Here is a 243,793-nt window from a genome sequence, read left to right as displayed (position 1 = left end):
AAAACAGTATGAAAAAGGCCTGACAATTCGCATTTGAACTGCATCCTGAAAAATATTTGGGGAACGGGTTTCCAGGCACTGGCAAGAACAGGAAACAGCTCGGTGCCCACGCACAGGCCACGTGAACTTTGGGGCTCCAGTCAATGCGCAACGTGACGGCCGCCTGAGGGTCCCCAGGGGCTCCGGTCCTGTGAAACGCGCGCTCGGTCAACGTGTGCGAGCCCCTCATCGTGCTGGTCTCTCTGCTTCCCGCCAGGCGAGCAGGACCGGGTCACGTCCAGCCCGCAGGCCTCGGGGAGCGTCTCCCGCGGCAGGTGCGACCTGCGCACAGCCGCGGGCACCGAGCGGCGGGACTAGGACCGCCGTCCCGGGAGCGGAGGGCAGGGCTCTCCCAGCCAGCCCCGCCCCCCGCCCCCCCCCCCCCCCCCGCAGCTCGGCCCGCAGCTGAAGGACCCTGCAGGCGATCCCCGCCCCCACCAGTCGATCCCGCTCCTCCAGTCGACCCCCGTCCCCCGCCCCCCAGCCCCGCCCCCCCACCACCTCCCGCCAGCCTCGCCCCCAGTCGACTTCCGCGACCTCCAGTCCAGCCCCGCCCCCTCGCTCAGCCCCGCCCCCCCAGTCAACCTCCACTCTTCCCCGCCCCCCCCCAGGCCAGTCCCCCTACCCCCTTACCCCCGCCAGCCCCGCCCCCAGTCGACCCTCGCCCCCGCAGCAGCCCCCACCCCAGGCCGGCACCAGGCTGGGGGCAGGGCTCCTCCCCTCCGGCTCAGGTCGCGCGTGGACGCCGCCCGCAGAGGGCAGCAGAGGCACGGCGCTGGGCCGCCCGCCCAACGGCGACGCTCGGGTAAGTGGCACGCGGGGGGCCGGGGCCTGGCAGGCGGCGCGGCGGCCGCGGTGGCAGCCCGGGAGCCCCGGCGGGAGGTGACACAGCCCGCGCCCACCCCCCACCCGCCCCCTCCAGCGCAGGCGGCACTGGCCCAGCTCAGAAGGGCGGGCTGTCGGCGAGCAGGGGCAGGGGCAGGGGCAGCGGCAGCCGCGGAAGGGACAGGAGTCCGCACATCCGAGAGCTGCGGCCAGGGCGGCCAGGGCCTGAATGCAGCTCTGGGAACCGGTGCCGCCCGGCTCCTTCCAGCGGCCTCCTCGCGTCCGGAGCCCAAGCTGACGCCGGGGCCAGAAGCAGCCAGAGGCGGTGCCCGGGCCCCCACCCCCCAGGGCAGGGGGCCCGGCGAGGCCTGGGAGGCAGACAGGCCGCCAGGTGCAGCAGGCCGGGCGGGGAGATGCCTCACTCCTCGAGGACTTGCTCGGGGACGGCGGGCAGGGGCTGAGACCCCGCGACCCCGCGGTCACCGGTTGAGTCCCCTCATAGGCCTGCTTGGAGACACAGAATCCGGCGCTCGGGAGAATGCTCACGATCGCATAAGGGCACGTTGGCTCTCCCTGCCCGGGCTGCGTGTCCCTTGTTTTCAGGTGTGCCTTGACTCACTCCTAGACCCAGCTGGCGAATGCCCACGGTCCCGGAGAACCCTTGGGGGGTTTCTAGACGCGGATCCCAGCCTTGCTGGAGACTCGATCCCCAGAACACCCGACCACCGCCCAACCTCCACCAATTAGCCATCTGGGAAACACCAGGTAATGTGGACTTCAGGGAGACTGTCCCCCTATGAGGGCTTCTCTGCGAAGCCCTGAACTTGGGGCGTTCAGAAGGACCCCTGCAGCCCTCACCCCAGGTCTGCTGGTTCCAACTTCACTGATAGTTTGCATCTGTCCTTCCCTGCAGTTGGGCGCTGCCTTCCAGAACTAGCAGTGTGCCCACAGGTGCTCCGGGGAGTCTAACTGGGGCTGTTAATTGAGCATTTAACTCGCACCTGTAAGTGCGTCCATCTGTGCTGCGACTCTGTGACGTCATTGTTTGGGGCGTGGGTGCCGTGTACCGTCTCCTCCGTGCAGCCTGCTAAGGTATTATTCCCAAGAGGTGGCTTTGGTTTCCGGCGCTGCCCCGATGAGCGGTTAAAATGAGCGATTTTGCATCCGTAGGAGGTATTTGGAGTTTAGCTATGAATTATGGAGTCTCGTACCCAGCTCCTAAGTTCTGCTACGGTTCTATCCAAACCCGGAAAATAGCTTTGTTTCTTATTAATACAAGTAGAGACTTTTCAAAAGTTCAAACGTTTTTCTGGGTGCCTCTGTGTTGTGTGTGTGTCTGTGTGTGTAAAGATACAAGCATAATTAATTTGCTGTCATTCCTTCTTTAAATTCCGTACAAAAAGTCGTCACTCTTTTTTTTTTTTTTTTAACGTTTATTTATTTTTGGGAGAGAGATCTCGCACGTGCGGGGGAGGGACAGAGAGAGAGGGAGACACAGAATCCGAAGCAGGCTCCAGGCCCCGAGACGCGGGGCTCAAACCCACGAACTGCTGAGATCATGACCTGACACGAAGTCAGACCTTCACCAACTAAGCCACCCAGGTGCCCCCCCCCCCCAAATTGTCATTCTGAGGAAGAGAAGTTGTCAATGCAAAATGAACAAAGGCAGAGAAGGACAGATATTATGTGTTTTCACTCATACGTGGATCTTGAGAAACTTAACAGAAGACCATGGGGGAGGGGGAGGGGAAAAATAGTTAGGAACAGAGAGGGAGGGCGGCAAACCATAAGAGACCCTTAAATACAGAGAACAAAGTGAGGGTGGATGGGGATGGGGGAGAGGGGAAATGGGAGACGGGCACTGAGGAGGCACTTGTTGGGATTAGCAGTGGGTGTTGTATGGAAGCCAATCTGACAATTCGCTATATTAAACAAAAAATAAAAAAAATTTTAAAGAGAGGGGCTGGCTTAGTCAGTTAAGCGTCCGACTTCAGCTCAGGTCATGATCTTGCAGTCTGTGGGTTCGAGCCCCGCGTGGGGCTCTGTGCTGACAGCCCGAAGCCTGGAGCCTGCTTCGGATTCTGTGTCTCCCTTTCTCTCTGCCCCTCCCCTACTCTCTCTCACTCGCTTGAGCGCGTGCTCTCTCTCTCTCAAAAAATAATACATTTAAAAGAAAATTTGTTTAATTTTAAAGAGAAAGGAAAAGAGTCTTCCTTGAGCCCAAGTTAGGACAGCTGCCCAGGGTACCTGTCTTCACAAAGAAGAGAGTCCTCTGGGGAAGGGTCATGTGGTACAGGGTTATATGTTTGTGTTTTTTCCTTTTCACGAAGAGTTACAAATCGTCATGACAAAGGACATTCCAAACAGTTACAGACTTTGTTTTATGTTTTTATTTTTATTTTTATTTATTTATTTATTTATTTATTTATTTATTTTTTAACATTTATTTATTTTTGAGACAGAGAGAGACAGAGCATGAACAGGGGGAGGGCCAGAGAGAGAGGGAGACACAGAATCTGAAGCAGGCTCCAGGCTCTGAGCCATCAGCCCAGAGCCTGACGCGGGGCTCGAACTCACAGACCGTGAGATCGTGACCTGAGCGAAGTCGGACGCTCAACTGACTGAGCCACCCAGGCGCCCCTATGTTTTTATTTTTTAATCTATTTTATGTTTTTAGTGTGTGCAAGGCTGTATGAATTTAATCTTACGGGAACCAGGGAGATTTTCTTTTTATGTCTGCAATGCTCCTTTTGGTTATTTATTTATTTTTTAACAAAGCAGATGTACAGTGTGTGCACGGGACAGAAATAGAGCCCACGCTCGGAGGTTTTGCTGAGTCGTTCTGACCTTGGTAAATGTTCAAGTCTAGCTTCCCTGGGAGCCCAGGAGCAGGACCCACAAACATCAAAAGTTGAAATTTTCCTTTATCATTTCCTCTTTTTGATCAGAAATCTTTCCTCAGAAAGCACTGACGATCAACCTTATGTTTTCCGGTCCCTCGGTGCCAGGGTGCCTGGCTTGTCTGTCCAGGGCCCATCAAGTCCCTGTTGCTAGGTATGAACATAATGTATTTTTTCACCCCTAGTTCCTTGTTGGGGACTTACTGTAACAGAACCGGTGGGAAGCTTAAAAGTGATAACATGTTCTCTATAAAGTCCAACCGGTGAGCAAACAGTACGCGTGCTTGGCTTAGACTGTCTGTTTTTGCGTTTGGTAAAACATTTAAAACAATGACTCGTGGACAGAAAAAGAATTCTAGTAAGTACAACTTGAAGGAACCAATGTGATGTTGGAATCGACTTAGGAGAAAAATCCAAAGAGTCTTGATTAAAAGGTGGGAAAATTCTTGATCATTCAAGAGGGAAGCTAGAGCCTGTTCCCACTGAGGAAACATACGCGTAACATACATTCCATGGTGACTCTGGGGCCGAGACTTCACGAAATTCAGTCCCCCGTCAGGAGGTTATCTCAGGACCAGGAGAGGGGGCTGTGGGCGCACTCTGAGGGCTGGGATAACCTGGATGGGGTCTCTCCTTATCTCACAGAAGGAAAGCGGGGCCTTGCTTGTTACCAGGCAGGAACCCGATGAGTCCAGGCTGCTGCAGGGACAGCCAGCGGGTTTGTTGGTAGGGACTGGGAGACATAATAGCCAGTTATAGCCAGTTAGGGAGAAGCACTTCTCTGAAAAGCAGGCTTTCAGTTTTCTGGTAATTTCAACCTCATTAACCCTATGGGGCATGGATTCAATTCCTCCCTGAGTTATGACTTTTCCTCAATCTTGAAGAATTGGGGGTGATGGTGCTTTGGCTACTTCCTTGTCTCCTCGGGTGAGGTAGATGTTGGGTAAAGAGCAGTTTTGGTAAACCTTAGCTGTAACGTGCCTACACGCAGGGCTAAGCAGAAAGTTCTAACCTGTAGGTCACTGCAGCAAGGGAAACAGAAGCAACACGGTGTCAGACATGTGGAGACTTTTCCGGTTAGAATTTCCCGTAGTGAGTCCTTCGTTGCATTTCTATGGAGCGTGGGCAGAGCTCTGTCTTCTGTTACTGCTTCAGCCGATTTAGGGTGTGGTCAGGGCTTTGAAACAGAAGGATTTGACCTACTTGTAACTTTTGGTCCCTTGTGCTAATTGAGGGGGCATCAGAGGTAGTTATATTTTTCTACATAGTTTGGCACTACGTGACGTTAATTTCATCCCCAAGTGTATTCCAAGCAATCGTAACGGTGTAGTCAGGGGTGGGAGTCTCGAAAGTTGATCTGATCCCAGTGGGTATCCAAGAGAATGGATCAGTAAGCCAGTCTCTGCCACCTTAAAAAAGGAGGTGGGGGGCAGGGGCCTCTTGTACCCATGTGACTTGCTGCCTGATTATCTGGGTCCTTACTTCCCTGGAGTTCATCTAGGTGTTGCAAGTGGTGTTGGCTTTTGTATACACTCTACCTTGTTCAGCAGGCAATAAGGTTAATTAATGAGAGGCATTTCTATGGAAACAAAAGGAAAACACAGGTAATGTTGGAGCAGATTATAAACCCAGTGTCTGAGTCCTGGATGCTGCCAGTGAGATATCTGTATGACAGGCTTCAAGCATCCTCAGGCAGAGTGGGGGCAGGCAGCAGCAATCTGATGGGTTTTTCTGGTTCATAGTTCAGATGTCTCTGGTGATCCTGTGTGTGGTCCATAGAGCAACAGACACTAAGAGGGCCTCTACATGAGCCATTGTGGCCGTGAGTTTCCTGCACCTCCCAGTCCATGAACATGGAATATCTTTCCATTTCTTTGTGCCATCTTTGATTTCTTTCATCAGTGTTTTGTGGATTTCAGAGAACAGGTCTTTCACCTCCTTGGTTAAGTGAATTCCTGGGTATTTTATTATTTTGGGTGCTATTGTAAATGGGATCGTTTTCTTAATTTCTCTTCTGCAGCTTCATTATTAGTGTGTAGAAATGCAATGGATTTCTGTGCATTGATTTTGTATCCTGTGACTTCGCTGAATTAATTTATCAGTTCTGGTAGGTTTTTGGTGGCGTCTTTTGTGTTTTCTACGTACGGTATCATGTCATCTGAAAATGGCGAAAATTTTGCTCCTTCCTTACCAATTTAGATGCCTTTTATTTCTTTTTCTTGTCTGATAGCTGTGGCTAGGACTTGCAGTACTGTGTTGAATACAAGTGGTGAGAGTGGACATCCTTGTCTTGTTCCTAACGGAGAGGCTCTTGGTTTTTCCCCATTGATTATGATATTGGCTGTGAGTTTTTTTTTTTTAATGTTTTTATTTATTTTTGAGACAGGGAGAGACAGAGCATGAACGGGGGAGGGGCAGAGAGAGAGACACAGAATCGGAAGTAGGCTCCAGGCTCTGAGCCATCAAGCCCAGAGCCGGACGCAGGGCTCGAACTCATGGATCGCGAGATCATGACCTGAGCTGAAGTCGGACGCTTAACCGACTGAGCCACCCAGGCGCCCCCTGGCTGTGAGTTTTTCATCCATGGCCTTCACTATGTTGAGGTATGTTCCCTCTAAACCTACTTCGTTGAGGGTTTTTATCTGGAATGGATGTTGTATTTTGTCAGATGATTTTTCTGCATCTGTTGAAATGATCACATGGCTTTTATCGTTTCTCTTATTGATGTGATGTACCATGTTGATTGACTTGTGAACATTGAACCACTCTTGTATCCTAGGACTAAATCCCACTTGATCGTGGTGAATGATTTTTTTAATGTATTGTTGGATTTGGTTTGCTAATATTTTGTTGACGATTTTTGTATCTGTATTCATCAGAGATGATTGGCCTGTAGTTCTCTTTTTTTGTGGTGTCTTTATCTGGTTTTGTATCAGGGTAATGCCGGCCTCATAGAATGAATTTGGAAGCTTTCCTTCCTCTTTTATTTTTTGGAATAGTTTGAAAAGAATAGATATTAACTCTTCTTTAAAACTTACATAGAATTTGCCTGTGAAGCCGTCTCATCCTGGGCTTTTGTTTGGTGGGAGTTTTTTTTTATTACAAATTCAGTTTTATTGCTGTTAATCAGCCTGTTCAAATTTTCTATTTCTTCTTTGTTCAGTTTTTGGAGGAGGCTGTAAGTTTCTAAGAACTTATCCATTTCTGCTAAGTTGTACAATTTGTTGGCACATAACTTTTCATAATCTCTTACACTCCTTTGTATTTCTGTGGTGTCAGTGGTTATTTCTCCTCTGTCACTTCTGATTTTGTTCATTTGAGCCCCTTGCTTCCCTGTCCCTCCCTCCCCCCCTCTCTGTTTTTGATGAATCTGGCTGAAAATTCATCAAATTTTGTGTTTTATCAAAGGACCAGCTCTTGGTTTCATGGACCAGTTCTATTGTTTTTGTATTTTGTTTTTGTTTTGGTTTTTTTTAGTTTCTATTTTGATTATTTCTGCTCTAATATTTATTATTTCCTTCCTTCTACTGATTTAGGGTTTTGTTTGTTCTTTTTTTTCCATAGCTCCTTTAGGCATATGGCTAAGTTGGTTTTTTGAGATTTTTTTTCTTTCTGAGGTAGGCCTGTACTGCTATAAATTTCCCTCTTAGAACAGCTTTTGCTGCATGCCAAAGATTTTTGGACCATTGTGTTTAAATTTTCATTTGTCTGCATGTATTTTTTGATTTCATCTTTTATTTCTTGGTTGAACCATTTATTGTTTAGTAGATGCTATTTAACCTCCATGTATTTAGGGTCTTTCCAGATTTTTTTCTTCTGCTTGATTTCTACTTTCATAGTGTTGTGGTCAGAAAAGATTCATGGTATGACTTTGGTCTTTTTAAATTTGTTGACAGTTGTTTTGTGACCTCATACATGGTCTGTTCTGGAGAATGTTCCATGTGCACTCGAAAATAATGTGTATTCTGCTGTTTTAGGATGGAATGTTCAGAATATATCTCTTAAGTCCATCTGGTCTAGTGTGTCATTTTAAGGCACTCTTTCCTTGTTGATTTTCTTTTTGGATGGTTGTTCCATTTAAGTGGGATGTTAAACTTCCCTATTATTGTGTCACTATGGATTATTTCCTTTATGTTTGTTATTAGCTGCCTTATGTATTTGGGTGTTTCCATGTTAGGTGCATAAATATATACAATTGTTCTATCTTGTTGGGTTGTTCTCTTTATGATTATGTAGTGTCCTTCTTTGTCTCTTATTGCGGTCTTGCTTTAAAGTCTGTTTTGTCCAATCCTTTGCCACCCCAGGTTTCTTTTCGCTTCTATTTTCATAATAAATACTTTTTCAATATGCATATGTCTTTAGGTCTCAAATGAGTCTCTTGTGGGTACCATAAAAATGGATCTTTCTTTTAATCCATTCTGTCACCCTGTGTCTTTTGATTGGAGGGTTTGGTCCATTTATATTCAAAGTAATTATTGACAGATATGTACGTATTACCATTTTGTTACTTGTTTGAGTAGTTATTTTTGTTCCTTCCTTGGTCTCTTCTTTCATGATGTGTTGGCTTTCTTTAGTGATATTCTTATATTCCTTTCTCTTTATTTTTTTGCATGGCTATTACTGGTTTTTCATTTGTGGTTACCATTTGGTTTGTATATAATATCTTATGCATATAGAATTCCATATTAATTTGATGGATGCTTCAGTTTAGACCCGTTCTAGAAGCACTAAATGTCTACTCCTCGCCCCCACCACATACACACATTTTAAGTATATGATGTCATACTTTACATTCTTTTATTTTGTGAGTCCTTGAGTCACTTTTGTAGATATACTTAATTTTGCCGCTTTTGTGTTTCTTACTTTTCTTACTCCTGCTTATGGTCTCTCATTTTCACTCAAAAGAGTCTTCTTTAACATTTCTTTTAAGGCTGTCTTAGTGGTGATGAATTCCTTTAACTTTTGTTTGTGTGAGAAACTCCTCTTTCTATTCTGAATGATAACTTTGCTGGATACAGTATTCTTGGCTGGAAGTTTTTTGGTTTTTTGTTTTTTCTTTCAGCACTTTGAATACATCATGCCACTCCCTTCTGGCCTGCAAAGTTTCTGCTGAAAACTCAACTGATAGCCTTATGGGGTTTCCCTTGTAGGTAACCTTTTTTTTTTGGTCTCATTCAGTTTTTAAAATTCTCTGTATCACTTCTTTTGCCATTTTAATTACTATGTTTCTTGATGTGGACCTCCTTGGATTGATTTTTTTGTGGGCTCTCTGTGCCTCCTAGATCTGGATTTCTGTTTCCTTCCCCAGATTCAGGAAGTTTTCAGCTATTATTGCTTTAAATAAATTTTCTGCCCCCTTCTTGCTCTTCTCCTTTTGGGATCCCTATAATGCAATTGTTATTATATTTGATGGTGTCTCCATGTTCCCTTAGTCTATTTTCATCTTTTGTTATTTTTTTTCTCTCTCCTGTTCAGCTTGATTGCTTTCCATTACTCTATCCTACAGGTTGCTGATCTATTCTTCCGCTTCCCTCTAGTGTATTTTTAATTTTTTAGGTTCACCTATTGTATTCTTCATCTCTGATTAGGTTAGTTCTTTTTGGCATTTTTTCTCTCTTTGCTGAGCATCTCACTGATGTCCTCCAGTCTTTTCTCAAGTATTTTTATGACCATTACTTTAAATTCTCTATCAGCTATATTACTTATCTCCGTTTTGCTTAGGTCTCTTGCTGTGATTTTTGTCCCTTTCTTTCATTTGGGACATATTCCTCTGTCTCATTTTATCTAACTCTCCGTGTCTGTTTCTGTGTGTTAGGACAGTCAGCTGTGTCTCTTGCTCTTGAAAGTAATGGCCTTCTGAAGAAGCCCTGTAGCGCCCCGCAGTGCCATGCGCCCCATTCACCAGAACCCGGTGCTTCAGGGGTGTCTCCTGTTATGTTGCATGTGCTCTGCTCTCATGGCTGAGACTCTTTTTCCCTTAGTCCAGCCATCTGCAGTGGCTCTCTTTGCCTGTTGTGGGAAGAGTTTAGTCCCTGTGCTGTTAGTGGGCGAGTCTGGGGCCGCTTTAGGCTTGAGCTGAGTCAGACCAGGCATTTGTATCATGCGGTAGCATCAAACTGCAGGGTGCTTTCCCTGTGTTGTCCCCTGAGAAGGTTTCCTTGGTGGTGGGGGGGGTGGGGGTTGGGGGTTGGCTATAGTCAGAACAGCTCTCTGCCCCCAGTCCACTGCTGAGGCCATAGTCTGACTGGTGTGTGTGTGTGGTTATCTTTCCCTCTCCCTGCAGCGGGAGTCACTTTGGAGTAGTGCCGGCCCCTGTTGGGGCTGCTCGCACACTGCCAGGCTTGTGGTACCACTTTGGACAGGTTCTGGCCCAAGGGGTATTGGAGGGGGCAGGTCCACAGGAGGATGTGGAACCCTCGCGGTGCCAGCAAAGTGGCTGGTACTTAGAAAGAGATCTGCAGCAACCCAGGAAAACTCCCACTGAGGCAGAGATGGAGGGGCGGGTCCGAAGAAGTGTGTGGGGGCAGGGCACCCTGTTAGCCAGCCAGGTGGAGAGTGTAGGTGCTGCCCTGGTTCCCGCAGGTGTCTGTGTATCTAGGCTGGGGTGGGGGGCCACCTTCCCCCTCACATCCTATACAAGTGTACCTTTAAAATTCATCTATTCTGGGGCGCCTGGGTGGCGCAGTCGGTTAAGCGTCCGACTTCAGCCAGGTCACGATCTCGCGGTCTGTGAGTTCGAGCCCCGCGTCGGGCTCTGGGCAGATGGCTCGGAGCCTGGAGCCTGTTTCGATTCTGTGTCTCCCTCTCTCTCTGCCCCTCCCCCGTTCATGCTCTGTCTCTCTCTGTCCCAAAAATAAATAAAACGTTGAAAAAAAAATTAAAAAAAAAATAAAATTCATCTATTCTGATCTTAGCCATCCTGACCACACATAAAATTCTTTCCAAAGATTCCCCTTCACAAATTTTCTACTTTTTTCTTTTTTCATTTAGACTTTGTTGTAAATTCTCCCTCTCTAAATCACCAGTCTCGTTTCAGGATAAAATTACTTTCTTTTCTCTCAACAAAAACTTATTCTCATTCTTTATGCCTTTCTTACATATATCCTACTTTGGCCACGCATAGAGTTGGCTTCTTTATCATTTCCAGCAGTATAATTACATTTAGCAGAATTTTTCTTTTCTTTTTACATTTAGCATATTTTTTTTTTTTTTACATTTAGCAGAATTTTAACTCTTGGCTACCATAGTGTCCAGTGAAAACTTAGTTACCAATTGTGAACTATTACACCAGAATTCTTTAGAGTGGGAAATTTATGAATATATTTCATGACTTCTAGACACGTGTGTTTTTTCACAGTGCAACTTTCAATAAAGCACACAATATGTTTACCAGGAGACCCAAGTATCTTTAGATTCTCTGCAATAAGAAGGCAAAAGCAGATAAACCTAATGTTTGGTAATTAAGGTTTCAGTATTTTATCTTATTAGGAAAAAAGTTAGATATCCAGTGAATTCAACCCAATGTGTCATTCAATCTAGCAAGACTCCAGTGGTTTATGGTTTAAAGATCTTGGAAGCTTTTTAAAAGTTCATGAACATTTCCTTTAAAACTGACTAGCTCTGGGGCACCTGGGTGGCTCAGTTGGTTAGGTGTCCGACTTCGGCTCAGGTCATGATCTCACCGTCCATGAGTTCGAGCCCCGCATCAGGCTCTGTGCTGACAGCTCAGAGTCTGGAGCCTACTTGGGATTCTGTGTGTCTCTCTCTGCCCCTCCCCCGCTCATGCTCTGTTTCTCTCTCGTGCAAAACTAAACATCAAAAAAATTAAAAAAAAAAAAAAACACAACTGACTAGCTCTTAACAATTACCCATGAAACCTTGAGACCAAATCAGCCATCATTTTAAGTCATTTTTGCTGACGGATTACAAGAGTTTCAACGTGAATCTGATACATTCAGGTAGAGTAAAAGCTGATTGTGTGTATTATACTTGACGTCGATAGTTCCAAAAACATGTCTATTTTCATTAAATCAATGGCTTGGAACTAGCGTTAGTACCAAATGTGTTGCACATGTGTCCATCACGACATTAGTCAATTTGCTCCCTGCCGTCAACTTTAGCCGGGGCTCCTGGGGGGAAAGCTGAGATGAGCGGTTTGAGTCCAGGGGAGCCCTTGGGCCCCTTCGTGCTGATCTGGGACGTGCTCCGGTTTGAACCTCATCAGGAGGTAGCCTGACAGCTTCCGGTCCTCGGAGGTGAGGGTAGGAGGGGCCGGTGGTGCCAGAGGTGCTGAGGGTGGTGCGGGGGCCGGCTGTGCGAGCGCCCCAGCGGTGGTTGTGCGGGAACAGGAAGGGGGACCGTAGAGGTGGGTGGGGTGCTGCCGGCCGGGCCAGAGGCAGATTCAAGGTTGGGACTGCCATCTCTCCATTTCCATCTCCTGTCTCTCCCTCCTGCAAGATGGGCTTTCTCTCTGGTTGTTCTCAGCCGTCTGGAGGAGGCAGGACTGGAGGCAGTGGACGGGGCGTCAGTTCCGGTGCTTCTGTTTGGGGAAGTGGATTTAGGATTTCCAGTGCCTGTTTTCCTCTTCCTCTTCCTCATCTTTCTGACTTCTGAGAAGGGCGTTGGGGGTCTTGGATTTGTGCCCATCCTTGTCTCTCTGGACCATCGGTTGACATGAGGCGTCTTTATTACGGAGTAACCCCAAAAGCCTGAATGTAGGGAATTTCATCCCAGATCACGTAAACTTGGAAAACACGTGGGTTAGTTTTTATCTTTCCGAGTTTTAGAAGCGATGGCCCCTAAACCAATTAAATAGAGCTCTCTTACAAATTAATTTTAGCAACACCATCTGGAAGTGGAGAAAAGATCTCCGTTATTACACATGGACATATAGACAAGATGCAAACAATACATAGCCTTTGTTTCACTAATATTTGTGGAGAAGACATTAAAGACCCGACTTCCGACTATCCCCCTTTTATCAAAACAAATCTAACTGCAAGATGGCATCATAATTTATGGGTCCATCAGGTTTTTGGTTTTTTTTTTTCCCATTTTCCAGTCAGAACACAGCCAATTTTGCCCAAAGATGCCACAAGCCGCAACAGCAAACACAAGCCAAATGTAGCCCAGAGGACCTCCGTGAGCACTGATGGAACCAAACGGCTTCCTAGTTTCCGGTCGCTTTCTCTGTGTGCACGAGAAAACGAATTGGGACGTGTGGAAAGAACCCCATTTGGGCCGTCCGAGACTTCGATTTTCCCAGTTAAGTAAGCATTGCGAATAGAGGTTCCCTATGTGTTGTGCGCAGAGCCTGCCGGAGCTCCCGTGGGTGGTGGGTGGTTTTCCGGGAGCTTTCGGCTCTCGAAGCACGGTTCCCCATTCCTCTTGTCGTGGTTTTATTTTTCGAGTAAGGCTCGAAGGAGATCTAAAGATGTTAAGTGTGGTGGGCCAGTCCGTGCTGCTCAGATCCCTTCCCGGGAGCTGGGATACACTCTCTTACGTGTCGCGGTTTCTCCCCGTGAGGTCTGAGACCATTGAGCACCGGATGATCAATCCTACGTGTGCGTCTCCAGACGAGCCAAGCATTAGTTACCTCATGAGGTGGGAAGTTCCTCCGGGACCGCCACGTGTCACGAATAGCCACAGACGCTTCCGCGAGGCTCTCGGTCACCTGAAGGCACCATTTGGCCCGAAGGAGCAAGTGTCCCTTCTCTTCCAAGCTGAGTGATTTAGTGTCTCGTGTTTGTAGCCAGAAAGTTTACTCCAGCCTTCCGTTAATAGCATCGATGATGATAATGCTCAACAAAAACAACCAACCCCTGTAGGTTATTCCCGCCTGGAGAACGTCACAGGCAACCCTCAACAGCTTGAGTACGAGGGCTGTCGATTCAAATTGAGGGGGTTGGATAGCAGGAGTCACCGGTACACCCGTGAGAAGTCGGAGGGCACACAGGGCTTGTGCTGGGACGGAGCGCCGAGTTCCAGACCCCCAGCTGTGTTCAGGGGGGTTGCTCTGACACACTGCTGACTCCCCCAAGAAAGGTTGAGACAGAACAAACCTGCCTTAAAATATTAAAGAGAGGGGCTCCTGGGTGGCTCAGCAGGCTGAGCATCCAATTCTTGATTTCAGCTCAGGTCACGATCTCACAGTTCATGGGTTCGAGCCCCATGTCGGGCTCTGCCCTGACAGTGTGGAGCCTGCTTGGGATTCTCTCTCTCCCTCTCCCTGCCCCTCCCCCCAAAAAATAAAGAGAAAGAAAAAGCATCTTATTCGAGCCCAAGTTGGGGCCGCCACCCAGGATACACAGTCTTCACAAAGGTTGCTCCGGGGAAGGAACATGGGCTGCAGGATTATATGTTTATTTACACAGAATTTACACGGAGTTACAGAGAGAATCCAGAGGAAGGGCATTCTGGAAGGCGACAGGCTTTATCTTATGTTTTTAGTGTGCATGAGACTGTATGACTTTATTTTTTTTATTTTATTTTTTTTAACGTTTATTTATTATTTTTTGGGACAGAGAGAGACAGAGCATGAACGGGGGAGGGGCAGAGAGAGAGGGAGACACAGAATCGGAAACAGGCTCCAGGCTCTGAGCCATCAGCCCAGAGCCCGACGCGGGGCTCGAATTCCCGGACCGCGAGATCGTGACCTGGCTGAAGTCGGACGCTTAACCGACTGCGCCACCCAGGCGCCCCTATATGACTTTAATCTTAGGGAAAGCATGGAGGTTTCTTTCTTTGTGTCTGGAACGTTCCTTTTTGGTTATTACTGTTATTATTATCATTATTATTTAACAAAGCAGATGTACTGTGTGTGCACGGCAAAGAAATAGAGCCCACGCTTGGAGGTTTTGCTGAATCCTTTTGACCTTGGTAAATGTTCAAGTATAGCTTCCCTGGGAGCGTAGGAACAGGGCCCACAAACGTTAAAAGTCGGAAATTTCCTTTATCAAAGTATCCCACGTAATCCAAAACTGGAGTCCTCATCGTTCTGTTATCTAACGATCCCAGAGGATGACGATGGTGATGAACATACATCATTTCTGTATCAGGGAAAATCTGAAAATAGGCATAAATTGAAATGAAAACCAAGTCATTTGCATGCACTTGCAAAACAAAGCTTACGAGTGAGAAATCATGGCTGAAAAAGAATCAGGACAACTGGGATCGTGAAGAAAAGTTCGGAGCAAGTGCTACGCGCTCCGCTCACAACTGCGGCTCCTGGTGTCGGGGGCTGCGATGAAATCCCCTCTGAAAAATACAAAATGTTGCTCAGGAAAGTGTGTAGGAGAAAGTGTACACAGGGTTCTAAACTAAAATCTTAACAGCGGTACATCCATATCACCGTAAACTGCACCCCGTATCTCCGGGCGCACCTGTTAGGAAGCTGGTCGGTCGCTCAGAAACCTGCCACGTTGCCCCTCTGGGGACGGAGGCCAGGCAGGGTACACGGCAGCACAAGGCAGACGGTCGTGTTCATCGTGGGTTGGTGGGCAGTGTGGCTGATCACGGAGAGTTTAGGTCCAGATTCCTAGAGGGTCACGCTCCAGATGTAACCGAGGGGTACACCCGCTGTCTCCTGACGGCACGGTGGCCGCCCAAAGCCAAGGTGCCATTTTTCACTGCTGTTCTCAAAGTGGATCCGTGAGTCTCCGTTAAAGAGGTTATAAAGTGTCCAAGGGAACCCACACCCAGGACCTCTGAAAATCCCGTCTTTGCCAGCATCTCACACATCAGGGCAGCTGCCCGCATTTTCTCCGAATTCTCCCTCCTGCTTGGCCAGCGCTGGCTCTTTCCGCTCAACTCTGCCCGCGCCTTCTTGCCTCTGGGATGGGACCCCTTGGGGAGCTCGGGGCTCACGCCCCGGGGCTGCAGCCGAGCCCGGCGCACGGTGCACACTGCTGTGGGGGGGGGGGCACCAGGTCCCTGAGGTGAGAAACAGGGGGTGAAGGCCGCGCCTTCCCCTGCTTCCCCTCACCATGTAAAACCAGACGCGCGCGGCATTCCGGGCCGAGGAGTCGACTCTGCCCCGGTGGCCATCGGTACTTCTGCTCGGTGTCAGGGTCGGCTGCGCTCTGCCCGTCACATCACCCTGGGCAGGTGCAGCGTTAACAGGACGCGGTTTCCGTTACGTGGGGTTGCCGGTGGTAAAAGTAACCTCCTAGGCGCCGGGAAGGGCGGCCCCGTCCGGTGCGCCGAGTCCCTCTGCTCCCGTAGGTGCCGCGGTCCTCAGGGAAGGGCATGACCTTCTCTGTCCTTGTCCGGGACCAGCGGGTAGAGTCCCGTCTCTCGGGCTGACAGCAGAAGGGAGTCCCTGAGCCCAGCACGGACGGGTTGCGGCGGGACGCCAGCCCCAGGAGGACAAGTGCTGCGGCGGGAGCCATTCCTGTGTGCAGCCGGGGAAGCCACGTCGCCCCCGCCCGCGCCGTGAGGGGTGGATGTGCGCTGGGCATGACTCCCTGGCAGGCGGCGGGTCGGGACCGATCTCACGTGGCTTTGGCTGTGCGTGTTCCTGAGCGGACATCACCTCGCCTGCCCGCTGGAGCCGCGTCATCCGGCGCTCGCTTAAAGCTAACGTTCCCACGGGAGGGGATCGCTCTTGCTTCTCAGCCGAGAAAATACCATCTCTACTCCCTGGCCTCCAGACCCCACGTCCTCCCTTCCTGGGGTCAGTGGACCTAACTGTGTGGATGGTTTTCCAGTCGTAAACCCCGGGCACCCTGCCCCTGCCCCGTGCCAGGCAGGGCTTCCGTTCCCGATCTGGTGAACAGAAGGGGAAGCCAGGCTTCTGGGCGCGGTCCCTGCTCTGCCTGCCCAGCCCACGGTTCCCCAGCACCGAAGAAAGACCTCCAGGGCCACCCTGGCCAAAATGCCACAGACGGCGTAACTTAGCAGCTCGGGAGCTTTGAAACCTGAACCCAAAACCCTGCGTTGGCTCAGGGGGCAGAAGGGCTCAGCCTCCCATGGCCTGACATAGTGGTGATGCCCATTTGTGTCTGTTCTCCGTACGGCGGAGAAGGAGATGTTCACGGACCCTTGTTCTGTCGTTCTGGAAGTATCTCCCCGTCTGCTGGTTTTGTCTTGTTTCTAACATGGTGAGTCTTTAATCCTTCCTGGGTCGGATGCCTTTTCAGATGTGACGGGCGCCAGAGAAAGATACGCAGACACGTGCACGCACGCACACGGATGCATTTGCGTGTAACTCTACACGTGGATTCGGGGTTCTGGCCACTGGGTTTGAGAGGGTTCAGTTCAAGTCTGTGGAAGAGCAGGCGGTGAACTCGCAAGAAGTTCTCCCCAACCTCCACTCTGCTACTCGCTGGTTTAACTGGTCTTCATTTCCTTCTTTCTTAAAAGCCGGCGAAACACACAGAATTGACGACGTCCGTCATTTCTAAGTGTCCAATTAAGTGGCAGTGAGCGTATCTGCCTCGTTCTGTAACCGTCACCCCCGTCCTCTCCAGAACTTCACTGTCCCCAACTGAGACTCTGTCCCCATGGAACACGAACTCCCCATCCCTTACCCAGCCCCCGGTGCCCACCGCCCACGGTCTCTATGGATTTGACAGCTCTAGGGACCCCCCCGCCCCAGAAGTGGACTCACGCAGTATTTGTCCCTTGTGACTCCCTTATGTGAGCACAACGTCCCCGGGGTTGACCCATGTTGTAGCAGGTGTCAGGATCTCAAGACTGAGTGTTGCGTCGGGCCCACGGGCTACCTTTGGCTTCTCCGTTCATCAGCAGATAGACACTCGGGTTGTTCCCCACGCTTGGGTGCTGCGACTACTGCTTATGAACGGGGGTGTGTAAATGTCTCACGAAGAGCCTGCTTTCAAACCTTTTGGGTAAAGACCCAGGAGTGGAATCGCTGGGTCTTAGGGCGCTTTACTTTTACACGTCGAGGACCCTCCACACTGCTTTCCGGAGCAGCTGCACCGGTTGACATTCCCACCAGCGGTGCACAAGGGGTCGTTTCTCTACCTCCTGGTTTTTCTTTTTTTTTGACAGTAGCCGTCCTGATGGGTGGGAGGTGTGGTTCACTGTGGCTGTGATCTCCGTTTCCCTGACGATGAGGATACTGAGCACCTTACTGGCCATTCACCTTTGGAGACACAGCTGTGGAGTCCTTTGCCCATTTTATTTTTTTTTATTTTTATTTTTAAAATTTTTTTTCAACGTTTATTTATTTTTGGGACAGAGAGAGACAGAGCATGAACGGGGGAGGGGCAGAGAGAGAGGGAGACACAGAATCGGAAACAGGCTCCAGGCTCCGAGCCATGAGCCCAGAGCCCGAGGCGGGGCTCGAACTCACGGACCGCGAGATCGTGACCTGGCTGAAGTCGGACGCTTAACCGACTGCGCCACCCAGGCGCCCCATCTTTGCCCATTTTAAAACCAGGCTTTTTTCTTGTGGTGGAGTTGGAGTCTTTATATACTCTAGACCTGAGCTCCTTATGTGATACAGGATTGGCAAATGTTTTCTCTCATTCAGTAGCTTGTCTTTTCACTGCTGGTGGTGTCTGTTGATACGGAACAGGCTTGAATTTTGATGCCCGATTTACCTGTTTTCGCTCTGTTGCTTGTGCAGACAAGTAAGCGCATGCCTCAAAGGCGTTTTTTACACAGAATCGGAGGGAAGCAGGAAAGGCTTTCCGGGGCAGTGAGCAGGAGAGGCTGCCGGACGGAGCGGCAGGAAGCGGTGCGTGTGGCTGACGGGACCGAGGGCCTGGGTGGGGACGTCCCGAGGCATTGGGACTTCAGGCCGCACAGCCTGGGTACCTTCTTCTTAGCAGGACCGTGGGACAGTACGGAGGGCAGCAGGGAGGGGAAGAGACAGGAGGCAAGATGAGCCTGGCGGGAATGGGGACGGACAGACGCGACCATCTGTGCAAGTGAGCTGACGGAGCGAGGGGACGTGCGGACAGGCGGTGAGGCGGGGGACAGCCGGGGGACGTGCCAGCCGCGGCAGCTCGGAGGCGGCCATCGGGTGTGACGAGAACGGGGGCGCGGCGGCTGATGGAACAGACGTGGGAGTGCAGTCACCGGTGGGTGTGCAGAGGCAGCTAGGTTCCCGCGGATGCAGACCTTCCTTAACTGCACGCTTGCTTTTTAATCGAGCAGACATCGGGGACTCGGGAGGGCTCCCCGAGAGCGCGGGTGCCTGGGTTGAGGGGCTTTGCCTCCTGCCTGCGGGCCGTCTCCGGGGCCTTGCTCGCTCGCAAGCCACAGGGTTTGAAGAACGTGGCGTCGTGTGGCCGGTCCCACTCAACCGTTCCTTCTGCAGTCCCCAGAGGTGGATTACAACACGTCCAACCTTTCCCGGTGACCGCGGGGACACGCAGGATTTCTCCCACTCTCCTCTCGACACGACGCACCTCCCGCTGCAAATGGACACCCCTTTGCCACCCGTCTGTGGCAGGGAGCAGAATTCCGGGTACTACGGTCTTGGAGCTTCTCAGATGGACCGTCCACCTCCTCACCGGCACTCGCGGTGCCAAAGGGAGCCCGCACGGGTGGCCGCCGGCCCTGCAGACACAACACGGCCACACCGGGTCCCCGAGCATGGAAGTGAGCCTCATGCAGGTAAGGAGCTGGTTTTCATCTTTTTAGGATTAGCTTTAACTTAAAAACGGCCACGAACTTTGTTGCTGGGAAACAGTCCTGCTTAGGATAGCTTGGGCACGTCCACCTTTTTAAACTGTAAGTGGCATGAAATCTAAATACAGAGAAACCATTTCTAATGAAAATTTATTGTCAGAATCGAGATGCGCTCTAAGCGTAAAATACACAATAGATTATTTAAAGACGGCACCGAGAAAACCACCACCGTCGCGGTAATCTAATATTGATGATCTGTCACTGGGACGATATTTTATTTATTTATTTTTTTTAATTTTTTTTTTCAACGTTTATTTATTTTTGGGACAGAGAGAGACAGAGCATGAATGGGGGAGGGGCAGAGAGAGAGGGAGACACAGAATCAGAAACAGGCTCCAGGCTCCGAGCCATCAGCCCAGAGCCCGACGCGGGGTTCGAACTCACGGACCGCGAGATCGTGACCTGGCTGAAGTCGGACGCTCAACCGACTGCGCCACCCAGGCGCCCCATGGGACGATATTTTAGATACGCTGGCGTGGCGTTAAATAAAATTGCGAACACTTAAAAGTTGTTTAAATTTTCGTGTGGCTACTAGGAATTTTTAAATCGCACATGTAGTGCCCGCTTCTGCTGAACAACCCTGAGCCAGACAACACGGGATGAAGACTTTGTTTTCTTAAGAGAAAAGAACTCCTCTCATCAACTTCCGTGAGAAGCGTTTACCTGAAGTCTCTATTCTTACGTGTTCCTCTGGAGCTTCCCCGGAGCCGCCAAATCCGTGCTCGACAGCTGCGTGAGCCAGCTGGCTGCAGACAGCTCCTGGAGTGCTTAAGGATGATTTCTTGGCAGCTTTTGGAAAAAAACACTAATTGAAAGGTTAATCAAATCAGTCATCCTCGCGTGTTGGTTAAGCAGACGCCCCGTCTCTGCCGCAGACTGAACAGATGCGGGGCTCTGCGTCCGCGCCTTCGCTTTTGAGCACGGAAGCAGTGGGGTGGCATTCTGAATCGAAATCGTGTTCTCGGTTGGGAAACTCTGCTTCCCTTTCAGGATCTTGCGGGATCTACGTTGGTAGCGACACTAATTCCAATTCTACAGGGGATTTTTTTTGTTTGTTTATTCTGAGAGGGGGAGAGAGAGAATCCCAAGCAGCCTCCACACTGTCGGCACAGAGTCCAAGGCGGGGCTTGAGTCCCTGAACCGACGTGACACGAAGTCAAGTCAGACACTTGACCAACCGGGCCACCCAGGCGCCTCTGCAGGTGAGTGTTCCTAAGTCTGCTTAGGTGCAAAATTATTAGCTTCTAAGCAGGCACATTTTGTTAAAAATACAAGTAAATGCCAGAATATGCACTGTTCGTAGCACATACTCAAAGAGCTCAAGATAATATACTCCTAGTAGCCGACAACAATAAATACGTGTCAGTCACGCTAAGACTGAGGGTGTGCCCACACGGTAATCGGGCAGGTCACTAGGAAACACGCAGAAGGTCAAGGGTTAGACAGGGGAGAATCACTTGAAGACGCTGACCCGTACCTTAAAATTATGAAGTGTGTGGTGATGTCCCTTCCGCCTGTAGGAAGAACTCCACGTGGTCCCACCCCAGCAGAGCTGAACACCCGAAGAAACTGTCCTGAGCGTGTGATCGTCACTGGAGCCCTACAGGAACACTAAGAATTCCCAACATGGAATTCAATTCATTCTGTGTTCATGTTTTTAATGCAGGTGTTCCGCCTAAACCAAGTTCAAGAGTTAAACTGTAGAGGCTGTGCGGTTAGAGAATAAACCATCAAGTGGGTCACAACTGTTCCAAGGAAGACGTCTGTTTCTAGGAAGGCATTTCGGGAATCGTTACGGAAGCAAACTCTGAACACGCCAGATGAGCACGGTAAGAGCACCTCTGTGGTGGTATTGCTTAAACACGCTCCTGTACTGAACAGGACAGCATAACAAATGTGTCAGGACTGACCTACCTGCTGAGACAGTGGCCTCTCGTTATTTGATGGTACCCACAATCCACCAGGCAGTGTGTGAGAGCCACGTGTGGGGCGGGAGCAGGACGGATATGTGGTGTCCGAGGTTCCGACTGGTCGGTGTCCGCATCGCAGGGGTTGCTGAACGTTCTGGGTACCCCTCTGCTTGGGAGCTTATTACATTGGCAGAGAATGGCTGCCTTCCAGAAATGATTTCTTTGGGAAAAGCTAAGAATATATTTTGTCTTGGAATGACTTAAGATGTGATCCAGTTTGATGCACGTCATATAAATGATGCCAAAAAAAAAAATACAGAATAAATTCTAAGTTCAAAAGTACATTTATTTAAAATGTGGGCAAGATATCAATATAAAAGAAAAGAGTATAAGAAATAAAAATAATCAAAGTACAAAACATTTCAAATCTTTAACATCATAATTTAGAGATAGCAAGGTCTTTATTTACACCATTTTATTTGTAGTTGAAGTTCTGTTAACAGTGTTGTGAAAACATTTAAAAACCTGGCAAATGAATCATAAAACCTAATGTGGGCTCATAAATTCATATCATACAAAACATAATTTATGTTTCCTCAGAATAAAATTACACATCTTAAAAAGATGCAGCATATGTATCCTATTGGTTTTCCTGCTCTAGAGCGCCTGCCTCCCAAAGCAGCTGGCAAACGCGGGCCTCTGCAGGAAGCGGGTCCGTCCACCCGACGGCGGCCGCGGCCGGGCCCGTGCCCAGGACTCCAGTCGCGGTGCAGATGCCATCAGTTAAATTTATACGTAGGTTTGTTGAGGAAAACATGCTTCAAACACGAGGCAAGCTTACATCCCTACGGGACCCCAAGTCTAGTTAACCAGCGTCAGGGCCCATCTAAGACCCTGGACCGCGTTCCTCGTACCCACTCAAACCAGGCAACCCGGATCGGGGCAGCTTTCCACGTGCCCTGCACGGACTGCCACGGCCCGCGTACCCCAGCCTCTCTGCGGTGGGGCCTGGGACCAGCGCCCGTGAAGAGCCAGCGCGGCCACCCCGCGGAGGCGGCGAAGCCGAGGCCGCGTCACGGCGGATGCCACTTTCGGCCACAAGGCAGAGCCCAGGCAGCCGCCCCTGGGGCCCCGCACAGGACCACCACCCCTCCCCGGCAGCTCTCCACGCAGGCTCCGTTCCGTCTCTAGACAGGACACGAGGCCCCTGAGAGGACACCCCCACATCACCCAGATGACTTCCGAAAGCAGTTCTTTCTGAAAGTCAAGGTGGCACAGACTAGACATTCACAAACGTCTAAAAATCCGGAAAAGACGGAAGAGTACGAATCGTATGAAGACAGATGCTCCTAGCTTACGGCAGGGCACCTGCAACGATGCAGCCGGCCTCTTACCGCCCGCGCCACACGGATGCGTGCGGTTCTGATCCTAGTGGGGAGGGGGGCCCTGCACCGAGCCGCCTTCAGAAAAAGGATATGATTCATAGTCCAGTGTCTGCGTGAGCACCCCGGTGAGCACGAACTCTGCGTTATGGACGTCTGAAAGAGAGGGGCGGACCGTGAGGACGGACGCGCTGCTGTGCGCTCGCGCCCACAAACACGGCAACACACCGTACCTATGCCCCGTGCGAAATACTCCCGACATAAGTGCAGGTCGTTCTCGCAGGATATTAAGATGATCTCTGATAAGCTCTAAGGAAAAGAAAGGGAGTTTATCGGTCACCGAACAGCGAATCTCGTCTGGGACGGCGAGGAGTCGGCGGTTTCCCTTCTATCCACCTTATTTTGCTTGTGCTCCACAAGTTTCCGGAAAGACGGCTGTTTAGACAATACTCGTCCCCCTGCACATTCCACGATCGCCTTCATGGTTGACAGGCTTGGGCAGATTCCAGGCGTGATGTAAAAATATTTTGCCTAAAAATGAAACGAAAATACGTGCACTTTGAATCGTTAGGGTACGTCAGTCTTCATGAATCCTACCCTGAGGGTTTCGACAAAATGTGTCGTCTCGGGAAGTTCCGGAAGGAAGTACCACCCCGCCGCGAGTCCCCAGCCTGAGACGGGCGTGGAGGAAGCCAGGAGGTAAGTGTGGAAAAAACAAGCCTGTCCTTAGGTCAGGTGTGAGCTGTGAGGAGTACAAGTGACTGGAACTGACGTTCCTAAAAAACACGAAGAATTCTGTGCGATCGGGAGGAACAGTGTAGACGTTTTTCACAATTTCCACAGAATTCTAAATGGCCATTAGATCATCCCCCTCCGTCTGTCAAGCGCGAGGCAGGCACAGCGCCTGTGTTCTCGTCATTACCCGGGCCTGGTCGGTGCTCCGAATAAGAAATGATTCTGATGGTTAAGGTTCAGTTTCCTAACGCCTTTGTTTTCAAGTGTTCCATAAAGCACGGTGTTAAACTACTTGCAGGAAAAGAACTAACGTTTGGAAAACTCTGCTGTTTCGAGGGAGATACACCCTAACGGCATTCTTGTGCCTCAGCTGGTTCCTTAGGTGTAAAAACAGAGCAGCCTGAACGTTTTTTTGTGTGTGTCCAAGTAGCTTCTCTAACAAATGTTTAAACGTCTTCAGCCTTGAGTTACTCAGGCATACATTCAATTCACGTTTTGCCAAGAATCTTCTTTCTCCAGCTGCGTGTGCGTTTAATGAGAAGAGCGTTAAGTAGCAAAGATTTGTTAAAAGCAGAAAAACCAACTTAAATGCCTCGCACCGATTAAGTTATCCCTGGCCACGCGCTCCGGAGGCACACTGGGTCTCCCCGGCCAAGACCTCCAGTAACATGTCCCGGGAGGAGCACCAGGCTCCCCCCCACCCCCCCGCCAGGCGTGTGTCACCTCCAACCGTGCCATCTGTAACTCCGTGGGGACCTTTCCCTTTAAAGTGTACCTTGAAGAGTGGAGAAGCGTGTGCCCTCTTCAAGGACTCTTCCAGACTGAAAGAGAACAGCACTTCGGCCTCAGCGTCTCGGAGGAGGTAGTTCTGCTCATCTGGAAGACAAGAGCCGCCCGCTCAATGAAGTGCAGACTCAGGGGACACGGGCCGTGCACCCCAGAGGTCGTGCCGCCGGTCAAGTGCACGCCGCTCGAGGCTCACGCTTCCCTGGGAAAGCTGTGAATCCTGAAATGTCAGCTGTATGTCTGACAATGTCACTCACTCTGCCTGGAAACAGCCAGAGCAGGTGAAGGACAGTGCGTCTTCACCTTCTGAGGTTATAAGCTCATGGGAGACAGTGGACTGAGAGGAAGGGCCCCTCCCGGCCGCCGCTTTGCACTATTTCAGGGAGCTCATGGGGAGGTCAAGAACCCCAGGCCCCAAACGACCAGCTCGGAGCGAGCATCACACCCAGCGTGTGTGTGTGAAATACCACAGGTCTTGGACTCTATGATCTGATGACCAACAAATCTTTATAGATCTGACAAAAACATATTCCGTTTAAATACCGGACGGCATATAGCACCTTAGAAAGAATGGTTTCACCCGACTTAGAAGCCTTTGGGTAATTTTAATTGGTTTTCAGAGTTACAAGAAAAGTTAAAGATCACAAACTGTCTCACGATCAGAGAAGCATTTCTTCCTTTCCTCGTTTTCTAAGAGTAGCCCAGTAGCATCACCGCGCTCTAGCCAGACGGCACGCTGCTCCCCGACACGGTGGCTCAGGCCGGGGACACGTGCTCCTTCAGCCACACGTCCTTCTCTTACAGGGTTGCTTTAAAAATGTAAAAACCAGTCCTGGCTCACGGGCCACAGTTTGCCGACCCAGAGCAAAGCAAGCCAATCAGTAAAGAGACCCTGAAATGACGAATGACGAACTGCTAGAGATACGAGGTCAAGTGATCAGCCAATCCGAGAAAGCGGCTCTGCGGTTTTCGGTGGGAAAAGGTATGACTGTCCGAAAATGGGAGAAGTGAAAACAAGCAGTTCAGTCACACGGAAAATGTCTGACGTGTAAGTTCTAGGGCAAAACGCGAAGCTGACCTGCCTTCTCAGGAGCTGGTGAAGAGCCCCACGCGGCGGTCAGGGGCTTGGATGGAGAGAACGGTCCCCGGAGGAACAGCGGCTCTGACGACCCCATCACGGGGAGATTTCAGGCAGGAAAAGAGCTGCGTCACCCTTGGGAGGAGTCAATCTGAAAGCTAAGCTTTTCACAGCCACACAGCAGAAATGAGCACCCCAGGAAGAGTCTGTAAAAGTAGTGTCTCAAGCTCTATAAATCAGAGACAAACACAAAATTACAAAACCACACCCCTAGCACATGATGAAAGCTATCGGGCCCACGTGGGGTGCCAGAACCCCAGCCGAGGGAGCCGGTGCAGGCAGAGAGGGGGCCCTGCACCCGCAAGGCGGTGCCGGCGATGCTGGGACATGGGTCACGCGCGGGAACGAGGTAAGTAAACACGCGTAGCGTTCTGGAAGCCAGGCTGCTCGCCACGGGAGAACGGATTTACAAACGAAAGCCTACAACTTTCTTGCGCGAAAGCCAGAAGTGTTCAAACACAGAGAGGACAGCCTGAGGGGCCCTGAAGCCAGAATGGCTCTCACTGTCCAAGTCGGGACAGTCTAGGCATCAAGGACAGCATGGTAACAACCCACGGAATGCAAGAGAAAAAGGGCTGCACGCAAGGAGATAAACGAGTACATCAAAGGAACGGTGGCAATGGCACACTTCCCAGTACTTCCCCACAGACTTACTACAGCGGAGGCGGCCAGCAGGCATCGCCCGCACCCAGGGGTCCCCGTGACCCCCTCCAGTGACACAACAAGTCAGAACTGCACCACCCCGGCAGGAGCCGCGCGAGGGCACGGTGCCCACCGGAGTTCCCGCACTCCATCGGGGGAAGCGGTGGGCAAACCCACACGGAGACGTGACGACCACGTGTGCTTCTGAGCTACCCTGTGGCTTTCAAGGAAGGACATCACGGGGACGACCAGGCAGAGCCGAATGAGGTCTGCAAACGAGACAGTAGCAGCAGATCCTGATTTTGGCGGCTGTGCCGTGGCCGTCTGGCAGAGCATCCTCTTCTGTAGGTAACACACGACATCAGGGATGATGGCGCGTCATTTTGGGAACGTACTCGTTCACGGTTCAGGAGAAAGCAGCGATCTGTACTGTTTGCTAACTGCAACTGTTTGCGAACTTGGGGATTGTTTAAAAAAAGGTGAGAGAGATTTGATTTCAAAAGCCAAATGTGTTCTTTAAAAACCCATCAAACGCTAACAGATGAGTAAAAGACGTGAACCTGAAAGCAACGATTCAGATATTAATGACTCCAGATAACCTAAGGTCCATATTCTTGAGAAACTTCAAGCTTTTGGCAAAACAGAAGGTCTTTAAATATGTATTAAAAACCAAACACACCAACAAACTGACCCTAAAGTTCACACGGAAAGCAAAGACACAAAGCAGCCAGATTGACACTGAAGGACAGGAACAAAGATGGGGGCCGCCACTGACGGACCTCAGTGCTCCAGCAACAAGACCATGTGGCACTGGCCAAACAAATAGATCAATGGAGAGAAGCCGAGAGACAGAGCCAAGAAACAATCACCTTGGTTTTTAACAAAGGTGCAAAGGCAATCTGAGCAAAAATCATTTGACAACTGGACGTCCACATGCAAGAAACTGAATCCAGACACAGACTGTACATCCTTCTCAACTCAAAATGCATCACTGACCTAAGTGTAAAACACAAAACCATAAATCTTCTAGAACACAGAAGAAAAATCGAGATGACCCTGAATATGGCAATGACTTCAGCTACAACACCAAAGGCATGATCCACGGAAGAAATGTGATAATCTGGACTCCGTTAAAACTGAAAACTTCTGGGGCGCCTGGATGGCTCAGTCGGTTGAGCATCCAACTTCGGCTCAGGTCATGATCTCACGGTTTGTGGGTTTGAGCCCTGCGTTGGGTTCTGTGCTGACAGGTCAGAGCCTGAAGGTTGCTTCGGGTTCTGTGTGTCTCTCTCTCTCTGCCCCTCCCCTGCTCATGCTCTGTCTCTCTCTCTCAAAAATAAACATTAGAAAAAATTTAAAAATAGAAACTTCTGCTCTGTGAAAGAAAATGTCAAAAAAATGAGAAGACAAGCCATGAACTCGGAGAAAAGATTTGCAAAAAACACATTTGATAAAGGACTGCTATATAAAATACACCAAGACCTCTTAAGATTCAATAAGAAGACAACCCAGTTAAGAAATGGGCAAAACATCTGAACAGACATGGCATCACAGAAGAATCAGTGATGGCAAAGATACTCCACATCATGTGTAATTACCGAAGCGCAGATTAAACCAACCGTAAGATTGCCCTTCTACAGCGGTGAAAACGGTGGAAACTGCGAACACTGACAACAGCAAGTGCAAGCGAGGATGTGGAGCAACAGGAACCTTCCCTGCTGGCGGGAGCGCAAGACGGGGCGGCCAGCTGGGAGGGCAGCTCGGTGGCTTCTTAACAGAACTAAACATACTTTTACTGTACAATCCAGCAACCCCACCCCTTGGTATTGGCTCAAGGAGTTGAAAATTTATATCCGTGCGCAAGCTATACACGAATGACGGCAGTGGCTCTATTCGTCATGGTCGGGACTTGAAAGTTCTGACCTTCAGCAGGTGAACAGATTAACTGCGGTCCATGCAGACAATGGAGGACCGTTTAGCGCCAAACAGGAACGAGCTATGAAGCGAGGAGACAGGGAGGAGGCTTACGTGCGTATCACAAAGTGAAAGGAGGCCGCTCTGGAAAGGATGCGTGCTGTAGTAGTCCAACTGCAGGACCGTCTAGAGAAGGCAGCGATTATAAAGTGGAAACACTCTTATGTCTGGAAATTTAGGGGATCAAATATGAAACATCTGGACAGTTACTATTAAATAGTAAGCATTTATACTACGACTAAACCACCTTCTAACCCTCAGACGTCAACAGTTATACCAGAAACAAATGAGTCAATCAGAGCTTCTGTGACACAGGAAATGCCGTAAACTTTATAAAAAGATAAAAGAATCACGTGTCACGAACCGGCAAACTTGGTAAACTAAGTCAAATTTCCATTAAGGAACAGCCCATCTCATTCTAAATTTTACAACTGTTACAAAAACTTGGGAGCTAATCTGTATGTTTATAGTAATTGTTTCTACAAATGTTTTCTTTTGCCTGCATTTATTTCATTAATAGCTTTTAAGAACAAAAACATTAATTTCAATCGAAAGAGTCTCTACAGTTACCCTCGTTACTTGCGGATTCTGCATTTGTGAGTCTGCCTACTTCCTACAATTTACTTGTAAACTTCTGCATTGCTCGCGGAGCCGCGCAGAGCAGCGACAAACCCGAGGACCAGACGCGCACGTTCCCAGCGGGGGCTGAACAAGGCAATGCTGGGCCTTCATCCAGTTCATGCCACAAACAGGTTTCCTTTCTGTGGTCTATTTAGTGCTAATTTTCCCACACGTTTATGCTGTCTGCTGGTGACTGGTCTCAAAAGTGCCAGCGTGGAGTGCGGCCGTGCTCCCAGGGAAGGGGCCGCAGGAGACCCGGTGGCCTCCTTCGGTGTCGGTTACGTGCGGCTGGCCAGGCGCTCGGTGCGAGGGGGCCAAGAGCAGGTGTTAACACGGGCTCTTTGACACAGCGCACACATACGTGATGTTTTCCAGATACACACGAGGGTACGTATGGATCGGCTGATGAGGACAGGACCAGGCGCTCACGGGAGCCCAGCCCTGCTTCCTCTGGGAGCGATGGTTCAGTGCTCAGGAACCCGTGTCTGTGGGCTACTCTGTAGGACGTAACACCAGGAATGACAGGGATCGACTATATTACTGTCGTTGAGAATTCAGGTTTTTTCATTACTACTGATTTTCACGTAAATGATTCTTTCCTATGACTGGGATAGAACATCACAGAATTTTAAGTTTCGTTTAGCTTTGCTATAAACAACAAACCTAAGTGTCTGCAAACAAGTTATTTTTCCGGATCATACTTTCTCATCTGTATGTTAGACTACATGAACTTCAAAATACGCGTGCTTTTTATTAATTTTTTTAAAGACAATCAGATTTAAACACGAGTGGCTGAGAAAACGACACGGATCTGCAATATGACATGTCCCCGTCAGGGAGAAGTCAGGTTAGAGTGTGAGGGCAGTGAGGACGGGAAGGCCTCTGCTGGCCTGGGGCATCCACGGCATCCCCCTGCCCCAGGGGTAGAACAAGTGGGCACAGCCGAGATAGTGGGAGGAGAGCCCTGGGCCCAGGGCAGGTGGCTGCGGAGAAATAGGAGAGTGGGTGCATCCTGACAGGGGGCCGGTCACTGCTGTCGATGCCACATGATGTGGGGGGGGGGGGGGCCGGGGCCCACAAGGGAGGTAAGACTCAGCAGCACTGCGAGATCGCAGTGAAGCTTGTCCGGGCCACGCACCTGCTCTCCCGCTCCACCTGCACCAGTGGCCAGGTGAGGGCTCAGGATGTGCGCGTGGGGTTCATGTGGGCTGGGAGCACCACACGGGTTGGGGGGGAGGGGGGTCACACTGCTGCCGCTTCCACTAAAAGTACTTCGGTCCACTGATCCGTGTAACAAAACCTATGCTTTCTCTGCCGTCTCTAAGCACAACCACCTAGAAGGACTTCGCTCCTGGTGCCCTGAACGACGCGGGGCAGATGAGGAGGGGCGGACGACCAAGCCCTCTGACGGAGCCTGCAATCAGAGCTGTGCCCGGACACCCCTGGACGCCATCCCCGTACCCTGTGCTGCACGCGAGATCGCACCGCACAGCCAGCATCCAAACCGAACACACGCATCAGGATCGGGAAGGATCAGGAGGCGGAGGCTGAGGCCTTATTCCCCCCAACGTCCAAACGCCGAAGCCTTCCTATTTCCCGGTACAAGGCAAAAGTATCAAGTGACTCACTGGGATGTGGGAGACATTTATGAATTTAATGGTGAGTTATCAAGAGTAAGAAAGCAAATGAGGCGTTTGCTGGGACGAAAGCAGAGATAAAGTTGAGAAAAACACGTGTCGGTTTTCCACATCAGCAACGGAGCTGTGGACGCTACGTACCGATAAACGTCTGACACTTGAAACACTCTTCCAGCCAGTCCGGCGTCACGATATGCTTCACCACGGAGATGGCCGTCAGGAACTTCACCGTGCGCGTCACTTTGCTGGCGATGAGGTGCGTGCATTTCTGCGCAGACTCGGCGACCTCGCCCCCAAGGATGTAGAGCTTCTGGAGGGAGGGGCACAGAGCGGAGGTGAGCGCGGGGCCGCACCTGAGCGAGGCACACTGCGCTGGCCTGAGAGCTGGGAGACGGCGAGCACAGCAACGCACATGGACGTGTCCGGAGTCGACCCCGCGCCTTGAGCTAAAACCAGCGATTCCCCGAGGGCCCCAGTATCACACCCCACAGACACGATGCCCGGAGAACAAGGCGGTGCGTTTCACGAAAAGGCGCGAACATGCCCAGACTTTCTAAGCTGAAATGGGTGTTGATGAGGCACATTAACAGACAGACCCTGTTCATAAAAATTAGAGAAGTGACTGAGAAGACGTGAACATCCAGGAAAGATCTCCGTAACTAGACTCAATTTTAAAAGTGAAAACAATTGATACGGCACTTAGGACGGGTTCTTCTCCTTCAAAACCTGAGCGGTACGATGAACGAAGCCCACGTGGTAACAGGCCGACTCACGCCCTCCGAACCGCCGCCCCCGAAACGACAGCCAAGCGAGATGTCCCCTCCCTTGTGCTGTTACTTCCGACAGCACGCTGAAGGCTGCGTCCCCACTTCCTGTCCAAGCACAAGCACGCGGCCGCCCTGGTCCCCACCCAGGAGAACCGGCCTCCGGTGGCCCGCGGCTTCCCCGACGCCGGGGGGGGGGGGGGGCGCGCTTCTGGCACGAGCACGTTCAAGCAGGTTGCTCGCGTTCGCAGGACCATAAATGTGGGTCTTGTCTACTCACCCGAGTTACATTTTCTACTATTAAGAGAGCAAGGGTCTAAGTATAAAACTATAAAAACCACAGAACAAGGTGAAACGTCACTTACGATTTAATGGCTACTTTTACTGTAAAAATGACTACAACTGATTTATAAGCCAAAAACTCTGTTGTAGCAAGACGTTCCCGGTTAAATGTTACTTTAACACACTGCTAGCCTAAAGCCGAGTGTGCAAAAAGGAACGGTGCTAAAACTCCTCCCAGAAGGTAGAAGGGAATTTCACCTTAATATACTGCTGAACTTGCACAGGCTCAAATCCAGTGAAAAGCACAAAAGGGGTCAATTCTGGTGTTAACTTTTTGGTGGGAGGGGGTAGATCTTCAATTCTGTGAAAGAAAATAAACATATTGTTTAACAAACAACAGATTCTAACAGCTTGCACAAGCCTTCAGAGCTCCGAGTGTGCGGGGTTCCTCGGTAAGGGGCAAGCGCGAGGGCCTCCCCGCCTTGGACGCGGTCACCCCCGAGACCGACGCGCTCCGGCTCAGGCGAACGCCATCTCTTCCTCACCACCCTCCCCCCCCCCCCCGCACACAAAGGTCTCCACGGGCTTTAAAAAAGAAAGTGGGGGCTTTAGCCAGCTGTGCCAGTGGAAGCGTCCCTCACGGGCCAGGCAGTGGGGGGCGTCCACGCCGGCCAGGCAGTGACAGGGGCATCCCCGGAGCTGCACCTCTGGCAGGCGCCAGGCCCGTCCGCCGCCCTTACACCAGAAGCACAAAGCAAGCAATCTGACTTAGGCACGCATTTTATTTTTTTTTTTATTTTTAATTTTTTTTTTTTCAACATTTATTTATTTTTGGGACAGAGAGAGACAGAGCATGAACGGGGGAGGGGCAGAGAGAGAGAGGGAGACACAGAATCGGAAACAGGCTCCAGGCTCCGAGCCATCAGCCCAGATAGGCACGCATTTTAAATGAAACCTCAGTCTCACGTAGCTGACAGTTGAGGCCATTTAGGTAAAATAATTTTGTAAGGTTTGTGGCATTTTGATGACAACTTAAAAAACGCGTCATCACATGACTGAGACATTCCTGAACGCTTCTGGAACATGGACTGTGATGTGGGCCTGATGCAGAGCAGGGGAGAGGCGAGGGAAGCTGGTGACTGCGGAGGACAGCCTCATCGAGTCCGCCTTGGAAGTAATGGCTTTTCCACAGTCACGAAAGGAGAAAGGTCCCCGCTCATCCTGCACCTGCCCTGCCTTACGAATCACATGACCCACACCGGCCAGCCAGGTCTTCGGCAGGCGAGACCACCGCCTCCGCACACGTCCTTCCACGGGGCTCTCGGCCCCCGCCCGCCTGGGCCGCGGGGCTCACCTCGGGGACGCAATCCCACACCTGCTCCCGCGGTGCGGCCCGCCAGCCCTTCCCGCCTGCCGCTTTACCGACTGCGGTGGGACACAGTTTTGCTTAAAAATAAAAAGATGCAGGGCGCCTGCGTGGCTCAGCCGGTTGGGTGTCCGACTTCAGCTCAGGGTTGAGCCCCGCGTCGGGCTCTGTGACGACAGCTCAGAGCCTGGAACCTGCTTCAGATTCTGTGTCTCCCTCTCGCTCTGTCCCTCCCCTGTTCACGCTCTGTCTCTCCCTCAAAAATGAATACACTTAAAAAATATAAAACTTATAAAACCAAAAAGATTCAACTTTTTTTTTTTTTTTAACTAAAGAGAAAGACAGATATGTCTGTCCCCCTTCTGGGCCCGGCCACGAGACCCAGCACAATGAGGTTATAAACCAAGAGAAAGTCAGAAGATCCTGTTTTCTATGAAAACGTCCCGGAATCTCCCCAACTGTGAGCGTTTCTAACACAGGCCTGCAGAGAACCCCAACCGTAGTGGCGGGAAGGGGCTGTCCGTACCTGGCTCTTTTGGAAGAAGGCTGGACGTTGGTCACTTCGTTCTGCTTCAGTTTGGGAGGTAGCCTCACACCCTGTAATCACACCGGTGTCCATGTCAGTCGACTGCGCACAAAACACAGCAGCTGCCCACACACCCGCGTCAGAGAAGCGTCCCTCCGCCACACGGAAGCCAGCCGCGCCTAGATGGCAGCGAGGAGGACGCCGGCCAGGGGCCAGCGGGCTTTCTGGAGGGGCCCGCGTGCCTGGCACCTGCCCGCCGGCTGGCCCTTCCCGGCCCAGCTGCACGTGCGGTCCTCCGCCCCCGCTACCACACAACAGCGTTCGTTCCCGCGTCGTCTGCTGTCCCGACGTGGGATTTGGAAAACACTCCCTGCAATCTCGCCCCTAAAACACGGCTGTTCCCGCAACAGAAATCTGGCGCATGGCGGCTCACGAAAGCCGTCCCCGGACGGACCGCCGCGCTGCCAGGGGCTACGCGGGTCACTCGTTTTACCGCGTGAAGCCACTGCCTCTCCATCTTGGGCATTTACCTTCACGTTTTCTAAACACCCCGGCTGTATCCACACGACCAAAAAGAAAGTCGGCGCATCTCCAGAAAACACGCGAGACCCGCTAGCCCGTCAGGCACGGGGCCAGGCTCTCCTTCTCTGACCTTTGCCCTGAGGACACAACCCTCAGCTCCTTAGTCTCCAAACTCCACACGTCGGGGGCAATGAGGAACAAGGTAAACTGGCCCCCGAGTCTCTGAGACCCACGGCTCTGTGACCGCCACACGAAGCCGTGGGACAAGCCGCCGTCCAGGCCCCTGGGGCCGAGCGGGGGAGAACGTGACCGCGTTCCCACCTTCATCCCGAAGGCCACGGAACATCTCTGCCAGCCGGGCGAGTCAGGAGAATATTTGCTTTTGCTGGTGTGTCAGAGCCAGTCGTGTCTTACAAATCATAACTACTAGTTTAAGCAAAGAAAAAACACAGGACCGCATTATCATTAGCCTACGGGCTCCTTGACAGACTCCGGACGATTCTCAGCAGCTCCCAGGTTAGATTCGGAAAACAAGCAGGGCAGACCATCACAGAACACAGGCCGGGGTGTCACTGGGTGACCCTGACCGGAGGGTTCCCCTCAGTTCATTGTTTACGGGGACACAACCCCCCAATTAACTCTGTAGTGCTGAGGGATGTGCTGAAGATCAGCGGGCACGTGACTCAAGTCCCTTAATACGAACAGACAGGTGAACACACACGGTGACCCGGGCGTAACCCTAACCCCTACATCACACGGCCACCCAGCATCCAGGGATCACACGGCGTGGTTACCGCAGCATGACACGGAAAACAGGACCCGACGTCCCAGCATCACACGAGGGAGATGTGGCCGCCCGTCCCTGCTTCCGAGACAACGGCCGCCGGCATCCGACCTCCTCGCGTCCCGAGCCGGCGGCCTCACCCACCGGGGCCCGGCCCACAGTGAGGGGGTCCCCGTCCTGTACCACGGGCAGCCCGACGCGAGTCAGAGCGGCCAGCGCTGTCCCAGGGCTCCTGCCCTGTGAGTGCTCGTGCCTCCCCTCTCGCTGCAGCTCCTCGAGCAGCGCTCCCCCGGGCACACATACGGGCAATGACAAAAGCACCGACAGAAGGGGAGCGAAGACCCCGGGTGTGCTGAACATCCTATGACGTCGTGCTGACAAATCACTTAAAGAGTTTCGAACGTACAAACACAGGTCTGTGCCTACCGCGTTCCTGTAAGACAGGGACAGCCCAAGTGACTGGGCCGCTGACTGGACGTACCATCAGCAGTTCTGCCGACACCTTCAGCGGGACCCTCCAGGCATCTAGAGAGAAACGAGTTACATTTACAACAGCATACTGTTCAAGCAGAAAAGCCCGTTTGTAAAGCCCTTTTTTGGGGCCGGTAACGTTACATCAGACAGGTCGGTGGCTCAGCGGACATTCATTAAGGATAAACGCAAGCACCACGCTTATGCTGAGAAACGTTTTCAGTACAACGTAAGGGGAGAGCAGCCGCGGGACATGCTCAGGTGTCCCATACTGAGGGTTCTCCAGGTGAGGGACACGAAGAACGCAGCACGGCACAGGTGTCCAGAGCGGAGCCGCCCCCCAGCCCACCCTGGCGTCACTCCGGAAGCCGTTCCCGGGAACCACAACCACCCGTGACAATGGGAGGCCCACACGGAGGACCACGGCACGTCAGGGTGGCCGAGGGACCAGCACACCTCCCTACACGACGGCCGTGCTGACTGCTTCAAGGACCGACCACAGGTCTCGGTAAAGCTCCCAGAACTGAAGTCACGTCCCAGGGAGACGTCCCAGGCAGACACGTCCCAGGGAAGCAGACTGTGGCTTAAAACGAAGAGCCATCCAAACACCAAACTCAAGAGCCACGATTAAAGCCACCGGAAAACCAGACTTAATGAGCATTTTGAAAACGGAGCCTATCAAGGCCGAGCTTGAACGGGCATTTTCTGGAGCGCATTCAGCTGAGTGTCAGAGCGTGTCCCGCAGGGCGGGGGTCCATGTGGCCCAGGACGAGCAGCTGGCAAGGACAGGGGAGACCACAGGAGCACAGGCGGGCACGGGACACCAGCAGGGGCTGGCTGGGGAGACCAGACCGAAAAGCGGAGAGCTCCTTCTATCCCCGGCATCTACTAAAAAGGCAGACGAGAACACCAAACCGGCTAGAGCCCCCGGGCAGGGTGGGGGGAAGGGACTAAGAGGAAGCTGGCGCACAGCGGTGCCTCGGGCAAGCGAGAGGCGGTGGACGCACGTCTAGCTCCCGCACTAATGAACCTGACCCGTGAAACTGCACTTACCCAGGAGACTGAAAACCAAGTGCGGGGTAGGGGCAAAGGGCTCCTGCAGACTGAACGTCGTGTAGCGGCCGCAGTGGGCCTGTCTCAGCGCTTCGAAGTTCCCCAGGAGAATGTCGCCAAGCCACTGGGCGTTCACGCACGGTATTCTCCACTCCTTGGCCTTTTCGTACTTCAAACCGGCAGGCCTTTTTGGTTTTGAGGAAAAACACACTTCGTTAAATGCTAGAAGCATCTACCGTTCAAACCAGTGTTTCTTTTGCATCTGGTATCAGAGACCCAGCAGGGCTGCCTGAGCCAAGGCGACGGCAGCCCCTGGCTGGCGATCGCGATCCCAGGATGCGTCCAGGCTCACGCCGCGGTCCCACATCGCCCGCAAGCCCCGCGTCTGCCTTACTCCCCGGACCCGACTCAGCTGACTCAAAGCCCGCGAATTTGAGATTCTAGTTCACCGCAGTGCTTTACGGACGCCTCTGCGAACGTCCAAACTTCACTGCTGTTACTCCCACAGACTGATTTTCGGGCTCCCACCACGGAACGCGACGCGGCGACCAACACCGAACTGCTGACACACCCGCCAAGTCGTAAGCGGACTTGGGAGCCCACGTGGCGTCAGAGGCGTGCTTACTCTTTACAGATGAGCACCGTGTTGCTGCGGCACAGGTAGCCCGTGTACTTGGCGCCTGCCAGGTAAGCCATGAGCTTCAGGTCGTCCCTGTCACTGTCGACAAATCCAGTCACAGAAATAATCTAAGCACAAAGAGAGCAAATAAGGCCAAGACGCAGTGACGATTTAACCCGTGGCCACTTCCTTCTCTGGGCCTGTTCTGTGCACCTGGCGTTCCCGCGGGCAGCTGGGAACGCCGCTCCCGACAGTGTGGAAAGCAGCATCCTATTCACGGGACGCAGGCTACGTCTGTAGCCGACGGGGGAGACGACCGAGATACCAGACCCGGGGAAGTTCTTCTGTGTCGGGAGGACGCTGCTGACGTCACTTTAACAAAGCCGTCCTACTAAGCGTGTAAATACGAACGGGCGAGTTCTGCACCCTCCCTGCCCATCCCAGTTCTGAGGTCGTCGGAGTGAGAGAGCCCACAGGTACCGACAGGGGCCTGCCCGGCGGTGGCCACTCCGGCACAAGACCCCCGCTTTACTCCGGGACCTTAAGTCGCGTCTGAGACGCTGGAGACCCGGTTAGACTCTCCTACGTGCAGGAGCCTGTGCCGCCAGGCGCACGGGAGGGGAGGTGTCTGCCCCGCCTGGGCCCTCGGGCGCCGGGCCAGAGGGAGCCCGAGCGGGAGGCAGAAAGCAGCGCAGGACCTACTCTGCCGGAGGAGGACGAACACAGAACAAAGCCGAGTCCCTTACGTGCTGAGAACACGGCTTCCCTCCGGGGGGGAAAGCCACCGGGAAGTGAAGGGCACGGTGGGGCGGCACCATCTTCCTCTTCTTCAGGACGGTGTTTAGCCAGTGCGCTGTGACACATCTCTTCCTCTCCCTGATCGCCTACCAAACACAGAATCACGGGTCTGTTGTGCTTGGGGCTTTGTGGCTGCAGGGTCACGCACAAAACCGCAAGGCTGGACAGCTATGACAACACCTTCCCGGGATCAGGAAGCCCTCGCGGGAATGTCACGACATCTAGCCCTCGATTTACCAAAGGGACAAACGTCACGATTGAGAACGTGACGACCCACACGCGAACGGGAGCCTGCAACCGGGGCAAAGGCAACACGCTTTGTAAACATCTTAAAAATAATCACGGAATGAGATCACATCGATGATCATCAAAATTCAATTAAAATGCCCCTGCAAGAACATGGAGGGCCCCCAAAAGAACAGGCTCCGAGAAGACGTCACCGCCTACCTAAAATCGGCCATGGAGGGAAAAAAAACCTCACAGGCATTTCTACAGTTTTAGTTGGAAAGTGGATCCAGAAAAAGGCTACAGTGTTGAAGAGCAGTTTCGGGGAGGTTGTTTATCACACACGTATTAACAGGGTTCTGTCCACAAGTAAGAACACTGTTAGAAGAGAAGACACGAACTTGAAGCCACAGACGAGGGGACACCACGCGAGCCCACGCCCTGCAGGAGTTTACAGAGGCTCCGTCCGGCCCCACGCACGAAGGCCCCCAAGGGCGCAAGTCCCGCTTCCGCCCCCCACTTGGTCACGGGGCTGCCCTGGACTGAGAGAAGGGGCGCGTCCTTGGCACACCGCGCTCAAAGACGTCAAGGCCAGGCGACCACAAGGTTATCTGTCCCAGCAAAGACTGGTGAAAAGAAGGGACTCTGCTATCTTCAGAGGCAGAAAAAGGTCCTTTCCAAACACAGCAATCACTAGAATCCTAAGATGGTCCGCAAAACGGGCCAGACTTCATTCCAGTCACAGGGGACGCTGCCCTACTCACCTGTGCGTACATCCCGCTGACCTGACTCTCGCAGAGGAGATGTGTGCATCGGCTCGAGAACGTCGGGTCCACGGTGCCGCCGTGCGCCTGGATTATCTAGACACACAGGAGAGCCAATGTCACAATCAACCTCGTGTGTTCAGGAGGACAGGGTACGGTTTCCGATTAGACTATTAAGGAGCCCATCGTCTATTTTTATAGTATATTTCACCAGAACTTATACGATACACGTATGGGTTATATTTACAGGTTCTCCACTCAGCGCCGTTAAGCGAAAATGAGCTCCAACGTTCATTTAACTCGAATTTCCAGAGGGAAAGACAAGAGAAACGAACGTTCTCTTTTGGTAACACGGTTCCCTCCACCTCGCACTGCTCACGTTCTAGACCAGCCAGCACCGCGTGGTGGAGGCCATCCTACGCTCCCCTGACCTGCACCCACTGGATGCCTACTACCCGCCCTGGCGTCATGACATTTCAGACATTGCCAAACGTCCCTGGGGGGCAGAGCCACCCTGGCTAAGAGCCATTATAAGAAATAAATAAATAAATAAATAAATAGCAGGAAGTCAGCAAACCCCGAAATTGATCTTTAACAACAGATCTGTCTTAGGGCTGAGGGAACTATTCTGTGGCATTGCATGGTGCTGGCAGCATTTGTGAAAGTCCAAAGAACCGCGCACCAGAAGGGACGGACTTTCGCGGTCTGTTAAAAAAAACATCTGCCCCACAAAACGGTTCTGCTTCGTTTACTTTTGTTTAATGTTTATTTTTGAGAGACAGAGAGTGAGCAGGGGAGGGGCAGAGAGAGAGAGAGGGAGACACAGAATCCGAAGCAGGCTCCAGGCTCCGAGCTGTCAGCACAGAGCTTGACGTGGGACTCGAGCTCACAAACTGCGAGATCGTGACCTGAGCTGAATTCGGACACTTAACCGACTGAACCACTCAGGCACTCCTTGCTTCATTTACATTAAAAAAAAAATTTTTTTTTAAATGTTTGTTTATCCCTGAGTGAGACAGAGCATGAGCAGGGGAGGGGCAGAGACAGAGAGAGAGAGAGAGAGAGAGACAGAGAGACACAGAGTCTGAAGCAGGCTCCAGGCTCCCAGCTGTCAGCACAGAGCCCGACGTGGGGGGCACGAACCCACGGACCGCAGAATCGTGACCTGAGCCAAAGTTGGATGCTCAACTGACTGAGCCACCCAGGTGCCATTTACTTTTTAAATTTGATTTTGGTCGGGGCGCCTGGGTGGCTCATTCGGTCGAGCATCTGACTCTTGATTTTGGATCAGGTCGGGACCTCAAGAGTCGTGAGATCGAGCCCTGGGTCAGGCTCCGTACTGATGGTGTGGAGCCTCCTGGGGATTCTCTCTCCCCTGCTGTCCTTCCCCCACTCACGCTCTTTCTCCGGAAAAAAACAAAACCAGAATTCACCGATTTTTGTTTCAGCAGTTCACAAACACGGCTTACTAAGGCATGCGAGCAAACGAGTGGTTTCTACACCACTGGTTCTCATCCCCCTGCGGCAAGCACAGCCAGCTCTTCGCGTGTCTTCCGACAGTTCCGGGTATGTTCTCACGAATCCACGCCTCCTGACCTCCTCCTGCGGGGCTCACCCTGGCTCGCATCTCCTGCAGTTAAGAGCCGTATTCCCTCCCTCCCGCCTGCCTTTCTTAGTTTTCTATGCACCTTTCACTATGTCATTCCCAAACTCTTCAACACACAACTACCGTCCGTGGTGGTATCTGTGCCCACAAATCCCTGGACGCGCCTCCCTTCAGAGCAGAGCTTGGCCTCCTGGCTTGGTATGGGCTGGACAAACAGGATACGGTGCAGCGACCGCATGCGGCTTCCCAGACAGGAGACACTGTGGCTTCCTCCCTGCTCCACCTCAGGTCACCTGCCCCGGCGGAGGCCAGCGCTGCCCCAGCCCCACGGAAGGCCCCGTGGCTCCTGTCGCCCGGCTCCTCCCGACCACACGTGAGCAGAGTGCCTCGGCCACAGCCACCCTACTGAGCCACGGCAGGGTCTCCACTCACGAAGCACCCTCCAGGTGACACGTGTTCCCTGCTGGGAGTCACCATGTTGCGGAGGACTCGTTACACAGCAGAGGGCACGGTGTAGCTCTTCCCGCCCCGACAGATAAGGCACATCAGGTCACATCAGAGCGCGTGTCAGCTGCCCCTCGGGGACCGCTCCTCCCGCTCCAACTGAGGCCGGCGCCTCCCTCCACTCATCTCCACGACTGCCCTCCACCCTCACCCAGAGAATTCCTCTCCCATCTCCGTGGGAGGGGGCGCCCAACCGTGGCCACCTGAGGACGCTGTCACCACAGCGGTGCGTCACGGGCAGACAGGCCGCGACATCCGAAGCCAGGAGCCACTCTTCCTCGGGGCTCCGGAGATGCCGCCGGCTGCTCCGTGACGCCTCCCGACTGCTGCTTCTTAGAGCCGTCCCTGGGGCGCAGCTCCGGGCAGCCCTCCCTCTGTACCCCGAACTTGCAGCGACGGTGCCCATCCGTCCCTCTCCACGTGCTCCTGCCCGTGCTTCGTCTGCACTGGCACGCCTGTCCCTTGCTACGCGCCCTCCTGGACCAATCCCGGAGCTTCAAACAGAAGCAGACTTGTCTCTATCTTTTGTGTCTTTGAGTTACAAAGATATCTTTGTTTTGAGGCCAGTTTCTACACATCACCTTCCAACACTTCTGTGATTTTTAGAGAATTTCCTGCTGCCGTGATTCTCAGATGGGCCTCTCCCCACCTCTCTCTGCCTCCTGCCCCAGGTCAGGTTACCAGCATCTCCCAACTGGCCTAGTCACCTGCCTGCACTCCCGTAACTCAACGTTTCATGGTTTGGAATGTATGTCTCTCCTTTTTCTACATGCTTTAATAACTACAGGGAGAAAATCCGACTTCTGTAACGTGGCACAGGAAGAAGGTCTTCGAAGGGGTGGCCTGGCCGGGAGCCCGTGCCTTCCTGCCACCCCCTCCCCATCTACACCGAGGGTTTCTCACTGGGACACCCTCCATGCTCCCTCCTGTTTGTCCTAAGACTGAGTGCAGGAACCACCTGTCCCCACAGGCCTCTCTCAAGCCCCCGCCCCCACCCAGCGGGCTGGGTTTTCTCACGGCTCTCGCTGCACCTGCCGTCCTGCCTCCTGCTCATCACAGGTGGCTGTTTCTCCGACTCATGTGCGGTTTTCTCCCCCTCGTGCATTCCCAGTATTCTGTCTCACACGGAGAGTGTTTCAACAACAGGAATGCTTTCGGGGAAGCGCATTTAAGATCTGCCCGAAGCATACTTACAGTCTTTTTTTTTTTTTTTTTTAAATTAGAATCAGTTTTGATTTGCGGCACTAACGGGAAAAGCGTTTACTTCTCCTTTTCCTTAAAGGCCAACATACAAAATAATAAATACGAGCACTACGGTTCCACTACAGACTAGAGACTCTGAGGTCCCTTCCCAGCTGGAGAGTCTAAGATTGTCCGGCACTCACCTCTGGAGACAGAAAGGATTAAGGCACACAGAGGATGATGGTCCCTATCCCAGGGCACCAAATACCTGATCTCATTCTCACATCCCCAGTTATACACAAATAACCTGTGGCCCTGAGAGTTTAAGAGCTGGAAGAATCTCAAGAATCACGAAGTCCAACATGCTTCCCTTACAGCGGGAAACACTGAAGCCCAGAAAAGTGATCTATCTGCCCAAAGTCACAGAGTGTCAAAATAAAATGCCCATAATACATTCCCAACACAACAACGTGCAGGTCACTGAGGGCAGCCAAACGGACGGAAGGCCAGTCTGCATTCCGCAAGTCCTCAAGACCGAGCTGTGTTTCTTCAGGCACAACTCACCCTCTTCCAGGTGGCCAGGAGCTGTTTATCAGACATCTGCTCGGGATAATCCGCAATCGCGAACACACAGCCCAGGAGGAACCCTTCTTCGGGAACTGGAACGGAATCACACGAGGAAAATAAAACCCCCTGAGTACATGTGTGCAAAAAACGGAGGCGTTCACTTTGCTGCGTTCATTCTGCATTTCTGAAGCCGGTCGCTCTCCACCGGGACGCTCGCAGCCTGAGCGGTACGTTCAAAACACAGGTCCGCGGGCTTGACGGTGCACACGAAGTGATCAGACACTGTGTGCGCACGGATGAGTGCGTGGAGCCCCGTGAGGGGCCCCAGTGCTGCCTTCAGGGGCCAGGACGCCCCACCGTGACAAGTGGGGCCCGCGTTGGGGACCGGACCCGTTCCCCTCCGTGAGGACCCTCCCGACGGGAACCCTCAGCCCCTCACCCCACCCTGGCGCCTCCCGACAAGACTTTAGGGGAGAGAGAGACCGCGCGCGATACTAACTCTCCACTGCCGGGTCGTGTCCAAACAGCTGGTGCGGGTGCTGGTGCGGGTGCTGGTGCGGGTGTGGGGGCGGCGGCGGCTGCGGCTGCGGCGGGGGCGGGGCCTGGGGCGGCAGGGCCTGGGGCGGCGGGGGCGCGGCGGGTGCGTGCATGTGCTGCTGCAGGTGCAGGCGCTGCAGCTGGGCCAGCTGCTGCTGCTGCTGCAGGTGCTGCTGTAGCTGCTGCTGCAGGTGCTGCGGCGGCTGCGGGTGCTGCGGCTGCAGGGGCGGCTGCGGGCGGGGCGGCGGCTGCGGGAAGGGGTGTGGCTGCGGCGGGGCGTAGGGCTGCTGCGGGATCTGCGGTTGCGGCTGGAGCTGCAGGATCTGCTGGGGCGGAAGGTGCAGGACCGGGTGCGGCGGCGGGGGCGGGGGCGGCGGCTGCGGCAGGTGGGGCTCCGGGGCCACCTTCACTTGGCCGAACAGCACGGCACCGGCGTTCGCGTGGCCCTGCTGGCTGTGGTTCACCTGATGCTCTAAGGTTTTCGTGGGCGCTGAAAGGGACTGTAGGATCTAGAAAACAAAAATGAGGCGAAGTCATTAGCGACAGGGAAACGGACTAACGTCCTCCAAGCGGGAGAACGCGAGCGGACCCAGCCGTCTCTTCAGCACCGCGCGACACGGAGGCACCAAACGGCAAGCGTCACCAACTTCGATAAAGCGAACGAATTCACCGGAATTCAGAATTCGGAAGTAGGTAACACGGAACGAGCTAATGCCTTAAAACTGACACACGTGTAAACTCACACGGCTGATGCGTTCGACAGAGCACAGTCACGGGGCTACAAAAAAAAAGGGGCGGGGGAGGAGAAAAGAGAGGCGCCCTGCTTCCTCGCAGGGGTCTGTGCGCCCCCCGCAATGTGCTGCGGGCACAGCGCCTCACCGGCACCCCCCCCCCCGTCCCCCTGCCAAGCTCCACACTTCTCCTAACCCAGGGATGCTCCAGGGAAAAAGTGGACCCTGCAGCCAGTCGGCCTGGCCCGAGCTCCTCCCCGCACCTGCCATTTTCCAACAACGAAAGGGGCCCCGTAAGAGGCGGATGTGAAGACCACCCCCCGGTGAAAGCACCCCCACCCCCCTCTTCTGTGGTTACCCTGCCCTGCGCCCTGGCAGCTCTGTAAACGGGGGCCGGAAAAGACACCAACGGTAGGTCTGTTTAATGGCAAACAGTCCCTCAACTGAGAAATCCTCAGCACAGCTGGGGAGTCAACCTTCCCCCAAAAGGACGGGGGGCTCTTCAGAAGGAGCGAAGTGTTTCGAGCCAGAGAAAATCCAACCGCCCAGACCGTTCCCTTCTAGTTCCTCCTTCACAACGACAGGCGTAAGCGGAGAGCCGCCGGCAAGCTGAGGGGAGGGAGGGGACAGGGCCAGGAGTCGGGAGAGGCCAGAGCACCAGATGGCACGTTATTGTATCATCCTGCACGGCACTGAATGTTATGTCCTACAATGAATTTTTTCCCAATTAAAAACACACTTGCCATTTAAACAAAACTCTAAAATCCAGTTGCAACGTAAGCCATGACTAAATCGAAAACCTCAAGTATGTTCTTAAAATGTATCTTCCACTTAAACAGACTCCAGAACGTAAAGGCCACATAATTTGCAAGGGTGGCAGACTCTGGATTTCGTGGCCAAACAGCTGCCTCTAAAACTGATGGAGGCCTGGCGCCCGGGGGGCTCAGTCAGGTGAGCATCCAACTTCGGCTCGGGTCATGATCTCAGGGATCATCAGATCAACTTCCACGTCGGGCTCTGCTCTCAGCAGAGAGCAGGGACTCTGTCTCCCTCTCTCTCTGCCCCTCCCCGGCTCGTGCTCGCTCTCTCTCAAAAATAGGCAAACATTAAGAAAAAAAAACAATAAAAACGAAGGCCAAACTCGAGGCTTGCACGATCTGTCTTTGAAATCACTTACAGGTAAGACCTCTCTCTCCATAAGGAGTTCTCTCCACACTTCAGAAGCTCCTCAGTAGAGCTCTAACCAGAAAATTTTTTTAACAAACTCATAACCGGCAGGGTAACGATTTATTCTCTATGCTTAAAAGTACTAAAAAGTATCGTGTAAAGCGGAGGGAAATGGACCTCAGCGCGTACCACACCCAGACAGCAGGAAAGCAACTGGGATGCTCACACGTCCACAAAAGCCGCGAGGGGCGGGTGGCAGACAGCTGCTAGGACTTCTGCGGATCAGTCCTGAGCCTGTCAGCGCAGCGGGCCAGTAACAGTGGCTGCTTCTGGAGAGGACACAGGAGTTAAGGGCAGAAGGGAGTTTACCACTTTGTACCCTTTGGTGCCACTTGAATTTTTTAAAGTTTTGTACACATGTATTTTTTTACTGCAGAAGTCACAACCCACATGAGCTTGACTGGGAATAAGGAATAAAGGCCTGTCCGCCACGATGGGCAGGGTGAAATCAGTGGTGTGCCTCAGGCTGCCTCCCCCCGCCCCGCACCCCAACCCCAGATCACAGGGCAGCTCCGGAAGGTCTGAAGGACCCTCCGTACAAAGGGTGAAAAGACCAGGAGTGGCTGAAGGTCTGGAGCCCGAGGCTGTTCCCCTTCCATGGGGGGGGGAGGGGGGGGTTGGTGCTCCAGGCCTGGAGCAAGGAGAAGCTGGGAGAGGGTGGGGTGGGTGCAGGCTGTGAGCACAGGGTGGCTCGGAGCAGAAAGGCGTCAGGACGAGAGCCCTGGCCTGGGGTAAGACGGACACCGGGCTGGAAAGCCGGGCTTTTCAACCGTCTGATGTGCCTCTTGTGGAAAACGCGCTAGTCTCGAGCAATCAAACAAGCGGGATTCCTGGCTGCTTGGTCGCATAATCTGCCATTCCACAAACAACAGTTCTTAACGAACGTCAAGTCTGGATTCTTCCTTTACGTGACGCTATTGCTTTCTTTATTTAAACTGCTTCCTACCAAGTGCCCCAATATATAAAGAATTTCAACACAAACAACGTGGCTCTAGCCACTACCAATTCGCAGCCTATACAAATTTTGATGATTGGCTGTGTTCTCCTCATCCCCAATCTATTTTTAAACTAAATCTGTCCTCTAGCTGTAACATTTCAAAACTTCATTTTCTTCACTTCTAGCAGCAAAATGTCCCTGCAAACCAAAACCACGCGCAACGTCTCTGGGCAGCCGCTCTCCCTGGGGCCCGGGGGGGGGCTTCGCGGGGCCTCGAAGCGCACCAGAGCCTGGGGCCGGCTTCTCCGACGGCCCTCCTGCGGGGCGCACCCCACTCCCTGATGCAGGCACCCATTTCCACCCCACAGGAGCGGATTCCATCCAAACGTGAATTCAGGGAGCGTGGGACCGAAGTGGACATGGGAGAAGCACAGGGCGGCAACAGGGGCAGGGGCAGCGGTGAGCCGACGGGGGGTCAGCAGGGGGCCCCTGGGCCCCAGACCACAGGAGGGGTCCGTGTGCGCTCCAGCTGCACGCCCCGGGGCCGCCGGGCCTCCCCGCGCACGCCCCAGTCACACCACCGCTGCCTCCCGGCTGTCCTCCGGCTGCCTTCTCCACCGGCCTCAAGCTCCTGGCTTTCCGGTTGGTTCTTTCTGACCGTCGGCTCTGCTCCCCTCACGGCCCTCTGGTGCCGAGCCCAGGACCTCGTGGCTTTAGCATCCACTCCCCATCAGAGCCGTTCTCTGCGTTCCGTCCTCCCCCCACCCGCAGGGACCCCATGTGAGCGTGGGCCCCAATGGACAGAGCATTCCGTCCTCTCCCCCCACCTCCCCTCAGGGCTCCCCCCCCCTCCCCTCAGGTCCTCCTCACTCGCCACCACCCTCCAGAACGGTGTCCCGCCGACTCAAAGTCCTCCCGGCCCCGCAGGTACAGGACCGCGATGGGAAGTCCAAGTATGGCGGTGGGGGGGAGCCCACGGAAGGCGCCTCGCCGCGAAAGTGGAGTCTGCCGCTCGGCCACCACGCGCTGTCACCATTCAGGCTACAAAATACTGCCTCACCCACCTTGCGGGAAATGCCACAAATCCCGCTTTTGTGGACGATCCCACGATTTTGGCAAAAAACCCCACAACCTTCTTTGCCCCAAAATGAACACGCCAGGCAGAAGGTCTCACTGGTTGCTGGCATGTAACCTGGGCCCCCTCCGTCTCTCATCTTCCCAAGCCACCGCCCCTCCGACATCACTAACTCGGCCACCAACACCCCCCCGCGTCCGCCTGTCCTTCGGTCCGTCCGTCATCTGCTCGGCCTCTACCACACCCCACGTCCACCTGTCCTTTGGTCCATCCGTCATCTCCTCGGCCTCCATCACCCCCCGCATCCACCTGTCTTCCATCCTTCCGTCATCTGCTCGGCCACCAACACCCCCCCGCGTCCGCCTGTCCTTCGGTCCGTCCGTCATCTCCTCAGCCACCGCCACCCACCCATGTCCTCTTGTCCTTCTGTCCGTCTGTCATCTGCTCGGCCACCAACACCCCCCGTGTCCGCCTGTCCTTCCATCTGTCCATCATCTCCTTGGCCTCCACCCCCCCACGTCTGCCTGTCCTTCCGTCTGTCCATCATCTCCTCAGCCTCCACAGCCCGCCTCTTGGTGAACTGCATCTCGCTCACTCTTCCTCAGCTCCTAATGTGTGGTCACCAACCTAACCAGGGTCCTGACCACATCCAACAATACTGTCTTCCCAGGATCCCTGTATCACCTATTCCAGAATCTTCCATTCTCCTCAAACCCAATTATGTCTCTCTTCCCCTCCACCCTTCGCCTCGTGCCACCTTAATTTTCTTCCTTCAGATGTCTACAGAATGTTTTCTTTTCTTCCACCTTATTCTGGTGTCTCAACCATGTACTAACTCTCTGCTAAGTCAGGAAGGGAGGACAGGAAAAGAAAAACGAGAACACTTTTAACATGCGCCTCAAATCAAAAGACTTGAAGCACCACCAGTAGACTCATCAGTGACACCGCGATCTACAAGAAACAGACCCTTCCCAGAGCCCCAGTGGCTTGCGCAGAAGGTGGCCTCGTTCCTCAGGGAGAATGGTCCAGGCCCTGGGGGAAAGACCCCTGCAGAGGCCTCCAGCTCTCCCCACAGCCTCAGTCTCACAGATTTTCTTCCCTTCTGGCACAGCGAATGCACGCCTGCCTCTGGGGCTTCAGTCGCTGTTCCTTCCTCTGGGAACCCTCCACCCCCACCCTGTTCTTCCCCAGCCTCTGTCATTCACGCCTCTTTCTTGAGGCCCTCCCTAGCCACCTCTTCTAAATGGCCTCCTTCCTCTGTCGGCTATTATAGGACCCCTTATTGAACTGTCTTCAAAACGCCCAGACCCTGAACCCACAGGAGCCCTTTTGTTTGTACGTGTCTGTCTTCCACACCTGAAATGAAGGCGGGAAACTGGTCTTTCTCCTTCGCCACCTTGTCTCCACGACCCAGAGAAATGTACACAGCGGCCAATATACCACCGTGACTACTTTCTTTTGGTCCTAAATTGAAGGACATCTGCTGAAACTTTCCAAGTCCATTCCACATCAACAAACTCCAACTGGGATCCTATCAACTGAGATCACGACTTCTGTAAACGAACGAAGAATTCGTGAAGTTCATTATAAGCAAATACGAACACGCAGTTAACTTCAAGCCACTGCTGATTTTAGGCTAATTAAGAGCAGAAACGTCCTTGGGGGGCAAGCACTCCCGTCACTGGTACCTGCTGGCGTTGAAGAGACGCTCGACAACACACACACACACACCCCTGTGGAACAATTCTCACATAAATAAATACCGCTTGTAAGGTAACTGTCCTGAAGAAGCGGGAACCACTAACCTGTATCGAAACCATCTGTAAAATCCAGCCCTAAAATCCGTTACTTAAGTTCCCGCTCGTCACAGAGTGACTTACGTGTGCCACATTTGGCGGTCGGCCGATCTGCTGAATGTCAGCATTATTCGTAATGTTTCTCAGCGTCCGCACCGCCGGACTCCAAGAAGCGATCATTTCTGATCTTTCAGAACTCTGCAGGTTCTGTCCCGAAGCCATTACGCTGCCCCGGACGTCGGGGGGTAAGACGCTGCCCGGAACGGGTGGCACGCTGGCACATAAGTTAATCAGGCCCGGCTCCTTTCCCGGGGGCAGTCTGCGTTTGGCCGCGGCTAACTGTGGCACTTCCGCTGGGGTCCAGTTTAAGTTTCGCTCCTGTTTCTCAGGCGATGAATCCGAAGAGTCGTCAAACATCAACTCCCCTTTGGGTTTTTCGGTGTTTGACTTGGGTGAGAACTGCTGGGCACCTGAAGGGGACCCTTCTCGAGAACTGGCAGGGCTCGATTTCTCGTCGGTACTCCCCTCGTTGGGGGAATCCTGCTCCTCATTTTCTACCTCCTCCTCCTCCTCCTCCTCTTCCTCTTCTTCCTCTTCATAGATAATGAGGCGAGGATGGTAAAACGCTTCATCCTTTTTGGTTTTTTCAGATATGCAATCCAGGACCCAGTCGGGGGTAACAATTTTAATACTTGCTCTCTTTAAAGCACATTCGTATTTCTCCTGCAAGTAAAGAACAAACACATAAACACAGCTGTAAGTTTTACCGAATCTCCTAGAACCGTGTACTGAAAACGTCAGGACAGGGATGCAGCTGAAACGGTCGGCACTTGTGACTGCCGTTTTAGACACGGAAAAGCTTAAACTCCTTCCAGACGCACGACTAGAGCCAAAATGAACCATCGGTCTATGAACTCGGGACGGCCTCACCTGCAACAGCGGTCTTACAAGATTTTATTTTATTAAAAAAAATTTTTTTTCAAAGATCACTTATTTTTGAGAGACCGAGAAAGACAGAGTGTAAGTGGGGGAGGGGCAGAGAGAGAGGGAGACACAGAATCCGAAGCAGCTCCGGGCTCTGAACTGTCAGCACAGAGCCCATTGTGGGTCTTGAACTCACAAACCGCGAGATCACGACCTGAGCCGAAGTCGGACGCTTAACTGAGCCACCCAGGCGCCCCTTACAACATTTTGTTTAAAGTTAACCTCTACAGATGGTATTTTAGAAAAAAGTACAGCTAGCAATCCCACGGAAAATTCTCTGACGAACGAAATAAACAATCGCCACCTCGCTTAGTTTTTACCCACCGACAATCTGTACAAAGCCGCAATGGGGGCAGAGCTCCTTCAGGACATCGGGCACAGTCAGGGAGGGTGGCCGACTTTCCGCGGGGAGGCTTCCTCAACGAGGCGCCTAGTGTTAATCGAGCCCGCTCCACGGGAGACACAGAGGGTGCAGCACGTCTCTGACCTCAGGAGATTTACAACTTCGCTCTGGAGAGAACGTGACCACGAACAGGAATACAATGTGCAGCCACTGCTGAGCGAGGCGGGCACATGTACAGAAGGGTCCCACCAGTGTGAGCCGCACGACTCAGGGAAGGCCTCTGTTGCAAAGTGAGGCCGGGCAGGGGCGTGACAGCAGGCACGGGCACTGAGCAAAAAACGTAGGGTGCATGGAAAAGGTGTGCTCACAGGCAGGGGCCCCCTTACAAGTCAGGGTGTAGAACGGCACAGACAGCAAAGGATAAGAGACACCAATGAAAGAGTCACATGATACAGGAGCTTTAAAATAAACACGTCTGAGGGGTGCCTGGGTGGCTCAGTCAGTTAAGCGTCCGACTCCTGATCTCAGCTCTGGTCGTGATCTCATTCACGGTTCCTGAGTTCGAGCCCCTCATCGGGCTCGGTGCTGACAGTGTGGAGTTGGCTTGGGATATTCTCTCTCTCTCTCTCTCCCTCCTTCCCCACTCCCGCTCTCAAAGTAGTAAATCAACTAAAAAGAATAAATAAGCGAGTTTGTAACTATGGTTCGCTTAACTAACAGAATCTCCCCCCCACCCCAGCTTCCAAAGCCTAGGGTAACAGCAGGTCTCTGGCAAACATGCTGGAGCCCCCACATTAAAATGCGTTTCCTGGCAAGGAGGCCGAAGGTGGCACTCGCTGTTCACGGTCAGGGCAAGGGTGACCACGCAGACGACCGCCCTCAGGCCGGCGCTGGCCACCAACGGCAGAGGAAGCCGGGACCCACCTCCTGGGAAAGAGCGAGACCCCCCCACGAGCCTCAGGGAGTTCACGCTGTTGCTTCTGAGGACGCTCCGCTTCGAACCTTCTGAAAACGCAGTCATGGGAGGACACGCGTGAATGACACGTGAGGCCAGAAGCGGATGTAATCACCGCCATACTGCTGAGACCCTTCCACCGTCCCCATCTGAGGGCACGGCTCCAACCATCTTTGTTATAAATGCAGATGTACGTGTGTTCAAAAGGTGGAGGGGGCACCACGGTGTCCGGGGGCACAAACACTCTAGAATGTGCTTCTCGCTTCATACGTCGCGAACAACCTCCCACGTCAACGTGTGCTTCTAGGCCGGCCCTTCTGCTCCTAACTTTCTGGGGTACACTTTCCAACAAACTCCAAAAGCGGAGACGCCCGTGCGATAAATCCCCTGTACCCGTCACCCAGCTCCGTTAGCTGGCAACCGTCCGCCATCCCGCTTCACCTGTCTCCTCTGTGACGCTGCATCTCTGACGACCCCCGCCACCGTGACCCCCACTCAGCTGGGGGGCCCCCTCACACCCAGGCGTAACTCGTTTTAACCCCAGCACGCCATTCTGTTGCACAGTGATTTCAGGCAATCCCCCGTCCCCCGGATCACTGCTTAGTTATTTCTTGCATCATTCATTCTAGTAGTCTCTAACGTCTGGGGTTTTGTTACCATGAAAACCTGAAGTTAATTCTCGACACACATATCCTGAATCGCTGGGTCTGAGATGAACTCCTGGGTTCTGGTATCCGAGTATGGAAAGCACTTTTAGGCTCCTGGCCTCTAACTACACCCCCTCCTAAAAGGCTGTGCCACCAACTACGAACGACTCTATCAACTGACCCACACGCCTGATAATACCCAGTTTTATTCCTGGCCGTGTGCTTGAACTCCTTGAAACCATGCTGTGTGTAAAGCATGATTTAAGTCGTGCGTTTTATTAAGATGGAAACGTTTTAAAACCTATGTGTCGAGCAGCACGTGGGAATACGGAATGCTGAACTCAGTCACACCACAGCGTGCACTGACCACGGAAACTAAGCTGAGACCGGGTGCTGTGCAGAAGTGCTCGATCACGACAGTGCACGCCTGAGACTAACACACCACCGTCCGCTCACTAAATCACGGAATTGAAATAAAAGCTTCAAAGAATTAAAAAATCCCCTTCTTTATCCCCCAAATCATCCCGAAATATTTAACCATGAAATGCGAAACCAACCCTCCCACGTCGCTACAGATGAGAGCCCTCTGTAGCAGACTAGAGACTTGCAACTTCCTGACCGCCTGTCCCAAACGAGCCACAGGGCTGTCCTAGGAAAACAAGTCTGGACACACACCGAAGTATTTATAAGCTACACAAATACGACCAGGTAACAAATCTGAGATTTCTACGTTATTTTCCAAGATAGGAAGATGGTTTGCTGAAAATAATAAAACGTGACATTTTTTTTTAAACTGTTAAAAAATAGCAGAAGTAAAACTAGTGCCACGCGGTGCAGTCGCCGAGCATCTCGGACACCATGGAGAAACTCCATGCTTCGCGCTGGCAGCCGCCGTGGTCGGCCGGAGTCGTCGTCTGCACGCCGGGCCGGCACTCATTTCAGGAGGGACACTGTCACTCACGCGTCCTCTCCCTTCTAACCCAACAGGGAGTTTTTGTCACTGAAAGACAGTTACTGCTTGAACAAAGGCGACCTAAGAACAAAGCAATGTCAGATGCCTTTGCCTGAGCTGACTTCCCAGCTAAGTCGTTCCAATTCTCGAACCCTCACACGCACAAGTTACTAAATGCACGGACTCAGGGGTGCCTGGGTGGCTCACTCGGTTGAGCGTCCGACTTCGGCTCAGGTCGTGATCTCACGGTTCGTGGGTTCGAGCCCCGTGTCAGGGTCTGTGCTGACAACTCAGAGCCTGGAGCCTGTTTCGGATTCTGTCTCCCTCTCTCTCTGTCTCTCCCCCACTCACGCTCTCTCTCTTTCTCAAAAATAAACGAACAATAAAAAAAAAAAAAATCTAAATGCACAGACTCGGGAGCCAACAGTGCAGCCCACAGGGTCCGGGTCGTGGCCAGCGGCGGGGGGCCGGCGGGTCCTCCGGCCACAGCAGGCACGGTCGCCCGCGAGGTCTGCAGCTGCCAGAGACCAGCCCTTCCCAGCAACAACACACTCCCGTTGTTCCGCCGATTCTGTTCTTAAATCCCTTTCTTCTCCACTTGACTGAACATCTTAAAAATCCAGGAATACGAAAGGTGGTTTCGCTCTGCCGTTTAAACATGTTCTTTGTTCATAAAAATGCAAAAAAAAAAAAAAAAGGATTTGAAGAGATGCCGTTTATTTTTGAGTCTGACATTCACGCGTTGCCTCTTCAATGACAATGACTCTTCAGAAGTATTTGCTCATCTTTACAAAAGCTATACTTTGTTTCCCTTCGAGCTAGCCACCTACAAGCAAATGATTTGCTCTTAGCCATAAATTATAAGATATTAATATGAAAAGAACCGTTATACCGTTTCACCAAAACATGCTATATTTCTTAGAGTGTTATACAAAACGTGATTTACTTCGAGAGACTTAAGAGTCACATCTTACATTTTCACAGAAACGCTTCTTCTCGGACCGCGTGGCTAAGTTACAACCACACCCACTGGCTCAACATGGCTCTTGTCAGGAAACCAGCGTGGCCACGGCACACGTTTCCAGATCGCCTCTGCTCAATGTCAAAGCCTCTGTGAAAGAGGAACCTCACACGCCACCCCTGCCCCCCCCCACCCCCCACTCCCAGCCAGGGTACCCTTGGGAAGAACAGGATGGCAGCACGGATTCAGAAGCAGTTAAGAAAAAAACAGGATACTGGCACGTGGAAAGTCAACTTGCCATAAACACACTCCTCTTGACTCTCAGAGTCATAAACCATCGTTCCTGGGAGGAGCAAAGTCTGGTTTCCAGAAAGCGATGGTCCTCAAACTCTCGTGCGCATCAGCACCACCGGGAGGGCCTCACCCAGGTTACCGGGCTCTGCACCTGCCCTCACCGGGTCCTGGTTCACGAGGCGTGGGGCGGGCCGCAGTCTGCGCTTCTCACAGATGCACAGGGGAGGCGGGTGCTGCTGACCGGGGGGCCCCACTTGGGAAACCAAAACTCTGTGGCCCCACCAGTGCTTAGAGACAAGAACCCCACGATTATCGAGATAAACGTACTTGTATCTATTCTAGATCATTAAAAAGGAAATGGCATTGGAAACTTCGCCAAACACACGTTTACAAAGTTTTACTCAGCACAACGCCTTTTTAAAAATTGTGAAGAAGACTAAAAATACATACTTTCACAAATAAAAATGAACTAAACTTTTACTGAATTTGAAAGGAAACTCAAAAAGAGACTGCAAAAACTTTCCCATTTTCTCCACAAAATAAACCCAAATTTCTTCGCATTTAGAGGTCACATCTGGCTCAGAGTAGAAACGATAATCATCTCGCTTCGTCTGCGGAATGAAGCCAGGTCTAAGTCAGGTAAATGAACTGAATCGGCTTTTGTAAATGGAATCTAGCAATTAATCCGAGAGAAGCTCACAACCGTCACTCGGCACCGGAAGTACTGAAGGGATGCGCGAAGAGGAAAATGTACGTGAAATGCTTACCCCCTTTGGTTCGGGGACCACCAGATGCGTGCATTTCTTGTTGAGGTGCAGCTGGCAGTTCCCCCCATAGAAAGTGAGCAAAGCCCACAGGGCGCTCCTGTCTTCAGACGACACCTGGGAAAGGAAGGGACACCGGGCTTCCGTCACACATTTCAGTCCGTGCAAGCGTGCTCATCGTCAAAGTACAAGGTGGCATCTTAGCAGTTCTGCTGCACCTACTGGCCTCCCTCGTCAAAGGAACTCGAGTAGGGGGACTCATGGGGGAACACGTGAGCGCTCAGGGATCTGCTTGGCATGACAAACTTTCAATTCCTATCGTGACTGCTTCGTAGACGTGATTTTTTTCACCCTGTCGCCAAATGAATGGAAAACACATATCCACGCTCCAAAAAAACGAATGGGGGATTCTTGCAACTCAAGTGACGGGGAAGCAAGCAAAGGAGGGAGTGCGTCACCGCGTCTGACAACCAGAGGCTCGAAAATGTCTGCGGGCAACAGCAGCACCCAAGTCACTAAGGAGCCCCTTCACCATTGAGGGCTAAATACTAATTAAGAAATGGAGGAATGCAAGAGACAACGAGTTACCTGGAGCTCAGGGAAAATCCTAAGTATTATCTAACACATCAAAGGAAATGAGGCAAGCCTGAAAGGGCTCATTCTTATGCTTGCGTAACTGATGAAGTCAACTCCAGGCAGAGTGGCTCGCGTTGGAGAAGAGGCTTTCACTGGAACAACAGAAACGGCTCCCCATTTACTGCCTGCCTCCCATGTGCCGGGAACTGTGCCCAGTGCTTCGCACGCGTTCCTAACCCCTAAGACCGCCATGCCAAGTGGCAACCGTGAAGCCCCCGCACAGATCGGAAACAAACCTGCCAAAATTACAGCTCATCACCGGAAAAGCTGGCTTTCGAAACACAGGTGCGTCTAACCCCAGGCCTGCCTACATCTTCCTGCTGTTCTGTAACCTCCCTAAGGGCAACTACTCCCCAAAACGATTTCTAAAAAAGAAACTTTTAGAGTCTGAAAGACAAAAGAAGTAAGAGACATAAAGGTGTGTGAATTAATTCTGACGTAATCATTTAACCGGGTCAATTTTTTTCCTTAATAATTTATTACAAATTCAGGGTTATGGTTAAGAATTCCGTTAGTCCTCAGGTTAGTTCTGTGTTACAAGCAGCATGTTTTTAAAAACCGCCATTATTCAGCTTGCCAGAGCTCCACTGTCTTACATCTACTTCCGTCCGTTTTACAAATGTTTCCAGAACTTATTCTGCACTGCACACTCACTACTCTGTGGATACTAACAAGAACACACTAATCTCCTAAAATCACCTTGGAGGGGCGCCTGGGTGGCGCAGTCGGTTAAGCGTCCGACTTCAGCCAGGTCACGATCTCGCGGTCCGGGAGTTCGAGCCCCGCGTCGGGCTCTGGGCTGATGGCTCAGAGCCTGGAGCCTGTTTCCGATTCTGTGTCTCCCTCTCTCTCTGCCCCTCCCCCGTTCATGCTCTGTCTCTCTCTGTCCCAAAAATAAATAAACGTTGAAAAAAAAAAATTAAAAAAAAAAAAAAATCACCTTGGAAAGTCACTGCTTTGTATCTCTTTAACGTGGTCAGCCACCGTCACATTTCCGAAGACTGGACCAGAAAACCGTTATTTTTTTCCTAGAGGCTCTCGCAAAAACGTGGCTCTCCTGCAGCATTTGGAGAGGTGAGACTGACTCACGTGATAATCCAGACCGCTCCAAGAGAGCACTACATCCCCTGTTAGAACTGAAGTTCAAAGAGCAGCCCCTCTCTGTGCCTTCCTTGGGAAGCTGTGCCTACAGGGAAGCACGTGCAGCCTGGGCTGTGCCGACCGCGGCGAGCCAGGCCCCGGGCCGGCGCCACAGGGACAAGCCTCAACAGGGACAAGCCTATTGCTGGGGAACGAACATCAGGTGGGGGGGAGGGAGACCTGGAGCTGACACAGGGTCTCCAAAACCGAGCTCCGGGCCACCTGGAGACCTTCCACGAACCAGATCCTGCATCAGTGCACGTCTGGGCCAAGCGACTTCAAACAGCCACACCAGCTCACGTGTGTAATGAATCTCTTTGCACACCAACTAAGAATGCTCTTTCCACACCAAAATGTTAACAATAGTGCCCTAGCGGGGATGGAATTATGGGGACATTTTTGTTGTCATGTTTCTACTTTTCTGTATTTTCCAGATTTTCAAAAGCATTAATTTTGTAACTGGGGAAAAAGGTTTTTTGTTTTTTGTTTTTTTTTTAAAGCAACCTATATAAACTACAGATCTTGTCATCTCGGCCAACAAAGCTCGGACATGATCTCAATACCTTAAGACCAAAAACCCAAACGCTTGAGTGGTGAGTCAGGTGCGGCCCCCACACACGCGTCCCATAGCACTGCCGCGTCTCAGGGACACTCCTCCGACACGCGAGGCTCTGGCTCTGTGTCCTGCCCAGCCTCAACGTCCACTCAGCTACCACTGGCCCTGGACCCCACGGCAGGCTGCACACACACCCTCGTGCTGGCCACGCTCCGAAACCACATGCTCACCCTCCCCACTATCCTGTCCTCTAAGGACGTGGAGCAGAGGGCGGTCACCTCGTCCACGGCCCCCCCCGGAATAAATGCCTCCTTCACCCCAGTTGGGAGCGCCTTCCCTTCCCGGTACAAGTAGGACACTCCTCGGTTCTAGCCCCCAAATCTGTCCTTGTCCCCTCCTGAAAAAAACTACAATCTGAAGACACGGTTAAAGATGGAGGTCTCGCTAGGTTTCACCCCCTCGACCTCTCTGCCCTCTCTCACAGGACCTAGTACAGCGCAAGGCACATGGGCAGGCAGTCAAGAAATACCTGTTGATTGAGATACAGAACGAAAGGGCTTTTATCTTCAGCCTTCAAGGCTGAAACCACAACCCTGGCCAGGCTCTCCGTCGCACTCTTGGCCTGTCCCCTGAAACCTACCCAGCACATCACAACGGAGGCCCAGCCTGCATCAATACCGGCTCGGGAGAAGGCAGATGGTGTGTGTGCTTCTCAACGTCTGCGGGCACAAGCTGCCTTCCCTACCTCTCCCTGGGAGAGTTCTGGAAGACTCCAACAAAGAGCTCCAGCCTGTATCAACACCCTGACGGGGAAAAGACAGAAGGTCACTGAGAGCCACCGAGCAAACGGTCCTTTCGCAAAGGCGGGGTCCTGCCTGGTGGGCGCGTGTGCGGGCAGGTGCGCCAAAGTTCAGCAAACGGTGTGGACGCCCGAAGAGTCTCTGCGTGGTGCGGATCCACCGTCGAGACGGCTCCCTCCGGGTACAGTTTCCACACCTCGCACCCACTTTTACACGCTTGTGTGTGTGCTACGACACGCGGCTGGTTCACAAGCGCATCCTCCCTTGTGGATGGTGCGTTCGCTGAGGGGAGACATCCTATCTTAGTTTATTTTACACCCCCCATCGGCATTGCTCCCGTCACAAAAGGACTCATCTGGTATTTGTTAAACCAAAGTCCCTTAGCTACACGCTGTGCACGTGGTCTGTTAACACATCTTAAGCTGAATTAACATTTTTTAGCAACCAGAAAACATCAGTGTCCGCAGTGCACTCTTCTCAACTGGGGTGTCAGCAGGTGAGCTGCTCTCACCCTTATCTGATCGAGCTTTCTGCACTCAAAAGCAGAGCTTTTTACCATGTGATCCCATCACACACTGGGGATTCCAATCCATCATCCTGAGTGATGGACGGCGTAGCAAGTGATCCATAAAGATCAAACTAACTCCAGATTCTGAGTTTTACTACCTAATGAGTTTGCTAAAAGGATAGAAAAAGACTGTCACAGGTCCTTCTAAATTCAGTTGCCTGCCCACCACAGACCCAGCCACGCCCCGGCAACGTATTTCACACCTAGATAAAACTCTACGGGCTGGACCGCTTCCCAGACCACATGACCAAGGGACCCTTGTTCACCTCTGCCCGTGCTCCCTACCACCTAGTTGTGGCTTCTTCCATGGGCTCTCCATTCTCCCCCTCCCTGCCCCTCTGCTGTCTTCTCAGCCCAGACCCTGAGGTCCGCATGGACCACTGGGCCTGTACGATGGCCACCAGACCCATCAGCAGTCCTGTGTCCCTGTCCAGCATTCTTACTCTCCTCCTCTCCTGAGTCACAGGCAGGACTGAGGGGACACCCGGAGCCATGCACTATCTGCTACAAATCAGCGGTCCCCTCCTTTACTTGGGGTGCTGCTGCTTCCCAGCAATAAAAACTGAGTCTGATTTCATGCCTGGTTTCTAAAAACAATTCCCTCTCCTCCAATAGCATCTCTACGCTCAGATTTCTTCTCTGCAGAGCCCCTTTACTGCATGCTACCCAAGGCTCTGCTCCTGGCTACTTACCTTCTACGTTCCTCTGGAAGAAGCAAATTCTCTGCCCGTCACACACCCGAACATCCCCACATCTGGATAGCTAATCGACACCCCAAACTCAACGTGCTTCAAACCAGCTTCCCCGGCTTCCCTGAGGAACCAGGCTCCCGTGTCCCCTCTCCGGCAGTGATGCTGGCACTTCCCCCAGGCTCCCTGCCTGCTCGGACCCACAATTCACTGCGGAGGCAGCTCCAGGACCTGCCACACGGGCGTCCCGGGGCGCTGCCTTCTCCTCCTTCGTCCCAAGTGTGGCCACATCACCAGGCCCTGCCGACTCCCGTCCGGGCCTTGTATCCACAGCGCCATCCCGAATCCAAACCTCTGCCTCAAGTCCAAGATCACGCCCTCCCTCTGGCCCAAATTCCCATCCCCACCCCGGCCCCATGTCCCGCTACAGCCCCCAGACCAGCTGCACCTGCCAAACTGCAAGGATTTTCGTCTGCTTGTCTGCGTTTTTCAAATGTCCTCATGTAAATATTTGTAATCCTAAATTAAATACTTCAGAAAAAAGGAAGGAGCATCCTACTGGCCACTCCAGGAAGCTCAAACTCCAACATCTGGGTCTGTTCCCGTGCTCTCCGCCCCCACCCTCCCAAACGCTCTCTGTCCTCTGCACTCCGAGCGCACACCTTCCGTCAGCAGCCAGCCCTGGCGCCCTCGTCCGTCCTTCCATGTTGCTCTGCCAGGAACGCACTCCCCTATCCCACTTTTGCTCTAATTCTGCCCATTCTTTGGGGCCCCTCAGGTCTGACATCTCCCCTCCCCCAGGCTTCCTGACTAGGTCGTCCACACGGGTGACTGCTCTTGTGATCTCACGCACCGACACCAGGCCACCTGATCTAGCCCATCATACAGCAGGTGTTGTGTGTGCCTTAACCTTAGTGTTGTAGGTCTGATAATCTGTTACCTTTGTGAAATGTAACCACTTTTCAACCTTTGTGAAATGTAACCACTGGTGTTTTCTAAGACTAAAAGTCTTCTCTGATGCTAAACCCATAGTTAATAAGGATCCCTATTAAATGAAGGTAGCAAAGACAAAAAGAGAGAAATTTCATAACTTTAAAGGACTTCACGAATTAACTAGATGCAAACACAAAAAAATGAGCCTAACTGAGCTTGCCTACTGTGCGGACAGGGAAGGGGTCAAACTGTGGCGGGGAGACCGCCTGAACGAAGGGGGAGCCTGGCCAGCCTGGCTGGGTGACTCCCGACCACAGAGGCGCATGGCTGAGAGCGACGCCCTCCCGGGTCACCCAGGGCTTCGAAGGCCCCTCCTTGAGGCTTCCACAGCGATGGGCGCCACCCTGCTCCTCACCCAAGTCATTGCGATGCGTCCGCGAGGGCATGTGGCGAGGTCACGGTCAACCACACCTCTTCCTGTGCTCGTGCTGAACAGATTATTCTACGCAATTTCAAAATGAGTTCAAACAACACCAGCTGGACTTGTTACAATGGTTTTTTTTATAGTTTGAGGGTTTTTAGCTGGGGGTGGAGGGCACAGAACACAATTTAAAAATACCGAATATCCACTTTCCTCACTACCTAGAATTTACCATGGCTAACGTTGGGTCCCTCCCTTCAGACATTTCTCGTATATTTTCCTTGGCTAATGGAACATGCACATACCTACGTCATGGCCTCCCCCCCCCCCGCTTAAAGCACTGACCTCCTCTTTCCGTGTTTTCATAAAGCACCACCGACACCGGCTATGTACTTACACTGCCGTGCAACTGCACACAACAGGTTTCTGAACCATTTCCAGCAAGAGGGTGACCTGATTTTTTTTCCCATTTTACCCTAGATATTCTACACGATGCTCTGCTCAGCGCCTTTGTCTATCAACCTGCCCTTATTTCTGCCAACTTGGGATACGTTTCTAAACCTAAGAGAACCGTAGGGGAAAACAAAATGAGTTATTTTAGGGCTCCCGTCACTACCCAACTTGCGTAGAAAGCAGCCGCGCTGAACTGCATCCCCGCCAGCAGCGGGGGGAGGAGGGGAGCGCGTCCGCAGGTGCACCGGCACGGCACACACGCGGAGTCAGGCCTGCGCACGCGGCCAGGCGCGCAGGGTCAAGCGCGAGAACTGAAGTTCTTACGCCCGTGCTAATAAATGTTCGTGTCCTGATGGCAGAGTGTGTCAAATGTTACGTCCCGCTATTTGTGATTCCTCTTTACAAAAAGTTGTAAACTCATGTTTTTGCCTTATCTACTGAGGTTTTATTTTTCTTTGCCTTTAGGAGTGAATTTTTGCCATCTTAAATAATTTCATTTTCACTATTTTTTCACATTCAAATCTTACACCTTTGTAATTGTTTACGTTAGAAAGACCATTTCGCCCATTAAAACTTTAAATCTTAAGTCTAAGCAGGAACGTTTAAATAATTATAAATTAAATGTATCATAAGGTCACACTGAACATGCAGCTTAGTAGAGAGCTTCTTTAAAACTGGTTTACAAACAGGTCATAAATCTGAAAGTGTAAAAACTCAGAACTGCTATGTGTAAACAACACAAGACGGACTGTAACCATGCTTACCTGGGAGAGGCAGGCAGTGATTCCAAAAAAGATCTGACACGACTCTGGAGAAAAACCATTCACTCTGTTTTATAGTTATTAAGATTCCACTGAAATGAGATTAGTGCAACCTGCATTTCACGAAGACGTGCTATTTGCCCACTGGGACGTGACCCACCCCACCCCCGCCCTCCCACTCAGTCCACGGAGCAAAGAGACTCAGATTGGCCAAACAGTAGAGGAGCCTCGAGAAGGAGCAGCAGACAGCACAGAGACAACGGGAGGTTCCGTGAAGTGCTTTCTAACTCAGCGCCTCCACCAACATCAAGAAAACGGGCCCAGTACACTCGCAGGGGAAAACATCTGACCTCCGAGGGCTGGCTCACTCCACACACACGTAAACACACACACACACACACACACACCTATATACACACACGGCACAGCAATTACTTTAACAGCACATTCCAAAGTCTAGAGTTAATTTTAGAAGGAAACGTTAACGGAACTTCTGGGCTATGACAGAGAGAATCTTCCATAAAAGAACTTGGGTTCTAGTCTTGCTACCGCTGCTAACTTTACGAAGCTGGGCAAGACCAACTCTAAGCTTCGGCTTTCCTTTACTAAAACAAGAGTTAGAATATACATAATTCCCAACTCTCCCGGCTCTAACACTCAGATTTTTAAAATTCATGCAAAAGAGCTGTGTGCCAGACATTGGGCATATGGCTCTACCCAAGGAGACACGACCTCAGGGCGCCAGTAACATACAGCCTATTCAAAGCCAACACGAGAACTTTTTTTGAAGAATCTGGAGTGTCCACAATTCAACATGGGTTATTAAAGTATTGCCCTGTTTTCCCAACAGGAATAAAGTATAGCTACTGAGGCAAGTGAGTGAAGAAAAACAGATCAAACTGAAAATCCTATTGTAATGTGGAAGTCTCCCACCAGCCCTGCTGAGAGATCTCATAATTGACGGGAGCCTGCCTGTCTGACTAACCTCTGCAGACCCCAACGTCATGCCTTCAGCCCCATTATCCAAGATCGGTTTCCATGCTCCTACCTGTAGCTCAAGCATTTTCTCCTTCCAAAGCCTTGGGGAAACATGAACAAAGGCAAATCTAGATTGTGCCGTCCAAGAGTCTTGGGGATCCTTTTATGTCCCTTCGAGCTGCGCTTGGACAGGCAGATAAGAACTCAAGGGGAGGACGGCTTCTTAAGGAATCTCGTGCAGAGAATAAGTGATCCACAACAGGAAGAATTAACCTCTCATCTTCAAAATCATCCCTCTGTCTCCCAGTCTTTTTTTTTTTCACCTGTACTTAGAAAACAAAGACTCCCAAAACAGCAAAATGGGATGAAGACTAAAACAAAACACGAACTGATTTCCTTTAACTCTTCAGATTATGGATGAAAAGCCTTAGAAGTTTTGAGTTGGAGTTGCTAGAGTTCTGCACATCCTCCAAGAACTGCTTATAGAGGGAGGTTGTGTTGATTTGAGGCCACCTATATTTAATACACAAAGATTTCCTCCGTCTGCATCAGTTCAATAAAGTAAAAATGCATTCCCAGGACCCACCTGGCCGAGCTGCAAAACAAAACTGGACGAAAGACATCATCATCTGCAATTTTAGCATCAGGGTACCAGGTACCCTGAAAAGGAGCACCTCCACGATTAGGTTACGCGGGGAGTGACCCTCCAGGGAAGCTGCACACGGCCAGGGTGAAACAGAAGCCACGAGGCTCAGAACACGAGAGGGCAGCCCGACATCTCACCCAAGGCAGGGAGGACCGTGCTCCAAAGCCACACTCAGGAAATACAGAAGCAGGGGACCATGCGTGGGAGGGAGCTCCCTGAGGGCAGCAAGGACACCTTGTCGACCCCTTTAGTTCTGGTGCCCAGCCCATAGCAGATGCCAGCACGTGTGTTAAAGAAACCTTCTACCCGACGTAATCAAAAAGAATGCCAGCGCATATGAACGAAACTAGAAACGTTCTGACGTTCTCTTCCCCTATCCGTTCTTCAAGTAACTCATGATTTGGCCCACGCAGACTTACGAGTTTGGAAATAGTCCACCTAACTAGACATCACAAAACCTGTTCCAGAGACGACAAGCTGAGGTCCAGAGAGGAGGCCTGCCTGAGATCAGAAAGCCCTGTCCTGGAACTGGAGCCCGGTCCCTGCAGCGGGCGGCCCTCCCTCCGGGGGTGGGGGTGGAGGTGGGGGTGAGACAAGGATCAGGTACAGAAAATCCGAATCAGAATGGAAAACACAAGGAACAGAGGACACGGACGGACGGACACACACACACACACACACACACACACACACACACAGGCCCAAACTAACGAATCCACTCAGTTACCATTTCAGTCTTAAACCCAGAGTTGTCCTTTCCCTCGCCCCTTCCCCAAAAAGGATACGGCAGAAGAGCTCCACACTGAACGGACAATATCACCCAAGACGGCTGAAAAAGAAAATATGAACTCAAATCAAAAAATGCTTTCAATTTACAATCAAAATGACATTTCACCAGCCCTGCTCCTAGAAATTAAAGGCTTTGTTATAACTGATCACAAAGCATCCAGATTATGAGTATTCAAGTGGTAAAAATATCAAAGATTAGTTATTATTGCCCAAGCGAAAAAGCTCAATTACAGAACAAAGCACTACCACATATTTTAAAAACTATTATGCCTATAAATGTAAATTCTAGGCACACACACTATTAATGCTTAAGCGTCGAGGTTAGCTGGGAACTGTCCTCAGACCCAAAGGGCTGGGGTCTGACAGCCAGGCCTACCCCCTCCCCATCCCAGGCACACTGGTTTCCCTCTTCAATCCCGAACCCAACCAAGTCTAAGTTCATGAGTATTTTTAGTAATCTCCAGTAGATATAAATGCTGGTAAATCGTGAGAAGTATTTCTGTCTGGTAATTTTTTATGAATTCCATAATTCAGATTAATTATAAAACCTTAGTTTAATTACTACCTTTTTGGGTAACTTGTATTTTTGAAAATTTGTATTTCCACATTTTTAACATTACATTCACCTACATAATACCCCATTTAGCCAGCTGAAACTTTCAGAAATTTCAACCAGCTGAAACATACACACAGACTTATTATTCGTGCATTAATTTATTCATCAAGTACTTATTGAGAATCTGTTTTGTCCCAGAGATGGTACAAGGCACTGGGGCTATAATAACAAAGAACAGGTATGCGGTCTTTGCTCTCATGCAACCTATATTCCAACCTAATGATCTCCAAACTAGTTTTGGCACGTACTAAGAACTTTAGAGGGACACCTGGGAGTCTCAGTCAGGTAAGCATCCGACTTCGGCTCAGGTCATGATCTCACTGCTCGTGGGTTCGAGCCCCATGTCAGGCTCTGTGCCGACAGGTCAGAGCCTGGAGCCCTCTTCAAGTTCTGTGTCTCCCTCTGTCTCTGCCCCTCCCCTGCTCGTGTGCTGTCTCTCTCTCTAAGTTAATAAACATTTAAAAAAAAAAAAAAAAAAAGAACTTCAGAAAACAAAATACCCCTGTCATTTTTCGGGTAACATCAACAATTTTTCAGCCTAAGTTTATAAAAGTGTGTCTTCTGTGAACAGGGTGTAGGAATACTGACCGTTTTATAAAATAAAGATTGGCTCCGCTTGGAATAATTATTTCATGATGATGTGATAATTTTACCACGCATTTTAAGTAACTTATTGGAAAAAGTGCACCAGGCTGAAAGCGAGCACTTATGCTTCTGCCCAGCGCTTCACCCAGTGGGCCTTCACATTCTCTGATAATCCCGGGGAAACTCCAGTTCAGTTTAAGGGAGCTGGCCAGCGTCGGTAGCCAACACTGGCTTGGACTCTTCTATAGTGAGTGTCGTCACGTGAGCCAAGCTTCATGGTCCACGGTAGCACCCAAAGCCCCGCGGAGCCCTGCTTGCACGGCTGCACACCAGGGCGGCTTTCGAGAAAGCAGCATTTCTAGTCATCCCGTGGCGTGGCGTGGAGGGTTCCCAGAGCCCAGGGCGATGCGCTGTGACAGGACCTGGGCCGGTGAAGGTGTGACTCTTCCCAAGGACACTGGGACAGGTACCCCTTCTGACTATCGTGTGGCATACACCCTGGGCGGTGTCCCTTGGGGAACTGGGGGGCGGGGGAAGCATGGGTATTCCCACTTGAGGGTTGAGGGCCAGCCACCATCAAGTCCACGCAGAGCAGAATCACCCCCAGACCCTCATTCACATGAGTCTAGGACACACTAGTAACAATAAAGCAGAAACGGAGAACCGGAAACCGGAAAAGCATCGTAATAAGGAGCTCTTTATCCCAAAGGCCAGTAACACCGCATAAAAATAAGCCCACTGCTGGTCAGCGTTAACATTTCCAATGATGCCCTAAGGCCACTGAGAAAAATAAAAATAGGTCCATTAAAAAAGTTATTCCAAAAGTTTTGGTGCCTAAAGATGCAAGTTTTAAAGATCTACGCAATTCAAATATGTAAATGATAATCTGTCGCCGTGTATAAGGACGCCTCATTTTTAAAATGCACTTGTCAAATTCAGTATGTTAAAGGCCAAGGGATCTGGGCTTATGGAGCCAGGCCTCTGCCTCAGTCGGCTGAGCTCAGACTAAGAACTTGAGGGTCTACTGGCGTCATCGTGGCGGGGGGACACAGACTGCTGGGCCAGCTCTGACAAGCTCCATCACCCTGTCATGTGGCACCACAGTCCCTGGACAGGACAGGCGCGGCCACCAACTGCAAGTAAACTGGGGCGCTGGAGACAGGAGCGCCAGCAGTGCTAACGGTGTGCCTGGGGGCTCGTGCCAAACTACAGCCAAAAGGGGACGGGTGGGCCAGGGGCGTACTAAGCCGGACTGGCAAAATGGTGAGAGTCACAGAAGCTGGCTAATAGGCACTTTATGCGGCCTTATTACAGCCTGACTCTTCCAGAAATACGACGTGTAAAATAAAGAAGACTGCTTTTTTATCTCTGAACTGTACAGGGACTGATCGCCACTCAGAAACGTGACCTCGCAGCTGGCGACTCTGCCTGCAGAGACGGGGACAGGTCTACATTTCAGGAGTCACTTCACAGCGCCTCCACATACGGCAGCAGGTGACCTCCGTCTCCAGGGGGTTGTGCCCAGTATTTCCGTAGCGAATACGTGATCTTCACTTTCCCTTTTTCCCCCTTAAATTTCACTTCGGGGTACTTATATGTCAACACAAGTACACATTTGTGTATACGTGTTTTAAATTGTGGGACGCTCCTCTACGTATAAGTAAGGGGATAATAAAGGGGGTATTACAAAGCGCAAGAAGGGATTTGACCGTCACCAGATTTAAGACCCACTGCTCTAAATGACCTCAGCCCCCAGCACTGGTTAACACGGGGGCCCTTTTAAGGTTCACTCTGAAACCTACACAATCCATGTGAAGTCACTGTCACAAGGCAACAGGCTCCACGCTACCGAGAAAAAGAAAGTGTGCAGGGAAAGGGGCCAGAGACACGGTCCCCACAGCTAAGGAAGAATGGAAACAAACCAGAGACAAAAGCAGGATCCAAGGGAGGGAGGTGCCCAAGCCCACGGCCCAGGGCCTGTCGCAAGTCTGTGTGTCTTGCGAGGTGGGGTCAGGTGGACAGAGCAGGCAAGGTGCGGATACTCCGTCTTCACGAAGGACGTGGCCAGGCTGAAATGCACCGTCTAGTGCAGGGACGTGACCACTGTATTTCACTGCTGCAAATGAACAGTCGCTCGGACTTATACAGCCGTCTCTTGAGAGTCTGGTCTCTGAAAGGCTTCTCCTGAGACACAGATCTGTTCTCAGGTTTATTTTCAAAAATCAGATTTCTAAGCAGTTTCAGAGCCTGGACACTGATGAGGTGCACACCTCCCAGGGCCAGGCCGGCTTCTCTGTATCCCAGCCTCACTTAATGGCAATCCTTCCTGATTCTAGCCTCTCTTGTTACTAAACCACAACAACTTTTATACTGATTTTAAAGCCAAGTGTTTGATGGCATAAAGAAGAAAAAAAATATGATAGTGGAATTAAACTATTTTAGGACAAATATACAATACCTCTGATTAGAAAGAAACTGAAGGACTAAAACTATACAATTACATTTAACATCAGTCAACTCAACTACGGGCAGCAAGAGAAGAGCAGCACAGTGTGTAATCAGCAAACTCCGAACAACTCACCCACCCAGCTGAGGCCCCCACTTTCTAAAATAAACCAGCCGTCAGCTATGTAGCGGTACCAGTGACGGCCACCAGGTGGACAGCGTGACACATGGTCATCGCGACCACTGCCGGGGAGCAGTTGAACAGCACGGCAAAGGGGGGACGGGACTCCCTCCAACATGGCTGGCTGGAAGTTAAGGCCACCTGACACGGCGGGGATGGATCGTGACCCTGCTCCAGGAGTCACCTCCTGTCAGGACTCTGTCTGCCCCTGAGACTGAGCACCTTCTCCCGAGTCCCCAGTGCCCGCTGATGACACACCCCCTTCCAAGGCTCAGGTCCTTGGCGTAGAGAGCTCCAGGCAGAGTCGAGATGGGGCCACCCCACGGCAGGTGCATCCGCTGACCGATCTAGACCTAAGGGAAAGGACCTTCTGCCGTGGTGGGTTACGAGCTGTCCAAAGAGCTTTGTTCATCCGGCAGCTTCCTCTACAAAGCAAACACTCTGAGAAGAGTTCCACGAAGTCTTGAACGTATTACTTTCAAGATACACAATGAGATACATAAAATCAATTCGATTTACTACCGACCTTAACGACAGGTAAGTCAAAGACTTCCCGAGCTTCTCCAACCTCAGGATTGTCCCCGTCTTCTGAAATTATGTGTGAGGCTAGCGCGTTGTAGGACACTTCCTTCGCTTTCCCAGCTTTCAGAAGCTGGATAACCTTTTAAAAAAACACACAAATTAAAATGGAGGAACACATTTCATTCTTCTTTTTTTTTTTTAGCGTTTATTTTTGAGAGAGACAGAGTGCGAGCAGGGGAGGGGCAGAGAGAGAGGGAGACCCAGAATCCGAAGCGGGCTCCAGGCTCTGAGCTGTCAGCATACAGCCCGACACGGGGCTCGAACCCACAAACCACGAGATCATGACCTGAGCCGATGTCGGACGCTTAACTGACTGAGCCACCCAGGCGCCCCCGTTTCATACCTGATTTACACAAATTATTGTGAACAATGAAAAGTGTAATAAACACACGCCATGTCCACCACATCAAATTAATAACTGACTCTGAGTCATACGCAATCCAACATTTGAGGACAGTGAAAAGCAGCAAATCTTGACCCACTGACCAGGTAAGCACAGAGGCTGCGAGCCAGGTACTAGGTAGTATCTTGGTCTGACAGACAGTGGCAACAGTACCCAGGCCCAAACTCAAAGCGCTTAGGGACAGGCGGTTTCACCAAACCAGGAAAGCTTCTGGAAGAAGAGCCACTTGAGCAGAATCCCGATGAACTTAAGGAGTTGGCCACACAAAAATGCAGGCACCGACGGAGCACAGCATTCGACACACGGGACGGGACACCGGGCCAGACCACAACCGGCCTGACCTCCTACGCAAAAACATTTGTACTTTATCCTGAAATAAAACACAAGCGTCTTCTGGAGCGACAGAAGGGTTTTAGGCAGGGAAACGGCATGACCAGATTTCACCCAAAGAGTGCGGTCAGGGCAAGAATGGAGGGAGTGTGAGGCACCTGCAAGCGCCCGGGGGAAAGCGGCAGGTACTGACCTGAGGGACTGTCCCAGGGATAGGAAGAAGGAAGGTGCGGGAGAACAAGCAACACGTAGTGCCTGGGAGGGGGGACAGTGCAAGAGAGAAAGTGCTGGGGACACAGCAGTAGCAGTCACTGAGGAATGTGTTCTGATCTCGCAGAGGTGGGGAAGCAGGAAGAAAAGTGCTTTAGTCTGGGCACATCCTCTGGGTGCCACATGGAAGGTCTAGGAAAAGACATCAGTAGTCCTTGGGGAGACCTGGGCCCCCAGCGGGTGGGGAGTCATCAGCACGTCAGCGACACGGTGGTGGCCAAAGTTCTGAGGGTGACCGAGATCCCCAGCTGCCAAGGGGTGAGTGAACCGGACCCTACTCACCCGCCAGGGACAGGGGAAGGGGGCGCAGAGCCCGAGTGGCCCGGGTGGGCACCACCTATGAAGGTGATCTGGAGCCCACACGGCTCGATTGACCCACAAGTCGGACTTTTTCAGAACATTTCACTCACCATCCAGAGATAGCAACTGGGGCCGATGCTAAGTATTTGGTTCACACGTGACCCAACAACGGTGGTAGCGACCAATCACCCCCACTTCCCTCCCTGGCCTCCAAGCATCCACGTCCACTCAGCTTGTCCCACAGAAAACGACACCCTCTTATGCAGCCTTCACGTGCACTCCTGACCCCACTACCTGTTTTAGGGGTGTTGAGATTTCCACCCCCACCCCCCCCACTGGTCCTAACACGCGCACGCACACACGTCCGGGCCCCTTCTCTGCTTCCTCTTTGTGACAAACCGCTTGGAACAACGGTCCAACCTGTGTTCACTGCCTCACTCCCTGTTCACTCTTCACCCACTGCCGCCTGCCTTTTCTAGAACTCTACGGAAACACTGAATCTTCGTGGACCTTGGGGATACCCAGACCACTGGCTTCTTTCCAGGCTCCACAAAACTGAAGCTGCCTTACTAGCTTGACCTCCTATCACCCTGCACCAAGTGTCCTCATCGTCCTAACGTATCCCAAGTATATTAAGGCCTCCGTTCCTCAGCACACGCGTTCCACGTGAAAGGCCTCACTTCACCCTCTTCTTAACTTCTGCGTATCTCAACAGCCAACTGCAAAGATGCCGACTTTGGAAAAGTTCAGGGGTGCCCAACACAGAAGTCTGCTGTTGCCACACCAACCACCCTACACCACAAGGTCTTCAGGTGGGCCCCCCACTCCCTACCAAGAGGGGGTCCTCAAGGATACGAATCAGGTTCCGCTCCTCTCTTACATCCGCTATCTAGGCCGATGCCTTAACAGGTACTACGTGCTCAATACGCATGGACTTTCCGAATCCGTGTTTGTAAGATTCAGGGAATCAATGGTTTGGCTGTAAATCATTTACAAAATATCCTGTTCCAGATCAAAGTGGTTTGCCAAGGACATTTTGAAGCACTTAGATTTGAGTCATGGTTGAGCAGATATGGTTCCAACTCAGCTTGTTCCAGGTTTTCAGTAATATTTGGTTCAAGTCCCTTGCAAGATAAAGTCAAAACCCTAAAACAAAATAAAGAAAGTAGCAAGGAGGTGGGAGAGAAGACTGATGGATACTAAAAGAAAGGAAAATTATCAACACGGGGAAAAAGGTCCCACTGTTACAGGCACTCACTGTGATCACTCTGGGTTCAACACCTGTTTACCTTCAAACTCAAGGCTAAGTCTCTTCACCCCATAAAGTAGAAAAAGGATCCACCTTGGGGACCGCGCCATGCGACAGAATTTAGTTACTAAGATACCCACAGACCAGCCTCCAGAAGGCCAAGACCAATCAGCCTTCCATAATTCCTTTTACGCCAACCAAATCTACTTCTTAAACACCAGTCTCCACTCCTGAGGCCTTAAGGTCCGATCATCTGGCTCTGCATCCACTCCCAGCTTGGCAGTCACAGCAAAGGACGCCCGAGACAACTTTAACCACATCAACTTCAATAAAGGGGATATTGTGAGGATGCACCTGAAAAGGATATCCAACCAAGACTCATTTCCACCGTGGAAGAGGAACACTCTGGCATTTCACCACATGTATCACTTAGAAAACCCACGATATCCTTAGGGGTGAGCCCAAACTACGAAAAATTAAGTGCCTAGAGTGACGGTACTCCCTGGCTATTTCCCACATTTCCTGTTTAATTCCCCCAATCAGGAAAATCAAACAACAGGACTTCACTGGTGGCAAAGTGAGCGCTTCTCGCGTGACTGGGGCTGCACAGCCCAGACGTGTGCACTCCTGTGGCCGGCCACACCAGGGGCCACGTTCACTAAGCCCCAGCAGCCTGGACGTGGGGTTCCTGGCTGAGCTCCATCACCTTCCTCCTGTCCACACTCTGGGACCTACTGTTCTGGGAGCCCACACACACGCGGTGGGCAGCAGGAAGGATGCTCCCAGTCCAAATTGGCCCCAGAAAGGAGCAAAGTGGCAGGTGGCTGAGGTGGCAGGCTTCGGGGGGAACTTACCACACGCGACAGAGGCCGGTCCCCCACCAGGCGTAGGGCAGTGGGGCAGTGACATTCCGTCCTAGGCCCGAGGCATGGACCCTCCTCCCCTCCTCCCTGGTTAGTAAGTACCCTCCTCTCCAGGTCTCTCTCCTCCCTGAGCTCACCCTCCAGATGCCCTCCTGGCCAAAGGTCCTAGTAGAGCACGACACAGATCTGTGACCCTCCCCCCATCTCCCCCAATCGTGGGTCCTTAAGACCCCCCCTCCCCTCCAGCCTCCCGGCCGCGGGTCTCGCAAACCACCCCCACATCCCCTCTCTCTCCTCTGCTCCCCGCCGGGCGCAGGTCCCGCAGAACCCCCACTCCCAGGTCTCCTGCCTCCCCTCCCCGGGTCTCCTCCAGAAAGTCCCGCAGACCAACCTCAGGTCTCCTCTCCAGATCCCCTCCCGAGAGTACCGCAGAGCCCCCCCCCCCCCCCCCAGGTCCCCTATCCCCAGCCAAGCTCGCCGGCCCCGGGCCTGCTCGGCACAGGTGGCCCAGCCTCCGCGCAGCCAGGCCGGCGGGCTCGGCGGGGCCCGGGCGGCGGGGCCCAGACGTTTTGCGCCCGGGCGCGCGCCCGCGGCGGGAGCGGGGACGGGCCGGGGACGCGGAGAGCGGCGGGCGGGGGTGGCGCGGTACCTGCGGGTCGATGTCGCCCACCGCGTAGTACTTGACCTCTCGGAACATCTCATCGGGAACTTTGGGCGCCGGGTCCGACATGGTCGCGGCTGCCGGAAGGCTCCGCGGCGGCTCCCGCCCCGCCCCGCGGGGCCCGCTCCCCAACGGCGCGGCCGGGGCCCGGTCCTGCGAGTCGGGCCCGCTCCCCCGCCCTCTGCGCCCCCGCCCGCGCCGAGCGGCCCAAGCGCGGGAGCCGCGCGCGCCCTGCGGGACGCACCATCCCGCCGGCCGCCGAGGGGGAGCGCCGAGCAGCCGGCTGACAGCCGGCGCCGCTCTGCGGCTCCGCGGCGGCCCGCGGCTCCGAGGGCACAGGCACCGCACAGCCCGGTCCGCAGACCCGGAGCCCGTGGCCGCCGCCTCCTCACAAGGGGGCCCTGGGGACGCGCAGAAACGCGCCCCCCCCCCCTTGGCGCAGCCCGAGTGGGCCGGTCCCGGGAAAGAAGGGAACGCAGAGGCCCCTCCCGTCAACACGCGCGGACGCCCGGGCGGCGCACGCGCGCGGCGGAGGGGGCGGGGCTTGCCGCCGTCCGGCGGAGGCGATGGCGGCGCGAGCCGGCCTCGGGCCACAGGGGAGCTCACGTCGCCGGCTGCTGCCCGACGGGACCCGAGGTAAACGCCTCAGCGCCTGGGGCCGAGAGAGGCCGGGTCTCGGGTGCCGGGTCCCAGCTGAGGGGCGGACGCCGGACCACGTTCGGGACCGAGCGCCACGGGCGAGCCGAGGGCCCCAGGCCCCGCCGGGGGGCTTCTCCCCTTCGCACCCGAACCCCACTTCCGCCGACAGAGGCCCGGCTCCCCTCCCCCTATAGCCTCTGACGGCGGCCCTCCGTGACGTGCGCTCTCTGACGTCATCCTGGCGGCGCCGCCGTGACGTGCGCTCTGACGTCACCTGGCGGCGCCGCGGAGCCGGCGGGAGCGTGCGGGCGCGGCTGATCGATGAGTGTGACCGGCGGCCCGGGGCGGGCGCTGTGGCGGCAGCCGCGCTGGGGCCTCGTCCGGAGGCGGTCGGGAATGGGACCCGGAGGAGGCCGAGGCCGCCACCCACTGCTGCGTCAGCCGCTGAGTACTAGGCGTTTTCGAGTCCGTGTTGGTGAAATTGGGGTTCTGAAAGCCCGGGGAGTTGTGAGAGTTCCCGCGGCCGAGGAGGCAGGCGTGACCGGCCTGTGTTCCGTCGGGCTCCGTCGGGGGGTGGGGGGCTGGGGGGCTGGGCTCCGCGGTGCGCGGCTCGCGGGCGCGTTCCCGCCTTCCCGCGCTGCGGTCCAGCGCTGTTACAGAAATAATCCACTTCCTCCTCTGGTGCACGCCCGACGGTGTGTGCGTTGTCGGTCGTGATAGCGTTGTAGGTTCGCTGTTAACTGTGGGCGCAATAAATGAGTCCAAACACAGAACCAGAATTCGCACGCCCTCTTGTTGTGTGAGAACACTTTCCTTCTTTCCTTAGCTCTCTCCTTCTTTCGTTAAAACACCCAACCAAGCACGTAATTTTTTAAAAGACTTAAAGCAAACAGGTATTTTATTTTCGAAGTTAGAAACTAACTTGCAACATTTAGCAGGAGAAATTGACCCTGCTGGGGCCTCAGTGATTCAATAAGGCAGATTATGGAAGTAAGCTATTTAGTCTAAATCTGCATTGTTTAAAATCTCATGAGCCTGTCAAAACTGCAAGGCATCCCGGGTGAACTGTGCCAAGTCCTGGTCCGTGCACGCGTGTGGGCCTCACAGCACGGCCCGGGGTCAGCAGCACACAAAAGGGTGTATTTCTGGAGTGTATTGCCAGTAAGGAAAAATAAAAACCTTTGGAGGAAATCTGATTTGGTGTGGGTGGTGGATGTTCCGAGGAAGTCTACAAGACCGGCATCTGAAGTCATCAAGGCGAATCCGTCTGCCGAAAGACAAAGTGGCAATTCAATTTGAAAATCAGCACTAAAGGGGCGCCTGGGTGGCTCAGTTGGTTGAGCGTCCAACCGCGGCTCAGGTCATGATCTCGCGGTCGGTGAGTTCAAGCCCTGTGTCGGGCTCCATGCTGACAGCTCGGAGCCTGGAGGTGCTTCGAATTCTGTGTCTCCCTCTCCCTCCGCCCCTCCCCCGCTGTTGTTCTGTCTCTCCCAAAACTAAATACAACATTTAAAAAAAAATAAAAGAAAATTAGCACTAAAACATAAAAATGATTTTCACAAAAGTTTCCTGTCTATAAGATGTTCGTGTACAAAGTTATAGAAAAAAAATACCATGTTGAGACCACTGTATTTTCTTCACAAATAGATACTTCTTATTAATTTCTGTGGCACTTAGGAGAAGACTGTTCAGGTTACTAACAGTATCTATTCATTAAAGAGACACATTTCTTTAACTTGGATGCAGGTACTAGCCTCGAATATGACACTGAGCATTATTTTTACACTTAGGCGCCTGGGTGGCTCAGTCGGTTGAGTGTCCAGCTCATGATTTCATCCCACAGTTCATGAGTTCAAACCCCAGAATTGGGCTCTGTGCTGACAGCACGGAGCCTGCTTGACATTCTCCCTCTCCCTCTCCGTCCCTCCTCTGCTAGTGTGCTCTCGCGTGCGTGCTCGCTCTCTCTCAAAATAAACTTTAAAAAAATTATGTTTTTACGCTTCTCCCAACTAACTTCAAAGCACGGTCATTTTGCTGATGAAGTCTTAGGAGGATAAACAGACTGATGCTAATTTGGAAATAGGGTAACATTTCTCATTTTCTGTTTTGCAAGTTAAATAACCTGAGGCTACAAAAAAATGAAATGTGAAATTGAAAAAGCAAAAGTAGAGTTGGGAATACTTAAACTGTACCTACTGGTGGGAATTTGAGGCATTATTTAGAAAAGTATCTCCAAGTGGCTTTTTAAAAATGCATCTCTATGTTGGGTACAACAATCTCAGTCCCGTTGTCATATTTTGTTAAACTGGTCACACACCCCTTAAAGTTAGACGTTAGCAATGTTTAGCAAACCTTTCATTTGGGCTTATAGACTACAGCATTTAACCTTTTTCATGAAAGGAAACGCTTAAGTCAGAGGCACAAAGAAGCCATTTTGTCACAGGGAAACCTGGGACCCAGATGTTACTTCTTTATGGGAAAGGTGCAGTCAACCCAGCACAGTTGCCACCAGCAGTCATCCAGCTGTTTAGTATACAAAGACTAGAAAACACAGAGACACCTGGGTGGCTCAGTTAAGTGTCCAACCCTTGATATCGGCTCAGGTCGTGATCTCAGAGTTGGTGAGTTCAAGCCCCAAGTTGGGTTCTGTGCTGACAGTGTGGAGCCTGGGATTCTGTCTCTCTCTCTCTCTCTCTCTCTCTCTCTCTCTCTCTCTGCCCCTCCTCCACTTGTGCGCTCTCTCTCTCTCTCTCTCTCTCTCTCTCTCTCTCAAAATAAACTTAAAAAATTAGAAAACAAGTAAAAAACCAAATTATCCCAAATCCCATCCCCAGAAGCAACACTTGAAATCCTTGCACTGTCCCATCCTTAGGGGCGCCTGGGTGGCGCAGTCGGTTAAGCGTCCGACTTCAGCCAGGTCACGATCTCGCGGTCCGTGAGTTTGAGCCCCGCGTCGGGCTCTGGGCTGATGGCTCAGAACCTGGAGCCTGTTTCCGATTCTGTGTCTCCCTCTCTCTCTGCCCCTCCCCCGTTCATGTTCTGTCTCTCTCTGTCCCAAAAATAAATAAAAAACGTTGAAAAAAAAAATTAAAAAAAAAAAAGTATACCGTAGTACTCTTCTGTTGCCACTTAAAAAAGGAATTGTACCTCCTTGTCAATAAATAATAGATCTGCATTACTTGATGGATACACCATACTGTTTTTTTAAATAAAATTTTTAATGTTTACTTGTTTTTGAGAGAGAGAGTACAAGCATGGGAGGGGCAGACGAGACACAGAGTCTGAAGCAGGCTCCAGGCTCTGAGCTCTCAGCACAGACCCTGATGTGGGACTCAGACTCACAAATCACAATATCATGACCTGATCCAAAGGCAGACACTTAACCAACTGAGCCACCCAGGCGCCCTAACCATACTCTGTTTTTTAGTGTACTTGAATTTAATCAATTCTGTATTGTGCTTTGTTTCCAATTTAACAATTACAGTGCTCCAATGAAGCAGTCATCTTAAAACATGCATGCGTGTGTAATGTACTATATACAGTTCCATGCTCTTAAGTCAGAAACTGTGGTCCAGACCTGTTCCCCATCTCTCTGAGCACAGTGCCTCGCACACAGTGGGTGTATTAGTCAAGAGGACTTAGGTCAGTTGTTCTCGACTATGGGCAGTTTTGCCCCCCAGGGGGCACTTAGCAACATCTGGAGACATTTTTGATTGTCATGACTAGAGGTCGGGTACTAGTGGCATCCTGTGGGTAGAGGCCAGGGAGCTGCTAAACATCTCAGAATGCAGAGGACAGCCCCGCAACAGAGGATAAACCGTGCAAAATGTCAGCAGCACTGCTGTAGAGAAATACAGTTTAAGATGATGTAGCAAATCACATTCCACCGGACTAAGACCTTGAAATTTTCTTGCACACAACTTGGTGGCAGCGTACTTCTGCATCCAACTACTTCCGTTGGCCAAAACCTAGTCTTGTGACCCCAATCTAAACTGCAAGGGAGGCTGGGAAATGTTGTCTTCTATGCATCCAGGAAAAGGAAATGGGATTGTTGGCATCCTGCCAACTTCTACCATTTTTACTTTAAAAAAAAAAGTCTACAAATTAAGATTAAGGGGGCGCCTGGGTGGCGCAGTCGGTTAAGCGTCCGACTTCAGCCAGGTCACGATCTCGCGGTCCGTGAGTTCGAGCCCCGCGTCAGGCTCTGGGCTGATGGCTCAGAACCTGGAGCCTGTTTCCGATTCTGTGTCTCCCTCTCTCTCTGCCCCTCCCCCGTTCATGCTCTGTCTCTCTCTGTCCCAAAAATAAATAAACGTTGAAAAAAAAAAAAAAAAAGATTAAGGAAGGTGATACAACATCAAACAGGGGCGGCTGGATGGCTCCGTTGGTTAAGTTTATGACTCTTGATTTTGGCTCAGGTCACGATCTCACAGGTTCATGAGTTCAAGCCCTGCGTTGGGCTCTGTGCTGATGGCGTGAAGCCTGCGTGGGATTCTCTCTCTCTCTCCGCCCCTCCCAACTTGAGTGAGCGCTCTCTCGCTCTCTCTCTCGCTCTCTCTCTCGCTCTCTCTCAAAATAAACTTTAAAAAAAAGCAGAAATTGTTAGATATTTAAAAAAAACATGTTTGCACATAGCTACTCAATAGGTATTTGTTGAATAGGGTTCTTGACTATGGAAAGGATGAATAGTGTTCTTTTAAAAAAGCAATCAGGTATTTGTTGAAGGCCTTCGTGGACACGCTGGGTGTCTTGTGTCATCTTACGCCCACCCTCAGATCTACGTTCCACCCTTCACCTCGTTCTCAGTCCCAGGACGCTGACCTGACTGGACTGTATAGTCTCCCTCGTCCTCTGCCCCTCCAGGTGACCTCGGTGAACAGGGAAACCCAACAGAGTTGAGGGGAGGGAAGGCAGAAGACTAGGCCGTTTATTTTCCAAGTTCCGCGTCAGGTTGACTTGAGCTCGCAAAGGAACCTGTTCTGTACAATTCTCTCCTTCTGGGTTCTGGCCACCTGGCCTCCTCATCCCTTTGGGCCTAGGCTCTTGCATTATCCATCTATCCTGCCTGCACCTTCGTGAGTAGTGCCCTTACAGACTAACTTTCCCAGATAGTCCTAATTTGGGTGTGCGCCTTGAGTTGCAACCCTGGCTGATACAACAGACAGGAAAACCTGATGGGGACGTTGCAAATTGTTTTCCTTCAAATAAGAGATTACATCTGCCCTAAAAAACCTGAAGATAGTTGGGATACACGAGCCTGGCGCTAGTGGAATTCAGGGTAAATGCAGCAGAGATTTAGGGAAGAGGGGCTCATGTGCCAGGATACCTGGGGAAACCTCCTTGGATGGAGTGGATAAGAAAGAAGTGATTCTCGGAGGGGGAAATCACTGACAAGGCATGTGAGGTCAGAATGCTGGCATTTCTGGGTACGAAGTTGCACATTTTAGATAAGTTCTCGATTATTTGATACAAGGAAAATTGGGGAACAGTACAAAACAAATAAGCTATGTTCAGTATATGAAGAGCCTGGATCCCCACCCCCACCCCCACCCCAACCAGAGCAGATTGTTGAATTCGAGGTATAGAATAATCCTGTAGCTGTGGTAATAGGACAAAACAGCTTACTAATTATTCAGAGTTAAGTACTCTGGGACAGGCTGGCTGTAGGATTAACTGTTGCTTCATTCATGGCCTTTGAAGTGTGTGGAAATAAAACTGTCCTGAATAGCGTTGACCATTGATGTGAAGCAGTGAACAGCATTAACCCACCAAGAAATTAGAACACCCCCATTCATAGCAGTTAAAATGAACGAGTTAAACATTCACATTTGGAGGGAAGAAGTTGTGGCCTCTCAGCAGCCACTAGCACTTTGTGACAGTCACCTTGATCGTATTGGCTTGACTTCATTCCTGTCAGTGTTCACAGGTACCAGCAGCAGGAAGGACACACGGAAGCAAAAGCGCCCTGAAATTTGGAAGATCCCCCGCAAATTGGGGCCACGCACCTGCCTGTAGGTGAGATCAAGTGTCTATCGAAGCCCTCCTCTTCGTCAGGACGATTTTGGGTGCTGGCTTTTGGGAATCTGTATTGGCTTACCTCCCCAGAGCGGGTCCCACAAGAGGGCCTCGACCGCAGTGCCCCATGCTCTTGGCAACTGCATGCAGTATGAGAATAATGGGCGAAGAGTCCAAAGCCTTCCAACGGGATACCTGCTTAGATATTTTTATAGCACTTCCAATGACACCTGAGCACCACGACCTTACTCTCCAAGCTGTTGTTACCCAGAGACTTTCCCGAGGTTACAAATGTATAACCAAAGCTCGTGTTGACTGGCATGATGGTCTAATGTTGTAGAGAGAGTTGTGTCCATCTCACGGTTCACCAACTGCGTAATAAAGACTCTGAGGACCTGGTCCTGTGCTCTGTCACACTGACAAAGATTGCCACAAGCTGGCTGTAACTTCCTGACTTGTTCCTTCTACTTAGACCTATTTTCATCTCCAAGATACTGTGACTGTGTCTCACCTCTTGAATAGAATACGCTGAGCATGAGAAACCTGAGGCCCAGAGAACTGAAGCAACTGTCCCATGACCAGTTACTAGCAGAATTTGGGCTAAATCCGTCTTCTTGGACTTTAATTCATTCTTTTAAAAATTAAAAGGAACAAGGTTTAACTTCACATATAATCGAAGTAGAAGAAAGGTAACCTCTAAAAATACCATTTATGGGATGGAAAACTGAGCTTGGCATTGATTTAAAATAGTCCACCGATACATTTTTTGCAGCTAATATCTATTCCTCCTCTGGAGTCGGCTGAAGATGAAGAGATGGTTGTTACATCTAAGTCCAAAACTTCCTGATTTTAATGTCTTGTGTCAGTTTTAATTTTCTGATTTAATTAGTTTCCTAATTAGAAGGGGTTAAATTAATTAACCTCATTATTTACTATATATTTAATGATTTCTCCCCTATTGGGAGTTACTCAATTTTCAATAATTGGAAAGCTTATGACAAGAGGGAATATTGCCAAGTTTTACACTTACTGCTTGCTGATCAGCAGCAGGAACAGGACAGGCTGAAGGGGACTTCAGGTGACCTATCAGGTACATGCAAAGGCCGTTTCCCACTTGTTTTGAAACATGGTGCACGGAAAAACTTGGGTCGGGATTCCATAATTGCTATCAACTCTGAGTGGCTATATCCTTTATTTCAAAGATATCCTGGAACATAGGATTTTATAAGAAATAGCCCTAGTTCATGACAATAAAATAATCATGAAGTTTTGGATAATGCTAGATAATTACAATGAAAAGGAGGCTTTCGGAAATTGCCACCCATATAAATGAAACACTAAAATATTCAGATTTTCCTCAGACTTTGTTAATGGACAACCTCAATGGCATTTGGGAAGACATAGTAAAATCATAGTCTAATATCCACATGGCTTGTGGAAATCACACAGGCCTGTTCCTATGTATAGATATAAGCAATTTGTGGATAACAACGTTTTAAAGAAGTAATATACAACGAAGAACACAAACGAGGCCCTATCCATACAATGGCTGAATTTTTCTTTGCCCACTTTGGAAGTACAGTCTAAGGCAGATTTGGGTAATCTGTCCTCTGCTGTGCAGAGACTAATGGAGACAGGAGGCAGCTGCTCATGTCTCCATGCCTCTTCATTGCCACTTGCACATAGCACCACCACTACCTGGGAGAAGCCCAGACCCACAAGAGGTGACGTGAGGCAAGATTGGGTGGTGGTGCAGGTTTAAACGCACACCTAACATATTTAGTAGAACGAAGTGGTCTGATCATAGGAAATTCGCTTCAGTTGAGCCCTCAGGTGCGTTGCAGCGAGGACTTGCTCAGCAGTCCAGACACACCCATAGAACGTCTGGGTCCTGTTCTAGAAGCAATGCCAACATGAGTTGTGTAGAGTGACCGAATTCACAGCGGGGAGATGCTATAGAGACTGGGATGATTGGGGAGAGCCTGGTAGAGGGCCCGAAGGGTAATAGGAAGAGGACGAAGACGTCCATCCTGCTGGGAGCGGCAGGCCTCAGCAGAGGCCTGGCCCGGAAGCAACATGGCGGGCGGCGCAGCAACTCCGGAAGTGAGGACGATGGTGTGGGCGGACCTCTGAAAGGCAGCAGCAAGCACCAGATGGAAGACCTTCAGGGCACACTGTGTAGGAAGTAACAATAATTGCCCATATTTATCATCGATCAGAATCTGTCTATTATGAGGGCTAAACTTGAGACAGTAGAAGCTGGTCTTTAATTTGATCCCGTTTGGAAAATACTGGCCGTGCTCAGTGTAGACTCTGGGTATACAGTACTCCGGAAGTGCCAGCTGCACAGCGCCACCTGCTGTGGCCCCACACTCACCGTAGCTTCTTGTTGCCTGTGGAGCGAAGTTCAGTCCCGTTAGCCTGCCTTCCATGAGCTCCACGATCACCTGTTATTCTTTGACATACACCCCATCCTTATTCCCCAGAACTGAGCACCCCAGACTTATATCTGCTACTCCCCTTCATTCACGCTCTCTTCCCACCAAACTGGACTACTTTCTTCAATCACAGCCACAACTCTCACCTCCATGGCTTTCTACAGACTGTCCATCTCTCCATCTGGAATGACCCCCTCCAATTACACACCTATGCAGATCTTACCTCCTCCTCCCATGGCCAAGCTCAAGTGCCCGTTTCTTGAAACATCTCTGAAGCCTTGAGATAGAAATATTTGTCCCTTCTATTTATGATTACAAACAAATCATGTAAGTGAAGGCTCTTTGGCACGGATCAAGGATGACTAAGCTGATCAAATATGAGAGAGTTTACCTCAACCCGTTGTAATGGCTGGTGTGATGCATGTGTGAACCATTTTCAAGGCAAGGAATACAACAGGGTAGGGAACCTAAATGTGATAGCTTACCTCCATCCCTATATCTAGATATAAAATACCAAAAAGACTTTATTTTGAAATACTTCATCATCTCACACCCCGTCCCCACGTAATCCTTCCACGACTAACTGAAACAAGTCTTATTTCCCTTAACGTGTATTTCCCCCGCTGTTTGATATGGTGCCCGATGAAGAGTGGACAGTGGACACATATTTAAAGAGTAGATGGCTGCACTTTGAATGAATTAATATCATTGCTAAGGGTTTTGAGGCACCATTAAAGACAGTCATCCTTGTGCAAATTTAAAACTTAACTCTTCTTGTGCAGTTGCTATGTTACTGGCTGTTGGGTTTTATTTTACAGATGGGGAAATGCTCAGAAAGGTTCAGTCTTGGGTCAGCAAAGTCTTTTTTTGTGAAAGGCCAGGTAGAAAATATTTCAGGCTTTATGATCCATAAAGTCTGTTTTGATTTCTTACCTTGGCTGCTGCAGTGTGAAAGCACCACGGACAGTGTGCTTACCAATGAGCAAGGCTGTGTTTCAACAGAACTTTATTTGCCAAAACAGGCAGTGGGCCAGATTTAGCCTTTGGGTCTTGGTTTGCTGACTAGGGGTGTGGGGGCAGGCAGGGGGAGGGGCAGGGCTCCAGGGTTACAAACTTGAAAGTGGAAGAAACAAAGACTGACACCCAACAGGTGTGAACTAAGCCACCAGCCTCACAGCCCCGGTCTGCATGCTTTCTGCTTCACTCTGATAACTCTCTGCTCTCCCGGGGTCTGTCTGAATGCTTGACCATCAGGAAAACAGGGAGATTAGGGCTAATTAATTAGTCCAGACTTTGAAATCCAGAGAGAAAAGGGCCTCATATTAAGTGCAAATCATCATCCTAAGTAATATGTTTGTGGCACTTTCATTAAATTTTCTCTCAAATCTTGAAAAATATGTATCTCCTGGCTGCCAACATTTTCATCTTAGTATAATTATGAAGCCTCCCCAAATAATCATTTTTCGGTTTGTGATACTCAGTGGGGCACAATGCCAGCTGCTGAGACCTGACCGAGCTGTTTGAGACTTATTAGCACGGCACAGGTGAAAATGAGTAAAGTCTTAGTGAAATTTGTTCATAGTGTATTGAATATAAATGCCTATTGTCTAGTGGCGTGCGTGGAGAAAAAAAAAGAGCACTAATCAAAAGAAGTTAAAATAATTCCGTGTCAAGATAAATATAGGGATTTAGGACATTTTCCCAAGATATTAATAAAAACCATTTTGGTTACCAAATACAAGCCAGACATTTCAACATGTGATAACTGTTTTTATGAACAACATGTTCACAAACAGAAAATGGTCACAAAATTAAGTATGTGGCTCCTTAAGTGAGTTAAATACCTTTTTTTTTTTTTCCATTTCCTAACAGGAGCAAGTATTTTGGACCTGAAGCTTAGAGCAAATCTAGGGACTATGAATCTAAAAAAGTATCACTCTTTGTTTATGGACTTCCTATTCCTGGTCAGTTCTACAGACACATTTTCTAAGATACTAAAAACCCAATGACATCAAAGTTCTAATACTCTCCTCTGTTTCCTAGGCAGGGTTTACAAGTAACTCTGAACTCCGTTTAAATCAGTTCATCGTCTTTCCTTGAACACATGCTACCCCTTCAAAGACAGAGACAGCGGGAAGTGGCTTACCAGTTCAGAGCATGGAGGCTAGAGGATGAATCAGAAAGAGAATCGCAGGAAAGAAGCAGCTGATGTCCTTCAATTGGGTGGCAGTGACTTTCTGTTATTTCGTTTGTAACAGAAGAATAGCAGAGAGTCACCTCCATGAACACAAAAGCAATTTACTTTCAGAATTCTTGGCCCAGGAACCCTCTTCAATTACTGAGTGATTTAGTAGAGTTGCGGATAATTCTAACATGTTTCTAAGTGGGAGAATTTGCTTAACCTATTTGCCTATGTGTGGCAGCTCTAAGGAATTTCACCGAAGTACAGAAAATGAGAGGAATATGCATACGGTGTTGAGTCCCGCATTCCACTGCTATGGAAAATTTGCAGAGTATTGGGTGTGTGTTATAACATCATAAACACTGAATTGTAAGTGTTGTAATTTATGGATTTTACTCCATTCGCCTACATGTTCATTAGGATCAGAGAAAGCAGGTTCATTTAGATCAGAGAAAGCAGGTTCATTTATATCCTCTTTAGCATCGGAATTTACAGATTCATCAGAGATTAGCGCACCTGAAACTCAATCCGTTGGTGTTTGCCAGTTTGCCACAGCCTGTTCTGGGCAGCACCTTCTTGGAACCCATCCTGGGAACGGTTGCTTATTTCCTGAATCATTTCAGACATAAAATGATTGAATTTCAAGGCTTCTTGATGCTGAGTGAAGATCCAAAAATGCAAGTAAAATAGGCTTTACAGGGACTTGAGCGGGGCCGTGTCAAGGTTTCCCTGCTCCATACACTAGTCTTCATTTTCTTCCTTGGTGCCCTACCATCCCCTCTTCTGTCTTACTTGACTCGGTGTTATCGGTGATCTTCATTTCTTTGGTGCTCAGATGGGAGCCATTTGGGGAAGTTGGGGTCGGTAAGGTAAAACGTGCCAGAGGAAGGTTTAAATCCAGAGGAACATGACTTCTCTCACCTTGCATCTTGCAGTAATGTTTTATTCGTAGTAATTACATATTTGTTCACATGTCCACTCCTATCAACAAAAAAGAAAAAAGAAAGCCTGCTTATTCGTATTGCCACTTAAGGTCCCTCGATGGGCCTCTATTACCTTGCATCAAGTTCCCAGACCTGTTTTTTTATTTTATTTTATTTTTTATTTTTTAAAATTTACATCCAAATTAGTTAGCATATAGTGCAACAATGATTTCAGTAGATTCCTTAATGGCCCTTCCCCATCTAGCCCATCCCCCCTCCCACAGCCCCTCCAGTAACACTCTGTTTGTTTTCCATACTTATGAGTCTCTTCTGTTTTGTCCCCCTCCCTGTTTTTATATTATTTTTGTTTCCCTTCCCTTATGTTCATCTGTTTTGTCTCGTAAAGTCCTCATATGAGTGAAGTCATATGAGTTTTGTCTTTCTCTGACTGACTAATTTCACTTAGCATAAGACCCTCCAGTTCCATCCACGTGGTTGCAAATGGCAAGATGTCATTCTTTTTGATTGCAGAGTGATACTCCATTGTGTATATATACCATATCTTCTTTATTCATTCATCCATCAATGGGCTTTTGGGCTCTTTTCATACTTTGGCTATTGTCAATAGTGCTGCCATAAACATGGGGGTGCATGTGCCCCTTCGAAACAGCATCCCTGTATCCCTAGTAATGCAACTGCTGGGTCGTAGGATAGTTCTATTTTTAGTTTTTTGAGGAACCTCCATACTGTTTTCCAGAGTGGCTGCACCAGCTTGCATTCCCACCCAGACCTGTTTTTCTCTTATTCCAGCCAATAATAATTTGGGGGCATCTACTGCTGCCTTCCTGACTTGAGTATCCCTGTTCTTACAACTTACAGCTCCACATCTGTCTGGAGTGCAGGGGACTCTTTGTTCTCCCGTGCCCTGTGATTAGAGCCAGTGGAGAGCTATGACAACCTGTGACTAGCCAGATGCTTGCTAAGGGCAAAAAAATTACACAATGGATAGGGGGAGAAGGAAGTTGTAAACTCCAGCCGTGACCACGTGACCAGTTGTAGAAGCAACAGCCTCACCCAGACTGTTCAACCAACTCCACAGCTGTGTGAGGTTCAGTTGCTATGATGAATTCCTCATCCTATCTTGCGTTTGTTCTGCTTATCTGGTTAAACCTAGATTCAGGGTCTGTGATATACAAATTCATGTGCATATACAACTTCCTGCCCTCTTTTCAGGTGAGAACAGAGAAACTTTCCTTCTGACTCTAAAGCTTTAGATCTTATCCCACCTGCATACATCCTGAATTGTGTATCACTTATTCTTTCTCTCCCTTATATATTCAACCTCTCTTTATTGGGTCTTCCAAAAATCTTTTTTTTTAATGCTTATTTATTTATTTATTTGACGGGGGGGGGGGGAGTGTAAGGGGGGAGGGGCAGAGAGAGAGCGAGAGAGAGAATCCCAACACAGGGATTGAACCCACAAACTGTGAGACAACCTAGCTGAAATCAAGAGTTGGGTGTTTGACTGAGCCACCCAGGTGCCCCTCAAAAGCTTTTAAATAAGCTCATGCTTTTATTTTTTTAAAGTTTATTTATTTTGAGAGAGAGAAGCCCAAGCAGGCCCCACACCATCAGCCTGATGCATGGCTCCAACTCACAAACCATGAGATTATAAACTGAGCTGAGATCAAGAGTCAGACACCTGACCAACTGAGCCACCCAGGCACCCTTAAACACCCTTTGTAAAGTCCAAACTCTCTGTTAGCCTGGGTCCCTGAGCGACCACAAGCAGCACCTCACAGTGGATGTGGTGTGTGAGTTAGAAAAGATTGTGAACCATGGCAAGTTCAAATGCTGCTGCAGGAGAGTCTAGCTAAAACTTGCAAGACCAGAGATACAAGCATGAACATGGACAGGTATGAAGTTGGCTCTCGATAGGTGAGGAAAAGTAGTTGGGAGAGGGCCTGCTAGCCTACAAGTGGTATACCCAAGCACCAGGATAAATAAAAGACAACCATTTCTTCCATACTTGTACCCTTCTCTCAAGGTTCAAAGTCAACAGAGGGAGCAATGAATTTGTCAAACCTGGGTTGACGCCTATCCTCTCTTTACACCATGATGCTGACAGAGGGGCTTTGAGTCTTTCAGTACCTCCAAAATAGGCAGGTGTCTCAATGTCTTGTTCCTCTATCAAGTGTCTACAGTGCTGGGTGACAATTACCCCTCCATCAGTGGGGTTTTGTCTTAGGGAAAGGAAAAGGATTCTTGTGGCAACAATAGCAGCAAACAGATTAGTGTATTTTCTCTCCCTTTTTCTACTTATACGGCTAAGCAAAACATAATCGTAAATATTTCTGTCCCTTTTTATTTAAAAAAAAGGTAATTTCACAACTAGTTTCCACTTAATATATCATGGCATGCCTCCAAGTTAATATGGATACTTCTAACCTAAAAAAAGTTATACAGTTCATATCGCGGTTCTACCATAATTAATTGAACCATAACCTGAATGCCCACTTATAGAGATAGCTCTAGTTTTTTTTGCCCCCCACAAACAACACAGCAATAAACAGCTTTGTCCTACAATTAAGAACTGGTGCTTTTACTTCTGAAAAATTGAGTACTGATTCTCAGAGAAGGATTGCTGGATCACAGAATATACACTTAATTTTGGTAGGTCCCCCTAGGTTATTTCCTCCCCAAAGTAACTTATATTTCCACCAGCAGTTTTCATTACTGTCAGCAGTGGATAGGATTGTTCATTTCCCTACACTCCCATCAACTTTAGATGTTATGCTATTCTTCACCCATCAGATTAGAAAAATGAAAAAGATTTAAGAAAGTAAACTACAGCATTTCTCTATCTGCAAGGCAGACTGGTCACCTCTTCATATCTTAATTTGCTTTTAGCACAGCAGTTATGCTCGTTTTTCATTCATGTTCTATATCGGAATGCTTTGCAAATCCAAGCCTCTTAAGAGGTCTCTGGAGGCAAGTGTGTATGTGTTTGTGTGTATGAAAGGATATATACATATACAAATAATATATATTCACACGTAGACAGGTGTGTGCCAAAGGCAGCAAGACGTGTGTGGCTGGTGAACCTAGGTTATGATATGTGGATTCTCATTTCATTATTCCCTCAACTTTTCCAGAAGCTTGGACATTTTTCAAAATAAATTGTGGGAGAAAGGCAGTCTCTCCATTTGCAAGCGTGGTATATCTTGCGTCTCTGGGTTTTCCAAGACTCAGACCTGGGCTGCCTGACTTCTTTACCCATCACTCTATGTGTCCACTGATTTCTGGCTTCCTGCCTCCCTGGTCCCTGATCTGTAGGGTGTCTCAGCCTTCGGTATTCACCTGCCTTCCAGTACCACCCACAAGCTAAATCCAAGGAGCGTCCAAAGTTTGGCAGATCTTCTCCAGCAGCCGAGCCTCTCTTTATGACTTGCTTGGGGAAGTTGCACCAAGTTATTGCACATAAGCTCCGGGCTGACCAGCAGTCCCGATTTGCCAGTAACTGGAAAGACCTGCATCCTGGGAAATCCCTCAGACTGGAGCAAACTGAGATGGTTGGTCACCAACAACTGCCTGCCCAACCTCTGTGAGAGAAAAAGTTACCCTGACCCTTGTTAAAACAGTAAGGAAGAGTTTTTCAATAGAGGAGAGAGATTGGGCTCAACTCCGAACACCTCAAAGACAACTGGGGATTTCTAGCCAAGGAGAAGACTGAGGGGTCAGGGTATGGAAACTACTAAGAGGAGGCATCAAGGATAGGGGACTCTTGCTAATGTGGCTGAAGACAGGCCAGGTGGGGAGGAGGACCTTGATGAGACGTCAAGGGTGGGTGGGGTGACCTAGCAGGATTCTTGCTAAGACCAGGCCGGGCAGACCCAAGATAGGACTAACCAAAAGGAGGGCTCCATGGATCCAGACAAAAGGTCCATAAAACAGAGTCTCTGTTGCCTCCACATTGGAGAAAGGGCCGCCAGTCAGAGTTTATAACTGAATCGGTGGCCCGAGGACTGTCACTGCCATCCGAAAGTGAGATTGTTGTTGCAGAGTGGGACAGGTGGCTCTGAGGACGCCAAGACCAAGGGTAGGAGGGCCGGCCAGTGCAGCCCTGCTCTAAGCACAACCAAGGGGGGGTAGGTAGTTCATGAAGACTTTACAGCATTGTTAGTCCCTGTATGGTTAACCCATAAAACTGTTACATGTAGCCTACCAGAATTATTGTACCCATATTATACCCAATTATTGTCACCAAGACCCAAAACCTTTTAGTGACTCCTGCAAGTCTTCCTGGCCACAAGAGAACCCAGGTCAGCCATCAGATCTCACAGTCGGGCTAAAATGTCAGGAAGTGTTTTTCACAAACATCTTCATTAGCCAACGTGGGCTTCGGATAGATTTTTTTAAAAGGGCATTTACATATCTAGGAAAATGGCCATTCAAAGAGAAGTTTTGTGACCTAAGGAGGGAAAAAAAACAGAAAACAAGAATTTTTGCTTGTAACACCATGATGGGCTTCAAAAAACATGCTTCTTACAGAAAGATATACTTATATTTTACCTGAAAAGGGCTCAGTAGTTATTCTTCGGAAGCTGTTGGTGTAGTAACTCCCCGGAGATTAACATGAGTAGCTACAACTGGTCAGGTAGGTTTAGAGTCAGACAAACAGCTGCGGGGAGCCGCAGTGGGTGGTGGGACCCCGGCAGACTCAAGTTTGATTCATTGATTGGCTTAAAAACTCCTGCAGCACATAAAGCTTAATTGGGCGCAAAGAGAGCTGGGGCCCCAAGACAATGATGACGAAGGCAACTGCACCTGCTCAGAGTTCCAACACGACCGTGGATCTTGGTGCTTGAACAAGACATCTGATTATCTGCGGAGCACAGGCTATGGTTAGAAGCACATGCCTGCAGCCGTTGAATGCACGGTTTCCTCTTTAGTTCTTGTAGACGATGCCGTTCGTTGATCTGCAGGATGGACGTCAAGCACGTGAACGCGAAAGGGTAATGCCCCCTGCCCTGTGAGAGTGGTACTGTTGTCCCCTGACGATACAGAGTCCACTTTGCCAGCACAACTTTGTGGATCTTAGCGGGTTAGAGCTTTGACAGTTCTAGAACTGACCAGGGCTAGAGTATATAGCAAAAAAGCAAGGTTTATAATACAGCGTCATCACTGAAAAGCAGGAAAAAAATCACATGGGAGAGCGCCAGTGATTTTAAGCTTTCCCATTTAACTGTCATTAGCAACCCTACTTTGTCCTCTCCTTTTGCTGCTACACGGACCAGAAGGCTAAGTATGAAATTTCCCAGCCTCTTTTGTAGCAAGCATCGGCCACGTCCTACAATTCTTGCCAGTAAAACAGAAGTAGGAGGCTGCCATGGAGGCGTTCTGGGGGAAAATCTGTGTTCCTGGTTCCCTGGTTTAGGTACGGAGTGCACAGGCAGAGCTGAGCAGAAAGTTGCCCTTCTTCTTTTTAATTAATTTATTTATTTTGAGAGAGAGAGAGAAAGAGAGCAAGTGGGGGAGGGGCAGAGAGAGAGAGACAGAGAGAGAGAGAAAATCCAAGCAGGCTCTGCACTGTCAGCACAGAGCCTGACTCGGGGCTTGAACTCACCAACCCTGAGATCATGACCTGAGCCCAAACCAAGTCAGACACTTAGCCGACTGAGCCGCCAGGCACCCCTGCCCTTCTTTGTGAGCCTTTTCTTTCTTCTTGTACACGGGCGAGGTGCTTGGATGTGCAGCAGGCAGTGTGAACACATGAGGGGCAAGCCCGCCTGCGGAGGACAGCGGGGTGCGAAGACGGAGCTGAGTCCTTGTTGGTATTGCTGTCACGACTCTAACCCAGGGCCACTCATGTGATGACCCCAGTTGAAACCACTGCTCATCGGGCATTCAGTTACCTGTAGCTGACCACCTTCTTGGTTCCCTACGATAATTTTAAAAAGGCCAAAGAACAGGGGCACCTGGGTGGCTCAGTCAGTTGAGCGATCGACTTCAGCTCAGGTCATGATCTCACGGTCTGTGAGTTCAAGCCCCACGCCGGGCTCTGTGCTGACAGCTCAGAGCCTGGAGCCTGTTTCAGATTCTGTGTCCCCCTCTCTCTCTCTGCCCCTCCCCCACTCATGCTCTGTCTCTCTGTCTCAGAAATAAATAAACATTAAAAAGAATTTTTTTAAAGGCTGCAAAATAATACACAAAGCAGCAGATGGTTGCCATAGGCATATGGCATTATGCTTTTAAATTTTTATTATAATGTACTGAAGCACGGCAGGATTTAATATTGCTAAGAGGAGTGAAACGTGACATTTTTAAATAAATATTTTTTATTTTTAAATAATTAAAAAAAAATTTTTTTCAACGTTTATTTATTTTTGGGACAGAGAGAGTCAGAGCATGAACGGGGGAGGGGCAGAGAGAGAGGGAGACACAGAATCGGAAACAAGCTCCAGGCTCTGAGCCATCAGCCCAGAGCCCGACGCGGGGCTCGAACTCACGGACCGCGAGATCGTGACCTGGCTGAAGTCGGACGCCTAACCGACTGCGCCACCCAGGCGCCCCTTTTTTTTTTTTTAATTTTTTTTTTCAACGTTTATTTATTTTTGGGACAGAGAGAGTCAGAGCATGAACGGGGGAGGGGCAGAGAGAGAGGGAGACACAGAATCGGAAACAGGCTCCAGGCTCTGAGCCATAAATAATTTTAAATAAATGGTTTCATGACCATCATGAGCTCTCCATTCTGCTGAAGGTAGTTGTTGCTGGAGGACATAATTAATCTGAAAGAGACAACTAAAAACATTTTTTTTTCAATATTTATTATTGAAAGACAGAGCGAGACAGAGCATGAGCATGGGAGGGGCAGAACGAGGAGAAGACCCAGAACCTGAAGCAGTCTCCAGGCTCTGAGCTGTCAGCACAGAGCACGACGTGGGGCTCAAACCCACCAACTGCGAGTTCGTGACCTGAGCCAAAGTCGGACGCCCAACCGACTGAGCCACCCAGGTGGCCCAAAGAGACAATTTTTTAAATTAAACTTTTTACTTATTTATTTTGAGGGAGACAGAGACAGCGCGAGTGGGGGAGGGGCAGAGGGAGAGGGAGAGAGAGAGAACCCCAAGCAGACTCCGTGCCGCCAGCACAGAGCCTGACTCAGGACTTGAACCCACAAAAACGAGAGATCGTGACCTGAGCCGAAATCGAGAGTTGGCTGCTTAACCGATTGAGCCGCCTGGGCACTACTGGAAGAGACCATTTTAAACTGAAAGATACTGAGCTGTTCCTACCGTCAAATTCTTTTTTATTAAGGCATAATATATCCACAAAGCATAAGATCAAGTAACATGCACAAGTCACACTTGTACAGCTGAAAGAATCTCACAAGGTGGGCACACCTGGGAAACGAGCAAGAATTAGAACACTAGCCCCTTCTCGTCACTGTCCCCCCAGACCACAGCTAACCACCCTGATTTCTGAGGCCCGAGAGTCATTTTCCTGTTAGTAGAACTGTGCACATGGAAAGCCGTATTCAGTAGAATTCTGTGTCTGTCAGCCTTGGCTCAAAATTCTGTCTGTGAGATCCATCCCCGTTGTACGACGTAGCACAGGCTTCTCGTCCGGTGCTGGGTAGTATTCCATGGTGAACGTGCTAATTTACCCACGGAACTATCCGCAGTTAAGGTCCTATGGCCCAGGACTATGAACTATGCTGGCTCAACAGGATGGTATGTGGACCGCTGTATCAGAGGATCAGAGCTCAGGTGAGTCCTTGGAGAGTGGTGCTGGCTGAGACCCTGCAGGCAGGAAGGACGTGTCCACATTTGCAGATGAATAGGTGCCCTCGGCAGGTGGCTGGTTCCAAGGGAATCAGTGCGGGACACTATGTGAGGGACTGGTTGATCTCCTCAGGGGACGGTGTCGGTCTGGGGACTCAGGATTGGCCTCTGCTATTGGCAGGTTGGATATCAGGCAGGGACAGTGACTAAATGCGGCTTGGTGGGAGGGAGTCTATACTGTTCTACCCATACGGAGTTGTCTTCCCTTCCGCCATGGCGTCCTCACGCAACTATTATCCTGCACTAGGCTGGCCCGTGACAGTCCCCAGCCAGTCCCCAGCTGGCTGGGCCATTCTGCCATCAGTATTTCGCTCTGTGGGGTTGCCCTCGGGAGCATGTGAAAAGTAATTTAAAAAGAGAAAGAGAGATGTTCCCATTTCGTGTGTTATTCCCTTTGGTTCATCCATGTGCCTGCTTCCACAGACCAACTTCTTCCCAATCTTCCACCTCCGAGTCCTTTAGACCCTGCTCGTGAGTCTTTGTATATTCTTACTTCGGGCCATTTCTCTTTCCACACAAAACGGATGGTTGGGTACGCCACCTAGAGCTCTGCCCATTGGGGGATATACCCTCTCACGAGCCCACCCCCGGAGCGGGGGCATGAGCAGCATAACGCCAAGGTGACCTGTCTGTGAGCCACTCTCGGCTCCTCTCATACCCCCTCCACTAGCCACGTGGCCGCGGTTTTGCGCTAAGGGGCAGGAGCTCACACGGGGCTGACAGATGACAGGGTGGTCTAGGGCACCTGCTTGTGGAGCTTCCTGGCGTTTCCATTTTTATGCGGCTTTGCTACCAAGCCCACCCAATCTCGCAGGTGCGTCTGCACGAATCAGACCACGACGGCGATACCTTGTCCTGTCGCCACTTAATGTCTCATGCTCGGATGCTCTGACTCCACTAAAGCCCTGGCACACCACAAGCTGCTTTTCCAATAACGCTTTCTGTGCAGATGGCACGACTTTGCATCAGAGCAGTTTATACTGTGACTCTTTTACTGGTGTTCACTACACAATCTGCATGGAGTCTCCTCCCATCCCAGGTATGTCTCCTACCATAAAGTTTGCCAAGTCTCGAGGCCACACAGAAGGGCTGCTTTCCCTGCCACCAGGAGTCTGGGACAGATCCCTTTCCTGCTGTTAGCCCCAAACAGGGCTGGCAGCCTCTTCGTGTCATTGGATGTAGGAATTAGAGCAGTATTCTCAAGCATAGAATATGCTGCCTGTGGCATCCAAAATACCATGCAGTTAGTTTGCTTCCCTTTTAGTGGTGGGAAATCCCAGATGCAGTAATCTTTCTTTTACGTTGGAAGGAATGTCCTGCCAAGTCCCGGACAACTGGACCCCTGACATCTTCACTGATATAGCAGTTGCCTGGATCTTCAAAGGGTTTACTTCCTGCCCTATGCGGCACACATCCTTTACCAAGGACTGGCAAATTGCCATCCGGTTCTATTAACATTCTGCATTAACACAGTGGACCGAGGTGATATTCTGATGAATACTGACGACAGCCATTCTCAATTTGGGTCCCAGGGCCTCCTTTACATTCTTCAGAATTCTCGAGTATCCCGGAGAGATTTTGTTTACGTGAGTTTCATCTATATATGTTTCCTGGAATATAGTTTTAAATGGACAAATTTCAAACACATCTGTGTATTAATCTGTTAAAAATAAAGTAATAAAGCCATTACGTGTTTACATAAATGGCATAGCTTTAGGAAAAAATGACTCTATTTTCCAACAAAAATTTTGAGGGGCATTGTTTAACATTCTTGCAAATGTTTTCAAGACACCTGGAACCTTGTATTTGTTCCTGCACACCATCTGTTGTGGTACGTTATTTTGGCTTAAGTTTACAAAGAAAATCCAGCCTCATAGAAATAGATAGCTGGAAAGTGGAGGGTGTTTTAATAGTCTTTTCAGATAATTACGGATATGTTTTTGTGATGGTATATTGAAACTCAGTAAGTGGTAGTTTCTTAAAGGTTTGTTGTAATACGGAATCTGAAGTCCTATGGTGCCCTTTTTGGACTCCGTTAGGTTAAAGCCCATTGGTCTATTTTGCCATTTGAAATAGGTCTTTTATTCCTCTCTGATTGTGCACCATCATGCACTGGTCATCGGCTCACTGAATTCTCCAGATACTCCAGGCGTCGACACCTTTCATTATATAATGTCAGAGACTCACATTTGTTAATCTCACCAGCAATCTCATCAGAAAGGTCGTTAAGTATTGGGAAGCTGTCAAGTTCACGGTGGTGGTTATGAGTTTTCCAAAATTCTAATTTTCACTCAAAAGCTCACATTTCATTATAGGCAACAAACACTGTCGGTTGTTTTGCCTGAAGTGAAGGCTCATTTCATTCATCTTGAGAAAATATCTACCAAATACCCAAGACTCAGTAATGATAGTTTATTACCTGTCAGTAGTTCCTTCAAGTAAAAATGGTGTTTCCTTAAAAAAAAAAAAAAAAAAAAAAAAAAAAAAAAAAAAAAGCGCTTTTCGTTCAAATCAAATGATCACATGCGTGCTTTTCCTTCAGACAACCATCTTCTTTCAGTGTATCCTAGAAATGCCATATGTGTACCTTCCGACTTGTAACATTGACTTTTAAAAAGATGTGTACTCAGGGGCGTCTGGGTGGTTCCATCGGTTAAGCATAGACCTTCAGCTCAGGTCATGATCTCACGGTCCGTGGGTTCAAGCCCTGCATGAGGTTCATCAGGTTCTGCGCTGACAGCTTGGAGCCTGGAGCCTGCTTTGGAGTCTGTGTCTCCCTCTCTCTCTGATCCTCCCCCACTAGCACTCGGATCCTCTCTGTCTCTCAAAAATGAATAAAAATGTTTAAAAAATTTTTAAAAAGATGTGTACTCAAAGGTCTGGATTTGATATAATTAATATATAGTTTAATCTATTGATATAATAAATTACTTATAGTATAAACATGCTATATAGTACTATATACAGTATTACTTATACGTATAATTTATTACTTATAGTAATATAATTTAATATAATTGATGCTTCCTTAGGACATTCTTCAGTGAAGCTGGCAATTTTTCCTTTAGTTTTCCTCCTGCGAGTGCATGGCGGCGAGGACTCTCATCCCACTGCTCTGATGTGCGCCCCAGTCCCCGCTCTCAGGTTTGCACACCACTGCCTCCGCACCCTCGGTGAAAATGTCAACCCAGTGAAAAAAGCAAGCCATGTCTTAGTGTTATTGTGAAAATAGCTTTGACCTCCTAGACCTGCTGGAAGGGCCCGAGGGGCGTCTCAGGGTTTGTGGACCCACACTCTGAAAACCATTCACCTAGAGGATCCAGGATCCTTCAGTCCATTTTATGACCACGAGAGGGAAAGTTAACATAGCCCCGGAACAAGAGCATAAATGTTTGCCGTTGGCTGTCCCAAGTGCCTGTTCGAACTGCTTTCATTCTCCTGTCTGATGGGAGTGGAAAACAGCTCAGGGACCAGGCCAGTGGCTGGCTGCATACCGGGTAGTGAAAGCTGTGTTAATCCACTCCAGCCGGCGTGCCAATTCAGCTGCACCTGCACGGGCTGTGCAACTGTGCTACTAATGGTTGATTAAGTTTGTGGTAGATCCCTGTCATCTGCCGGGATCCAGCTGATGTTATAGGGATTAAGTAGTGACTTCCATGTGGATAAGACAGGGAGGTGATAATCTCTGCCATTTCCCTTCAGCTGTGTTGTTGTTATTTGCTGTCTTGGCTGCCGGTTGTGGGAGGAGTTTTGGAGGCTCCCTCTTGGCCTTCCCTATCATAATAGCTTTTACCCCACAGGTCAACAGACCGATGTGGGGCTCTGCCAACTACCACAAATGCAGTCTAATCTTCTGGGAAGTGGAGAAATAACCCCTGGGGAAGGTCCACTTCTCTGGACCTTCAGAAGGTCTCTACTCTGACCTGGACCTTGGCCTCCATTTGTTGGCTGGCCTCCAATCGCTCCTGCTCCAATGAGGAGGCCATAGTAGCTCTTTGGATTCCTAAATATCAGTGTCAATTCAGACTGTGTCCAACAGTCCTCAGAAGGTCTGGATGCTTCCTTTCCTCCATGCACAGTTACCTGTGATTATAGCTGTCAGTTCTTTGGGAGAAGGACTGAGGATATTTCTGAGTACACGTAGTACTGTGTTGTAGGGTCACTCGTCACAGGCACCTGGCTTCTCTTCTCCTTCAGTCCATGGGTTCTGGGCCTGAGAAGTGGTTCAGGTGTGACGACTGGGCAGAAGACTGTGTCTCTTTTACTAGGCTAACTATCATCGGCCTCCTCATCACCCATGCTTGGTTTATTTTAAGCACATGCCTTATGCAGTGCTCTGGTCAGCTGCCCATCTATCTAGACTCGAGGTTCACTGTGTTCTTTTCACCATCTCCATAGCTCACTGCAAATTGGCCCCTCCCACCTGCCCCTATGACTTTGTTGTTTGTCACAGTAATTATGGGAGGAGCATCATATTATCCAAGAGGTGCAACTTCCACAACCATGTCCTGATATTATTTTATAGGATTTCAATAACAATTTAGCATCTACTTATTCCTGACTTCACCTTCTTCGGAATAACTAGGCTTCAAAAAAAGTACAGCGTCACTGCTCTGAGGTTAGAAGTTAACTTCATTTTTATATTAGCATGTTTCCACTCAGATAGCCTTAATTGTGCCTACATCAAACACAAACACCAGTAGTTTACTTGGGAGATCGTTTTTTTTTTTTCTGATTTTGTTTTTTTTCAGCAAATATTTATGGAGCCTAATACATTTTAGGCTCTTTGTTGGGTGTGATAGGAAAACAACAATAAAGAAAAGCTGTCTGACTTGAGATATTCATTATTCAGCCTAATGAATTGCCTATGACTAGGATAGTCAACCAGTTCATGTAGTTCATCCAGAAAGACATGGAAGGACAGGCCAGTGGTTTGTCGTCAAGATGAAAGGGTTGAGCAATGGTTTATTGCCCCGGAGCTCCTCTGAATGATAACCTGTCACCCTTGATACATGTTCTCCCGGACAAAGTCTGTGTGTATTGCCCTATGAGGATGCACCCAGAGAATAACCCATTGTTAGTGGTCTCCAAACTAGGTACATGCCCCCAGGTGTGTGTAAGGCAATCAGTGGGGGGTTGGGCTGAAAATAATGTCTATCTGTGCCCTTTTTTCCTTTGAAAAAGGAAACAAATACACTCTATCATATATAATCTGGATTTTGACTAGCAGGTTTATTCTTTTGGTTGCATGATATGTATGGAGCTTGAGACATCCTGAATGAAAAGTAAGATCTCCACCGGCTGATGGCACCTTGTTCTTTAGCTTTAAGTCTATTGTGACCTGTGATTGTTTTCTACTGTTAAGTAGATTAGATGAACAAAACAATAGATTTTTTTTTGTATATAAATAGGGGCAAGCAGGGGGCGCCTGGGTGGCGCAGTCGGCTAAGCGTCCGACTTCAGCCAGGTCACGATCTCGCGGTCCCTGAGTTCGAGCCCCGCGTCAGGCTCTGGGCTGATGGCTCGGAGCCTGGAGCCTGTTTCCGATTCTGTGTCTCCCTCTCTCTCTGCCCCTCCCCCGTTCATGCTCTGACTCTCTCTGTCCCAAAAATAAATAAAAAACGTTGAAAAAAAAATTTTTAAAAATAAATAGGGGCAAGCAGTTGTTTTAAATGTGTGGAGACTACTGTCTTTTCAGTTATAGGCTAGATACATACTTATCATCCCACCCACAATACATTGCCATTTTCTTCCTAACCAAACAGCAAGCCTAGATTTTTCTGGCCATTGTTAAGCATATGCAGAAGGTAAGCCTTCAGGCCATTCAGACTGGCTTCTCTGGTTATTTTTATTTTCTCTCACCTTTGGAAAAAATGGTTGGGAATCACATTGAGTTCTGTAAATTGCTTTGGTTTTTCCCTTACCATTAAATAATCTCTTAAGGCTGCTATGGATGGAATTGTGCCCCCCATTCATATGCTGAAACCCTAAACCCCAATGTGGCAGTATCTGGAGACAGTCTTCAGAAGGTTAAATGAGTTCATGAGGGTGGGGCCCTTATCCAACGGGACTGTGGGCTTAGAAGAGAAAGATTGATCTCTCTCTCTCTCTTTCTCTCTCTCTCTCTTTCAACTTTCCGCAAGCCATGAAAAGACCCCTCATCAGAACCTGCCCATGCTGAGACTCTGATGTCAGACTGCCAGACTCCAGAACTGTGAGGTCAATGTCTGTTGTTTAAGCCACAGTCTGTGGTATTTTGTTTTAGCAGCCCAAGGCAATGAAGACAAGGGCTTAGCTTTCAATTGTTGTGAAATCCTAATTATTTGTGTAGTAAAACATACCAATTAAGAGCATAGACTTGGGGGGCACCTGGGTGGCTCAGTCAGTTAAGCATCTGACTTCAGCTCAGGTCACGATCTCACGGTACGTGAGTTTGAGCCCCCTGTCTGGCTCTGTACTGACAGCTCAGAGCGTGGAACCTGCTTCCAATTCTGTGTCTCCCTCTCTCTCTGCCTTTCCCCTACTCATGCTCTCTCTCTCTCTCTCTCATAAATAAACATTTAAATAAATCTTGTGGTTTTGGGAAAGTTCCTTCATCTCCAGGATTCCATTTCCTCAATTATAAAATAGGGATAAGGATTCCTTAATTTTCTTTTTGTGGTAGGACCACACAGGGATATGCATTTGACACCTGGTTTGCCATATAGATTTTATGTAATAATGATGATGCCTTAATGGTTTATTGATCTCATGAAATTGTGATGGTTTGGTGGATAGGAAAAATCTTATCCCTCCCATCCTTGCAAGTAGGGTGGAATAAGGTTATGTTCTGCATTTTGATTTTTTCTCACTTTAAACTTGTAATTAATAATCTTAGTTTGGAGGCTCATGGGAGGCTCAGTTGGTTAAGCATCTGACTCTTGACATCAGCTCAGATTTGGGAGATTGAGCTTTGCACCAGTCTCTGCACTGATGGTGCGGAGCCTGCTTGCGATCCTGTCCCCCACTTGCTTTCTCTCTCTCTCTCTCTCTCTCTGAAAAAAAAGAGAATCTTAGTTTATACTTGAATCAAATAGATGCATACCTTCCCATTATAAAAAAATGTAAGACAAGCATCTTTCTATATGCCAATGATATGGCTTAATCACAAGTTGTAAGTAACTTTAGTAGACAACAGAACTTGTGTCCAGTTATTCCTAGGATGAGCACAAAGTACATTTTATAAAGATGTGTTTTAGTAGATGTCCCTTAATTTGTCATTGTGTTTATAAATCCCCCCCATGGTATATCATCTTGGTTGTATCTTTCGTACGTATCTTTTGTTGGATGGTGTATTCATTGGCTAGAGCTGCTGTAACAAAATACCACCACTAAGTGGCTTAAACAACAGCAATTTACTTTTTTCTGTCACAGTTATGAAGGCCAGAATTCCAAGATCAAGGTGTCATCAAGTTTGGCTTCTCCTGAGGCCTCTTTCTTTGGCTCACAGATGGTCACCCTTTTGCTGTGTTCCCACACGGTTTCCTTCTGTGTGTGCACATTTCTGGGGTCCTTTTGTATGTCAGACTTTCATCTTCCTATGAGGACACCAGCCCAACTCACCATAGGAGCCTCTGTTTAACTTCATCACTTTTTAAAAACCCTATTTCCAAATACAATCATGTTTTGAGGTACTGGAGGTGAGCACTTCAACACAAGAATTTTGAGGGAGAAGGGGACATAATTCAGCCCCCAGGAAGAAAACCAGGAAATTCCACTCCTCAAAACTGGCATTTCAGAGGTGCTTTATGGCAGAGTTGTAGACCTGTTTACATGTTTTTTGAGCTAAAATTATGACCATGCTCTAAGATAAAAAACTGAAATTTCTGATTTCTCTTTGTGTTTCTTTAAAAGATAAATCAGGATTTCTTTCTAAAAAAGGTTTTTCTGGAAATGCTCCATTGGACTTCTTCTTTTTGAGAGCATTTGACTTCATTCTTACCTATATGACACTCCAGTTTTTACCAAAAAACCTCAGTTACGCCTGGCTTGGTCTCCTATTTGAAGCGTCTCACTTAACAGACAGCTAGCTGTAGCACACAGTACCAGTGGGGAATATGCCTGCATCCCATATGCCTTTTAAGATCTGTATCCGGAGATACCATCATCAAGGCCTGCTGCCCACTGGTTATGCAGCTCACCCATTATTCCAGGTCACGGGCCCCTGAAGTGGAATGCAGAATTGTTCAGAACATTTGTTTCAAAGACGAAGATTCATGGTCTACATCTCAGTTCCATTGGTTCTATGGCTCCAAGAAAGTCACGTGCTCTGAATGAGCACAAGTTTTCCCTTGACTAGACCCACACACAGAAGCACTGTACACGGGCAGCCACCATCCAGTGTGTTTAAGGAATATTTGGTTAAGCAGCTCTGTGAGTAATCTTGTGTTGAATGAAGAATAGTCTCATCAACGTTTCCCAACAGCATTCTCTCTTATGGGCCCCAGTGGAGAAGTTTCTCTCTTCCCAGTGCAGTCTCCTGATGCTTATCATACTCATTTAGAAACTGAATCTTATAACAAAACGTATTTCTCATTTTCAAATAGCTAAAAAGCTTTTGGCCAAATTTGTGGCCCGCCACTTGTGAATGTATGGGACTTCATAATACCTACTGTATGTACTGAAAAAAAATTTTTTACATTTATTTATTTTTGAGAGACAGAGAGAGACAGAGCACAAGTGGGGGAGGGGCAGAGAGAGAAGGAGACAGAGAATCCGAAGCAGGCTCCAGGCTCTGAGCTGGCAGTACAGAGCCCGACGCGGGGCTCGAACCCACAAACTGTGAGATTACGACCTGAGCCAAAGTTGGATGCTTAACTGACTGAGCCACCCAGGCGCCCCCCCTACTGTATGTACTTTAAAAATGCTTAATGCCATCTTATTTTCCTTGCTGTCATGTTGGTTTTCTTAGTTTATTTTATCTTTGTATATCATGTCTCTGCAAAGTGCTTTACATCATAACTTCTGGGTAGGGCCTTTTGATATTTTTGCAATTACTGTGAATGAATATATGGTTATGTGTGTATGCACAGGGAAAGAGTTAAATGCTCCCTCTTTTTTTCTAGTGAGATGGAGTGTTGTTGTTGTTGTTGTTGTTTATAATAACTTGTTTCCAATGTTTCCCTTCATGGGGAGCAAATCTAATAGGGTCTACTGGAAAGACTGCAGCTTTTCTGTGATTCTGAGGAAATAGTTTAAACATTCGAGTTCCAATGCCTCAACCATCTCTAGGAACAGCAGTAAATACTATCTTGCCTTTTCTCATTAAAGGAAAACTACCCTTTAAGGGAAGCACTGGGTGTTGTGTAGGAAGAATGCAATAGTATACTGAAATCTTCAGTAGTTGAAAAGCCAGTGTGATACCATCTTAGACGCTTAACCTGGAATACACTTACAAAATGTAAGTCCCTGCGGAAAGCTGAGAACCCACTGAAGGTACGCAGACCACCCCTAGAGGATCGTGGGCAGGGGGTGGCTACAGGAATGTCTCAAGGGAAGTTCATTGGTAAACTTGATCCATGAGGGAAGCCCATTTCAGAAAGCAGGGCCAGTACCGAGGACAGCACCAAGCCCCGCGCCCCGGTGGAGAGAGGCAGCAGCACCATGGACAGCACCAGCGTGCCGGGGAGAGAGGCGGGGAGAGGCGACCTTATCAGCTGATGCCTTACGTAGGCTGGATCCCCACTTTGATAAGGGAGGTCTGGAGCGCGCGCCAGTGTTCGTTCTCCAAAAGCTGCAGCCCCAGACGGGGTGGGGCTAGGGGACGGGTGGTGGCGGGGTGGGGGGGAGAGCGGGGGGGAGGGGGGGAGGGATAGCAGAAGGCAGGTCCCCGAGAGCAGGTCCCTGCTTGGCTTCCCTGGCACGGAGTTGAGGCTGCAGCCCGCTGCCTGGAGAGAGGGGCGGGTACGGAGGCAAGGCTGCGAGAGTACTGCTCTGACGCACCAGCATCCTCTCCGGCAGGAGAGGCACCCACACGCTCCAGGGTCGCCCAGCTTCCCCGCCCCCCCCACCTCCCCGACCTGGGAGATGCTCGGCTCTGGGCGACCAGACTGCTGTCTCCGCCGAGGTGAAAAGCCTGGGCATGTGACAGCTTAGGCGGGCCCCGGCTGCGAGACGCAGCCCAGCGCCCTCCTCTCCGCCGCGCCGTCTCCCACGGATGCTCGCCGGCAGAAGGTTGGGGCCAGTTTCATAGGCAATCCCCAGAAGCCCTAGCCCCAGCCAGAGGCTGCAAACATCCGAAGTGGCTCTGGACGCAGTGGCCACCGTCCGTCTTCCTGAACTCCCCTCCTGCACACACCCTGGGCCGGCCTCCTGACCCAGAGATGGATTCGCCTGTGAACCTAACCTACTTTTCCCTCTCCACCCCCGCCCCTTTGGAGACCAACCGCAGCGGCCTCGGCGCCGAAGACTCGCGCCCCAGCCCCCTCCTCTCCGTCTTCGGTGTGCTTATCCTGACCTTTCTGGGCTTTCTGGTGGCCGCCACGTTCTCCTGGAACCTGCTGGTGCTGGCGACCATTCTCCGTGTGCGCACCTTCCACCGGGTTCCGCACAACTTAGTGGCGTCCATGGCCATCTCGGATGTGCTGGTGGCCGCTCTGGTCATGCCCCTGAGCCTGGTGCACGAGCTGTCCGGGCGCCGCTGGCAGCTGGGCCGGCGACTGTGCCAGCTGTGGATCGCGTGCGACGTGCTCTGCTGCACAGCCAGCATCTGGAACGTGACGGCCATCGCGCTGGACCGCTACTGGTCCATCACCCGCCACCTGCAATACACACTGCGCACCCGCAAGCGCGTCTCCAACGTTATGATAGTGCTCACCTGGGCGCTCTCCGCCGTGATCTCCCTGGCCCCGCTGCTCTTCGGCTGGGGGGAGACCTACTCTGAGGACAACGAGGAGTGCCAGGTGAGCCGCGAGCCGTCCTACACCGTGTTCTCCACCGTGGGCGCCTTCTACCTGCCCCTCTGCGTCGTGCTCTTCGTGTACTGGAAGATCTACAAGGCGGCCAGGTTCCGCGTGGGCTCCAGGACCAACAGTGTCTCACCCATATCGGAGGCTGTGGAGGTGGGTGTTTTAGTGACCCTTGCAAATACTTCACTCGCGTTCCTACGGGCCTTAGCTCCAGCACGCTGACTTGAAAGTTTGTAGGAAGTGAGCTTTTTAGTTTCCTTTCTTGGGGAGGAGTGGGGGCAAAGGGGAAGGGGTAGACCGGGGTAGCTGAAGAAACCCTTGGAGGCTGATTTTGCTCCAACGCGCTCTGTATCACAGAGCCAATAATGGTCTTTACCATCTCTGATGGGTTTTTTTCCCCCCATATGGGAAATGAGGGGTTTGGACTACATTCTTCCACAGGGTCCCATCTGGCTCTAAAATTCTGTGACTCTATCACACCCTGTAGGAGGGCTGAAGAAGCAGGTGTCTGGGGCTCTACTAGATAAACTTGCAGCTTCCTGCATTTGGACTGAGCTGCTCAATGAGGAAGGAAGGGACAGATGGTGAGGTGCCTTGGCAGAAAGATTGCCAAACAGCAGGCCAAGCAGATTCATGTTTCGACCCAATCTATTTTTTTTTCTTTGCAAATTAAAGCAGCTAGCTTTGCAGAATACAGGGTCTCCTGGATTACTCTCTGCAATTCTGCAGTGTCCTCTTCCCCTGGTGTGAGATTACAGATCTTTGTCTGTCTCCAAGCCTGCATTTGTTATGTCCCATCGTTGCCTGTGGTGCTGCTCTCTGGGTGTAGCCCCAGCCCTGTCAGGCTTCTGTGTATAGCTGAGGATCACCTGTTTGCCTTCCCAGACAGGCTACGGGACGGGGGGGGGGGGGGGGGGGCAGAGGGATTAAAAATCTAAGGCAGACAATTCCCCAGCTCTTTGCAAGTGGCATTTTCTGTAGGACAATCGTTACAGCCACAGTGGGGATCTCTTCCAGTTCTCTCTCCGCCACACTTTCCTGTTTCTTGTTAACTCTTAGTAATCCAACCCTGATTTCAATTCAGGAAATATACGACAACTGAACCCATGGGGTGTGGGGATTGCATCCCCCCTGACCAACTCATTGCCAAGGTGATCCCTTGAGCCTAATTCACTTTTTAAAGTGAGATCAGAAATCGACACAGCCCCATTTTCTGTTAGGGGCTCTAGGACAACAACATAAATTCAATTAAGCATATCAAGCACATACTATGGGGATGGTGGTAGGAGTGAAACAATGAAAGACGTCATCTTTGCCCATGAAGAGTTCCCTCTAGTGAGGGGGGTAAACACCTACTGTGGATGCTGTAATGTGGTTCTGTTTTCCTGATCAGAGGCTAACTCCAACAATAACCAGTCAGTCAAGCTTAGAGGGACCAGAGGTGTAGGTAATGGAGGAGAAAGTGCATCATTCTGGAAGAAAGAAGGGAAAGGGGGTCAGAGGCTACCTATCCTTTTATCTGGAACAATGGTCTCAACCAGGGGTGATTTGCCCCCTCCACTTGGAATGTCTGGAGACATTTCTGATTATCAAAGTTTGGGAGAGAGTGTTAATGGCATCTAGCGTTAGAGGCAAGGGGTGGGGCTAAACATTGTACAGTGGACGGGACAGCCCCCACAAAAAATAATTCAGGCCAAAACGACAGTAATGCCAAATTTGGGAAACCTTGACCTATTAGATTTCTAACCTGAATGAGGAGTGCTGATGGCTAAGAGTGCTCACAGCACCAGACTGTCGGGAACTTCCATGTGTATGAGAATCACCCCAAGCCCAGGTCAGGAGCAAGAGGACTGACCACCTTCAAGGGTCCTCCTTACACGGACTCTCTTATGCCAGGATGCTTATCCAGGTAAATGGTTTACAATTGGTACCAGATACAGCTTTAAAAGGAAAGCAGTCACAGTTTTTCTTGTGAGGCTTACTGCAAGGCGATGCAGGCTTTCACTGCTCTGCTCTGGAGACAACAGAAACAAAGCATCATGATATCTTTGTGCTTTTATACACTAGTCTGCACTGTTTCATTTTCTCTCTTTTCTCTGCCAGATAACTTTAAAAAAATGGTTTGTCTTGGCTTTGCAAGACCTCCAAATGATCCAGGGTTCCACATACATTATGGGGCTGCCTCTGTCCTCATGTTACTGTGAAGGGTTAATTACAAACCAGGTCTCCTGATTTCTCCATGGTAGCAGGTGCCAAAATTTCTAAATACAGTTCTACCACCAACTAGCTGTGTTACCCAGGGAAACACAATACTTCCTCCTTCTTTATCTGCTGAGTTTTCTCCAAGGATATTACTGAGAACCTAACCTATGTCAGACACTGAGATGGGAACTGGCAACACAAGAGATGGGCTTTGCCCTCAAAAAAAGGATGATGAAAACACTACCAAAGATCTGGCATAAAAAGATAATGCTGAATTTATTATTTACTAGTGTATGGCTGAACCATGCTGGCCAGGCACAATCTCTCTGAGCAGAGAAGAATGTTGATCTTAAATAGCATTTTTAGAAAGCTTGGAGTTCAGACATTGGGAGGCTTTGAGAGATATATGTAGGTTGATATCATCTGTACGAGTCTTAAATTTGTTGGTTGGTTGTCATCCCAGTAGGGGTTTACTGGAATGAATCCAACCCAGGTTGACCTGGGACTGACACTGCTAGGTTGGCTTGTAAAATAAGTCCATTGAGTTGAATTGCCCCTGATCAATAGACCAAGTTTAAGCTGGCTCTAGGCTATAGAACACACAGTCTTGTCCTAAGTTTGTGGGAACATTTAGTTCTCAGGCTCCCACTCTTGGTCCTCATTCAGCCAAAGCTTTGAGAGAAACCCTCAAGGACTAACTAGATATTGACCACTGTTGGTGATTCTCCCGGAAGATGAAGTTTCATCTGTGGAGATCTGATGCTAAAATTGCACATCAATCAATGTAATTTCCAATCGTTTCTCAGGACAGGGCAGTGCAGAAGCATTTAAGCTCTGGCTACCAAGCATTGAACAACTCTGAGGCAAACAAGTAGAAGTATTCTAAGAAGGGCCTGGAAGATCTCCCAAGTCATGACCCAGGATTTTCTAGTCCTAATCAAAGCCAGTCCCAAAGATTCCCTGTGTCTACCTAAGACCGCTAGTTTACCTTTTCTTTTAGTTTAAAAATAGTTGTATCTTACCTGTAGTGTTAATCCAGGTACAATGTGAAGTCTTACTTAGTGTTAGTGGGTAGACTCCTCCTTGGCTGGCCAAAAGCAAATCTGGAGTGATTTTATTAGTCAAGATTTTTTGGGTTAAGATACTTAAACTGCTTTGTTGTGCCCCCAGAGCGTAGACTGTACAATTTACTATGTCAGCCAATGTAGACATTATTGTGCCAACCATTTTTTTTTTAAATGAAAACCTCAAGTTGTCTGACTCCTATGGATGAGGTCAGTATTCTCAGGAATCTTTTCCCTGAAAGAGTTGTAACCATTTGGACTCTTTGTAAGGAGATATAATCCATTGAGGGCATTGGAGAGTTAGTCCTTGAAATGGCCTAACCGATGGCCCTACTGAACAATCAATCTTGTTTCTTGATTGACATGAAAAAGCATGAGTTTAGTATAGGATAAAGAACCCTGGAGGTGTACAAGAGATGTGATCAACTTCAGTGAAGCTATAGGTATATTGTCAGACAGTCTTCATGTACTCATCTGCTTGGTCAAGGTTCTTGATTAGCAGCCAACGCCTACCTCTCTACTTCTGGGCATTGTCTGCAGCTAATGTTGAGGTCATCCTCCCTGAATCCTAACACTGCAGTTTAGGATGATTTCAGAGAGCATTAAGTCACCAACCGAGTAATTCACATTTGTTGTTCATTTTTATTTTTTTTATTTTTTTTTTAAATTTTTTTTTTCAACGTTTATTTATTTTTGGGACAGAGAGAGACAGAGCATGAACGGGGGAGGAGCAGAGAGAGAGGGAGACACAGAATCGGAAACAGGCTGCAGGCTCCGAGCCATCAGCCCAGAGCCTGACGCGGGGCTCGAACTCACGGACCGCGAGATCGTGACCTGGCTGAAGTCGGACGCTTAACCGACTGCGCCACCCAGGCGCCCCTGTTGTTCATTTTTAAAGAACGCCTGAAGAAGGTGCTTCTATAGCATGTTGAAGAAGTGAATTATCTGGAAAGCATACCAGTTGTTAGTTCCTATACCTCCTCTTCTATTATTTTAGCAATTTTATATGCCCTAGAAGCAGCCACCGTTGAGTCATTGAACAGTTTGTCTTCTGATATGAAATTACGTTTTATGAGAAAGACTGAACTACTTATTACATATCAAATTGATTATTACACATTATTTTTATTTTCAGTATAACACCCACCAACAAAGAATAGTAAGTTGTAATTTCAAACAAGAGCGAAAAAAATTCTGCTTGGGGCAAGGACACTTCTTCAGTTACAGAAACACAATCATGAGACTTACCTTCATTGGCTAAGGATTATACAGTTGCCGGATTGTTAGTGTTAAGCCAATGGGTGGTAATAGGAGAAAGAGAAGGTGACAATGAATCATGATTAATCAACGAGTAGAAAAATGTGGGTGGTTTTGATTAGCAGTAGGGATTGTCTATGTATAATAACAAGATTTAAAGGCTTAATATAAGGTCTTAAAATGTGGTGACTAATTTTAGTCATGTAATTTCTCCAAAGCAAAGGGAAAAACCTTTATTACTGAACTGAGGGTTGGCCTTCAAGAGACAACAGTTCTCTGATAGGCACCATGTTGCTGAATTCATCTACCTAGAGCATGGCCCAGCATTATCATATTTGTACAAAAGGCAGATTAATGATAAGCTAGGAAGAATCAATCTGGACTTTATGCATTCTATTCCAATTAATCTTTCTCTCTGTGGTGTCCTTTGTCCATAGGATTCTAGACCTATTGCCATTTGTTTGATAATGTCTGGAATTACACAGAGTGTAAGTATTTTCATGTGTAGATCAGCTATAATCTGATAACCTACAAGGGCTGCAGTACATTTCATCTGGAAGCAGATCTTACTTCTTAAATTTGTAGGTGTGTTATAGAAACTAAAGAACTATTCTTCTAATAACGATCCTAAAATACCAGCTTTGAGTTGGCACACAAAATTATGAAAGATTTTCATTGCTTGAATTTTTCTAATGAAGTTCACTTTCCCTCAAGCCTTTAGAAATTTACTCTCTAGCCACAAATTTGTCTTTCATGATCTTCTTTCACCATCTGGTATAACTAATTACTTTTTAAAGAAAAATTTCTCTAGTTTTCTTCATTTGCTTTTAACTTATTTCAAGTCAATTTACTGTTTCCTTTTCAGACAATGGTAAAATTTTAGGTTGAAGGATCTGTTGTTCTATAATTATGGGGATAATGGCAGTTATAGTGATGCCTGTATAAACAAGAAAGCTGTATTGTTGTACATCTATAATGATAGACAACTCCCCTTGGAAATTTAGAAGGATAGGGATTTGTTGGGTGATAATGTCTCCCTCAGAGGGACTTCACTGGACAGATTTTAGATAGTTGTCCTCTTTACTTGTAGCCAGTATGGAACACTGATTTTTTCAAGGATTTTTCTGTTGGCAATACTCACAAGGGTCCTTGTCTAGACTCCCAAACCTTTGAAAACAGAGGTCCTTTGGGATGTTTCATCTAGAGAAACATATCTTGTATTGCTTTCTAGCTAATTTATTTTTCTAAGGATATCTGGAAACGTCTAGTCCCTTAATGGATATTTTCTAAATTGGTAATTTCACATTTCCATTATTTTTTATTATTCAATTCCCTAATTCAAGTTTGAGCCCACTTATAGAAAGATAGGGCAAGACTCTAAACTTCAGATGCTGGGTTTATACCAGAATACTGCTTGAACATTTCCAGAAGTCTATTTTCTATCTTTATTTAGTTTACAATGTGGAACATCTAGTCAATCTTTCCTTAAAAAAGGGCTTCTGATTTTTACATTTTATAGTTTTATATATTTTTATATTTAAAATGTTCATAGCTGGATTATATAGCTCTTCTCTTTTCTATCCTTCTACTTTTAAGGATCTGTTTTTCCCCATCTGAGGGGACTTCAATTAACTTCACTCACTGGTACAGACTTGTAGTTTAAGACAATAAGAATTTTGTTCAATACTCTCACCAAATTCTGAATTCCATAACCATTTTTATTTTTATTTTCTCTCTGAAGTTTAGGAAAATTCTAAATTATAACCCTTAACGTAACTTGAGGCCAGGGTTTTAATGGAAATTCTATAGATTTGACTCCTTATCTGGCAAATTTACTATGTGGCTTTGCTTTTTCTGAGAAAACCCTGAAGAGAGGACAGTTCATTTAGGAGGTCAGGTGCAGCTAGGTAGAAATATACAAGACCTAGATGTGCAAGGCGGATGGGTGTGGGGATGTTACAAAACCTTCGAGACTATTTTAGAGTTAAGATTTTGTTTAAGGCCCTAGCATACCAATTAAAGAAGGAAGCTGTTAACTGTTTGGTCTTTTGCCCCCTGATTTTTCTAGGGCTCTTATCTGGGTGAATTTACTGATTTTGACTTGTCAGAAGTTCCTTATCAAGAAAGGTTTTTTAAAAAGGCATTTGTTGAGAAAAGCACAGGAGTTCAGATTATAGTGCAAGTTAAAATAGGAAGTCAAAGTTCCTAAAGGAGAAGGTTGAGTCCTTGGCTTAGACCAACCATGACACACAAGAAAGACTCTATGGTTGGCCAACAGTCAGTGCCTGTGAATAGTGCCCAGGGATCCCTGACCAGATGCTAGCAAGGGGCCATACAAGCACCAACCCAACACTCATTGAGCTGGAATACCAACTAAACAAAGTGACATTCCTTCACAAATTGAGAGGACAGGGAATATCCTCAAATTTTGTAAAGGACCGAAAGCGAAGTTTGATCAATTACTTTTCCACAAAATGGTCCTCAGAACATTAGCCCTCAGGTCTGGCTTGGAATGGATTAGAAGCTTATCAAGCCAATGCCATACAGAACAATCTTTTTTTATATTTTTATATTCAACTGAGAGAAAGGCTCTCTAGGAAAAGCAAACGAAACTAGCCTATGAAACCAGACTTTGCACATATAGACAAATAATAGCAAAAGCAAAGCAAGTAGCAGTAGAATAAGTACGTCGATGGCATAAACATATTTGCCAAATGGTACACCTCTAGGATGAGAGATATAATTGGCTTGCACAAAGATCTAAGTCAATTACCAAATAGTATACATCTCAATCAAAGGTCTAGTTACCTGGTACAAAGACCTAAGTCTAAAGACCTTAACCAAAGACACTTTTGGTTACAAGTCCTAGGATAACAAAATTCAGAGAGCAAAAAGAGCCCATTGGAGCTGGTTGGAGCTGTTGAGACCACCACAGCTGGCTACAGATTCTGAGTGCCCCTGGAGTCTGGGCTCCAGTGAACGCACCTGTGGTCCAAGCGTCCTGTGGAGGGTCTTCAAAATGATCTCAGTGGACTCTGTTGAACTGTCCAAGGATGATACGACCACCACACAGTATCTGAAACAGAAATAAATGCCAAACTGCTTACTACAGTGAGAAGAAACTATACTTGTCAAGCACCGTATCCAGAATGGAGCAGAATGCTGACCACCTGTGGGGACTGGGGACAGCGTGGAGTTCAGGGCAGTGAACTGACATCCCCCTAAGACGAGGTTCCTCGGTGAGACTGCTGTCAATTGATTGGTGCTCAGAGGAGCATTTATTGGGGGTGAGTCCTATCCTAATTGGCTGACGTTCGAGGCCAGACATGGATTGTGTGGTTTGCAAATGAGTATTCACAGAGAGGGTTTGTCCCTGGTCAGTGGAAGATATGTAAACAGCAAGACTCCTTGTTGCCATAGCCACAGAACAATCAGTCTTCCTAAGTTTGTTGGGAAGTTCAAGCGATGTTTTCACCCTCCCCTGTGTGGAGCCCTCCCTTAACGTGTAAGACCATTTCTAGTTTGAGCATCCTGGTTCATCGGTCCATCTTCCATTCTGACAGTGGGCTGGTCTAACCTGCAAACCACCCAAAACCACTTCCAAGGTAACAGTCTTCATCCTTGAGCTGCAGTACCTACCATTGATGGTAATCTATCAATTATGTGTGATATTAATAGGAAGGCGAAGCTGAGTGGTTAGAGGAAATGAAAGAAACCTACTAGGTTTATGATTAACCCGTAAATCGTTATTTAGTACCTAACGATTTCAGAAAAATGAGAAGTCTGACACATAAGTACACGTCCCCCAAAGAACGCAGTTATTTGGAGAGATGAGGCTAATTGTTCACCTAGAAAAATTTTGTATGTGTATCCTAAATTGTGAGATGTGTGCTTCAAACGATACAGCATTAAGAAGATGATTAAGAAAAGTCTAATTTGGCTTGGATGTCCACTTTATTTTTTATCCTCCTACTTCTTTTTCTGTGAATTGCGTGTTGAGCAATTGATAGAGTAATTAATAGAGTTCTATTCTCAAGACTCAATTAGGCGCTTTATTGTAATCATTGATGAGCAGAAAGCAAAGAGCTAAGGAGTCCCTGAGTCAGAAAGCCACAGGGCGAGCAACAAAAAGCCATGAGACACTAGAAACCTGAAACTTCCCAGACGACAAAGATCCTCCTTCCAGCGGAGCCTCTGCTGTCCCAGAAGAACCATTTTAAATCCGTGGCCCTCTTTCTTCTGTCAGGTGAGTTGGTGTTGAAGGATGCATGAAGAGGGGCCCAGTTAAACAGTCAACATTTCATATCGAGGTCCTAGAAAATGTGCTTTTCTGGGCCACGTGGGGTTCTAGGACTAACCTATAAATAACTCCTGACTCACAGAAAACCAGAAAAAGATAGTATTCAGAGAAAATATTTAATCTGAATCTAAAGCAGAACCATAAGGGGTTCCCATGGGACATAAAAAAGAATGGTTAAAACAGGAATCTTGAGTCTTTGTTGGAAGGGGCTATGGACGTGGGCTCCCCACTGCTGTACTAACAACTCCGTGAGGAAGGAACATGCATGTAACCCCTGCGAGGGTTTAGCTGAGCCCCTCTATTGACACGAGGAAAGTCCTCCTGAAGACAAACTTAGGAATAAACTCCCTGGGATATCTTTAAGAATGCCCTTCATTCAACATTAGAACCATCACACAGCGGACGATTCTTGCAGACCCAGAGAATGTCCGTTTTATCTGGGAACAGCTCATCACCTGTAGGAACCCAGGTAAACTGGAAGAACACCAGGTTTTATAGGATGACTGCCAAATGCCCATACAAGCAGGCCTGCACGTAGGGCACTTCACGTTCCTGTACAGGGACCACAACTAAAGTGATGAACTTCCATAAAAGTGTCCTATAAAACGTCAGCTCCCTTTCCCAAGACTAATTTCCATAGAAATATTCAAATCCTACACTTAAATGTAGGTCATATGCCTGGAAACCTTGCAACTTTTTCCCATTATGCAACAGGAAACTCCTACAAACATAATGTGCCAACACGGGGATATATCTCATCCTTACAGAAGGCTGGTCTTCCATTGGTAGTTTCATTGTGGGGCTCATCGTGTCTTGCAACTGGAATTTGAGTACATAAAGGACTACGCAGGGGCTTCTGGAGTCAGTCTGAAAAGGCTAATGACCACAGGGAAGGCAGACAGGGAGTCAGGATGGGAGGGGTTGGCTGTTTCCCAAAAGAGTGCCATATCTCCAAAGCCAGAATATCTGGCTGTGTGTTGCTGTATTTATTTCTACTGTTAGACCAGAGCCTTTGACAAAGTCTAGTTTAAGTGTTCTACTTTTATATCAGTTGTGCTATAGAGAATTAAGGGGTGGTCACAGGGGAGTCACAACCCTGAGTGGCCAGTGCTACCCCTGAAAAAGTGCTGAGAGGGAGGAGAATTTTTAGGGGTTTTAAAGTCAGGACCAGAATGTTGCTTCAAGTTGCCACCCTTGGAAAAGGGGTAAAAATCGCTTCCCTGATGCCGTTTTGGGTTTGAGTTTTATTAAGAAATTGGTAGGTTTTCCCATTTGTGCGGAAAAATAAAGCTAAATATTGTGTTGCATTTCCATAAATGAATTCCCTGCAACGCACTACCGGATATGCACTAATAATATATGAAAGGTCACTGGTGCATCTCGGGGTGAGACTGGGGTCTAGAAAGAGGTTTTCACTTCTCACTCTATGTCCGTTTTTCCAGGTTGCGGTGTTGTGGACTATTTGTTCCAATATTTATGATTTTCTTTTCGATTGCACAATACTTGGTGTTTCACTATTCTTCAAGCAAATAACAAGAAGGTTATCATGCAAATTTAAGAATTCATATAGCAGCTAATCTTACCTTAACCATAGTGTCCTTATTTATACCCCCGTTATGCTCCATGAACAGATAAATCGATTCCTTTGGACTCCCAATCTGTAGATGTAGCCATGAACTGGTCAAGGGGGTTAGGTTAACAAGAATGACCCTCTGACCTGGTCCTTCGCCTAAAAGTTTGTGTGCTATTGAGAGAGAGCTGTGTGAGCATCCTTTTCGAATGCACTGGGATCACAGAATGCTGAATCCGCTGGGTTGGGCTGGGAAGAATGATATCGAACGTCCACGTAGTCTCACCCGCTAGGGAATGAAAGTCTGCTTTCCATGAAGCCCCGAGGGAGGTAAGTGTCCCGGTGAGCGAACTGTCCCGAACGGTCCTGGGAAACTGACACCAGGAGAAAAGTTCTAGAAAATTCCTTGAGGGAGGATTCACATGAGCACAGAAAGTTACGAAGATTTCAGAAAGTTGTGAGGATTTTAGAAAGTCAGACTTTAATTGTCCCAGGGTTTGACAAGGATTCGGAGCACTTTAGATTACTCATGTGCCTTTGTCACCGAATTACACGCACTGACTATGTGACTGGCTTATTTTTTTCAGTTGTTTGTTGTTGAACACGCAGCAGTGGGAAATTCGTCTTCATCATATTTATTATGGGTGTTCCCAATTTCCTTCCACTTCTAAGACGTAAGCAAATGCCAGCTCTGTCACCACGTTTCCACGGCTGAGGGTGGGCTCCCCAGGCAGCCAGTCTCCCGCACGCAACGATCAAGGGCTTTCTCTTCAAGTGGGTGTGCGGGACCCAGCGTCTGGCAGGCACAAGAAGGTGGCTCTTCATGAAGCTTCTGCTTATCTCTTCCAGGCGAAGACCTCTGCTCAGCAGCCTCAGATGGTGTTCACAGTCCGCCACACCACCGTCACCTTCCAGACAGAAGGGGACACGTGGAGGGAACAGAAAGAGCAGAAGGCCGCCCTGATGGTGGGCATCCTCATTGGGGTGTTTGCGCTCTGCTGGATCCCTTTCTTCACCACGGAGCTCATCAGCCCCCTGTGTTCCTGCGACATCCCCACCATCTGGAAGAGCATCTTCCTTTGGCTTGGCTACTCCAACTCCTTCTTTAACCCCCTGATCTATACAGCTTTCAACAAAAACTACAACAGCGCCTTCAAGAACTTCTTTTCTAAGCAACACTGAGCACGAGGCCTGGGGATAGGAAGGAGCTGTCCCGTAACTCCATCAAATTTCCAATTCTACCTACTTCCCCATAAATACCCGGCACCACACGGAAGAGGCAAGTCCTCGGAGTTCTCCGGGGTCGTCTTCAGAACTAGCCCTCCCTTCCATGCTCCAAGGCAGGAATGTGGGTCTTCCCAGACAGTTTTGGTGACCTTATTAATCTAACTTACCTGTTCTTGCTCCCCCTGCACCTACCAGCCACGGACTTTGCCCACAAAGTGCCCTTTCCTCCCCCAAATCCACTCCAGCATGGTCATTGTCCTTGCCCCAGAGAAGTCAGACATAGCAGATGAGAGGGAGGAAATAAAGCAACATGTACAGATTGAGAATGGGTGGATGATGATGAATTAGAAGTCATACTGCGATATCCGAGGGGTAGGAAACCATAATTCCAAGTTTTGTGGAATAGTCCTTATTTCGAACGTTCCATTCTGTGGTCCTGGTAAATATACCCTAGTACTTACTGTGTATGTCCCAGTGTTTGGCCATAAAATATGGTCTCTGAACCTATTAAAGCACATGGCCACAGCTGTAAGACCAGTGAATACTGGCTTTAAGGCTTTGTTTGTGGCAACCACACGTGTGTGTGTGTGCGTGTGTGCACACACGCACGCACACACACACACACACACAGAACTCTGGAAGAGGTGAATGTTCCAAAGGCCAGTTTATTCTAAAATCCAACCCGTCAACTTGGAACAGGAGCTAAAAGTCAAACCAAATATCTCCCACCATTCTGAGGCAACTGTGCACAAACCATAGAAAAATAGACTAGTTTTGTAGACTCTGTCAAACTTGCTTATTTTCTATGGAGTTTCTTTGTATAGAGTTTATTCAAATGTTGCAGGACAAAGACCTTTACCCTTGGATCATGAGGTTAGAGGAAGCCAGGTGTCATGAAGCTGGCGGCTTCTTTTAGTCTCATAACCAAGGACTGTGAAGGTATATTTACCGAACACGTACACTTTAAAGGGACAGTTGGTTAATTTGCTATTTTTTACTGATGTGTGAATGCCCATTTTGAGGCCAACACTACTAGTAACTAATGAGAAAAGCAGAAATATGGTAAAATGTGGCCTCGGTCCTCTGCAGGTTGACACCTCTATGTAAGTGAGTCAAGGCATTTAAGTGATGGTGTGGTGTTTATATGATCATATAAAACCTAGACCATTCTACAAAACTTTAAAAAGATCTTGGGCAATAAAAGTGCCTGTGGTCCACTATGTCCCTGGTTCTTTCGATGCATGAATTCAAAAACTATATCTCATAATAATCTTTGATTATTATCATAAATATATATGTATTCTTTTGTATATAATAAATTATATCAAGAATAGGAAATCTGTGTGAATTTGCAGTCTTGGTTGGAAGTTTAGTCTTGCGTTTACTGCCAAGATTCTTTACTCAAAGAATGTGAGCAGATGAGAAAATGTTGCACAGCTTCTGTGGGTCATGGCTGATGATGCTAAGCACAGACCTCTTATCTATGCATTGAAGCAAGTTCATGGAAGAATTTGCTTGGAAACATTCTTAGGTTTTTCTGCCTTCTGTTTATATAACTTGAAGTGCCAAACCTACAAATATTTTAATTTCTTTTTAGTTTTTTTTTTTTTGAGAGAGAGAGAGAGAGAGACAGAGGGAGAGGAAGGAGCAGAGAGAGAGAGAGAGAGAGAGAATCCCAAGCAGGTTCCATGCTGTCAGCACAGAGCCTGGTGTGGGGCTCAAACCCATGAACTGTGAGCTCTTGACCTGAACTGAAACCAAGAGTCAGATGCTTAAGTGACCGAGCCACCCAGGCACCCAACCCACAGATATTTTACAATACGGATTGTTCACTTCAGTTACCTTCCCCACTATTACTTGGAACCAGAGAGACCACCAAATGCTATTAGATTCTAGTGTCATAATAAAGGACGAGCTTCTAAAATTTCATCAATACCTCGTAGCAGAGAAGGCTACGCTCAGACAAGGGGAGCCCAGAGATGGGACATCACAACCAAGGGAAGGGGAGCCTGGGTGGCTCAGTCAGTTGAGCGTCCGACTTCGGCTCAGGTCATGATCTCACAGTTCATGAGTTCGAGCCCCGCGTCGGGCTCTGCACTGACCGCTCACAGCCTGGAACCTGCTTCAGATTCTGTGTCTCCCTCTCTCTCTCTCTGCCCCTCCCCCACTCGTGCTCAGTCTCTCTCTCTCTCTCTCTCTCTCGCTCAAATAAACATTAAATAAGTAAATAAAAGAACCACGGGTAAACTTTTCAGTCAATTCTATCTGAAAGAGCCCGCGAATGTCATTGCAATCCATTATTTCAACGTTTGTCTTTCTGTTTTAAAAAAACAAGGGTTCCTTTCCTTGACACTTTTAGGAAGATCTGCTACATTTGTCTGGTGGCTTCAAAAACTCCTTGACTCCCCCAGGATTCCGTATCCCTCGTTGGAGAAACATGTCATTATTTTCATTTCAGTCTCCTACAGAGGCTGTTCATATTTCTGTCAGATGAACAGGTACCGTGGCTGTTGTCATTCGATGTGTACTTAACGCCTCCCGGACGGCACGTTATACGTCGTGCGACACGCTCTGCATGCACCAGAGTGAGAGACACTGTCCCCACCGTGGAAGAAGTGGCAACTCATGAGTTATTCTGCTTCTGTTTCAGTTCCAAAAGTTGTCCGTGACTAGGTAGGAAACGCTGGAAAATGCAAATGGTGATTGAGCCAGGGTGTCTAGGGTGCATTTCGTCACCTGTGACCCCGCCACGGCCCGCGGTCAGCGGTCCGGGGCTGGCTGGCCGTGCTCGTCGGCGCTTCTGTCTGTCAGCGGGGCTGGTGTGCTCGCCTTCCCGAGCAGCCCCTGAGTGATGCGGGGAGCCCGCTCTGCCGAGGGTGCCACGGCCCTGGAGGACCACGTCCATCGTGGGTAGCCCGTGTCTGGCTGCCACGGGATCACCCAGCCGCACAACAGCTCTCTGTTTTGTCTCCCCCTTTGCATTCAGAGCAGCTCACACTTATTCATACCGTGTGCCCAGAGATGTCGTCTCTGGACATCCCGGTGTTTCTGTTAACAGAAACGATGAGGGTCCTGGCTCCTGACACAGCTGGGCAAACTCTGAGGGTGGTGGCATTTGATGTGACAGTGTCTCCAGGCTCTGCCCTCCAACTTCTCTCCAGTCGGGTCTGCTGGAGCTGAACTTGGGGGTGTCGTGGGCTGGGCCGTGTCCCTCCAGAGTTCATAGGTGAAGCCCTAACCCCCCGGCCCTCAGGATGTGGCTGTACGTGGAGGTGATTAAGGTGAAGTGAGGTCAGGAGGGTGGCCCTGGTCCAGTGTGACTGGTGTCCCTATAAGAAGGGGAGGTCAGGACACACACACAGGGGGATGACCCCATGAGGACACGGGAGGAGATGGCATCCACGCGCCAGGGACAGAGGCCTCAGGAGGGACCAACCTACCCACACCGTGATCTCCGACTCCCAGCCTCCAAAACTGTGAGAAAATGAATGCATTTGTTTAAACTGCCCAGCCCGTGGTCCTTTGCTAAGGCAGCCCAAACACACTAACACAGGATAGGATTTGGGTTAGGGTTATCGAACCAAACCTCCAGTTTGGCATCAGACAGCCTGCCTGTCTCCTCTGCCCTGACCAGGCACCTTAAGGGGGACAGAGGTCCGGGCCCAGATTGGAGAAGGTGGGCTGGAGAGAGTGGGTACAGAGGCCACCTCTCACCTTCCTGCTCCTCAAGGCAGGTGGGGTCCCCTGGACACTGAGCCGTTCCCCAGCGGGTCACAGGGATCACGATGGACCGCAGTCGGCGTTCACAACTACGCCCGTTGTGACTCTAGCATCAGCAAGAAACCACGCCACTAATAAATACATTCTTCATTACTTACACTGATGTCTCCAAATACAGTGTGTTAGAATCTTTGAGACAATGTAAGTTTTGTCTCATGGACTTAATTCCCCCCCCTACATTTTAGAATCAATCTAATGTAATCTAATGTTAATCAATCTAATCAATCTAATGTTAAGGTCAAAGAGGGGAAGGATCTCGGGAAAGACCACGTGAGGTTTCGCAAGTGTGGCTGGAGACAAGGGCCTGGCGGTGAGCTCAGAGCCACATTTGAGAACAAAACTGACTGCCCGGTTCTTCTGTCCATTTAATTGTGGTTTTAAATTTTTTTTTTTTCAACGTTTTTTATTTATTTTTGGGACAGAGAGAGACAGAGCATGAACGGGGGAGGGGCAGAGAGAGAGGGAGACACAGAATCGGAAACAGGCTCCAGGCTCCGAGCCATCAGCCCAGAGCCTGACGCGGGGCTCGAACTCACGGACCGCGAGATCGTGACCTGATCTGAAGTCGGACGCTTAACCGACTGTGCCACCCAGGCGCCCCTTTTTTTTTTTTTTTAATTTTTTTTTTCAACGTTTTTTATTTATTTTTGGGACAGAGTAATTGTGGTTTTAAATGAGACCGGTGGGTGAGTGGGGCAATGGTTCTTAGCGTCCCCCAAAATATGGTTGAGGGGCGCCTGGGTGACTCAGTCGGTTAAGCGTCCGACTTCGGCTCAGGTCATGATCTCATAGTTCGTGAGTTCGAGCCCCACGTCGGGCTCTGTGCTGACAGCTCGGAGCCTGGAGCCTGCTTCGGATTCTGTGTCTCCCCCCACCCCCGCCCCCTTTCCCTCCCCTGCTCGTGCTCTGTCTCTCTGTCTCTCTCAAAAATAAACATTAAGGGGCGCCTGGGTGGCGCAGTCGGTTAAGCGTCCGACTTCAGCCAGGTCACGATCTCGCGGTCTGGGAGTTCGAGCCCCGCGTCGGGCTCTGGGCTGATGGCTCAGAGCCTGGAGCCTGTTTCCAATTCTGTGTCTCCCTCTCTCTCTGCCCCTCCCCCGTTCATGCTCTGTCTCTCTCTGTCCCAAAAATAAATAAAAAACGTTGAAAAAAAATTTTTAAAAATAAACATTAAAAAAAATTTTTTTTAATATGGTAGAGAACAAAGTTTGAAGATGACCCTGTGTGTGTGTGTGTGTGTGTGCATGTCTGCGTGTGTGTGCACGTGCACACGTGCACATGCAATTTACAGAGAATGTACAAGGCTATAAAATGTAACAGCCGGCCAGGGGGCCCTAGGCTCTGGGAGCTTAAAACCAGCCAGCAGCAGGACACACAGTAGGTCTACATACAGCAGAGTACCTGCCACCCTGGTTGCTGACTCTGGCTCTCTCTTCGTCTGGAGGTGTGGCTTCTCCTCTGCTCGGCTGTTTATCTCTTCGCCCACCAGTGCCACACTCTTTACCCGTCGAGGCCCAGATTTTGTTACGCCCTCCGGTAGGTATCATATTATTGTTCACATAGCCCTCTGCTGTCACGGTTTTCCCAGTTTTGTTAAATACTATCTTCCCATCGGACTCTACGTCAGCGTGCCTAGTTCCAGGCAAAACGTGGTTGGCATTTTTTTATTAATGTTGCGTTAGGTAAATGGCTCCATGCCTAACCTGGAAGGCCTTAGGGAAGACAGTCGTCTAGGATGCTGAGTCATCCTATCCGAGAGCGAGGGATGTCCTTATTCATGTGTAACACATTCCTTCCTTCCTGCTCCTTAACCAGCCCGCCTTGTCTCAGCGCGCCGCGAGATCAGGGCCCTGGAACCATAGGTGAGGCCATTCGCGTCTTGTAGCCTCAGGACAGAGTTCTGGCCACAGACACACCGAACTATGGTGAGCCCACCCTGCGGTTTGAAACAAAGGCCTCAAGACATAATCATGCGACGAGAGTCCACCAGACAGCGTTTCCGGTTTCCTCCATTGGATGGAAAGCCGTGGGATGCCCAATTACGTTACTACAGATCACGTGCACTGCTCAGTTTCCTCTTGCCGCTGTAACAAATACTACAGACTTGGTGGTTTAAAACCACAGGAACTGATCGTCTCATAGTTCTGGAGGTCGGAAGTCCAACATGGCCTCACCGGATTCAAATCACGGCCTCCGCAGGGCTGTTTTCTTTCTGGATGTGCGAGGCAGGCGAGCATCCGTGCCCTGGACTCATTAGCTTTCAGAGACACTTTTCCTTGGCTCGTTGCCTTGCCTCCGGCTGCCAAGCCAGCGACGTCACAGCCCTCCTGCCTTCTTCCATCGTCACACGTCCCTCGGGCTCACTGCTGCCTCCCTCCTCCGCTTGTAAGGATCCCTTGATTACATTGGGCCCAAAGAGATAATCCAGCAAACCTGCCCAGGACGGGCAGCTGACTCCTGAGGCCACTTCCAAGAAGTACTTTCAAGTTCCAAAGCCACACGGTCAATCGTCCAAGCCGCTGGAATGTGGGATCTAATGTGTGGCTTAATGGGCAGATAGGCCAGACTGAACTCACTTAGAAATCAGCAGGGTAGGGGCGCCTGGGGGGCTCAGTCGGTGAAGCGTCCGACTTCGGCTCAGGTCACGATCTCACGGTGTGTGAGTTCGAGCCCCGCATTGGGCTCTGTGCGCTGACAGCGTGGAGCCTGCTTGGGGTCCTCTTTCTCTCCTGTCTCTCTCCCCCTCCCCCATTTGCAATCTCTCTCAAAATAAACTTAAAAAAAAAAAAAATCAGCAGGCTAATTCCTGATGAGGAAACACTAGCTGTGCTATTTCCCAACAATTGTGGGTGAGGGCTCCGTGCCCAAATCACCCAAAATGTGGCACCGTGCCAGTGGTTATGCAAATCAACCATCCCTCCGCCTTGATGGCGCCCTGGATGCCGGGCCTGCGGTTTTCCATCAGGGAGCAAGGAGCCTTCACTCGTCGTAGCCCCCACCGTGCAGAACACCAGTGGCCCAGGCGAGTGGCTTGCAAATTGAGTTGGCAACAGGACCCTTTCACCAAGGGCGCCCACTCCCCAGAGGACTCTTACCGGAGGACACTGGAGACTGCCGGGGCCGGTGGCCCTCCCGGTCCTCCCCTTCCCGGGTAGCAAGACACTGGGAGGCATCCTGGTTCCGTTCTTGCCTCACGGACACAGGGTTGGTTCTCTGCTCCCTGCGGCCAAAATCCCAACGGGGACTTTTCCGAGATGATGACGGGCTGAGAGTCGCGTGTCTCCTCTGTTCATATCCACAGTGAAGCAGCTTCCTGACATCAGTGCCTTGGAAAGGGAACCGCTCATCCGAACTGGTATTTCTCCCTGGTGTAAACCGACTGCTTTAGAAAATGATGAACGTATTTCATTCACCACCTCCCGTCCTAGCTCTGCCTCTGGGCTCTAATTGACGTGTTCAATTCGCAAGGAAATCGTTATTTCCCTCTTTGGCCCTAGGAAGGCTTTGAGGCAGCTTATGAGAGAACCAGATGATCAGGTTATTGTAATAAAAGCTGTGGGCGCTTCGGAAGCCTTGTCGGAACGTCTAGGAGGAATGATCGCTTCTCTAAAAGGAGAGAGGGTGCCTACCGTCACAGCTGCCTTTCTCTACAAACCCCGGGAAGCCCATCCCCACGCCGCAGAGTACGAAGGGGATAAAGCTGGAGGGCATAGAGCAGACCCCGAAAGCAGGCCAGTCCCTCTGACCGCACCTCTGTGGGGACCGTGGCCTTGCCGTGGCTGGCCGGGCAGAAATGCCACCCGGGGGGGATAGACTCCACGAGATTCACACTGGCTTTAAGGGACCACAATTGTGTGTTTCTCGCGACTGTGGGACACCCGTCTTCTATCCTGGCACAAGTAGCACGAGCCAACTCCTGGAGCGTCTCCTGTTTTCCAGGTACCAGAGCAACAATCACTATGAGAATGATCTGGGGTCACCGACATACTTTTTTAAAGAATACGTTCATGTGCCTTATGCCCACGCCTTGCCAGACACACCGACTTCTCCCCAGTCACCAAAGGTATCCATCTGCCGGGATTGGAGGCTAAGATGGTCAGGAGAAGGATAGATTGATCCCCTCAGCTTTGAAGAGCAGTTTTGAAAAGACAATGAGAAGAAAGGATTTTCTACATCCCTCGAACTCCTCTCTTTGAGTATTATAATTGGAAACAGAACCCATAGTGTGTGTGTGTGTGCACGCGCCCTCGCATAAGGAGGGAGAGAGAGAGAAAGATTTTAAGGAATCGGTTCTTGTGAAGTCTGAGATCTGTAGAGTAGGGCCCACGGGCTGGAAATTCAGGGAGGAGTGAATGTTGCAACCAGAGTCAAAGGACATCTGCTGGCAGAACTCCTCCTTCCGTGGGGGAGGTCAGTCTTTGGTGAAGGCCGTCAACGTACCGGACGAGACCCACCCGCATCGTGGAGGTCGGTCTGCTTTGCTCCGAGTCTACCGATTCACATGGTGATTGAAATTTTAAGATGCCTTCACACCTAGAGTAACGTTTGACTAATATCTGGGCACCACAGCCCAGCTGACCCGTGAAAGTCACCGTTACAGAGGCCAACTCTCCTGTGTCTGGCCGCTAAGCGGTGAGACTTGGTGCCCTATGGCAGAGAAGGTGCACATACCTGCTTTCTTTTCCACGATGGCCTCACCGATACAGTCAGTGCCTGCAGCACAGTAAGCTCTCAAATATCGTTTGAGTGAAAATAGAAAGGCTTAAACCCTGCTTTTCCGCCTGGAGAATTGAGAAAAATGGACCCAGGGGCGGAGCGATGAGGTCAGGCCTGTGGTCCCTGTCCTCCAGCCTCTGTGGGATGATCTAGAAATATTCGGCTGACATGGAAAAGACCGAGAGCAGCCGTGCCGTGGCATCTTTGCTCTGCCGCCCTTCGGACTGGCTCAGAGTGACAGAGGATGACCTAGCTGGCCGTCCAGGGGACATCCTGCAGTGTTGTGTTTTGAAGTGACACACAGGTGCTGATGACGAACAGAGGCCGCAGGTGGGCACCGGACCCCGAGACATAAATGAGTCAGGGCCAGGCCTCGGCACTCGGTCTGGAGAGGAGAGAGGGGGCCAGTCCCAGTTTGGGCGGTGGTCCAGGACGAAAGTCAGACCGGCCGTTCTACCGCAGACAGATGTGGATCCAGGGGATGCCTCCCGGGTCAGGAGCCCGGCTGGCACCCGGAGAAGGGGAGGCGGTGGGGACTCATCTAACGAGCCCTCGTCTTTGAAATGGCTACGTGATGTATCCGTGGTAGAGACAGACATTCCTCCCCATTTCCCTTTCTAAACAAGATGTCCAGGGGCCCAGTCGGTTAGACATCTGACTTTGGCTCAGGACATGATCTCAGGGTGCACGAGTTCGAGCCCCGCGTCCGGCTCTGCGCCGACAGCTCAGAGCCTGGAGCCTGCTTCCGATTCGGTGTCTCCTTCCTCTCTCTGCCCCTCCCCCACTCATGCTCTGTCTCTGTGTCTCGCCCTCAAAAATAAATTTTAAAAAACATTAAAAAATTAAATAAAAAAAGGTTAAACAAGATGTCCAAATAATGGTATTAACCCAGGTCCCCTGTCTTGCCGCCTATAAATCTCAGTTTCCCTGGTCACTTTTGAGTGAACAAAACTTAGAACAAGAGTGAGTTTTGACCGACTGTCCTCTACAAAAATCAGGTGTTGGCAAACTTCTCCTGTAAAAATTCAGATAGTAAATTTTTAGGCTTTGCAGATCATACAGCTTCTGTCACCACTATTAATTGGGCCATGATGGCATGGCCACAGCCGTAGAGGTTACAAAAATCAGCACACGGGGCTTTGTTCCAATAAAACTTTATTTATGGACCCTGAAATTTGGATTTCACGTAATTTTCACAGGTAGTGTGAATGTATTGCATTGTGAAGTATTATTCTTTTGAATTTTTTCCATTCTCTTAAAAATGTAAAATCCACCCTTTGCTAGTGTGTCACACAAAAATAAGTGGCAGACTTAGCACGTAAATTATCTGAACCCTGATCTAATTTTTAAAATCTTTAAACTTCTTACTTCCTGAAGAATGGTCTTTTTTTAAAATTTTTTAAATGTTTTTATTTATTTTTGAGACAGACAGAGCATGAGCAGGGGAGGGGAAGAAAGAGAGGGAGACACAGAATCCGAAGCAGGCTCCAGGCTCCGAGCTGTCAGCACACAGCCCGACGCGGGGCTCGAACTCACAGACTGCGAGATCATGACCTGAGCTGAAGTTGGACGCTTAACCGACTGAGCCACCCAGGCGCCCCAGGAATGGTCTTCTTGAACTGTACTTTGTGGCAAACTTTTTTTTTTTTTTTTTTTAATTTTTTTTTTCAACGTTTATTTTTATTTTTGGGACAGAGAGAGACAGAGCATGAACGGGGGAGGGGCAGAGAGAGAGGGAGACACAGAATCGGAAACAGGCTCCAGGCTCTGAGCCATCAACCCAGAGCCTGACGCGGGGCTCGAACTCCCGGACCTCGAGATCGTGACCTGGCTGAAGTCGGACGCTTAACCGACTGCGCCACCCAGGCGCCCCTGTGGCAAACTTTTAATAAAGGTTTACATTCCTTAACTTCCTTGCAGTGTTATTCGACTGTTCCCTTCCTGTGCGTTGCCCTTGAAGTCTGACACAAACCTAACACCCTGCGCTCTGTAAGTGACCTGACCTCTTCGCCAGGAGGCCTCTGGGCCTTTTTCCTTCTCTGCCATGCGTTTTACGGGTTTCCATCTCAGAGTGGACTTACCCATTTTCCCCAGGGACCTTTCGGTCCATCTTTTATTTCAGGAAAACGTCCTTGAATTAAATTCCAAATAGTCTGTTCCGTTGTTTTATCTTTCTTGTGGCTGCATTGCTTTGCATGTTGAACCTTCTTTGTTAGTTTCGCAAATGTCTCTGATCATTTTTATTTTCTTTTTCCCCTTGGCCCTTTATGTTCCTCCTTGTGCTTCTGGTGATATCTTCATTGTTTAGTTTTGTAATTTTATTGTCGTTTTTGAGTTGACTTTGTCTTTTTCTCCTCTTTCTTTTCTGAGTTTGATGAGTCCCCACTTTATGCCTTAATATTTCTCTATTTCTCTTCTGAGCTTCTGAGTTTCAGTTTTGATTCATGGTTATCCTTTTTTTTAATGTTTTTATTTATTTTTGAGAGAGGGAGAGAGAGAGAGAGCCAGCGGGGGAGGGGCAGAGAGAGAGGGAGGAGGCACAGAATCCAAAGCAGGCTCCAGGCTCCGAGCTGTCAGCACAGAGCCCAACGCAGGGCTTGAACTCATGGACCATGAAATCATGACCTGAGTGGAAGTCAGACGCTTAACTGACTGAGCCACCCAGGTGCCTTGATTCATGGCAATCTTATTTTCTCATCTAATTATATATAGTTTACATTAGATTGTCATGGTTTTCATCTGCCTTCGTTAAGCATCTTACCTGAGAGAATTATCTGAATATAAAACGGAGCCTAGTACACAAGTAGGGGCAGCTCAAAAGAGTTATATTTATATATATATTTATATATATATGTCACCAATAATAACCATACTATTAAAACAATATTGCACCTTTTCATTAAGAGAAGAATCTGCTGGTTTAAAAAATAACGCGATGGCCAAAACGAACGATACCCAGCGCTGGAATGGTTATGAGTTCCCTCATTCCCAGCTGGTGGGAGTGAAAATGGCCCCAGTGTTTTTGAAGTTCATTCTTCTCTATTTAACAGAAACCTTGACCATGTGCGTAACAGGAAAAGTTCTGCTTGCTCTTCCCGTTCCCCCATTAGGGATGGGCCCCCAGAAGCTCAGGAAAGCAGCTTTCCATTCAGGGAACACATTTTTTTTTTTTTTAAATTTTTTTTTTCAAAGTTTTTTATTTATTTTTGGGACAGAGAGAGACAGAGCATGAACGGGGGAGGGGCAGCGAGAGAGGGAGACACAGAATCGGAAACAGGCTCCAGGCTCTGAGCCATCAGCCCAGAGCCCGACGCGGGGCTCGAACTCACGGACCGCGAGATCGTGACCTGGCTGAAGTCGGACGCTTAACCGACTGCGCCACCCAGGCGCCCCAAGGGAACACATTTTTGAGAAGCTGACAGTTGTTACGTCCTTTGATCTTCATGGGCCCGGAATTACTGAAGTGTTTAAGAAGTTACTTTTGGAGTTCCTTGATTCTCACCGTGTTATGTTTGCTTGAGGCTGAGGGCTAGGAGAGGGGGGAGCGGCCGCGGGAGGAGCGCTGTGGGAGACTCCTGTGTTATGAAGAGATCAAACCCCCGAAAGATGAAAACGAGCCAGGGTCTGTCTCTTCAGAAGTCCTGAGTCTGAAGGTCAGGACCAGTGGGCTGTGAAGCAATGATATGATCCAATCCTTAAGGGAATTACTCTGGAGGAAAGTAAAACCTTCAAGAAAACATTGGTGAGCCCAGCCTGGAGTTGGTGGGGCTGGGGGAGGCACGGGAGGCCAGTGGATGGACAGACAGATGGACAGGCTGCTGGTGGACGAAGGGGAGCAGGATGGTGGGGAAGCCAGCAACACCCGTGTTCAGAGGCTTTGCTTGGGCGTACGTGGCCTTGTCGCTGGGCACTCCGAATCTCTTTGCTGTAAGTCCTTGAGAAAACAACCTGGGTGTCCGTCAACTTTGGGAAAACTCCACACTTCTTTTACCAGGACATCAAAACCCCAAGTTTCTCGAACTTCAAGAGCTAGGCTCCAAAGCTCTCAGCTTGCCATTAAAAACATTTCACTGCAGAGCCTCTGTGTTCCCTGTAGGGTGATTCTGGGATGGATTTTCCCACGTGCCCTTGAGAGGACACCGAGGCCACACGGGCTGGCCTGGGCAGTGCTGTCCTGCAGTCCACTGTTACTGCTTCTGTCCCTGTGTCTTAACAGCAGAGAGAAAACAATCTTTAGGTAGGTGATCACAGACATCGTCGCCTGTGATCCCACATCCATGGGGCAACGCAAGGAGAAGGAGAAGCGGTTGGACACACCGTCCTACCAGGACGGACACAGGGAGAGAAACACCAGTCAGGGGACGCAGCAGCAGGGCACTCCTGACAGCTGTTGCATCCACACGACTCCTGGAACAGAATGCTACGGGCACCAGTGACAGTCACAACAAAGCTTATTGCAATGAGATGCAAGGCAAACCGATCGATCGGGACCGACACTCTTGACCAGAGTGCGGTCTCGAACGGCCGGGGTACAGAGTTTTCATAGCCGACCACATCGTCTTATTATCACCTGGGAACAGAACAAAGAATAGTTCCCAGGTGGAAACAGTTCAAGCAGGCCCTTGCCCCAATCCAATCAAGCGCTAATCCATCCCTTGATTGATAGGCTAAGGCTGTTATCTCTGAACAAAGCTGGTATTTCTTAAGGCTACAGGTTAGCCCTACTCTTACACTTCCCCCTTTTCTTGTCCGTGAATCAATCCCTTGATTCATCATTAGGAACTAAGGGGACATAGTTGGACTAATCAATCGATTAGGTACTAACCAATTGATAATGCATGGGCCGACAGTTAACCCGAGAAGTAACAATAGTAGTGGCCCAGCTATGGTGGTGAGCAGCGATGTGAGCCAGGGGGACCAAGAGTGAGACCAATTATTGCTGGCCTCCCTGGCACGTTCCCTGGCTCTAAGATTGTTCCTTACTAAGCTGGGAGTGTCTCAAATTGCTCCGGAATTGTTGGCATGAAACACCATGCACCAACCCTGCCCTTGGAGGTCCCCTAGGGTTAAAATCGGTCACGAACCTCCAGGGCACAATGACATCATACGTTCGGAGGCCCCAAGTGTGCCCAGTATCTCAGAATGAGGAGGAAGTAGATGAGCTGGTGTTGGGTTACATTTTCCTTGGGCCTCACAATGGGGGTTTGGGGTTCTAAGGAGAGTAATTAGGGGGTCAAGGTCCCATCCTGTTAGCCAGGGGGCTAGTGTCTCACAACCCCATTTGGCACAGTGGTATTGACCCTCTCCTTCACATTCATTTTTTTCTATCTGCATCTTAGCCAAATTTCACTCTAGTGCCCTATTTCCACATCCATAATTATTCTCCCCAATGTTCCCGAGAGTTCTTGCCCAGGTTTGCAAGCCCCATTCTTCTCCTACCAGGTCACACAGGTCGAACAAGAAACAAGGCATAGTATGAGAGGCATTAGACGTTACCACCTTCCCTGTGACAGCGTCTGAGTTCCCATTGGTAGGGCCAAAAAGACAAGGGGTGCAGTTCTACACAGTCTCCCAAGATTATACAAACCCAGACAATTATTATTCCCACATCAGTCTTATCTTTAAAGGATCCTCTGGGTGCCTTTTGACCTTCCATCGCTGTCCGTTCTCTGGTCCCGTATCAGTCCTGGGTGTTTCCGCCTCCACGCAGTTTTTCTTAACCTGAGAGTGATGAATCCAGGTTCAGACACCATCTACCTTGACGGCCGTGTGCGTAGTCAGGATCACGGTGTGCGGTCCTTTCCAGCGCGGCTCCAGGGTTTTAGGCTCGTGCCTCTTGACCCAAACTAAGTCTCCTGGTTGAAAGGGGTGGGGAAGAACAGGAGGATGGGCGAAGGCTTCTTTCAAGGCCTTAGTTATTTCCTTTTGTACAAGATGCAGGGCCATGAGTGAAGCCAACAAGTGGTCCTGTTCTAGCTGTTCCTTTATGTCGTTCCCTAGCCTCGGCAAGATAGGTGGAGGTCTGCCAAATAGAATTTCATAAGGGGACAATCCCTTGATAAATGGAGTACAACGCACTCTCAAGAGGGCAAAAGGCAGAACATCAACCCAATTTTCACCAGTCAAGGGACAATTTGGTTAAGGTCTCCTTTAGAGTCCGATTCATCCTTTCTACTTGACCTGAGCTCTGGGGTCTATATGCGCAATTTCCAATCTATTCCCAATGCTCTGGCTAGACCCTGCGATACCTGTGCCGTGAAGGCCGGGCCATTGTCCGATCCTATGCTCAGAGGCAGCCCGAATCCAGGAATTAGTTCATTTAATAATTTTTTAACTGTCGCCTGAGCTATTTCTGATTTAGTGGGGAACGCCTCAACCCACCCGGAGAAGGTGTCCACAAAAACGAGCAGATATTTGTATCTGTATTTCCCTGGTTTAATTTCAGTAAAATCTACGTCCCAAAACCAGCCTGGCTCAGTTCCTGTATCTCTTTTAGCTTCTGAAACCTTATTTGCACCCTGATTTACTTGGGCGCAACTTACACATCTTTCAACCGTCTCCTCAATCTCTTTTCCCAGCCCTTGCGCCCTGAACTTTTTCCGCACCAATTCCGCCATCTTTGTTTTTCCCAGACGAGACCCTTGGTGGAGCAGACGCACCATTCTGTTATTTCTTAAGGCTACAGGTTAGTTCTACCCTTACACAGCATTTTTGTAACAAGAGTAAGTAGACATGACATTAACATTAACCAGTCAGGAATTGGAGAAAACGTCCCAGGATAATATGCACAATGAAAGGCCTTGAAGTCATTATAATTGTGTGTGTGTGCAAATTATAGGAAATGAGGACTGTAATATATTTCCAGGGAATGACATCTATAAGAACTTATAGCATAATCCTATTTTTTTCAATATATGAAATTTATTGTCAAATTGGTTTCCATACAACACCCAGTGCTCATCCCAAAAGGTGCCCTCCTCAATACCCATCAACCACCCTCCCCTTCCTCCCATCCCCCATCAACCCTCAGTTTGTTCTCAGTTTTTAAGAGTCTCTTATGCTTTGGCTCTCTCTCCCACTCTAACCTCTTTTTTTTCTTTTTTTTTCCCCCTTCCCCTCCCCCATGGGTTTCTGTTAAGTTTCTCAGGATCCACATAAGCGTGAAACCATATGGTATCTGTCTTTCTCTGTATGGCTTATTTCACTTAGCATCACACTCTCCAGTTCCATCCACGTTGCTACAAAAGGCCATATTTCGTTCTTTCTCATTGCCACGTAGTATTCCATTGTGTATATAAACCACAATTTATCCATTCATCAGTTGATGGACATTTAGGCTCTTTCCATAATTTGGCTATTGTCGAGAGTGCTGCTATAAACATTGGGGGTACAAGTGCCCCTATGCATCAGTACTCCTGTTTCCCTTGGGTAAATTCCTAGCAGTGCTACTGCTGGGTCATAGGGTTGGTCTATTTTTAATTTTTTGAGGAACCTCCAAACTGTTTTCCAGAGTGGCTGCACCAATTTGAGCATAATCCTATTTTTAAGGACGTATTTACACATGTGGGTTCGTAGACCTTAGAAGGCTGTAAGGCAAGACATAAATGGTCCTCACCTCCGTGTGTCCAGATTCCAGGTGACTTTTCCTTTTAACTTTTGAAATATTTTTGGACACGCTTGCAATGAATATAACGTATAACCAGAAACAAAGGTGCTTGTAAATTCGAGAGTTCTGAGCTGGAGACAAGCTAACGTGCATGAGGCAGGAAGTTTCCCTATGTATTGAAAATAGACAAATTTAACAGCAATATTTGACCCCCCCTAATGCCTAAAGAAGGCAAATATTCCTCCTAGAAGTTTGGCTGGAAAAGCAATGCTTTTTTTCTCCCGATGATTCGCCATCCCCCATGATTTATTAAAGTAATGAAGGCTTGTTGTGGAAACTTCCAACAAAGTGTGTTTGATTACCTTTCACGGGGTGGTCCGCACAAGGCATGCGGCTCTCCCCATCTGTCCGCTTCGGGCTCAGGGACTTCCAGAGTTCGTAGGAGGAGGGGGCTTATTCCTGTTTACTCTCCTTCCCTGCACAGCCCTGTTGATGGGTAGACGCTACTGCTTGTGATGAATTATTAATGGCAGAAGGTGCTAGACCATAAATATTCAAGGGGATACATCTGGTTTCCCTGATGCCCAATGTAGGGCAGAAAAAGTACGTTTTTACTGAATAGGACACCTTGTCAACCCCAAATCTCTGTTTGCCTGGGCCCAAGCTCCTCGAGGAGAAAAAGAATCTTCTGGCACTTTACATAAAAAGTCCCGCTGAGACACGCGAGTGTGTGAGGACGTGTGCAGGGTTCTGCCCGGATAAGTGCAGGTTAGCCAACGGTTCCCACCGTGCTCCCTTAGTGGACCAGAGGCCGTTCGCGAGTCGGGGTGGGGACAGAAATCTCCCCGAGACACTTGTATTCAGCTGGAATGCAGCCTTTAAGACACCAGCTGGAGCCTCCGGAGAGAGGAGAAGGAAGAGGATTTGCAGTTAGGCGGCATCCGGGGGTGTGTGTTGGGGGGTTGGGGGTCCCATCCTGGCTTCCACAAGGCTATTATCTCCCAGTTTTCCACCCCAGAAAGATAACAGAATTCTCTCCGGGCTCCAGGGCACGTGTCTGCTTTAACGTGCACCTGCACAAGCAGAGGGTGGTCAGAAGAAACGGGTGTGCCAGAAAGCAGGCGTGTCTCTGGTCACCTTAGCGTCAGCTGAGTCCTCTCCGTGTGACACTGAGCAGTGATGGTCATCCGCGCCTGGTCCTCCCCCAGGACCGTCACCCACTCAGTATTTCCTCACCCAGCCTTTTCCAGGCTGTGCTCCATCAAGCCCTGATCCCAGTGAACGTGAATAGATTCTGTGAGAACAGAAGGGCTCCTCTGTGGCCAAATCAGTTCAGGAGATAGAGGGCAAAACGACCGAGAGTGGAGGTGGGGCAGAGAGAGAGGGAGACGGAGGCTCCGAAGCGGGCTCCACGCTGTCAGCACAGAGCCTGATGTGGGGCTCGAACTCACAAACTGTGAGATCATGACCTGAGCTGAAGCCGACGGAGCCACCCAGGCAGCCCCCCAGGCACGTTCTATTCTAAAGCCACCAGACCAGAGGGAAGTCACCTGCCCCCAGAGGCACGGCCCCGCCCCCTGGATCTGCCCCCGCACCCCCAGGCTGCCAGCTCCTCTCCGGGTAGGAATAGCACCGGACCACAAGCTTGCTTTCTTTCTTTTTTTCTTTTTCTTTCTTTCTTTCTTTTTTTTTGAAAGTTTATTTTTTTGAGAGAGAGAGAAAGAGAGAGCACACAAACAGGGGAGGGGCAGAGAGAGGGGGAGGCACAGAATCCAAAGCAGCTCCAGGCTCCAAGCTGTTAGCACAGAGCCCGACGCGGGGCTTGAACCCACGAACCGTGAGATCATGACCTGAGCCGAAGTCGGTCGCCTGACTGACTGACCCCCCGAGGCGCGCCAGGACCCTGAGCTGTCTAAAGGAGGCTGCCTCTGCTCCCTGAATTTCACTCTATCCGGTGACAGCTCATCTTCAAATATTTGAATGAGGATAGGAGTCTTGAAGGGTCTGGAAAAGACCTAGCACCGCTTACCACTTAAACCTAACAAACGTTCACATGGTTTTCTTGGTTGTGGAGCACAGAGCTTCTAAGTCCACACCCCCACACCCTCAGATGAGCCCAACCCCCCCTGGAGGGAAGTGACTGCGATCGATCGAGTAGGGGGATTTCTGTCTGCTGGGGGCGCTAGAGACAAAGAAGTGAGTTGGGGCCAGGCCCCCAAGTGAGGACTCGGGAGGATGATGGGGGGAAAGTGGAGGAGGGCGTCCACCCAGCACAAGAGCCAGCCCCTGGTGCACTTTCTGGAAGAGGCTTAGGGGATAAATGCGGAGAAGGCATCAGAGAGCAATTATTTAGCTCCAGCTGATGACAAACTGTGTTTGCCCAAGATTTATCTAAGCACTGCAACATTCCTGACAGCCGTTAGCCTGGGGGAGGGCTCGCTCTTAGGCTAATCCACTGCCCCCGGGTAGAAACTGAGGCAGAAGCTGGAAACTGACCAAGGGAGCTGCTGGGAAGAGGAAGCAGGGCCTGGCCGGGGTGGGCCACTGACTGCACCTGCTGTGAACTCAGCTCCGTTGTTCCTCAGGGGGCTTCAAATGGTCACCGAACGGGACAGAAAGGCTGCTGGGGGACAGGGCTTCATAAAGCTGGTGTTCACCGTGGCTTTGACCTTTGGCAATAAGAACTAATTCTGTTTTGTTTTTTTAAGTTTATTTATTCATTTTTGAGAGACAGAGGCAAGGGTGGGCAAAGAGAGAGAGAGAGAGAGAGAGAGGATCTCAAGCAGGCTCTGCACTATTAGCACAGAGCCCAGTACAGGGCTCAGTCCCATGAACCGTGAGATCATGACCTGAGCCGAAACCAGGAGTTGGAGGCTCAGCTGACTGAGCCCCCCAGGCGCCCCTTTATTTGACTCTTTAGTGAGTGGACCAGCAGAGCTCCAGGGAAGCTGGTCCGAAAGGGTTTGAGGAAGTACGATTGCAGGTAAGAACGGGAGTGGGGACGTGGGGTCCCCCAAAACTGGTTCGTGGCCTCTGGGGCAAAGACGCCCTAAGCCTGGGGTCGCCTCGTCTGCCCGAGCGACCATCTACCAAAGACTCCTTAAGCAGCATGAGATGCTATGGTCACGTGGGCTGCGGGCTCTCAGGACAAAGGCCCGAGGAGTGCTCCCCACCAGATGTCAACAGAGCTGTAAACTGTGGGTTCGTTGTTGTAACTCCAGTGCTTGGAATGGTGCCAGGCACCTAGTACGTGCTCAGTTAACGTTTGTTGAATGGATAAATGATAGCCAGACGCCTCTCCACCCTGCAGCACCCCAAGGGAATTCTATGGTATGACTAAGCATGTGCAGAACTAAAACGTATGAGGACACACACAGCCTTGAAGCTCGGGCCGTAAGCTCAGATGTACTCAAAGTGTCACTTTAATTGCATTTCAACTGCCAAGCTACGTCTACGGTTCTAGAATTTTACCCAGGGCCATAGGGTGGGGAATGAGCCTGCCCAGGGTCCTCATGACCAGTGGGACACCATATCCGGACACCATGACCCCTCCTGTGACACGCTGGGGGCGTGGAAAGCCACCTCCCTTCCCACCTATACCTGCAGGTCTCAGCCGTAGCTCTGAGCTCTTGGTCCCTGGAGGACTTGTGAAAACATACTGATGCCTCCTTTCCTCTGTCCGAGTTCAACTGCCCTTGGGTGCTGATTTCTTTTTATTTAAGGTGAGACTCACAACACATAGAATAACCATGGAAAGGGGCGCCTGGGTGGCGCAGTCGGTTGAGCGTCTGACTTCGGCCAGGTCACGATCTCGCGGTCCGTGAGTTCGAGCCCCGCGTCAGGCTCTGGGCTGATGGCTTGGAGCCTGGAGCCTGCTTCCGATTCTGTGTCTCCCTCTCTCTCTGCCCCTCCCCCGTTCATGCTCTGTCTCTCTCTGTCCCAAAAATAAATAAAAACATTGAAAAAAAAAAATTAAAAAAAAAAAAAAAAAAAAAAGAATAACCATGGAAAGGGAGCGACTCAGCAACACCTACTGCAAGCCTCACCCTCATCTGGCCCCAAAACATTTTCTCTCCCCCCAAATAACACCTCGCTCCCCTTAAGCTGGTTAATCCCCGCTTCCCCTCCCCCAGCCCCTCGTAGCCAATCTTCCACCCGTATGGATTTACCTCTTGTGCGCATTTTGCACAGACGGAAGTTTCTGGTTTTGTTTTGTTTTTTTTTATTCCAGTCATCCTGGTACCTAGTGGGTGACCAGCAGCATCTTGTGGTTTGATTTGCCTCTCCCTCCGGACTCAGAATGTAGGGCGAGCCATCTGTACGCCTTCTTGCCTGTCCTCTGCCCGTTTGTGAACTGGGTTGTTTGTCATTTTGTCGTTGACTCGTAGGAGCTCTTCAGATGTTCTGCATATTTGCAAACAGTGTGTCCCATTCTGGGGGTTCTTTTCACTTTCTTGATAACGTCCTTTGAGGCACAAGCGTTTTCGGTTTTGATCAAGCTGGATTGATCTATTTCTTGTCGTCATTTGTGCTTTTCGCACCACGTCTGAGGCCACGAAGATTCACCCCTGTGTTTCCTTCTGAGGGTTCCATAGTTTTATGTCTTACATTTAGGTTATTGACCCACTTCTAGTTAGCTTTTGTATATGATGTGAGATACAGGTCCAGCTCATTTTTGCATGTGGACATCGCATTGTCCCAGCAGCTAGGACATCGGTTTTTGCGTAGCTCTGCCCGGGTGGTCCTGATACGCCCAGCCTGCTGCCTGCCCGCCCCGGGAGCCTGACAGGTGCCCTCCGCCCATGCTGACCCCACTTCCTGCAATCTTTCCCGCCAACCTGTTCTGACTCCATTCCTGCGGAATGAAGGCTTTTGGAAGCTTTGGGCTCCCTCTGCTTTGAGCCTGAATACCTTCTCCCCTTTTCCTGAGCACGGCTTTGGCTCAGGCTCCTGCTGGCGGTGAGGCTGTCCTTTGCGGGACCCCTTCTTTGCTGGACCCCTAAGCCATGGCTCCTTACCTGAGCCACCTTCTGGCATCAGTGGCTATGTTATTTGGGCCCAGTATATGGGTTTCCCCATCCAGATGGGTGCCCTCCAATTACCTACAAATGAGTTCCCCTTAGCTGATTGGAGCTAAGAATTGACCTACAAAGAGATCTTCAGTGTTAACGTGGGTTTTATCGCTCCTCGCCGCGATCTCATTTCAGCAGAATCTGTGAGGTAGGTATGGGCAGGCTTTGGTTCCATTTTGCAGGAAAGAAATGGGATTCTGACAGCGAGTTCTAGATCTGGGAACTTTGTGCTGAGCACTGAGCCCTGAGCAAGCTTTCGACCTAAAGGATCCATTAATCCGAGGGTTGCAGGGTTTGGACGAGGGCAAGCGGGCTGGACGTGCGGCCCAGGCCGGAAAAGGAGGGACCCGTCTCCATGCGAAGGAGGGCCCGCCCTGCAGAGTAGCGTGACTGAGCAAGCAGGGGAGTGGCACCCAGCACCACACCTCACCCCTGACTGTAACCTGTGTTTAAGGAGCAATGACTTTATTCCCACGTGCAGCTAGAGACTCCAGCCCAGAAAGCTCGACTTGTTTTGCGGCGATGAGGTTCCACCACCGCCTTGACCTCTAATCACGCATCACCCGCTGCTCGGACAACGAAACAGGTGCCCTGCCCCGGCCGGTCGGCCTCGGCCTGCGTGCTAACACGGTACCTAGAGAGTTCTGCCCTCCTGTCCCAAATTCTTAACCCAGGGCCATGTTTAGTGAGGGGCTGCGTTGATAATTGTCCCGTCCTCCGCCTGCCTTCTCCTTGGGCTCACTCACCCTCGGAAATCGGTCTATTTTTGCAAAAGGATAAAGGGCTTCTCTCACCACGGGAAGGTAAATTGACAATATCAGTTACCCCTTAGGCTGTTCAGGACTCCGTGACATTTCTGGGAGCTGCTGCTCAATCCTGAGGGAGAATTAAAATTCTGGACAGGCGTCTCCCTGGTGCCAGAGAAACTAAACCAGACCGGCCCCCATTTGCTCAGGAGGAGGTCTGTCCTCCATCAGGGTGAGGGCGCGGGAGGAAGCACGAGCCCTGGGATCTGGCCCAACGGCCCCAAACAGGCTCAGTGAGACACAGAATCCGAAGCAGGCTCCAGGCTCCGAGCTCTCAGCACAGAGCCCGATGCGGGGCTCGAACTCGTGAACCGCAAGATCATGACCTGAGCCAGAGTCATACGCTCAACCGACTGAGCCCCCAGGCGCCCCGAGGGTCACGTCTTTAGATTGGCTACCTCTGTGCTCCTGCATGCGTCTGGGGCTGCAGGGTTCTTTGCTGAGCGCTGTGCCTGGGGCCCGGCTCCCCGTGCACCCCCCACACAGCCCCTTGGGAGCTGTCCTGGGACCTGAGGACTCACTGCCTCCAGCCTGGTCTCAGCTGCTGGGCACCAGAAGGCCACTGCTCCAGGGTGCCTGTGGGAAACAGCAGCAGCGACTGAGGTGTGGGTGTGCGGGAGGCTGGGGTATCACACGGGGCTCTGGTTCCATGCGGAGAGGGCTGCAGAGAGGGTGTCACCAGGCCGAGGCTGCCAGATGGCAGGAGAACCAGGGTCTAGGCCATGGCGGGGGCAGCTCCCTGGAGACCCTCACACCTTAGCCCCCCACCACGCCAGGATCTCCGGAAAGCTTCTTCCCCCGACGGTGAGCCTCCCACGCCCTCTACTAAAAGATCAACACCAGGATCACTTTTAAAGAAAATTACTTCGAGGACCCCACCCTCTACCATGGGGCTTAGACCGGGGGGGGGGGGGGGGGGCGCAGGCCCAGCTAAGAGGCAGACGGCAAGCTCGAGGTGTCACTTAAAGCCTGGTGCTGGGATCAGGGCCATTTCCAGGTGCTTGTTCTGGATTTTTCTTCTCTTCGCCCATTTTCTTTTTTTAAAAAAAATTTTTTTTTTCAACGTTTATTTATTTTTGGGACAGAGAGAGACAGAGCATGAACGGGGGAGGGTCAGAGAGAGAGGGAGACACAGAATCGGAAACAGGCTCCAGGCTCTGAGCCATCAGCCCAGAGCCTGACGCGGGGCTCGAACTCACGGACCGCAAGATCGTGACCTGGCTGAAGTCGGACACTTAACCGACTGCGCCACCCAGGCGCCCCCTCTTCGCCCATTTTCTACTGAGTCATGGGTCTTTGTGCGGACTTGTGTCCCAGCACAGCGCTGGAAGCAAAGAGCTTCCTCAAGCCGACCTCTCAGAACGTAACCAACGTCACTCCCCGATCGCAGACCCGGAAAGACATGCCTTTCCCACCTCGAAGGACAGTCTGACTTTGAGCCCACATTCGCGGGGCTCGGTGGGCACACGTTTCATGTGGGGCCAGCGACGGTGTGAGGCTGACCGTCGCAAGCCAGGGAAGCGAGGTCCAGAAATATGGCTCCTGCCCCCGCAGCCCGGGGCCCAGCACCCACACACAGTGTGGCCACATCCGCCAAGGACCAAGAGCCCAGGCCTGGGCGGCCAGCAGGCACAATTCAGGAACCTCCTGTTTCTCTGGGTCACGGTTCCTTCGTTTCCTGCCCTTGTCTTTCCTTAGGAACACTCTGCAAAATATAATCTAACTGGTTCCTAGTGAGCCCGGGACATTTGACGTTGCAGCAATGTCTGAACGCCAGAGAGGCAGATTTAAACACACTTCTTAATCAACCCTTCACTCGGGAGTGAGCTGGGCGGACGCGGGAGAGGATGTAACACCTCTTACAGAGAAATAACTTCCGCAAGTCTGCTTGTCTAGAAGTAAAAGTGACATGGGACCGAAGTGCTGCTTTGTAGACGTTCAAGTGCACAGGGACCCTTCCCATTCTTGATAAAATCAAGCTAATTTTGAAAACGAATACCCACCCGAAGGTCACAATCACATAAATATCGCAGCCAGCTATATCCTTTTCCCACGCAAAACGTCGTCCCTTTATACTGATGCACACCTTAACTCTGTTTTCTTTCTCTTAATAAATTATGGTGCTTTCTCCACATGAGCACATACAAAATTCCATCCGCGTGTGCGTGCACGCGCATGTGTGTGTGAGCGTGCACACGTGTGTGGTGTAAGTTGTTCTACACTATAGTATACTATTCATTCTATTGGTGGGTATTTATATTTATATTACAATAAATAATTTGTGATTCCTACAAGTAGCATTCTTGTTTAGAATGCTTTGTGGTTTTTAAAATTTATTTAAATTCAATTTAGTTAAACATCCCGCGTAGTCTTGGTTTCAGGAGCAGAATTTAGTGACTTATTGCTTACGTACAACACCCAGTGCTCATCCCAACACGTGCCCTCCTCCGTGCCCGTCACCCATCCAGCCCGTCCCCCACCCCCTTCCCTTCCAGCGGCCCTCAGTTTGTCCTCTGTATTTAAGGGTCTCTTTAGGGTTGCCTCCCTCTCTGTTTGCATCTTATTTTTCCTTCCCTTCCCCTATGTTCATCTGTTGAGTCTCAAACTCCATGTATAAGTGAAATCCCATAACTGTCTTTCTCTGACCGACTTCATTCGCTTAGAGCGACACCCTCTCACTGCAGCCACTTTAGAGCCCAAACGTCCATCGACTGATGAAATGGATAAGATGTGGTTTATGTATACGTACAATGCAATTCTACTCGGGGATGAAAGAGAATGGAATCTTGCCATTTGTTTAGAACTTTAATGAGTATTGCTGGCTGGAGCGCCGATCTACGATTCCGCCGAACGCAGGCGGTGGGACGCCTCCCTCTCTGCTTTTGCCAGGGGAGCCAACGCAAGAGGTAAAAAATGGAATCTCGAAATATATTCTCCTTGCACTTCCGGTTGTGAGTAACGGTGAGCATCTTTGCTTCCTTGGAGTGCCTTTTTATTTCCTTTGCTGTGAATTTTCCTTCTCTTTTCCTCCTTTTGCTACTGAGTCGGGTCTTTGTTCGTATCCGCCTGCAGACGCTCTATTAGGAAAATTAACCCTATGTCGGCGATGTTACCAGAAAGCATTTTTTTCCCAGCGCCCTTCTCTTTGGACTCCATATAAAGAAAGAAATTTCTGCATGGCAAAACACCATCCGCAGTCAGATTTGTTCATCTTTAATTTTACGGTATCTGGGTTTCAGGTGCTTGGGCCTTTTCAGCTCCAGGCTAGAAGAAATCCACCGAATTTTATTTTTGCATTTAAGTTTTAATCCATCTGGAATTTACCCTGGAGTCGGGTGTGAGACGCGAACCCAACTTCGCTGTTTTACAGGTGTCCTACCCACTTTGTCACTCTCTCCACAAACCCTCCGGCACACGTGCCTCCGAAGGGGGCCGATTCCCCTCCCCGACGGTGGGGGGGACTCGGTGACTCACTTCTGTGATGGTACAGAAGCGAGGGTGCGCTCAGCGGAGCCCAGACCACAGGACGCTGGCTCTCCCGCTCGCGTGGGGGCCCTGGCGGAAGCTGGCACCTTGTTGCGAGGACACACAAGTGGCCTCGCGCACAAGTCCCACGCCCAGCACATGTGCCAACGGGCAACGCGGGGTCAGCTCCTCCAGCCACATCCCCGAAGCTGGACGGAACCCGCAGGAGAGGCCCCAGAACCACTCAGCTCACTCACTGGTGGGTTCCTGACCCACAGAAACGGCGAGAGACGATAACCGACCGTTGTGGTTTGAAGACACTGGCTTTTGGGGTGAGTTCTTAGACGGCAAGCGGGAACTAACCCGTTAAACACAGGTAACAAACCATTCACGGAGCAATTTATTTGCCCCACGACCTTGAGATGTCACTTTTTCTATACTGCAGGCCTGTGGGGCTGTGCGTCTATTTCTGGATTTCTGTTACGTTCTTTGGATCTAATCACAAAAGCTTTATTTTAAGTCTGAGTGTCTAGGAGGGCAAATCCTGCCTTCCTTCCTTCATCAATCCAGTCTCAAAATTATATCATCATGATTATCGGGATGACCTAAACTTTATAGATTCAGGGAGAAACGACGCCTTATGATGTTGTGGTAAAGCGGTTCCCAGGGAGACATTCGGAGAGGAAGATTTGCATGCAGAAAATGTGTCAGGGTGTGCTCTTGGGATTGACGACTTTTTTTTTTTTTTAACGTTTATTTATTTTTGAGACAGAGAGAGACAGAGCATGAACGGGGGAGGGGCAGAGAGAGAGAGGGAGACACAGAATCGGAAACAGGCTCCAGGCTCCGAGCCATCAGCCCAGAGCCCGACGCGGGGCTCGAACTCACGGACCGCGAGATCGTGACCTGGCTGAAGTCGGATGCTTAACCGACTGCGCCACCCAGGCGCCCCAGGATCAACGCCTTTAAGAGGGCGAGGGACGTGGATGAGACCAGTGGCACATGGCAGGACCCGCAGAGGGGAAAGTGAGCTGCAGAGATGACCATCCGTGGAGAGAAATGCATCCTGGGGGGTGAGTGAGGGGAGGTCTGGGCAGTGTGCACACGGCTTATTATTTCTTGAAGTGTCTTTTGTGCCCCTCGGGAGCATTTGAAACATCCCTTGTAAACGTATTGTAAATGTCTTGTTAAGTTTATTTCTAATTATTTTTAGTTTTGTGTTGGTAATGTGTTTCTTTCAACTAGGTATTTTTGTGTGTTTGAGACCCTGCCCCCAACGCCCAGCGCAACGCCCAAGGGCAAGGTGTTTGTTGAGCACCTACTATTTCCACAGCTGTTCTCTAAGAAGCACTGCTATTTGCTCCAGGGCCATAAGCCTTAGGGGATTCGAACAATAGTCAACGGGGACTTGTCCCACTTCCCTGCTCCGGCTTCTGTAGGGAAGAGGGAGTCTAAGACTGAATACACCAGAAACACATCTGTTGCCATCCAATACTGTCTGGCTAAGGGGTTTCCAGTGTCTTCCTGGGGGGGGGGGGTCACATCAATCTCCTGAATATGCTTCCCCGGCTTCTCTCTGCCTCCATCCATGGACATGGGAGCACTTTCATCAGATAGACTCTTGTGACTTTTCCCAGGGGGTTAAAACTTCAAACAACTTTCATAACTGAAGACCCTCCGGCTTAGTAATTATTAAGACCATTGAATCCATTTGGAGTTGAATTTTGTGTGTGGTATGAAATAATGGTCCAGTTTCATTCTTGTGCACGTGGCTGTCTAATTTTCCCAGCACCATTTGCTGAAGAGAATGTTCTTTCCCCATCACATGTTCTTGGCTCTTTTGTCATAAATTAATTGATCATATATGCGTGAATTTATTTCTGGGCTTTCTATTCTGTTCCGTTGGTCTATGTCTGTTTTTCTGCCAACACCATACTATTCTGGTTACGTCGTTTTGTAATATAGCTTGAAATCAAGAAGCGTTTTTGCCTCCAGCCTAGTTCTTTTTCCAGATCGCTTTGGCTAATCAGAGTCTTTTGTGGTTCCGTACAAATTCTCAGATTGTTTTCCCTATTTTTGTGAAAAATGCCATTGGAATTTTGATAGGGATCGCTTCGAATTAGTAGGTTGCTTCGGGTAGCATGGATGCAAATACTAGATGTATCATTTCTACGTGGAACCTAAAAACGTCAAACTCACAGAGACAGAGAGTGGAGAGGTGGCCAAGAGCTGGCATGAGAGGTTGGTAAAAGGTATGAAGTGTTAGGGCGCCTGGGGGGCTCGGTCGGTTAAGCGTCCGACTTCAGCTCAGGTCAGGATCTCACAGCTTATGGGTTCGAACCCTGCATCGGGCTCTGTGCTGACAGCTCGGAGCCCGGAGCCTGCTTCGGATTCTGTCTCTCCCTCTCTCTCAAAAATAAATAAACATTAAAAAAATTTTTTTTTAAAGGTACAAACTGTCAGTTACCCGAGGAATAAGGTCTGAGGAGCTAATATATAACATGGGGACCATAGCCGATCATGTTGCATAACTAAAATTTGCTGAGAGGGTACAACGTAAGTGCTCAGGCCAAAACAGAGGAAAGGAAAATGTGTGAGGTGAGGGGTGTGCTAATTAACTTGATCGTGACAATCCTCTCACCAGGCACCTGCGTACCAAATCATCACGTTGTACACGTTAAGTGTATGACGATTTCATTTGTCAGTTACACGTCAGGAAAGCTGAATAAAGGAAAAAATGGCAGTCGGGCAGAGACAGTTTCCAAGGCCAGGCCGAAGTGTTAATGCGGGAAACCCCTTGCCCTGGAGACCCGACTCTGGTGCACAGTGACCGATCGGGGTCCCTCAAGCCGATTCACGTGTTCTAGAACCCATTGATCTAGACTTTCAAAAAGACCTCTTTTACACAGGAGAATCATTACTCGTCTGTAAGGTGCTGAAACAGACCACTGCGTTTCTAGAAAACTAAACGCCAGATGGACGATTGTGCGGCTCACCGCTGGCTGTCCAGGCCGATGCTGAAAACAGGGAATGTGCACGGGGTCCTGGGGTCAGAACACATCACAGGTGTCCAGAGAGCCAGGGATGTAGGAAAGCAGACTTGGTCAAGACAGCTCCTGCAGGCTGCAGGTTTCCCACACGCCCTGCACGAGTCAGTTCTGTGACCTCTGATGACAGCGGCCTGGGACGCTGCCCTGCCAGGTGAGGCCGGCTTTTCAGCACATGGTGAGGCAGCCACGGAAGAAAGGCACCTCTATGGAGGCTTATACCTTCTCTCAACCAGAGGAGTATCCCACATGTAAGCTGTCTTGATCAGCACGGGGGGCTTGTAATGTTTTTGCCCCAAACGCACTAGCTCCACAGAGAGACTTCTAGCTTCAGAGCGGAAGGGTCAGAAAGAATTCAGAGATTTTTCTAGGAGAAGAGCATTCTCAGTATCTTTACCTCTATGGACTTCTTGCAACTTTAGACACACACACACACACACATACACCCATCCACACCCATCCACACACACACACACACACTTTGGCTCTGAAAATCAAACTTGATAGATTTAAGATTTCTCTACTTTGCTTATGGTACTAATGACTAATACGAAGAACTCAGAAATAGTCAGACAATCCCTGTAGCCAAGCCTCCGTGTGGTAGAGGGGCAGTCACCTGGGGTAGGGATGGAACATCCAGTCTAAATATTCAGTTATTCTCTGCTGATGAACGCTAAGTTCGTTCCCATCTGACCCCATCCTTCCCGACTATGCAAATGAACAGCACTGGCTCGCAGACTTTGAATGATTTGAGGACTTACTGAGGCTAAGATGATGAGTTTACAAAGGTAACAATCATCTTTAGTCACATGGCTTTTTTATTTTTCAATATATGAAATTTATTGTCACATTGGTTTCCATACAGTCACACGCCTTTAAGGGAACAGTAACAGAACAAAATATCTCATTATAGTTTATATAGATTACAGTGGCTTTTACAACAGATTTGAATCCCCAAACGTGATTTTTATTGGTGAATTGATCGTAGAAACTGATTGCATTTTCCGAAGTGAGGACCTAGGATTCCATATTCGTTTTCCTCCCATGATTACTTCTGCAGAAGGTGACAGATGTTGACCAAAGTCCTACCAGCGTCCAGGAGGCAGTATGACCTAGGGGTTCATCCACTAACGGCTGTCTCTGTGTTTTTATACTGTGCTGTCAGACGGGCCTGCCTTTGAGTTCTTCCCTCACAGAACCACTAGTCTGCGTCGTTTATTTATTTATTTTTGAGAGAGAAAGTGAGAGAGACAGAGCATGAGCAGGGGAGGGGCAGAGAGAGAGGGAGAGAGAAAAAATCCCAAGCAAGCTCCGAGCTGTGAGCACAAAGCCCGACGCGGGGCTTAAACCCACGAACTGTGAGATCATGACCTGAGCAGAAGTCGGACGCTTAACCGACGGAGCCACTCAGGCACCCCGAGTCCGAGTCTGCTGTTTTTTTTCTCGCTGAAATAATCTATTTCCTTGTTTATTGTATATTTTATAAAAATCTAATAAAGTCCCTGCAGCTCTAAAACTACATGATACTATCACAAAAGGTTTTTTTTCTCTCTTGGAGGACCTCCAGACCTCCGGTGGCCAGCTTCCCACATGTGGAGCAGATCTGCCTATGAGCAAAGGGGACACGAGGGGGCCAGGAATTGACAAGTACCCGTGACATCTCGTGGGCGTCCTCAGTTCTACTTCCTGGCCCACTGAGGCGAGGACGACTTCCCTCAGCACCCTGGAGGCTGACCAGTGGCAGCCCCCGACACCCAGGCCTCAGGCCCCCCGGATCCGGCCGGCCTGTCGCGGCTCACGGCCCTCCGCTGGGACTTCTCTTCCTTGTTGTAGGGGCTGCAAGCTTCCTCTGCTGCTTTCCTGGGTCCAAGCCTCCGTGGCCCCTGCCATCTTGGAGTATTTGTTCCGGCGTGGAAAACAGACATTGAACGATCAACATCTTCTTCCTAAAGCAACAAAACGACCCAACAGCGCTCTTTCTCCTGAGATGGGCCTGCCGGGCTTGGCACGCGTCCCGACCAGAAGAATTTTAACCAGGATGTTAAGCAGCTCGTAGGTCTCGGGACCTGTCTTGTCTCTCCCTCCCTCACGCTGATCCAGACTGACCCGGACATGTCTACCCTCGCCTCACCTTCCCCAAATCAGAAGTGACGGCCCCGCGGCTGTGGTTTCTATTGTCCTGGGCAGTGACAGATGATGCTGCAGTTTCTGAGAAAATTAAGTCATCAGCTCCCAGGCACCCCTGACATCATCAAAAATGTCCTAGCTGGAGAGCCACAGGCCCTCAACTCATTGTTGGAAATAATGGGCAAAAGGCAGGCAATTATGTGTCGACAGCGGGCTGTGCCGCTGTGACGGGGTGGGGAGTTGTAATTCCTGCCCGTGGGTCATATCAAAATTTGGAACCAGAACCCAATTTGAAGTAACGTAAGCTAAAAGAATTGATTAGACCGGGTGTCATTTGGAGTGCACCTCTCTGAACTGCCCACAGATCCCTGCAGGTTATAATCTAATGCACAATAATTGCACCAACTTCCAGGGGGCTGTGCAGGAGGGAGGAAGAAGAGGTTATGGGTGCTTCCAGCCCTGTCTGGACTGGACCTCCTGCCAGGAAGACCTCTTATTCCCTGGCTCTTTCAACCCAGTACATCACGCAGGCCACAGCCACTGGCACAGGGAGAGGCCCTCGGTAATTAAGGTGGATGATTATAACCAGAGGTGCCCATTCAGCTCCCTAGAGGCATGTCACCGAGAAGACAGGAGAGGTCTAGTTCCTAGGCATCAACCCCAAGGTCCCGGGCAGGGCCAGGTGTAATAGACAACACAGAGGAAGGACAGGGCAGCCCGGGGGCGCTGGGGGGGTGTCTACCAGGGCTCGGGCTGCTCCGACCCAAGAGCAGTGAGGGCAAGGGTCAGGGAAGAGTCAGACTGGCTTCCCAGTGCCCCTACACACCTTAACCTGCATGCCCTGTGCTGGGCAGGGGACCCCAGGCCTATTTCCCGGATTTTCAGGCGTGCAGAATTTCCACATGGGCAAGGCGGTCACCTCCCCGACCTGAAGCTCAGTCCCCCAACATGCTTATGTAGGTGAGTGTTTTGTTTCCTCGTTCTCACATCAGTTCATGAAGCATACGCGTCTACTTGTTTCCACCTGCTTAAGCAGGAATACATGCAGGAAACTGACTCACTCCCAGAAAAGGAAAACACCAGCCAAGGAGAGAACAGATCAGCACGGGGAGCCACATAAATTAACCAGGTGACAGAAAGTTCCATTGGTTGCTCCAAATGTCAATTAGCCAAAGAGTAGGACTGACCATAATAAGAGGATAAGGAAGTTTTTCTCTAAATGCTAATACAGCAGAACACAGATCAATGGTCAAGTAACTCCAACCACTGAAGAAGGAAGAAAGAAAGAAAGAAAGAAAGAAAGAAAGAAAGAAAGAAAAGGAAGAAAAGGAAGGAAGGAAAGAAAGGAAGGAAAGAAAGAAAGAAAGAAAGAAAGAAAGAAAGAAAGAAAGAAAGAGAAAAAACTTAAAAATACATTCTTGAGGGGCACCTGGGTGGCCCAGTCGCTTAAGTGTCTGACTTCAGCTCAGGTCATGATCTGGTGGTTCATGGGTTCGAGCCCCACGTCGGGCTCTGTGCTGACAGCTCAGAGCCTGGAGCCTGTTTCGGATTCTGTGTCTCCCTCTCTCTGACCCTCCCCTCCTCATACTCTCTCTCTCTCTCTCTCTCTCTCTCAAAAATAAATAAATATTTAAAAATTGAGAAAAATAAAAATACATCCTTTAGAAAAACAACAGGTCTCAAAACTTAAGTAAATAAAATAAAACAAATGTAGAAGAAAGAGTCTTAAAAAGATCAAGACATAACCAGTAAGACGAATACAGGCAAGAAGTCAGCCAGCTGGCTGGTGGGTCAGGTTGGTGTACCAGGGACTCAGGACAGTGAAGAAATGGACAGCCTGAATGCCGATAAATCTTTATTAACAAAACCAGAGGAAGTTGTCCCCACCAAGGAATGTCGAGAGGAAACCCCAAAGGGGAAACTAATTCTGCCAGAGTACCTGACATTGTAACATTTCTGTATGTCCTGGTACACTTTTAGTTTCAAAATTGTGGAAAGTGAATGGATATTTTAAGAATGAAAAGTAACAAAGTACTATTAAAGATTCTAAGAATGTTCTGTTTACAAAATATAATGGGTAACTGATGAATAATTTAATCCGTCTGATATTTAAAATCTGGAAGTGGCTTTCACTGATATTTAGTGTACGTGTCTACATCTTTTTTTAAAAACGTTTTTTAAATGTTTATTTTTGAGAGAGAGAGAGAGAGACACAGAGAGACAGAGACAGAGACTGCGAGTGGGGGAAGGGCAGAGGGAGAGGGAGACACAGAATACGAAGCAGGCTCCAGGCTCCTAGCCATCAGGACAGAGCCCGACGCAGGGCTCGAACCCACGAACCGTGAGATCATGACTTGAGCTGAAGTTGGACGTTTAACCAACTGAGCCACCTAGGCGCCCCACATCTTTAACTCTAAGTCACTATTGAATAAATATAACATATTTACTAAATATGTTGATGTTAATTTATATTAATAACATCACATATTATTTTTTAAAATTTTTTTTAACATTTATTTTTGAGACAAGGAGAGACAGAGTATGAACGGGGGAGGGTCAGAGAGAGGGAGACACAAAATCTGAAACAGGCCCCAGGCTCTGAGCTGTCAGCACAGAGCCCGACGCGGGGCTCGAACTCACAGACCGTGAGATCATGACCTGAGCCGAAGTCAGCCGCTTAACCGACTGAGCCACCCAGGCGCCCCTAACATCACATATTATTAAATGTTATAAATATAACATATATCTTCGAAGCATAGCATGTGATACTTTATATAATAGAAAGGCAGAATGAGATCCAAATCCATTATTCTGTAAAATATGTTAAAAATTAGCAAACCCAAGTTTGTTTTTTACAAATGTATTTATCTATTTTGAGAGCGAGAATGAACGAAGGAGGGGCAGAGAGAGAATCCCAAGCAGGCTCCACACTGTCAGCACAGAGCCCGGCCCGGGGCTCAAACTCAAGACGGTGAGATCACCACCTGAGCCGAAATCAAGAGTCAGACGATTAACCAACTGAGCCCCTCCCCCACCCCCCAGCGCCCCATCAAAGCCAAGTTTCGCACCCAGCTTCGCAGGCTCTGACCACTGTCTTTGTCCTGCCTTCCTGCCCCCCTGCGTGAGCACCCAACTCCAGCGGGAACACTTTTCCAGCCGCATGCCTGCTTGCCCACTTTCTGCCCGCCATCTCATATCTCACGGTTACCCTTACTGCCGGGATTGTCCTTCTTATTCATCCGGACCCAGTGAAATTTCTGACATTCAACCATTTAACCTACAAAGTGGCAATTTTCTAAGAGTCACACAAATAATGAAAATATGGCGATTTTCCAAGTAAGTACATCCCAGACCATTGGATTCCCAGGTCAGGAGTCCTGGAAGACAGATTTCAAAGGCATGAAATGTGCACGCACCATAATCCACTATTTCAGCCCCTGTGGCTCAGCTAGAAGGATCTGGGCTGGACTGGTTTCCTTATCAGGAGTGTGGCTGGCAGGGGGGGCGGGGGGTGCCTGGGTGGCTCAGTGGGTTGAGCGTCCACCTTCGGCCCAGATCATGATCTGGCGGTTCACGGGTTCAAGCCCCGCATCAGGCTGTCTGCTGTCAGCATAGATTCCTGCTTCAGAGCCTCTGTCCCCCAATCTCTCTGCCCCTCCCCCCTTCAAAAATAAGGAAATCTTAAAAAAAAAAAAGAGAAAAGAGTGTGGTTCGTTCCACACCAGCCAAGCTCGTTCTGGACCGGCATTCGGGGCTCTCTGTGTCTCGGCATCTTGTGCGCACAGACGGCATCCGCGTGTGCTGCGAAGAGCCTTGGACTAAAGGTTCGAGAGGCTGGGTCCTTCATCCCGACACGGTCACATCCCTACTTAACCACATGGCCCTAGATGTCTCCGAGCCGACAGGGACGACACCTGCCTTCTTTTTAGCACACCACAGATCTACGGAGCCCCCCCCCCACGTGCCACGGAGCTCCCGTGCCCCAGCCCCAGCGCCTCAGGGGTCCCCCTCCCCTTTGCCTCCGTGATTTGCAACAACCGGCATATTGGCACCCCTTCCTGAGAAGAAAATGAACCTGCCCAGGAGTTGACGTCACCATATGGCCAAAGCTGCTGGAGCCGACAGATGGAAAAATAAAAAATAGAATAAGACTCCAGGGATTCCAGGGACGGTGTGACCCCCCCTGGGGCCCGGGGCCTTCAAACTGCTCGTCAGCAGGTAGGAGACAGCCTGGTCCCAACCCCAGACTTCCCCTCACTCTCTGGGCGACCTTGAACAAGTTATTTATCCCCTCTGAGACTCAACTCTTCATCTGTAAAATATCAGCCAGGGCAGTTCTTTCGTCAGAAGGTTGAGAGGGTACATGAGCAAACGCACGGGGCACACTTAGTGCAGTGGCCAGTGCACACAGCAAGTGCCCAGTAAGCGCTGCGATCCTCGTGGGTGTGGCGTCCCGGTGGATCCTGCCCGTGGGGTGGGCTCCACTTGGAACAAAAGACTGTGCTCTGTCTGCATCCCGAGCCAGGCGGATAGAAAATCGTCACATGGCAACGAACCAGCTCTGCTTCAGGACTTCGTGTTCTGACCTCTGACACAGTGCCTGGTTCCCCCAGAGCAAGAGTAGAGGCTAACAGGTCTTGTAGGGCTGGCCCCAAACTGGCAGGGCCATGCCCAACATCCTCCTAAGACACACACACACACACACGAAGGAAGCAATTCTACACCCCCAGTTGTTACTGTGATAAAATTAAGCTTTTGCACTTAGAGTTGGAAATGTATTGTTCTCATGGTGTTTCGTACATAGGGCATGGAGCCTCCCATCCAGGACTCCAAATAGAAGGTAAATTGGAATTATTTCTACTTCTTCTAGAGGCTGTAACTTCAAACAGAACAAAATGTCAAGTTTAATGATTCCCCCAACCACGAAGCTAGAAATCAATTTTTTACCTCATTTCTTGTGCCACCGCTCCATCACCTAAATAGACACTGTATTCTAGAAATTGCAGCTACCAGCAGTGAGAGCTCAGGCTTTCTGTACAAACAGTACCAGTCTTTTCCCAGAGAAACATAACTGCATCATTAGAAGGAAAAAATTCTGTCCCTAGGAATAAATTGAGAAATTAAAGTGCAAGTACCATTATGAATTAAAATGGACTCTCCCGGAGAAACATGAAAACCAGGTCCCTGTCGACCCCAGATGTGAAGGGGAATGAAAGGTGTGCGTGTGAAAGGCAGAACTCGAAAGTTCACCGTAGACGATTCAGGAGAATATCCCTGTGACCGCAAAGGTAGGGAAGGACTTCTTCATCAAAACATCTAAATCAGAAACCACAAGGCGCACACACACACACACACAGCATGTGCACTTGATGACATAAAAATAAGGGTTTCTTTTTGACGCACACCATGGACACAGAAGATAGGAGGAAGAGGGGAAGGTATTGCGATGTCCAAAGCTAACAATTAGAAAGAATTCTTGCACCAACAAGAAGAGGGCAACCATAACAGAGAACTGGGCGAAGGGTCCGAACAGGCGATTTACAGAAAGGAGATCCAAAGAGGCAGCAACCAAATACAGCGATGTTGAAGCCACGAGCAATCACAGAAACACAAATCAAAGCATTGTGATATCACCCTGCACTCATTCGATTGGCAAAGGCTAGACGTTTGGAAATGCCAGGTGTAGGCGGGCCAGAGGCAGGGTGGCTAGGTGGAGCTCACCAGGAGCCTCACCGGGCACCGCTCAGCTGGGTCTGCACACCCCCCACAATCTGGCCATGACACAGCCGAGTGTGTCCCCTGGTGGGCCGGAGGCTGGTCCCCGTCTACTCTTCCCTGTGACGGAATTGCACATCCACAGCCTGCTGCACGTCAGCTTGCTACGCGTCCCCATCCCATCCGTACGGGGCTCGTCCAGAGGACCTGCCTCAGCCTGTGGGGCATGAAGGCTGGAGGAGGAAAAGCAGAGACCACAAATGTGTTTGTGTGTTTTTGTCTTTACCTCTTGCACTCCAACCACCCGTCAGAAGAGGAACATGCCCTGTGTTGACGTGGGCCCAAGGTGAATGAAGAGTGGTGTGGAGCAGCTCTGGCCCCAGCCCACAGCCCCGCACCCGGTCCACGGCACAGGCCAACTCCCGCCTCGGGGTCATGGCTTCACCTGCTGTCGGGGGGCCCAGCTTCCGCACGGGCAGGTCTCCCGGTGCGAGGCGGGGTCAGCCCGATTTTAATTACGGTGTTTTGTCCATGCTGTGTCAAGGAAAGGGCCGTGTCTCTACCGCTCGCTGTCCTGTACCCAGAGCTGAGAACAGAGCTGGGAACGTGCTTGTGTTTATTAAAGTTTACAAGCAGATGTGGGCCGGCGACGGCTAGAGGCTTCTAACACCCCGACTGCTAACAAGGGGAGGGGAAGCCAGGCTGGAGCGAGGCTGTGTTCCAGCTGCAAGGAGTCTTTTCCATCGAGAAGTGGGGTCTCTCATTTATCTTTGAGTCCAGACTTCTCCTTTGGGAAAATCACTTTAATGGGCTTTTATTTTTTCTTTCTCTCTCTCTCTCTCCAGAAACAAAGATCTATGAAAGAATTGGTAAACAGCTCTGCATAATTACTCAAGTTTGTGCTGTGGGCTCTTTGCACCTTTGTGAGACTCTTCCCTTTAGGAGAGACGCTCATGTTCTTCAGAAAAATGTTTCTTTATTTAAAAAAAAATGGGTTTATAGCGCATTGTCCCTGAAACTTACTCATTCTTGGGAGATGTGTGTGTTCATTCGATCGGTGACGCCCCTCCCAGGAGCCTGGAGTGGGGGTGCCTGGCAGGAAGTAAAAAACAAAAGATCAATGTGGAGCGGGGTTACAGAAGTGGATTAGAGGTCACAGGTGCTGGGCCCGAGTGCAAGACTAACCTCCCCGGGGAAGGGAGGGCCTGACTGTCAAACATCTGACAAAGGGACCATCTGAAAATGGTATGAGTCAGTGCCTGCACCCAGGTAGGGAACACATGCTCCGAGCATCCACCTTTCATGTCGACCAACCCCCCACAACGTGGTCTAGAGAGGGTGGTGTCCAGGAAGGCTCCTTGGAGGAGATGGGCTCACGGCATCTTGTGACAGCCATGACTGCCTTCTGGCCCTGGGTCTCCGTCCCGTGATACCCGTAGACCATCCCAAACGCTAAGCATGGCAGGGAGAGGTGGGCATACGGGGGCTTGCAGGAGAGTCCCAGCAGACCGCTGATGTGGCCAAGACGTGTCAGGACCCCCGGGAGAGCCCCCCTGGAGCGGGACCTGGGCAGTCTATGTCCGCATCTTCTCAAGTGATCTAGAAAAGATCCTGCCCGCACGGTTTTCTGAAGCAGCAGACAGCTGTCCTCTGACCCTGAGGGTGACTCCTCCTGGCTTTGTCCCGGCGCAGAAGGTCTTGTCACTATTTTAGGATTTCCTCAACCCTGGAGGCTGACGATAGCCAAGCCAGCCAGAAATGACACATCCATTCATGGTGTCACCCTGCATTTGACAAATATGGAGTAAGGATTGCTGTTAATTCAAAATTCTCAAATAGATTTAATAGCATGGGTCAAAAAGAAGTCTAACTCTGGGAAGAGAGAAGTGACAGGAAGATTTTTTTAAAAAGCAAGACAAGTGGTATTTAAGGACTAGAGAGCCAGCTGGGTGGCTCAGTCGGTTGAGCATCCAACTCTTGATCTAGGCTCAAGTCTTTATCTCACGGTTCAGGGGGTCAAGCCCCGTGTTGGGCTCTGCACTGATGTGCGGAGCCTGCTTGGGATTCTCTCTCCCTCTCTCTGCTCCTCCCCCCACCTCACCCATAATAAATAAATAAAGGAATAGCGATTCATCATCAAAGATCTTCTGCAGAGACTGGTCAGTGGGATACGACCAGCTAACCTTCTCCACTGGACCGTCAAATTATACAGCTTCTCAACGTGTGCAGGCCAACCCAGCCTCGCAGGGCTGTAAGCTCGGGACGCTTCTGTGGATTGTAGCTCTTAATGAGATATGCTTCGGTCACAAAGTTACCCTCTCCAGCGTTGTGGGATAAGCACGGACCGATGAACAGCAAGGTCCCCTACGTATTCGCACAGGCTTAGGAGAAAACACCCCGTGGTAATGCCAGGAATGAAGCAATTGAACAATCCGGCAGATGATTTCTCCCAAGTTTGGGATGACTTTTTCCCTCCTTTGCCCAGGGCACCTTGGTACCAGGTGAGGAAGGGCCCCCCGTCCGGGGAGCTCCGCGCGGGAAGGACAAGGCAGAACAGCCACAGGGTGGCCGTGTCTATGGGGCCGCAGGGAGGAGGGGCTCAGAGGCAGGAAGGAGTCACCAGGAGGCGAACTTGAGCTCTGGCGGCCACCAGGGCAGGGGAACGGACGTGCAAACACACACCCAGGAAGCAGAATGAAAACACCGAGGTGTGCACAAACAGTCCGGTAGGACCGGAACCCGGGGTGTGGCGGGGGACACCGCTGCACGATGGTTGACACTCAAGTTCTGGGTCACACAGCGAGGTCAGACCGCATCTCAGCCTCTGAGTTTCAGCCTTTCCATCTGTGGTGTGGGTACCGTGCCGACCTAGGATCCGCAGTGAGACTAAGGGACACCACCTTGCTCTGCTGCCTCATACGAAGGCATAATGCACGTCTGCTGTGGGGCCACGACGCTCGACACTCGGCTTCTCAAACTTTGCGAGCATCCGAATCACCTGCCGGGGGCGGGGCACGGATGTTCAAGTGCTGACGTCTACGCCACGCCCACACCCACTCGGTCTGCGCCCCAGGTGTCAGCACCCGCTTCCTAGACATCGGGGGGTCTGGGGGCGATCAAGAGGACGGCAGTTCGGGAACGCAGACGTGAGTGTGGATGAAAAGGGCGGCAAAGCTCAAGCCCAAAAGTTTCAGGGTCATCGCTGTCCGCACCCACCGAAAGTGACACGCGTGACTGTCCCCTGGCCAAACCCGAGGCCAACAAGGACACTTCTATCAAGGAGGACACTCCGGGGCCTGGAGGCCACCTCCCGATCATCCGGGGCACAAGCCAGACGTCTCTCCAGGTGAGGTGAATTCTTCAGCTCACGGCCCCCATTTCCCCATAGGAGAATCATAAAGACATAGGACTTTTAATTTCTTTCCACGTTTCTACATTTTCTATAGCGACTGTTTTCACTGGTATAATTCTTGTTGAGATAGTTGACAGCTGGGACTCTGGAGCCCCCTGTGACCGCCACCCGCTCACCCGGCGTGTGGCCCACAGGCCCACCTGGAATCAGGAGACGGAACCTCGTTCCTTTCGATGCTGATTAAAAGGGTCCAAGCCCTCATACACTTTAACAGCTTCAGGCCGCAGCCTTCCTCGCATGCCCTTCCCAAATGCTCTGAGAACCCCCACAGATGCTCACGGCCTTCCACAGGCACCCCTGACCTCCCCCTGCCCCTCGGCTATCAGGAGGGAGCCTGTAGCTGCATCCGGGCCCCCCCGGCCCTCCTGCCCACCGCTGCCCCAGCATAGGCCCCTGCTCTGGCCACGTTGGTGCCTCAGGCAGGGGGGCAGTGCTCAGAAAGGAAGGGGCAGCCGTCCAAGTCCTGTCCAAGGGGTCTGGGGCCTGGGCTAAACTGGACCCAAAGAATTTGAGCCCCATTGGGCCAACCCTGTCTGCTGGGGCCTCTGGCTGGGGAGGGCTGGCTGGGCTGGAGCACTGAGGGGGCCTCGGGTGCCACGGCGTCTCAGGGAGCGCGACTGCGGCACCCTGGACTGCGTCCCCAGCCACCCGCGCCCACTGCCTCTCTCTCGGGTGCCCCGCGGTCCAGGGCTGAGGCAGCGTGAGGCCTGGAGGAGGGGTGCCCAGCACCCCTTCCCAGACCAGCCTCCAAAGAGCGCTCAGCTGTGAAGCAGGCCGGGCTCGGAGGCCTTCGTTCAGTGTCCAGAAAGTCTGTGGGGCCCCTGCTCGTCTGTGCTCCCCACACTGGGTGTCTGTGCTCCTCTCGGGCTCCCTGCTCGCTCGCTCTCTCTCTCTCTCTTGCCCACTGGAGCACGTGGTCCTGCTCTGTTGTGTCCCCGCCCGCCGGCTTCGCTCTGGACTCTGGGGGACAGGACTTATTTCAGGAACTGTCTGCGCTGCGGCCTGGGGTCTTGATGTCAATCTGTGAAGGACATTAACGGAGCAGGTGCCACAGATGACAAAGTCAGATGAAGTATCCCTGTACTTCCTTAACGGAAAATCGGTTCCTCGTGTTATTTTCTAGACCAAAGAGGAAGACGACTTCCTCTTTACTATTCGAGTCTCTGAAAAGGACAAAATGCTCAAACGTGCATAACCTCCACCTTCTTCCTCAAACCTTCCACCTTCCCCTCCTCGGGCTTCTCCCCCACCCCGAGCGCACGAACCCGAGGTCACGAGACGTTCAGATCCCACGGTCGTCACGTTCTGACGCCATCTGCGTTCAACAACTTTGGAGCCATGATCTGGGCCCGCCTCAGGGCGGGCTGCTTTTCACAGGGACCTGGAAGATTTCGTCTTCCTCGTTTGTGAGGAATGCGTTCACGGGCATTGGGCCGCGCACGTCTGTCTCGCGCGCGTGGCTCACGTGTGTCTGAGAGACAGCCCCTCGCCAGTGCTGACTGACCGCGCTCCTGGGCTGGCAAGACCGCTGGTCCCACCTGACAGGAATGGTCTCCCGGGGGGTCCAGGGCTCTGCTGGCCCCATGCTGTAGCACTGTGGCCACACACACTGCTACGGGGCGTTCCTCACCCGTCTCCAGGGTCCAGACACGGCCCAGAGAGGCCCCCCGCCGAAGGTAGAGACCCCAGAGGCACATAGGTTGGGGACATGGGTTTGATCTCCAGGAAGCGGTTTGCAAACACCCGGATGGAGGCCGTCGAGGGTGATGGTGGTGGGGGCCAGGGGAGAGAGGCTGAGGGCTCCCCACCCCAGACAGCGGAGCCCGGCCTGGCCCAGTTCCTGGCTCTGTGTGATCTTGAACAAGTCGTAACCTCAGTCGCTTAGCTGCGAAATGGGGTAACTACCCCAGGTGTCGTCTGCGGGCCTGGGAGAGATGCCACGGGGACCCGCCCAGAGGGCACCCTGCTCTCCCAGCCGCCAGAACCGACAGCGTTCCTGCTGTGTAAGCCCAGGATGTGGAATCCCGGGGGGGCCATCCAAGCCCCCGGTCCGACGGGGACGGCTTGCAAGGCCCCTGCCTGGCCTTCTGGGAGTTGGGCAGGTCAGCGTGTACGGGCGGGTGGCCAAGGGTACAAAACACCCTTGTGGAGCCTGCTCACCACCCAGTGACCTAGAGATCCGGGGCACGACAGCCCTACTTCCCCTGGCCTCCTCTCCACCCCCCACCCCACCCCAGGAATGTTCCCGGAATGTGAGCCCAACATCACACCCTGGCTTCTGGAAGGCCCCAGATCCCGAAGGGCCCTGCACTACCAGGCGTGGCCACTGGGTGGCGCACCTCCACGCGGTTCAGCCCCTGGACTGGCCGGGAACCAGCGCCTGGACCGTGGCCAGCAAGGCGGCACCCAGTTCGTTGTGATCACAGCTTGAACGATGGGGGCGGCACAAGTCCCTCCTGCTTGAAACGCACCTTCGTTGTTCTGGTGTCGCCATGTTTCCCTGTAACGGGTGAAAATGGGACATCCCGACTGAGATGTGCCGTTAACGTAAGATACGCACCAAAAAAAAAAAAAAAAAAAAAAAATGTACCAGGGAAATATAAAGTAGTCATTAATACCTTTTTATATGGAGTAGACGTTGAAACGGCATCTGGTGACATTGCATGAAATAAGACATTCTAGACTGCCTGTGCTCCTGGCTACTCCTCTCTTTCGGCCGCGGCACATTTCAATTACACACGAGCTCAGGCTGCATTTCTGTGGGAGCGCGGATTTAGGGCCTATTTCCAAATAAGGTCACGTTGACAGGCCTCGGGTGGACTTGAATTTTGAGGGGACGCTGTTGAACACAGTAGAGCAAATTTCTATTTTACATGTGCCTGCTCTTATCCTACAATCTTCCCATAAATACGTACGTGTCCTTCAGACACACGAGGCTACGTGCCCAAAATATAGGAACAGACATGCCACAGCCCTGCTTGTAAGAGTTCCACTGCTTAACCAGTGCTGAGACCCAAACCCAGGAGCCGCTAGAGTTTCTCCTCTTTCTTTTGAGCTCCATCCACATCCTAATGCATCAGCAGCCCTCTCGGCACTAATTTCAAAGCTATCTAACTTCCCTCCCTCCACCGTCACCCCCGAGGCCGTGGGCCGTGGTCTGGCATGGTCTGCAGCCAAAGCTTCCTCGTGGGCCTCCTGCTTCCCAAAGGTTCCCACAGCCACATGATTTGTCTCTTAATACAAATCAGATTACATCAGTCCCAGGCCGAGACCCTTCTCCGACTTCTGTCGTGGACGGAATACGTGTGTAGCTGGTCTGATAGCTGATCTGATAGGATCTCGTGTGAAAACACACCGGAGAGTTCTCGCCCTCCACGCACGTACCCAGGCAAGCAGCCCTTGATATCTACTTATCTGCTTGGATTTTCCCCCATGGGATTTATCAACACTGAAAATTAGCTATACATTCGTTCCCTTCGTTGGCCTGTTTCACCGCCTGGAAAGCCCCCACCATTGGGAGGAGGTCTTGGCCTCAATCGCAACGGCCCCCCCTCTGCTACCCGTCCCCCCACCGCGCCGCTTTCCCAGGGACACAGTTGGCACTCCGGAGTCGGGCGTGTGCATCGAGGGAGGCAAATACTTATGAACAGAAGCTTTTACTCAACACGTGTGACATCCTCAAATAGAAAGTAGCTGTCGCAGTGAGGTCCAGGGCCCCTGGGGGCTGGCTGCAAGGCCTTCTCAGGGGGCAGTGGGCTCAAAGCTATTTTCGTAACAGGAAGACGTTATCTGCCCTCTCCAGCCTCATTTTCCCGTGAGCACACAGTGAGGTTTTGCAGCGGCCACAGGATGTGGCTGCCGAAAGACGTGAGAATCCAGACATTTGCAACCACGTAAAACAATCCACTCTTCTCGATAATGTTTTTTGTTTTGCAATGCAGTGTGTTTCATACAGACATATTATATATGTTAACATGTAATGGGGTTTATTTTTAAGTGAGTTACTGTATTTTAATTTCTCAGTTTTGATTTCTCTTATGGTAAATGTCAGCAGATGTAATCCACATCGACAAAACCTCTTGGGAGCCTCACAGGTTTATAAGAGTGTATAGGGGTCCCGGGGTCCCCCAGCTTGAGCACTGATGCCATCGATGAGATGACAGTCTGTTTTGTGCATGTCAGTTCGTTACATTAAAAAGACAAGTTATAGACCAGCGTGCATAGCATGAGCCCGTTTGTACAAAGCCACCAAACTATAAAAATAATTTGTTTAGTGGCATTGATGCATGCATGTGTCATCACAGCAAAATGTCCAGGGGCACCTGAGTGACTCGGCCAGGTAAGCGTCAGACTCTTCGCTTCTGCTCAGGTCATGATATTTCGGTTCGTGAGAACGAGCCCTGAGGTGGGCTCCACACTGGCAGCACTGAGCCTGCTTGGGATTCTCTCTCTCTGCCCCCCTCTCTCTCTGCCCCTCCCCTGCTCACGCTCTCTCCCTCTCTCTCAAAATAAGTAAATAAATAAATCTTTTTTTTAAATGTCTGGTAGGAAAGTTGGCCATGGTTTATGGAGGCTAATTTTGGGAGGAAAGCAGATAGAAGGAGGGGAGGAAGGACTTTTACTTTTTCCTACGTGTGTCTGTGCTGTGTGCATTTTTGTACAATGGGATGTATTCCTTTACTACATAGACTCTTTTAAAAAAATTTTTTTAATGTTTATTTCTATGAGAGAGAGAGAGAGAGAGAGCATGGGAGGGGAGGGGCAGAGCGAGAGGGAGACACAGAATCCGAAGCAGGCTTCAGGCTCCGAGCTGTCAGCACAGAGCCCCATGCGGGGCTCGAACCCACGAACTGTGAGATCGTGATCAAGCTGAAGTCGGATGCTTAACCGACTAAGCCACCCCGGCGCCCCCTCTTTTTTTAAATAATGGAGGGGAAGTAAAAGCCTGAGGAGGCTGGGCTGATTGGCGGGGGAGGCCCTGGGGAGCCCGAGGCAGGAGCCCGAGGCCAGGAGGCCAGCTGCCTGGAGCTTTGGGTCCTCCTGTCTGGACCTGACACAGGAGGGTGGTGAGTGGCACCGAAGCCGGGCTGCCTGCTGGAGACACGGCTTGAGTTGTCGGGGGGCCCCCGCATCTGCATTCGGCAGCTCCCAGGGCATCTGCCGTATGGAACCGAGCAGGGACAAGTCAACACCGCTTGTGCCCCAGCCGAGGCTGCTTCCCTGGGGCCTCGGCGACACGCGGCAGAGCCTGGGACCCCCCAGCGAGTCCCGGTGAGAGCCGTGCACACCGGGGTCTGGGGCAACGCTTTGCACACCGCCCGGCGCAGTTCACAGGACGGGGCTGGCGGGTCCGTTCGCAGCGCGTTTCTAACTGGGGTCCCACCTTCTCTCGGGTGGGCGCTCCGCAGAGAGGCTAAGCCACTGGTTTCCTGGTTTGTTCCGTGCTGCCACGCGGTGTCCAAACTCTGGCCCTTGACGCTCCGTGCTAATGGTCTCCCTTGGTGATCTGGAACTTGTTGCCTGGTGTCACCGCGCCTCCCGGGCTGAGTACATCCCTGCACCGGCCGGACGCGCCTGACGGGGACATGGGGCTCCACAGATAACTTCCAGCGCGCGTGTCCCAACTTTAGTCTCAGGCTGCGCTGTCCCTTGAGGTGAATATCGATTTGGTATTTAAGTTCCGTTGATATGTACCTCCCAAGTCAATAAGGCTTAACGTTTATCTCCACTGATGCTGGTATCTGCCTAGAGCTGATTCACACTCCCGGCCTGCAATCCTGCAGTCCGGAGGAGAGGAGTTTCGTGGGCCCGTCCCCTCCTCGGGCCGGGGTGCCCTGCGAGGTGTCCAGACCCCTTCACCCCACGTCGGATGCTTCCATCCGCGCGTAGGGAGAAGGGGAGCGGAGGCCAGTTGCCTCAGGTTGGTGACTGGCGAAACCTGATGAAACATGGCTTTTCCCTTTGGCCGGACGAGAAGTATTTGCACTCGCTTCCGCTGGCCCTGCTTGGAAGCAAATTTCCGGGGAAAGCTGCGAAAACAATCAGATGGCCTTAACGCTGGGACCAGGCAGATGAGGCATCTGGTCCCCATGGGTGGGGCCCTGCGGAGGGAACCGGTCCCCACGGGAGGGCCCTGCGGTCCCTGTGGGTTTTATGTTTAATTAATTATGTTAAATGTTTAAACATTTAAAAATAAAATTAAATTAAATTAAATTAAATTAAATTAAATTAAAATTCAAAGAAAAAAAGGAGGGGGCCCCTGGGTGGCTCAGTCGGTTGAGCCTCCGACTTCAGCTCAGGTCATGATCTCACAGTTCGTGGGTTCAAGCCCCGCATCAGGCTCTGTGCTGGCAGCTCAGAGCCTGGAGCCTGCTTCGGATTCTGCGTCTCCCCTCTCTCTGCCCCTCCCCTGCACGCGTTCTCTCTGTCTCAAAAGTAAATTTTTAAAAAACATACAAAGGGTTAATGGCTGTGATTTTTAAATGAATTAATAAACATTGTTAAATGTTCTTGGCTTTATTTTCTAATCTAGAAAACTTGTCATTGGTAACCTCTAACGAGGCCGACATCCTTAGGTATAAGCCACACGAACCGACCCTCCCTGGGTCCCCCTAACTCCCAACCGTGTGAAGAGTTCCTGGCGCTGAGTGGGTGAGCCCCATACTCAGGACCACGGCTCTGCCCGCCCGCAACAAGCCGCCGCCTTGCGACCCTTGTCGCCTGTTACCGGGCCTCTCAGGTGAGGGAGAGAACAGCAAACACCGTGTGCCCTCCATTTCCCAGGCGCTGCGCTAAGCCCTTGGCAAACATTAACGAACTTGATCCCCAGGCCGCGTCATGAGGTAAGCTTTGTGTTTCGCCTCCCGTTTACACACGGAGCACAGAGACGTGAAGGCACCAGCCCTGGGTCCCACAGCTGGGAAGGAACAGAGCCGGGATCCGCCCCGGCGGGCAGGCCGTGCTGCGTCAGACGCCGGCGTGTTCGTCGCTGACACTCACTGGCCCGCGTCCTGTCAGACGACACTTTTAACACTTTAAGAGCCGTCTCTGACGGCCGGCTCTGTGGTTTGCAGTCACGGAGGGTGCCACCGCCCATGGCTGACAAGCGTGTGGTGCGTGGGCACTGGTTTGCTCGGGCAAATACACGGCCCGGAGTCCGCAGGTCCGAGACCAGCCTGCAGCTTCCTCCCGAGGCTCCGTCCTTGTCGTGGGGACGTCCGTCTGTCTTCGTCTTCCCATGGGGGACCTCCCGCGTGGGCGCCCGCGTCCAAGCCCAGATACTGCTTGCGGCCACCCTGGTCCACTGCATCCGAACAAATGGCCCGCAAGGCCCCTCTTTCCACAGAAGGTCACCTTCGAGGTCCCGGGGTTGGGGGGCGTAGCGCGGTCCCTAACAATACCTTACACCGCAGCCGTGCTTCTGAACGTCGTTCCTGCTGGTGGACAAGCCTTCGAAGGGGAGCGAGCCCCGCTCAGGGCCCGGGTGGGGAGGACGCCCCGGGCCCAGTTCGCCCCTGGGTTTGCTCCCTGCTTCCCTCCCCCTTCCTGCTCTTCTCCACCCCCCCGCCTGCCACAGCGGGGACTTGAAGCTCGGTCCTGGAAGAGGCCACGGTACTGAGGCCGGCGTGGCAGCGGTGGAGTGACATGAGAACTGTTTCCGCATTGACCCCGGGCTCTGCCCACGCCCACGGAGGGGGGGTCACCTCCCTGACGCCCACATGGTTTCCCCAGAGCAGCCCTGGGTGACGTCTGGGTTTCACCAAGTAGTCCCTGCGGGTGTTTGTGGTAAGGCCACACTCGTATTCCTACTCACCAGGGGGTAAACTGAGGCAAAATGGAGCACCCGGGCAGAGGCCAGATCACAGCCGCGTGGGGACGGCCGACTGGGGGGGCAGCCTGTGTGCTCTCGGTCCACACACAGGGTGTTGGCGCGGGGACGCTCCGCCTTCCACAAAATCAAGACGGAATAACGTGCAGATTTACAGAAGCGATGAGTTGAGCGTCGACCTCGGCTCAGCTCATGATCTCACGGTCCGTGGGTTCGAGCCCCATGTCGGGCTCTGTGCTGACAACTTGGAGCCTGGAGCCTGCTTCCAATTCTGTGTCTCCCCCTCTCTCTGCACCTCCCCTGTTTGCACGTGCGCTCTCTCTCTCTCTCAAAAATAAATAAATGTAAATTTTTTTAAAAAATGTAGAACTCCACACTAGGAGTATATTATGTCTTTAGTTCTCACTCCCCCTTATTTTTAAAATTTTCTTACTGAGGTATAAAATCCATACAGCTAATCTTTCTTCTGAGGGGGCTGCAGAGGAAGAGAGAGAGGGGGAGTGAGAGAGAGAGAATCTCAAGCAGGCCCCAGGCCCAGGATGCAGCCCGACGTGGGGCTCTATCCCACGACCCTGAGATCGTGACGGGAGCCGAAATCAAGAGTCAGACGCTTAACTGATTCAGCCACCCAGGCGCCCTGATAAAACTAATCTTAATCGTACAGCTTGTACAACTACCGTGTGTTTAGGAGGGAGAACGTTCCGGAACCCCAGACAGCTCCCCAGTGCCTTTATCCGTGAGTGTGTCCCATCCCTCCCCGGGATTTAGTTACCAATGCTACACACACATCCTGCTTTTGGGAAATCCCACACCATAACCGCCTGTGTGGTTTGTGCCGGGAAGGGCAGACCGTTCCCAGCAGCAGACCGGTTCTCCAAGCAAAGGTCATGACCCTGCGCTAACAAAGATAAAGGTGAAAAGCGTACACGTTTCTGTGTGAAATGCAGACATTTCTGGACCTTTAAAAAACACCATTCCCTGCTTGAGGACTCTCCCAACTGAGCAGCCAGTCAAAAACTCCCTGATACGAGGATTCCTCCTGTTGTTGAAATGGTAAAATGATCTGCAAAATTTTAACCTACGACCACCTGCTCTAGCTATTCCACTCCTGAGGCAACCCCAGTCCAGCCGTGCGGGGCGCCAGGCGCTCCCAGAAGCCGGCCCCCACCGAACACGGCACGAGGGCGTCTCGTGGCACTTCTCCAAGTGAATTTTGTTCACACGCACCTTCCTTGACCAGACGTGGTTCACCGGGGTCCGCCAAGCCCCTAAATCCATACACATGGTAGGCCGTGATGACAGGGGTCCATCAACCCAAAGTCCTCTTGGCATTTGTTTCTGATTGGGAGGACCCGGCACAGATGTGGGCACCTGGACGCTTTCCCTCCTCTCTCGGTGCACGCAGGACATCCCCTCCCGCGACGCTCGGGTTCACGAGAGGAGACCGGGCAGAAAGACCACAGGCCATCTGAGGGCGGGACGGGGTCTTTTCATCTCTGAGTCCCCAGGCGGCGCGAATCCAAGAGTCGCTTCAGCCCCATCTATATCCACCAAAGGACTGATGGTCAAGACTGAGAGCCCGAGGACCAGGCCGGCGGATGGGGTCCTGGCGCCCGAAAGCTATGTCCGAGTCCCCCCCACCTGCGAATGTGACCTTACTTGAAAATGAAAACGAGGGGCGCCTGGGTGGCGCAGTCGGTTAAGCGTCCGACTTCAGCCAGGTCACGATCTCGCGGTCTGTGAGTTCGAGCCCCGCGTCAGGCTCTGGGCTGATGGCTCAGAGCCTGGAGCCTGTTTCCGATTCTGTGTCTCCCTCTCTCTCTGCCCCTCCCCCGTTCATGCTCTGTCTCTCTCTCTGTCCCAAAGATAGATAAACGTTGAGAAAAAAAATTAAAAAAAAAAAAAAAGAAAAAGAAAATGAGAACGAACCTGGCGAGGTCTTCACTGACCCGACAAAGACCCCCGTCACCAAGCACACTGCTCGCGCTCTCTCCCGGGAGGGTGGGACCCGGCGTCCAGAGGCCCCGCACAGATGCCCCGTTCTTATCCTGGGGGACAGCGTGGCTCTGCCACTCGGTTGAAAGTCTCAGAGCCTCGGTTCGGGGACAAAAGGCCCGAGGGCCCAGAGGATGCCCGCCGCCCTCACCGCCCTCACGCCCACTGCTCTGCTCCTTGGTCGTCCGGTTGGCCAGCCGCTGTCCGTCTGCAGGGGCCGTGGAGAACCAGGGGCCGCCCACCCCGGGCTCACAGGCCTGACAGCACACGCCTGGGCCCAGAGCCCGTTCTCCCACGTGAGGGTGTGGGTGGCTGGACGGGTCTCGGGACAGCCCCAGCAGGGGTGAAGCAGAATGACTGAATGCAGTCTGGTTTCCTTTCCTAATTTGCATGTATTTCACTCACAGCTACCAACCTTGAATCTGGAGGGGACCCTAAGAGTCTATAGGGCTTGTGTATTTTGCCAAGCCCCTCCCCACCATTACCTGCTCATGACCTAAGGTAAGGGGGCTGGTGCTTTTAGCGGAACCTGGGCAGGGGCAGGGATGGAGGGGTCCCAGTGGCTGAGTCAGGTGCCCTGTCCAGGGGTTCCCAGGCCACCAGTGGCACAGCTGGCTTGCATCCCAGGACACCTAGTCCCGGGAGATCAAAGCCAGCTTTGAAGACCAGTGCTCCCCGCCCCATCCTCTGCCCAAAGGTCAGACCCTGAGCTCACAGCCTCCCTTAATTTCTCTGAAACTTCCAGGCACAGATGCTGCCGTGCAGATTTCGAGAGTGTGAAATCCTGTTACAGCAGTAAATGGCAGCATGCCCAGGGGCTAGGATGCTTTCCAGGACTGGGGGGCTTCTAGCCTGGGAGGCTGGGAGATGATGACACCACTCGTCTGGATCCTGAGGTTACTGGAGAAGGCGCCTATTTGACGGGCGACATGAGCTCAGCTTGGGGAAATGGGAAAGAAACAAAAGGCATCAGTTCAGACCTGATACAACACAGTCTGTTTGCAAAGCTGAAATATACACCAACGAAGCCTCCAAAACGAGTTACAAAGGGAGTTCTCTATGAATGCAAAACGACAACCAGGCTGACTGCATAAGCGCTGACAGAAAAGATGAACTCACCTGAAGGTTAGGGCAGGAATCCAGGAGGCCTTCCTGCAGGAGGAGAGTCTCAAGCCAGGTTTTATGGATTGCTGACCAGAATATTCCAAAATGAGAAGTACTAGCCAACACTGAAAAACAGAAGACTTTTATTCAGCTTTCAAAGGAAACACTGAGAGAGAGGAGAGGAGGGAGAAGGGGAGGGAAGGAGACAGAGACAGAGAGACAGAGACAGAGAGAGCCTTCTCATTTTGCTTGGGAACAGAGCACTCAGGAAACAATGTGGGATTTTTTCCAGGAAATGCCTTCTTCCTTTCTTTCCACTTCTCCCTAAGTAAATAGCCCAAGACCTCTATCACGATGTTTGGGTAGCATTTAAGGCTGGTTTATTTAATTAGAGCGATGATTTCAGCCTGCCAGCCGGAGTCCGTGAGGCCTCAGCCCTGCCGCCTCCAATTGGCATGGGGGGACTCACTCACCCTCCGACCTTGGAGGGTCTTTTTATCCGCTTGATCTCAGCGTGATTAGTGAAGGCAGTTAGGCAGTCAGATGGAAGCCCAGGGCCACGCCGCCTCTCAGACACTCTTTAACAACCCTGGAAGGGTTTACAGAAATGAGCCTAGAAGGAATCAAGCGTGGCCATGAATAAATATCACCTGAGAACGGTGGGAAGACCTCACTCCACCTCTGGAAGAATGTTCCGGAAATCAGGGACAGAAGCGGCCGCAGGGAGGGGACTGGCTGGCTAGGAGGAGGGAAGGGGGCTTCATTTCTCCCCGTACTCTGTGCTCCTTCCCATCACGTCCCCGTGCACGTACCACCACGGGGAGACACGTTCCTTAATGTCTAGTGAAACACCTTGTGCTCCTGCCTTGATTCCGTGCGAGATGCTGATTCTGCTTTTCTGTGACAACACGCTGAAGGTGCGGGCAGAGGGGCGCCCAGGGCCTACTTTGCATGTTGTTGTGGCCCTTTTGTTTTTTTTAATAAAAAAGTGTTATGTGTTTCCTTTTTTTTTTTTTTAAGAGCTTCTGAAACAGAAAGACCAGCTAATACTTCTGGCTACAACAGAAACCAGACTAACTTAATCCGGGGCGTCGTGCGTATGGGGTTCCAGAGGTGACTGCTGCTTCCCGCGGCAGGGTACTTCCAGGAGGGCAGAGAGGGCACGTCCTGCCTCGGGCGTCACTGCCTGGATGGTGGCCGGGACAGAGGCTCCATGCTTGCTAGCACACAAGTGCCCTGCGTGTGGCTAAGGCAGAGCAGGAGGAAGAAGGGGTTGGGGGTCCAGAAGCAGGTTCTTTCTCATGGAACATTTTGTGGAGAGAGGCTCAGACTGCCCTTGAGGGTGGCGACGGAGTCACATCTGTTCCGGGCAGACCGCCTGCCCGGCTCAGTGGAGACACCCACCACATGCTGGGCAGTGCTGGGGAGATCATGGGAGAGGGTGGGGGGCTCGGCTCTGAGGCCCCCGCCTGGGAAGCCACCATGGGCGCAGGTCATAGCCAAGCAGGGGGAGCCGGTCTGCAGAGCTCGAAGGGGGTCACAGAGACACGGAGGAGAGCAGAGACAGACACAGAGAGAGGCAGACGGAGAAAGAGACCCAGAGAGACAGAGAGAGTCAGAGAGATTTGGACAGAAAGCGGCAGAGAGAGGCAGGCAGATGGAGACAGTGACACAGGGAGAAAGTCAGAGAGGGTCGGGGGGGGGATTGGGGAAAGGAGGGGGTGCCACCCCCCAGCCCCAGGCCCCGGGCCCAGCCCAGCACAAGGGCCTGCTTCCTGCCCTGGGTTCCTAGGGAACCCCCTCCTTCTGCTAGATTCTGTCTGCTGAGGCTCCTGGGAGAGTGACAGTTCTTTTTAACCAAAGGCACCTAGCTTAAACCTGAAGTTATAACCAAGGAGACTGAGCAGTGATGCAGAGTCGGGGTGGGGGCCACCAGGGCACCCCCGTGTGCTGGGAAGCCTGGGCACTCAGGACAGGGGTGTGGGGTTAGCTCCAAAGATCCATTGCGGTGGCCATAAAACCGGCCGTGACACACCTCCAGGCGCATAATCACAGGGCCCCGAGCTTTCTGCAGCCACGCACCGCCCCCTCAGCCGGCCAAGCGTCCCACGCGGCTCCCAGCCAGCGACCAAGCACAGACGGAACACCGAGGGTGGCGGGAGGGGGGATGAGTGCAGGGGTCAAAAGGCAGCGACCCCCAGTTACAGGATAAATAGGTCCCGGGAATGTCGGCACAGCACGGGCACTCTAGCCGATGACACTGTCCTGCACACCTGAAAGTTGCTTGGAGAAGAGATCCTAAAAGCTCTCATCAGAAAAGTACAATAAAATTTGTAACTATGTGTGGTGATGGATGCCAACTAAACTTATACCCTGGTGATCATTTTCCAAAATCTACGTGTACCAGATCGTTATGCTGTACGTGTAAAGCCAATACAGCGCGAGATGTCGACTGTATCTCAATTTAAACAATTAAACATAAAGCGCTACGACTACTACTGAGAGAGAGCAGTGAGGCTCGCCCCCTGGTGTGGACTGCTGATTTCTCCCAGGGGAGGGGGGCGAGGCTGGGCCAAACCACACCAGGCACCCGGAGGCCCCGAGGCTCTCATCCCCTATGGACAAGAAATTAAGAAAAGCCTTGGGGGGTCTGGGGGGGCTCAGTCGGTTAAGTGTCCAATTTTGGCTCAGGTCATGATCTCGCGGTTTGTGGGTTTGAGCCCCGCATCGGGCTCTGTGCTGACAGCTCGGAGCCTGGATCCTGCTTTGGAGTCTGTGTCTCCCTCTCTTTCTCTGTCCCTTCCCCACTCTCACTCTCTCTCTCTCTCAAAAATAAACATTTTTGAAAATAAAAGAAAGAAAGAAGGAAAGAGAGAAAGAAGAGAAAGAAAGAAGGAAGGAAAGAAAGAAAAAAAAGAGGAAGAAAGAAGAGAAAGAAAGAAAGAAGAGAAAGAAAAAAGAAAGAAAGAAGAGACAAAGAAATACATAAAGAAAAGAAAAAGAAAAGAAGAAAGAAAGAAAGAAAGAAAAGAAAGAAAGAAAGAAAGAAAAGAAAGAAGAGAAAGAAAAAAGAAAGAAAGAAGAGAAAGGAAGGAAGGAAGGAAGAAAAGCCTCGCCTGGCTCGTGGCCAGAGTGTGCCCATCCCCCACCCCAAACCAGCTGAACCACGGCCTTCGGTCCACAGCATCACCTCCCTAGGAGTCAGTCTGTCCAGAGGGCTCTTTCATCCACCTCGTCCCCTGAGTAAGTCTCCCGGTGCTTGGACACGGCATTGCGGTCCACCCACCTGCCGTCTTATCGCCGACTCGCGGAGGAATGCTTTGTCAAGGTCAGCATCATGGATCTTCATAAAAACAGTTACATTCTGGTGGTCCCGGCGCCAGAACCTCCGTGACACACATCCGAAACGACGTCAGTCTAGAATGTTCCCTCGTGGGCGAGACGAAATACGGCGCACGTTGGATGACTCGGCACAGCCACTACGCACGGTCACCTCCACGTCCGGTCGCCACAAAGGCTCGCTCGCGAAGAAGGGGCGGTTCAGCCTGAAGACCCCGCACAAGGGAGGTGCTCGGGTCCAGTGTGGCCCGGTCCGACGACGGTAGGCCGCGCAGGCGTCACGAGTCACAAAGGAGACGCGTGGACGCGGCAAGGGTACTCGGGTGGGAGGAGGGACTCCCTGAAGGTGGTCGACCCCCTACCGGCTCCAACAACAGCTAATTCCAGCCGACAAGCTCGTTGTAAAAACCGCAGCGAGGGCGCGACGTTCACGACACAGCATCGTTTCCCAGATTGGGTCCGTATCGGCTGCGGTCCGGGCTTGAGGAAACCCGGGAGGCGCCACCTTCCACCTTCATCCTGGGACCGTGTTGTGCCAGAAGGAGAGGAGACGATGGGGTGTCCGGAGCGGCCGTTGAGGGAGATGGGCCAACACGGCTGGCTTCCGAGACTCATCCGCCCCCCGCAACAAGGCCGCTGCCCGTGAGCTGGGGCTCTGAAGCTCCATTTGCGCACAGAAGTCACACGGGAAGATGGTTATAAAAACAACACGAGCTCCCCAGCCCCAGCAACTGGACGCGACGATTCTGCCTACTGACCACGCCCCCCGCCCCGCCGGGATTCGGACGCTAGCGGCCTAGCACGCACACCCCGAGCGTCCTTTCTGGCTGGCCACGGGGGCTGCTTCGGCAAAGCCACGTGACGCTTCTGTCCCATCGGCAGAAACCCAAACGGCATCCCCAAAGGTTGCTCTGTGGGGTCAGCACAGTAAGAGCCCCCAAGGGCATCCTGGTCCTGATCCCAGAACCTGTGGCTGCCTTAGGCGACACGGGAAGAGGGCATTCACGACGCGGTTGGCACCCCGGCGAGCTCGAGCAGGGACAAGCGTCCTCAGAGACGACTCATTTCTTGCCAGTTTTATATCAACTCAGCGCAATCATACCATTAATATCGCTGGTGGCAGGAATTAGTGATGTCCCCTCCATGCTTGCCCGGAGCAGACAAGCAGAAATCTGGGAGGCGGAGCTGGCCCAGAGGTGGCGTCCCTGAACATTTACTGCGGCCTTTATGCAGTCCGGTCCTGAGAAGCCTTTGTAGTAACTGCCCTTCCAACAGGTGAGTCAACAGCCCCAGGGAAGCTGCGAGAAGCAGGTCCTGGGCGCAAACCCCGGCTTCCTCACCTTTAATAATTAGCATCTCGTTTCTGACACTTAAAAATCGCCTTCAGAAGGACTTGAACACACACCACCTGCCAGATAAGTTAGAGAGTTGCTTGGCAAATTTTACGTCTTCAAAAGTGGTAAAGTCAACGTCAGATCGATTGGTGTCTGGATTATTGCAAGCTCTGAAATTAGCCCAGCGTGAAATCACTGGCCTCGTAAGAATAATTCCAGACGTGTAACCCAGAAGGCATGTCTAGGATTTGTTTTTTTATGGCCATTTATTTTTGAGAGAGAGAGAGAGAGAGAGAGGGAGAGAGCAGGGGAGGGGCAGAGAGAGAGGGAGACACAGAATCCGAAGCAGCTCCAGGCTCCGAGCTGTCGGCACAGAGCCCGACGCGGGGCTCGAACCCACGAGCTGTGAGATCATGACCTGAGCTGAAGTCGGACGCTCGACCGACTGAGCCCCCCAGGCGCCCCTAGGATGTTCTGGTAAGAAGCGCTTTGTTGCTCTCTGACACGTTCTTCCCTACTGGAACTTTTTAGCCAGTCCACCAAATGTTTTCCTGACATGTTACCGAATGGAGACACAAGAAAGTTTTCTCTAAGCGGCTCTAACCTGACACCGGACAGACCCACGTTCCTTGGCTTCTGCTGCTCAAACTGTCTCAAGAATGTCACTGCTACATATAGTCGGTGACTGACTCACCAATAGTACGTGTGCTCTTTCCGTGACCAAGGGACTAGGAGGGGTCAGCAGGGGCTCCACGCGGCGGGCCAGCAGGCAGGTTTCTGGCCCGCAGACAGAGCCCCAGGCCACGTCCACGGAACGCAAGCCCTGCTTGGGCCTCTGGGATGTGGGCTTGTGCATCCAGATGGGCTCTCACGGTCGGAGAAGGATCAGGGTCGTGTGCGGTCGGGGTAATTAGAGGAAACGGCCAACCCGTCACGAGGCCAGGGAGGCGTGCCATCGCGGACTGGTCTCCCAGCCTCCACGACCTTTTGGCCTGTCATTTAGCCTGGAGTCATAGGCCTGCACCTGCACCAGCTGCTCAAACTCTTACTCATCAGAGCACTGCATATAAAACTGAAAAGCAGCCACGACCCACCCACCAGAACGCCTCAGAAAGAAACCTGCGCTTGTGTGCACATGCGGCCGGCGCCCACACACCGAGACGCGATAATCGTGGAAAACGAGCCTCCCCTGGCTGGACTCTAATTTGTCAAGCGCATCCCCCTGGGATTCCTACAACGACCCCACGAGGTCTCAGTGGAGGGGCTTCAGCTCCGTCTGAGGGCCCTGGGTGGCAATGAACCTGGACTCAGGCCTAGATCTTTCCGGCAACATCGCTGTAAGGAGAAAACACTGGACTAAGGGACAGGAAACAGCAGTTCTGTCCTTTAGCCACACTTCCTGCCATAAAACACATGTACGATCTCTTGTGATGCGTCCCCCCGCAGAGACGTGGCCGTGCAATGCAATTCTGGGCACCTGGGGCGGGGGGGCTCAGTGAGTTAAGTGTCTGACTCTTGGTTTTGGCTCAGGTCATGATCTCATGGTCGGTGAGTTGGAGCCTCGCGTGAGGCTCTGCGCTGACAATGCGGAGCCTGCTTGGGGTTCTCTCTCTCTCAAAATAAATAAAATAAACTTAAAAAAAAAAATGCAGCATCCCGGACCCGACGCCCGAGGTTCTGATGGCCATCTGACATGGAGCCCAGAAACCTACGTTTTCAGCGAGACTCCCAGTCACCTCTGATGCAGGGGTCACCACGCACACCAGGACAATTGGGGGAGCAAAGGGACATGACTAATGATTGAGCCGGAAACCAGCTTACGGCGGAGACCGAGATGCACAGGCTAAAAGCAGCAGACCCCACACCAGCAGGAACACCTGAGAGCGTCATGGGAGGAACCGCATGGGCTGACCCCGAGCATTCTGACTCACACCCGTCGTCAGCGTCACGAGAAGGTTTATGGCCGGCAGAGGGTTAAAACTCAAAGACGAGACATCAGAGCACTGTCCTCTTTCCCGTGCGTGGGAATTATCGTCCAAGGCATGAGCTGGCTCTTCTGATGGGCTTATTATTTTGATTTTTTTAAAACTTTTATTTATTTTTGAGACAGAGACAGAGCATGAGCAGGGGAGGGGCAGAGAGAGAGAGGGAGACACAGAATCTGAAGCGGGCTCCAGGCCCTGAGCCATCAGCACAGAGCCCGATGCGGGGCTGGAACTCACAGATTGCGAGATCGTGACCCAAGCCAAAGTTGGACGCTCAACCGACTGAGCCACCCAGGCGCCCCTGATGGCTTATGCTTTGAAGCATCAGGATCTATCACCGTCCTTTCCATCATCACTGTTTCCAAGAAGAATTCGAAGCCACCACAGACTTTGGTCATCTTTCCTCACTGCAAGGTGTGACGCTTCCCGTCTCCCCTCTTGGCAACAGTCTCTAACACCCATTCTGCCCGTCTCCCTCCAGAGGTGTGGTTAAAATAGAACTGCCGTAGGGGGCCCCTGGGTGGCCCCGTCAGCTAAGCGTCCGACTTCAGCTCAGGTCATATCTCACGGTTCATGGGTTCGAGGCCTGCATCAGGCTGTGTGCGGACAGCTCGGAGCCTGGAGCCCGCTTCGGATTCCATGTCTCCCTCTCTCTCTGCCCCTTCCCTGTTTGCGCTCTGTCTCTGTCTCTGAAAAATACATGAACATTAAAAAGAAAAAGATCTCTAGTCCTGTGTTTGATTCTTGAAGAATTTGAGACAGCCATGCGTGCACACGGGCACACTCAGGGACATGCACACGCGTGCACACACACACACACACACGTGGACATGCACACCCTACAAGCTCCTGCACGTATAAACTCATGACCTGCCCCCTGAAGAGGTTCGCTCCTGCTGTTCCCACGGGGGTGCCCGCCACACCCGGGCTCTGGGCTCCAAGGCCCCCGGTTCTGGTCCTGGAGCTGCCACGGGACATTGGCCCTGTTTGTCACCCACACCATGCTTCAGAGTCCCTTCTGCAGACAGGGTCACAGAGACCTATGCCCAGACCCAAGATTAAATGAAAGAGTCCACGAAAAGTATGCCACACGGTGCCTGGAACGCAGCATTGAACTTGTCTTAGCGATTATTACGAGCTGTGGGATCACCGTTTGCTAACTCGTGATCTATATTCTGCCTTTTGTCCCCTTTGATGGGTGTGACGTTAAGATCCTGAAAGAAAGTGGAGCCAAGGGTCTGCCCCCTTCCGGAAGACAGGCCGCGTCCCCGTGCGTGCCCCCCGCCCCCCACGTGAGTCCAGGGCCCCCCTCGTGAGCAGAGCCCCGGTCCCGTCAGCTTCCAGCTGGGGCCTCGCACGCACGCACCCCCAAGACTGGCAAACCCTTGCCTTCCCCTCCTTGGACTTGGATCCCCGAGAGCTGCCCTGGTCCCGGCAGAACAAGAGCAGCGGGCTGAAGAGAGAATTAACACTCCCCCCAGTCACGGGCAGCTGGCTCTCAGTCCGCGGTGTTTCGATCGCCCACCCGCCAGACTCACTCCGGTGCCACCGTCCAGACAGAGCGGCTCCTGGCCCGGGAAGGTGTTCAAGGAGCAGGCCACTGCTGGCGTGAAAGTGTCGTGATGTGCCAATTCAACTTCTATCAGCAGTTGTAACGGGAAGCAGGTGGGGAGTCTCCGGGGCCGCAGGGGCTCCGCGAAGTCCAGTGCTCACCCTTTTGCACACACAGCCCCTGCCACCCCCCCCAACCAGGGATTTAATCGCCCCAGACACGGCTAAGGGAAGCAGAAGGTTCCACAGAGTCCCGTGCGGCCCACTGGCTTCCGAGCTCCGGCCTCTCTCAGCCTCTCTCCCTCTTGCCACTCAAGATGGAAAATGGCGAATGTGTTCCAGGGACTCTGCGTCTGTCCCGGGGTGGGCGGCCTGAGAGCAGCTCCCCTGGGCAGGTCTCCCCCCCAACAAAGCCTACCCCCACCCTACATAGCAACCGGAGGGACAAGCCCAGGCAGGTGGTGAGGAGGAAGGCCTGGCTTCTGTCCCTGTGCATCAAAGGCCACTCCTGCCGTCCAGCCCGTCTCCCCATCTGCAAAGCGTCCCCTCCAAATGTTGTATCTGGGGTGTCATGGTCTGAATGGCAAGTACCGTCAGGCCCTCAGAGAGGCTGAGGGGGGGCAGTCCCAGTGGCCCAGCCATGACGCAAGGGGACACCGTGATGGGAACCTCACTGCCCATCTGACTTCCCTCCCCTCTGTCACCAGCAATGACGTTCCGGGGACTGACCTATGTCTAGGGCTGAGTCCCTTCTTTTCCACTCCTGATTGGTGGGGCACTGCACCGTCCAGCAGAGATCCAGGCTGAGCGCACGAGATGCTCGCCAAGGTCCCTAAGGACGGACGGTCACTGGGCGGCCCTGACATCTGTCCTCAAACGAGAGGGACCCAGCCTTCAGGAGACACTGACAAGGTCAGCCAGCAGCCAGCGAAGAGCGGACAGGCTGGGTCCTCAGTGATAAGACGTGGCTTAGCTGCTGGACGAGCCAACCCTGGACCCACTCTGTCTGAACCTCCAGTTCTGTAGACCCCCAATTCCTGACCGTTTAAGCAAGCTGAGCTCCTACTCTGAGGGGCCTTACGAAGTTTTGTCTTTCTTTGAATCTCCGCAGAGTTCGGCCCAGACGCTGCGAGATGTTCACGCACGGGGACCAGGGCAGGACACAAGCTCTCTGAGACGGTGCCTGACGCATCAATGAACACCCATCAATGCCTGCAGGGTGGTGGACACTAGGCTGATGCCTTCCACGACCCCTTCAGTTTGCCGGGGCGCCATCACAAAGTGCCACACCCCAGGGGGTTAGACTACAGAAACGTATCTTCTCCCAGCCCTGGGGGCCGGGAGTCTGAGATCACGGCCTGGGCAGGGCTGGGTCCCCCCGGGGCCTCTCTCCTTGGCGTGTGGATGCCGTCTTCTCCCCGTGTCCTCACACGATGGTCCCTCTGTGTGTCTGTGTCCTGACCTCTCCTCATAAGGACACCGGTCACACTGGAGCAGGGCCGCCCTCCTGACCTCATGTTACCTGAATCGGCTCTTTAAAGTCCCTCCCAAACACAGTCACATCCTGGGGTCCTGGCAATTAGGACTTCACTATGTTCATTTTAGAGGGACACATTTTGGCCCATAGCAAGTATTACATCATTTTAACCTGCCCAGAAGCCCTGCAGAGCCTGACTCCCCGGTGCTCTACGGGGACGCGTCTCGCCCAGATTTCCACGGCCGGTAGTGGGCCAGCCAGGACTCCCAGAGACACCTCTTCCCTCCCACCCCAGAGCAGCCAAGGCCCATGTTCTTTTTTTTTTTTTTTTTTTTTTTTTTTTTTAATTTTTTTTTCAACGTTTATTTTTGGGACAGAGAGAGACAGAGCATGAACGGGGGAGGGGCAGAGAGAGAGGAAGACACAGAATCGGAAACAGCCTCCAGGCTCTGAGCCATCAGCCCAGAGCCTGACGCGGGGCTCGAACTCACGAACCGCAAGATCGTGACCTGGCTGAAGTCGGACGCTTAACCGACTGCGCCACCCAGGCGCCCCTCAAGGCCCATGTTCTGGCAGAATCCCAAATCTGCTTCACAAAATGCTCTGTGAGTCCCGAGTGCTCCACACCTCGCAAGGTGCAGAAGAAAATACGAGGAAACCCGGGAACGGCCCCTTCCCTTCTAGATGGTCACCGTGTCACTGGGGTGCTGGTCTCACACTCTGGGAAAAACAGAGATGCTATTCTCGCTTCTCTCCTGAAGCACACGCCTCTTCGTCGGGGAAACGATTCGAGACTGCTTGGCTCAAGGACCTTGCACTCCACCTCTGGTCACAGCTGGCTGGCCAGAGCTGGAGTCTGTCCCAGCTGCCAGCTGTAACTCCTGGTCCCCTGGGAATAGGTCACCGGCCCACGGTTGGACCAATCAGAGCCCTCCCCCAGGGGGAGAGAGGTGAGACCCCTCCCTCGTGGCAAGGCAGGGAGAGGGGAGGGACGGTGGGGGCGGCCAGCCAGCGGCCTCGTTTCCGGCCTCGTAGGAAAGGCGTCTGCGAGAGCCAGGCCACGCTTAGGGAGAGGCATAACGAAGGCAACGACCCAGGTGGGGAGACAGCCTGCAGCTCGAGAACTTTATCCCCGGGGTCCCTGAGGGCACCTGTCCCCTACCTTTCCTGGGGTTGCTTTTCCACAAACTCATAGTCTCCCCAGCAAGGGGACTGCTGCCTTCAGGGACACAGGACCTGGGTGCACAGCCCACATTCCAGGCTGCCCGCTGGGCTGGGTTGCGGGCAGTCACGATTAAAGACTCTGGGGCTCCGGTACCAGGTTCTCTCCCTGAGTATGGTCTTCACTCCTGTTATGGTTAGATTGTGTCCCCTCCCCACCCCCAGAAATTCATACATCAGAGTCCGAACTCCCAGAACCTCAGAGTGTGAGCTTGTTTGGGAACGGGGCCATTGAAGACGTGGTCAGTTACGATGGGGTCCTGCCTAACCCGCTCTGACTGGCTGTTTACGAAAAGAACGTCATATGAAGACACACAGAGGGAAGACTCGGGACGACATAGGAAAATGCCACCTAGGAGCGGAGGAACGCCAGGAGGAATGGCCAGGAGCCGGTGCGGGGGGGAAGGGGGTGCTTCAACCCGCACTCACGGACCTCTAGCCCCCAGAACCAGGAGACAACAGTTCACGGTGCCACACCTCTCCGTGAGCGGCAGTTTATTGAGGTTGCAGACATGCGACTCCCACACCTGCCTCCGGGTCCGGGGTCCGGGGTCCGGGGTCCGGGGTCTGGCTCAAGGCATCATCTAAGAGGCTGGGGAAAATCTCTCCCCACCACCGCACTGGGCACCTGGAGGGAAGTCGCGAGGACAGGTAGTTTTGAGGAAGGACTAGGTGGGATGCTCACAGGAAAGGAAGGGCCACGAGTATGTCACAAACTGAGGGCCGGGCCTTGGACACCTTAGGGGAAGGACAGGAGAAGTGGGGAAAATGGCAGGGAGGCCAAAGTGAGGGGGTCCAGGTGGCTCACCACCGCTGCACCTGTCTCACTCCCCTCCCTCCCGTGGCCCCGAGGCACAGCCAAGGCGAATCCTTCGAGTTCACAGCCAACAGTTGCGAGAAGGTCCCCCGCAGCAGCCTGACGCCCTCCCTACCCTCCCCCCGCCCCCGCACTTGGAGTTCTGCACTCACTGTTGAATTGCAGGGGTGGGGAGGGCCGGGCTGACGGTTCCTTCCCTCAGGGTCAGCCAAGTCTCATGACAAATGCTGGCATGACTTAGCGAGCTTTCCAGAGTGGCACCACCTTCCGGAGGGGGTGTTCCCGCTTTGCACCGGGTGACCGCCACATTTCCCAAAACACCGTTCCCACACTTGGCTCGCCAGAGTGGGGAAGCGTTGCACAACCGAGAGCAGATAAGAACGAGCCGGCCTCTCCGAGCACAGGGGCCGCTGTGTGCAAATCGGGGCGAACGCGAGGGCAGCGCGGGGAAAGGGGCACTGGGCGCGTGTCCGAGCTCCTTGCAGGGGTCTGCTCGCAGCAGGACAAACCCACAGCCCCGGAGCCTGCTACACCCACCGCCTGGTTCCGCAGCGTCGCCAGGCGAAGGGGCCCTTTGAGAAAGAATGATTCACGGGGTCGGTTCTGCAAGGAGCGTTTGGAAAACAAGAAGCCTGGGACTTAGAAATCACCGAGGCCCACGCGCACGGGTCCGGCGGGCTCGCATTTGTGCGCGGCGGGCCTCACCAGGAGACCCCGGGAGACGGAGCAGATCCCCGCAGCGGGAGGAACGGGGGATTTCGCAAAAGTGTCCCCAAAACGTGCACTCTCAGATACATCCGTGCTTTCAACACCAGCCCTGCAGACGAAAGTCGCCTCTGTGCTTCGGTCCCCAACCTCCACCCTGCACGTAACGTGTCAACTCGCGGCGGCCGCGGAGAAGTCGCTGCCGGTGTTAGCGGTGAACGGGCATTAACAAAGCTGTCACAGCAAACCCAGGAGCAGCGGCGGAATTAACTTTTCCTTCATTAATAATGTCCTAATTTGCATGATTAATATGTCATGGTCGATAAACACAGGCAGCGACGAATGAAATCACTGAACAAAAAATGCCACCTGCTGAGCAAAAAGCATAAGTAAATGACTTAACACAGCCAAGTGAGCAGGAGACACTGTATTTCCCCAAAAACAATGTTCGAAACGCTTGAAGTGTCACCATTATTGGGAGAACTGGTTGAGGAACACAGAGACAATCATTCCAGACGTTTCCGTGGAAGGACGAGCTCCAGGGCATTCACGGCTCTGACAGGTCGCCACAGGACAAGGCTGACTCGCGCCAGCTCGCTGGGCTCCTTCCTCACCTCGCCCTGCTTCCTGTGCCAGGCCCAGGCCACGGGGCAGAACATTCCAGGCCACAGTGGTGCCACGTCTCCGACCAGCCGCACGCCTCGGTGATTTGGGCCCGGAACTAGGGAACAGGGCTGTTGCCAAGGGCTCGAGTGGCTACAGGGAACAGAAGGGAAAGGGAAACTGACAAGACCCGAAGTGGCCCCAGATGCATTGGCAAGACCCTTCGTGGACACCGGCCCAGTGCTGGACACAGAGCCAGGAGCCGGGGGGGTGGGGTGGTGTTCACACGTGGGTCCCGGGTGCAGACGATGATGGCCTGAAATCCCGGACGGCAGAGCAGCCATAGTGGCGGGCAGCCCGTGCAACAGAACTTCCCGCAACGATGGGAATGTTCTAGATCTACAACGTCCAGGGTGGCAGCCACATGCGGACCGAGCACCCGAGAAGTGTCCGGGGCGAGTCAGGATCCTTGACAATCCTGGACTGGGTTGCCCGGTACATTCCATTTCCGTTAACGCAGATCTGAACAGCCACACGTGGCTGGTTGCTCTGTACCCAGCAGGGTCTGGAAGCCTGTTCCTGCACCAGCAACGAGGGCAGCAGGGCCCCACAGCCCTTTCCTGGCTGTGGCCCTGAGAGACACATTCCCCCCCCACCCCCGGACTTGTTCGTCTGCGGCGCGAGGGGATTGGACGAGCTGATCCCTGGGGTCCGCCTGCTTCCTCCCTCAAATATCTGAACACGCTGCTCTGTTCACATTTTAGCATCACCCAAAGCCTTCGAGGGGTCTCCGCTGCTTACCAAACCCTCCTCCCCAGGGGCCCCCTCGGGTCCCTGTCACCCCACCCAGTCCTGGCGGGAGACCCGCCTTGACTCCGAGCCCCGCGGCCTCCTCTGACCAGCCGCTGGCGGTGGCCCGTGCGTAGCCCTGGCTTGTTGATCCCCGGTGCTGTTTCCGTGCATCGACGTTGCCACATCGTGGTGGCAGCAAATGACACGCTAGAGCTCCTGTGCGTGCGTGACCCCAGGCAGCAGGGGCAGGTGAGGTGTGGGGTCCCGTCCTCCCCCCGCCCCCCGGCAGAGGCACGGCCCCGGGAAGCTGCCAGGCTTCTCCAAGTCTGGGTCCCGCGGGTCCGGACGAGCAATGCCCCCCACCCCTCGGGCTGGATGGGAGCCGAATCCAAGCCGGGCGGGAGCTCCCAGCGGGGGCCAGGGCTCAGCAGGTCCTCAACCCGTGGGGGCCTCTGTTTCACCCCCAGACGGCGTCCGTTCCTCCGCCCTCCAGCAGCTCACAGCGGATGATGGGAAACTGTTGCTGATCACGGGGGCGGGTAACCCACAAGAAGCGGTATGGCAGATGGTTTTCGTCTCGGGCTCATTTAGTGAACTGGACCGCGCTTGTGGCGGAATAAAATTGTAAGGATGCTTTCCCCACTATCTCTTCTCTGGATTATCTGTGTCTAATCACCTCTCTTTGTTTTTGTCATCCTTCTCATCGAAGAAAGAGGACAAGGAGGAGGAGGGGGAGGAAGAGGAGGAGGGAGGAGAGAAGAGGGAGGAGAGAAGGGGGAGGAGGGGGAGGGGAGGAGAGGAGGAAGAGGGGGAGGAGGGGAGGAGCCAGAGGGGAAGAGAGGGGAAGGGGAGAAGGGGGAGGGGAGAAGGAGGAGGGGAGGGGCAGGAGGAGGAGGGGGAGGAAGGGGAGGAGGGAGGAGAGAAGGGGGAAGGGGGAGGAGGGGGAGGGGAGGGGCAGGGGGAGGATGGGGAGGGGGGAGGAGCCAGAGGGGGAGAGAGGGGAAGGGGAGAAGGGGGAAGGGGGAGGAGGGGGAGGGGAGGAGCAGGGGGAGGAGGGGGAGGAGGGGAGGAGCCAGAGGGGGAGAGAGGGGAAAGGGAGTAGGAGGAGGGGTGGGGCAGGAGGAGGAGGGGGAGGAAGGGGAGGAGGGAGGAGAGAAGGGGGAAGGGGGAGGAGGGGGAGGGGAGGGGAGGAGGGAGGAGAGAAGGGGGAAGGGGGAGGAGGGGGAGGGGAGGGGCAGGGGGAGGATGGGGAGGGGGGAGGAGCCAGAGGGGGAGAGAGGGGAAGGGGAGAAGGAGGAGGGGTGGGGCAGGAGGAGGAGGGGGAGGAAGGGGAGGAGGGAGGAGAGAAGGGGGAAGGGGGAGGAGGGGGAGGGGAGGATCAGGGGGAGGATGGAGAGGAGGGGAGGAGGGAGGAGAGAAGGGGGAAGGGGAGGAGGGAGAGGGGAGGAGAGGAGGAAGAGGGGGAGGAGGGGAGGAGCCAGAGGGGGAGAGAGGGGAAGGGGAGAAGGGGGAGGGGAGAAGGGGGAGGGGAGGAGCAGGGGAGGGGGCAAGAGGAATGGGGAGGAGAGAGGAGGAAGAGGTGGAGGGGGAAGAGATACGGGGAGGGGACGGGAGCAGGAGGGGGAGGAGGAGAGAGAAGACAAGACGCATGTGGAGGGAGGGGTCCTGGAATAGCCCGTGCGTGCTCCAAATCTGGGGGCAGTGATACTGGCTGCCGGGGGACACGTGTGGTCCCCGATCCCGTCCCCTGGCCCCAGGCTCCAATAGTCCGCCTGACTGGCTGTTAATGGACTGCAAGTTGCGTCCTCTGTGCCCTCACCCAAAGTTCGTGTGTGGAAGCCCTAACCCTGATGTGTGGGTGTTGGGGGGGGGCGGTCGTTGGGAGGCAGGTAGGTTTAGGTGAGGTCCTGAGGGTGGGGCCCCCATGACGGCGTCAGTGCCCTTACAACGAGACCCCGGAGAGCACTCAGCGTCGATCTCTCTCTCTCTCTCTCTCTCTCTCTCTCTCTCTCTCTCTCTCTCCCCCTGCCGTGTGAGGACACAGCGAGAAGGGCCTTCTGGAAGCCAGGAGAGAGCCGGAGCCAGAACCCCAGCACGCTGGCACCGGTCTCAGGCTCGCAGCCTCCACGGCTGAGAGAAGCTGCACCGTTCTGTCGGGCCAGCCCCAGCTGACCGAGGCACGCGTTCTGCAGGACGAAGTTCCCCAGATGGAGGGCGGCACGGAGCTCTGCCTCGGGGGGGGCTGGGGCAAGAGCGGCCAGCACACGGAGCGGGAGGCTGCAGACCCTGGAGGTCTGTGCGGCCCGTCCTGGGGCCTCGGGACGCTCCGGGGGAGCCCCTGCACGGGGGTGTCTCGGGCAGAGAATGACACTTCCGGGGTCTGAATGCTGGAGGCTCACGGTTCAGTGGGGAGATAGTCTGATAACTCTCGGTCACGGCCTGGTTTACTGTGCGACCCGCGACAGTTGGGTGAGAAGTGACCAGAGATCCGCGAGGGAGGCGTGAGTGACAGAGATGGGAACGGGTCCAGGGAGTCCAGACGGAAGCGGAATTACTTAGGGACCAGGCAGGAGGACTCCCCGTGTCTCTTCCCTGTTGCTGGCAGCCCAGGAGGTTGGTTGTTGCCTTTGGGAGGATTTACCAGCCCAAACGAGGCTTGTGTCCCAGGCACACGAGCGCATTCCCGCGTCTGCGGGTGCATCTAATGGGTCTCTACCTGTACCGCTGTTTCGGGCCACGCACCCCGGGCCACGTACTAATTCTTCAGATGCTATGTTTCCCCACTAATAAAACATAAAGTAATGAAAGAAAAAAAAAAAAAGATGCAAAGGTCCTGGAACCATCAAGAAAATTAATTGCTGTTTTGGCCTACGTGACAGAAAAGTCCCACACTTCCTCAAGGTCAGGATTTTAAAAGTATGACAAGGAAACCTGGAGAATTTAGAAAACACGTGCTCCAAATTACCATCAACGGCCGTCACACCAGTGGCTCTCACAGGCCAGGCTGACTCACACCAAGGGACCCCCGTGCTTCTAGATGCATAAAAATATGAGAAGATGATTAACCAGAATAATTAGAAATGCCTGGCAAGGTCAAGGCACCAGGAAAAGTTCTTGTGTGAAAACCCAGGACCCGGGGATTACGGCGAGCGCGATCCGGGATATCTGGTATTGAGTCGTGTGTTTTTGTTGGCACGGGGGACGGAGAGTGTGAACCCGCGCCCCAGGGAACCACGGCAGAGTGAAATCTGGCACACCCGGGCTCGCCCTCAAAGCCCCGACAAGACGTGAGGCCCTAAGCCACACTGCCGAGGAAGCAGGCGTCGGCCGATCTGAGCACAGCACACACGCCGGAAGTTCAGAGGAGGAAGAATATCGGGAATTGTGCAACAGGTCCCCTGGGGACTCAGCAGACCATGACGAGGACCCGAACAGCAGGCAGATGTGAAGCGAGCAGGGGACCAGCCAAGAGGCCGTCGTCTGGCACAGGACCGGGTGGGGCCACCGTGGGGTCACAGGGACTCCAGCCGTCCCGGGAGAGCAAGGCCGCCTTCCCCACGCGTTCCCAGCACGGCCGGGCTCGGCGGGCTCACCGGCTCCCGCTCCAGCGCTCCCTTTGTGGCCGCGGGCCGGGCCATCTGGGTGTGGGTGGCGGGGAGCCCGGCCGATGCCCTCACCACCTCCCTCTGGGTGCTCTGGGAAAAGTGTCCTCTCCCTGCCCAAGGACTGTGACCATCGTGCGCTTCTCTGCTGTCCCCAGGCCGGTCCTCGCGCCCTCCACGCGCCCCTCTTCACCGGCACGCACCCCTGCTCTGACATCATCATCACCCCCACTGGGGTCCAGTCCCCACACCCGCTGTGGGCCTCCTGGGGAGCCATCCTTCCTGGTAGACAGTAGGGATCTCTTACAGACACGGTGCCTTAATCCAAAAGATGGCCCTCGACGCGGCGAGTCATGGGCACCTAACGGCTCTGCTGGTGGAAACTTACTCTGTGTATTTGCATTATTCTAACTCTGCGTAGTTCCCACGCGGTGTTATAGCGGCTTCAGAGGCGCGGCACAGCGACTCCACGCTGCCACGCGTCACGAGGGCGCCCATGATCCCTTCACCTGCCGAAACGGTTTCAACGTAAGTAGACTCCTCGGGCTCCTTCGGGTCGCTGGGTCAGACCGGCCCGCTCTCGGCGGTAGACCTGGCCGACGGCAGAATTCGGACAGTTCGCGCTGGAAAACATCCACCGCGACGGCACGAGCATTTCATCCTAAGCTTTTCTTCACGCTGTTTTTTTCTGGGTACAAAAGTAATGCGATGGTGTTGTGAGGAATTCAAACGCTTGCTATACACTTTTTAAAAAGTTTTTGTGGGGGCGCCTGGGTGGCTCAGTCGGTTGAGCGTCCGTCTTCGACTCAGGTCATGATCTCGCTGTTCGCAGGTTCGAGCCCCGCGTCAGGCTCTGTGCTGACGGCTCGGAGCCCGGAGCCCGCTTGGGATTCTGTGTCTCCCGCTCTCTCTGCCCCTCCCCTGCTCGCGCTCTGCCTCTCTCCCAAAAATAAATACACATTCTTAAAACATTGTCCTTTGGATAGATCCTGAGTGCCGTGGTCTCCCCACCAGACTGTACAGAATAATAAAGACGATATATTACAACAACGTCCTCTTTGTAAACCCAGTTTCGATTGTTAGTCTGAGATCATAAATTGTTTCTCATTTTGCAAAACTTCTCAGTATCTGATACAGTAACCATAAACACAAATGCTACTTCTCCATTTTATTCGTGGACGTATAGTTACTTTTTACCCACTTCCTTCAAGCAGGCTTTGATAGATTTTCCAATTCTTAGACCCCCCCCCCCCATGGATGGCCTAACATGGGGACTTGTCTGGGAGTTGATAGGCTCTCACACTTTTCCTTTTACAGGAAAAACCATGGACCCATTTCTAGCCCATGAGATAAAATCGGAAATCTGCTGGTGGCATTTCGAGGAAATCTTTAGCCGTCCTGATACAAAGGGCCCAATACAGTTCACATAGGCCTTTGACTCCTTGCTTTCCCCAGTTATCACTGGCTTGAACACAGGTGTGATGCCCAGAGTTCTGCAGCCCCGTTGGCACCATGAGGTGACTGACAAGTATCCAGGGGAAAGCACACGGTCTAAGGACAGCAGAGGGCTGGATGTTCTCCCCTGCCATTCTAGATCATCCACTTAGCTCCACTCAACTCTGTGCCCCAAGACATTAGCAGCTACGGACTGAATCACTGGGCCTCCTTTCCTTCTGGCCTCCAGTTGGGTCCATTCAAAGAGGAAGGTAGGAGTCACCGGCAGAGAGTGGAGGGGGGAGGACATGAGGTCCGTCTCTCGCGCTTCCCCATCCGTGTTGGCAGCGGCTGCTGTTCCCCTTCTGAAGGCCACAGCCTCTCTCCGGGGACCCTCTGAAAGCCGCAGGCCTGTTACAGCTTTCTGCACATTCCACTGATTACCCCACCAGGCGGGGTGGGCCTCACCCCTTCTTCAAAGTAACTCACCCCTCCATTTAATTCCCCTCCGTCACCCACTTGAGCGTGCCGTCCCTTTCCTGCCGGCGCCCCGAGACAGAGAGACAGAGGATCCAAGCAGGCTCTGAGCTGTCAGCGCAGAGCCTGACGTGGGGCTCAAACTCACAAACCATGAGGTTATGACCAGAGCCGAAGTCAGACGCTTAACCGACTGAACCACCAGGGCGCCCCGTGGCTGGGATGTTTCTTAAAGGAAATTAATGGATCAAAACCTATGAAGCGTCACCAGGAAGTTTGAGAAACTTTGTTGTCTTTCCCACCCAGACAGACCGTTTCAAGTTTAAGAGTGTTTTCCACTAGTTTTCTTTCCTCTTCTCAAAGCCAGAATGGGCTTTAAATCCGTGAACACCTGGGGAGCGTGGGTGGCTCAGTCGGTTGAGCCTCCGACTCTTGATTTCGGCTCAGATCATGATCCCAGAGGTGTGGGTTCGAGCCCCGTGTTGGGCTTTGCACTGAGCGTGGAGCCTGCTTGGGACTCTCTCCCTCCGCCCCTCCTCTGCTCATGCTCTCACTCTCCCTAAAAGAAAAAAAAATGTAAATCTGTGGACATCAGTTAGAAATGAAATTACAGAAGCTTATCCTGTGCCAACAAACATGTTCTGGAACAGCCAGTTTTTGGAAATCAATCAACATTTTCTTTTCCTCAATCAAGAAGACAGTGTGCATCTTAAAAACATGGGTAGTGCCAAAAAACTCAAAATGGATGAAAGACCTAAATGTGAGACAGGAAACCGTCAAAATCCTAGAGGAGAAAACTCAACAACCTCTTTGACCTTGGCCACAGCAACTTTTTACTTGACATGTCTCTGAAGGCAAGGGAATTGAAAGCAAAAATGAACTGCTGGGACCTCATCAAGATAAACAGTTTCTGCCCAGTGAAAGAAACAATCAACCAGACTAAAAGGCAACTGACCAAACGGGAGAAGATATTTGCAAATGACATCTCAGATAAAGAGTCAGTATCCAAAATCTATAAAGAGCTTACCCCACCCAACACCTGAAAAACAAGTAATCCAGTGAAGAAATGGGCAAAAGACATGAATAGACACTTCTCCAAAGAAGACATCCAGATGGCCAACAGACACATGACAAAATGCTCCATATCACTCATCCTCAGGGAAAGACAAATCAAAACCACAAGGAGATACCACCTCACACCTGTCAGAATGGCTAACATTCACATCTCAGGCAACAGCAGCTGTTGGCGAGGATGTGAAGAAACGGGAACCCTCTTGCACTGTTGGTGGGGATGCAGACTGGTGCAGCTGCTCCGGAAAACTGTGGAGGTTCCTCAAAAAATTAAAAATAGATCTACCTTATGACCCAGCAATAGCACTGCTAGGAATTTACCCAGGGGATACAGGAGTGCTGATGTGTAGAGGTACTTGTACCCCAGTGTTTATGGCAGCACTTTCAACAATAGCCAAATCATGGAAAGAGCCTAAATGTCCATCCACTGACACATGGATAAAGAAGATGTGGCTTCTATATACAACGGAATACTACTTGGCGATGAGAAAGAATGAAATATGGCCATTTGCAGCAACGTGGATGGAACTGGAAGGTATTATGCAAAGTGAAATAAGTCAGTCAGAGAAAGACAGATGTGATATGTTTTCACTCACATGTGGATCCTGAGAAACTCAACAGAAGACCATGGGGGAGGGGAAGGGGAAACATAGTCTCAAACAGAGAGGGAGGGAGGCAAACCACAGGAGACTCTTTTTTTTTTTTTTAACGTTTATTTATTTTTGAGACAGAGAGAGACAGAGCATGAACAGGGGAGGGGCAGAGAGAGAGGGAGACACAGAATCTGAAACAGGCTCCAGGCTCTGAGCTGTCAGCACAGAGCCCGATGCGGGGCTCGAACTCACGGACCGCGAGACTGTGACCTGAGCCGAAGTCGGACACTCAACCAACCAAGCCACCCAGGCGCCCCGGGAGACTCTTAAATACAGAGAACAAACTGAGGGTGGATGGGGAGGTGGGGGGAGGGGAAAATGGGTGATGGGCTTTGAAGAGGGCACCTGTTGGGATGAGCACTGGGTATTGTATGGAAGCGATGAACCACGGGAATCTACCCCCAAAACCAAGAGCACCCTATATACACTGTATGTTAGCCAACTTGACAATGAATTATATATATATTTTTTAATGAAATAAAATAAAACAAAGCGTGAGAATCTATGAAGGAATACAATAAAATCAAATATAAAATAAAATAAAATAAAATAAAATAATAAAGCATGGGCGTTTCAGCTGAGTCCCTGGCCTCCAGCACCCCCCCCCCGGCAGTCCCCACCCGCCCCTCCTGAGACCGCCAGTCCCCCCCCCGCCTGCAACACATCAGCCTGAACCCAAGCGCCCTACAAGCAGGTGGCACTGAATTTTGAGGTGTCTGTTCACTAATACATCACTGGGTCTCATACCCTGGGCCTGAAGGCTGCTGGAAGGGGGAGGACAGAAACTCTGTCCCCCATATTGTGGTCCAGCTGGTCCCACCCAACACGGCGGAGGGAAACCCAAGTCCGAGCTCAGGGCGTGGTGGCCATGAGGCACTGGGACGCTTGGAGCCTAACTCGCCTGTGTTACGTACTGTGGGGAACCCCTGACGGTGAAGACGCAAACCCAGCTTGCAGAGGGTTTCCAGTGGTGTTGGATAGCACGTGCACGAGAGCCAGGATGGGTGCTGGGGCATCAGGAGAGCCACAAACCGTCTCCTTCTGAGAGCATCACAGTAGGACCGCTGAGCCGAGCCTTGGACAGCAGGGCAATTCTCCCAGCCTTGGTTCCAGAAGCACTTGCCTTTCATCAATACAAATCAAATCTTAATTTTTGACTAGTAATCTATTATAGCACGTAGCAAACTGGACATACCCCTATCCTAGTTAATAGCTTGTGAGCATTTCTTTTATTCTTAACACGATTCTGCTAAGGAGGCTCATTAACAGCTGGGGTATATCTGCACCCCTGGATGCCTGACACAGAGTCTGGCCTAGAGGAGGTGCCCCAAACGTTTGATTACCTTCAATATATAAACCTATGCTATGTGAGTCATGAGCGGTCCTGACTTCCCACTTCACAAGGAAATAAATTACAGGCAAGGGTTTTTTTATCCTCTCCCAACTTGGTTTACCCACATCTGAGGGAAAAGAGATTCAGGAAAAAGGCAAAGCTGAGAGCAGACAGCACAATGTGTATTTCTGGACGCACATTTCGATTCAAGAGTTTATGCTTACCAAAATAGCGCTCAAGTTCACACGGCAGAAGACGATGGAAAAGAAAATGCGAAGGATTATGATGAGGTTTCTCCTAAAAGGTTGCTACTCGAAGTGTGGTCCCCAGACCAGCAACACCAGCTTTGCCTGGGAACTTGCTAGAATGCAGAACCCAAGCCCACCCAGCCCTGTCCGATGAACCCCTGCAGGTCGACGAGGTCCCCAGGCGACGGGAAGGAACACCGAGGTTTAAACAGCCCCGTTTTAAAGGACTTCAACTTACAGACTTGCTACCTTATCTTTTTTATTAGTATTATTATAAAGAGAGAGCATGCACGAGCAGAAGAGAGAGGCAGAGGGGGAGAGAGAGAGAGAGAGAGAGAGAGAGAGAGAGAGAGAATCCCAAGCAGGCTCTACTCTCAGTCTGTTGTCCAACTTGGGTCTTGATCTCAAGACCCTGAAATCACGACCTGAGTTGAAATCAAGAGTCAGATGCTCAATCGACTGAGCCACCCAAATGCCCCTGTCTTTAAGAGAGAGAGAGAGAGAGAGAGAGAGAGAGAGAGAGAGAGAGAGAACAGAAGCTGTGGGTATGCATCCACCCCCAAAGGTAGCACCCCGGCCATCACGCAAAAGGGTGACGATGCAGACCCCCTTTCTGCCGCCCGCTGGCGTCCCCAAGAAAAGCACCTCTGGGACCAAACTCCTGGAAGCTGTCCTGTCTCCAATTGGATGGTCTCCCAGCTTGGAAAGGACAGCACAGGACCAATCGATAATGCTGAGCCGATGATGCAGTAGATTCAGGTCAGGACCAGAGCGGGCAGGAGAGGTAACGCCTGTGGGACACACGCCAGACGCCCGTCCTCCAGCCCCGACTGGAACCATCCAGGGCCTACGAAGCGGCCACACCGGACGGAGTCAATCTGCTTCGCTGTGTTAGAGGAGCTGTGACTTCCACAGCTACATTCTCTTTGGAGAGAAGGCCGTGTGGACGGTGGGCCTGCACCAGGCGGGCAGGGAGGCGCCGCGGGGGAGCTGGGGAGCGGGGAGCCTGCTCCAGACCCCCCACCCCACCCTGGGGGACCATTCTCACCTTCCCCGGGCACAGGGACAGACGGAGACGGGCTGTCACGAGAGCCGGGGGCCAGACGCACTCGCCTCCCAAAGGGGCTCACCCATGAGCGCGGGGCCCCTCCGGGGACCCGCGTCTGTTTAACACGCTTCACACAGCCCATGAGAGGAGAGGGCAGTGGGTGATGCAGCAGAGACCCACCTCCGCGGGCGTCGACCTCCGGACACGAACAACACAGTGTTTACTGCTCAAGCACAAGACGAAAAAGTAATTCTCACCCTATTTAGAATTTTTCAATATGTTAGTGTCGTCTAAAGTCACATGTCTCGTTCCTCGAAGCCATTTCTACCTTCTTTTCTCCTGGTGTTGATGCAGAAATGCTTCCAACATCCCAGGCTAGGAATGGGAGGAGAGGGAAGCAGACTCCTGGAGCTGGGAGTCGCCTTGGTGTCACCTCGGGATTTCTTGATCATCTCCAGATGTTTGAGGAAGCCGAAGTTCCGGGAAGATCATGACTTCTTCCAGCTCATGTGATGAGTGGCTGAGTCAGAACCGGAACTCAGAACCTCTGAGTCAGAAGCCGAACTGCCCTGACACCACACTGCCTGTAAAATCAAACGTGCGCCGGGGCACCTGGGTGGCTCAGCCGGTTAAGCGTCCGACTCTCTGTTTCAGCTCAGCTCATGATCTCGAGGTTCGTGAGTTGGAGCCCCGCCTCGGGCTCTGCACTGACGGCACGGAGCCTGCCTGGGATTCTCTCTCTCCCCCTCTCTCTCTGACCCTCCTCTGCTCTCTCTGTCTCTCAAAATAAATACATTTTAAAAAATAAATAAATAAATAATACGATTAAATGCGCATGCACACACATACACGCACCCCCTTAGTCATGGACAGGTAGAATGTTCTAGGAAGTAAGAGTAACGCACGAACGATGACTCTTGGATGTGTCCAGTGGAGCAACTGTATACAGATAAGTCTTGATCTTCCTCTGTCTTGCTCTGTTAAATGGGGAAAGTGAGGAGAACTTTAAATTGTATATATCACCCCATTTCCTCTATAAGAATCTCACATCTAGGCACCCGGGTGGCTCAGTCTGTTGAGCATCCGACTCCTGATTTCAGCTCAGTTTGTGATCAAGGGTTGTGGCTTCATGCCCTGTGTCGGGCTCCACGCTGAGTGTGGAAACTGAGATTCTCTCCCCCACCCATCTCTCTCTCTCTCTAGAGAGATGGGGGGGCGGGTAGAGAAATCTATGGAAGTAGGAATATTTTAAATAAACAAGCACACTGCATAAGCCGTCATACAACTTTCACTCTCCAAAATAGCGACTTTCACTCTCCAAAATAGCACCCAGGGCCTAGAGCTGGTGGTTACACAACAGTTATGCTGCGTCCCAGGGCGCGACACTCCTGAAACCGTCTAAGACAGTGGCCCCCGCACAGACCCCCAACTGGCCAGGCGAGGGCGGGGATCGTCAGCAACAAAATCAAGCTGTAATAATGTTCTATGAACATGATTTCTTATCGTCGGTCTTACGTATTGAACACCAGGCAAGCACGTGACAAACACAGTCACGAAACGTTGTGTCACTCCATACCAAGAGTTGAAAATTCGGGCTGGCACCATAAACAAGCACCCGGGAACTTCTCAGTGTGCCCAAGTAGAGGGCGAGTGGTTGAATGTGCCAGTAACTGGATGTCCGTTCCCAGGTTACTGCAAGGTACTGCCGGGTCTGTGGCCAACATCGCCGGGGTCATGCGAGGAATGTGCAGTCTTGGGCCCCACCCCAGACCCAGGCATCAGAATCTGCACTGTAGCGGGATCCCCTGGGAATCTGCATTCACGTTAAAGCTTGACAGGGAAGGCATTAGATGGGACTTGATCGATATTTGGTGAAAATCTTGTATTTCCTACTCTTTTGCCTTTTCAATGCCACAAGAAAGCAACTGCTGTCAAAAGATGTATATTATCCACAACGGCAATATGAAGCAATTATTAAATGCTTTCTGTATGCATGGCATCGGAGTAGGTTTTTTTTTTTTTTTTTTTTTGAGAGGACCTCATTTTATCCCTCCTATGTAGACTGATTGAAATTAACATAACTGGCCGCATGTTCACGCCTGGGAAGGATATCGTGAAAAGTTTCTGGAAGAAGCCTTCACCAAATTTCTTTATATTAAAGGGGATTTGAAACGGAGGAGCCAGCAGAAAGGGAGATTTAAAAAAAAAAAATTTTTTTTAACATTTATTTATTTTTGAGACAGAGAGACACAGAGCATGAACGGGGGGAGGACCAGAGAGAGAGGGAGACACAGAATCGGAAGCAGGCTCCAGGCTCTGAGCCGTCAGCACAGAGCCCGACGCGGGGCTCGAACTCGCGGACCACGAGATCATGACCTGAGCCAAAGTCGGACACCTAACCGACTGAGCCACCCAGGCGCCCCAGGGAGATTTTGAAGGTACAGGTGAAAAAGAGGGTACTGGGGGAACGAGGTGTCTCAAGGAGAGAGAGAGTTTCCACAGCCCCCACCCCACCTCTCAAGTGCGGAGAAACGCTGAGTGGGGAAGTAGGAAAACAGAGGCAAGTAAAGTCAACTACTGCGGTTCATTCGGCAGAGGCGGGGGCGGGACAGGTGGGCGCAGTGGGAGTCCCCCGCCCCCCTCCACCCCCCCCCCCCTGCAGCGGGGGCCGAGCTGCCCTGAGAGCAGGAGTCTGGAGAAGACCCTTGACAGAGAGGTGCTTCCGGAAGATTCAGATCTGCTCCGCGTTGCAAGGACTCAGACCAGTCCTGCCTTCTCTGCCTGGAGGGGTTGTGCCCTCTCACGGGAAGCCCATCTACCATATTTCTTCTCGAGACAATGGTCCTCTCCCTCTGCTGCATCATGAACAGCTTTCCTAGAAGCTGGCCTATTGTTCTCATGCCTCTGATGCCTCTGTTCTGACGCCATCGGCTGGTACTCGCTGGGTTCTGTGTTAGGCGTAACTTCTACAATGGGAACCGTATCCTCACACCTTGCTAATGCATCAAAGGCGTGTGTATGCCTGGCTTCAGAACAAAATTTGTTACCTGTGTTTATTTACAAACCTGCATGTTCACAGTGGAAAGAAAAATTATCGAGGTCAAAAGTGATTCTCAAAAGTGCGATCGCTGCCCTCCAATTTTGTTTGCCTGAATACCTTTAATGCATCAGACCATCAACCCTCTTGTACACTTGTGAGGGTTCATTTGGGGCGCCTGGGTGGCTCAGTCGGTCGAGCATCCGACTTCGGGCTCAGGTCACGATCTTGCCGTTCGTGGGTTCGAGCCCCGTGTCAGGTTCTGTGCTGACAGCTCAGAGCCTGGAGTGGAGCCTGCTTCAGATTCTGTGTCTCCTTCTCTACCCCTCCCCTGCTCACTCTCTCTCTCTGTCTCTCTCAAAAATAAATAAACATTAAAAAAAATTTTTTTTTAAAGAGTGTTCATTTAAAAAAATCAGTAAAAAACCTCTTTTCCATTATTTTCAAGTTCTTATGATATTAAAATTAATAAATTTCCCTGGGATTTTTTTTGTTAATAATAATAAATCCACCATGGAGGAGTACAAAAATTATTACCCCAAAAATACAAAAACACTAATTCAAAGGGGTACATGCACCCCAATGTTTATAGCAGCATTGTTTACAAGAGCGAAACTATAGAAACAGCCCGAATGTCCATTGACTCATGAATGGATTAAGAAGATGTGGTATAGGGGTGCCTGGGTGGCTCAGTCGGTTAAGCATCCAACACTTGATTTCAGCTCAGGTCATGACCTCACAATTCGTGGTATCGGGCCCCATTCTGGGCTGTGTTGAGCATGGAGGCTACTTGGGATTCTCTGTCTTCCCTCTCTCTCTGCTCCTCCCCTGCTTGTACTCTCTCTCTCTCTCAAAATAAATAAATAAACTTAAAAAAAATAAAGAATTAAAACATTAAAAATAAAATGGAATGCTAAAACATTAAAAATAAAATGGAATAAAAATAAAATGGATGCTGTACTGACATCATCTCAAAGATGCGGAGGGAGCAGAGAATCACCAGAAAAAGGGGAACATTTCATAATAATAAGAGTCTCTTTATCATCAAGCTGTAACAATCATAAAGGCATATGCACCTAATAACAGAGCTTCAAAATACACACGGCAGGGCTCAGGACAGAAGACACTTTTCTCGACTCACACCACACACCCTGCAGTTGGCGTGCAAACACACAGCCCCTGCACATATCCTGTACTTAATTGCCCCAAATCAGGAGAAAAACCAGAGATCCTGAGCAGATCAGGCAAACTCAGAAAATCAGAGGAAGCTTTCCATCTCACTCTGTTCTCACCAGATGCAAAACCTTGCAGGGATCTTAGCCATGCACACTTGGTTGCAAAACATTTTATTGTTTTTTGCTGCTGAGTGGGTCATGTGAGTAAACTGACACCGAGCCCAGGCATAGCCCAGGTCACTCTGAAGGCAGTCCTGTCTCCTTTAGAGGTCGGGGTCATCTGCGGTGAGGTCACAGGGCACCCACGCACCCAAATACCTAGTGGCTCTGTTTTCAGTGGGTGTGGCCCTGAGTGTGGGGAAGGGGGAGGCTAATCTCTTTTCTCAACTCTTAATATGTAGAAATTTTACATCCCAATACCTTGCAGCAAAAAGGAAATTAGTCCAATACTTAATAATAATTAATAAATTACAATTCATGAAATTCTACTTATTGCAAAAAGGGAAAAGAATTCCATTAGCTAGATACAATTGTTTGTCATACTGCAAAATTGCATACAGAGCAACAGAAGCTAAATCTTGCATTGATGAAACACAGCTATCCTGTTCATTGATGAACTTTATACACTGTTTTGTCTTCAAAGTGCCAGTAAATATTTCAGATTATAAGCAATTTAAGGGTTTCTTGTTCAACCACAGATTTAAGCTCAGCTCTGATTTAAAACAAAAAAAAATAGGGAAACAGGAAATGATTGTGAATGAAAAGCAGAACAGGAGCCACGTGACCCATGAGGCACAGAGGATGAACTTCAAAAGACAGTGCTGAAGTTTCTCCTAAGGCGAAAGAAGAAAGATGTGCGTACGTATTTAGCTATGAAGGTATTTGTTGAAGCTTTGTTTCTGATGATGAAAAATAAGAGGCTATCTGTGAGTGTCCACTGATAGGATAGGCTAAGAAATTTGTCGCGTGCGCGCGCGCACACACACACACACACACGCCCCATGTAGCCAGTAAACATCACGGTGGCCAAATGTTTCTTACCCCAGGTTGATGTTTACCCTGGATTATCGAACCGTCGGGGGCAAGAGGAAAGTGACAAAGCAACAAAGTATTAGGTACAGTACAATCCTAATGATACTTGTCCACAGGTTGACAGGTGTAATTACACGGGTAAAAGATCTGGTCGTGTACACATACCATGATCATCTCCGAGTCTGGGAACCATAGGTCATTTTTATTTTCTTGTTTTTGCTTCTTCTGACTTGCCTATGTGACCTTCTGGTTACAGTTGGGTCTGCCTGAGATCCCTGCTTTCAACCAAGCGGTACTCTGAAGGGTTGAATTGTGTCCCCCAGAGGATGTGTTCAAGTCCTAACCCCCGGGACCCGTGAACGCGACCTTCTCTGGAAATAGGGTTGTTGCAGGTGGAATTAATAAAGACGAGGTCCTGGGGCACGCGGGTGGGTCCGTCGGTGGAGTGTCCGACTCTTGATAACGGCTCAGGTCGCGACCTCATGGTTCGTGAGTTCCAGCCCCAGGTCGGGCTCTGCGCTGACAGCACAAAGCCTGTTGGGATTCTCTCTTTCTCTCCCTCCCTCTCTCTCTGCCCTCCCCTGCTCACGTGCTCTCTCTCCCTTAAAATAAATGAATAGTGGGGTGGCTCAGTCGGTTGAGCTTCCGACTTCGGCTCAGGTCATGATCACATGGTCTGTAAGTTGGGGCGCCACGTCGGGCTCTGTGCTGACAGCTCGGAGCCCGGAGCCTGTTTCGGATTCTGTGTCTCCCCTTTCTCTCTGACCCTCCCCCGCCCATGCTCTGTCTCTCTCTGTCTCAAAAATAAATATTTAAAAAAAACTAGGGGCGCCTGGGTGGCGCAGTCGGTTAAGCGTCCGACTTCAGCCAGGTCACGATCTCGCGGTCCGTGAGTTCGAGCCCCGCGTCGGGCTCTGGGCTGATGGCTCAGAGCCTGGAGCCTGTTTCACAGTCTGTGTCTCCCTCTCTCTCTGCCCCTCCCCCGTTCATGCTCTGTCTCTCTCTGTCCCAAAAATAAATAAAAAAAACGTTGAAAAAAAAAATTAAAAAAAAAAAAAAAAAAAAACTAAAATAAATAAATAATAAACCTAAAAAGAAACAAAATAAATATGAGGTCCTGCTGGAGTGGGACCCGTGTGTTATGAGAAGAGGGGAGAAACATGGAAAGAACACACCAGACGGGAGATGGGCATGTGACGACCGGGACAGAGACTGGAGGGAGGGGCTGCCAGAGGTAGCTGGCCAGAACCCAGACAGGCAAGGACAGATTCTCCACTAAAAGTCTTTGGAGCTAGCGTGGCCCCACTGGTACCTTGATTTCTATCAGTTTTACTCTCCACAATCCCATCGTACCTACTAATACCAGCACAGTAACAAGACAAATGCGGCTTTTATCAGGCCCAGAGTTTTCCCAATATCCATGGATGGCTCAGATTCAGTGCGTCCTAAGCCCCTCACTCACGGTGACGGCCCTTAGCGATACTGAATGCAGTGGCCGCGTCGCCCGGCTCTCTCCAGGGAAGCCCGCACTCCCACAGCAGCGGCAACGCCACTAGGCCCTGGGGGCATTTTCAGAACCTTCGGTGTCTTTCCGATAACCTCGTGAATGGCTACCGGGCTTGCTGTCCTCAGAAATTTCTGGAAGCTTCTTGCTGGGAGAAGCACAAGAGGAGTGATTCAACCAGGCCCAAGTGGGAGATCAAACTCCCCCGGATTGTTAAGGAAAGACTTGGTGAGGACTACTTAGGGAGGAGACCACGGGGAAGGGAACAAATCAGGCACAGCCGGGTGTCTACAGACGAACCAAGGGGAACGTCATGCCCACCGTGGGGTCGATGCAGCTGAGAGGGGGGCTGGAGGGGCCTCCGGAGGGCAAGCCCTCCTCCCCAAAGCAGTCTCCCACAGCGGGCACAGGACACGCAGCGGCCAGGCGGTGGCCGGGCAGGGCAGAGATGGGTCCAGGGGGCAGAGGATGATGACGACCCCAGAGGAATCTTCCTGAAAGAGCCCAACCTAGAGGACGACCCGAGGGAGCCGCGGAAACCCCAGGTCATCCAAGAACGTTCTTGTCACGCAGCTCGCGCCTTTTAGCAACTGTGACTATTCAGTGTGCAGAGATAAGTGACACTAGAAGTCAAGTGTGGGGAGCGCGTGGGGGAAAGGACAGTGAATATTCAGAAAAGACACTTGAAAGAGAGAAAGAAGCCTGACAAAGGCCCTCTGTCATCTCTGACGCTGCTGCGGTCCCCGGCTGCGGAGGACACGGACGGCATGGCACCAGGCGACAGGCCCCTCTTCCTCCCGGGTCTCTCTCTTCTCTGCTTTGGCTCGCCAGCCCGAGGCCGCGGGACACAGGCCCGACATGACCACGCGCACACGGGAGAACCAGGCCACGGTCATTTCTACGTCTTTCCGTCTTTCCTCTCACAGTTTTTTTGTTTGTTTTTTAATTTTTTTTTTAGTGTTTATTTATCTGAGAGAGAGAGAGAGAGAGTGACAGAGCATGAGCAGGGGAGGGGCAGAGAGAGAGAGGGAGACACAGAATCCCAAGCAGCTCCAGGCTCCGTGCTGTCAGCCCAGAGCCCGACGCGGGGCTCGAACCCACAGACCGTGAGATCGTGACCTGAGCCGAAGTCGGATGCCCAACCGACTGAGCCACCCAGGCGCCCCTCTCTCACAGTTTTTAGTTGGGGCAAAATCCACAAAACATGCAATTTACTACCTTAACCGTTGTAAGGACACCATTGTGCAGTTATCTGTACACTCACTTGTTGTATAACCACCGCCGCCGCCCATCTCCAGAACTTTCCGTCATCCCGGATTGTAACTCTGTCCCCGTTCAACACTAACCCCCGTCCCCCTCCCCCCACCCCCAGTGCCCACCCTTCTGCTTTCCGTCCCTGTGAACTCGGCGCCTCTAGGGACCTGTGACGGAGTGACGTGCACAGTGCTAGTGTCTCTGAGACTGGCTTCTGTCGTGCACAGTGCCCTCGAAGTCCACCCACGCTGTCCCGGTGGATGCGCTTCGTTCTCGTTTGCGGCCGAGCTATACCGCTCTGCGTGCACACGCCACAATCTCTTTGCCCGTCAGCCGTCTCTGAGGGGTTCCAGGCACCTGTGCCTTCAGGCAACTGCCGGGTCTGGGATCCCAGCCCTCTGCCCTCTCTCTGCTGCCATCACGCACTTTGTCCCTTAGGGTCCTGTCCCCAGGTCCCTCCACCCCACCCCAAGCCTGGTTGCCAAACAGCAGTGGTTTCCTCTCCCTCCGTCTCCTGTCAACCTTGAACAAGGGCACACAACGAATGCCCCTTTTTCATCTCGAAAGTTTTGTTGCCAACAACCGCAGGGAAGCTGACAAGGGATAAAAACCAACAAACCAGGGGAAGTGACAAACATCCCCCAGCCCTGCAGGAGCCACTGGCCCCAGCCTACAGCCCTCGGCTCCCTTCTGAAGTTCTTTCCAGCCAGGTCCAGCCAGGGCTTTCCACCTTCTGTTCTGAGAACTGGCTTCTCTGTCCCCACCCCCATCTCCTGGGCTCAGCCAAGTACAAGACACGATGAGCTGCTTGATAAGCTGTTTCTCCCTGACAGGTCCCGGGCCTGAAGGGCCACGCAGGGGGGACGTGGGCTCTGTGCTCGGTCAGACTCTCCAGGCCACAGGGCCCATCCCAGCGGGGCTCAGCCCTTGCCAGCAAGGCACCCTTCGTCCCGGGGACTGAGGTGACAGAAGGCACGGCCAGCCACCACTCTCCACCCCAGAACCCCCAGATCAAAGCCCCCTCCCATCCTACCAACTCAAGCCACCATCACTCTGTGGCCCGCTTCCCCACCGAAGCCCAGAGCTGGCCTAGAGGCCGTCTTAACAGAGATACGGCTTACGCTCTATGTCATTCTAACAAAATCTTTATAATTCTCTATGAGGAAGGGGAAGTGACCATGAAAATATTTTCTTGCATGCACAGCCTTGTTGTCTATCAGGGAGAAGTATGAAAAAAACAAAACAAAAAAACTAGGGCGCCCGGGTGCCTCAGTCGGTTGAACGTCCGACTCTTAATTTCAGCTCAGGTCTAGATCCCAGGGTCATGGGCTGGGGTCCCACACTCCGTGCTGAGCACAGAGCCTGCTTGGGATATTCGCTCTCTCTCTTTCTTTCTCTTTCTCTTTGCCTTCTCCCTTGCTCTCTCTCTCTCTCTCAAAATAAAATAAAATAAGACAAAATGAAACAGCTTGAGCTTAAACGTGAACCCCTCAGGTGTATTAGGGGTAAACAGAACCGCTATATAGGAGTCCAAAAACAAGGTGACTCAGACGGGAGCTGAGCCCTGTCTCCCCCAGCCACCTGGAGGTGAGTGGGTTGACTTCCCGGGTCACCCCAGGGCCCTACGGCCCTGTATCATCTTGCCCGCATAGTAGAAGCTGGCTCACTTCTCTATGTTCCCAGCTGCAGGAACAAAGAGAATCCAGGAAAACGGTTTGTGTTTAGAGACACGGGCCGGGAGTTGCCCGTGGCACGTCCGTGCACATCCTATCAGCCCAAGTTCAGGCATGGGACCACACCTTGCTGGAAGGGAGCCTGAGAACTGCGGTCTCTACCTGGTGGCCAGGCAGCCAGCCAAGTTTCAGGCGCTCTGTTAGGTTTCTCTGCTTTATGCGTGTTACGACATACACTAGATATCAGCACAGCGACGCCCGTGTAATTCATAAACACACCAATATACTTCGGGGTGCAAGCTAAGATCGGCTCAGCCAAAAGGAACGCACGACCGAACAAGGTTTGGAGACACAAGCCCACAGGATAAAGGCCAAGCTTCTCAGCCTGTCCCTCCCGCAGGACGTGGCCCAGCTCATCTCTCCCAAATTCTCCAGGCGCGCTCCCAGCACCCTCAGCCCTGCCCGGAAAGTTCTGGCACGTAGCACCACTGTGCATTATTCCATCTGCCTCCTGCCGTGTTTCCGCTTCTCCTCAGCACAGACTCGTCCTTCCAGACCCAGTGCAAACATCCCACCTCCTGAGGAGCTTTTTCTCATCGTCGCACCTCTGTTCCCTAGCATTCTGCGTGAAACTCTGTGAGAAAGCCTGCCGCGGTGCCTGGAAACTCTGTCCTCCCCTCGGGCACGGGGAGCAACAGCCTCTACCCTTCTGTTCACATTCCAATCCCAGAGCCTGTGTCACCTTCCACGGCAACGGGCCTTTGCACATATCATAAAGATCTTGGAGGTCTTGAGACCGGGCGATCGTCCGGTGGGTCCTATGTGGGTGCAAGGGTCCCGAGACGTGACTGAGGCTGGGGGAGCAGAGTCAGACAAGGAAACGTAAGGCAGGAGGCAGAGGCTGGACTGACACTTGGAAGGGGTGGAGAGCCAAGAACAGTAGGTGGTCTCCAGAAGTGGGAAAGGCAGGGAAATGGATTCTCCCGTGGAGCCTCCGGAAGGAGCCGCACGCGGGGACACCTTGATTTCCACTCACTGACACCCATTTCCCGTGTCCGACCTCCAGAACGCTAAGATAACACATCTCTGTAATTTGAAGCCACTAAGTTGGGGACAACCTGCCACCGCGGCCCCTGGGAAACTCACACAATGCCGTTCTCTCCTGTGGGTTCCTCCAGGTCACATGCAGGGGCTGAGTCCCCAGTGTTCTCAGCACGGCATATACAGCAGAGGCCCCGAGAGGGGTTGTGAATGACAGCGGTGGGGGGCGGGGGGGGGGAAGGGGACGGGGCTGGAGGTGGAGGGGCAGGTCGAGGGGTCGGGGGAGCAGCCACTCGCGACTCGGAAGGACCTGGATTTGAACCCCGCTCTGCCACTCACAGTGCGCGGTAGCTCTGAGCAAGTTTCATTCGGGACCCCGTTGCTTCACTTGACATCCCCGATGACGGTCTGGCAGGTGTGTGCGAGGACTAAACAACAGAGGTGATATCGGGCGTTTGCATTTTGGACGGTAACCAAGGAAAACAGAAAACAGGGCCGTGAGGCACGACGGATGAGCTCGCGAGCTCGCACACGCCCCGCACACGCCTCCGTCCCCGCCACCCGGCTGTGCTTCCTCCTCCGGACCGTCCCCCGCGGGAATCCCACCCGTGCCAGCCCGCTCTCCCGGGACCCCTGCCCTGTAGCCACCCCCCCCACCCCGAGTGGGGGTGCCTCCCCTCCTGCCAGCCCCCTGCAGCTGGGAAAGCCCCGCACGGGGGGGGGGGGGGGGGGGGGGGGGGGGGGGGAGGGGACTCAGCAGAGACCTCCAACCCCTCCCAGGCCCGCCGGCCAGGACGGGCCCACGGTCAAGGTGTGGGCACGCTCGCGCCTCCGCAGCCTCTGGGGGCAGGACTGTCCTTGCCCCTCCTGCTCCTGGCAGCCCTCGGCCTCCCCGGGGCTGGGAGCCGCATCCCTGTGACCTCCGCCTCTGCGGCTTCGTGGCCTTCTCCCGTGTCTCCTCTGTGGCTCCCCTCTCCTTCTAAGGACATCGGGCCTGTTGGATTAAGAGCCAAACCTACTCCAGTAGGTCCAAGATGAGCTCATCTTGACCAGTCACCTGCACAAGGACCAAATTTCCAAACAAGGGTGTATTCTGTGGTCCCAGAAAGGACAGGATGCCGGGGGACGCTAGCCAGCCTGGCGCGCCGGTGTGCCACGGGTGTGCCACGGCCGTGTCCCGCCCTCCCGGGCAACTGCCTTCGCTCCCCAGGACCTCAGGCCCCAGCCACATGGCCCACCTTCACATGGCAGGTGTGCCACTGGCTTAAGCAACTTCGTCCTCCACAAACATGACCCATCCAAACCCCGGCCTCTCTGCGCCCCGGCCTCGCCGGCCCCAGTGACTCACTCCACACCACCGTAGCCACCCAATCCTGGGGCCACGGCACAGACGTTGTCATCATCTGCAGCTGCTGTCTCCCTCTGAAACCACGCATTCATAAAGCTTCCCGTGGCCTCTTCCACACCAGGTGCCACCTCCAGTAACAAATTTGTGACTGCTTGGTTTCCATCAGTGGGCGGAACGATGACCCCGCTGGGGTGGAGCCGACCTCCAGGAGAGGCGGCCCCCCACCTTCCCTGCTGCACTCCCCCCCCCCCCCCCCCCCCCCCCCGCCCCAGCCCTACTTCCTTCCGCCCTGCTTGGGCCCCAGGGCCCCCTTCAACCACTAGTCACGGTCCGGGACTTCCTTGCCACTTTGTCCCAGAAGAGGCCAGTTCTAGATGCCTCAGAGGGCGGGCCTTCTCTTCCCCGCCGGCCCAGGGTGTGGCTCACAATAGTCACACCGCCCCGAGGCCCCTGCGGGATCCCGGCAGAAACCTCAGCCAGGCCGTCCACACTGAAACCCAGACTGCAGTCTCTTCGAACCAGCCCCTCCCTCCCTTGAACCCCTCCTCCTCCTCCTCCTCCTCCTCCTCCTCCTCCTCCTCCTCCTCGGGCAAAAACCGGAACTGCCTGAGGGCGACGCCCTGCAGCCCACCCAGGACTCCAGTCCTTTCTACCCTACAGGTGGCCTCTGGGTAATTACAGGAAATGCCTACCCAGCCTCCGCAGGACTCTTCCTGGGAATCGCCCCACGTCCTTCCCCTTTATCCGTCTCTGCTGGAACCTTCCAGCAGCATTTACATTTGCTCCCGTCTTCCCCATTTTTGAAACAGAAGAAGGCTCCCTCCGCCTCACGTTCTTGTGCGGCTCCCAGTCTCTCGCCATCCTGTCTACACTTGCTGCGTCACCTTCCTGGGCTCCAGCTCTCCTCGGGGTTCCCAGCGGCCCCACATCGCCGCACACTTCCGTGGGGCAGTCAGGAGTGGCCTGCCTTCTTTGCCACGGCCGGCCCTCCTTCCTGGAGCTCACGCCCCCGGACTTCTGGAGCTCATATCTTCTTCCCGCCCCTTTGGACCTCCCACCCCACACGCTTTGCCACCTCTGTTCCTCCTCTCCCTTCCCAGGGCTGTCGGAGGCTCATTTGGTTTCTCATCCTACACACTCTGCCTCGGTCCTCGTCCAATGGCTTCGGCCGCCCTACGGATGGTCTCTGATGGATGCGCCCATAACCTGCCGCAGCCAAGAAGGTGGTCTGGGAAGGACGGAAGCATCCTTCTCTATCCTTCGAGGTCTTGCCCCTGGAGTAATAATTAAATTTATGTGAGACAGATCGACAGGACAGAAAACCAGCGTTTTATTACGTGCTCGCAGTGGCCCGCGAATGAAATTGAGACCCAGAGAGATGACCGAGGCAGGCAGTTTTTCCGCTTTTTAGACAAAGGGACAACGGATCCGTGAGGAATTGACGAGACCAGAAAAGCTTAACTTTGGGAGCTTCCGGTGGTAGTGAGGGATTCTAAACAGATTTGGGCTGGGGAGTAAATTAGTAGAAAGTAACAAGGGTTGTCTATACAGCCTTCTCGGCCCTAAATCTCCCATCGCTGGTCATAAGGGTGCCTCTTCACCTCCTGGGACAGGGAGGGCACCTTTCACATGGGAGATTTGTTTCCCGCTTGCAGGGGGACAGAGGAGGGTCTGAGTGACCTTCCCGCACAGGCAGGGGCACCGGGGCGCGGAGTATTAGAACAAGGAGAGCAGAGGGGTGAACAATGTTGGAGCAAACCTGGGCCGGCTGGAGACAGGAGCAGAGAGCGAACAGCCACACTTCTTCCCCCACAGGACCGGTCCCGCAGAGCAGAGGACGCCTGTGTGGCCCCTGGATGTGTGTACTCGCTTCTATCCCCCACTCTTGTGGGGGTGACACTCACCAATAAAGTCTTAGCGCGCAAGCCAAGATGTTCCTCGACATCCAAGAACACCGTCCTGCTCTTGGAATCGGGACTGAACCCCCTCACACCCCCTGGGATAATGAGACTCAAACAAGCGAGTAGTGACAGGTGTTGATAAGGATGTGCAGAATGGGGTGCCCGGTGGCTCAGGCAGTGAAGCGTCTGGCTTCGGTTCGGCTCATGATCTCACGGTCTATGAGTTCGAGCCCCGCGTCGGGCTCTGTGTTGACGGCTCAGAGCCTGGAGCCTGCTTCATATTGTCTGTCTCCCCTTCTCTCTGCCCCTCCCCTGCTCGCGTTCTGTCTCTCAAAAAATAAAATAAAATGTTAAAAAAAAAATTTTTTTAATAAATAAATAAAATGAATAGAAAGGATGTGCAGAAATCAGAACCCTCATACTCTGGCGGGAATGTGAACTGGGCAGCTGCTTTGGAAAAGAGTCTAGCAGTTCCGCTAATGATTAAAGACAGGGCCACCACTGGATGCAGCACCTGCACTGCGGGCAGCCTCACCTGGGAGAAGGGAAGCGTGCCCTCCCCCGCCCCCCACAGAGACGGTCACGCCCATGGTCGCAGGGGCATTGTTCATCAGAGCCTCAAAGTGAAAACAACGCAATTATCCATCAATTGGCAAATGGATAAACAAAACGGGCATTTCCTCATAACAGGATATTATTCAGCCATAAAAAGGAGTAAAGTACTAACACATGATACAACATGGGTGAACCTTGAAACATTATGCTGACTACAAGAAACCAGTCCCCCAAGACCACATGTTATATAATCCCATTCAAATAAACTTCCAGAACAGGAAAAGCTATAGATAGAGACGGAAAGTACATTACTGGTTGCCGAGGGCTGAGGAGAAGAGGCTGGGAGGTGGGGAGGAGGGGCGTAGCGGAGATGTGAGCTACAGCCTGAGTTTCTTTTCGGGTCGATGAAAATGTTCTAGAATTGACAGTGGGGATGGTCGCACAGATCCGTGAATATACTAAAAGCCTTCGAATTGTACACTTCACATGGGTACATTGCGTGGTTCGTGAATTATATCTTAATAAAGCTGTATAAAAATGATAACACAGTCTACACTGATCGACTCTGAAAGATACTCATTATCTCCAAAGTTCTGGTTCCATTATATGCGAAGTATGATCTTAGTCGTGTTTGTTTTTTTTTGAAACACACACACACACACACACACACACACACACACACAATTTATGCATAGAGAAAAAAATGTGGAAATTCACACCCCCAAATGTTACATTATGTTTAGTCACTGGGATTATGAGGTTTTTAAATATATTCTTGCATACTTTCTGAATGTTTTGCAGGGAGCATGTGATATTTTTCCATTAAAAATAATATACTTAGTCATCTACCCTATTTTTTAAGACTATTTATTATAAATGGTTACTAATGTGTTTTTTTCTTTAAAGAAAAAGGCAGCAGATTGCTCACTGCATGACCTCTCAAAGATCTGAGACACCACGTCCTCCCTTTCTTCCCATGAGTCTTCTGTGTCCAGAAGAGCTACAGAGGTCTTGTGTCCTGGGTCAGCGATTTGGGAAGAAGGCACTGTGCTACCGTTAGTCCATAAGCGACATAAGTGAGGAGTAAACTCTCCTCACATGATGGCACATCTACACGGATTACCCTCCAGGGATGCCGTTAAGAACCAAATGTTACCCTCCTGAACACATTTCCCTAAATACTTAAGTCAGAGTAACTGGGGCTAGGGAGAGCAGATCCTGTCATGGTTGAGACACAGCCCTCATTTATTAGAGAAAGGACAACAATAACAACGTCCGTCTGTCGCAGGGGCTGATTGAGTTGCAAATTCTCAAAATAAGTGAATATGGTTTCTGATACCAAGGCTGTGGTTTCCAGGACTGCAAATTCACATGCCTCCGATGCCGTTCCCCTAGACTAACTTCATTCGTGGGACCAGACTCCCATGATACATACCCTGGGGATGCAGCGACAAACCCTTTGTGGGATGGAGGCCACACCGACAGCCCTCAGGAGGGACCCGACAGAACGCAACCCCCAAGCACCCTCCCACGTGGTCTGTGGGCCTCTGCGTGGCTCCGGGAGGCCCCCTGATTCACAAGGACCCAGTAGAGATGGGAGGGAACACAGAGTCAGAGGCTGGGCTGTGCTGACAGCGGCTCAGGTGGACAGAAAGGTGGGCCAAGTGAACAGACTTCAACACACCAATAAGCTTGTGGGACGGAGAGTCCCTTTCCACACAGGAAGCCATAAAATACTTTCCTAAGGTTTGTACCTGTCCGGAAGGAGGAGGACAACTCAAAATGACACTGGGAAGGTCTGCACGGCCGGGCCGAGTGGCAAGAGGGAAAACGTAAAGAAAACCGAGGGCACCTTACACCCTGGAGGACAGATACACTGAGTTCTGTGCTGTAAGGAATCCGCATATACAGCAGCTCCACTGGGAAGCAAAGAGCTGTCGCTTCTGCCTCTTGGGCCTTGTAGACCCGAATAAGCCAGTTTCTGAAAGCTGGCGAGAAGCTCCTTGCGTTTACCGGCGTTTCCTATCGGAGTCCGTGACATGCCCACATTTCAGGGTCAAGACGGTGGGAGAGACACATCTCCGTGAGGTCCACACGTTGAGTGCATCGGTGCTTCTCAAGGTGCCTGTGTGACGCGTAATGTGTTTCTGTCCTGTTTCTACCCAGCGCTTGAGGCTGATGGGGGCGGGGCGGGGAGGGGAGAGACGCGCAGGCTTCTGAGGACGGACTGAAGAAGGACGCGACTATTCGGCGCCTGGTTGGATAGGTGTGCCCCCACTGATCCAGCTGACGTCCTGCCGGTGCGCAGCAGAGCAGCCTCTGCTTTTCTTGCTTTGCAAAGTCCCAAGGCTCCTACGACAGGACGCACTTACACAAGGCGCGCTGGAGAAAATGGCCAGGACCCAGATCACAGCGCGCCATGAGGTCAAAAGTGCTGCGAACCTCCGGAAACCGAGTCTATAGTGGGGGCCAGGGCAGACGGAGAGAGGGTGAGAGCCTCCTGCCCTTCCCACGAGAAGACGTGACCACGGAACCCCCCCCACCCCGTTCCCACCTCCACTTTGTCTGGGTCATGCTCAAGAAATGAAAACAAGTCACATCCCTCACAAATGCTACGTCCGGATTGTGCATGACGGTTTGAAAGCCACTTTGTCATAACATGTGATGATGACACTTCTTAAAAATGTATGCTCTCGCGGACGTAGATTAGGTTAAGAGGTCACAGCACCGTGGTATGTTGGACTGGGTGTGGGATACCTACACCACGACCAGGCTGTGTCTGGCCTGCAAGTGAGCCCTGGCCGAAAACCCACTACTGGGGGGGGCGGGGGGATGGGGGAAGGAGGGGCAACAGTGACCAGCTAACGAGTGGCAAATGTCTTCACGCAGCGCTCCTCAAAACTCTCCCAGGGCAACACCCCTTAAAGTCGAGAAGTGTGACCCCAGCACTGCAAGCACTGCTTTTCCTTGAAGTCTACTGTTTAATCATTAAAAATGCATGCGAATCCTGCCTCCACCCCCCACCACCAAAACCAGGAACTTTGAGAAACATCAATATCTCAGGAGGCTGTTTCTGGTTTTTTGTTTTGTTGTTGTTGTTTTTTTTTTTTTTTTTAAGATTCTGGCAGATGGCCACAAGCCCCGATACTGGAGATGCCACACAGTGGAACCTCACACCGCCTGAGCCTGTGCGACGTCGTGGCCATCAGACTTGCTCTCAAGGTCCGAGTTCCTCCCAATCTCTGCTCCTCCGCGGACAGTGCCGCAGACCCGGCTCTTCCCCTACGGTTGCTGAAGATCCCGCGAAACAACAGGACCTCGCTCAACAAGATGTGGATTTTGTGGGGCCTGATGTGACACACGTTGGCAAGCAGGACACAAACACGTACGCACCAACGCGGTAAAGTAATCTACTCTTCAAGAGGAGAGTCAAGAGTTCAGATTTCCTTTTTTTCTTGAATGGTGGTGGCTTGCTTTCGCCGGGTAAGGAAAGACGAATGAGATTTTTACCATTTGCATTTTCGTAACAGACGTCACGTGGACCAGAGGTTTGTGGACCGCTCTGCCGCGGGGAAGCGGCGATGCACCCTTAACAGCACGCACGCCTGCGCGCGCGCACACACACACACACACACACACACACACACACACACACACACAGCGGAGCAGCGCGCCTCCGAGCCCCGGGCACTGCACGCACCAGCGCACTCGCCGTAAACTAGCAGGTGTGGTGACCAGCCGGCGCCACGAAGCCGGCCACACGACAGAGGTCGGAGCATCGTCAGGTGACTCGGCAGGTGCATAGCGATCACCTGTTGCCCGCCCAGTGGAGGGGCCAGGTCAGCAGGGGAAGCTCATCAGTGGGCCACGTCTACGTGACGATCGAGGGCCCAGGTTGTTCAACTGAGGGATGCCGCCCACCCGCTCCGGGCCAGCCCCGCTCTTCCCACCCAGGCCCGGCCGGCGAGTCCCCGAAGCCCCCTCGGTCCCTCAGTCCATCCGCCCGCCGTCCGCGCTCCCGAGCCAGCGCCGGGCGCGAGGCGGCGGTGGCGTGTGCTGACGTCATATGGGCCGCCCGCCCCCGATTGGCCGCGGCCGCCTCACCAGACCCCGAGCGGACGGGCGCGCGGGCGGGGCGGGGCGCGCGGAGGCCACGCCCCCAAGCGGCGGGCCGGGCAGGGTCACGTGACCCGCGGCCCCGCCACCGTCGCCCGCCTTAAAAGCTACACCGCTTGCCCCGCGCCCAGGGCCCAACTCCAAGCGGTCCGGGCCGTGACCACTTTCCACAGCGAGTCCGCGCGCGGGCGCCCCTCGGACAGGTAGGTGGGGCGCGCTGGGGATGCCCCGGGGTCGATGCGGGCCGGCGCCGAGCTCGGGTCGGGAGCCGGGGATCCGGGCGCCCCCGGCCCGGCCCCGGGGCGGGGCTGCACCCCTGACCCCTGCGGGCCGGCTCAGTGCCCCCCTCCGTCCGCCGGCCCCGGGAACTTGGCGCAGCTCGCGGGCGGGGTCCGGGAAACTTTCGGACTGGACCGGCCGGCAGTAGAGGTGCGTGCCCTGCTTCCGCGCAGAGCGGCGCAGCTGCGCCGGACACCTGGCCGCCCCCCTCCCCCGTCGGCGCACAGGCCAGGTGGGCTGAGGGGGGTGGGGGTGGCGTCCCCACCCGGCGGCCGTGAACTTGACGGGGTCCCGCCCCCTCCCCCTGCAGGAACGCCGGCCGGCGCCCGGAGACCGATGCCCAGGCTGGACGACCACTGCTGGAGCTGTTCCTGTGCTCAGGGCGCCAGGCACCGGAGCCTCCCGCGAGCCGGGCCCGGAGGGCTGGCGGCCAAAGTGGGGGACATGCTCGGCCCCGCGGCGCTGGCGGCCCGCCGCGGCCCGGACCCAGACCCCGCGCCGGCTCGCGGGCCTCGGAGCCCCGGGCCGGGGGGGCGCGGCGCTGGCGGCGGCCCCCCGGGCAGCTGGCACCACCACCTGGTGCAGAGAAGCCTGGTGCTGTTCTCGGTGGGGGTCGTGCTGGCCCTGGTGCTCAACTTGCTGCAGGTGCAGCGGAACGTCACCCTGTTCCCCGAGGAGGTCATCGCCACCATCTTCTCCTCGGCCTGGTGGGTGCCCCCCTGCTGTGGGACGGCGGCCGGTGAGTGGAGCGGGGTGGGAGGGGGGAGGTCCGGGGTTGGGGGTGGGGGGGGGAGGTGGGCGCGCAGGGGCGGGGGCCGCGGGGGCGCCGGGCCGGCCTCCCGCCGACCTGGCCCCGGGGCCGCGCGCGGAGCCCGCCGCCCGCCGGGGATTGGCCGCCGCGGAACTGGTGAGCGGCGCGGCCGGGCTGCCATTGGCCGCGCGCGCCAACACGCTACCCGCGGGCCGCCGAAAACAAACCGTCACGTGGGCCGGCGGGCGGGGCGGGGCGCGGGTCAGGTGCGGGGGCGCCCGGCCGCTGTCAGCTGCGGACGGGCGCGCGCGCCCGGTGCGCTCCCCCGGCCGCGCGCGTAGAAAGACCCGGCCGATCCGGGCCCAGAAGAGCGCTTGGTGCTTCTGCAGTCACGCGGCGCCCGTCGGCCGGCAGACACTCGCCAGGTGCGGGCCGCGGCCTCCGCTGAACCCGCCCCTGCCCTCGGCGCAGGGGCCCCGCTTTGGTGCGCAGAGCAAAGGTGCGTCTACGTGGGGCAGGGCCGCGCAGGTGCGGCGACGGGGGCGCCCCGCTGCTTGCTTTGCAGCCGGCCGGCCGGCGTTCGCGGTGTGCTTATTACTTTGTATCTTCTGCGCGTTGCTTCCTTCGCGCCTGACAACAGCGCTCTCTGCCGGTGCTCCATTTTACAGATGTGAAAACTGAGTCACAGAGAGGCTAAGCGACCGGGTCTAAGGGCACGCAGTACAGAGCAGGGCCACTGCTCACACCTCTGAGCACTGCCTCCCCGCAGTCGGGGTGTGTGTGCGGCGCACTGAGGAAACGCAGCACCTTCTCAGCACGCTCCCTGAAAACCGCCGGAGGGCCCAGGACTGGGAATGGGGAGCTGTGTTCTAGCGAGGACACATCCCTGGGGGGTACTGCACTTAACTCCGCGAGCAGAATGTCTTCATCTTTGTTCTTAGAAAGGTAGGGTCCTGGGACGCCTGCGGGCGCAGTCGGTTAAGTTTCCGACCGACTTGCGCTCAGGTTATGATCTGGAGGTTTGTGACTTCGAGCCCGGCGTCCGGCCCTGCGCTGACAGCTCGGAGCCTGCAGCCTGCTTCTGATTCTGTGTCTCCCTCTGTCTCTGCCCCTACCCTGCTCACACTCTCTCTCTCTCTCAAAAATAAATAAACGTTAAAAAAAAAAAAAAAAAAGAAACTTAGGATCCTACTTTGCCTTTCTAAACCTTTAAGTAACACAGCTATACTATTAATTTTTTTTTTAACGTTTATTTACTTTTGAGACAGAGAGAGACAGAGCATGAACAGGGGAGGGTCAGAGAGAGAGAGGGAGACACAGAATCTGAACCAGGCTCCAGGCTCTGAGCTGTCAGCACAGAGCCCGACGCGGGGCTCGAACTCACAAGCCATGAGATCATGACCTGAGCCTAAGTCGGACGCTTAACTGACTGAGCCACCCAGGTGCCCCCACAGCTATACTATTAAATATCCTTTTTGAGATACTTACTTAGATGCAGATTGCATTTTTCATGCACATTTGGTACAGCAGTTTGTTTGAATCAAAAATTGGATTCTAAAAGTGAAATCGTTTAGTTTAGGCTTTCTTTGCAATTGCAGCCTCAAGGAATTCCAGGACTACCTGAAGCACAATTTCTCTTACTACCCACCCCCGCCCTCGTATGTTTGTACCTATTTCGCTTTTAACCTTCAAAGGCAAGATTAAATTGTAGCGAAATAAGTTACAGAATCATTTGCATTCCAGTTTTCAAATCTCCGAAACTAGACCTTGAGAAAATGTCGAATGAAATTGAAACCCGAGTTTCTAGAACCGAGCCTCGTTTCTCGGTTCAAGAGCCTGAAATACTTGCCTCTTTCATAGGACGCCAGGTGGATGTGCTCCCTGGCTTCCAAGCCTCAGCGTTTCAGTGACTTGACCAGCTGAACTTTGTGCCCCACAGTCGCTCCCGTGGGCCTGGCTCCCCAGCAGCCTGCTTTGCTTCTGGCCTGGAACCCCACACCCTTCCCCCGTCTAAATTCTCTTTATCCGATCCCATGCTTTAAAGTTCCGTGTCTGTAAAAACTCCCTAACTCTTCCCGACCACAGTAAGCTCTTGTAGTTACATAACCCTTATCACTTTACACATGAGAAAACAAACATGAGGATCCGGGTCCCGTCAGAGCCAGTGTGATCCTTTTGTTCTCAAGGACAACAAAAATGTAAAGTTAATCTTAATTAAAATACTGTATTCTGTAGCACATACGTTTTCTCGGGAAAGAACTGATTTGAGTAATGTGTTGACAATTGCCACGTGGAAATCCTATCACCTTGAAGCCGGCACAGTCTAATACGGTTTTGTTTCGTTTTAACAGCTGTTGTCGGCTTGCTGTACCCGTGCATCGACAGTCACCTTGGGGAACCCCACAAGTTCAAGAGAGAGTGGGCCAGCGTAATGCGCTGCGTAGCGGTTTTCGTTGGCATCAACCACGCCAGTGCTGTATCCTTCAGTGGGTGTGCCGGGTCCAGAGCATTCTCGTGGGTTCCGTGTTACAGCGTTTTGTGACTTTCAGCGAGCGTATCTTACTGTATAGGTCACTTGAATGGTCTCCTTCCAGCTATTTTGTTTTAAAGCGTGCCGCTTGGTTTATACTTAGCGAGAGTTTTCAGAGTTTTCAAAATGGTGCAGGGAGACTGTCAAAATAGTACCAGAAGCAGAGTGGACTTCTTTGTTCTGCCTTCTGTCAGACAGAATCTTCTGGTTCCTTGCAGTTGGTTTTGTAAATTCCCTCGTAGGTTGCTACCTCTCATCTTCCCTTGTGAAGATCTGGTTTCTGTGGCCCAGTGACCGGTGGCTGGGGGTTCCTCTTCTTGGGGCCACTGCTTCCAGAGGTTGGGGAGAACCCCGTCTCTGCTTCTCTGCCCCCTCCCTGGCCGTGACCATGAAGTTTCAGGGACTGAAGTGGTGTTCTCTGGAGTAGGAGCCTTTTTTTTTTTTTTTTTTTTAAGTTTATTTACTTATTTTGAAAGAGTGTGTGTGCATGTGGGAGCTGGGGAGGGGGGGGGCGGGCAGAGAGAGAATCCCAGGCAGGCTCTGTGCTGTCGCACGAGGCTCAGTCTCACACACCGTGAGATCAGGACTTAGCTGAAATCAAAGTCGGACGCTTAACCGACCGAGCCCGCCGGGTGCCCCCGGAGTAGGGTTCCTAATGGAAGGTCCCCAAACTTCCAGAGTCCACGGGTGGAGTATGTTGCACAGACTTATGTTACGTGTCTGTTGTTAAGTGCATTACAGAATAGCGCCTCCAGGTGGCTTACCAGCAAAATACGTTGTTGTGTGCTCAGAATGCCGGCAGCCACGGCGTTCAGAAAGTTTCCGGGTAGAATTATGGGTTTAACCCAGTGATCAGAGAAGGTCCGTCTTCTTGTATCCAGCAGATCTGGACACAGCCTGGGCAGGACTGTCAGATGGAGAATCTCCTGCTACGTAATGAAAACACAAATGCGTGTGGGATGTGCAGGGGGTTGTTGTTGTTGGCTTGTATTTGACGGCCTTAAACGTCGCTGAAGTTTCCTTAGCCTCGCGCCTCCAGAAACTGGATTTTGCCAATAACGTGCAGCTCTCCTTGACGTTAGCAGCCCTGTCTCTGGGCCTGTGGTGGACGTTCGACCGGTCAAGAAGCGGCCTCGGACTTGGGATCACCATCGCCTTCCTGGCCACGCTGATCACTCAGCTGCTGGTGTATAACGGCGTCTATCAGTAAGCACGGGCTCCTGACTCCGCCTTTGTCCGCGAGCTGTCACCTGACTCCCATGAAAAACACCCACCAGGCCGGGCGGTCAGGTTGTATGCGCACACACGTGGCGTCGATTTAGGCAGGAGAGTCTCAAAAATGCCGCTGCTGTTAAAAACGTGCCGTCTAACCTGGGGGGAAACGCAGCAGTCACGGCAAGCGCAGCATTCCGACGTGGCCCTCCCACAGCGCGGCGCGGCGTGTCGCGTCGCGTCGCGTCGCGTGCCTCCCCGGTGAAGACAGTCCACCCGGAGGCAAGCCCGGCTCGGGGAGGCCGAGTGCCCACAGACAGGTCTCCTCCTCTGTTCTTTCTGCAGGTACACGTCCCCGGATTTCCTCTACATCCGCTCTTGGCTGCCCTGTATATTTTTCTCAGGAGGCGTCACCGTGGGCAACATAGGACGCCAGCTGGCTATGGTACGTGACGCAATCAGCTCTGCTGGCCTGCTGCAATCGCTTTATGTAATACAGTGTGATTTGTGTTGACGGATGTCTGGTTGGGACTCAACAACAACAGTTACTAGAACAGCATACTCTTGAAAAAAGTAGCTAACGGTCCCGAGGCAGTTCCTCGGTATGTGAAGCTTCGGGGGTTTGTAAACGCGTGATGAGCCAGGAAGTAACCAGGGTTCCCGGGCAGCCCGTCCTGTTACAGGGCTGTTCGGTGACGGTTCTGAGCTCTCCATGGAAAGCGCCAGAGGAAAGTTACTGAGATGGTAACGGGAGTGGTTGGAAATGAGCCCCTCGCTGACGCCGCGGAGACCCCGCGCCCGGGTCGGGGCCTGGCCCAGCGAACACTGCCCTTCCCGGGACAGGTGGCCCCGGGGCGGCATGGGGGGTGCCCAGCGTCGCCAGAGACCTCCCCCCTCCCCCCCATCACCGGGTAGATGGACTCCCCCAGCACGGAGCCGTGTCTTGAGAGCCGGAAAAGCAAATGAAGTCGGGAATAATTATGGCAGTTCTATTCCGTAGTTAAAAGTTCGCATTTGAACACTTTAATAAGAGGAAATCAACTTTGGACACGTAAGCGTTCCTTGGCGTTGACTTAGACTCTGGGGCTTAAATAGAATGAACTGAAGGAAACCACGGAGACTTCTGAGGGCCATTGCCCTCAGAGATAAACCCTGGGGCTTGCTCAGAAAAGTTATCTCGGTCCCTCACATGCTATTTTTAAAACAAGGCATTTATTAGTGCTGATACTCACCAGTGGGAGCTGAGTCTAAAGGCTACTCGGCTGGTTCACAAAAATAGAACTAATTTCAAAAAGATAGAATGTGTAGCGTGTCCTGCTGGTTCCTGAGTCCATCGTTCCACCCTCTACCCCTGGAGGTTCTGTGGATCCTGCCCCAGAATGAGAACTCGATTAAAATACCATTTCTGGCACCCGCAGTGAGGATCAGAGGATTTGACGTGTGTGTGTGTGTGTGTGTGTGTGTGTGTGTAGATGTACCTATAGACTTACATCTAGATTTTTGAGTGATTTCTATACTCAACATGGGGCTCGAACCCCGAGATCAAGAGTCCCGCGCTCCACCTACTGGGCCAGCCAGGTGCCCCTTGACTGGGTCCTGTTAACACTGGCCGCAGCCCCGCATCAGACCTGTGCCCTGGCTCCCTCCCTCCCCTCCCAGCCCCCCTGGCTGCTCTCCCCAGGAGACCCGGACAGGTCCACCGGTGCTTGTGCTGGTTCTTAGTCCGGTAGCTTCCATAGAGAACCCCTAATAGGGCTTCCAGGACAAAACCGTCCTCAGCCAGGGTAACCCTTCACAAAATTAAAATTTAATAACATTCAGTGAATTGTCGTTATTTGAGGCCGACGGGCAGATGGTGTTCCGTGTGCGCGAAGACGTTTTTGAACCAGGTTCAGGACGTGAGCGCGTCTTCGGTAGAGGCGGAGGCTTCACACGTGCGCGAGTTGCAAGCGGCTGGAAACAGTGGGAGGAAACTTCTTTCAAAGCAGTCGTGCAAATCGTTACCTTTGAAAATACTACCGCTTGGAGACTGTCTCAGTAAACGATCCTGGGTGGGCCCCTGCAGTCGTTTTGGTGCAAATTTGGAAATTAAGTACAGGTTGTCCAGATGAGTGTAAGACGTGTTCCTGTCGTACGTCTAAACGAGGAAGGGCCACGATCCCTTCCCTCCCGGGTCATCAAATCTCCGCGCCCACCCCGCTCACTCGCTGTTTTTTCCACCCGTGAGAACGTAAGTCCTTCCTGCTGGGTCCCGCCCGCAAGGAGGGTGAGCCGAGACCTTGGGAGCGCGGGGCTCCCTTCCCCGGGACCAGTGGCACCCCGGCCGCCACCCGCTGATACGGCTCCAGGGCAGGGGCTCAGCCTGGTCCTCGTCCTGTGGGTTTTCAGAGAGCAGGGGGCCGGAATCGTGGGCCCTTGACCCCGGGGGGCAGCACCCCCCCCCGGAGTTGGGGGATGGGGAGAGCAGGGTGTGCGGACGGTTAGACGTGGCGGCTTCTGGAGAGAACCGCACACGGCCTTTACAGTGCGATTTTTCTGGTCGTGAAAGTTATGACGCGAATGTGACTGTCGTGGTCGGCCCCGGGCGAGGTGTGCAGGGACCCGTCCCACGGTCTGTGGAGCACGCCGTGCGTGCGGTCACGGGGAAGCCTGGTCGCGGCGGCTCCTTGAGACCGGTCGGCTTACTCGGGGCACGACCGTGGCGTGAGGCCGCCGTGGACGTGGAAGGCGGGGTCCTCCCCCCACCGCCCCGGGTCTGTCGGCGGGTCCCTGCGTTCCGATTCTGTTGGCCTCCACCCCCGGAGGCGTGTGTGCCAGCCCCTCCCGAAAGCAGTGCATCTTCTACGTCGGTGCTCGGGGAAGGGCCTCCGCTCTCCAGCGGCCGGTGCCGTGCGCCCCTGAGCCCGGCAGCCCGCCCCGTCCACTCTGCACCAGGGCGCTGCCCTCTGTGCCCTCTCGGGGGGCACACAGACGGCCTGCTGAGCTCACGCTGCCACAGCATCAACAAGAGAAGCGCGTGAGGCCAAAATTGTGTTCTTTGTGGGAATGGAATCGGGGGTGTCAGAAATCAAATGGTCTCAGGCTGCGTCAGGACCAAAGGGTGAGGTGCGCGCTCCGAATAAACGTTTCCCTGCCTCGCTGTGTTTTCACGGGGCCTCCTTTTTCGGGGGGCTTCTCCCCCCGACCCCCACCCACCCCCCGGCACTGGCAGGAGGTGGTCCCCATGGGCTGGAGGCGTCGAGGGCCTGCAGGTGTCTCCCGCGGCCCGGCCCCGATTCTGCGGCGCCCAGGGCAGCGCGCTCTGTCGAGTGAGCCCCCCGGCCGCTCCCAGGGCAGCGCTGAGGCCCGCGCACCCCAACAGCCTGGGGGAGACGGCCCCGCTCTGCAGGTCTGTGTGTTGGGGTCCCCGAGTGGTGAACCTTGGAGCTTTGCTCTTACCGCTCTTGTGGCGTCTTGAAAGGCGACACTGTGACAGGGTGGGCCCTTGCTGGAAGCCTCATCGTCGAGGACACAACTACCTTTAAAAGGACAAGTTAAAAGAGGTGCTTTAAAGAGAGAGGATACTTGCACCTACGACCTTAGTTATTCTCTCTTCAAAGAAATGAAAAAGTAACAGCTTTCTGTAAAAACAGGCCTACTCTTTGCTCAAAATTTGAAAACTTGTTTCCGCCCTTCAAACCCAGGAAGCTGCTCCATGTGTCAGGGGTGGGACCGGCCCGGCCCCGTCCTTGGGCCCTGCCCGCAGCTCGGTCGAGCTGTCTCTTTCCCACAGGCCTTTGCACTCGAGCTGTTTGCGTGAAAAATGAACCCGGCTTGGTATTTTAGGGGGGCATCTAAGAAGGAACTCCACCAAGTGGGGCTTTTGTGACGGACGTGCCTCGAGTGAGGAACATGAAGACGGGGGCCCTGCTCAGGCCAGCGCTGCCCACACCTGACCCAGTGTCACCGGGGGCGCCTGCCCTGTGCATCCCTGCCCCGACTCCATCTGGGTTCTAGAATCCTCTTCTGTCCTTCCCCGCGGCCCCCTCCCTGAGGAAGAAACGTAATTACCAGAAGGATGGCCACGTCCACAAGCCACAGGTGGGCTTCGCTTGTGGTTCAGTGGTTCGCGTGGCTTTTTCTACGTGGTATTTGTTGTCAGCCTGGCGTTGAAAAGGAAATGATGAGTCTGTAGCATAATTTTATAGAAATTTCTATTTATCGCTATTCGTAGCTTCAGGTTTTTTAAAAAGCTAAGGCTTCAAACTGCTTCCAATAGATGCCTGCTTGCCGCCGGGCTGCCCCGGCCGCGGGCGTTGAACTTGCCTTTCCTGTTTGTGATGGACCCCATCAGCTGCAACACGGATCACGCCGGTGTTCTGTTCGAGGGTGAATTAGCACTCACTGTGCACGGGTGTGCATTTTCGTTGTCGGCTGATTTCACCTTTTATAACAACAGTTTGAAGCAGGACCTGGTGTTAGTCCATTGTGAAGATGGGGAAACGGAGGCTTGGGAAGGTTAACAGCTCGCCCGGTGGGCGCAGGGGTGTGAGGCGGGCTGGGCGGGAGTACGCGCCACCTCTTGCTTCTTGCACGCTGCTCGCCTCTGCCGGCAGCCGGCAGCCCTCCCCGTGGCTCTTCTGTGGGGCGCGGCCCCTCCCGCCCCTGGACACGCTGCTCTCGGGTTGCGCGAGTGCGGTACCCGGCCCGGGCTGACCCATCGCCTCTCGCCAGCGGTCACTCGTGTTCATACAGAAATGCCAGACCTAATTTTAGTCTCCCGTGGGCCGTGGACTCCAGGCCTGTTCTCTGCGTGTCTCGGCAGGAGCATGGGTCTCCTCCCAGCGCGTGGTGGGTCAGCCCCCGCGTTCCCATGGGTGACGTTTCCTCGGGACCGTCCTCGTGTCTGTGCTTGTCGGTTCGTGATGCTTTCGGGTGACCAGTTGTGACCGGAAGTCGTGCTTCCCTGGGGGAGGAATGAACACCCCAGAACCCCTGGCAGCCTCCACACCCCACGGCACTCCCCACGGGTCCGGATACACGCAAGGTCTCAACCGTTTGCAGTTGACTCGTCATGGTCAGCCCTGCGGTCTGGTTGCCAGACGGGGAGGCCAGCGGGCACCCCACACTCAGGGCAAGAAGTGTTCGCTGCGGGTGTTCCCGTGCCCATCGATAGCTTTGTGGCCTCGGGAACGGCATCGGCCCTGCTCGTCCATCAGCGGGACGCCCGTCCTCCAGGGAGGAGTCCCTGGCGGGGCCTGGGGGGCGGTGGGCACCTGCGGGTGAGGGTCCCGTGAGGAAGTGGGGTGCGGAGTGTTTCTGTGTCGAGGGAGGCAGAGTCGTCACTCTGCGTCCTAAAGCAACACCTGTTTCGGGCCCCTGTCTCCCCAGGCGGCGGAGGGGAGAGGAGCAGCGGAGAAGCGGGGGTCCGTGCAGGTGGGGGGCAGAGACCCCCTCACGGGAGCAGACCCATCCTGCACAGAACAGCATGCTCCCTTAGACCTCAGGGAGCCACAGCCCCCAGGCCCCGTCCCACCGGGGGCCCGTCCCACCGCCGGCCGCCTCCCTGCGGGTGTGGGTTTGGTCTCCACCCACACAGCAGCTTCACTGAGGGCTGTCCACGCCCGTGTCACCTGACGGTCCCTGATCCGCCAGGTGGGACGGGTAGCTCCCGGCCGGGGGCAGTGAGGAGGGCCCGGGCCGCTGTCTCCCACGCTTCCGTCGCCATCATCTCCTGCGTCAAGGCTGTTTCTCTTGGCCTCTCAGGGTCCACGCGGGGCTCCCTGCAGTGTGCACGCACGTGGTGCTGACCAGCGGCCACTCTTTCTCCACACAGGGTGTTCCCGAGAAGCCACACAGCGACTGAGTCTCAAAAGCCACTGAAGAAAAGCACGATTTGGGAAGAAAACCTGTGACCTTGGATTGTGACAAAGATGATCTTTCTCCTCCGTGATCTGTTTAGATTGGGTGACTGTCCCCGTGACTCCCGGAAAAAGAAGTCCCCTGTTCCAGAGTGGCAAGCGAGGGGAACCGCCGATGTCCAAGCGGACCTGCGCCACACGCCCGTGCCTGCGTCCGCTCCGACGGGGCGGGGGTTCAGGCAGGCACGGCTTCCCGAGTATTCGATCTCATTTATGTTATTAAAAGCAAGTTGCCATATTTCAAAGCCTTGAACTAAAGCCTAATTACCAGCTCTTGGTTTCGTATCCGTGCCCACAAGGGATAGCTTGATGGTGCTTTAACAAAGGTGAAGTGTGGTCTAATAGGAACCGTATTTATCCAAGAGATTTTTTTTTAAATAGGGTTGTGTAAAAAGAGAAGCGGCCGGGAGCCCCGGGAGGCCCGCTCCCGCGGTTGCAGCGCAGAGACCCTTCGCGCCCTCGTTCCCCCCGCGGAGCCCTGTGTAGACAATCTCACCGAGCACAGAAGGCAGCGAAGGCCGCGGCTCTCCACTGTGACCTGCTGGAATTCTCACCTCCGTATTTGCGAAGTTTCATCCCAAATCCACAATCCTCTAAGAGGGAACGCCTGTCTGCCGTGTATTCTTAGCCAGAATTGTCTGTCGTTTCTTTAATCCTCCAAAGCAGAGATGACGATTTTTCCGCAGCCCTATGGAATTTGCAATCTGTGATTGCCTTGTAAAAAGAACCGTGCACATATCACCACGTTGAACATTTGGTGTTTCTAAATACTCAAAGATCTCGGTGAGCACAATGTATTCACTTAATGGCATAGACCATAGTAGACCCGCTTGGCGAGGGTTGGGTCTCACACTTCAAGTGCAATGTATCTGAAAACCAATCTGAGCCTTGTATTCTCTTAAATATTTATTTTCTTTTTTTTAACGTATGAGATGTTAAAGAGGGATTCTCCATTCATTTCAGTGCTGCATGGAGGCAAAATTCAGCAATAATTTCTTTCAGTTATGAAGTTACTCTGTTGTGCCCTCCACTGAGCCCTGGTCCTTTGAAATACTCCAGTTTTGTGGGTTTAGTAGACTTGTAATTTTTACTGACAAATTTACCTTTTTTGTATTTTGCAATTTAAATGTTTTTGTTTTAAATTTTTTGTGAAGCGATTTCATGAAGAGACTCCTTTTGACTAGACGCAGGCAGTCGGTGGGACGGGGGTCGGCGCCCCTGGCGCCTGTGGCCACGTGTGCTTGGCCTCGTCCGCGCGATGGGTTTGTGGTTCCTTTGTTCTGCGAAAAACGCCTTGGAGTAAATTTTAGGTGGCTGTGTAGCTGATTTGTTTTCAAGGAATTTTGTCTAAAAGAAAACGGGGTCATTCCGCACCTCGAAATGACCCCTACGCGTTTTCTGAAAAACCGGAAGTTATTAGGTGAGAACAGTAATTGAATCTTTAAAATATACTTGATCATGTACAAACAATAAGTATTTTTTTTCTCTTAAACTGGAAGTAAATCTCTGTTAGAAATAATGTAGCCAAAAAAATGTGAATCCGAAGAATTTTTTTGCCAATACTTTATAGCAAGTATATGAACCAAAGTGATTTGAGTTTGTAAAAATGTAAAATACTATGAACAAAATTTGCACTATCTGAGATATGGACATCTAGTGAGGTTCACATTCGCACTAAGTTTTCAGCGTTGTGTTCTTTTTCCATTCGTTTGTTACTTTTATTAAAGGTTCAAAACCAACCATCATATTTATGAGTTTTTCTTTAAAGGCGAGGGGGGCTTCTCTGTAGGATGTTAGAAGGCGAAATGGAGAACTGTTTTATAGCTCTTCAAATTTGACTACGTTTCTGTATAGCCTCTTGGGAAAACCCCACTTGAGTGTATTTTCTGTCACGGTGGAAGGCGACGGGCCGTAGTGGCCGTGTTCACCGCCCCCCCCCCCCCCCCCGCCCCTTGCCCTCCTCCCTGACGCGGGGAAAGCCAGGCACCTGCTGTGCCTTCCTCTGCCCTCTCCCAGGAGCGCTGTGCACGGTCTTGGGGTGACAGGGCCCCTTCTCCCCATTCAGATGGGTGTCCAAGGGCCTCTGGGCTCCCAGCAGACAGAGCCCGGGAAGAAGGGGAACGTGCTGAGTGCCCGCCAGCATGGCAGGCCTGTCCCTCCCCACAGAGACTCCAAATGCTGCCTGAGTCCAATTCATGTGGCTCCAACGTGGGATCGGCCGCACCGACCCCGTCCATACCTGTGTTTGAGGGGAAGTCCGGGGAGCGGGGTGCTTCCTGGACCATCTATCTGGTCAACAAGGGGGGAATCCTGTCGTCCCATTTCATTACGGGCCGGGCACCGAGTCACGCAGATTCCTCGTCCCCACTGTCGGAGGCCCGAACAAGGCTGAGTGCGGGAACCCGGGACGGGCACGAAGGTGCTGTGTTTACTCAGCTGGTCTTCAGAGTCACCTGTAACCTCACGTAAAGAGTGTTTCTGGAGATTGAAGACCGGCACCCGACTCAAGTCGCCCAGTGTCCCGGCACTGCCCTGGCCTTGAATTCCAGGCACCCCCACCACCGTGCTGGTAAAAAGGGAAGGGGACCGACTTAAATCTAAACCTGTCTTTTCTCTTTCGTGTGTTAAGATAGACCTAACAACACTCGCTGTACGAGAGTTTCAGCTTTTGTCTTTATATTGTGAACTCTTAATACGGACATTACAATTCGGCTCCAATATATATTATGCGCGAAGACTCTGGCCCACTCCCCACGAAGCTACCGTCAGGCTTGCCCTTGAAAAGGAGGTGGGTTGATGCGCAATAAATTGGCCACGGGAGGGATTTCCTGTTGATCCCTGAGTACGGCCAAAATAGGTAGAGAAAGACACATGAAACGTATCCAGTCCCAACCCCTAATCCTGGTGCCCTGTGGATTTTCTTCATGAGATTCACGCCGGAGAGATTTACCCGAGCATTTCTAGAAACCCCTGCGAGTGCTGGGCATGAGGTCGGCTGGAAAGAACAAGTGGGCAGAGTGCTGCGGGGGCGGGGTCCTGCCGGACTCCTGATTTTGAAGACAAAATGGCCCACGTGACAAAGGGTATTTCTTTTTTTTTTTTAATGTTTATTTTTGAGAGAGAGAGTGTGTGTGTGTGTGAGCAGGGGAGGGGCAGAGAGAGAGGGAGACGCGGAATCCCAAGCAGGCTCCAGGCTCCGAGCTGTCAGCACAGAGCCCGACGCGGGGCTTGAATTCACGGACCGTGAGATCATGACCTGAGCCCAAGTCAGATGCTCAACCGACTGAGCCGCCCGGGCGCCCCGACAAGTGGTATTTCTTTACCATGTCCGTTTATTGGACACTGAATTTGGCGAAGTGTTTTGGCACCTGTTTTCCTAGTTCGCCACGGCGCCTTGTTCCTTCCGATGCACGTTCTCAAGTTCAGGAGCACGGGGAAGACACGCGCTCAGTCCACGCAAGGACTCTTCTCGCTGTGTCTCTGAGAAGCCGTCCGTTTGCGGTTGTGCGGTTTAGCGTTTTCATCCTTCAGACCTCGGCCAGCGTCGCCCTCTTCCCGCAGCACGTCCATCCCTGGAGCTCCTGGGGCCGCAGGGCCCTGTCCTCGCCAGCCGTGAGCCCGCCAGGGGGAGGCTGCCCCGCCGTCCTGTTCCGCGCCTGGCCTGGCCTCGGACACTCGGCCGGATGCCGAGTAAACGAATTCATTCATTCGCTCGGACCCCCGTCAGCCCACGCGCCGCCGTGCCCGGCCCTTCCCATGTGGGCTCGCCAACCTGCCAACGCCATCCTGAACTCGCTAGGGTCTCGGTGGCGCTTCCACGAGGGCTCCTCCAAGGCCGCCGTGTTGCCACACGCCCCACGTCAGCGAGGGTGGTGGCACCGCGGGTGATTCTTCCCGGCACCGGGCCGGGCTGCGCTGGGCCGTCCACGCTGCCGGCCTCTGCCAGCCACAGCCGGCTGCACTGGCCGGATCGAATGCGGGGCAGCTGTGGCTGCTGACTGAAAGTCGTTAGAGCCCGGAGCCCCCCTTCCCTCCGCTAACCGCACCCCTGCCTGTCCCCCGTGCACACGGACACCCTTACGCCTGGCCTTTTCTGGGCTCCATGCTGTGAGCTTTGGCTCCCGGGAGGCCTGAGGCTGCCCTTCACGTCGTGCCTCGTTGGCCATCTGCCTGCCTTCGTGCCTGCCCTCGTTCTCCCACACGTGGGCCCGGTGCCCCCTGCCAGCCTGAGCAGCTGGCATCACTAGCCCCCGAGTTTCCTGTCAGTCACCTTTGTTGCAAAGACCCAACGAGGGCAGGGCAGGTGTGGGGCTAAGCTGGGAGAAAAGCTCTCTGGGTGAGGAGAGCGGCTGTGCCCCTAATGAGCGGCTTCCTCCCTGACTCCTGGTTCCTGCAGCCGGCCTGTGGGGGGGGGGGGTGTGGAGGGAGGGGTGCGAGCCCTGCTCAGACAGCCTGCTGGAATCAATAGCCCTCCACAAGTCCGGCCTGTCGGGCCGGTTCTGGGGTTTGCGTCCTCCCGCTCCATCACACGTCACTATCCGTCTCCCTCGGACGCCCCGCCAGCTGGCCGAGCCGTCTGGAAAAAGGTCAGCATGCCAACAAGTCACGGGAAAGATCATTTCAGAGTTTCACGCGTCCAAAGGAGGGAGAGTCTGCAGGTTATTTCCCATTATGGGGTTAGCAGCAAGCTTCCAGTCCTTTTAAAAATCTGGGCACACGGAGCAGCCCCGTCTGGGGGCTTCTCATAGATGAAATTGTTGCATCTTTTAAGAGGCACATACGGGAATTTGCAGGTATACTGTTGGTCATTTAAAACCATCAGGAATGACAATGATGGTATGTGTTTTCATAATAGTGAAAGAGGGAGGGAGGCTGTTAAACACCCAGGCACCTGACATTATGAACCCGTCTTTAACGCAAAAAAGCCTCCCTTTTCCCAGCACTTCAGAATGTGACCTTGTTTGGAAAGAGGATCCTTGCGGTCGTGAGCAAGGGAAGACAAGGTCACGAGGGTGGGCCCTGATCCAGCAGGACGGGCGTCCTTGCCCAAGGGGGGGGAATCGTAGACGCAGAGCAGCAAACAGAGGATGGTCGGGGAAGCACGGAGAGGATGCCGCGTGCTGCCAGGCTCTGCATCGATGTGTCCACACCCAGGGAGGCTGGGAGGCTGGGACACGTCCTGCCCCCATGCCTTCGGGGGGACGGCGGTCCCGTGACACATTGGCCCAGACCCCAGAACCCGAGATTAAATCTGTTCGTGTCCTGTCTCCTACAACAACGTCGACTTTTCCGGAAGCACAGGAGACCTGCTGGTCTGCAAACTTACTTGCCCACTTCATCCAGACTTCTGGGCGTCTCCCAAGCTAGACCCAAAGTCCTTTTTTCTCCAGTACAAGTGTATTGAAATCTATTCCAAATCATCTGAGCCATCCTGAGGTAGGATATTCACACTGTATTATAGATAGTTGGAAATGACAGTACGATTCACTTTTCGATTGCTGTCATTTGGAACGTGGAGACGCTTCATTTCCCAGGCAGTGGTGGAGAAATGGACGGAGAACCTGCAAAGCCAGTCCAGGGCTTGGGAGCCAGACTCTGAAAGGCTGTACACGGTCAGCATGGAAGAGTTTGCCGGCCTGTGTGGACGTGAGTGGCTCAGATTAAAGTTAGCGCTAACCAGGTAGCGTGTCAACGGCCAGTGTCAGATTGTCCCGCTGAGATCCGTCAGTCTCCTCTCTGCAGCTGGCCCTGAGGACGACAGACTCCGGAAAACAAAACAGTGAAAGCTCAGGCCCAGGCCCCTCTCCCCCGCCCCCCGGGGAACCTCACCCCAGGCCCAGCCCCGGCTCCGCTCGGCAGCCAGATCCCTGCCCTTCCCAGGGGCCCGAAGACGCGGGGCCCGTGGGAAGACCTGGCTGGAATTCTCTTCTGTTACTGGGAATGCAGTCACACTGGAGGCGGGAATGTCTTAGGAACCATCCACATCTGCCCCTCCGCTGCACAGGTGAGGGGCTGGAAGCCCGAGGGGACACCAAACCTGCCGTGTCCGAGCGTGGCCTCTCCCAGCTCCTCCGTCCAGCCCCAGCTCTTCCTCCCACTGGTGCATCCCAGTGCTGACCTCTGGGCCGGGCACTGCTCCTATGAGCAGCCGCCGGTGTGGCCAAGCAAGCAGGGACTGCTGTCCCCCGGGCTCCCCGTCGCCCTCCTTCCCCTGCACTGGGGCACTCTGTCGTAATAGCGGTGGGGTGTGGGTTATGCTTGTTGGGCTCCCGTTGTGAGCACTGTGTGCCCTAATTCACATCACCGGGCTTCCCCCAAGTAGCCTGTGCCCTCCTGGAACAGAGCCCTGCCCCTCTCCCTAGCCACGTCCCCCACCCCAGGAGCTGAAGCTCTGACCTTGACCTTACTGATGGCAGAAACGTGATTACGGGGAGGCTCGTGCCTTTCTCACCACCCTCCTGGCTCTGAGGATTTCTCCTGGAGCTTCCTGGTGCTATGAGCCTGAGCCCATCCCATGGCACAGACCCGTGAGTTCTGCTCCCTCTTCCCGAGGGCCACCCTGTCCCACAGGCTTTGCTCTGCTGTGCCCAGCTGACGTCACTCTGCTCTCTCCTGCAGTGGAGATGAGGAAAGGCAGACCAGGATATTGGCTCTAAGACCAGGTTCAAGTCCAGGGCTGCACCCCTTCCTAGCTACACACACTTGGCTGATGAACTTTCAGCGTCCCGCTCTCCTTATCTGTAAAATGGGCACAATAATAGTACCTATCTCATGGAGTTGTTATAGCCTGGCAAGAGTATGAGCTAAATAAATGTTAACTACTGTCAGCATCGCCATCATCACCACCATCACCATCATCACCACCATCGCCACCACCTCTATCACCATCACTACCTTCACCACCCTCACCACCATGACATCATCATCATCACCACCACCATCACCACCATCGCCACCATCACCATCATCACCATCATCACCATCGCCACCATCGCCACCATCGCCATCGTCACCATCATCACCACCACCTCTATCACCATCACTACCTTCGCCACCCTCACCACCGTGACATCATCACCATCACCACCATCACCACCATCACCATCACCACCATCACCACCATCACCATCATCACCACCATCACCATCACCACCATCACCACCATCACCACCATCACCATCACCACCATCACCACCATCACCATCATCACCACCATCACCATCATCACTACCACCATCATCATCACCATCATCATCACCATCACCACCATCACCATCATCACCATCACCACCATCGCCACCATCACCATCGCCATCATTGCCACCATCACCACCATAGCCACCATCGCCATCATCGCCACCATCACCACCATAGCCACCATCGCCATCACCACCATCACCATCATCGCCACCATCACCATCGCCATCATCACCACCATTGCCACCATCGCCATCATCACCACCATCACCACCACCATCATCATCACCATCACCACCATCACCATCATCACCATAGCCACCATCGCCATCACCACCATCACCATCGCCATCATCACCACCATCGCCACCATCACCATCATCACCATCATCATCATCACCACCATCACCACCATTACCACCATCACCATCATCACCACCATCATCACCACCACCTCTACCACCATCACTACCCTCACCACCCTCACCGCCATGACATCATCATCACCACCACCACCATCACCACCACCATCATCATCTCTTTACTCCTTTTGTTTGCTCTACTCTGCTTTGCCTGGCTACTATGGCCATCTATAGAGAAGCCCACCAGGAGAATGTTATAGCCTACTTTACAGGACCCTACTTCTGATTTCTAGAATTACAATCCTGAAGCATAAATGCACAAAAATAGAGATAACAAATTTTACCTGGAGAAGTAAAAATAATAATCCTTCTTAAGATGGAGAAGTGGACAGAGTTTCAGCACTCGTAAGCAAGCATTTATCTTTAACTAGTTAGCTAACCAACTATCATCTCTCTCCCTACCTATTCCTCTAAACCTTATAAATATTAAACCTTATTTTTCTGGTTAAAAAAAACTGTAATAGTAATATCCTTTCCTTCTGAAAATGCCATATAGAAATGGATAAAAAAACTTAGAATTGTCTCCTTCCACTTTTACCTCCAGGAGTAAGTACAATGTGGTGTGTATACTTCCAGGTCTTTTCTGATACACACAAATAGTAAGAATAATACATATAGTGGGGTACCTGTAGCTCTGTCCCCATTAAACACTAACTCCCATCCTGCACCCTCAGCCCCTGGCGCCTGCCATCCTATTTTGTGTCTTAAATCTGATTACTCTAGGTACCTCATATAAAGGGAATCACATGTCCTTCTCTGACTGGCTTATTTCACTCAGCATAATTACCTCAAGGTTCATCTATGCTGTCGCAGGGGTCACAATGTCCTTCCTTTTGAAGGCTGAGTAACGTTCCATTGCTTGAATGGACCACATTTTGTTTATCCATTTGGCAAACGCCCGTTGATGGACGCTTGGGTTGCTTCCAACGCTTGGCTATCAAGAAGAACGCTGCTATGAGGGTGTTGTGTAAAGATCGCATTGAGACCCTGCTTTCAATTCTTTTGAGTATATACCCAGAAGCAGGATTGCTGGATCATATGGTAGTTCTTTTTAAAATTTTTATGAGACATCTCTACACTGTTTTCCGCCATTTTACAATCCTACGAGCGGTGCAGAAGGGTTCCAACTTCTCACATCCTTGCCAACACTTGTTATTTTCTGTTTGTTACTTCGATAGAAGCCATCCTAAGCAGATGTGAAGGAATATTTCACTGTGGTTCTGATTTGCATTTCTCTGACTTCAGTGAGGTTAATGCTTATTGGCCATCTGTATACCATCTTTGGAAAAATATGTACTCAATTCCTTTGCCCATTCTTGAATTGGGTTCATTTTTGATGTTGGATAGTAGAAGTGCTCTTTATTCTGAGTATTATCCCCGTATCAGGTATATAATTTGTAAATATTTCCTCCCATTTTTAGGCTGCCTTTCCACTCTGTTGGTTGTGTTTTCTCCTATACAAAAGTTTTTGAGTTTGGTGTCGTCCTATTTGTCTACTTTTGCGTTTGTTGCCTGTGTGTCTCGTGTCATATCCGAGAGACCACCGCCAAGCCCAATGACGTGAAGCTTTTCCCCTGTTTTTGTCTAGGAGTTTTTTAATTTTTTTTTTTCAACGTTTATTTATTTTTGGGACAGAGAGAGACAGAGCATGAACGGGGGAGGGACAGAGAGAGAGGGAGACACAGAATCGGAAACAGGCTCCAGGCTCTGAGCCATCAGCCCAGAGCCTGATGCAGGGCTCGAACTCCCGGACCGCGAGATCGTGACCTGGCTGAAGTCGGACGCTTAACCGACTGCGCCACCCAGGCGCCCCTCTAGGAGTTTTTTAGTTTGGGGTCTTACATTTAGGCCTTTCATCCACTTTAAGTTAATTTTTGTATGTGACGTAAGATAATGGTCCAACTTCATTCTTTCGCATGTGGATGTCCAGTTTTCCCAGCACCGCTTGTTGAAGAGCCTGTCCTTTCCCCCTTGAGTGGTTCGGTACTTATGTTGAAGATCATTTGACCACATACACAGGGGTTTATCTCTGGACTCTATTGTGTTCCGTTGATGTGTGTGTCAGTCTCCATGCCACACCACACTGTTTTGATTACCGTAGCTTTGTAATACGTTTGACATCAGGAAGTGTGGGTCCTCCAACTTTGTTCTTCCTTCCTTCCGAATCATTTTTCTGGGTCCTCCAACTTTGTTCTTCCTTCCTTCCAAATCATTTTTCTGGGTCCTCCAACTTTGTTCTTCCTTCCTTCCAAATCATTTTTTCTCTCTGGGGTCCCTTGAGATTCCACTTGGATTTTAGGATGACTTTTTTCAATCTCTGCAAAAAAAACAAAAAAACAAAAAAATGCCATTGTGTTTTCATAGAGATTGGGTCGAGTCTGTAGATCACTCTAGGTGGTACTGACACCTTACGTCTGCCAATCCCTGAACACAGGATGTTGAAAACTATGCTTTTTACCCAACGGGATATCGGGAATATATTTTGATATCAGTTATACAAATCATTCATCCATTCATCCATCGAGTGTTTTGTAAGTGCCTTTCGTGTCCCAGGAACTGTTCTAGCCACTTGAGCAAAACAAAGGCCCCCCCTCCCTCAAGTGTCCTTTCCAGCTGGGGACAACAGACACTGAGCACCAGACTAGTAAACAAACAAATGATACAGTATGCTAGAAGATGGCAAGTGCTATGGGGAAGAAATCACCACAAAGTAAAGAGGATTAGGAGTGAGGCTGGAAGGTTCACTCACTTCCAGTGAGTGAGGTTGCAATTTTGAGTAGGATGTCTGAAATAAAAACCTCACCGTGGGGGCACCTGGGTGGCTCAGTCGGTTAAGCATCCAGGTCATGATCTCACGGCTCGCGAGATCGGACCCCGTGTCAGGTTCCGTGCTGATGGTGCAGAGCCTCCTTAGGCTTCTCTCTCGCCCTCTCTCTCTGCCCCTCCCCCCTCAAAATAAATCAATAAGCTCCGAAAGCAAACAAACAGACACACACCTCACTTGGAAGCTGGCTTAGCTCACGCTCGCTAGAAAACAAAAGCCAGGGAGAGGCATAAGTGCTAGCACCCTCCTGGAGGTGTAACCCCTGGGCAACAGTAGTGAGGACAGGAAGGGTGGAGAGGCGGGTGTGGGCCCCCCCGGAGAGCTAACCAAGCCGCCCCGGGGCTGCTGAGGCTTTGTCACAGGCCGTGGAGAGGAACACTGGGTTTTTAGCCACGGGGGAGACCTCCGGGCAGGTTCTATGGAAAAGCCACGCCTGGACCACGGGCCCTGGAGAGAGCACACACGAGACACCCAGCTGCCTGCTCTCTGCCCCCTCCATTAACTGAAGTTTGCAGCTATCCCCCTGTCTCCGGGCTGTGTCCCTTAGCTACCTTGTCAGCTGCGGCGGGAACCAGGTCCCATGTCCTTGAACTTGGTGCTTCATCCGAGCCCAGAAAGGGCAGTGGGAACCGGAGACTCAAGGCGTAGCTGGCCAACCTCAGGCAGTGGGGGGACCCCCTGGCCATTTCAGAAGCCGGGTAAGGGATCTGAGAGAAGGCGAGGTTGACGGAGTCCCGTCTGATGCAGACGATTTACCGCATTCCCCTTAGAGCACTCTCTCTCTTTTTAATGGCCACACGCCCTTTTATCGAAAAGATTTTAAGCTACTGGGGCGCCTGGGTGGCTCAGTCAGTTAAGCATCCGCCTTTGCCTCAGGTCGTGATCTCGCGGTTCGTGAGTTCGAGCCCCACATTGGGCGCACTGCTGTCCGCACAGAGCCCACTTCAGACCTTCTGTCCTCTCTCTCTGCCCCTCTCTTGCCCTCTCACTCTCTCTCAAAAATAAACATTTTTTTTTTTAATCTGAAACAAACAAACAAAAGAATAGATTTTAAACTATTTCAGTTTCCCCCTCTGGAGAGACTAAGGTCATCTCCAACTTTCACTGTCATAACCAGTGGTCAGGCAGACACGCCTGTCCAGTCGTCCTCGTGACCTTGCCTGAGTATTTCTGTTGCCGGAGTTCCAAAAGCGAAACATCGGGATTTATGGCGTGTGCGTATCTGGCCGCTTGTTAGAGGCTGTGGAGGTCCCTTCAGTGCTGTGGTGCCTGATCGCATTCTCACGGCTGACAGTCTCACGCCCGGGCCTTCACCCGTTGGCCAATCTGCAGGTGGAAATGGTTTCTCATTTTTGTCTTGCGTTTCTCCAGTGAGACCGGGCGGTTTTCAGGGAGGTTTTAACCATTTGTGTCTTCTCTTGTGAGTTTTCTTTTTTTTTTTTAATTTTTTTTTAACGTTTATTTATTTTTGAGACAGAGAGAGACAGAGCATGAACGGGGGAGGGTCAGAGAGAGAGGGAGACACAGAATCCGAAGCAGGAGCCAGGCTCTGAGCGGTCAGCACAGAGCCCGACGCGGGGCTCGAACTCACGGACTGCGAGATCATGACCTGAGCCGAAGTCGGCTGCTTAACCGACTGAGCCACCCAGGCGCCCCTTCTCTTGTGAGTTTTCTACAAGGTTTTTGGGTTTTTTTGTTTGTTTGGTTGGAGTTTTTAGTTTCTTTAACGTTTACTTGTTTATTGTTTTTAAAGTTTATTTATTTACTTTGAAAGAGAGAGAGAGAGAGAGAGAGAGAGAGAGAGAAGCCCAAACAGGCACTGTGGGTGCAGAGCTCCATGCAGGGCTTGAACTCATGAACCGTGAGATCATGACGGGAGCCGAAAGCTAGAGTTGGACGCTTAACCAACTGAGCCACCCATGCGCCCCGACATTTATTTATTTTTGAGAGACAGAGAGAGACAGAGCGCGATTGGGGGAGGAGCAGGGAGAGAGAGGGAGACACAATCCAAAGCAGGCTCCAGGCTCCGAGCTGTCAGCACGGAGCCCGACATGGGGCCCGAACTCACCGACCACGAGATCGTGACCTGAGCTGAAGTCAGACGCTTAACTGACTGAGCCCCCCAGGTGCTCCCAAGGTTTTTGTTTTTTAATTGTTACCGTTTTCTCACTTCTAGGGCCTCTTTGTATGTGAGGAAAGTTAGGTCTTTGTCTTTTCTGTGCAACCCATGCTAGTAATAGCCCTCCTCACCCTGCAGTATCTGGGTTGGAGTGACAAGTCGTATCCAGTGTGGCGCCCTCTCTGGGTTCCTGAGTCTTTTTTTTACCAAGGTCAAGTATGGTAAAGATGGGCCAGAATAGATTGTCTGAAAGTTGCCTGAAGCGGCCGGGCCCTGTCCGATGTCCTCCAAAAGAGGCTGTTCTCAGTTTGTAGAGCAATCCCCAGGATGGACCCTTCCGCTGTGTGAACACAACACATTATTCTGTCACTTAGCCCAGAAATCAATAAAGTTTCCTGAGCCAGTGAACAAATGAGTGGGGGAACCGAGCAATCGGATGTTCCTGTTGGATTAGGTTTTTTTTTTTTTTTTTTTAATTTTTTTTTCAACGTTTATTTATTTTTGGGACAGAGAGAGACAGAGCATGAACGGGGGAGGGGCAGAGAGAGAGGGAGACACAGAATCGGAAACAGGCTCCAGGCTCTGAGCCATCAGCCCAGAGCCTGATGCGGGGCTCGAACTCACGGACCGCGAGATCGTGACCTGGCTGAAGTCGGACGCTTAACCGACTGCGCCACCCAGGCGCCCCTGGATTAGGTATTTTGTTGAAGGTGAAATGGTGGAATCAGACCCGGGAGAAATTCGATCTGAGCCGAGAGCCTGGAATCAACCAGCGCGTGGCACCATCTGATGGCCCTCCCGGTCCCCTCCTCCTAAGGGTGCTGAGCATCACAGCACGGCCGTCATCCATTGACCCATTGAGGCTTCCTGTGTCAGCCCACTGTTGTCCCACAGCCGATGAACTGGGGTTGTTCCCACAGCCGGAGGAGGAAACGGGGCACGGAGGCCCCTCCCCACTAAACGCCAGTGACGCCTTCCCCCCTTTCCAAACATGTCCCCACATCAAAGCCTCAGGGACTGAAGCGCGGGGTGCCGGCCTCACTCGCCGTCCCTGCCTGGCACAGCCCCCTCCACAGCCAGTGCCCGAACCCCAACAATAGCCTGAGCCTGGGCCTCACCTGCCTGCCCCCCCCCCCCCAGACACCGGGGGAAGCGGAGGGGAGCCTGCTTGACCAAAGATCAGCCTTCTGGAAACCACTTCTCGCTACCGTGGGGACCCCCGACAGGAAAGCACCCCACCTTGGTTCAAAGACCTTCCCACGGTCGCCAGACGTTTCCTCCTGATGTGGGCTTGTGGCCAGCGTGTCCTGCACGTGGGGCGTTTCCTGGAACAGACGTGGCTGTGCTTGTGGCGAGGGCTGCTTCTGTCCCCAGGTTCCACGCCACTCCCACCCCCCACCCCCCCCTCTAGAATGAACCGCTGTGGCCCGGGCCACGCCTTCCACAGACACATGCTCCCTACACTCGGGGGCGCCGTCCCTGCTGGGGCTGGGATGGGGAGGCCCTTTGTGTGCCCGCCTTGGTTCCCGGTGGCGCCTGGTCACGTTCTCCAAGTGGCGCCCGCGCCCCCTGGTGGCCACTGCGGCACCTGCGTCCTCCCGGGCGCGCGCCCTCCTCAGCGGCCAAGGGGGCTGGGGGTGTGTCCCGCCAGGCCAACCCGGTGGCAGTTTGGCTGTCGGTACCGTGTTCTCTTTGTTAAACAGGCAAACACGACAGAGCTTTAGACAGTCTGTTCGCTGGGGTCACGGGGGACTGGGATTTGGGGCCAGTTCTCCAGATTGCTGAAAATGACAGTGTGGGAAGGGTGCCACGTCGGTGGCCAAAACGTCGACAACCAGAAGGGAGAGTCCCTGATGCTGTGGAAGCAGCCACCGGGTCCCCCAGGACCCCTCCCCAGTCACCTTACGGTCGGCTGGTGGTTTGACTGGCGGCTCACGGCCCGTTGGCAGACTGCCTCATCAGGGGTTTCCGGGACTCAGTGTCCCCCGCCCCCCAGTGCTCGGGGAAGAAAATGGGTCTGGATCCCCCGGCGGATCGGTGCGGCGGGCATTGTCAGGGCTCGGGTACGGGAGGAAGGGGCAGCAGGGCTCCGGCCGGGTGCGCACACCCGCCTTCCCGTCTCTGGCTCCCAAACCCGTCTGTCTGACCCGGCGGGGAACTGGGGCCCCCGGTGACCCCCGGCTGCTCCTGCCTGCTGTTGAGACCTGGCAACGGAACGGGACGCTCGAGCAGGACCGTCTGAAGCCAGCAAGGTGACAGCCTTCACCCCCGGGGCCCAGGCAAAACGGTAACAGAGGCCACGGCCTCTGCCGAAATGAATTTTTAAATGAGGCGCTTCGGTCGCAGGCACATTACCGAAGAAAGATACACTTTTCCCCCTCATTCATGGGCATAAACGGCTGGAAGCCAGATCAGTGGGGGGAAGGCACAGAGGAGAGGCTGGGAATTCTTTCCACGCACAGACGTCCAGGAGCCGTCGTCCCTGGATGCCTGAGGGACGCGATGACACCGCTCTGCCCTCCGGCACCAGTCTGGCTTGTCACCCCACAGCTTTGCCCTTTGTGGCCGAGGACAGATCTGTGGGCTGGAGAGGCTGACAGAGCCCGGCTGAGCCCCACTCGAAGGGGGTGGCCCTTAGCCGTTTGGGGGCCACAGACGCCGCTCAGAACAGGAAGGGCTCTCTGAGAGAAGGAATGGGGGTCCCGCGATGCTGCCCCCAGGCCACAGAGGGCAGCCTGAGGCCCCTGCAAGCCACGTCACCCCAGGCAAGCCCTGCTGTCCCCCATGTCCCTTGCTGCAGGTATAACCGGGTATCAGAGAGACCGTCTCTGCAGATGTGCATCCCGAAAGGTCCAGAGTGGGCTTCTGGCCAGAGGCATGGCTGTGTGGGCCGCCCCTCCAGGCCCAGAGCCCCAGCAGTCTATGGCCAGATCGAGACCGGAGCTGAGACGCAGAAGAGGGGGAGCTGGTCCGGGGGCTGCCTTAGGGCATCTCCCCAGCCCGAACATGTCCCCTTCCGGCCCCACCAGGCCGGCGGCCCTGCCTTCTTCCCCAGGTGCTGTCTCCCTCCGGGGCACACCGCCAGCTGAGCCAGGCATCCAGCTGGGGTCTCGAGCGCGGGCACAGGGCCTGCGGGGACCTCAGGCGCCCCGGACAGCTGCTCTCGACTGTCGCCCACCCCCCAGGGACATGCTGCTGCCAGCTGGAGGGACAGCCTCCCACAAAGCCTGACGGCCCCCAGCACAAGGGACGACTCGCCCCCGACTGGCCCTCATGTGCGGCCAGGAGCCCGTCCAGCCCTCCGTGCCTGCATCCCTGGGGCTCCCACACTGAGTTTCACCCACTGGTGCCATGTTCTGACACGTATACCTTTTTAAAGATGTCAAAGGCGGGGGGCGGTGCCTGGGTGGCTCAGTCGGTTGAGCGTCCGACTTTGGCTCAGGTCGTATCTCGCGGTTTGTGAGTTCAAGCCCCACGCTGGGCTCTGTACTGACAGCTCGGAGCCTGAAGCCTGCTTCGGATTCTGTGTCTCCCTCTCTCTCTGCCCTTCCCCAGCTCGTCCTCTCTCTCGCTCTCTCGCTCTCAAAAATGAATAAACCTTAAAAAAAAAAGTAACGCGTTGGGCAGCTTATAACAGAATAGCAGCCCTCCACCCCACCCCCACCACTTGGAATTTCTGTGCTGACACAGCCATCCACAGCCATCTCTTCTGGCTGTTGTTTCTAGAGCCTTCCTCATGCGGATGAATACTATGAATAGCTACCTCGTTGGTTCCTATGGGGAACCGTGGTTTAACCCTGTCATACATTCCCCCCCCCCCACACTGATCCCGGATGCTTACGATAGTATATGGTTGTGTTAATATTGTTCATAGCTCGCTCCCTTATGCGGTAAGATGTTTATTTGCTGGTGCAATTTTTTTTAAGTTTACTTTTATTTATTTTGAGAGACAGAGAGAGCGAGCCGGGGAGGGGGCAGAGAGAGAGAGAGAGAGAGAGAGAGAGAATCCCAAGCAGGTGCTGCACTGTCAGCGTAGAGCCCGATGCAGGGCTGGAACTCGAGAACCAGGCGCGGAAAGCAAGAGTCAGACGCTGAATCGACTGAGCCTCCCAGGCGCCCCTGGTGCCAAGTTTAACTTTCCCTGATGTTGATGACGGTCTTTCCCCTCTAAGTTAGCTTCTCCAGGGCTTGTTTGCCCCCGCGGTACCTGTGGGGACTATAAAATCCCCCCCACCGCCAGCCGTCACTGGTTGTCTTTCCTCCGGGCACCCCGCCCCCATCCTGGGCGACCCTCCTCCTCCCCCACCCCGTCCCCCCTGGGACAGCCCTCCATGGCCCTCTGGCGTCATTTCCTCCCCTGCTCTATTGTTGTGGGTTTGCTCCTTTTCTACCACAAGTGAAAAATACAAAGAATGATAAAAAGGCACTTGTTGTCCCCACTCTATTAAAAGATAAAACCTTGCAACAGTTAACCTCCCGTGGATTCCCCCTCCTGCTCGCCTCTCCCCAGCTCCCCTCAACTTGCACAGAACCCTTCCTGTGGGTCGAACTGTGTCCCCCCCAAAAAAGATCTGTTGGACCCCTAACCCCCAGTGCCTGCGAATGTGACCTTCCTTGGAAAGTTAAGACGAGGTCACACGGGAGCAGGGTGGCCCTAATCCCGTGTGACTGGCGTCCTCATAAGAAGGGGAGTGTGGACACCGACAGGAATGGGGGGTGGGGGCGTTCTCTGCCACAAGCCCGGGGACCAGGGGCCGCCACACTCGGGTCGGGGGGGGGGGGGCGGTGGCTTGAGCACGTGTTTTCCGGCAACTGCAGAGGATCTCGGGCCGCGGGGAGGCCTGAGAGACGATGCATTTCTGCTGCTTAAGCCCCTGGTTTGTGATCTGGCGGCCTTACCCCCAGCTGGGCATCCGCTCGTCTGTCTTGATCCTCACACGCCCTCGGGAATGCGCTGGTGTGTGAGCCCCACACCATGTGGGGGGCGGGGCGGGGAGGCCCGGTGCCTGAGATGCAGGTGGGGTGGCCAGTGCGGCCCAGGGGACAGCCCGCGGTGGGGGCCTCTCCCTCGCACCCCAGTGGAAGGGACGAGCTCTCTCTCGTCCGTCCCGACACCAGCCCTGGGGCCGGAGGGAAGCTCAGTGCCAAGGAGTGACCATAGGACACAGGCGTCCCCTCACAGGTGGACACGCGGCTCCTCTCTGTGCCTGCTCCGTGCCCGTGGCCATGGCAGACACCACACTTTGTCCCCGGGAGCCTCTCTTCCTTTCAGAACCTTCCAGAACACCCAGGCTGCACCAGGACTCCCTGCGGAAGACCTCACTTCCCAGCCTCCCTCGCAGCCACGCGGAGCCATGTGAGCAAACGTGGGCCAGCGCAGTCAGTGACTTGAGAAGCTTCTGGGCCAGGTGGTTTACAGGACATCATCCTGCAGGGACACAGGGACACAGACCTGATGGGGGCGGGGGCGGGGGGGTGGATCTCACCGTGCAGGCCAGACCCCGACCGGCAGGAAGTGTCATCACCCTGCACCATGGAGGGAGCCTGTCAAGGGGAGCAGGGAGCCCGTCCAACCTCCGGAGGAGAAGAGGGGCTCCCGGCTCGGAAAACGCACTCTGTGTCTACCCACAGCAGCCCCGGGGGCAGAAAGAAGCGATCTGCTGGTGGGGGGCCTGTGGCTTTTTATTTGTAACCTGCACAACTGCGATGAAAGCTTTCAACACAGAAGAAAGGCCAAGCTATCCATTGTTTTTTCATGACAGGAGTCTGAATTACAGACCGGAGCAGGTGCACAATTATCATTTAATTTGTCCCCATCCCGTTTCTTGGGCTGCAAGGACTCTCCCGGGCCCTGGGGGGAACGGGTTTGAAGCCTCCGAGCTACCAGTCATTCTAAGGCTTTTAACAATTTGAAAGCGACGAAGGGGGGGCAGAAACAAGCCACCAGCGAAGCATGAGCGCATTTCACTCACGGGACAAGGCATCACGGAGTCACTTAAATAGCGCTTTCTCGACACTCAAATGCAGATTCTGTCTTTCTCCAGACCAAAAGCCCTCTCGCCCGGAGACACACAGACGATGTCCAGGCGTAAACGAGTCCTCGACTTTTGGAAACGACCAGGAGCCGGCGGCATGTTCGCCCCCCCACCCCCCACCCCCCAGGACACCCTGCTGAGTTTCTGCGCGGCTGGCTGGGCACGATGGGCCACATCGCTCGTGCTAGGCGAGCCATTGGGTCGATGTGATCTCCTCAGCTGCTCACAGGGGAGTCGGGACAAGAACCCAGGAATCAGATCCCCATCCTTGGAGGCGGGTGTAGACCTGCCAAGTGCAGGGCAGTAGCAGGGGTCCTGGATTCGCGGGACGGAAGCAAGAGCCGCGTCATGAGCCCCTCGGAGACCTGGAACAGAAGGGGGACCCCACCTGGAGCACGTACCTCCCTGCCCCTTGGGCTGTGCGCGTGCATTTTGTGTGGAAGGCAGCCCCCGCCTTTTATTAGATTTTAATCAAGAATGATCCTGTTAAATATTTAAGATTGCCTTTTGAGGATGATATTCTTAAAGAACCACGTGATGAAGAGAAAAAGACGGGGAAGCATGAATTTTTAAAATTCATTCCCGGTATATAATAATTCCGACAGGCTGTCGCTGCTGCTCTGCCGTGAGGAGAGTGTCTCTCACGTGGCCAATTACTCCCGTCCCTCCGGCCCCAGGACCCCCATCCCAATCGCCCATCGCAGCTCTGTTTACAGAAGGTAACACCATTGGACCCACCAGCAAGGCAACACAGGTTTCAGAAAGGTCTGACTTGTTCCGTGCGCACTCCACGGATCCGTCCTCTGGCCGCGTTGAACGGGTCCTCCCCTTCGGCTTGGGAAGGCCCAGTCGGAGCGCACGCGCACCGACACGCGCACGCGCACGCACGTTCAGGCGCTTCCTCTGAGCCCGTGCTGCCTCCGGGGAGACCAATAGCACAGAAAGGCAAGAAGCCAAGGTCTGGGGACTCCCCCTCCTGGTCTGGGGACCCAGGACAGCCCCGGCTCCGCCTCACCTGCTGGGTAGGCAGGGCCTCCGATGCCCCCGTTAGCGACCACCCGTGGCCACAGAGGCCAAGATGGGTTATAGGAGTATGGGACCCCCGGGATGGGACCCCCCATCGACCCACCGTCACCTGACGGGGCTCTTCCCACACCCTCGCCCTCCCCCCGCAAACCTCCGCTGCTCTAGATGCCACTCCCCCCGCAGCTGGCCAACAGGGTCCCTACCGAGGTGTGGGCAGGTGCCTAGGACGTGAGCCGATGCTGATTCAGGCAGGGTTCTCAAGAACGGAGGAAGGTTCCGGCGAAGATGCACTCGTCTCCCAAGGAGGAGTCGGGGCTGGTGGAGACTGAGGTCTGGAGGATCTGCTCCCCAAGGCTGCCCGGTGCCCAGGCGCCTCCCGCGTGGTGCCTCGCTGCGCGTCCTAGCGGTCACTTTGTCCTCCGGGGCGAGTGGCCTACCACGAGCCACAGGGGAACGGAAAGAGGGCAGGACGCCTTCCACTTACTATCCCCGTCCCACCCTACCCGACCTCACCTAATCCAGAGGAGACCAGGAACTCTTCCTGTGTCCGGAGGGACAGTTAACCGTCTCTGCCACGCCGAGCGAGAACCTCTGTAGCCCTTCTTCGTGATTGATCCTACACCATAAGACACAGTTGAGAAAAGAAAAGCTAGGGCCTATCTGCACTTGAACCCGGGACTCGGAAAGGGAAGGCTTCAGGACCTCCATACGCCAAATGATGGGGTCAGACCTCAAGGACAGCCCAGGAAAGGGAAGGGACCTTGTAGGTGGAGGCGCAGGGGCCCAGCCCCCAGCCCCTCCTCCCGACACCTGAGACACATGACCCTGAGAGGCAGGTGGCTGTGCTGCTGGGCCGGGCCAGACAACCTTGGGTGGCCCTGAGGGACAGGGGGCAAGAAAGAGAGGAACGGGGGGGGGGGGGGGGGGGTGGAATGTCTTCACAGCGGCTGTTGATTTTCAACGGAGGTCCGTGCGCCCCTCGCTCAGGACGCTGCAGCTGCCTGGCCCCGTGCCCTTCCAGAGAAGTCTTTTCTTTCTTCCCTCCTGGGAAGGGTGGGGCCAGAGACGCCACAGGCCATTTGCAGCCGTCCAGGGAAGGTTCAAGGGCCCGGGGTGATTTACCAAGAGGTGATTGGGATTAACAACTATTTTCGAAGCTGCTGCATCTGGGTTCTCCAGAGAATCAGGACCAAAAAGGTGTGTAAGGAGGGACCTTCACTTAAGAAATGGGCTCGTTTGGGGCGCCTGGGTGGCTCAGTCGGTTAAACGTCTGACTTCAGCTCAGGTCACGATCTCGCAGGTGGTGAGTTCGAGCCCCATGTCGGGCTCTGTGCTGACAGCCCGGACCCTGGAGCCTGCTTCGGATTCTGTGTCTCCCTCGCTCTCTGCCCCTCCCCCGCTCACACTCTTGTCTCCCTCAAAAATAAATAAACATTAAAAAAAAAATAGAAAAGAAATGGGCTCACTTGACTGTAGGGGCTGTAAGTTCAGGTGAGATTTGGTGTCCCCGTCTCAAGGCCAAGTTCTGAAAGGCGGCAGGCTTGGAAACAGGACGAGTATGTTAGTCTCAAGGCAGAATTCCCTCTTCGCCAGGAAAGCCGTCTTTGCGCTTAAGGCCTTCAACTGATTGGATAAGGCCCACCCGTGTTCTGGGGGGTAATTTCCTTCCCCAAAGTCTACTGATTAAATGTTAATCACAGCTGCAAAATACCGTCACAGCAGCATCCAGGCTGGTGTCGGACTCAATGCCGGGGCACCAGAGGCTGGCCCCGAGGACACAGACCACTGACAACCGTAACCTCAGGCACTGTCCTCCTCTATCCCCCAGACTTACACAAAGGCTCGTTACAGTTTTACTCTGCTTTGTTTTGAAGGAACCCAGAACGCTTCCCGAAAAACAGGGCCCTCCGGTGGGCAAAACTCCATCACTGAGCAGGGGATCCGGACCAGGTTGGCCCCGGGGTGAGTGACTGTGGGTCTCCCGTCTCTGAAGGGTTTTCAAAACACAAAGAAAGCACGTGAGCAGAGACCCTGCGTGGCCTCAAAGCCGAATTCACTCTGTTTATTATCAGGCCCTTTGTAGAACGCGTTCGCCCACCTGGATCTAAGCATCTCTAATTTCCTGTCTCCGCGGAACGCGCTCTGACAGCGCGTTCCGCGCTGGACGGTGTAGATTGGCTCCCAGTGACAGCCTCCATCCCTCCTCACTTAGCCTAGAGCAACTCGGTTAAAATTAAACGTACTTCACCTCTTTACCTTGGTCTTCTCTGTCTCTCCTGACGGAAGCTAAGCCCCAGGGGTCTTATCCCTCTTGCCAACCTGCGGGGTAGTTTCTGCATCTGCATCTAGAACAGGACCGGGTTTCTCATAATAGTGCTATTAATACTTGTTGAATGGATGAAGCCTTCCGTAAATAGATACTCTAAGCAACTCTGCCGTCTTTGAAATTCTGTAGTTAGAGAGGACACCTTCAACTTGAAGCAAATAGGGGGATGGTCCTCGGCTAGAAGGCAAACGCCCCAGGCACGTGGGCAGCGCACACAAAGCTTCCCGCCCAAAGGAATGTAAGTGATATCAGCCGGGTAGCCATTTACACCTTAGTATAAACAAGCTTTCTATTGTAGTCATGGAAGGACATTTCAAGGACAGAAAAGAAAGGCAGAATCAGAACACTGGGTATGTGAGCAGGTCAAGGAGAGGGGACGCTGACAGGGAAGAGGCGGACCAGAAGGGGAGGCCAAGGACACTGAAGACAAACCGTCCCATCTTCCCCAGGAGTTGGCCCAGACAACCACTCTCAAACCTGTCAGTAGGCAAAGCCCGCTCGGTTATTAGGTCACAAAAATGGAAACCATGTGCACTGTTGATTTGCTCCCAGACCATTTCCCCCCGATGCTGTAAAACTGGACCCTCCCAAAGTGTTCCAGAACACCAGACGGCGAGGAATCAGTAGGAGCTACGTAGGGAGAGATTCCAGGGGAAATGCCTGGTTAAATGAAACCACACGGGTTTATCATTTCAGGACTTGCCAGAGCCTTTATTATGCTTACACGAATATCTTCACCTCTGGGAGGAGGCTCCAGATGGTGGTATGCCCGACTGTTTCTTCACGGAACCCCCTCGTCCATTCTGCATGGCACAGACTGACATTCCCAGGAACACCATTTGGGAAACACGGACCCCGAGGTTCGGACCATGCGGGAAGTTCTGCCTGGTGCTCCCAGGAGGCATGTCACTTCCGGAGCTAACCAGGCACAGGGACACCTACGTGTAGCCTGGCTCTGAGTGACAGTCCCCATCGTTTTTATAAAGAGGCTCCGGGCCCTGATCCACAAAAGCTACAGAAGGGCCACGCTCTGCCTCACTTACCTCTGCCCACAGCTCCTGCCTTCCAAGAGGAAGAGAGAAAGGGGAACAGACAAGTGGTCTAGGGGGAGGAAAAAGAAGATGGGGAGGGGACAGGGAGGCTGGTGCAGGGGTGGCACCCCTCTGCGCCCTCTGCAGCTCTCAGCGGACCCACTCCCCCCGCCCCTCCCGTGGCAGCCAGGCCACAGAGGGACCAGGAGGGACCAGGAGGGACCGGGGCTGGACGCGGCGTGCACGGCCCTGTCCTCCTGGCCTCAGGGCTGTGCTGTCACTGCACAGACAGCAGCCCTTTTCCACCACGGGTTTCCGGGCAGATGTGCAGCTGGGCCCCGCGTGGCCCCCCGGAAGGGAGCCCGGCACGTTGCAAAGCTGTGTTCCCCCCTTCAAGGTCACGGGCCCCAGCTCCTTCCTGCTCTAAGCAAACACCTACGGACCGCGGGGGGAGGGCTGGGCAGCAGGCAACGGCAGACGGGTAGCAGTGTCCTGTCCTCGGGCACCCGGTGACACGCAAGGACCCCCGTGGTCTCTGAACCGTGGGCACGGAGCGCCCCCGTGGAGCTCTGCCGCTCCCCTGCAGGCGGAGCTTTGCAGATAAAGCACAAGCCGCGGACAGAGCTCACACGCCTGGCCTCTTCCCTGCGATCCCTCCACCTGACCTCGGGTCCCCCCCCAACCCCGAGCCAGCTCTTCCGGGCCTCGGACCCCCTCCCTCCCCAGGGAGGCAGGTGCACCTGCGTGGCTGGGTGACCCAGGCGGCTGGCGGGCAATCCCGCGTCGTCCCTGCTCGGATGTGGGGCTTGTCAAGAGGAAGGACAGACGAGCGTTGCGGGAGCGGGTCCGTGCTGTTTTCCGTACAGTGTGTGCTCTTTCTGCCCCGGGGCAGCCATCGCAAACCAGCCACTCCACGGCCACAGAGCCACACGCCCCTGTCTGGCCTGCGAGCCCCCGGAGGTGACCCTCTTCTGCCGTCATCACCCCAGAGCTTGGAACCCACTGGAACGCTTCGAACCAGCCCTGCTGGCCTTTCCCTCGGGAACCCCGAAGCCCTGCCTCCCTCCTGCCCCTCTGCCCACCCTCCCCGCCCCGCCTCTGCGTCCCCCTGGCCCCGCGAGGCACGTGGCCACCCCTCGGGGTCCTGGGAGTGTAGGCAGCGGCTTCTTTCCAGGCCTGGCTGTCATCCCCTCCCTCGGCCTTCGCCACACCCCAGCCCACACGGAAGCTTCGGGAGCACGCAACAGCCCAGGCGGATGTTCTTGGGTGGGGGCCGGGACCGGACGGAAGGAAAGGGCGGAGGGAGTTTCCCAAACCCTCACAGCCCAGCACACCCTGGTCCCGCGTGGGCCCTGCCGGCCCCCCTCGTCAGGGCAGACGGACGAGGACACATGGGCATCGGGAACAGCACCGTGGCATCGCAGCAGGAGGGGGCTCCTGTGTCCCCGGCCTGGCTGCCACCCGGCCTGCCACGCCCCACCACCCTCCTCCTGCGGAGTCTGCAGAAACAGGGTCCCACAGGCGGGGGGCTTGAGCGGCAGAAGTGGACTGTCTCCCAGCCTTAGATCCCGGCTAAGCTGGCACCTGCAGGGGAGGCCCCCTGCCTCTTCGGGCCTCCGGGGGAGCCTGCAGGCCTCCCTGGTCCCCGCTTGTGGCTGCTCGGCCCGGCCTCCACCTCCATCGTTGTGTGGCCTTCCTCTCTGGATGTCTCTGTGTCCTCCTCTCCTCCAGTCAACGTCTACAGGGCCACCCTGCTCCAGGATGACTAACGACAGGTGCAGAGACCCCTGAGGGTCTGGGAAGGACGTGACGGGGCGGGACACTGTCGCCCCAGTACAACCGTGGTCTGTTCAGCACACCCCCCCCGCCTGCCGCGCGGTCCTCTCCCCTCCTCTAAGGGAGGGGCAGGCTAGAGACCCCAAAGTGTGACGTGGGGCAAGGCTGCGTCCTCTGGGGCCGGAGCCAGAGGGAGCCAAACCACAAGCCGGGGAGGCCCGTCCTGCTCTCTTCTCGGCGCCTGGTCTGGGACGTGACACGCTGAAGCGAGTGCGTCCCCTCCAGACCCCAGGTTCTCGGCACACCGCTCAGACCACCCAGGGGTGGGGACCGCTCATCGCGAGTCCTGAAAGTCAGATGAAGTCAGACGCTCCAGGGTTACTGCAGAACACAGCCTTCCCGCAGCCCTTCAGGCC

At 52.1% G+C, this 243,793-nt stretch overlaps 3 protein-coding genes and 3 long non-coding RNA genes across 10 annotated transcripts; 4 read left to right on the top strand and 2 right to left on the bottom strand.

Moving 5' to 3' along the window:
• The first annotated feature begins 711 nt into the window (after nucleotides 1-711).
• On the top strand, nucleotides 712-31,693 carry LOC147582925 (uncharacterized). Of its 3 annotated transcripts, none has more exons than XR_015243701.1 (6): nucleotides 712-844; nucleotides 12,826-13,033; nucleotides 19,054-19,352; nucleotides 19,963-20,629; nucleotides 21,094-21,256; nucleotides 29,941-31,693. It is a non-coding gene; the product is annotated as an uncharacterized LOC147582925 (long non-coding RNA). The 3 variants fall into 3 exon arrangements; XR_015243705.1 differs by lacking the exon at nucleotides 712-844 and adding an exon at nucleotides 927-1,629 and having other exon boundaries at nucleotides 12,826-13,028; XR_015243695.1 differs by lacking the exon at nucleotides 712-844 and adding an exon at nucleotides 927-1,629.
• PAXIP1 (PAX interacting protein 1) lies at nucleotides 21,663-72,609 on the bottom strand. 3 transcript variants are annotated; one of them, XM_086685580.1, is made up of 21 exons: nucleotides 72,332-72,551; nucleotides 68,212-68,346; nucleotides 63,855-63,898; nucleotides 61,449-61,512; nucleotides 54,492-54,605; nucleotides 48,673-49,311; nucleotides 42,785-43,331; nucleotides 42,283-42,377; nucleotides 38,427-38,522; nucleotides 37,386-37,523; nucleotides 36,646-36,767; nucleotides 36,021-36,205; nucleotides 34,978-35,021; nucleotides 33,191-33,261; nucleotides 31,557-31,659; nucleotides 30,394-30,562; nucleotides 24,230-24,330; nucleotides 23,116-23,250; nucleotides 22,953-23,028; nucleotides 22,816-22,875; nucleotides 21,663-22,133 (listed from the first exon to the last, which is right to left on the bottom strand). In XM_086685580.1, exons 1-21 carry the CDS (start codon nucleotides 72,410-72,412, stop codon nucleotides 22,117-22,119), a joined length of 3,036 nt encoding a protein of 1,011 aa, XP_086541706.1. In that variant the 5' UTR covers nucleotides 72,413-72,551; the 3' UTR covers nucleotides 21,663-22,116. The 3 variants fall into 3 exon arrangements, 2 of the variants coding, with proteins under 2 accessions (XP_086541706.1, XP_086541717.1); XR_015243681.1 differs by lacking the exon at nucleotides 22,953-23,028 and having other exon boundaries at nucleotides 23,060-23,250; nucleotides 72,332-72,609; XM_086685591.1 differs by lacking the exon at nucleotides 54,492-54,605 and having other exon boundaries at nucleotides 72,332-72,548.
• A 240-nt stretch (nucleotides 72,610-72,849) lies between these two features.
• Nucleotides 72,850-98,926, top strand: LOC147582924 (uncharacterized). Its single transcript, XR_015243708.1, has 3 exons — nucleotides 72,850-72,979; nucleotides 95,417-95,528; nucleotides 98,528-98,926. It is a non-coding gene; the product is annotated as an uncharacterized LOC147582924 (long non-coding RNA).
• Nucleotides 98,927-102,240: 3,314 nt separating this feature from the next.
• Nucleotides 102,241-116,288, top strand: HTR5A (5-hydroxytryptamine receptor 5A). The gene is made up of 2 exons (XM_025929952.2): nucleotides 102,241-103,483; nucleotides 114,573-116,288. Exons 1-2 carry the CDS (start codon nucleotides 102,746-102,748, stop codon nucleotides 114,903-114,905), a joined length of 1,071 nt encoding a protein of 356 aa, XP_025785737.1. The 5' UTR covers nucleotides 102,241-102,745; the 3' UTR covers nucleotides 114,906-116,288.
• Nucleotides 116,289-164,443: 48,155 nt separating this feature from the next.
• On the bottom strand, nucleotides 164,444-166,813 carry LOC147582923 (uncharacterized). The gene is made up of 3 exons (XR_015242578.1): nucleotides 166,097-166,813; nucleotides 165,639-165,748; nucleotides 164,444-165,458 (listed from the first exon to the last, which is right to left on the bottom strand). It is a non-coding gene; the product is annotated as an uncharacterized LOC147582923 (long non-coding RNA).
• A 41,184-nt stretch (nucleotides 166,814-207,997) lies between these two features.
• On the top strand, nucleotides 207,998-220,360 carry INSIG1 (insulin induced gene 1). Its single transcript, XM_086685566.1, has 6 exons — nucleotides 207,998-208,152; nucleotides 208,539-208,967; nucleotides 211,331-211,455; nucleotides 212,549-212,715; nucleotides 213,067-213,166; nucleotides 218,537-220,360. The coding sequence occupies exons 2-6, from the start codon at nucleotides 208,565-208,567 to the stop codon at nucleotides 218,564-218,566; spliced, it is 825 nt and encodes a 274-aa protein (XP_086541692.1). The 5' UTR covers nucleotides 207,998-208,152; nucleotides 208,539-208,564; the 3' UTR covers nucleotides 218,567-220,360.
• Nucleotides 220,361-243,793: the final 23,433 nt, after the last annotated feature.

Source organism: Puma concolor, chromosome A2, assembly GCF_028749965.1.
Source record: "Puma concolor isolate L17-30 chromosome A2, mPumCon1.1.hap2, whole genome shotgun sequence".
NCBI lineage: Eukaryota > Metazoa > Chordata > Mammalia > Carnivora > Felidae > Puma > Puma concolor.
Note: the sequence above shows the minus strand (reverse complement) of the source record. Positions and strands in the feature narration are given on the sequence as shown.

What these genes read in the sequence shown, in the direction of transcription:
- PAXIP1 (XM_086685580.1), bottom strand. Translation starts at nt 72,412, where the DNA reads ATGTCGGACCCGGCGCCCAAAGTTCCCGATGAGATGTTCCGAGAGGTC. An exon ending in CTTGGTTTTCAGTCTCCTGG is followed by an intron (nt 35,022 to 36,020) that starts GTAAGTGCAGTT and finishes GTTTCTCTCTAG; the next exon opens with ATGCCTGGAGGGTCCCGCTG. An exon ending in CCTTCTTCCAAAAGAGCCAG is followed by an intron (nt 31,660 to 33,190) that starts GTACGGACAGCC and finishes TTTCTTTCACAG; the next exon opens with AATTGAAGATCTACCCCCTC.
- HTR5A (XM_025929952.2), top strand. Translation starts at nt 102,746, where the DNA reads ATGGATTCGCCTGTGAACCTAACCTACTTTTCCCTCTCCACCCCCGCC. An exon ending in CCATATCGGAGGCTGTGGAG is followed by an intron (nt 103,484 to 114,572) that starts GTGGGTGTTTTA and finishes TATCTCTTCCAG; the next exon opens with GCGAAGACCTCTGCTCAGCA.
- INSIG1 (XM_086685566.1), top strand. Translation starts at nt 208,565, where the DNA reads ATGCCCAGGCTGGACGACCACTGCTGGAGCTGTTCCTGTGCTCAGGGC. An exon ending in GCATCAACCACGCCAGTGCT is followed by an intron (nt 211,456 to 212,548) that starts GTATCCTTCAGT and finishes TCGCGCCTCCAG; the next exon opens with AAACTGGATTTTGCCAATAA. An exon ending in TAGGACGCCAGCTGGCTATG is followed by an intron (nt 213,167 to 218,536) that starts GTACGTGACGCA and finishes TTCTCCACACAG; the next exon opens with GGTGTTCCCGAGAAGCCACA.